Source organism: Diorhabda carinulata, chromosome 4 (genome assembly GCF_026250575.1).
Source record: "Diorhabda carinulata isolate Delta chromosome 4, icDioCari1.1, whole genome shotgun sequence".
Lineage (NCBI taxonomy): Eukaryota > Metazoa > Arthropoda > Insecta > Coleoptera > Chrysomelidae > Diorhabda > Diorhabda carinulata.
The window spans coordinates 30,932,596-31,220,953 of NC_079463.1; the positions used below are offsets into that span (position 1 = coordinate 30,932,596).

At 33.0% G+C, this 288,358-nt stretch overlaps 2 protein-coding genes across 2 annotated transcripts in view; both read left to right on the forward strand.

The window, feature by feature from the left end:
* The first annotated feature begins 20,916 nt into the window (after positions 1-20,916).
* On the forward strand, positions 20,917-196,950 carry LOC130893242 (uncharacterized). The gene is made up of 5 exons (XM_057799169.1): positions 20,917-21,233; positions 114,835-114,894; positions 186,473-186,547; positions 191,856-192,831; positions 193,356-196,950. The coding sequence occupies exons 1-5, from the start codon at positions 21,102-21,104 to the stop codon at positions 193,484-193,486; spliced, it is 1,374 nt and encodes a 457-aa protein (XP_057655152.1). The 5' UTR covers positions 20,917-21,101; the 3' UTR covers positions 193,487-196,950.
* An 86,788-nt stretch (positions 196,951-283,738) lies between these two features.
* Positions 283,739-288,358, forward strand: part of LOC130892307 (facilitated trehalose transporter Tret1-like) — a 6,659-nt gene continuing 2,039 nt past the window's right edge. Inside the window, exons 1-2 of the mRNA XM_057797666.1 lie at positions 283,739-283,860; positions 285,452-288,358. The exon at positions 285,452-288,358 is cut by the window's right edge and continues 2,039 nt beyond it. Coding sequence (XP_057653649.1) covers positions 283,806-283,860; positions 285,452-286,773 — 1,377 coding nt within the window. The 5' untranslated portion in view covers positions 283,739-283,805 and the 3' untranslated portion in view covers positions 286,774-288,358. The remainder of the gene's footprint in view (positions 283,861-285,451) is intronic.

Below are 288,358 nucleotides of genomic sequence, written 5' to 3' on the forward strand. Positions count from 1 at the left end.
GACTCAGAAATCGACAGAGGCATTTGAATCCAGATTTTGGGGTCCAACGAACACAATTCCCTCGGACCAAATTCATTTTTCCATTGAAAATCGTTTGAAACTTACCCTTAAATATTCGAGAAAAGGAATACTTATCCTACAGACGTAGGATTTTACTTCACGTAATGTCCACGTCCCTCCAAGACCTATTTCGGTAAGTTTCAAAAGTTTTTCATAGTGGAAAAATTTGTTTTCTGTTCGTTGAAATCATATAAAGATTCATTAATTATTTAAAAACTTTATCAAGATAATAGCACTGTTAAAATGACTGGCAGTGAAGGGAGTTATCCAAAAGATCCCGTTTTTACAATGAGTCACATAATTTTGTCAATCAAACCACGTGATTTGTATTGTCCACTGAAGTAATATTGTCCAACTTCCACATGTTTTCTGCTTCTTTAATCATACGATTACTGCTTTTTCCAGTTTTCAGCATCTAAAATGAAAACAACAGATTAACATCACTCCTTCTAAAAATTATCTTTTTTTAATACTTCTCCCTTTATCTTCGTTCATATAAATCAAGTTTAACTCATTTCTTCTATAGTCCATGGGTAATTTCTGCTCCAATCTACAATATCGCTTCTTTATAATGAAATAGACTTTCTGGAAAGCTGTACTTTCCTTCGAAGTCTTGTTTCCAAATAATTATCAATTTGAAATTTTTGTTTTTCTGTTGTACTGTTTGAAACCACATTTCTCTTCTTTGATAACCAATTTTCGGCTTTAAGCGGCCTTTTCAAATTTTCCATGATCACACTGGAATTCACAATAGACTGAACACTGCACCTTGCAAGTTGCAGCTAAACTAATTTGTTAAGAATATGTAATCTTCAATACAAATGGCTTTTGGTCTGTCCAAACATTTTTCTATTATTCTTTAAAGCTTTTGTTCATAAAAGACTAATAAAAACTTTTGTTAACTCATGTACATTTATGAAAATTTTGAGAAATATTCAGATTATTATGTAATAATAGTTAAAAAGTGGCCGCACCAAGTTTTGCATTTAGAAATTAGGTTTTATTATTCTCTGGAACTAGAGCCCAGAGTTTGAAGAAAAGCTCAGGAGGAGGTTAAATATTTAAAATGTAAAATGTAAATGTTTAAATCAAAAAATCCTGGATCATTTTAGTGCAAGCACAATCAACGTTCATTACTTTAGCTAGCTCCTTCTACAGGCGTTACTAACGAAGCATACTGATAATTTTGATATATTTTAGTACAGATAAAGAAATAACGATAAGAAAATAATGTTCAAACAATTTTTATGTGGTGTTATTTCAAATAATTCGCTTATAACTATATCAATACTTCAATTAACAGTCGTTTCGAATTTCAATCCGACAAATTCCATTTGGCAAACAGTAGAATTAACCATGCATATCTACTTATGTCTGAAAAATTAATTGCCATTAAAATTTCAACACGTGAACAGCAGCTACATTACTCCCTTGATATACATCCGATTGTGCAGAAATGAAGTAGCTCGAGAGTAACACAATGAAACGTTATTTACATCAAAAATTTTGATTATAAATAATATTCCACTGATAAGTTATTTTTAAGGCAAGTAGATAATACTAGAAATATTTTTTAAACAAATACTTTGCACATATTGTAAGAAAAATTGATTGCGATTAGCATAAACCACTAGTTGGTTGAATTGCGTATTGGCTTATTCTCACCCCACCTGGCATAATCTTACCCCATTTTACGGTACTAAACTTGACACATAAGAATTCTCCCTAACGTTGATGCTACAAAGGAACAGTCATTTGCAGGTCCTCCACAACATGGGGAAAAGGCTGTCGTCGCTAAAAGAACCAAGACACTACTGAGTCGACCCCAAAGAAATATAGTTTTCCGGGTAGCCTTCAACAACAACCTCGGGAGTGGCACTGCAGGTAATAATACCAATAGATCTAATGATTACCGAAAGAAGCTCCATACATGAGAACACCGAGAAAAAACAAAACATGAGAAGAAGCAAAGCCAGAGAAAGAACTCTGAGGAAGTTTTAAGAAAAATGGGTAAACGAGACAAACAGTAGACAAAATGCTTGATAGGTAACATTCGGGACCTCACGACTGACTACTAAATCAAGTTTTGTGAGGACATGGGATGTTCCGTGTTTAAGCAAACATATTTGGCAAAACCGACAAAGAAAATTGCTTTTATTTCCAATTAATAGACACACTATTTTCAATTGCAGCAAGTGGGAGTTGAAACGGAACGAATCATGCCCAACACTAATCGCGATAACCTTTTAGAGACAATTATTGAGAGCAAAAAATGGGACAGCCCAATACCATTGAAGATATACATACTATAGCAACTATAGCATCTACGCGGGCCACTTGACTAGTGCGTGCACCTGCGAAGGATGAAAGTTGTTTGGTTTTTGTGAAACATATTTTCTTTACATTTAAAACGATGTAAATTTTGATATATAAGATAGACAAGTGTTTAAAGTTGTTTTTTGGAGTTACAACAACAATGAAATGTAGATTTAGGATTCCAAATCAGAATCTTGAATATTCTGATTCTGATTCTTTGACCAAAATGACTGAGCATGAACCTTAAAAGTATTAATTTGTTATAAACAGCCACCCTAACTTTGTAAATATTAATAATGGCGCAAAGGAACCTCTTTATGAAAAAGAAATTATATATAATATAAATTTTTGTTTTTATATTCATCGTTTATCCTCAATTCAGAATAAATTCCTTCTCCCGGAAGATGATTCCAATAAATTCTTAATAAATCTATTCCGGATACTTCAAACTTAACCAGACTTTGCATTTGGGACCGTTTTCTGGGACTAGACAGGATGATGGACTAACCTAACCAGACATATCCAGAAGTATTGAAAATTTAGAAAATTTAGTAGAAGAAATTAAGAATACATTTACATTTTTCATTTTTTATGGAATCACTATCTTAGAATAAAAATATCAATGACTTTGTCACAGAAAAAGTGTACATTTTAGCTCCAACATTGTACATATCGACGTATAAATTCGGTGTTAACACGATTAAACAGCTTCAGACATTGCTCAAAATCATCAATTCGTTGCTGTTTCCTGTTTCCGGTCGATTGTGAGCTGGCGCGGCACTCACGTTAAACAAGATTTTGCATATTTATTCACGATATGACCAACATGTTCCTTTGATATCTCTAGGGTCTTTGCTATCTCAATCAGCTTCACTTTAAAGCTATCGAAAATGTTTTCGTGGAATTTCTTAATGTACCGTCCTTGGTACTAATTTCGCCTTGTACAAACTCGAAATAAAGCATTAATTGTTTATTTTTCCATACTTTTTTACAAAAAATTCAAACATTGAAAGTTACTTTGTACTCATATTACGGTCCTGTAGTATTTATGTTATAGTACGTTAATGCGGTCTAATGAAAAAGAGTGGAGGGCAAGTATTCCGAGCAACAACACCAACAGGAAGTGATCTGCATGTTCCGGACTGGGGAGTATATTCTAATGCTCATAATTACCCTTTAATATGCCAGTATCGCCCAGTTTAATTACGGATATGGTGGCACTCTCCTGCTGGGCGGACAGAGCCTCCGAAAAGAATGAATAATCTATTAAAGCACTCAGTGGCTGTCTCTGTAGTTGTAACGATCATGTTTTAGCACTCACCAATTAAACTTTATGTTTCCTTTTAGTAAAAAGAAAGACAAATTTAGTGTGCTCAATTTAAAGTACGGGAAATGAATTATAAATTAAAATACTAATTAAATAATTATTAGGTGTTAGAAAAAAGTTTCTTTATATGAATTGGACGTTAATCGCTCTAACTTAATCATTAAAAAAATAATGTGTTGATACGGAGAAACTTTTGAAAACAGAAAACTTTTAGAATATTATTTACGTAACTTTTTTACGGTTTCTTATGCTCTTAGTTGATACTCTAAATTATTATTTCTCTATATTTAAGTAATAACGAAAAGAAAACAGTTTTCTTCATATATCAACATTAAAATTAATCTACCTGTCAAATTTTTGTGAAATTTTTAACAGGTGAGATAAAAAATAGTGTAGAAACTGAATGTGTAATTAACGTAGCTAAACTTCCGTTCATTAGTTTTCACAGACAGTTACCAATATTGGCTTCATTTCGATTACGTTACGAGAATGATTCCAGAAATACCTGACCTGACCTAGAGATGGCGGTAGTTGCTTGAAAAATAACACACAGCCATCAATACTGAACGTTTTCGGTGAATTTGTAAACATTGAAAAAATTGGTCATCGTTAGCCCAACCATTACAAAAGCTTAACTAGATTATGCTCTGGATGAGACTGCTCCTTCGATATAAACAGTAAGATATTGGGTAGAAGTGTTTAAACGAGGCCATACAACGTGCGAAGACCAGAATCGTAGTGGTCGAGCAAATGAGGTGACGAAATGTCCTGAAATGTCGAAGAAAATCCACAAAGCGGTGCTGAATGGTCGTCGACTGTAAGTGCGCGAGCTATCAGACATAGCAGGCATTTCAAAAAGTGCGATACATCGCTTATTAACTTAAAATTTGGACATGAGAAAGCACTGCGCAAGATGGGTGCCACGTTTGATCACAATGGAACAAAAACAACGTCGTGAAGATGTTTCCATCGAGTGTTTGGTAACGTTTCACAGAAATTAAGTCAAATATTCGCGCCGTTCACTAATCATAGATGAAACGGGTCCATCACTTCACTTCTGGAACAAAAGACCAGTCAAAACGATGGACTGAAAAGGGAGAACCGGATCCTAAGAGAGCAAAAACCGATCCAACCTCAGGCATGTTCATGGCGTCGGATTATTTTTTTTATTTGATTTATTGCAGCGCCGGAGCGAATAAATCAAATAAAAACGGCCGTGTTGTGTTATCAAGACAATGACATTGCAAAATTAGTTAATTAAAGTTTGAATTGCTACTTCATACACTCTATTCGCCATATTTAGCCTCTTCGAATTATTTTCTCTATAAATTTTCTCGAGGTCTGCAAGTTCTCTGCCCAATACATCGGGATTCAAAATGTGAAATACATTGATCCACAGCCGAAATGGAAATACTAAAAAATCGACACAACAGATATACAAGATATGGGAAGGTGGATGAGACATAGACGAAAATTTTGGAGCACACGTATAAAAAGAATCGAAGTAAAGTAGAATCAAAGTAAACAGCCTAGAAGCATGAAAAGCACCGAGGAAGGCTTGCTAGCAATGAACAGCCTACTGATATGGTCATACTTGTTAGAAAGAAATATTCCGCATACATTAGAATAAAATAACAAATTTTGGAAAATAAAAAACTTCTATTTTTGTTAAAAAAATATCTGGATAATATCTACAACGATACAAATTTATTATTTAAATAATTTTCCGCGTATTTTATTATTCAGGATTGATGAAATTCATAGAATATCGAATTCGTTAAAAAAACTCACAGTATAATAAACTTATATTCATGGCGTATCATAAAAGTCAGCTTTCAGGCATTCCTCTAAATATATTTCTGTTAACGATCAGCAATCTTAAAATTTGTCACAATTCTTGTTGGTTTTAACGAGCGACTAGTCTTTTTATGATCTTTACAATAAACAAATTCAGAAGCCGATACGACCTACAGACAAACGTCGATTTATTTAACTAAAAATTTTATTTATTTTCTCAATGCCAACAACAATTCTCCTCTTTATTTTTTAATAATCGTTTTTGTAGATTCATTTAATTTCACCAAATTTGACAGTTTATAGCTTCCATAAGGAATTTACCAGTAACGTTGAGTGGAGTAAAAATTCAAGTTAAAAAAGTAGAGACAAATGGAAAATAACTCGATTTCTATCATGATTAAACACAAAGAAAAACTTACATGATGTAGCAAACATGATCAACTGAAAATATCTATAAAAGAAAGAACGAAACAAGTAAAATATTTTTTTGAACACCCATCAGATTTTGCAATCTGTTAGACCAATTAACATTGAGCAAAATAGTGTTATTCGACTGCAAACATGAAGATCAGCAATCCATTGATTACTGCTCCCTTAAAATCATAGATCTGGCATCATATTTACAATATTCTAATCTAGTTTGACATTTACTTCAATCAATTTCAACATTCACTTGAATCTATAAACTAAATCACGGTTTAGTCTATATTGTCCAGTAAATGATTCAAGTATAGTTCCAAGATCTCTTCAGTAGGAATTTTTAGGTTCCCACGTATCACATCGTTTGGTACCTACCAAGAAACGTTAACAAACTGTCTTAATAGTTTGGACTGAAATATGTCCAGTATATCGATATCCATGCATGGTATTCCATGCACCAAATTGGTTTGATGACTACTTTGTAGAGTAAGAATTTATCACTAAGACTTAGTCTTCCTATTAACCAATACATGACGTGGAGTTTTAAACCGAGTTGTTTTCTTTTCGTCTCTATGTGTTTCTTCCACTTAAGCCTTCGATGTAGATGTAAGCAAAGGTTTATTTATTGCAGGGCACGTTTCTTTTCACAGGGTGAAGGTTAAATAGATAGATTCATTGTCTTTTATGCGCCAATATTGTATTATGTTGATGTGGTTTTGCAGATGTATTGACTGATTCGGTCAGTATTGCAGTATCATCAGCGTATGTTGCAAGTGTTGTGTGTGCAGTAATAAGATCTGCTGTATGGATCAGGTAGAGAAGTAATAGATGGATAGCTTCTAATTAACCATATAGACATTCAAGCTTATAACATCGGCTTTTGCTGAAGAAGTAGTCCACGAGGATGGATCCAGCTGAAGCTCCGACGGTGGTGCATTGATGTTTAGGTGGTATTATTCTTTTAAAGTTATCGGAAGTTTTCAGTCCCTCTCTACCTGGGAAACTCTTCCGGATGTAACTAAAAGTTTGATAATAAAACCAGAATGAAGAAGGAATAGAAAAAAGTGATCATGGGACCATAAAATGGTGGAAACGTGAAGATAGGTTACTAAATACTCTGCTTAAAGGGAGAAATCTAAAAATGGAATCGTGAAAAAGTCAAAACACAAGAAATCTAGTTATAGATTAACAGAAAGAAAACTAAAAACTGCTTAGGAAATGAGGATCAGTCCCCGCTGTCTACTATTTTCTATTTTCAGTTCCTTTCTTTGTCTTCCTCGTTTGTTTCCTCTTCTTTTGTAGGAACCAACTATTTCTTTGTTATACTATCTATTATTGATTTAGTTTGAAGTTACTTCAGGTTCAATGAGAATGCGTCAGACGTAGAACATGGATTTTACAAACAATAAAAACAAAAAATATCTAAGACTTTGACCTTGATAAGAAATTCAGATTCGTCCATTGAAAATCAAACATAGTTGAATATCAAAATAGTACAGCTTCGTACTATAAATTTTTGTCACTGTTTTATTAGGGTTCAAATGAAATAATTCGACTTATTTCAAGAAAACATCTCGTTAATTATATTACTTAAATTATAAGTGATCTAAACCTAGAAAAACTCAGTTTATTTTCAAATCCTCTTATAATTTACAGTGGCATTTATATTCAAAAAAAGCTTTTCTTATTTGGCGCATACGAATCGTCAAGTTACTTGTGAAAAAGCAACCGCTCAACAATCTTCGGTCGAGTACACAAAAGGCATTAATAAAGCTGTTAAATACGGTACTGTTTGATGAAGCTAAGGAACGTGTCTAGAATGCCTATGATCGGAAAAGTTGTGTTATAGAAAAGAGCCGTCCTATGTGTGTGGTTTACTAAAGATCTATTTCTATGCAATACTGTGTTGATTTTCTTTGCAGTAATTTATTCTCAGAGTTTCTCAAGACAATTTCGTATCTGTTCCATGTTTTTTATTAAATATCTATATATCTAACTCTCTTCCAACTTTTACAACCTATCGTTGAAATAAATTTACTTATTTTGGAAATCAACAAAAGACATAATAATGCAAATATCCATTTTACATTGTGATCACATCGAAGTTTATGTTTGGCCATTTGCATATACAAAGAAATTTAACTTCTCTAGTTAAGCGTATTATAACTACACATTAATGAAAGTTGATCTTAAGATGATACCAAAAATGGAAACTATCCTCTTTGGCGTCAAACAAATCACTTATGTGGCCATGTTTTCACATTTTAGGAACCGTTTCACATTACAATATTTTGTAGATTAAAAATAACTTTCTGAAGAATCTGTACATTGATTGACAGTTAGCTATAGCAGATTATTTTAACGAGTGGATGCGTTGAGTGTTATCACTGTTCGTGAAACTCTTGCCTCAGCAACGAAAAGCAATGGAAGAAACGCTTTTCTTGACAAAACTACATAGATTGATCTCCTGTATTACAGATTACTTTGTGGAAGAATCTGTATCATGATTGACGGCTAGCTATAGCACACAGCAGATTATTTTAACGAGTGGATGCGTTGAGTGTTATCACTGTTCGTGAAACTCTTGCCTCAGCAACGAAAAGCAATGGAAGAAGCGCTTTTCTTGACAAAACTACATAGATTGATCTCCTGTATTACAGATTACTTTGTGGAAGAATCTGTATCATGATTGACGGCTAGCTATAGCACACAGCAGATTATTTTAACGAGTGGATGCGTTGAGTGTTATCACTGTTCGTGAAACTCTTGCCTCAGCAACGAAAAGCAATGGAAGAAGCGCTTTTCTTGACAAAACTACATGGATTGATCTCCTGTATTACAGATTACTTTGTGGAAGAATCTGTATCATGATTGACGGCTAGCTATAGCACACAGCAGATTATTTTAACGAGTGGATGCGTTGAGTGTTATCACTGTTCGTGAAACTCTTGCCTCAGCAACGAAAAGCAATGGAAGAAGCGCTTTTCTTGACAAAACTACATGGATTGATCTCCTGTATTACAGATTACTTTGTGGAAGAATCTGTATCATGATTGACGGCTAGCTATAGCACACAGCAGATTATTTTAACGAGTGGATGCGTTGAGTGTTATCACTGTTCGTGAAACTCTTGCCTCAGCAACGAAAAGCAATGGAAGAAGCGCTTTTCTTGACAAAACTACATAGATTGATCTCCTGTATTACAGATTACTTTGTGGAAGAATCTGTATCATGATTGACGGCTAGCTATAGCACACAGCAGATTATTTTAACGAGTGGATGCGTTGAGTGTTATCACTGTTCGTGAAACTCTTGCCTCAGCAACGAAAAGCAATGGAAGAAGCGCTTTTCTTGACAAAACTACATAGATTGATCTCCTGTATTACAGATTACTTTGTGGAAGAATCTGTATCATTATTGACGGCTAGCTATAGCACACAGCAGATTATTTTAACGAGTGGATGCGTTGAGTGTTATCACTGTTCGTGAAACTCTTGCCTCAGCAACGAAAAGCAATGGAAGAAGCGCTTTTCTTGACAAAACTACATGGATTGATCTCCTGTATTACAGATTACTTTGTGGAAGAATCTGTATCATGATTGACGGCTAGCTATAGCACACAGCAGATTATTTTAACGAGTGGATGCGTTGAGTGTTATCACTGTTCGTGAAACTCCTGCCTCAGCAACGAAAAGCAATGGAAGAAGCGCCTTTCTTGACAAAACTACATGGATTGATCTCCTGTATTACAGATTACTTTGTGGAAGAATCTGTATCATGATTGACGGCTAGCTATAGCATACAGTAGATTATTTTAACGAGTGGATACGTTGAATGTTTTTACTGTTCGTGGAAATCCTGAGTTAAATTCCTGTTTTACAGATTACTTTGTGGAAAAATCTGATAATTGTTGTTGAGGACTCTATACAGATCCAATAGATAAAAATGAAAGAACGGGTTTCAGTATTGAGACGTACAATATTTCATTTAAAAATATAAACGGTCCTGAAGGGCATTAAATAAAAATATAATCCAATTTTCGTTTGAAATTAGTATGCGTCTGTTCTAGAACAACATGAATTTCAAAAGTTGTGTCTCTTATTTGTATTTTGTTAGGTAAATATGGGATTCGACCCAACAGATGCAAGTTATAACATCATCATCATTTCTTACAGGATTTGTGGTGCATAGTTTTCGTTTAGGAATGAACGGCTGTACAATTTCCGTTCTAATATAGAAAACACCATGTGTACTACATGATGACGTTGAAATTCAAGGTATGTAAGGGACATCAATCGAGTCTTTTTTTTATAATAACCATCAACGTATTCGTAGAAGCTGGATATTTATAAAAATGTAAATATAAACAATCAATCAGTCGATTAATGATATTAGGCACCTTTCGCAAATGTTTGTTGATATTTTACACTATAAAAAAGATAAACTACCTTCAGTTTTTTTGACATTCAAGCAGCGGTTTATTAAAGCAAGATAAGAAAGAAAATGTGGGAAATTAATATTCAAGTGAAAATATATTTAAATAGTGCGTAATAAACAACAATTTTCTATTATAAATTTTAATGTGATGTTCACATCTTTTTTTATATTTGCCTCGGTCGAAACTTGAAGATCGCCAATGGGCAGTTCGAAGTATCCATAAGATGGAAATTATTATGTAAATTGTATATGTGACAAATTACATACAATTTAAATTAATAATATAATAAACGGAGAACTCGTTCTCAAAACGGAACTTAATTCTACAAACATCCAATTATATTATAACCACGGACAAGTTTATTCACCAATATTTTGATAGGAATGTATTCTTTAATAATGATGGACTGATATTATATTTAATTCTAATATATTCTATTCGGAATTTCATCATTTATTATCATAGATGTGGGAAGGGAGGAATATATAAATACATAAAATATGCTTTAACAACTTTTCGATGATGTTTCACTATCAATTGCATTCAAATTAAATCGTAGTATCTGCAGATGTAGGATGGAAATGCAATAATTAGTCCAAGCTACCGAGGTGAAAATGAGGTATTGCCTCCGATTTCTATAAACCTGCAACGATGAATATTTGGCTTGAAATGTTTATTACCGTAAATTAAAAAAGTAAAATTATGAAAATTATAATCTAGCCTAACCCAACCTAACCTTATCTAACCTAACCTTACCTAACCTAACCTAACCTTAATTAAAAGGCTTTTTTGAGGAATATTAAGCAATTTTTCAATTATTTTGAGTCTAATACCAAAAATGCAGTCATTCTTAATGTTTTCTATCAATTTTTGCTCAATATTTTATATAATATTGCTTGTTTTACCCTTATTTTCAAAATCTACCCTATACCGATATGTGCTTATTACTCTTAAGAGTGAAAACTACCCCTTATTTCAAAGAATCAATAAAATTATAAGTATAAGCATTTAATAAGTAGAAAAATGCGTTTAGTGGTTTGACTAAAAAAGTTGTTTAATGCTTTAATACAGTATGTATAATTTTTTAACCCTGCTTGTTGTATTTCCTCCCTTATAAAGCACCCTCGGTTAATATAAAATTATAAAAAATATTATTCAATTACTTTGTGATAACTCACTTAAATTAAATTAAATTAATTAACTGTTTCTCTTTGTGTACAACTCTAATGTTTATCCATTATAAATCTTCCCTTATATCGAAAAAAATTGTATTTTCAAACCCCATAAATCACACACACACACACACCAAATATGAAACGTTGATATTACCTCAAAAAAATGATTATTTTATATTTTTCGTGATTATAAAAAACAAGTTACACAACATCAAATTTGTTTTGAATAAAAATTTTTTATTTCGAAGGGGACTTTTGCCCAGAAAATGGAAATGAACATTTTTGTCTCTGATTCTCATAAATTTCTACATAAAGGTGTTTTTTGATACGAGGAATTTGAAAAAGGTGTCAGTTACTTGGAAAAAATATTATAGAAGGAAAGGTTGCGTTGGATTCCGCATAATTTGACAATCGCTTAAAAAAGCTGGTGTGCAAGAAAATGCTTAATAAATTCAATCGCAGTGCTTCAAAGGACTATAAGATCGTGACAGAAAACGAATCATGGATCTATGCATATGAAACCAAAGCTAAACAACAATTTACTATATGGATCTTTCAAAATAAGCAAAATCCAACCAAAATTTGCTCGCTCACGAAGCACTTCGAAGCAAATGGTCGCCAGTTTTTTCGAAATAACTGGACAAGTTACCACCGTTCCTTTAGAGCAACATAGAACGGTCAACTTTGAACAATACTCCAGCATTTGTTTGCCAGAAATCGGTTAAAACAACCGCAGAAGACGAATCATTCTCCACCACGACAATGCTATGTTTCACACATATCATTCAAAAATGTTTTTTAACAGTCAAAACATCGAATTGATGGATAATCCGCCGTACAGTTCTTGTTTGGCACCCAATAATTTCTTGTTATTCCCGCATATTAAGAATAAATAGCGAGGTCAACGTTTTCCTACACCTGAAGAAGCGTTTAAATTACATGTTTATATAAATGCCGCGGAGGAAGATCTTGAGCCATCAGGACGTTTCATGGCTGTAATTTTACCCTCTGTATAGACCAGAAGAAATACAGAGTGACCTGCGTAGCTCTAATACATGTCTTTTCCAATTTTGCAAACAAACTGAGAGTTTTTGCTATTCCATTTATTATTTATTGTATATTAACCAACATTATGTTGGTTAATACATTCTACTTGCTTTATATCAAAATATAATCAGAATTGGGAACAGTAAACATCCACAGTTGTACAAAAAATGTTGTTTGTATTTCGTCTATAAAATTTGTTGTTTCATGGCACATTCGAAGGAATTTTTGGCCTCGACCTGCGGTCTCGATGAAAAAGAAAACATTCATCTGCCAATAAAAAAAAACATTTTATGCACTTAATTCGAAAATAGTTATTTATGCAACAAGTGAGTAAAGTGAGTAAAGTAATACTTTTTTTCATACAAAAATTTTTCTACGTCCGGAAGCTTAAAAAATTTGACAAAACCTTTGATCAATTTTTAGTTTGTAATAGTAATATTAAAAGTACAACTGTGAGCGTTATTAATTTGAAGTGAAGAAGAAGTTTCATTACTATTGGTACTTGAATTGGCAACATTTAACTTTTCAAAGAAATAACATCATCTATAGTTTTATTAGTACTTATTGGAGTGTTGGTAGGATCGTGAATATTTACAATATTTACACTGCGGAATCCATTTTGTTTTTTATTGAGTCTTCTACGTTACCCTCCGCAACTATGTTGGATTTCCACCCACCGTGCTTCTTTAGTTGAATCATATCACCACCGGAATCCGCTAATAGAGACGCCGAAGATCGTCGAAACGTATGCCCAGTGTAGTTTTTTGAATTAGATAAATTCAAATATGCTGCGATAAACCCATTTGTGGGTCGTTGGCTTTTATATTTTTTATAAATGTTTACCAAGTTTAATCTATTGTCAGATATTTCACCAATAACATTAAATCGACGTTGAACATGAATTTTGGTAGCAGGTACTCTGATAATAAAAACATTTCCTTTATTATTAATATCGTTACACTTCATTTTATACAGTTCCACCCTCCTCAGAGTTCCTGCGATATAATATCCAAGCTTACATTAAAATTTTTTGCTGTCATACCTTATACATGAGATAATGTTCATCTGGAGCTTGCAACAGGAACTTGGGTGCCTCTCAGTTTTAAATAAGTCGACCAAAGTGCTGAAGACTTCCACATTTTGAATTTAGTTTCAAAGTAACTCTTTCTGTGAAGATGTTTATGCCTTTTTTAGTACTCCATTCCATAAAAGAATTCAACAACATCTTCTGGTGTGCAGTTTAAACTTTTACTCTCCATCATTTATTTATTTAAACACAAAACGGATTTTCTTGAACGAACATCAAGAAATAAAAGTGTGACAGTTTATCGAAGAAATGAATTGACATGAAAAAGAAAGCGTTCACAGTTAAAAAATGACTCGTTATGGTACTTTTTTTTTACGCTTTTTGACTGATTCAGAAATAACGTTCTTTATGAATGCAAATGAATGAAAAAAAAAAAACGTGAATACTATAACGGACGTAGAAAATAACTATTCTTTTATCGCAGTTGTCTCTCCCACAACGAAAGTATTAGTTGGCTTTATATGAAAGCTTCTCTGGAAGCTTGGTTAGTGAAATTCCATCATTCTCTTTCCTTTATCCATTCCTCTGGTTCTTTCTGTTAGTTAGGCGAATAATGAAAGTGTTTTTTTGTTAGAGCTATGTACAATACTACAAATTAAATGGAGATTTAACCAAGTTATATTTTAATGAAATCTATTTAGTAAAATATGAACCCTTCCTTATCATTTAACCTGTAATTTTGTACGTCCCATGTAGACTGAAGTTTCCGGATACATGTTAAAATAAAAGTGAGTGACGAATTTAATGCTATTCAAAAAGGGACGGTTTTGTTTTTGATAAAAACCAGAATATCTCGTCTGTCGAGTTTACTTATTACCGTATCTGTGAAACGAATACATAAGTAGATTATTTATCAGCAGACATTTTCGGTTTATTCCGGAGGTGTAGTTATTCCATTTCCCTCTGTTTGAATAATTATTATCTGCGTGACGTTTTATTCAAATCACTTTTGCAGATTGTACGCTGCATCAGAGATAGAGCTACTTTGTCATTTTGTTAAAATTATTCTCTATCTAGTCCACGTGAAGCATTTTTATGAAGTTTTTACGCAAATGCAAATCACAAAAAAAAGCACGTTATCCTTCAGCAATCAAATTCTAAAAAATATGTGACCTGTATTTAAAAAAAAATGTTGTAACATATCATTCGGTTTGTTACGTTTTTCTTCAGTACTTTTAGACTTTGTTACGCTGCAGCACAATTTCAGAGCACACAATACTGTCGTTATAGTTTGGATGATAGCTCTGATGTATTAGAAATTGAATCTTCGAAGACGGTAAGTGAGAAAAATCACTTAATTAGGGGTGTTCTCAGTAGACCAAACCTCAGTGTCCATTTTAAAACGTCCTCTATTTACAACATCTTTAAAATATGAGTAAATTTGGGGGGATTTGTGGACAAACAATTCTATATATTCGCTGTGCTGACGTTGTCTGCAGTTTTTCCCTTTTCCATGCAGCAGCGACGTCTCGGGTCGTCCGTGATAGTCAGTTCTTTTAGAACTTTCTTACACTCCAGCTTATAACTCAAAATTTAAGTCGTTTTAGCTTGGTTCTTCTGAGTGAGCAGATTGAGATTACTTTTTCTATGGCGCGTCCACGTTCCATTACAGCGAATACCTCGGCTTGGAAGATGGTAGCTTGTTCCCAAGTGTTGAAAAATCACTTATTTCGGGATGTTTTTAGCATGCCAAACTATTTAATCCACTCCATACGGAAAGTTCAATAAAATGCTTCTTTTGGAGTGTTCTCAGCAGGCCAAAACAACATCTAACAGTTTATCGGATATGGGTAGTTTTTGAGTCTTCCTATGAAAAGTACAAAATCTAAATATTTGCGGCGTATTTTACTAAAAAAAAGTTTCCATTTTGTAACAGCCATATAATTACGAAAATAAGTCTTTTGTTAACTTAAAAAATTTCATGGCCGACTTGTCATCTTACCCGTTGAAACACAAACAATACCTTCACATGTGATGTATAAGGACCCCTGTCACATTAACGCCCGCGGAGGTATGTACGCGTATAGATTAGCCCTTCTGCATAAAAGCCCTTAAAAACTCATAGGCGTGGTGAACAAATGACGTAACAATTTATAATATTGATGGTGTTTTCTCCCTTACACAAGCCCTTCCGTTTATTTGAGTTATTCGTAGAGATGTTAGGATAACGAGGATCTCATTATTTTTAAGGGTTTGGTATTGCAATAGTAAAAATTGCGGTAAAACGTATTTTCTCAATATTTTCAAAGCGCTTATTTTTGCTTTCATTTGAAAACATAACATTGACAGACATTTTTTATATTAAAAGAAAATATGTGTAAATATCAACGAACATTATCATTTGTACCATCAACGTTGTCGATAAATGTTTCTACTGTTTTTCGAACCAACTTGATATATGTCATCTTCAATAAAAACTCAAATTTCTAACTTTCATTTTCAATCCGCTTCCACATCTTTCACAGAAGAAAGATCGGCCCGAAGGCAACTGAAAGGCGTTTCACATATTTTACGAAACTACTTCTTATATCCCAAGCCAATGTTTTGACGTTTTTTTTTTGCCTATAAGTCAAGTCGGACATATCGCAATATCTTAACACCGAATCTATCCGTCTAAGACTGAATTCCAATAAATGTACGAGCAGTTTTTATATTAAAATCCCGAAAAAAATTGGGACAGTAACAGTAAGGGTATGAGGAACGGACTGGCGAAAAATATAACCTCACTTTTATTCAAAATTGTAATTTTTAGACTGTTTTAATACAATATAAAATGATTAATATTCATGGGTTCAGGCAAATGAAGGATTATTGACATATTGACAGCCAGCAAACGAGAAAATGAAAATTAAACTATAGTAACAAAATTACTTTAAAAGATTAAACTATAAGACAAGAAATTATATGGAGACGAAGCCCGAAAGCAAAAAATTAACATCAACGAAACATACTTTATACCAGGACATGCTTATATTTTGTCGCTGAGTGCGACAAGCTAAAACAAATTATTTCTTCGATGTTTATGATTGTAGTTTAGTCCCAACTAGCCCTATAAGATGCCAGAACGTGTTGTGATTTATGGTTATTCTGAAGCTCGCTCACGAATTGTTTTCTTTCTCGCAAATTCAGACTTGTAGGTTTTAAATTTGGTAAAACCTATAAAATCTCGATTTGGAGCTCGTGAATTAATCGCGAGTCTTCATAGTTTTGACAAAAGTAAGCGTACCATGATATGCATCCACCAGGAGCATTGGCGATAAAAAATATTCAGGGTGGTCTTGAAAAATCACAACAGCTGGAGATAAACGTCCTCGATTACTCACGGGTCTAGAGATAGCAACTCAAATCAATCTAAGGATCTGCGTGGTGGTCTGGTTGAGACACCTCTTTAAAGACGTCAAATAATATTAAGAGGTTGCAGTGGGTTAAAAAACGAATGGAAAGTTGAAGAAAGATTTATGGAGTGATGAGTCAAAGTACGAGGTTTTTGGGTTTAAGATCAGATCAGAAGAAGGCGGAGGATCGGTGATAGTTTGGGGACGATTCGAAGGAAGGAAGACTGCAGATTGGTAAAAATTGAAGTAGTACGATGTGGCCAGTGCCTGATAAGTAAAAAATTTTATCTTTCGGCATGTCAACGATCACAAGCATTCATCGAAGCTATGCAAAGAGTTTTTGAACGAATTGGAAAAGAATAATGTACTGAAAGTGATGATTTTGTTGTTATAGTAGCCCGATCTCAACCAGATTGAGTTGTTGTGGGACTATTTGTCGAAATTTAACAATTTAATATCACTACATTATTATCTATATATCTTATTTAGAATATAGGGTGGGCAAAAACTTTTGGACGGTAGTGTATATTTATATTTATTATGGAAGAAATATTTCTTTTATTTGAGATCATCTTGGTATATTTTTTCAATATATGAATACCTCATATTATATGTAAAGTATTTGAAGGCTCGTCCGACTTGTTACTGAAACTGAAAGCTGAGTTGCCGCATAAAATTTCAATATATTAAATAAAAAAAATTTGTAATAAATGCAAAATAACGTGATTGTGTTTCCAATCTATACTTATGGCACCTGACGGATTTTCATACCGATTTTTACGCATGCAAGCTGCTCATTTGAATTTTTAAATATGGTATTTTTGCCGAACGATCGATCCATGTCTGCAATGCAATAAAACCCTGGTGGTTTACTATAAAACTAAAATGAAAGTTTCTCAAAAACGTACGATGTTGGCTTGTATTGTCAGCGAAATTGTTAGGTTCAACCTATAATATAAATTTTATACTGAGAAAAAATTGTGGTACTAATTTACTATAATATGTTTCGAGATGACGAACAAGGGTTTGCAAGGAGGTATATGGATTAATCGATTATTCTAGTGAATTGAAATTTGCTTTTACTGATAATTGATGATTTAAACAAAATGCTAATGCTTCCAAAGTTCTTACTTACTTATTGTCCAATGAGACTGTCAAAGTGATGTAGTAACCACAACATTTCAACTTCTTGCTCTTTTGCCATTTCATCTACACTATTAGTCCAGGAGCTGTCAATCTAAAAAGTTTTTTTTATTATGAAAATTGTTCAAGACTATAGGAATTGAAAACGCGAGGTTTGCGTGGATTTGCATGGCCGGAAAAATGTTTAGAACAATTAATTATTAAGAAAATCGATAAATGTTTCTTTGTCATGGTATTAAATGGTTTGTCTAAAGTGTATTCGATAGAAAATTTCATTCTATTTCAGAAAAAATTTACGCAAACCAATTTTTTGGCCGGGAGACTCAGTATTTGTGCAGTAAACGAAAGTATTTTTCAATCTCAAATTTCTCATTAAATTGAAAAAAACTCCGATTGAGTGCTATAAATTGTTGCAAGTGGCCTATGGAGACAATTCTCTATCTCATGCGCGTGTTTTTGATTGGTGTAATCGCTTTAGAGAGGGCCGAGAAAGAACTGAAGATGACCAGCGCCCAGGTCGCCCTGTGACTATTTCATCTCCGGAAACAATGACCAAAATCAACCAAATTATGCGTGCAGATCGACGAATAAGCATCCGGATGATTGCCGAGGCTGTAAACGCCGAAAAAGAAACGGTTAGAAAAATTTTACATGATGAATTACATATGAAAAAAGTTGGTGCCAAAAAATCTTACTCCTGACCAAAAGCTCTTGTGCCAACGGGTCTGCTTAGATTTAGGTTAGAAAAAGATCTGCTTTGAAAGAGATCCGATTTGAGTCGATAGAAGCGTTAAAACAAAAAATGGCATAGCTCCTAAACCAAAGAAGACTTGCTTGCACTGCTGCGATCAATGGAAAAAAGTATATTGAAGGGGAACAGTCGAAAGTAAAATAATTTTTATAATAAAACCCTTTTTCGTAAACAGTCTCGTTATTTCATATCGAAAATGAGTTCGGAGTCAATGGATTTTAAGCTGGTTTGCTGGATATTTCCGGCAGTTTTGGAGCTAGCAAACCAAGAAAATCTTAAAGTATACATTAAAACGAATAAAATAAAAAAAATCATGTTACGTAATGAAGGAGAAATTGCCTCCTTCATAACACACTTTAAAAAAAAGCTTGCTTACCTCTCCCGACCAAAAAACTGGTGTGCGTAAATTATTTTGAAAGCGAACGAAATTTTTTATCGAATAAACCTTAGACAAACCATTACATACCATGAAAGAAAAACATTTATCCTCGCGATTTCAATTTCTAAAGTTTTGGTATGTAGGACTTTTTAGATTAACAGATCCTGGACTATATGTTTTTTTAAATTTTTGGTTCTTTCACAACTGAAATAGCTATTTTTGTATAATTTCTTAGCTGCTACTGAATGTAAAAACCCACAAACGTATTTCAGATGAAATTTGTTGGGAAGAAGTTCTTGGAATTGGAATTGTCTAACCTCTATTGGCAAATAGGTTAAAAAAATCTTATAATACGGATATTTAGTATTCAATATACAGGGCTTTTGTCCACTCCGAACCGTTTTCTATTCTCTATAGAGCTTTTGGTTATAAAAGACCAATAAAAGATTGAGAACTTGTATTAGCTTAGATAAATTTTGAGAAATATTCAGATTATTCTCTAATAATATTCAAAACGACAGTAGTATGTTTTATTGTAATATTTTTGCCAAATTTTTTTCTGTAGTGTTATTAAAGTATTATCTCGATTGTTGGAATTTTGAACAGTCGGTTGTAGTGTAAAATTTTGAATCCTGTTGTAAATTGGGCAGAGTACGATTTCCTTTGCGCCACGATTTGGTTTAATTAGGCCAAAATAAATCGAAAATGAAGAATGAAATTTTTCGATATCTCGCTTCGTTTTCGAGATATCGATACTTAAAGTTATAATCAAACGTTAGTTCAAAATTCGCTTTATTGAACAGATGGTGATCAACACTTCGTTTCAAATGAATATTTTATCACTTCTAATTCAATATGAATCTTGTAATTCGATAAACAGAAGATTTTTTATTTAATTTTTATATTATTTACCCTGATACTGATTTTTATAGCAAAATGAGCCATTTTTGATAACTTTCATCACTCTGTGATGCATATAACTTAACATATGATGAATACATGAATAATTTGATGTTTTTCATAAAGAATTTTAGGCTGTTCTTCATTATTTATAAAATATTATATAGTTTGAATATTTAATTAGTAATTTAATGTAAAAATGTCTTCTTTCGAGCAAAAAGTACGTTCTGAATGCTTTCAAAAGTTATTTATTTTGGTTAGGTCAGGTTAGGTTATGAATAACTTATTTGCAATTCTTCAAATATCGATATCTCGAAAACGACGCGAGATATCAAAAATGTTATTTTTCATTTTCGACTTATTTCGGGTCGATTTACAAAATGGGGCGCCACGGAAATCGTACTCGTGCCGTAAATTGTTGACATTTTCTTAAAAATATTTGGATTTAAATAGTTTTTTTCAGTTTTCTGAAAGTTTACTTTCTTGGACTTGCGCCCGTTTAAAAAAAACCGATTCAAATGAAATTGGGAGGTTGGGATAAATTTTTTGTAAATTAAATTTGAACCTTTTCTATGAAACTTTTTGTATACCTTCCCCAAAAAGCGCCGCTCGCCAATCAGAGACAATTACCTTCCGGATTTGCTCTAACCCCTTCGAAATCCCCGACGCTACGTATCCGTTTTTACCCGATTGCCCCCGATTGCATCAGCTATGGTATCTGTCGTCGACTTGAAATTACTCAGTTCGGTACAGATAGGCATGGGGAGTAGGTTTTCGCTTCCGCGCCAATTCTGATTGAAAACTTACGCGAACAAAATATTCATCTCGAACTTTTGTGTTTTTATTTTGGGTGATTTGTGTTTGGTGATTTTAATTTGTGTCGTAGGATAATTTTCCTGTGTGTTTGTTTCGAATTTTTGTTTGCAATGGCATTTTTTAGACAATCGGTGTTATGTTTCTTAACGCTTACTTCTTGTCTAAGATATTTCATTGGAGCTTCGCAGGATGTGGGAAGTCCGCTGAGGGTAGCTCAATGCCGAGCCACATGTCTTCAAAGGGTAAGTGGATTCATTAGAATATCTGCCGTGTTTTCGCAGAAACCTTCCATTAGAACATTATGCGGGTCAGTTTTTTGAGTTAACGCGCTAATATCTTACAGCGATTTTTGAGTTATTACAAACTCGATATATACTTTAATAGATCTGATTAGGAAATTTGTTTAAAAAATGGAGTCTTCTTTGATCCTAAAAATAAACAATTCGCCAAACAACCTTGTAAATATTTTATTTGCATCTATTCAATCTTAAATCTTTCGCTATCTTACGAAATAAGTTCTTTGGAAATCTTCAATGGTGTTGATGTGTATTTTGGTATCCAATTTACTTAATTTGTTCATCAATTGTACTCTTTGTAGTATATAGTAGCTATAAGAATTATTTCACTGAATATTATTATATAAATCTTCATGTTATGTCCAATTTTTGATTTTACACAGTTCAGATTTAACTTCATGCTGATTCAATTTGTCCAAACAATTAAAAATATTCATATCCCATCATTTATTTTTCTATTAATTTATCGACTTCCATTATAAAGTCTAACTTCAGGTGGTAAATAATCTTTATAATTTTTACGATTGTATTTGTTTGTGTTCGGCGTTACAGATCATTTCGGAAGTATTTAAATTATCTTCAATATTACAAAATAGGTCATGGTTTGAGAATTTGTTATCAGCAGCATTTCCAAAGCTGTTAGTAATATGATTGAAAAGTTGTAAGCAATTTCCTCTTCCTTATCTTTTTAAGAATGTTCTACTTAGTAATTATGAATTTTCTCAGTTATTTCCAAAATTGCTTTCTCAATAATAGTAGTTTCTCTCAATCAGAATTGTCTTTTATTTCTCTAAGATACAATAAAATTTATCTATACATTTGATCGATATCTTTTTCTATTTTTTCTAATACTTCTGGTAAGTGGAATATTAAATACGAGGTGTAGCTATTAAATAATCTCTATACGAGGTGTGGCTATTAAATAACGAGACTGCGAGTCTAGAGGACGCCCTAGACGGGTAGGGTACAAAACGAGTAGTGCTGAAAACCATGTGTGACGAAAAACAACGTATCAATCTCAAATTTCTCGTTAAATTGATAAAAACTCCGACTGAGTGTTATAAATTGTTGCGAGAGGCTTATGGGGACAATTCTCAATCTCGTGCGTGTGTTTTTGAGTGGTGTAAGCGCTTTAGTGAGGGCCGAGAGAGCACTGAAGACGACCAGCGCCCAGGTCGCCCTGTGATTGTTTCAACTCCGGAAACGGTGACCAAAATCGACCAAATTGTGTCGATGCAGTAAACGCCGATAAAGAAACTGTTAGAAAAATTTTATACACATGACAAAAGTCTGTGCCAAAAAATCATAGTATTATTCACTATGAATTCGTTCTAGTGTGTCAAATGGCCAACAAGGAGTACTACTTGGTCGTTTCAAAGCGTCTACGTGAAGCAATTTTCACCACGATGATGCGTCTTCATATTCCAGTCTAACACCAAACAAGAGCCTTCACTCGGCCACTGTATCCGTCAGATTTGATTCCCTGTTATTTTTTTCACTTTTCGAAACGCGAAAACCCACTCTGGGAACGCGCCTTTGGATCCATTGGATCAAGTTTTGACTTGCATAATGAATATTTTGTGAAATTGTCGTTTTTTCATCAATTCAATTTAATGGCAAAGTTAATCGAAGAATATCTCGTACTTATTTACAAAATCATAATATTTTACATGTTTCGCTTAATTTTTGAAACTTTTTTTATATTCAATAAGTTCGTGTGAATAGTTTCCGTTTAAAATTTTCAAAATATGAAAACGAATTGTTTCTGTCAACAAATGAAACGAGTTTCTAGCGAACTTAACTTTTAGAGTAAATAGAATGTGTGACTACTTCTCTTTCGAAACCTGGAGGCTATTTTCCATCGATATTGGAAGAATGTTAAGTTGAAGATAACGTAATATTTATACTTTTAAAATCCTATTTGAACCTCTAATGTATTTACTTTTAAACGGCTATTTTAAAATTTTTTACTGGTTAACTTTTCTGTTTGAACGTATAATTAGAATTTACTCTACAGCTGTTATTATTTTAGTAAATATGATCTAAAACATCAGAAAATAAATTATTATATTTAAGGTAATAATTGTGATGCTATTTATATAGGACAGACATCTCAATATTTAGAAAATAGATTAGTACGTCATTGATGAGAAAATATTTGTTGGAAATGGTTTATTTTCATAAAAATGGTACATATCAATTAATCATTAATATTGATTCGTATACTGCAACTTGAAGTTTGATAATTCCAAATAGATAAGAAAAATGGGACTCAAAACAGTTTATAATTTGATATTCATGTAGTAATTAGCCTAACTGATGGGGGTCTAGATTTTCCAAGAAAGACAAAACCAAGACTCATGCAAAACAGAGTCTTGTGATTTGAATATTGCTCTTAAATCTAGAGTCGAAACTTTTAAGCTGAAATATATAGTCCAGTGAACAACGAATCCATCAAGACGCATCGATTCGCTTGAAACTTTAACAGTAGATAGTAAATACCTTGAAAATCGAAGTCTACCATATACGTGGATATAATACGGGTTGAAATACATTGATTAAGGGCTGATAAACGTAAATAGTATCCTAAAACATCAAGCGATCTTTATTTTAATCGTAGAAATATTTTTTTAACTTTCTAAATGCTTGAACTTCTATTTTATTGATAAGATATTTTATTTTGATGAGAAGGAATAGTATTTTTACCGTTGATCACTGGACTAATAGAGGAGAAATTTCATTTAAACGCTTGTCAAAAATTGATAAATGAAAGCATCATCCTGGTCTAGATTCTTCGCCCAAAAGATGTAGGGAGCTTGGAAACTATAAAAAATAGTTAAATTGAAACCGTTGTATCCAGTTGCTAGTGCTATACTATTTTAATAATGCATTCGTAATGAATTTTCCTCATACTAAAACCAAAACCAATCGTTGGTTTTATATAATTAGTTAATAGTCGTTCTTGTCTTGTCCTAAGCACCTACAATGTATTGGTTTTTTTAGTTAACAAAGATCTTGTTTTTGGACTTGAGACTTGAGGTTTCTTTCACCAGATCCCTGGTGAAAGAAACTGTAAGCTTGAAACATCAACTTTGACACTATTTTCCCGGACTATAAAAAACTCTCCTATATCGGATAGTTTATGCTTTGATTTCTGGAGTCTTTTCATGATATTTATACCAACAAAACTCCGCGCAAGATTTGCATTACAAAGACTAAAACAGAATACAGCAAGACCAAGACTAAGACCAGATATTCAAGACTAAAACCAAGGCCAGACTAACCTGGTCTTCCTTGCATTCCATTGAGAAAAAGGTGTATCGTAAATTTCAAAATAAAAGTGATAACAAAATGTTCGAACCAAAAAAAACGTACTCATTATATAAGAAATAGATTTTAACAGCAGATCAAAGATTCTTCCGTGAGTCCCGAAGCATAGTTTAGTGAAACATATCTTAATATTGTTAAAATAAAATATTACTAAGACGACAAATCTTCTTCAACGTTAGTTTTTTAAAAACATTGCAGAAAATCTAAAGTTTTTTCAGCACGTGCTGCCCCTGCTACAAATTTTCATCATTTTGTTGGTAACAATCGTTTTGTTAATAACATCAGCAGACACTTAACAATAGAAGCATCCTTTTACTACTTTTTTGAGTGTATCCACTCCTAAGTAAGTGACGAACACTTTTTCTTGGTACGAACTCAAAATCAATCGAGTTTTTACAATTTTTTACCCGATGACGTTTAAAAAGGAAATTTGTGAAAAAAACGTACCAATACCAGCCCTAAAATTCACACCTTTCGAAATAATTTACTCCGAGTTCAATTTTTTCCGTCGAGAAGTTCGTGCCGAGAAATTTTCAGAAACAAAAACTTAATTGAAACATGCAGGTGGACATAATCGATGCGTAACGCGTTTTTTTTTCCAACCTTTCAATTCAGGATCGGATCTGACCACCAGCATCGTTCAATATGAAAAAAAAATTGTTTCTCCAAAAGCAAAAACAATTGTGTGGCTAAAAGAAAGATTTATGGTCTAAAAAGTTGAATTAGCCATTGTTCTAGTATTTCTAATAAATTAAACTGAAGAAACAAATCAAGAATCCCATTTCTATTGTAATTAGTGCTTTTGTATTCATGTTCAAACATCATTTTGTACATGCGGAGAAAAGAAGAATACTTCATATGGTAAGTACTACACTCATTACTGATTTTCCTAATTCTAATCTGTCATCATAAAACCAAAACTATTGTCAAACGTAAGAAGGAGAGAAGTTGAAGAGCTTCGTTTTAGAAATAATCTAAGAGGGATTTGACCACAGCATCAACTCGGTTGCTAAAAAGACTCATGACCATTGAGAAATGTGCTATGTTAGTATTAGATCATGATGAGATTTATTTATGAATGAATCTGAGAAGAAATTCAACAGCAATATCTTCCTAGTTGCTAAAAATACTCATTGTAATCAATAAATGTGCTATGCTGCTATTAGATCATGATGAGAATTGTTCATGAAACAATCTGAGGAGTAAATTAACAGCAACATCTTCCTAGTTGCTGAAAATACTCATAGTAATCAATGTATGTGCTATGCTGCTATTAGATCATAATGAAAATTGTTCATGAAAGAATCTGAGAAGTAATTTAATAGCAACATCTTCCTAGTTGCTGAAAATACTCATTGTAATCAATAAATGTGCTATGCTGCTATTAAATCATGATGAAAATTGTTCATGAAAGAATCTGAGAAGTAATTTAATAGCAACATCTTCCTAGTTGCTGAAAATACTCATTGTAATCAATAAATGTGCTATGCTGCTATTAGATCATGATGAGATTTGTTCATGAAACAATCTGAGGAGTAAATTAACAGCAACATCTTCCTAGTTGCTGAAAATACTCATAGTAATCAATGTATGTGCTATGCTGCTATTAGATCATGATGAGATTTGTTCATGAAACAATCTGAGGAGTAAATTAACAGCAACATCTTCTTAGTTGCTGAAAATACTCATAGTAATTAATGAATGTGCTATTCTGCTATTAGATCATGATGAGAATTGTTCATGAAAGAATCTGAGAAGTAAATTAACAACAACATCTTCCTCGTTGCTGAAAATACTCATTGTAATCAATAAATATGCTATGCTGCTATTAGATCATGATGACATTTGTTCATGAAACAATCTGAGAAGTAAATTAACAGCAACATCTTCCTAGTTGCTGAAAATACTCATTGTAATCAATAAATATGCTATGCTGCTATTAGATCATGATGAGATTTGTTCATGAAACAATCTGAGGAGTAAATTAACAGCAACATCTTCCTAGTTGCTGAAAATACTCATTGTAATAAATTAATTTGCTATGATTCTATTAGATCATGATGAGATTTATTTATGAAAGAATCTTGGAAGTAATTTAACAGCAACATCTTCCTAGTTGTTAAAAATACTCATTGTAATCAATGAATGTGCTATGCTGCTATTAGATCATGATGAGATTTGTTCATGAAAGAATCTGAGAAGTAATTTAACAGCAACATCTTCCTAGTTGCTGAAAATACTCATAACAATTAATGAATGTGCTATTCTGCTATTAGATCATGATGAGATTTGTTCATGAAAGAATCTGAGAAGTAATTTAACAGCAACATCTTCCTAGTTGCTGAAAATACTCATAACAATTAATGAATGTGCTATTCTGCTATTAGATCATGATGAGATTTGTCCATGAAAGAATCTTAGAAGTAAATTAACAGCAACATCTTCCTAGTTGCTGAAAATACTCATAACAATTAATGAATGTGCTATTCTGCTATTAGATCATGATGAGATTTGTCCATGAAAGAATCTTAGAAGTAAATTAACAGCAACATCTTCCTAGTTGCTGAAAATACTCATATCTAATAAAGAATGTGCTCTATCTTCATTATATTACGAACGTATTTGTTTTTCGAATAATCTGATCATTTATTTTGCTCAATAAACTCATATTCATGTTCATTCATGTATGTTCGTTAAATTATGAAGAGGTTTGTTTATCTAAGAATATTATCCAATTCGTTCAAATTACTAACAATAAACAAGTAACTATAAAAAAGTCAACAATTCGAAACAATACGAAGTAAAAACAAATAAATAGCACGACGTCGACGGCAAAAAATTGATCTATGACTGTATTTCTAATGAATTTTTTTCAAGTTTCTCGTATAGTTACTAATCAGTTGGTTTTTTTTTTCTGGCTGGCAATTAATTCAGAGCATTTTTTTTATAAATATACCAAATAAGTTTCTGTAAAAACTGATTTTAAATCTGGTAGTCCGCCTCTGATAAGACTTATTGTTTCGAATAAGATAATTTATTTTTTGGTATTATTAATCTAGGAATCCCAATGCACATTTCATCAGGGTAATATTAAATTGGATTCAGTTTTTGTGGTTGTTGTAGTTCCTTCGAAATTGACTTAATCGGTTGGGTCTGTCGTTAAGTTTGGCTTCGGGCTATCTATCGGACAAGTAATTTAAAAAGATCGTCCGTCAGGTAGAAAGAAGAAATAAAAACGGTTTAACGTTTAGCTACGTAATATGTTTTTTCTCGTAAACTAATTTTGGCCTAGAAGAAATTTAATTGATATGATATTTAGTGGTCAGAATCGTTTGTTACATTCGAATTCCAGACCTTACAAAAAAAATTCCCATTCAAAGTTGCATATTACACGAAAAAAAACAGGGATTGCCACGAAATTGATCATGTCAGAGAAGGTTTATTATGTTCCTTCAACTTTTGTTGGACTTGTCTTGAAAGATTTTAGGGATTGTAATCGTGGATCTAAGATTTGTCACTTCTGCAAAATCCAAATTATTTTAGGTACCAACGAACATGTTGTATCTTGTTATTGGTTAACATACTAATGCCTAAAGATTCCTCAATATCTTGGTACGTACCCCATCGATGTTCTTTGGAATCACACATTTCGTCTTGGTACAAACATCAGGCGCTTTTTTAATTATTATATCAGTTTTTACAGATTTTTGATGGGGCTACACAATATATTGAATAAAAATAACTTAAATTCTTCATTTTATCTCCCTTCGGTCGCACCTCTGTTGTTGGTTATATTTTTTTTTTTCATCAAAATCGACCTGCAATCAACGTGGAATTTGATGAAACCGTAATTTAATATAATTATGACCCATGCCACAATTTGTGCAATATTATGATGCAGTTTGCGTTTCCATTCTAACCTATTATTACAACAAAGTGTCTATATACAGATACAGGTACCTAATTTCGCTAATAGATGACTATGACCATATGTCTAATTATATTAACCGAATTTATTTACTCTGCGCATCATGCTTCGGTATTAACTTTAAACAAAAGCTTTTCGGTTTCTCATTAATAATTCATATATAACATGGATGATTATATGAACCAAAATACATTGTACATAGTTTACACTTAATAAATAATATGCAACCATGAATGGCACAGGAAGTACAGTAACAAAAAAATACAAAAAACAATCAGTAGTAGTAAAATCAAAAGAAGAATCGATGATGATGAACTGAATATGTAGTGCTGCTTCAAGTAAGAAATGGTGAAGCTTCCAAGAAAAACAACAACTAAGCTAATAATCCAATTAAATATAAAGCAGATCCCTCAGATCCCTAAACCATATTTCCGTTCTTCTGTATTGTTGAAACTATTCGCAAAATGCAGTTTAAACAGTTCAAACCTATTATCAAAAAGTTTAAATTCATCCTATATCATCAATTCATGTTTAGAGAAATCCATTCTACTATAGATCACGTCCATTAAGTTAAAAATGTCATAGAATGGTCAGTGGAAGAAAAAAAGACAATACTTCTTGACGTGGTACAGGCATTCGATAGAAGAAATACAATTTTTTAATATCTTAGAATCTTACGTCCCACACAGACACTTCAGATTTAAAAAAGAAGACGCCTATTCTGTGTTTAGGAAAAGTAATGCGGGAGTGCCACAGGGTAGTGTTTTGGGACCTCTCCTATACCTTTTGTACACGAATAACATGTCTAAATTAGTAAATGATATTTAAACTACTTTTGTAGAAGATACTGCTATACTAGCAATAGGAAATAGCTATGAAGAAGCGGCAGGAAAATAAACAAGTGGAGGATTAACGTAATGAATCCTTCCATGCAAACTTTACCAATGGAGCTCAACAACATTTACCTATAAACATGATTGATAAACGAATCATTCATTGGAAAGCTCATATTAGAAAGAAAAGCAAACAACTCTCAAACCACTTGGTCGTATGGTATAGAAATGTGAAGCTGTGCTGGTCAAAGTAGTCTATAAATCATTAAAAGATTTCAGAACAAAGTACTAAGATACATCGTGTGCACCTTGGAACATTTGAAACAGTACTACTTATCATACAAATTTTTTGGTAATCCATCTTCTTAATAGTGAAGACGACTTGAAGAGGATTGAACCTAAGTTGATGAAATGAGTTTGTTGAAAACAGTGTGTGAGTGTTTTGGTGAACGTTAATTAGTGTAAAAAATGATGTTGAGTAAGACAGTTAACTGTAAGAAATGGTTAATAGACGAAGAAGAAGAAATTTGACCTTGAATAGACTTTTTTTGTGGAAAACTACAAATATACCGTATGCTTACATTTTTCCTACCTAATATAATATGAATGTAAAATAATAACTATGAAAATGAAGAATCAGATGAAGATAACAGTGAAATCAAATCTGTATATATTTAAAAAGGAGGAGAAAACGAAAAAGGACTCATATTGACGAAAAAAAACGAAGAAACAACGAAATTTATTCGGATATATTATTAGAATAAAGGATTAAACTCACTAGTACATCAGAAATGAGTATCCAATTACCCATTTCCTCCATATTTTTCTATTATTTGCGAGTATCATCATTTGATTTATCATCTATTGTCTTTGTTTTCCTATATCTACTATTTCGTTGTATTATTTTGCCCTTTCTTCTCCCTATAGTTCTATTGCTTTCCGTATTCGTTTTGTTAGTTTATTATGTTTCATCAGTGTTAAGTGTCCAAACCAGTTCAAAATTGCTTTTTTTTATTTTCTCTTTCATCGTTTCTTGTTGTAACTGTCTTATAATTTCATTTTCCATATCGATTGCTTTTACTTTATTATCTATTTTATTATTAGTTGCCCATATGTCACTTTTAGTTAGTTTTTAGTTAGTTAGATTTACTTTCTTTGATATCTCCTACTGTTTTGTTAAATGCATAGGATTGACCAAATAGAATAAATAGTTCTAGCAAAAGAAAGACGAATTAAGAATTGCTTTAAGAAATAAGCAAACGCTGTACCATACGCGCGGATATATTTACGAGTGCCTCCGATAGGCTATAAATAAAAGACAAGTTCATATAAAACATAAATTTTATTACCAAAAGATTAGTACACTTGCTAACTTTTCGACATAATCACCGAAGAGATTTAGACATTTGTCATAATCTGTGGACAAGCTTTTCAATACCCTCTCTTCAAAGAACAGACCTTGAAACTTCCGTGGACAAAGCAGTAATGGTGGTGAATCTGCGGTTTTCTGTCAACCAAGTCAATCTGAAACGACATCACTCATGAAGTTTTCCCCATACACACGACTCATTCTCCGATAGCTGTAGCACAACGCCGACTGACACCTGAATCTCAACAGTGGCGGAGTGTGTAGTGCGAGAGCTTCGCAATCGCTTACAGTCTTTATACCAATAGAAAAAAAGCAACCAAAATGGATGAACTTTTAGTGAGAATCTCTTAACTTATATTGATAAGTGCTGACAATAACATTCGTCAGTTATATCCTACTCGGTATTAAAGTTGTATTTATAATGGCCCAATATAAAATGAAAGGACCGCCTCTAATTGATATTCAGGAAACAACACTATTAATTTAATTATACTAAATGGCTCAAAATTGATAGTTTCGAAATCAATAGCTTCATTATAATGGTCTCAGACCATTTTTACGCGTTTACATATTTTTTATTCGATAATTCGATACGATTTAGGTTATGATTGACTTTAATAGAAGCGTTTAAAAAGGTTAGTATTAGTTTGAGAAAAAAATTGATATCAGAAACATTCAAAGTTTGCATGACAGTTATAGATTACTTAATGATAGACATTCCATCGAAAATGATTCATTTTATAGCTGTTAATGATAGAAATATATATTTAGTTTGAAATATATAAATCATATAATATTGGGTGCGTAAAAAACAGATTTTTTAATTATTTATTTACTTTCGAAAACATAGAATTAAAGTATATTGTTTACAAATTATAACACAACCAATTTGCTTCGATTTTAGATATCCGAAAATGAAAAATATTAGAAGCAAGATTCGATAATGAGGCAATGATTGTCAGTTTTTAATAATATATTTGTTTGCTAGAAGTTATTGGAGAAACTCGGAAAACATCAAAGAAAAAGCGAATCAGTCTTTATGATAACAATTCTCATACCGCTGCTCAAAAGTTTTTCACTAGAAAGAAGGTCTAATTGAATAACTAAGCACCACACAACCCATTTTGCATTTTTTCTGTTATCGCATATCAAAAATAAACTGAGTATAAAAAGTTCTTCATTCAAACTCAAGGAAAAGTGTATTAATAATAATGGAAAATATTTTAAGAACCAGATTCGTTCATAAATACTCTGTCGTTTTAAATTTAAATATAAATTACAAGAAGATACGAGGTCTGGCTATTAAATAACGAGACTGCGCGCCTAGAGGGCGTCCGAGTAGTGCGTTGGGTATCTAGTTATCTTGTCTATGCACGTCCCTTCACTATTATAGTATTTGTGCAGTAGCGGTTTGAAACAAACGTGTTTTTTTCATGTGTGAGCAACGTATCAATCTCAAATTTCTCGTTAAATTGATAAAAACTCCGACTGAGTGTTATAAATTGTTGCAAGACGCCTATGAGGACAATTCTCTATCTCGTGAGCGTGTTTTTGAGTCGTGTAAGGGCTTTAGTGAAGGCCGAGAGAGCCAATCAAAATTCAAGGCAATGTTGATCGTTTTTTTAGAGATTAACGGTATCGTGATGACTGAAAGGGTTCCAGAGGGTCAGATTATCAACCAAACTTACTATTTATCTGTTCTGGCAACACTGCGAGAAAAAAGGGCCCGATTTTGCTCCAGGACAACGCACCTATCCATAACGCGATATCTGTAAAGCAGTATTTGGCCAGTAACCACACTCCAGTGCTCAAACACCCGCCGTACTCACCAGATTTGGCACCGTGCGCCTTTCTTTGTTTTCGAAGATAAAATCTGCTTTGCAAGGGATCCGATTTGAGTCGATGAAATCGGTAAAGCAAAAGCAGAGCTCTTAAACATCCTCACCAAAGAAGACTTCCAGCACTGCTTCGATCAATGGAAAAATACGTATGGAAAGGTGTGTGGCGAGGGGAGGTTGTCAAAAACTACCTTAAATACAAACATTTCACTATCACAGCTTTCTGGTGATCATTATAGATTTCAAAATTGTTTTGACAAAAAATAATCTCAGATGACGTTGCCTCCAATGATATTATTAAAAGAAATGAGTTTCAGTGAAATTAGACGTTTTCCAAACTACTTTTAGCTGTTTTTTGCCAAATTACTAAAAACAGTACATTCGTACTTGAGGACAGAGCGACAAAAAGGTTTATTTTATTTTAATGCGGTAGATAGGGAGAGACAAATCGTGTTTTAGTTTGCGGCCACAAAAAGATGTTTTCTGTCGACAAAAATCCTTTGTAGTGGACAAAAACGGCAAGTCACCGAGGCATCGCCTATGGACACGTATGCAAAGGACAAAAGGCGTGAAAGAAATATTTAACTAACGTGCTTAACGAGAAATATATGAGATATAGTCCGGGTTAAATAATTTTAATTACAAAGATATTACGTTTTCCGGGAATTTTTACAACTCAATGTATCACAAGAAGGATGATATTGAAGATGAACACAACTTATATACAGATTTAAACATTAGAAGTGAAAATTATTTCATTTTTTCCCGGAATTGTTCAAAATTTATATCATTATACGAAAATTTCAATGAAAACCATCTAAAAAATTAAAATCGGTTTTTATGTATATATTTTATCATGTACATTGCGACCCAAAGGATCTTTTGTGTCCCCTATGCTAAATCTACCGTCTTCAGGTGTCTATTAAGGCCCCAATAAGACTTTTCTAATTATACGTACGTTACTCACATCAGTAAAAATTGATTTTTCATCCCTGTAATAATGAAATTAAATTTAATGAAAAACAATTCGCGTGACCCCACAAGAAGCAAGCTGATCATATCTTGGAATCACTTAAAGCCAAATTTTGATCTCAGTAAGTCGATGAATAAATCCAAATCTAAACAAAAATGAAAAAGAACTTGAAGTCCTCAATTTACTAACCTTCGCTGGATATTTGATAATTAAAAGAAAATGGAACAACTTTTCTAGAAAACTCTATCCATAGAAAACAATCTTATGCTGTATAATTATAAAATCTAACGAAGTTCGTCGTAAAGTATTGAACCATTAGGCTAAACTAGTCACAGTAATCAAAGAAATATTTGAAAATATAAAAACTATGAGCTGTGGATGCACCTTCGTGCGTTTTTTAGCCATTACCTTCCATAAATATTTGTCTGGTCTATGAAACCGTCTTTGCTATTTTCGGATCAGGTTCATTCTTTCCAATTCACTCTTTTAAATGTTTATTATTTACCAGATTCAGGTTTCATCTACAGTTGTGAATCGTTTCACTTAAACCGCGTCAATAAGTCCCGCTAAATGTTTTTGGTTGAAAGAGCAGACGCAGCATCCAAGACGCTGAAAGCTCACGCATGCATCATATTGTAAATGCATTTTGATATGCCGATAGCCTCTTCGATACCTCTTAACTTAATCCCACGGTCGTCCAGTATTACTTCATCGGCTTGAAACAACCCTAGCAGATATCCTTGTTCAAACAATCTGGAACTACATCATAAAAAATTACCTCGACTTGTCCTATGAGACGTTACGTCTTTCTGTCTAGATCAATTCCATTCATATTTTCAAATGATGATGATACTGATGATGCCATCATAAAAGAGTGCATACTCTAGATTAAATGGATCTATTGTTGAATGGTTCTGTTCATCAACAAATCAAAGATAGGCCTCAGTGATGGAAAATTGTTCTTAGGCTGTTCAATCAAGAATCTAGACTGAATCTAGACCAACATCAAATCGAGTACATATTTTTCTCTGCCAAATTGTCCTGTAGGTCAAGTGTAGATTTGTTTCATATTTAAAGTAATAATTTCAAAACAAACTAAACCATATTAGAAGTTTTTTAGTGTGATCCTATTGACTGAACTATGAGACGAGTCGATCCGTCGAGTCATCGTCAATATATATTCAAATTTTAATCCCCTCGTCTTCTCCCCAACCATCCATTCATCGAGTTCTAACGGGTGCATTTCTGTGCACGGAATACAAAGATCAATCAAAAGCGCTTTTCTCACGAGTAACTCCATATTAAAAGCACGCACCACAACTGTCGACTCTGGAAAAATCGGAATGCTGCTGCTGCCTTCGTTAGACATATTTCAGATAATTTTTATCAGAGGCTTTGTTAGCAGCGCCACGATGGTTAAAAATTATAGGAAACATTGGAGGTGGACACCGGGTGGTACATCGTATACTGCAGCACGATATATTGTTATTTTTTATTCTAAAATAGATGAATTATTACTGGAGGTAAAGGTAAATATAACATTTTGAAAATGTGGTTAATGCATATAAGATAATAGTTTGGATTAGTTGAAATAAGTTGCTCTGAAAACAAAAAAACGACATTGGAAATTTATTTCTTCTATTCTTTCTTAAATAAGAAATAATTCTTAAAATAAAACTATTGATTTATTTATCCTAATTGAAATTGACAATAATTTACAATATCATTGTGACATCTATGGCAGCTCTACCATAGACATTATAACCTAGAGATAAGTAAAGCAAACCATGTTACCAACTAAAGAAATAATATTTCTTTACTTCTCCTCCGCCTAGTGAAGCAAATTTGCTATTCCTGTTTTGCTTCTAATACTTTTATACCAATGTACACAACATTTGTTCATAAAAAAACGTAAGATTTCAATTTTCTTTTCGTCTGCTGCCACATCTAAACGCGTACACTCGTTTCCAAAAAAAAGCAAATCTATTGATTCGCATTCATACTCTTTATTATGAATTTTTCCAGGAGAAACATCTCTACAAGGTGTTTTAAATTTTATTGCTTAGTTTCTGGTGTATTCTTCATTATCTTCATCTTCATATTCAATTATTTTCTCCAATGTAGCCGTTTCCTTTTGATGTGCAATTGAAACCGGTTCTGAATTTATTTCTTCTAAAATTTGATCTCCAAATTATAGGTTGCCATCTTCGTCTATATAAACTTCTCTTTCTTCTTCTTCTTCTGTCATTGTTATCCTAAATCTTCTCGTTTGATATCTCTTCACTTAACTATTCTTCACCTTTGTATTAGCAGGAGTTTTTAAATTTTCTTTATAGGGGTGAACTGATTGTAATGTATCTGGTAGTGCATACACTCAGTTTTTAAGCTTTGTTACTGAAATTATGCAATAAATATTTTATTTTGCGTCACTTCCAGGCTATATCTTGAATTCCATTCGAAGCTTCTTAATATTTTGTTATTTCTTCACTTAAGTAAACGAAAAATATCGTTTTATAAGATAACTGTTTGGATTAGTTAAAATAAACAAAGTTTATTCTTTCTTGAATTAGAAATAATTCTTTACCCGCATCCCGAATTTCGTAAGCCACAATATTTAATCTATCCATTTCGATACCTCTGTCTATCATATTTTGTTTAAGTCCTTCTTTCCAGGTCCTTGAGGGTCTTCCTGCTTTCTTCGGCAACCTGTTTTGTTCCATCTTCATCACATGTCTGTACCAGAGCAGTTGCTTCGTCTGTTTTCTCTCTGACGTCGCGTGTAATCGACCCGTTCTTCGTCGTATGTCTTCTAGATATCCTGAAGTAGTCCTTTCCACATTCTCTATATTTTTCTTCTTTTTATCTGTTAGTTACCAGCGCTCACCAGCATACGTTAAAATAGATTTCACTACGACTTTGTTTATTGTTATTTTTGTGTTTAGGTTATTTTTTTCTGACCATAGCAACGCGTTCACAATTTGTGTACCTTTTTTCCCTCTATTTCTTTAAACTTAGTCAAAAAAAAGTGCAACATCTTCCAGAAACATCTAGAACAATGGTAGTAATACATTGAGTCACCCAAAATTCTTCATAGTTTTTGACTGGCACCGTCAGATAGCGTAAGGCTGTGTACCTTGTCCTCCTCTAGAAAATGTTCGCCCCGAACATACTGGTCTGCTGTTAAGTATTACAAAAGATCCTCATGACAAACGCAATTGTCGAATATATTCCACAACAGCAAAGCATCACGGCATCCTTCAAAGAATCCTTTAAAACAACCTGCATCTCTATCTTATCCAACATCTTGCGAAAGGACCCAATTTGAAATAAAACGCACGAGATTTTTTTTAATCATTTGATAATAATATTTCTTGTATAATCACAATCATTATACTGCGGTGTAATTGGTCAATCAAGTTAAATTTTTGTTGTTTGAAGGGTTAGGAGTGTACCTTTTGGAGTTTTGATGCTTTAGAAGCAACTCTAATGCCTGCTTTAGTATATATTAGCTCAATTTGTAGATACCGACTTCGCTTCTGATGACATAACCTGCCGTTCCAATTCGAAGAATTACGAGGTTCTTCCAAAAGCTATTCGGGGAGAAACTTTTCAATTTCAAACAGAATTTATGGACACTGTCGAGATTTATTTGCATTTTTTTATTGAAATTGATTTATATTCTGATCTAATATGAAACTGGTTCATTAATTAAAGATTTTTACTTCGCCGTTTCAATTTTATATTGAGATTGATCGACGACTAGGTTTATCAAAACAACTAGAAATGAATCTCAAGAGTTTTAATCAAAACACGAATTTATTATTTAATATTATTAGAATAATATTAAAGTTAGAGTTGGGCTACGAATTTTTATAACTGTTATTTTCTGGAATACCTGATGAACAATTAATGTGGATTCAGATGCGAGCTGACCAAATATTCAACCTTCGTTTGATACTATAACGATTTTGGTCGACTTCAAGCAGGACTACCAACGTAAAGAATAGTTTTTGGTGATGAAGGAGCTTTGCTACATTCGCTAGTGCTAGGTTAGGTTTCTGATGAGTTATCTATAAATGAGGGACCGAAGCAAGCCGACCCGTATTTACCTAACTTAACCATGCTTTCAATATTTCCCGATAATTCGCCAAGAGGAACATTAAGTTCAAATACTGAGCTTTGCAGTGCACCACGCTGGACGCACTCATGTAACTCAATTGAACAACTTCCTTCCTATTTCTCTGGAATATTTTGAATTTATATTAAAAATGATTGTCGTTGATACCACACTACCCTCCACAATCCCAGCCTTGCAGAGGTTTCTATATCGGGGCCTTTTCTGTGTCTCTCTTAGGAATATAATTTATTTTGAATATTCTATCTGTTACTAACCTCAAAATAGATATAAGTAACGTGTATTTGAGTAAACTAGTATTTGCCACCTCTTACCGTATATGAAGAAGAAGTAATTCTGAACAGTTTCGCAAACCTGACAAGTCATTTATCACATAGAGAATAAAATTATAAATCATTAAACAGACTCTGGAAATACTAGAAGCAGGGACGTATCGAGAACAATTGTTAGCTTAATTTTTGGTTACTAATTTTAACTTTTATTAATTTTTAATCGATAATAGAAGATTTTTTTCACTTAGGGATTATCTACATCCACAATATATTAGTTATAATTATTATCAATACTTATCGAGGAATAAGAAAGGCACATAAATGTACAGAATTTCGAAAATTCTGAATTATAGATGAATGGAGACTCTTTATAGAATATTAAGATTTAATATTCGATATTAACACCAAACCACGAGCTATTTTTTTCGCTTATTATGCTGTACTAAGTTGTTCAATTAGTTAGTAAGTTCTAATACAGAAAATTCAATCTTGATGCATTTTTTGCAACAACTAATTCACTTATTGATTATAAATATTAGTAAGTATGTCAATTAATTTGAAAAATCACTTTTTTTCATCCTTAAATGTCAACTTAAATGCTGTAAATACCCACGGAATGTTATCCCGTGATTTCCCAATCTTTCTCTTTGATCAGACGTGATTATATCTCTTTGAAATCGTGACTATTTTTATCAGCAACAAACAAAAGTAAATCTTGAATAAAACCGAAAGAAGAAAAGATATATGTTGGTACTCACCGTCCATCTGTAGTGACATGTGTAGGGAATCAAAAAATTCTAAATACTTGTTAGACGATAAACAAGAAAACGAATCTCGATCCATTAAAGTGAAACAATGTAAAGTAAAAGAAGATCAAATCTGTTCTACAAGGATTGTAAGTAATTTTTAACGATTTCATGACATAGCTATACCAATATTTCGTTTCCACTCTCTCGATTTTTCTCCTTTTTCTTCTCGTCGCTGTACTGTACCCTCCAAAATATTTCGTGGCTTCTATTGCAGCTCCTCACTTTAGTTGATTCCTTCATATTTGAACCAGTGAAGCATCCGTGTCGATAGAGCATCTGGGCCTCTCCGTAGGGGCGCTAATCCAGGTATCCACCCGCAGTATAAGTCTTTTTTGATCATCTCTGCTGGTGGCATAGATCTTCTTACCTCCGCTACCACTCCAACAGCGATTATACATACTGCATCCTGGAATACTGTGTGGAATGTACTGGGAATGTGGGAATGTTGCTGTTTTCTATCCATGAAATACGTCGCCACAGATGTCAAATTTGTATAGATGTAACCACCGATGATAACAGATGTCTTCTTCTCCGTTTTGGATGCAGCATCTTCATCTCCAGCTTTTCTTGCTAAAATGAAGAAGAATTCCAGCTTCATACCTTCAGAGAAATCGTTAAAGTAAACAGAAATTTGTTTATTCGGTTTTCTTGCAAAATTTTTTGACCCATTTTTAATTTTACTATTGTAGTTGTCACTTTAATAGTTTATTATTTTGAAAAAGGAACTTCTTATGTCACTAACATCACTTTATAAATCTTTATACCTTTAGTAATCGATGGTATAAGTATATATTATACATATTAATTTAGTTTCCTATCTATCGAATACATTTGAGAGGTTGAAGTATATCAACGTTTACCAAATTACATTTAGTCATTAACTGAATGGCATTAAATCAACTATTCTTGTTAAGTCACTGTAAACAGTATAATCAGTTTATCCTATGAATGATATAATTTCGAATTTGTGTTGACTATAATAAAATCTACGATTCGCATTCCTCGCAAGCAACAGACAATGGAGTAGGCAAACAAAGATTTGAAAGGTCAAGTAGAGTCGATTTAATTTAGGTAGATTTATCGAAATTGCCCGAAGTCGTCTTCTAAACTAAATGTATTTAGTACATAAAAATACTGAAAACAGAGATTTTATCTATTCAATCCCGATTCTGATTAAAATATTCAAACATTTTGTATTGTTACGTTGATGTAATTGCCTCTTTAGACGTTATCGTGTCATAGAATTTTCTGTTTTAACTTTTTTGTAAAGAAACTTTTCGTTACAAAAAAAAGTCTTCATTAAACTTTGAATATGTTATAGTCCATTCATTTGGATCAGCGGCGTCAAGGAAACTGGAGTATTATTCTTTATCAAGTCTAGTACTGAGTAGATAAATTCATAATTCAACAAATATCCACTGCTCGAGAATGGATTTAAATTGAACTTGCACTTCGTCCAAAAAGTATCCATCACTATCATTTTAGATAATCGCAATGAGGGGACGTGCCCTATCATGCATAAACACAAAGTTATTGCCCATAAAAAGGTCAAGGAACAACATTTGGTTCTAGACATTCTGTGATGTACCTATGGGCAGTTAATGATCCTCGATTTAACAGTACCAATTCTGCGTGAGCCTTCAAACATTTTCCATTCTATAAAATGATAGAACCTCCTCTTCTATAAATAGTTTTTCTCTGATCTAAAGTACAGGAAAAAAATCTGGACTCATATGTGAAAAGTACATTACCCAAATCTTGAACTATCCAGATTAACCTATCTGCACGGTATTCCCTGCTCAGTTGAAGAGCAGTATCAACTATTCTGGCTCTAATTCCAACATTTCTACGATTTGTGAAGTTACTGCTACTTTCCAAGCTTCAACAAACTATAGTTGAAGCTGTCTTACATTCTTGTTTCAAAAAGCTATTGTCTGCAGGTGTAGTTGTTGACGGCCGATCCTGCACCGGTTTTTTATCATATTGTCTCTCGGTATCTCGCAAGTACTCGGGGTACAGTTGACTGATTAATTTCCAGTAAACTGCCAACGTACCTCTGAGTATGTCCGTCTTCAGTAAGAGTAATTATTTAAACAATTTACTTGCTCGTTAAATTTAAATTTTTGTTTACGCGCTCATCCATAGTCAATATTAATTTAAAAATTTCAATTAAAACTCTAACACTGTGTATTGTCGATCTGTGATGGACAAAAAATCCAATTAACATTTCATCAAATACTATTAGAGAAAATCAACCGAGTAAAAACCAAAATGTTAATATTAATCCTATTCTCACACTGAACGGAAAACAAATAGAAAGGGTGTAAAAATACAAGTATGGTTTCAGTCATAAACGCTCAAATGGATCCAGAAGATATCAAGATCAGATTGGAAATAGCTCGAAAAGCGTTTGTCAAATACTCTTCAATGCTTCCAACCATAAATTTAAACTTCCACGTCAGAATAGGATTCATGGAATGTTATGTGTAGTCAATACTGCTGTACGGAAAGGAAACTTGGACCTTGAAAGCTCAAATGATTAAAAAACTTGAGGCATTTGGAATGTGGCTCTAGACGCATCCTTAAGATACCCTGGACTGATAGAATCACCAACGACGATGTACTAAGACGCATTGGTTGCAAAAGAAAGCTGTTGACAATTATTAAGATAAAAAAAACATCTAACATCGGACACATCTTACGCAACGACAAATTCCTACATCCCTTAAGAGAATGGACAAATCTCAGCGTCGGAGAATTGTTCGGAGAATTGATCAGAAAAAGAAGAAGATGTTTCTATATAATAATCTAACTTTACTAACGCTGATTTTGTAAGAAATTTTGCCGGTTTTATAGATGATTCTCTACCTTCGCTATAATTATTAGTTGGTGCCATACTTTCTTTTTTTTTTTTCAATATTTCTGCTATCTCTTGTTTCGAGGTTTTCTAGGTCTTCTCTTATTGCTCTTTTTTTATTCCTTCTTCACGTGTTATTCCTTAAGTACTTCATCTCCATTTGTATTCTATTTTGTGTTCAGTTTATCCGCAAACGAAATATTTAACGTTTAAAAATTTTTATTTCACTGTTAATTATATTGTCGTTAAATCTAGGTTCTCTTTGGACAAGCTTATGTAGTATCACTTAGTAGAGAACGGTTTTTAGATCGTAGAACTGATATTCTAATCAGATATGAAAATACTATATTTGAAAACATGTTTTTTATAGTTGTGGATACTTTATACCACAATTTTTTCAATTCTTTGTATTTTGGTATAAAAATAGTTGAAACAGTGACGTTTCTCGCCAATCACTTTATTGTTTTTACATTGTTTTATTTGCTAAGTTGTTTGTGAGTGAATTCGCAATCTCCTGACTTAATTTGTATTTGAATTTAGAGGTACTCAATCACCTCAAATTCTCCATGTACTCTATGAGACTATTTGCAAAACAGTTTTTAATTCGACGTAATAATTATGGAGAAAAGAGTACAATCTGTGTATATGAGAAATGTTCGTCGAAATGTGTTAAATAAAGTTCAAATTATATTTTCTGGAACTACTTAAAACAGGAATAAGCTTTATTTACACCAGCACTACGACTTTCCTCCCATAAGAGGTCCTCCTCCTTTTTTTTACCCTCCAATTAAAACCTGTAGCTACTTCTAAGGCGATGCCGTGTTTACCTCTAGTTTAGATGCAGATTTATAGTTTTGTGGTTCTACCAGAACTAGGACTTTGTTTCTTAATTATATTTTAAATTTATGTTTAGAGTTAGTTTTGTAGCTTCACAAACTTTATTCACTTTCTGCTTCAAAATCATTGTAATAAGTTACAACAACTGATGAAATGATTTTCTTCGTAAACAACGAAAACTTGATAGACGCATACGGAATGCAAACTAGATTCGTTTGCATTTAAATATTATAAATAACTTCGGGTTTACTAAATTTAGTTTACGGATGCTGTAGAGAAAATTAAGATGCTGATATTTCAAAATTTCACACAATCAACATATGTTTTTATCTATATTGTAAGATTTTCCAGTTTATTCTATGTTTTATCTTCCTAATTATCAACTGGAAGGAGGATTTTTCTTATATTTGTTAATTTTGAATAAACCGTATTTTTTTATTTGATAATACGCATCGATCACGTGGTCCTTACTCATGTTGTTTCGTTCTTAATTGCTCTCTATGTCACTATCTGGTTCTCCGTGTCTGAAGGGATGTTAACAGTTTCTTCTTCAGGTTCGTACATCTAGTTTTTATAGATCTGTCTTTAAAATACCAATAAAACAAAAGAAGGGACATGTTCAGCGATGGACTGTCTTACGAGTTCCATTACTGCTGTAGTACTGCTGCATTTTTTCTCTTTTGATTCTCTGTAGACTGTTACGGTTGGCTTGCTGAAAGAACCTGTTTGCAGTTTGCTCTCTTCGGTATCAGGTCGTGGATATGGTGTGGTGATTTCATAGAATCTACGTTTTGACGCATTCTGAGATCCAAGCAAGATCAAAGGATAATTTGTGCGTTGATTGACTAGGAAGTGGGAAATATTTGGATAGAGTTATTATTCTGTTGAGCGTTGGATTACTTCGGGCAGTAATCAGCAGTAACCAACCTCAAAGAGACACTTCTCTACAGTACAGGAACGTGACAACTCTGGTTATTTTTGTGTATATCGCGCCAATATTCTTGAATGAGGTTATTGAAGTCAATCTTTAGATCATTGGGAAGCTGGAGTGAGATTTCAGGCTCTTCTTTAGCATGGCGGTCTGCAGTTTCGTTTCCAGTGATTCCAGTGAGCGATGGAAACCAGATGAGAGGGACTGTACATCAAGAGCAATGAGAGTTTGTTAGATGTCGTGAATATTTAGGACTATTGGTTGGTCGATGATGTTTTAATTGACTGTATGAATGAAAGAAAGTCAGTATATATGGCGATATGTTTATGGGGAAGACAGATAAATTTAAAAGCTTGGGTGGTAACCGAAAAGAATTTATGAGTTCATGGTTTGTAGTGACTGCGCAACCGACACCGGATTCACCTTTGGAGGCATTGGTACAGAGAATTAGGTCGATGATTTTTTATACAGAATGTCTAGGAATGCTTTATTGTAAACTGTAATGTAAATTTATTTGTAGAGCGCTAAATGAATGGACTGTAATCAATACATTAATAAAATCAGAGATTTCTATATTAAAGAAATACTTTGATACAGATTCTTTTGTGCAATATCTCTTTGAAATGCAAAATTGTGTTGGTGTGTTTATTTGTTCGCAAGGAGTTGCCTTCTATCTTCTCTTAAAAATTCGTTCTCTTCTACTAAATTAATTTCGAATTCATTGTAGATTCCCCCAGGCAATCTTCGAGGGCAATTGCAGAGACGCTTCGCGCCCTTTCCTTACTTTATTAAAAATATGGACATGAATAGTACATTTACTCGGTAACTAGATTTAATAACGGGATTCGTCATGCTGAAAAATTATTCAGAATGGGATACGTTAATGAACCACTTGTTTCTCGAAAGGATGGTGTTTAAAGTATTTTCAGCTCATTCTTTAAATTCTATTTAATTTCCTGAAAATGTTAAGTTATGAAACCTTTAACTCGATGTTTTCTTTTATATCATATATTAAAAATGTACATACAGATGGAATGAAGAGGATCGGAGTTTAAGAAGCGATAAACAAACTAAAAATAACGATAAAAGTAATATTTAAGACGATATTAGATAAAACAATTAACACTAGGTGATGAAAACAGTGAGTGTCAATGGAAATTCAATATAAATTATTGAATAAAACGTGTAGGTGATTTCAATATTCAGTTCTCATAAATGATAATAGTCAAATCCAAAAAGCAATTGGAAAAAGCTAAACGATTACACCGAGAGGTGTAGAAGTTTGTTTACGAAGGTTGCTACTCACGTTTTGAGATAGGCAAATGAATATTTATAATTGGATACGTCTTTATTGTTTTTCAAAATATTCTTCATTAAGATCAATACACTACACATCGTTTGAATCAATTGTTGAAGCTTTTTCTTCGTTCCGATTGAGGTACCTCCAAAACATGCGATTTGAACGCATCAACCGCTTCTTCAGGTGTAGAGAATCGATAATCGATACGAGTTGTTTTTTGAGCGATTATCAAATTATGCAGTATCCAAAAAAATCTTTTTGACACGGTGCGTGACATGTCGATTGTGCGAAAACGAAATGATTATCGGAAATACTAATAAAAAAGCAGATTATGCATCCCTAGGGCTTTATATGAGAGGATAGATTAGGCCTCGTCTCGCTTGTTTCTGAAAAATGATTTGTCGCTTCAAAATATGAACATACGTTCCATTCATAACAAGCATCTTCATATTTTCGGACAACGAGGTTTGTATGAAACATTTGCGGTTGGCACAAAGATTCGTAATTTAATTAAGAGAAGCATGAGCATCAAATTCAACATTTATCCGGATCAACGAGTCAAATAATAATTTCGTTAATTAAATAAGGAAAATCGTACGTTTACATTGTTGGCCTTTGTCGGTCTTTGTCATCAACGGTCCAACCGACAATTAACACTGAGTTTAACTGACAATTTCATGCAACCACAACTCTATGTTGTTGGCGTTATAACAAAAATTATGGGGACTGTCACTCTCTAAATATAATATTATCTAACGTTAATTGGGGAATTAATTGGAAAAAAATTGTCCACCAGATAATTGACACGACTGAATTTAATATAGTATAGTATAAATATATTTTTTTCTGAAGAAAATATGAAAGAAGTTGTTGTCGAGGTCATCGATTTAGTTCTCAAATGAAATCCTTCCAAAAAGTCTTCTAAAACACCATAGATATATTATAAGTATTCGAAATGCAGTAATTTTGAGTGAAATCAATTCAGAATGGCTTCCACTTCCTCTGTTGCTTTCTGGCAGCCAAAACGTTTCTTTTTTAAGCTCAGTGAATAAATAATTAAAAAAACAAATTATCTTGCTACACAAATAAAATAAAATCTAAATATAAAGTACTTACACGAAAAATATAATAAATATTATGTTTAAGAAACTTATAATGTGAAAGTACAATTTACTGAAATAGGTAAATCTTAGGAACGCTTTAAACACGTGGCAACGTTGTATGTAAATTTACGAAAAACACTCTTAGCTAAAATTTAGGTTTGTACAACACCGTTTTAAATAATTTAAGTAATTTGAATAAAAATAAGTCGTGATGCGTTTGTTATTGTCTATGAATAACAGGTATCAACAGATTGAGTTGAATCTGATTGATGAACGTCTTGTTGGCGTTTAACCGGAGTTTACGTCCAATAAATCAATTATTACTCTACAACTGGAAACGAGACAGATATACCCATATATGTGTCTGTATTGTATGTGTATGTGTGTATGTATAAACGCCGATAATCTTGCTCTACATATCGGCGTGTCCGCCAAGATGTTGCGAATGCCATTGCGTCCATATTGCAGACAAATTCAGTTCGTGGCATATTGATGCTATTACAGGATACTCCGCATACCTATGTAATATACATGTTATATGGTTAGGGTGAATCTGAGTGGATTAAAGTGGTAATCATCGTGCCGATGCGGTACTTAAATCATGACGACTAATAGGATACAACTGTCAAGATCTATTGAAACATTTATTTTTTGATATTTTGATACAGAGTATTAATTTGAAAACGTCATTCTTTATTTGTGGATCTGACAGTTAGACAAGCTTTACATCTACACAGAATATAATTTATACGTTTGCAAAAATCTTTATGCACGTGTTAACTAAGTTGGAATTTCTGGAACCGTTCGAGATATTCATACCGAACACACTGTTTACACAACCACTACACCAACACTCACGATTAAACTGTCTGACGCGCGTTTCGACAACCAAGTCATCGTCTTCAGAGACTAAAAGGAAACTAAAATCTAATAACTCGATCTGTTTTATAATAAATTTTCCCACCAATAAACCTTCTCCCGCGGGAAAAACTTCTTTCCGGGAATATTCATGTTCATTCTTTGACTACTAATCTAAAGAGTGTGCTGTAAGGAATTGGCCCTTTGTCCCTGCTCTCAAATGCATCCAACAATTTATTATCGGATAATATTGGGCAGACTAAGAGATCCGTTATTGTCCGGCTTAAAGAGCACATAGCTCATTTGAAATATGGACGGACCTAGGTGTAAGAGTAGCTTAAATAGGGACAAAGGGCCAATTCCTTACAACCCACTCTTTAGTTTAGTAGTCAAAGAATGAACATGAATATTCCCGCCAAAGAGCAAGAATTAATTTTCGCCGGAGAAAGTTTATTGATGAGAAAATTTATTATAAAACAGGTGAGTCAAGTTCTTAGATTTTAGTTTACCAGACAGTGTAATCGTGATTGTTGGTGTAGTGGTGGTGTAAATACTGTTTTCTTTATGTAGGTGTCAACAAGCTTTATACAAAGCTTCAACTTGCAGCTTCGATACATTTTATAACATTAGAGCTGAAACGACATTCTGAAAAACAGAATGGGGGGCTGTTTAAGGTGTCCAAGTTGTTTCGCTGGGAAAGAGAAACAATAGAAGATAACCAACATTAAATTGATGAAAGAAAATTAATGAAATATGAGTACCTCGATTGTGAAAAAGCAGTGTCGAGTAGAATTGGCGATTTTTAGAGTTTCACCGCGAGGACGAAGAAAGTGGAATCACAAGAAACAAAGGTCACAAAAAGCCTCGATAATATTTTGGAACTACGAGATTATCCTTTGGATTCACTACTCTGACCTGACTAAGGCGTCAAAAATTATCGAGAAAAAGAACGGGAAAATCAGCTGCTACAATCTCATTTTTAGTAATACAACTATGAGTAAATGATTTTCGGGAAAATACGATTTTTCATTTAGTACGAAACAGAAATTAAAACGTGCATTTCGCTTTCCAAGCCTACTCTACACGAATGTAGGTTCACATAAATTGAACACTATATAGGGCTGATTTAGTCCCGTGCGACTATTTTTGGTTCGCAAAGCTGAAGGTGAAGTTAAGGGATAAAAGATTTATCAGCGACAATAAAATTAAAACAGGCGGTATACAACATTTTGACTATAAAAATCCAGCATATTTTTAGTGGCGTAAAAGTTTGAGTCAGACGTTCTGAAAAGTGACAGTTTTTTGAGTTGGGCTAAGAATTCATGGAGTCCACTACGTAATTCTGATTTTTGTTTACTTTAATGGAAAATCGATAATTTATTTATAAGGATAAACGCCTCTTTGAACCTTTAGTTCACACGTGTGGTCTTTGTCGCACAGATTAACCTTTTCTTTTCTACGTCATCAATATAGACGCCGATTAATTGAGTCTGTAGAACATTGTAAACTTCTACAACCTCTTGGATGACTTTCAACTTTTAAAGAAGACGAAATTGTCAATGGCGGGGAAATCCAAGGGTTCCAAATTTTAAATAAAAAAATTGATATTCAATAGTGTGACGTTATTGCTGAATATTTATTTTCGTCACTTTCTTTTGTTTGTTTGTTTGTGAATCCGAAATTTCGTGAAATCATTTTGAGCTACTAAAATAGGTCAAATCATTTTCAAATTTGGAATATTTACTTTAAATTAATACATCTTTTGTCCCTCATATTCTAGAAGCTCAATTCGACCGCAATAATTAATTAATTGTAATTTCGTTGTGAGAAAATTGATATTTTTTACATTAATATATACTTTTGTATATAAATGCATACCTATTACCTGATATTTTAGTTTGGATAGGCGATTGATTCCATCAGTAATTTTCTCCGTAAAAAATTTTGTTCTGAAAAGATGAATTCCTTCATTTGTGATTAGAGAAGTTGTCTTCGAACCCCATTCAAAATTGTAATAATTTAACTAAATACCGCAGAAAATATTGATTTTACAGAAAAATGTTTCAAATAAAAAAGATTAACACAAAAATCAATATATTGGATGTTGAAGCAAATATTGGAAATTGTGGATATATTAAACTAAAAGTCCAAGCTTTCGGGAAGTGTTCTTCCCATCATCAGGTAAGTCCAATTTGATGATGAATTCCTAGGTGTTCTCAAAACGCAGGAAGTCGTGGCAAAATATTAAATATTAAAATATCAGTTCCGATGATTGACATCACGTGGTATAAAAATATGTGCATTATTTAATGATTCATACAACTTTAATTACATATTTTAAACATTTTGACGTAGAATTTGCCACGACTTACTACTACTATGAGAATACCTAGGAATTCATCCTTAAATTGAATGTAATTCAACTTTAATCTTATATATTTAACACACATGTTTGATATATACATACGTATACATGGTTTGAATGGTTTTCCTGAGCACTTCTCGAAAGTTTGAATTTTTAGTTTGAGTTCCAATATATTGGTTTTTGTTCTAACTAGTCAGCAAAGACTATCCGCCTTGGTACAAAAGGTTATATATATTTTTTCACGCAAACCCATTCTTTTTGGGTGTTATTAACCAAAATAATTCATTAGGAATCAAATTTGACGTCGAACTTGTCATCTATATCAAGATATTACTCGATTACTTCTCTCTTTCAGATAAATCGAAATCGAATCATTATTTATTAAACATTTTGAGGTTAAGTTATTCTTAATTTCTATACCTTATGATGATTTATGCAGAAAATCTAATTCTACGCGTAAAAAATGTTGTTCTGAAGAGATGAATCCCCCCCTTTTTGTTAAAATTTTGTCTTTGATTAGAGAACGAATCCCCTACAGGAGTTTTTTCGACAAAGCTTCATTTGTCTTACGACCCTTAAAATAAAATCTATACAAAAAAGATTATATATACACTTTTGCCATAAATCTATTCTTTTGGCTGTTATGATCCAAAATATCTCGACTAGAATCGATTTTGGCAACTAAATCACTCGACAATGGCACCAAATTGTGCCGAAATACATTTAGGAGTCGCTAGGGGCCAGATCTGTTGATTTCTTTTCTTTACGTGATACATCATCAACGTTACCATTCATCTAAGGCTAAATTATTAGTTATTTGGAACCCAATAACCACATCCTGTAGTTCCTTAGTAATTCGGTAGCCGATGAAATTAGAAAAGATGAAATTACTACTAGAAATGATCAACATTATGAAAATATTATCGTTACGTCCCACATTTTTTTTGTATGTCACTCAAATTGATAATTCACCTGTGGTTAATTTTTCAGGTAGTCCAACGATTTTGTTTCACATTTTCTCAGTATATAATCGAAAAACTAAGTGCCTCTAATTATTTCCCGGCGGTCGTCAAGTAACTTTAAGACAGTGGCGGATATCTGATAATAATTAAAAGGGATTTCTAATATATTCTATTTCGATGAGTAATTAATAATGGGACTAAGGGAACCCAAATATGCAAATGGAAGACCCACAATATTCGTATAAATATGAAAATAATTTAATTAACCTTTTCACTGCGACGCCCTCCAAAAGTCGGCCCAGAAAGGCTTTCTCTGCGAGGTCTAAAGTTAAGCACAAGATTTTCAAAGTTCAACTGCAGCTACTGACTAAAATTGACCCATAAAATTTCTTAAGTTACATTTTCTTTCATTAATTTTTCGAACTTTTATAATTAATTTGATTCATAATAGAAAAAATGATTGTTTAGTTGTTTAGGTGGGAGATGTAACCATACACGGCACAATCGGCTCCACCTCATGAAGCAGTGAAACACGAAAGTGTGGAAGAAGCATCAACTTATTGATTCACTTCAATTTATTTAGGAGGCGCCCTAGACGTTTGTCTATGAACGTCCCGAAACACGTTTCCTTCACCATTATAGTATTTGTGCAGTAGAGGTTTGAAACGAAACTGTTTTTTTCTCACGCCGAAAAACAGAAGCAGCTTATTAATCTCGTTAAATTTAAAAAAAAACTCCTAGTCAAACATTTTTGAGTGGTGTAAGCGTTTTAGTGAGGTCCGAGAGAGCACTGAAGATGACCAGCGCCCAGGTCACCCTGTGACTGTTTCAAACAGTGACCAAAATTAACCAAATTGTGCGTGCAGATCGTCGAATGAGCATCCGGATGATTGCCTAGGTTGTAAACGCCGATAAAGAAACGGTTCGAAAAATTTTAGGCGAGGAATTACACATGACAAAAGTCTGTGCGAAGTTGGTGCCAAAAAATCTGTCTACTGACCAAAAGCTCTTGCGTCAACGAGTCTGGTCAGATTAGAAAAAGATCTGCTTTGAAAAGGACTCGATTTGAGTCGATGGAAGTGGTAAAGCAAAAAACGTCAGAGCTCCAAAAGGCAATCACCAAATAAGACTTTCGATCAATGGAAAAAACGTATGGAAAGGTGTGTGGCGAGGGGAGGGGAGTATATTGAAGAGGAGCATTGGAATGTAGAATAATTTTTATAATAAAATCCTTTTTCGTAACCAGTCTCGTTATTTAATAGCCAGACCTTGTAAACTATACATAAATATGCATAAACAAATTGTCGTTAGTAAGTTTGTAAACCACAATATTTTCTGAAGTTTTAAGTTACAAAAATTTGTCTTCTATCTGGATACAAAAATTTATAAATAGAAAATGGAAACACTTCTTTCCACATCAATTGTTATAATAGAAGCTTTTTATTTCTATTTACAAAACATGTTACATAAATTGAGTTAAAGTAAATATTGCCCAGATTTTTTCATGTACGGTTTTAAACATAATGAGCAAAAAATCATCTTCAGGAACAGTCAAAGGAAGAAAAAATGTTGGTAGAGTCCTTGTACAAATCTGGCAATTGTCAGTGCAGAGTTTTTTCTTTGAAGCAGTTAAAGAGTTGAAATTTTGGCAAAATGTCATGGTTTCATCAATAAATATGTAAAAATGTTTATTTTTCATTGGATTTTTAGTATATAGGTGAATCTATTAATATTAGAGATAGGTAATTGTAGTATCACATATAACTTTTCAGTGTATGTAGAAGTGAGTGGTTTGAAATTGAATTTCCAAGATGTTCTTGCTTGTTGTTCTTAAGATAATGACCTCAATGTAGATAGGCAAACCGTAGTAGTTGAAGCGAAAATCAAAACAAAAAAAATTTCCTTAGTTCGGTACCGATCTTTTAGTTATTATTAGTGAATACAAGCCATAATGTAAACAATTGGAAATTGATGAAATACATATAATTATGAAAACGAAAATTTGAAATACAACAAACAAAGCCACAACCAGTAATATAATGTTAAATTACAAAAAATTTATCATTAATTCAATCTATTATCAAAATACAGAACATCTCTAAGATAAATACAAAAAATATAAAATAGAAAAAGACATTAAATGACAGATTTGTCTCGAAATAACATATATAAAGTATTTTTTATTATTTTAAATATAATGACAACAACTCAAGTTACGCTACTGATTGGTATAAAACGCTGGTACCTTGCCTTGTAATGATTAAGTACAAAAACTAAATTGTTAAATTACTAAGCATTATTTCTTTCCATCTCCATTGGATAATTTGATTATTAAGGTTTTGCTTAGTCGTCTCTTCTAATAATAATAAAGCGACCAATACGCATTTCGAAATGTTGATAACTGTTTTTTCGTTAATAAGCTAAGCAACAGGAGGCGTCTAATCGCGATTAATTTTAAAATATACACCACGTATGTGGCCCCATTTCGAATTTTCACACATATAATAAAAGCGCAACAAAATTACTACACCCCTGAGCAAAAAAATTGACTCAGGCGAAACTCCTGCAATCGCAAGTCACTGGCAAAAAAAATTAAGACGAAATTATATTTTTTTAGTGAAATGTTTCTTGCTCTCACACTCCAACAATATATTATGTTCGGTAACCACCCTTTGTTTACAAATGTGCTAATTAATGGTAAAGGACCCTTAACAGCAAACAAGAATTCTACCCCAAAATGGACTCAACAAGTGATAAAGTTGCTCAAGCAGTCACCCTATTGCGACAAGAGTAGTGCGCTGACCATGAGTCAATCTCTGTCAGTTTCCAGAGTCTACCATCGTTACAAAGAGAGGATTACCGATTCACTCACTGGTGTTCAAGTCCAACAAGAGCTCAGAGGAATACAAGGATTTGTTGTGAGCAGCTGGACAGTCAGAAGAAGATTTACAGCAGGTAACCTTAAGCAAAAAAGGCCAGCTACTGGCCTCAAATCATCCTCAGCCAACCGAGAAGATCATCTACGGATTGCCAGAGAACATGTTAATTAGATTATGGAACAATGGGGGTCCGTTCTTCTCAGGCAAAAGCAGAGTGTGCCTGCGTGGTAGCGATGGAAGAGGACGAGATTATAGAAGACCTGGAGAAAGATTCGCGAGGTGTTGCATAAAAGAAAACGTGGCTTTTGAATAAGGGTCCTGGATGTTTTGACTAGGCATCTCAATGGAAGCAAAAACCGAGTTGATTTTTATTGAAATTTGCGGTGGAGCTGGGGGTTAACGGCGAACTGATACATAGAGAAATCCTACACTAGCCACGAAAACGGACCTCAAAATGGCGCTGATTTCGATATTTGATGATAGGTTTGTATTCTCAGGTCATATATTCGGCATTAATTTCTCCATGAATCTGTCCTTAACCTGCTATAGGTTTAGTGGCTTCCTCGGGTGTGAAAATGTTCTATATTTTATGTTGATCAATGGATTAAGAATTATTTCATTGCTTTTAGTAGAATTGACATTTACCACAGCGTGAACGGTGTCTGTATCTCTGTTTCACCTGTGATTTTAAAAGTTTTCCTCGTGCGCCATTTAAGAACCAAGACAAAAACCGGAACTTCCCAAAACTCCAGAGGAAAAAGATAAATAATTTGACAACTCACAAAATGTATTAACAAAATTTCGTACACCTGAGTAAATAGATTAATTCACGTTTCATTTTCATCTTTATGTATATTATAAAATATTTTCGTCCCAGTTTGAATTCCACGTAATCTTTATAAGCTTGTTATCATGTTTCAAAAAAGCATTTTATGTTTAATGTTTTCATGCTAATTCGTTAGGGTTGTCTTTTTTTGGTTAATTAAAACCAGTACAATTTACCCAGTATTAAATTTTATTACATCTGAAACTGACACCAGTATCTTGAACGAGGTGTAAACAATCGAAAGATCTGTACAGATAGCAAATATATATGAAGTTGTTTATATTTAATGCATTCACGACAACTCCGTAAAAAATTGGGGATACCTATATTAATGTATTATTATTACCTCTTTTCCAATTAACGGGTATTTTTACAACACAGAATTATTGGGCGTGTTTCCAATAACCACAGGTCAACTTTTTTACTAAAAGTTATCATCATGTTTTTGACGATGCCAAAAATATATATGATATTAAAATAAAGGAAGCCGTAACACCCTTTGTTTATTCAATTTTTTGGAAAAAAAAACGGTTTTTAGAGAAGTACATAAATCATTAAACTAGAAAAAAGTTTTCGGATCAATACAATGTCAAGAAATCATTTTATTGATTGCTGCTTTGTTAATGTTACTGATAGGTGGCCCAAATAGATTAAAAAAGACTTTTGAATGTAATTTTTTCTCCTCTTTTAATGTAAGTGTGGTTGTGGGCTTGTTGACGTAGACTTGTGATTTTAAATAACCCCATAAAAAGATGCGGTTAAATGACACGATCTTGGGGGGCCAATTTCTTTCACCGAAACAACACAACCTGGAAATCTTATGCGTTAGTTAAACTGATGATGTCATGTGAAACAACATATTGGCCAGATCAACTTCATTCCAAAAAAATTGTTCTAAAGTCTAATGATGATACGAAAAACAAAGGATGAAAATTAGCTCCAAAAGTTCTGAGTATCTAGTATATTTTCTAATACATCTTTTTATTTATTTATTTATTTATTTATTAATTCTTATAAATAGGTAATAAAATCTCGATGAAATTATTCGTTTCAAGTCCACAAACATCAAAAGACACAAACTTTATAATTATAAAAACACCCTCACTTCACTTAACATCACCCCAAGCTCGAGCTTAAACCTAATTATTTTTGTACAATTTTCAAAAGGGATTCCATCTAAATAATACACAAAAAATCTTCGGTGATTTTTTTTTGAAAAGGTGAAAAGTTCGCTTGGCACCCAATTAAACTTCAGTCAAATTTCGCACTCAAACTTAAAAGAGGAATTTTTTATCATCAAGATAATTGAATATTTCAAGAAAGATGAAATGTTTCTTAATTTTTTTTTATACACAATCTATTGTTTATAGAAATATGGTATAAAATGCGTTCCTAAAGTCAAGTATAGTATCATTTCTTTCTTTTTAATACTGTTACAAACTATAGAATCAATTTACATTCTAGAATCCGAATTATCGAGATATCCGTAGTGTATAAACAGGCGCTTGTTTACCAACGAACACATCGGGATAGTACGTGTTTAGTAATAACTCTTGAGGTATAGTTTAGTGGATAGTGATTAGTTTAGTGTAGTGTACTAAGTAAGAAATATCTCGTGTATCTGAATCCACCCCGCCATTGAAAACTATTTAATTAAATGGGAAAACTTTGCAAGACTAAGCTGGAAATGGAAATGCTGCAAAAGCGAATGAATTATACTGGATAATTTGTTGCTAATTAGTTGACATAGATTTTTTGTACCTGATAATTATCTTCTGCTCATACCCACCTATGCGGCGTATTATATTTTGTGACGTGGTCTAGGATTCCTCTTCCTCTTCCTCTTCCTCTTCCTCTTCCTCTTCCTCTTCCTCTTCCTCTTCCTCTTCCTCTTCCTCTTCCTCTTCCTCTTCCTCTTCCTCTTCCTCTTCCTCTTCCTCTTCCTCTTCCTCTTCCTCTTCCTCTTCCTCTTCCTCTTCCTCTTCCTCTTCCTCTTCCTCTTCCTCTTCCTCTTCCTCTTCCTCTTCCTCTTCCTCTTCCTCTTCCTCTTCCTCTTCCTCTTCCTCTTCCTCTTCCTCTTCCTCTTCCTCTTCCTCTTCCTCTTCCTCTTCCTCTTCCTCTTCCTCTTCCTCTTCCTCTTCCTCTTCCTCTTCCTCTTCCTCTTCCTCTGGCTAGGGATGGATCCATGTTTCAGCTAGTACAAGTTTGTATATTTGAGTTGCAGCTTCAATTTCTCGACATTTTGATCAGATTTAATTTCAAGATTATTTTGAATTTGTTGTTAATAGATTTGGCTATAAAAATTGTCTACAAAACAAGCAATAGATTAAACTTGTAATTACTATCTTCTAGAACATCGTTTTACTCTATTTTGATAATGAATTAAATGAAATTACGTAATTCCAACGATTCTAACCTAAATTAGTTTAAAATTAATTAATTTTCTGCTTTATTTCAATTACGTACTTTATAAGGAAATTTCGAATAATTGGAATTGAATTAACCGTGAGTTTTATGTAACTTGTTGTATTTTCTTATTGATGTCGTTAACTTGAACGTAATTTTTCCTTAATTGGAGAAAGTTACGGAACGCAATTTACACACCAGCCCAAACTTCATTTTTTAAAAGTTGACATAATTCAGAAAACATCCAACAAAATGACAATAGACATAAATATCGAGTTTGTTGAATTTTTTTCTACATGCTAATCCTGAATAGCTTGGAATACATATTTTATTTCCACAAATATCACATTTAATACCCAAATCGGTTTTAAAACTCTTTCTTTACTTTACTATTTGACACACTCATAATTTAAATACGTGGTAAATGGTAAGAACGAAAATTGTAGCATAATTAGATCGTTTTGTTCGGCAGGCAGCACACCTCTAATTGCCTGGAAGATTGATTTTGCGTAGCTAAAGAATTATAATTAAAAACGAAAAAGATTTTGTGTACATTTTTTTTTTGTCTTGTCATTCGGTGATTATTACCTAGCCATAGCAATTATCTTAGGAACAACAAAGAAGATTTACAGTTAGTCTGTCGTGTTTCAATACGAAGCGAATAGCTTTTTTCTGTTAGGAATTAGAAAGCAAAAATGAAACGTTAATTGAACGTCTTTTGTTGGAAGCTTTAAACGTTATCATATTTTCAACAAAGATATTTTGTTTGATTGATATTAGCTCTCCACGTACTGTTTTTGTTAGGATTGCTACTTAATTTTGGAGATATACAAATAAAAACGTTCATAATTGGATAGAGCTTGATTATTTTTCAAAATACTGTCCATTAATATCAATCTTTTACATGCGTTGGAATCAATTGTTGGAAATTTCTTTCATATCTGATTGAGGTACCTCCAAAAACGTTGACCACCAATTCGATGTTTTGGCTTTTCAAAAACAATTTGAACTGATGTGTGAGAGCTCGCATTGTCGTGGTGAATAACTTCTACTGGATTTGTCTCGTCTGAAAGACCCATACAGTCGATTGTTGTTAAGTTTCTGGTTCGTATGCACCAATGGACAAGAGCTTTTTCTGAGCGATTATCAAATTATGCGGTATCCAACGCGGACAAATCTTTTCGTCATCCAAAGTTTAGATGCTGTATTATAACCTACACATACTTTAATTCTGACAACGCCCATATTTCTAAAAATGTTGTTTTGACTTACAAAATATGTCTACACAGGATTTTCTTGAAGATGCGTTCAAATAACATCGTTTGACCTCTTTTTTAGTAAGATAAAGGACTGTAGAGACGTTTTAAGAGAATATTCGATCATTGAAAGTTTAGGAACATCTCTTTCGGCTTTGAAACTTTAATTGGTAATGAGGAACCAAGATAAATTTACGGCATTAGTCAAGATAAAACCGTCAATTTATCTTTATTCTACGGCAGTTTATTTAGCACAATGCGACCCGTTTCGATCAAAGATAACATTTCTGGACAACTGAATAGGAGTAGAGCACCGGTGATGGACGATAGTCAGAGGTAATGACAGTTCTCGTTTCAACAACCGTAAATTACAATTTTCCAGGGACAGGTAGCGTTGTTAGCGGGCTGGTTTTGATTCTTCTGCTGTTTCTCTTTTCAAGGGTAAACGTAAACATTGTTGTTAGTCTTCTTTTCTGAATCGCCGACACTCGGGACGATACACACAAAACGCATTAGAGAAGCTGTTACGCGTTAGTTGGATACGGCGTTGCCGTCATCAAATAAATCAAAACAGTTTCGGATAAATGAGAACAACAAAGGTTTTAGATAAAAGACATTTTTTTGTTTTAGTTTTTAGTTTGTATTCGATTCGTCGCTTAAATCAACATTTTGAAATGCATTTATTATTTGGATGCACAATTTTGGTTTTCTCTGTAACAAATTCGACAAATAATCACCGTCTACTTGGTTCTATTCGTTTTTCCGGATATTCCAAATATGTGAAGTACTTTCTGACTTGTACTATCCAAATTGTACTACAACAACTCAATCGGGATTAGGTCAGGCGACTGTGACAGCTAAATTATTACTTTTGTGGCGATCATACCATGTTACCTTGTTTTTAAAAATAGTTGATACAAGTAGACAATTCTCTGAACAAATTTCCTCAATAAAACAATAATATGTACATACATGACCCAGGAATCCTCTCCGATATACCTAACTTTGGTAAAAACCAAAACTTTCTACCTACTATTCATTCCATCCTTACACGAACCCAGGCGAGGCGTTTAGAATCGTCTAGAAATTCATTTTGTCTCGAGAAAATCTCGTATCTCAGCGATGCTACGTGGTTTTCAGAGACTCACCTCGCGCGACGTAGTTTAATCTTTCGATGTATACAGTTTTGTCGATATATTATAGTGAGAGTTTAAGTTATCGAACTTTGTTTATTGTGCTGCCCCTTCACTACCATCGACACTAAAACTACCTTTCAAACTATCAGTACATATTTTCCTTCCGATTCTCTCAAATACTCCTAGCACAGCTTCGAGGAAAGCTTGGGTACGTTGTCATGTTGGATAGCCTTCTTTCTTCATAATTCCTTCAATTTTCACCAATCGTCCTTACCTTTTTAACACTTAAAAACCTCAAACTTCAACTCATTATTCCATAAAACTCTCTCCCACTATTCATGCGTCCAATTTTTATGTTCTTTTGGCCCCCTGCAACATCTAAATTTTATTTTGACACCTCAAAATAAAGTTTCTTTCCAAATAAAAACAGATTTTTTCAATATGCTTTTCAGAGTACTCAAGACTCCTTGATCTGAACTGATATTTTCGGACCTGTGAGTAGTCTCAATTTGCTGCCTTCACCATGCCGCCCAACGGCTTCCTCGCTGCTTGCGTTGACTTTTATAATCTAAAATGGAAATTACACTTTTTTAGAAACATTTCCTCCATATGTCAGAATAAAATCAAATTCATTTTGTTATTTTCACTAATTTCTGTAACAATAAACCAATTTTCAAATTCTGTTGAATTATTTTTTCAAATTAGGTCAATAAATTATTTCTTGGAAATCTGATTTCACAAAATTATAGATATTGAAATTTTCTTTAATTTGATGCCAATAATGTTTTTGTACGTACAAAAATGAAAGAGATTTCAGCAAATTTCCACTAAATGGAATTACATTTATCTGTATTGACTTGAAGATATTACTGAAGCGAAAACGGGTCTTTACAAAATCCAATAGTCGCTAGAGGTTAGATCTAGAGATTATAGTGGTTGATCTACAGAGATAAGAATTGAATAGTTTGTATGATTAGCGCAAAACATTAAGAATAAGTAAGCTCATTTTAGAGTTTTAGTTTATTTATTATATTATTGTGCACTTTGGCAAAAACAAGAAAATATGGCAACGGTGATAACAGGCAGCCTACGAAAGAGCTACTTTGCGCAAATGATTCGGAAAAAGAGATCGTTAAAGTTAACGATACGATAAGACATGAAAGAACACACCGAATGAAATATATTAGAAGAGAGAGGATCATTTGACGAACATTTCTGACGAGATTTTTTCGAAATAAAACGTGCGAGAAATCCGTTAAATTAATAGCGTTTTTTAAGAGCAGTGATGGAAGGTTTTAAAAGTATATATATATATGAACATTTTTATGCATGATTTGAATGTTTGGAATCATATAAATGTTTCATAAGTATCAGAGTTTGGAGAATTTTAATTTGACTACATTTTCAAAAGAATCTATTATATTTCATTCCATGTGTTGCATCCTTATATACTTTATCTACTCAATTTGCTTAGTGGGGATTATTTTTAATGATATACATAAGAGGATGGTCCAAGAAGTACCTGACTCAACAAAGAAAACACAAACATTTTCGGAAAAAAATATATTTCTTTTTCAACGTAATCTTCTTTTAACTTTATACACTTTTATAATTAGAATCGTCCACCTCCTCAAAACAGCCGACATCACCTCTTAATTGTTGGAAAATCTTTGACTTCCAAGGCCTGGGGACACAAAATAATCCAAGGGGGCTAAATCTAAGGAATAGGATGCATTAGATAGCAATTCACACCTTAATTTATTAATTTTGGTCATTGCAATAACGTATATGATGCCTGCAGAGTTCCGGGAAACGAGAAGGGAACTTCGGATCAACTAGGAACCCAAATAGAAGCCTGGAACTGAACTGGGTCACAATAGAACTTGAGGTAGCAATGTAACAGTATCATAAAGTGGGTTAACTATTACAAACCTCTTTGGAGTACGACCGTATCAAGATTTCAAGTTATACAGGATATGAAAAACGGGATGTATTTAATTATTGGTAATATTCTATTATTGGGATAATTGTAATTTGTTTTCAAGCCACCCCTGTTTTTTTCGTTTCCAAATCCATTCCCCATTCGCTTCGAAACAATGACATCACACACCGAAGGCAATGACTATTATTCTTTCTTTCTTACTCCGTCGTCCATTTACCTTGAATGCTATACATCTTTGGGAGAAACATGAACGCGGGTAAAATTCACAATACATAAATCTCCGTAGGTCGCACAAGCGAAATAAAACGTATTTTATTGGTACAAAATGTAGTTCGGGACATGGAAAGTTCGTCTTTAATATTTGTAGTGTTAAAAATAAATTATTGTTTGAAAAAAAACCAACAAGCTTTTAGCGATAATCAAACTAAAAAGTAAAAAACAAATATTTGTCTTAAGAATTAGGTCTTTTTTGTTTATTATTCCTTTCATGCCCCATTTTCGAAATGGCTCTCTACGTTAAGACGGACGGTTGTGCTTCTCGGTGGGTCTCTAATATAGGTGACTGATAGTTTAAGGCCCGATCTTCACTATAGTGAAAACATTCACAGTTTGTTCTCAGTCGATTGTCGTCTAGATTAAATATTATAAAATAAAAAATATATGCGAGCAAAAATTATATTTAAATTTTTTAGCTCTATACGCTTATATGTAATAAAATTCGTCAAGCTCCTCAAAATAGCCGTTAACTGTCTCCATTGTTGGAAAAACTTTGACTACTGAGTCATTCTTTCAATTTTGGTTATTGACTTGATAAAACAACACTTTTTTCTTAGCGAAATGCATCAAATTTTACTTGATTTCTTCGCTCAAACGTTGCAATAAGTTCGTATAATAATCATAGTTTTTCCTTTTTCAAGATAGTCACTAAAATTTATCTCCCGCGGATCCCAAAAAAAACCGACGCTATGATCTTGCCTGTGGATGGAACAATCTTTGGATCTGGTTCTTCCTTTCCTCTCCATTGTTTTGATTGTTGTTTTGTTTCCGGTATGAAGTGATGAACCCACGCTTTATCCATGATTATAAAACGCCTTTATTTCTGTGGAACATTGCCAAATACTTGATGGGAACATCTCCATTGTGAGCAAACGCCGCACCAATCTTGCGCAGAGCTTTCTCATGTCCAAATTTTCAGTTAATATATGATGTATCGCTCTTTTTGAAATGCCTACTATGTCTGTTACGACGGTCATCCAGTACTGCTTTGTAGATTCTCTTCAGCATTTCTGGAGTCATCACATCATTTGGTCGACCTCTGCGATTCTGGTCTTCGCAGGTCGTACGGCCTCGTTTAAACTCTGCTACTCAATATTTTACTGTTAATAACGAAGAAGCAGTAACACTCCTGGTAGAATCTAGTTCAGATTGTATATTGGTTGGGCTAAGGCCTTCCAAATAAAAGTATCACATAATGATAATTAATTTTTTCCATGTTTTTCCAAACATACAACGTGGTTTCTTCATATTTTGAAACAAATGCTGTATAGATTATGTTCTTTCAAATACAGTAGTACTTTTCAAGCAACTCCCGCCATCTCTAGGTCAGGCTAGGTAATTCTGGAACCATCCTCGTAGAACCAAAACGCACTGCTTTCCCATCGTCAAAACATTTTGAGCATCTCCCGTAATAGATTAAATTTTCTTTAGTATAATTTGTCCAGTCCCTTTAATTTCAAAGAATTAATATAATGTATTATTTTTTGATAATTTTTGAGTTGATTTTAAAACCTTATCCAACGAAGTATCGCACGACCCCCTTAGCTATTTATAAAATTTGAGGAGCTAGCTGACAAGGATAAAAGGGGTGACCATTTTTTTCTTCTTCCAACCTTTTCGTGTATAAAGAGTGGTACAAATATATTTTTAAAAGAAAATAATATATATTTGAACAGCACGAGTGTATTTTGTGAATTGTGGGCGTTATTCCTCATGGCACACCACAGATATATCGTAATCTCGCTCTCCAATGACACCATAAAGTTGTTGAGTTTCTGTAAGTGGCAATAAACTGTCATATTCAGTTAACTGTTATTTATTTATATGTTTTTGTTTTAACGATCTCTTCGATTCTTAGCCGCTCGTTATATGATATATCAGTTAACACAAATTACATGTATCAGTGTACCGATCATTGTTAATCGAAACTTTACGACTTTGGCACTTTTCTCCTCCGTATTACAAATTGCAGCAAGATTCATCTGGGTTCGAATGCCAGGATTTCTTTACTTACGAGCTGTCGAATTTATTTTTCCGAGGACGTGTTAAATTAGAACGAAAGATCGGCAGTAAACAGTTTTCTCGTCGCCAAAAAACAAAGAACGAATATAAATGTCGGTGGCAACTTGTTTTTTATAAAATGTGATCTTATGTTCAGGTATTTACGTGGTTTTTTGTATTTAGACCAGGAAATTAGGAATAAGTTCTTCATATTTTTCGTTAATGCAATATATATGAACGTATATAATAGTAAAAACCAAAAGAGGCACATCTCACTTCTCAAAATAGTTATCTTCATTTTGTCTAGTCGTGATGCAAGCTCATCGTCAAATAACTCAGTAAAAAGTCAACAATCAACAGTTGACACTTAAATTTCAATAGTCAGCTGTCGATTGTCAACTGTCAGCTGTCAAAAGGCTTAATGACATGCGAAGACGATTATCCTATAAAAAACACTGGTAAAACGTAATAAATTTCGTAAAATTTGATAAACCACTTTCGCAACAAGTTAATTCAAGAACTTTTTAAGAAACTTGATATCAACAAATCTTTCACCACACATGCATTCGCCAGATTCTATTCAATTAATGTACTCAAGTTTTTCCTCAACTTAAAAATTGAAACTTCGGATTAGACAAACTCAAAATTTATTACATAACATTTTATCGCAAGTTTGGACCTTTTTGTTACTTAAATACATGAAATGAGGCATACTAATCTTGCTAATAAGAAGTGGAATGTTGTTTAAGAATTTCCATTCTCTTGAGCAAGTACTGCAGATGCTCCATGACTATGTTTTCTTCAAATCCAATCTCTGGTCCATACATCAACGTCTTCACAATATAATTACGATTGTGCATTGTTGTGAATTCAGTTTTGCACTCGACCACGATTTCAAACAGGAACTCTGTCAATTCCGTTGAAGCATCTTGTCTAAAAAGTATGCCTCGACAAAATTAGATCAAGGAATTTCAAACAACACTAATTGACGCTCAAAAATCAATATATAATCAATTATAAGTTTGTCATTTACGATACTGCAGCGTTATGAAATAAGATCATTCGATTTTTCTCAAATTATTTGTTTTCACTTGATGCCTTTCTACATTTTCAACTATAAGACTTGTAGGAATTGAATCATTACGTGGACTGTTTCCCTTCTTTCATATTCTGTGTCTTTTGTTTTATCACCCGCCATGTTATTCTTCGTTTATCACATATTATCTTTTTCTTATATATCCAGTTCCAAGCAGATCTTTTCCCATTCTTATGACGAGATCAAATTATCCTTTCTCTTCTTCACTAACCTCTAAATGTTCCAATATCTTTTCCTCGTACATTTTTATCGTGATTCTATTATTCTCCACTTCATTACCTTTAATAACCCGAGATAAAAACGGGAGAAGATTAATTTTTAAGTTAAATATGTCGAATTCGGTCCGTGAGTGGCCTAAACCTTCTAATTTTACTATTTATCCGTTTTACCTGTTGAAAACTCTTGACCTAATATCATTTCCTGGACTATTGTTTCTGAATATATATTGTAATAGGTCGGAACTTTGTTACCGAGAGTGGGCAAAGCGGTTTCGGGTCTAAAAGTCTAACTAAAACCAAACAAACAAGAAAAAACTTCACGTTCCTATTTATAAAAACCTAAATAAAACGATGGGGTAATAATGTGTGAAAGTCAAATGGAATAAATTCAGTAAGCACGTCAAATTTAAATTATAAACTGACGTTCTTCAAGGTGAAAATATTATTTTTACCTTCCAATGGCAGGTAAAATCCCCAATCCCCCAATTATTTCAATGGTTTCAAAGTTAAGGTTTGCGATATATCATTTGAAAGGTCTAAAATACAATCAAAAACTAAAACATAATGCAAAATGTAATAATAAAATGTGAAACAGTGAATCTCAAGTAAAACTGTATTTAATATATCAGGCTTGATCGACCTAAACTTTTAAATATTCGCATTTCAGCCGCGGCATACACAACATTTTTTAGACGACGCATAAGATCCAAAACTTTTTCAATTACACCGAGGAAAGAAAATAAATAATAAAGAATTATAATCATCAGGTGGCGTGGATTTGAGTAACTCTTCATCGCTGAAGTTTTCTTTTTCTTTCATTGTTATTCTTTAATTTAGATAAAACAAATAATTTCAGAAAATTAAAAATTTAAGGTTATGCAAAACCATCGAAGTGAAACTGTCAACATTGAAGTGGCCAGAATCACATTTAAGTAAGCTGAAGTTGTCTGTCTGAACTGTCAACTGTCACTTTCACTACACGGAACACTCAAAACGCAACTTTCGGTATGAAAATGAATACAGAACGAACAGCTTTGAGATGGCGTCGTCTAAAAAAAATATTGAATGGTTATATATTACCAACGTCAGAATTGATGCGATCTATTTTTTAACATATAAAACCAATTCGAGTTATTAAATCATGTTTCAATTTGTAATCATAAGTAAGAAAGTGCTAAAGCCGTAAAGTTTCGATTAACAATAAGTATGTGGGCACGAGAGAAGTCTCTTGATTCATCCTCGTCGCCAATTAAGATACACCCAAGTCTCTCTCGCCGATAAACTTTGTTTATGGACGCCGTAAGCGAGATACATAACATAGTCGGACACTCTCTAGGGGATACTCCATCTGGAAGAGAATCATTTCAACCCTTCACGGTTTATTAACGTCCCCTTTTTAACTGTGTTATCTAGACAATAGAAAATACCTCTTAATAACTATTAAATTAAGTTCTAGTACTTTCCAAAAATATTGAAACGTTTTCTAACCTCATTGTATTCCTATAAAAAGAATGCGCTTAACTTTGATTAGGGTCCTTAGTCATTGTTATTAGTCCCTACTCCCGCTACTGACTCACGTAACAAGATGGGCGCCCAATTTAACCACATGTGCTTAAAACCCTCCGTTCACTGCTTAGTTATTGTTCTATTCTTTATTGCTGTCATAAACTAATTCATTGGATAAAACCTTTATATATATAATGTACCTCGCCGTTTTTATACCTTCTATTTTTCATTGTTAATAAACATGGCTAACGAGGACTCATAGAAATAAAGAAAAAGCATTTTGCATAAGTGGTTCGTTAACTATATTGTATGTACGTCACTCATTCGCGTATTAAAGTGTTACAATATCTTTGCATATTTATTACTCTTAAAATAATTGTTTATATCTCGTTGATTACTGTGTAACATAGCAAAAATGTTTACGGTGTTTCTTTAGACTATGAACCATCAGTAAAAAACGTTAAAACTATGGAATATTGGAAATAAGCTCTACTTACCCCCCCCTAATTCAAAATCTACCCTGTGCCGAATAAGCTCTACTTACCCCCTGTGCCGAAGGGTGCTTTTTATTTTTTACTGGTGCCCTTATAGTAAAAAAATTTAAAATCTTCGATTTTAGCAAGTATTTAAGAAAAATATAGCTTAAATGATTTAATCGTGAATCTATTGATATTCTCAAATAAGTTCAAGATGAATCGGACTCATGCAACCCCTCTTAATACCATCCTCTGAGGGTAGTAATATTGAAAACGTTTTTAAAGTCTAATTATAATTTCGATTTTCACGAAAATTTGATTTCAAGCTCTATTTACCCTCTTATTCGAAATCTTACCTGTCCCGAACCGGATTTTTTATACTTTGGAGGGTGTAAACTACCCCTTATTTAAAAAAAAACTTGAAACATTCGATTTTAGCATGTATTTAAGTAAACTACAGTTTAAATGATTTAGTCGTGAATCTATTGATATTCTCAAATAAGTTCAAGATGAATCGGACTCATGCAACCCCTCTTAATACCATCCTCTGAGGGTAGTAATATTGAAAGCGTTTTTTAAAGTCTTATTATAATTTCGATTTTCACGAAAATTTGATTTCAAGCTCTTTTTACCCTCTTATTCGAAATCTTCCCAGTCCCGAACCAGGCTTTTTCTACTTTGGAGGGTGTAAACTACCCTTTATGACAAAAAATTTTAAAATCTCAGATTTCATACATGATTCGGATAAAATGAAGTTTAAATGTATTATTAGTAAATCTGTTGACATTCTCAAACACGTTTATGATCAATTAGATTCATGCAACCCCTTTAAATCATCCCCTAATCATATGAAAACTTATGAGAAATAATCTCAACGATTTGCTTGTGATAAAAAATTAATCAAAAGTGTATTTATATTGAATTGAGAATATTTCGTTATTATTTTTAAGAAATGTTGCTTTTTAAATATTTCAACCCTTATGAAACCCACATTCAATCACCAAAAATTTCAAAATTACAGAAATAATAAAAACATACAAATATTTTTGAAATAAATGGAAGTTTTTATTTGTTTCTAAATAAATATAAAAAATCATTTTGTATCAAGTACTTAAACGACATATCAATAAAAACTTTTGCAACCCCCGGTCCCGAGAAGGTTACAGCTCAAAGGGGTGGCATAAGCCACATTTGGTACATGAATGCAAACTTTGAATTTATGTATCTTCTTCAATTTTTATGATAAATCGATTTAAAAAAGCTCAAAATTTTTGACAAGAAAAACTTTACAATTAATATTTTTCTTATAACACGAATAGTTTTTTTTTAAGATTACGGACCTGCAGTGTTCAATTAAATCAATTATTTTTTCTAAAATAAGCATTCAAAAATGGATCATATCAATAATACACAAATAAAGTTAATCGCAAGTGGATTACGATTAATTTCAATTAGGGTGGTAATTTGTTATAAATCAGTCAACTCTTATGCAAAAAACTTTTTATAGTGCTCATTTTAAAGGTTTTTCTATGTGCTTTGAAAAAGTTTTTTCTAAAAATTTCATCAATCCCAAGTTATTTGAGGTTAAAGGTTTTCAATTTCGGGGTTCCCCCAAAATAGCCGAGCCATAACTATAGTCCAAAATAATTAACTCTTAGTTGAAAAACTGCAACAATATAGAAACAGTATCGAAAATAGAATCGAATAAATTTATCCAATCATATCTCGACTATTAAGTATCTTTTATTTCAAATTCAATCAACACATAACCGCACTTTTTCAAACACTGTTACATCAGAATTCTCATTTTCCACATTTCACGTTCGAATGTAAAACTATAAAGGGAAAAACATTTCATATTTTAATCAACAAAATGCATCTAAATGGTAAATGGAAGTTATTACTTCGAAACATCGCCTCCAACCCTAACGTAGTGGATTGAAAAAATATTTTTCCAACAAACTCTACAAAAAATAATAAATGATCCACATAATTGCTGGATTTTATAAAAATATAGAGGCTATGATTACATTATGTAAAAATAGATGCAATATTGCATTTGAGTTGTATTTAAAATCACTTTTAACTAATGTATATTGGACAGACAAGGAGGTAGTTAACTATAGGTTTAAGGAGCATCTAACTCATTTATAATAGTTAGCAGAAAATATTAATTATAATCATACAGGTAATGTGAAAATATTTGTAACAAAAACGAGAATTTAAACACATTTAAATCCATATAATGGGAAATAGCACCGTTAAATAATTCAAAATTGAAAAATCCCATAACAAAGGTACTTGCAAAAAATCGTGCTTAATTATAACTTGAGTTAAGTTGGAAAAACTTAGAATTCATTTAATTTTTGTGAAGAAAAAATGAAGTGAGAATTTTTTTATCATATTTTATTCTTTCGCAATAGCATGCATATTATATCAATATACAAATTGATGTTTTCAACAATTATCAACCTACAAATGCATTTCACAAAATTTTCATCGTTTAATAATCATGAAATTATTCACTGATACGTAAATCTCTTTGTTTTAATACTCTTATATACCCTTGAACAAACTTGGAGTCGATTATAAATCTGTGAAACTGCCTCTCAGTTAGTGGAATTAAGGAAAATTACCTGTGGAACTGTGAATATATTTTCCAGAGAACGGGTGAATAAAGTGGAAATTGTTTTACAAAAGTCCTTCATTGTTTAATCAAATTTGAACATCTCTAAACAATTTAGTAAAAGTAGAAATTAAAAAAAAAGAAATAAATATCAATAGATTTATAGGTTATGTTTGATCCGTAGTAATCTAACAAAGGGGTAATAGTAAATTCGGCTAGGTAACAGGTACAAAGTCGTTAATTAGCAGATACATTTTTTGGCTGAATTTACTAGTAAACTAGCTTTTACCCGCGGCTTCGCTCGCATCGAATCCTTTAAATAAGTATCAGAAATCATTATAATAGAAAAGAACGAAGTCTGTAGCTATATTAGAACCTGAGATATAGATCTTTGAATGTAGAAAAATTGCCAAAAACCTACAAAAATCCATAACTCCGCATTGAATGTCCGCGCCTAGCTCCTCTCCAACTCAACCGATTTAAGTGTTCAAAAACTCAAAAGAAAGAAGGTGTTTCAGCGAGTGTTCTTAAGTCAAAACGAAGTCTGTAGCTATATTAGAACCTGAGATATAGATCTTTGAATGTAGAAAAATTGCCAAAAACCTACAAAAATACATAACTCCACATTGAATGTCCGCACCTAGCTCCTCTCCAACTCAACCGATTTAAGTTTTCAAAAACTCAAAAGAAAGAAGGTGTTTCAGCGAGTGTTCTTAAGTCAAAACGAAGTCTGTAGCTATATTAGAACCTGAGATATAGATCTTTGAATGTAGAAAAATTGCCAAAAACCTACAAAAATCCATAACTCCACATTGAATGTCCGCACCTAGCTCCTCTCCAACTCAACCGATTTAAGTGTTCAAAAACTCAAAAGAAAGAAGGTGTTTCAGCGAGTGTTCTTAAGTCAAAACGAAGTCTGTAGCTATATTAGAACCTGAGATATAGATCTTTGAATGTAGAAAAATTGCCAAAAACCTACAAAAATCCATAACTCCACATTGAATGTCCGCGCCTAGCTCCTCTCCAACTCAACCGATTTAAGTTTTCAAAAACTCAAAAGAAAGAAGGTGTTTCAGCGAGTGTTCTTAAGTCAAAACGAAGTCTGTAGCTATATTAGAACCTGAGATATAGATCTTTGAATGTAGAAAAATTGCCAAAAACCTACAAAAATCCATAAATCCACATTGAATGTCCGCACCTAGCTCCTCTCCAACTCAACCGATTTAAGTTTTCAAAAACTCAAAAGAAAGAAGGTGTGTCAGCGAGTATTCTTAAACCAAAACGAAGTCTCTATCTTGAATAGAACCTGAGATATTGAGGATAGAACGTGTGTATGTGAAAAACTCCCATAAGTAATGTACAGGGGGAAATCGCATTTGAGTATAACTTGAGAATGGTGAAAATTAGATGAAATCCGATGGTTGATGGCTGATCTGTGCATCAATACCTTTCATTGAAAAAAAAATTAAGCAAATCGGTTGGATAGAAGGCCTGAACGGACTCGAAATGGAAATCATCAATGTTTTTAATATATAAGATAAGATTTAAAATGACTTTTGCGCAACCTTAGATCAGTAATTAATTTGGGGGAATTTACATCCCTTGGGAAAAAAGATGAAACACAGTTCATACAAATTGAAAAATAAATTCCAAAAAGAACGAATGAGGACGTTTATATAAACTGCATACAGAGAACCCATACCTTCAAAATTTGGTCACAAATGAATCAATCATCTTAAATATTCAATCCTCTAAAAACATAAAAGTGAGCTTTTCAAAATAATGAGTCAAGGAATTATGAATTCGTCTGCAAATGGAGATTTGATGGAGCTGGGATTTGAAATACTCTGGACCAAAAACGCATTCGAAATTCCTACCTTTATTGACACGCTTTGAGAAAAATTGGTCGCATTTTTTGTAAAAATTCATAACTGTAGATAAAACTTATATCTATTACTAGATTCCTTAACAAAAAACAGTCATTATAGTGGATAGAAAAGGGGAGTCTGCTTCAAAAAAGCCCGGGAAAATCATTGATGCTAGATGATTAATCTGATGAAACTAGACTGAAGTAGAAGCCCGAAATTTTAGAGATGGGATTATATTCATCGACGATACAAATGATTATAGAAAAAAAAGTCTTTCTCCTTTTTTATGTTGAAAGTTTTCAAACTACCCTCGTTTTATAAAGACGAAGTTAACGAATTTGTGATCACGTTGCTTCAGGTAACAAATTAACTTTAGTGTCATTTATTACCGAGATTTGTTCACAATGTTAACGACTATCGAAATCGTCATACGAACCGTTTCATAAAAGTTTTACGAGCTTTTAAAAGTAATTTTACTACTTTGGCACTACTTGAAACGCGAAACTGAATTTAACATTAAAAATATTTGATTTTTATAGCGATTTTATGTGATCACAACCTACAACTCTCGACAAATTTGTTTTATACTGCAGATATAAATAAAAACGAATTTTTCAAAATAAAAAAATTATTTTTGTAGGTATAATATACTAATATTTTCGCTACTGGTAGTTTCCGCCATATATTTTTAATACTAACTGTCAGTTACGAGTTTTCAACTCAAATTCAAACTTCTGCAAGATCTAGATCTAAAAAATTAATTAACTTAATAGATACATTGTTCATTTGATGTAATATAAGCTGTCTACAAAACCACACCTTTCTACTTACTTTCTAAGACCAATACTCTGAAAAATTGAGAAAAACCATCATAAAACACGTGTTAAGCAAGTGATCATATGTCAGGATACAACATACTCGTACTGTGAGTATTGTGAGAAGTTATTTGGTTACTTTTGAGTGACCATTGTATTTTATGTTACAGTTTGGATTGTTAATATTCATGAAAAGGATGAATATTTTTCCTTGCCATATGTACAAGGATTTTCCGAACAACTATCGAAATATTTCAATAAATCCATTAAAATAAGTCGTAAAGGACATAAGCTGTAAATATTAAGTCATATTATGATAAAACCTGAAATAGATCGAAAGGAATTAAATAATACATTGATTCTCGAACAATGATTTTTCCAATACACAAACACCTCACGAATTAGTAATAATATTTTATTCTAAAATAAAAATTTCACCGTTATTTGAAACCATAACTGTTTTTAGCTGTATTTAAATGCGATTCAAAGCGCAACCAGTTGCAAATTTGCGATGGACTTTTGGCCTTGATACCATTTACAAAGGCGTTGACTTTTTTTCTTTAAATTTACATCGAGAACCGAGAAGCTGACTTGACTTACAATCGAACCGTTACATGTTTTTTGTTGGTCTACTGAAATGTTTCGATTTTGCCCATCCTCGGACAATTGAAATAACAATTAAGTGATGGTGTCACTAACAAAAACAAGGCAGCCTTTTATATACTCATCGAGATAGCGTTTTTGTATGTATTTTAGTTATAAGTGATACAGTTACTCGGAAAATAACTTAGATTATATGACAGTTATACGGGGACACTCCCAAAAGTACCTGGCCCAACAAAGAAAAAAATATATTCATTCGATCCCCATTTTATAATGAGAATCGTCAAGCTTCTCAAAATAGCCATTAACTGCCGACATTACCTACTCATTGTTAAAAAATCTTTGACCATCGAGCTATTTTTTCAAGTCTGGGAACAGGAAATAATCCGAGGGGGCTAAATTTGGCGAATAGGGTGCACGAGGTAGCAATTTAAACGTTAAAACATTAATTTTGGCCATTGCAATAACGAATAGGGGAGCTGGTGCATTGTCTTGATGAAACAACACTTTCTTCTTAGCCAAATGCGGCTGTTTTTGCTTGATTTCTTCTCTCAAAGGCCACAATAAGTTCGCATAATACTCGCCGTTGATAGTTTTTCATTTTTCTTCAGTAACTTTCAGTCGATGATCATCCAGTACCATTTGTAAAGTTTCTTCAACATTTCTAGAATCGTCACCTCATTGGGTCAACCACTGCAATACATGTCGTAATATTAAACTCTACTACACAATATTTTACCTTTGATATCGAAGGAGCAGCCTCTTCCAGTTCAGCTGCCAAACAAATACTAAACAACGTGACGTCTTCAAACTTGAAACATAGAATGTGGTATTTTTCAAGCAGCTACCACCATACTACCAGGTATTTCTTGGACCATCCCTTAGATTATATGACAGTTATAGATAAAATATTATAAAGTTAATTACTCTATATGAAATCTATAATTAGTGGTAAATAAATTCAATCTATTTAATGGAAATTAAATAAATAGGAAATATTGTGACCACAATTTATTTTCTGTTAATTAGCAGATTGATTATTTATTGATCATCTTTTGGAATTTAATTCATGTTGTTTATGACAAATTTCACGCAATAAATTGTATGAGTTATAATATTAAATGTCAATTAGATAATTCCAAATTGAAATATTCGTTTAAATTCAATTATTTATCGGTTTTTGCAAATAATATCAGTTAAAAGAATGTAGGTAATTCTAAAGGGCGGTGTCTCGTACAAAAAGGATTATACCCCATCGTATTTTATGGTTTCAACCCAACATTCAGCAAGCTCAATGAGACCTTGATGGGACCATTCTTTGGGCAAAAAATTGCGTTCTCAGTAAAATTTTACCATGAATCTTACGGTGCAAAGTCTGGACTAAATGCTGGATGTGGCAGGAGCTCAATATTACAAGTTTTTCAAACCTAATCCGCAGTTTTTTTCAAACTGTTCACGTTTTGACTATGATATATTGAATAAGAGGTTTCCATTTTCATAAAATGACTTCATATTTGATGAACACGGATCTAAAAATCTAAATATCTCCTAAAAATTTATTTAGATCGTACAGGTTGTCCTTGTAAAAGTTACGGATTGTTAACTTTCCGGAGTATCTTTTAGAGCGAAACGGTTTTTTTGTCGATTGGTGTGACCCTACATTAAATAATCCTGTTTCAATATGTAGGTTTGATAAATATTAAAACGGTTTCTGAGCATCAAATGATTATAAGTTGTTTAACAAATACGATGCCAAATTACAGCCGTTGCTATAATGTATACATCTGCGTTTTAATATGGGTTAACTAAGGGATATCATCAAAGGACTAACGCTTTAAGCGCCAGATGCGAATTACCCTTTGTGTCATGTATATATACACATATAAAACGAGTATATACACATTGCCATATTTGCCCTAAAGGATCGCAGATTTAAAATGCCTCATTTTGTTTACATATTTTTGAAAAAAATTTATATTAATTTTGGTTTGCAGCAAATTCCTCTCAATATTTTTTTTAATAGAGATTGACTGTGTTTTAATGACGTGCGTTTGTTTGCACGCGTTTCATCCTCTGTAAATGTTGCATTTTTATTGATAAATACCAGCTGAAAGTTATTAACTTGTTCATTTATATTATAGTTAGACAACGAAATAATTGAAAACAACAAATTTTGGCTTTTTTTTTATAGATTTTGATGTCAATTTCTCTTCAAGGCTAACATATATCCTACTCCGGCTCGAAGGACCAACATCTTTTATGTTGTCGTATGTCACTACTTGGCAATGTATTTTTTTTTGGTAGCTGAAGTTCTGGGCGTGTGCCTGTCGAGTAGTTCTTGCAAAAACTGCTTCAAGCGAGATTATTTTGGACAGGTCAGAATAGCATTTAGTAGTATCGGTAAAACAGCGACTTTCCTTCTATGTTCTAAACTGTCGCAAGTTTCTGGTCAACTCTGGATTACCTATAAGTCAAACTGCTCTCTTCTGTATCGAATCGAGCATTTTCAGGGCATGCTTGGAATCCGAGCTTCAAATATTCCAAAGATGAACGAATCTGAGGATTAGAATCTGTTGCTTTTTGGTCTTAAAGAAGGCTCCAGTTTTTGTGAAGCTACCTTGGCTAAATCAGCCACGTAACTATACCAGGACGAATTGCCTCCAACCTCAACACCTAACAAGCGAATTTGCGGTCATGGTGATATTTTCTATCCAAATCATGAGCCGCAGTACCAGCCTTCTTTGTAAAAATAGCATCCTAGGTATTTTCTGCATTAGGTCCAATCATATTGCTTCCACTCCATTCCAGAATTTTTTCAAGATCGGTATTGATGATGGTGTTCTACCAAATAAATTTCTAAACAACGTGGCGTCTTCTAACTTAAATCTTATGATACATAAATTGTGTACTTTCTAAAGTGGTATTTTCAAGTAACTACCATCATCTCTAGGTCGGGCTAGGTACTTCTGGTAGAGTCCTCGTGAAAGCAAAATAAAATTCTGTCACATCAGAATATTATTTTAAAAGAATTCAAATTAAAGTTTTCATCATTGCAGAGCTACATTTTTCCTTCCATCGAGGTGGAAACTCTTGCCGTAATCATATCACTTATATTTTCATAAAGACGCTAGTCTAAGACATGTATTTGTGAAGATATTTTTCCCAGTATGCCGAAAAATTGCTAAAAGTACATCATATAAAGCAATGGGGAGTCCCATATCAGTGAGGATTTTGTCAGGACAGATCATGCTTATCAGAGAATAGATCTGTATATAGAGTATGATGCATTCCGTAGGCAATAACTTCAACTGACTGAATCATCAATTTTGAATTTGAATATTTCTCTTTGAAACAATTTAGATCTTCAACGGACTAATTCAAATATGTCAGCTTTTAAGAATACTGAGCATTAACTTCAGTGTCCCCCTGTAGAACATTTAATTGCATCAATCTTGAACTTGGAGATTCAGATTTCTCTTCGTAACAATCTGTAAATCTCACTAATCAAATATGAAGTTTTTTAAGAACTTAAAACTGATAGTTTTCATAAGAGAAACTTGAGATTTGTTGTAGACATTGAAAACTGATAAATTTTGACATTTATTTATAAATTCTTATGTACCAGTGCGATTTGATGAAGCTTATTTTTGCGAGTTTACCTTAGTGTATGATTTATTTCCGAAAAACTATAAATATGAGTTTATTTATCAAACACCTTCTTTCAGTTTATGTGACGTGAAGTTTAGTTCGATATTTCCAATTCTCTTTTGTTTCTCTAAAAATTGAATAACAAATTTGTGACATTCTGCTGCGTCGTATTTTGTCTGGCAACAAGGCTATACGGTAAAATATTGGACTAGCCATCTGTCGGCCAGAAATGGTGCAGCCAACGGACCGTATAGTACGGGATGTACGACACGCTCGCTGACGTTTTATCCTGATGCTGATCTAGGGTTGAACGTGAACTAGAGACAAATTGCGTTATTGAAATTTTATCGCGTCTGCTTGTTGGCTACTGGGTTTAAAGATACCCTTTCGCTCAACGGCGCAACTGAATAGAAATAAAAGTCTTTCCTACAATACGAGTTCTTGCAATAAAAAATAAAGAATCCGTCTAATGAATCCGATATAGTCATTTTTTATGATAGTTTTAGTGTTTCGATAATTTGGAAAAAAAAGAATAAATACTAACATTCTATATACTGCAACAACACCAATTATCCATATAAGATTTTACGACGATCCCAGTATAGACTCAGACTTGGCCCAAGAATGTACAACTCTGGCCCTAGCTTTGAAGCCGTTATTGGTCCAGACTTGATGAGACTCTGGGATGATAACGCTTGGTTTGCAAGCCTGAACTATGCCTGGTTGCCTAGATAAATCCAAGACTGGTCTGCAGCCGTGGGCCAGGATGGTTCTTTTATACACAAGAAAATTTGATTCTTAAAAAAGGTCGGGTTACCCAGAGTTTAGTCCGGCTTGAGTGAATATGGGATGGCCGAGGTAAGGTTACATAGAATTCAGCCAGGCTCGGCTGACCATAGAATAGAAACTTCAACCAGGTTTGGGCCATTATTGGTTTGCCAATGCGTTTCTCATGCGTTGGCACAAACTAAGCCCCGTCGTTCAAGTCTGGGGGCTCCTACATGGGTAGAGGTTATGTTCCAACGGTCTTCTTCAGTTCCTTTCCAACGTTTCCTTCTTGGCATCATAAATTTCTTTCGTGAATTGATGAGCTCGGGGTATTAAGATTGACAAAATTTATGAAAACAGTTAAAACAACAAAATCTACAGCTAGGTATTGTCAAGATGATATTTGTGCAACAAGAGAGATCTGACGTTTAGAAACAGTATTGGCAAAAACAGTAATTCAGTAACAACTGAAAATGCGACGACCTTGTGTCGTATGGGGATTTGACGTATTGGTGAGGCTTGTATACTAACGAAATTAATTGAATTTAATGCTTCTCACATGTAGAAATGTATATCAGGAACAGAAATCGCGCGACGATGAGCTGCTGTGACTTTATAGTTTTCCCAATATCAATTGCAGATTATAAAAACTTAAAACGCCTTATTTCTATTTATTTAAAAAAAATTTTGAATTAAATTAATCTCACCAAGCCACGCCAATGCTTATCGCAGACTATCTCTGGCAGGAATATTCGACAGCTTCGGTTTTATAAAAATGCATTTATGTTTACGATTCTATGTTTTCATTGATAAACAGAGTCCACGTGGACTGACGGTTTGTTCAATTTTTATCGAATTTTATACGGGGAGTAAACAATATTTTTCATTTCTGCAATTGATATTGCCAAGTAGCAGGTATATGAACGATAAAAAATTTAAACAACGCTGAATAGAGTGAACCCGAGAGATACTTTGTATGGATAGACCTAATGATTATTATTTTATTCTCTATAGGGCAAACCTAATGTCATCCTAGTGTGGGCCTCATCAGTATTATCTTAATTGGCAAAATTAAACTCTTAATATATGAAAAAGTATCAATTATCGTATATAGTATTACGATTTACAACATAAAGTTCAATCTTTGATGGACTTTCACTACTAAAGATGCTTTCATGTAAAAATAGTTGTGTACTATTTGAATCAGTGCTAATACACCTTTACAAAACTGTTTATAAATATCAGGATGTGCTGAAGAGGTGCAATAAACGTGAAACCTGTTTGCAACGTAGATAAAGAAATATTTTCATATTTCAAATGAGAATAATGTTCTGAAGGGCTTTTCATCTGGTTATTCATTCCATCGATTTTTAATTTGATTTCTATTGGAACAGTTATTATAATTCAATATCCACGCAAGCGCTAAAACAAATAAAACTATATTAAATCTTTCCATAATGAAAACGAAAGATAAACTCAAAAGTAGGTCTCTGAAAATACTTTTTTTCTGAGGATTAAATACTGAAGTTGTGCTTCAGATTTCGTCGCACTAATCCTTTCTCGATTCTAATCAATACTCCAAACACTCTATATTAACAAATTCCAAATTTTCCTTGTGACAGTATTTTAATGATGAAATATGTTTTTATTGAATCGAAGCAACGTTTTCATTTAAAAAAAACTTTTCTCTAACATCCGAGTTTTTGTAGAAATTCCATTCGAAGACTTCAATAGGACCTGAGAGTCGTTTCTAAAACATCCTCTATCTACATTCTTTAATGAAATCAAAGTAAATTGGTGGTGGTACTACTATTTATATTGGTTGTTCTACAGCTAAAATATTGTAGTTTGACCACCACCAAGGACCCAACCAGTGCCGTACCATCAACATACCAAACTCAACTCTAAAAACTCAGTTTTGGGCTGCAACCATTCCGTATACTGGGATAAGTCCCAGCTATTACCTTTAACACACTTTTATTCGTTGTGCTCTTTTGAACACAAATCTTATTACTTCTAAATAAATTTCGCATTAACTGCTAATCCAGATTTAGGGCCAATTTGTAACCTTGAACAATTGTTCGATGTTATGTATGACTGTCCATTCAATAGGATGTTATTTAAACAGGAGATTGTTTTTTTCCTACGCCGTTGCGGTCCTCATTATAAATTGTAAAATCCGGTAACGATTTGCTCTGGGGACATGACCGAGGTATTTAACTGTTGTCATATTATGAAAAAATTTAACGAGGAACGGGAGGAATAACTTTTTATTCCATTAAGGCAACACAAATTAAACAAAATTCTAAAAGTCTGATATGTCTCTTTGACAAATGGTTGTTACCAAACTCTGCACACTGGTATCTTGCACTATATTAAATCAACTTGATCTTGATCCTCCTGCATATCCCTTGTTTTTCGCAGTAATCAACCACCTTGATCCTTAAGTTGGATACCCATTTAATTCACAGTCTTCCTCTGTTTCTACTGTTTTCCCAATGTCTTCAATTCATGATTAATTGGATGTTATGATTGAGGAATTTAAGTTTTGCTACTTCTTCTCTAAACTCTTCTCGCGTACTCATTTCTTTCCTTATCCATAACTAGCATTTGTCTCTCCGTTGATTTCCTTACTTTGAGATCCACATCGGACAAAACAATGGATGTATATTATGGTTTTGAGTTATTGAAAAGTATCTATCTATTATTTAGAACGTCTATATATCAAAATAACCTAAACATTTGAAACACCAACAAATAAAATGATTTTTATTACAAATATGGCTCCTTCTAATAATTGTGATGCTTTTTATATATAGGACAGATATCTCAATATTTAGAAAATAGATTTTATATTCATCGATATGATAATATTTTGTGTTTCATCTATTAAGTCAGATCCAAACGACAAAAATTTAATTTTTCTGTGGAAACGGTTCTACAATCAACATTTTAATAATTTTTAAACAGACAACGTTCATATAATAAATTTATGTCGTACATAATTCAAAAGAAAATTACACTATAATAAATAGGAACATCAAACAAATAAATTGCATTAAGAAAAATGTTCAACCACCCGGGGACGTATTAATGATGGAATTGATATGATTGATTCACCTCCAAGTCACTTTTATTTGTTATATTTCCCTTTCCCGCTGGAATCTGATAGGCAGGCGGTCCTCAACAAAGTTTTGTTCGCTATATCATGTGCGCAGCATGGTTTTTTCACAACCTGAAATATTATTATTGGTAAGTGAGAGAAATGGACATAAAACACCGAAGTTATGAAAGTTTTTAATAAAATAGACAACGTTATACTTATTTTTTCAATTTTTCGAAAATTGAGGACAAAATTGGGAGTTTAAATTGGGATTAAATGACAGTATTCCCATCCACAACACATTTCCACTAGTATTTCTGGAAATCACTCTGGATAGTAGATTTCTGTAGAATAAGCACATCAAGGGAATCTCTAAGAAAAGCTTAGGGTGTAGAAGGATACAAAACACGAGGACACAGATAAATATGTTCGAAAGTAATACTAGAAGTTGCTCTAGACTTATCTTCAATATACGAGTGACTAAACTAATTGAGAAGACGACGCACATCACTAAATCATAAATGATACCATGGCATGATTTACAGACGCTACCTCAACCAGAATAGTAACAAGAATAGCATGGATCTTGTACCAAATACTACGGAATCCAAAGGAACTTGAATCTTGTCCAAATTTTGTCTTTTTTTGTCACAATTTTACTTTTTCGGGTAGAACAGTTACTAATTACTGTAAAAAAACTGTGGAGACTATACATAGTTTATAGTCCTCATAGAAATGACATTAGAGAGATGCCCCGCCGCTTCACCCCGAATTCTTGAGCTGCTGGTTTAATTATTTCAGTCCTCTTCTACAGGCAAAAATTTTACCATCCTGGAACGTGGCAATTGTTGAGACTTTAAACGAAAATAATAAAAATAAGGCATAGATTCCACCAGCAAAGGCTGCATTGGAAATGCGTGAAGAATTATACACTTTGTTTTGCTGTTAAGAAGTAAACCATAAGCAGTTATGTGCTAAAAAAGAAAGGTATCACTAATACATCAAAAATTAGTGACAGTACAAAGCAAAACCCAAAATTATCGAGTTTTGTAACTGGTGAAAAGATGGACGCAATATCTTAATTGCTTGATAGATATACTACGAAAAGATGTACTAAGAGATGGCCTCTAGGATTTTTCTATAATATTCTCGATATTGTCTGCATTTTTTTTTCTCTTTCAAGCTATCAATCCAGTCAACAACAACTGTATCAACAAGACCTGATGTATGCTTTACTTGTCTTTAAAGTAAATTTAATGATATACGAGGTTTGTCAATAAAATAAGGTTCCCAACGAACTTTCACAATAAAAAAATGTTTATTTTTATTGAATAATACATGTTTGGAAAGCTGAGACTTTCAGCAATGCGTCGGTTGCGAAATGCGGCTCTTCCAAGTGTTTATTTAATTCAGGGAAGAGATGGGGGCCAAGTCTGGGCTGTAAAGGGGGTGTCCTGATGGATACAGATGCACTCCATCATTTTGTTTTGAATCGCGCGCCGAAATTTCCTCACAGTCTAACAGTAGCTGGTAGACAGGAATTCGAATAACAATCGCAACCATTCCTGTTCGAAAAGACACTCGTCATCACTTTGCCGGCAAACAGAATTTGCTTAAACTTCTCCGGTCTTGGTGAGCTTGGAAGTTTTCATTTACGGGATTGTTCTTTTTTCTCCGGTGTCAAGTATTGGCAACAGAGTCCAAAAATTCCTCGCCATCGGTGTCGCATATAAAAATTAGCGGATCGTTTCCATTCGTTGCCGTTTGTTGTCATCCGTCAACATTTTCTGGACCCATCTAGCGCAAACTTGGCATATCCTAAGCTGTCTCTTAAAATGTTGCGATTGCAGGACTTGCTAAGATCAAGGATCATCTCACTAAGGTCCCGAATTATCACCGTTTGATCTTTCAGTATTACTTCTTTCACTATCGCAATCAATTCGTCCGAAAACGATGTTCGGTCAGAGCGTTCCTTATGGACGTCTGTATGTCTATCTTTGACCTCTCTGCACCGTTGCACAAACATATACTTTTCTTCTTAAACATCACACAATTGGGAATGAATGATAATTGGAAAAAAGGAGCCAAGCTACATGCCAGTCTAGCCGAATCCCACCTAACAGCGTTCTAAGCGTTTTTATTTCATCGAAACACTTAATTAATGTAGTAACTAAAAAATTCCAGCATCCATTAATCCGCCCCTGTATCTCATTTCTCTGTTAGTTTGTTTTAGACCAGGTGTTTTAGCCGTGATGAGTATTATTTATTATCGAGACTTGACAGGTTATTTCGTTTGCGGGGTCACCTAATTAGATTTATGGTGCACTCTCTGTATTTCTCTGTTGGTTTTGGGTGTTGGGTGCGGTAAGTGGTAGTCTGTGTACGGTGCGTGTATATGACGGTCCGAGGAGGACCCGTCTGACGACCGATAGTGTCGAGATTACTTTATGCCACGGCTCGCTGATAGAATTAACTGTCTTTTAACTCAATCATCATTGCGATTAATGCGACTGTCTGTAAAATGTTTCTTCATAATTAATAAAATTAACATTTTTTTGTCTCCGAAAGTATTAAATGTTATTTAACTACTACTCAAAATGTAGTTAACATTATGATCAATTAAGTAATTTATACAAACGTTTTATTATTACCATCATATTGCATTTTAAATAGTTTCTTTAACAGTGATTATGGTTTCTATGTATGCAAGACTCAACTAGAGTTCGTAAATGTTGAAAGGTCATTTTTAATTTATTGTTAAATAAATCGAAGGCAAACGTCTTATGATTTTATGGTAAGAAAATAAAGCGATCTCCCGATCTAAAAAAAACTATATAATTTTCTGATTTACGCTAAAAGTTTTGATCAAATTTCGTACTACGGTGCATCTATAAACCAAGAACGGCGAGTTTTGTCAAAAAGTTTATTAGATCGTGTGACAAGAAAAGATTATTACTTACCTATTGTGATGATTGTTGAACCAGAAGGTCAAACATAGAAAGGTTAAGTGTAAACCACGATAATTCAAAAACGTGAAATTCGACTCGGTTAACAATTACATACCTTTAGAAACGCGACGCTAAAATTATAACTAAACCTCGTATTTTCGGTCACTAACTTGTTAATATTACTGAAAATTGTTATCAAATGTGTAACTAGAAAAAAATTATCAGCGATTTTGTAGATATCGTCTTATTAAGTTCCCCCACTTTGTTTTACATCTCCATTTTGTTTATCAATAGTCATAACTCAAAATTGCTTAATTATAACTTTCATTATAAATATTTTATATAGAAGTAGTAGACAATTTTATTTTTTATAATATTTATAACATTTTTTTATATATTGTAAAGCCTAAGTTTGAACTACGAGCATCCCCGTTATGTTAATGAATCTACGAGGGCTGCTACTAAAGTTTTAAGATAGACAAATATTTATAATTGGATATGGGTTTATTGTTTTTGAAAATATTTTTTCGAAACACTTCTGAGTGCTGCATGTATATGTGAAAAACTCAACTAGCACTCGTATATCAACACGTTCTAATTACGTATGTCAAACTTTTATAAAGCAACGTCAGATTTGACATATTCACGTCAATGATAATTGGAAGACGTAATTTGTGACGTTTTGTTTAGTTTATGCAATGTACTTTTGGAAATTGCATAGCAGTTTTTTTTTATTGTGTTTATATTTGAAATCCTCCACAAAAATGTTGATTGTACGCTACGCTACGTAAATGGTCATCTGAGAGAACGCATTCATAAATACCGCTGATTATTGAAACGACCATTTAAATTCGAAGAATGGGCCATTGAACATTGCGTATACCTGTAATGGAGCAAAAGAACACATGTTCCTTTTGTTAACTAAAATATGGTTGTCGTTGCTATATAATTCCCATTAAATGTTAATGATACGCCGGAATGGCTTGCAGTTCAATATAAACACGTCGTACAATTTCGAAAGTTACCAAAAAAAATCATACGATGATGCATTTTGTTCCAAATCATTGATTTTTTTTTAATAGAGATTGACTGTGTTTTAATGACGTGCGTTTGTTTGCACGCGTTTCATCCTCTGTAAATGTTGCATTTTTATTGATAAATACCAGCTGAAAGTTATTAACTTGTTCATTTATGTTATAGTTAGACAACGAAATAATTGAAAACAACAAATTGTGGCTTTTTTTTATAGATTTTGATGTCAATTTCTCTTCAAGGCTAACATATATCCTACTCCGGCTCGAAGGACCAACATCTTTTATGTTGTCGTATGTCACTACTTGGCAATGTATTTTTTTTTGGTAGCTGAAGTTCTGGGCGTGTGCCTGTCGAGTAGTTCTTGCAAAAACTGCTTCAAGCGAGATTATTTTGGACAGGTCAGAATAGCATTTAGTAGTATCGGTAAAACAGCGACTTTCCTTCTATGTTCTAAACTGTCGCAAGTTTCTGGTCAACTCTGGATTACCTATAGGTCAAACTGCTCTCTTCTGTATCGAATCGAGCATTTTCAGGGCATGCTTGGAATCCGAGCTTCAAATATTCCAAAGATGAACGAATCTGAGGATTAGAATCTGTTGCTTTTTGGTCTTAAAGAAGGCTCCAGTTTTTGTGAAGCTGCCATGGCTAAATCAGCCACGTAACTATACCAGGACCAATTGCCTCCAACCTCAACACCTAACAAGCGAATTTGCAGTCATGGTGATATTTTCTATCCAAATCATGAGCCGCAGTACCAGCCTTCTTTGTAAAAATAGCAGCCTAGGTATTTTCTGCATTAGGTCCAATCATATTGCTTCCACTCCATTCCAGAATTTTTTCAAGATCGGTATTGATGATGGTGTTCTACCAAATAAATTTCTAAACAACGTGGCGTCTTCTAACTTGAATCTTATGATACATGAATTGTGTACTTTCTAAAGTGGTATTTTCAAGTAATTACCATCATCTCTAGGTCGGGCTAGGTACTTCTGGTAGGGTCCTCGTGAAAGCAAAATAAAATTCTGTCACATCAGAATATTATTTTAGAAGAAATCAAATCATTTCGGTTTACAAAATTTCAAATTTTTTTCTTTGTTGGTTATTTTTGATGGGGTTAATTCAATGTATATCCAGCAGTAATTTTTCATCATTGCAGAGCTACATTTTTCCTTCCATCGAGGTGGAAACTCTTGCCGTAATCATATCACTCATATTTTCATGCCGAAAAATTGCTAAAAATACATCATATAAAGCAATGGGGAGTCCCATATCAGTGAGGATTTTGTCAGGACAGATCATGCTTTTCAGAGAATAGATCTGTATATAGAGTATGATGCATTCTGTAGGCAATAACTTCAACTGACTGAATTATCAATTTTGAATTTGAATATTTCTCTTTGAAACAATTTAGATCTCTAACTAGATCTTCAACGGACTAATTCAAATATGTCAGCTTTCAAGAATACTGAGCATTAACTCCAGTTTCCCCCGTAGAACATTTAATCGCATCAATCAAACACATGTTCCTTTTGTTAACTAAAATTTGGTTGTCGTTGCTATATAATTCCCATTAAATGGGAATGGCTTGCAGTTCAATATAAACACGTCGTACAATTTCGAAAGTTACCAAAAAAAATCATACGATGATACATTTTGTTCCAAATCATTGATCTAAACTGACGGATTATCCAACTTTCTCAACTAATTTCTCAGTAGTTTTAAAACACATTTCCAGACGTATCGAACGAAAATTCCAATCACTTCCAGTAAAATTCCGAGGGTTTATCATCAATAGCCAATGAAAAATTCGAAATTGTTGGATTTTTTTCTTTTAAACTTTTAAATTTCTCTTAGTTTGTATTAATTCTCCAATAAAACTTTTAAAACAACTTTACAAATACTTTTGTATGTTTAAACGAAGAATTTAAGTTCATGCGGAAAACTTGAAAGGATTACAAAAGGTAAATCTGCTCCGAAAAAGGCAAAGATAGTTTCGTCAGCCACGCCGCAAGTGATGGCGACGTTGAAAGATAAAACAATAACAAAAATAAATATTAAACATCATTACTTGATAAGAAAAACAAATACAAAAAAAGGAGACTATGTTGAAAAATAGGAATGATGATGGAAATGTCCTAAAGTATTAAATCGATTTTCTAACGACTTCTGTGTTTAATAAACTGGTCCAGATATAAAACGACAATCTTCACATTCTGATTTACCAAGATTCAACCCTAGATCGAGAGGCACAGTTCATATGTCTTCGCTTCTTCTTCAATTCAATATCCATAACTCAAAATAATTGGAACTTACCTGCTAACAAGTTTCGTAAAGAGGAAATATAGTCAGAAGGACTTTACAGAGTGTGCCCAAACTTGTCAAGATCTTTATTTTCATCACATGTATTCATTTCATGAAATATTTGCCATTATTTTTCGGAAATATGGCGTCTTTTGGGCTAGAACATGTTATAGACTTTCCACTGAAGCGGCTTGGTAACAAGATCTGTCTAAATCAAATAATTTTGAAGAAGTAAGACAGTAAACCAGTATTTGGGAGAAGAGAGTGACGATTCTAAAGGTGAGATAAAAAATGGAAAAGAGAATAAGATAAAAATATCAAGAAAACTGAAGAAACATTTTTATTTAAAAAAGAAGGAAAAAAATCAACAAAAACTATTTATACGTGAAAAGTTTTTGTTGAGGAGCTCGTAATGTTTTACCGCATTCTTCAGTAGAAAAATGCGTCTCTAATATTTCCCAAAAAGCAGCTAATTGTTATTAAATTAAGATATCTTTGAAAATATAGTCAGATATGCAAATCAGTATATGAATTGAACCGAAGTCTTTGCCAGCTAGTTTATGAACGTGTTCGTGGAGGGATTGTGGCAAAATTAAACACCAAAGTGTACTAAATCTAATATATAATCATCAGTAACATTAATATTTCTACCAAGCGTGAATTTAGAACGCCGCAATTCTTAACTAATCAATTCCCAGACGATAAATACATAAGTATTCGAAAGCTCGGGAATATCTTAGAGTTAATACACTTAATTTTTAATTTTTCCACAATCCCACTATCAAAACGCTAAAACCAGTATATACACAGAGGCTGATACATTTTGTTTGATTTGAAGACCGTGCGAACAAAAAAAATCATCCATTTTCTTATAAATTATTGTTTTAACTTTAATCATAAATTTGTACTCGCGCTTTTTAGGTATATTAGTCAAAATTCGGTGGTTCATCTATTGCGATCAACAAGGGTAAAAAAAGGATGTTAAAGTCGAAGCAAAGCCAATTTGGACTGTTTACCTTGATCATGAAAATGTTATGATTAAAGTATACGTACTAGAAAGTCATTAAAGACTACGGAGCAGTTTTTAAAGGTGTGATACAGTGTGTTTTAGTTTTACGGCTTCGGTTCCGTACAGTTCTGAAGTAGCTTGCAACTTTTGGTTCTTTTCCAGATCAGAAATGCTTCTCAAAGGATATTGGTTCAATGACAAAGATACAAATGAAACTAATTCGACGAATATAGTTTACAAAAGTACGGCAAGGAAGTAGAAACAATAAATTTAGTTTAGATTATTAGTTTTATTGATGATGATGATATGGTTGAATATTACGTAGTAAAAGTATTGGAAATACGTTACTCAGTTTTATCATGTATTACATCATCTAAAAGTTTTTTTATACGATTACTAGATATGCAGTACAATTAGACAATAAAGTTTTCTATAAATTTAACACTGTAATTTTTAGTGTAACCAGCATCGACAACCCTTTCGAACAAAGAAAGGCTCGATAAGCACGTATGGCGAAAAGAAATTACCGACTAACAGGAACTTCGATGATCGCTGGCCCGATGCCAGATTAATATCCCCCAACTGACGGCATACATGTTTGTGCTACGCGAAGAAAACATTTAGATATCAGCTCAGGGTAAACAATCTGTGCACCTCAAAAGATGCTTCTCAAACTTTCTTTATTTAGTCCGAAGGAATAACGTTGAAAATCATTTATACTTTGATGCAATGTATAAAGAATAATCTACGAGAAAAACCAGTCAAGATAAATGTATTTTAGACAACTGTACTCAATTAATAAAATGTACAACTTTCATTTTTGATAAAAAAAAAATTGTTTTAACAAAACAACAGTCAAAAAAGGCAACTAACTGAACACGTTTTGAAAAATTTACAATTGCTACAAGCACAGTAAGCAGAATTGCTGCAAAATTCAATGGATCGTGAAGCGTGTTGCATGCTCCAAAAACTGGAAATAGCAACGATGCAAAGTTGGATGTTTTGTTGTCATTAGAAGACAACCTTCACGCAATTACAGCATAAGTTGCTTCACAACAAAATTTTAGTCGTTTATATAATTTATTCACGTATTATCACGAGATAATCCTGGCAGACGTCTTAAATTTTACATCCATGAGGCATTGTGATGAAAATTCTCAAATTCCGCCATATAAAATTCAAATTTATTTCTATTTGAATGTTTCATTACCGATAGACTCTGCTTTGATTACATTATATCAATTTCTGTTTTTTTAGTACATGATGGAACTGCGAAAAGGTCATTTCAAGCCGACTTACAACATTTCATCAATCCCCCTCCCTGCAATCCTAAAGGCACATATTAAGTCCTAAAAGTCCTAATCGATGACTTGAATTTGTTATTGGACGGCTGTTTTACCTTATTTTCGTTTGATTATGTGTTGAAAACCCTGAAAAATAAGTGCTTATCTTTATATTTGGTCTACTATGATTAAGTATTACCAATAATTGCTGAAATATTATTTGTTTCTACAGTCCAAGCAACGTTTTTTTTAAAGGCACTGCTTTCTCCTAGCAGGTAATTTGTAATGAAAATTTTCTGAATCGACTCAATTTTCGCTATTGGGTCTGGAAAATACCCATTAGATTTAGACAAAACACCCATTTCATCCAAAAAATCAAAGCTTTGAAAGGAATCGCCAAAGGAAGATTTATTTCGGGTATATAATCCATGATATCCCTCGCCTGATGATTTAGGGAAAGGTTGAAGCCAGAAGATGGATAGATCGTGGATACCAAATTAGAAATTAGAGATTATTCCGAGTAGCGCAGATAGAGAACAATTCAACCAAATTTCCATGGAAATAGCCCACTCTTGATCCAAATAATAAGGAAAACTTGTATCCCAGTATTTGGTATCAAAAAGATGATGCACCACCACATTATCATTCCAATGTTTGAAGGTTTTTGGATGACCAACTCAAAGGAAGATGGATTTAAAGACGTGGATCGATGGAGTAGTCATCAAGATTTGAAACATGAGCAATGTACGATTGATATTGATTTAAGACTTTACACAAACTATTCAAAAACTGTTCGCTTGTTTATACAACGCGTTCCGATAATACCATGTATAAAATAATTCAATATACAACTTGTTTCTAACATATTCTGATTAAATATGAATTGTTATTTTTTTAAATATGTCTAAAACGTTCACAAGAACATATAAAAATTATAGTACCAAACACTTGTTCAAAGGAATAAAGCTTTTGAGGTTGAAGAGCTTTGTTTTGTTACTTTTTTACTCGAATGAAAAACCCTGTATGCGAGTCAAGATATCGGTCAAGTGGAGATTATTGTTTATAGTGGGGCTTGGGTTGGAAATACTCTCACTAAAAAGTTCGTAACGGTAAAGGTAAACGGTCTTTTCCATCTCATATGTGAAATAAGAAGATCATCTCTAATAATTCCGGTTACTGCGACACGGCTGGATTGCGGAGATTTTTTTTAAGCCATCTTTATAAAAAGAGTCATCCAGGATATCTATAGGAATTTTTTGAGGTTCGATATCGTTGTTTGCTTAAAGATTTAATGAAGAATTCCACTCGAAAATAGTTGTTTCTTTCATACAGCTAAATAGGAGAGAAGCTCGTCACAAAATCACGAGAATTTTTGTCTTGGGTGATTTTTTATTGATCGGCCACCACTATTGCCATAGACGAATTGATTTTTTTTCATTATCTCAAGTTTTGTGTAAAATTTGTTTTTGTGGGACAAATGTTAGCAAATGAAAATTGGAGGAAAATTGAGCCCCAAATTTCTGTCTCATATTTAGAGTTGGCCCAAATTAGACAAAGGATAATTACCAGAACCTGTCGCATAGAGAGGTCGATTAGAAAGGAAAGTCTTCTTTTTTGTGTCGAGTGGAATTATGAAGGTTTAATGTACTTCGAAATCATTCCTGATGATCGAGCTATATATGCCGAGATCAATAGTGGATAACTGATACGAATATGTCCAATTTTAGTTAACCTAAAGTATGTTTATGTCTTACAACAAGACAATGCTTAACCACATACTTCGAAAAGCACGTGGAATCCACTATTTAGTCCGGACTTTGCACTATGTTCAAAATTTAGTTCACAATTGTATGCATCTAAGGTAAAACCATGGTTATATCAAAAACTTGCTGCACGTTATTACTAAAAATTATGTGGATTAGTTGATTAGATCTGAAATGATGTCTAGATAAAACCAAATCGAAAATTATAAATAATTATAGCTCGTAAAGTATGAAAACTTTTGAATTTCCAAAATAAGAGTATATTTCACCAGATTTACCCAAATAATTTATTATATGATGAAAAATTTAACATTAACAATGATTAAGATGATAAAACGAAACATCTAATTTTTGGTAGATAATCCTCCGTACTATTACCATTCGCTAGTCAATATTAGCGAAGGCTGATACGAGTGTTTATACAGCGCGATCAAGTTAGAAGTGGCTGGCTATTCACACGGTAACCGGTCCCGATCACAATACACTGTCAATAACAGAAATTATTTGGGGAAGAAAATTCAACACTAATCGAATTTAATATCGATTTAAATCGATTATTAAATAGTGATGTGACAATTTTTGAAACCAATTAATTAGTAGTAAATACACACACGACGATGACGTCTCTGGGATTTCAATTCAAAGACTCGACGTAAAGGCAAATATTGAAATTGATGTGCGAAACAGAAAATCAGTTTCTTCATATTTTGATAGACGAAAGATTCCCGAAGACTGACTGCAATCAACTTTTATCACAAAAAAACCAGAAGCACTATGAACAGTACCGCCTAATAAGCTTGATAACTCACAAAACGAAGGCAAAATGTGAAACAAAATCTCTGAAACCCAGTTTGGTTTTCGTAACGCACTAGGTACAAAGGAAACCATATTTAGCCTACAGGTTATCATCCAGAGATGCTAAGATGTTAACAAAGACGTACACATACACTTATTCCAAAGAAATATTCAAAAAACCATTAGCAGAACTATCAGATGACAAGAAAATTAACGGAGAAGCAATCAACGACATTAGATATGCCGACGAAACAGTAATTATAGCAAATAACAATGAAGAACTACAAAATATGCCAAAAATAAACGCAGCCAGTGAAAAATATGGACTCTCCCTGAATATATCAAAAACAAAACATGATAATTAGCAAAATTCAACATCCATTTAACAACATGAAGAGACTAGTCAGGTGCTACAAATTTTCTGTTTTTTTTATGGTGTAGAGGCTTGGACCACAACCGAGGCTACTTCAAAAATACTGGAATCTTTCTAAATATGGATCTATTGGAATATTTTGAAAGCCTTGTTAATAGCCAAAGTTCGAAATGCATAAGTTATTAAAAGACGAAGAAGAATTAATTATTGGATTTAATTCAATTGATAAACAAGCAGGTATCGAGATGTGAATTTCTTGTTGTTCGATTTTGGTAGTTTCCCAAGGCGGATATTGAATTATATGTCTGCAAATTGTTCTCATATTAAATTTAATAATAAATTTTTGATGATGAGTCATCGGAGTCTGCTGAATCTCAAACTAAATTATATTCAATACGGTCAGTTACACCAGCACAAAGAAGTCCCTCCTGGGGTTTGTCAGTGCCAATCCCGCTACGAGAAATAAATACAAGGGATAATGATTCGAGGGAGAATATATCTCTTTGTAAATTTAATATTTTCGATTTCTTTTGGCTCCTCATTCCGATCGTAATTTATCCTATAATTTGATTTTCTGTATTCAATCGATAATTATTGATAAACTCTACACGTAGGTAATGATTGAAAGTTTCTACTTTCCATTTATCCAAAATTATATTTTACCCACAAAAAGTTTTGGTATACTAAATGAATTTGTGATCAGTAAATTCTGTTTCATGTCATTTTGAAAAAATAATGAAACTTTATATAGAAAAAACTTTGAAATGGAAATGTCCAAAGTTTTAAAGCCGAAACAAATCATTTTATCTGCGAGTAATTGAATTAAAAATGTGTCGAATTTTAAAATGGATTGGGGTAGACAATAGCCATCAAATCAATGAGAAGTGATGCTTCGGAGGCATCAATATTTCTGTTTAAAAAAATGGTTTTGAAACAATGCCAATGACAAACACAAAAAAAGGGAAGCTAACCGTAACGTCACTTAAATAAATGATAAATTATGAATAACGAACAACCGCATGTAGATCATACAATTTGTTTTCTTCTTTCTTAGACCCTTGTATGTGTTGATAATATTCATACTGAACACACTGTTTACACTACTCATTTTACCTTCGTTACACAGTAAAAGAATTTACTTTGCAAACATAATTTGTGTATTTTTCTCACTCAATGGAGAACTAAAATTATGATAATTCAAAAAATGTATCACCCCTGCTGAATGTTTGGATTTTATCTACTTAGTTGATTCGCGTATGCTACTGACTGCGCCAGTTATAACTTATGAACATAAGGATCGGTTGTTAAAGGGCAATTATTGGGAAAGGCGAGAAGTAACTTGGTGCTTACTTTGATGCTTGGGTGGTTGATTCGTTGATTACTTTTTTGTTCACTGTATATGTAATTTCGTTAAATACGCATAACGTCGTTGAAATTTGGAACGATAAAGTCTATTATCCAAACAGAAGCGAACTAAAGAAACACTTTTTCTTTTTCAAATACCTCCGCGTATCCTACTGACTGCGCCAGTTTTAACTTATGAACATAAGGATCGCTTTTTAAAGGGCAATTATTGGGAAAGGCGAGAAGTAGCTTGGCACTTACCTTGATGGTAGACTGCTGCTTCTTCACAGAGTCTTGTAGATTCGTTGATTACTGCTTTGTTCACACATAACGCATAACTTCGTTGAAACGACAAAGTCTATTATCCGAACGGAAGCGATTTAAAGAAAAACTTTTTCTTTTTCAAATACCCACGCGTATCCTACTGATTGCGCCATTTATAAATTATAGACAATGTTAAAAACGAATTCTGAGTGTAAGTCATTCAAAAAGTTGTTTTTATTCAATTTACGCAAGCTAGTATGTCAGAATAATCGGGTTCAATGTTTTTCCGTCAGTCCCACGTTTAATATTTTACCATTATTCTTTATATTTCTTGTTAATGCAAAGGAATTCCCTACTGTATGTGATATTCACAATCTTATTACGACATTCTATTGTTTCCAAAGCGAATCTAATAAAGATTAGTTCAATTTATGTATAACCGAAGTTCATCTCTTCGCTGTAATTGCTTTATTAGCTAGAGGGTATGTTTACATTTCTTACTTAACTATCATGTTATTTTACTGACTACTGAGTTGAATATCTGCGGGTTTTCTTGTTAACAATGTAAAATAATGTCTCAAGATGTCGGAAAAAAAAACAATCTCACGAGTTCTACGCTTCCATCTGGATATTTGTTAGCCCTTAAAAAAAGAAATATACTTTTCATTAAATATTAACAATATTTGATATTACTTTCCTAAAACACCTTGTAATATAAAACTAGAAGTAAAAAGTTATTACCTGTTATCAGAACAATGTGAAGCACCTGTATTATTTCTACCCAAATAACATTTGAACAATGAATTGTCTCTGAAGAAAACATCTGAGGCGTGATGCAATAGCACTTCCTTAGTAGAATTTGACTTTGAGAGTCACGATTTTAGTGCAGCTTCATAATTAAACATGTTGCTGTTATAATGACTGTTGGTGGTTCCCTGTATCGGTCTTTATTCGCGATGCTGAAGACAAAGATGGAGCCACCAGTGTTCATTACGAGAGGTGTTCGTTGCTAGAACCATTAAGGCAATGATTGCTCGAATGCGACATGTAGAGGTGGGCGATATTGTTGGAATTTTTTCTATACTAAGCTGTTAAATGGAAATTCAGATAACTAACACACAATTACAATTTACGATAATACAGATTATAAACATCAACGACACGGAATCAAATAGCTTCTTACAAGAATTTAAAACTGGAAAAATTTACGTTGAAGTGAAATCTCTTGTTATGATAATAAGTAAAAATTTATCGGTTTACGAGGGCGACTTGACAAGTAAATTTTAATAAAAAGAACCAATAGGCAGGAGCATTGTTGTGATGGCAACCAATTCATTCGATAAAATCAATCATTAAATTCGATATAAAAACTTGGAAACATTGCAGAACACATAAAATTTTTTAATACGAGTGGCCACTGATTGTTTCCGAGACCTTCGGACGTTCAGCTTCGTCTACATTCACAAAAGGGAACAACCACTCACAGATCATTCTAGGGGTCAGATCATTTTCAGGATAATATTTACGTAACTTTTCCGCATTTTTAAATTTTTTTTACATTAAAATGAAGTTCAATTAAGTCTTAAAATTCTTTACTGCCCTCAACTCCCAACAACAAAAACAGTCTGCGTTCACGTGAACACTTCCAAAAGGGAACAACCACTCACAGATCATTCTAGGGGTCAGACCATTTTCAGGATAATATTTACGTAACTTTTCCGCATTTTTAAATTTTTTTTACATTAAAATGAAGTTCAATTAAGTCTTAAAATTCTTTATTCCCCTCAACTCCCAACAACAAAAACAGTCTGCGTTCACGTGAACACTTCCAAAAGGGAACAACCACTCACAGATCATTCTAGGGGTCAGATCATTTTCAGGATAATATTTACGTAACTTTTCCGCATTTTTAAAATTTTTTCACATTAAAATGAAGTTCAATTAAGTCTTAAAATTCTTTACTGCCCTCAACTCCCAACAACAAAAACAGTCTGCGTTCACGTGAACACTTCCAAAAGGGAACAACCACTCACAGATCATTCTAGGGGTCAGACCATTTTCAGGATAATATTTACGTAACTTTTCCGCATTTTTAAAATTTTTTTACATTAAAATGAAGTTCAATTAAGTCTTAAAATTCTTTATTCCCCTCAACCCCCAACAACAAAAACAGTTTTTTTATATATCCTCTAATATTTGTCAGATTTATGTGAATTTTTGACAAAAGACATCAGAAACATGACAGAAACTAATAATATTACAATTTTACATAAATTTTTGGAGGGTAGAGATAAGGAAGAGAATAGTTGAAAAAGTATCCAGCTATATACGACAAATAATAGTTCAAAAATCTTCCAGAATGGCGCTAGTGTAGACGAAGGGTATGAATTGAAGTCCTCATATACTTGCGACGCTGGTGAGGAGGCCAAAGACACCCTGTAACTTTTCTTGTCAACTAACAAGGTTTCAATTGGTTATTTTTATTACTTTCAACCTAGATTATTAAGTTTTTATACGAGTCCATGTATTTATTTGTTAATAGTAACAGCAGATGGTTCTATACAAAACAAAAACTTTGAGTTTTTGTTTACCAAACATTAATTTGAACTTTTAATGTTAGCGAGCTTTTGATCAGCATGAGAAACCCACCTAGCGAATATCTTTTTCATATGTAACCTGTCATTTGAAGTATCGCAGATGCAATTGGTTGAAATTTTTACTTAATTAGCTATCTCACATAAGAAGCAAGTTTTTTCTATTATATACCGGTTTGAAAATACACATCTGAGGTGTTCTTGTCTATATTTCTTGCAGTATTAATCGTGAAATCAGTAAAAGAAATGGAAAAAACACGAAATGAAATCATTTAATGTGCACAATGAGGTAGTTAGTAGTTATCCCATCGTTATTAATGACATTTTGTTGGGAAAAGAGGATGGACACACTATGATTTCGTCGTGAAAACATATTTACCGTTAACTACAAGAACTAATTGGTGCATTTCGTTGGAACAAATCAATTCCTACATAGATTTAGAGCTAAGAACTAGAATATGATTCTTTACTTTAACAAACATCTAGGAGAATGTCAGAATGGCTTTGTTGTAGTAATAGGCGACAGAGAAAAGCCAAAATCATGATTAAAAGACGATAAAAGGACAGAATTTTCATATAAAAGTTAATTAACTAAAAAATGTCGACTGATTTTTAATTTTAATACGTTCTATGTTTGTTAAGTACAATTTTTATAGTAGTTTCAGTTTATGTGTACATTTGGGCACTTTTGAAAACGGAAAACCATTTAAAAATCATTCCATACGCCAGAGCAGTTTCATGAGAATATTTACGCAACTTTTCTTTGGTTTCAATAATTTTTTTTGTCACGTGAAACGTGTTTAAGTAAAAATGGAAATTTTTTTTCGTCATATCCATCCAACAACGAAGAAGAAATTTTGTAAAAACTCTGAATTATTCGAGACACGCTCAAAAACGTGATGTCCCATCTCTATGACGTATCTTGGTCTTTTCAAGTGTTGTCATTGCCGTGAATATCGTGTGGGAAGAACAGTTTTTAATTATTTGGATAAAAAGAAAAATCTCGCGGCTTTGTTTAATATAAAGAATAATAATTGTAGTTTGCGTATTAATGGTACAACTGTGGTGTTCTATTTAAATTAATAATATTTATGACTTGGTTTGACGTACACTGATATCCTAAAATAATATTTGAACAAATTTAAAGTTGAATTTCCAAAAAAACAAATGTCTAGAAAGCCAGGTTATTTATACTAACTTCAAAATAGTTATTAGGTAAATATATATGGGCAAATAAATTTTCAACTAATTATAGAATAAAGATGTAATTACCCATTAGAGTTTGATGGGAGTTGAATTATCTATCCGAGTGTCGAGTTAAATCTAATTAGAATGAATGGCAAGCCAGTGGTTTCGATTTTTCGAACCGCCATTTTGAGCGGCATGCAAATTGAGATTTCCTGTACTATAAAATAGGAAAAAGAGGCTATAAATATCGTTTAAATGAGAAAATAAATTATTCAATTACGTACTTCTTGGATATATCGGTGCATTCTTGATGTGAACAGTACAATACTAGATAATAGTAGTGAATAAATTGGTAGATCGGATAAATTCCATATATAAACATATTATACGATAAAACAATGGTTTAGAAACAGATCTGTTGGAAAATTCTCTAAATTTCAGGAATGAGATATTTTAAAAATTATATTAGAATGTTTAGTTGATACGTCGAAAGAAAAATAAACCATTAAGAAGAAGAAAAAATGGAAAACACATGATAAGTTATTCAAAAAACTTTCATTAAGTATATAAAAATCCACTAATCACACAATGATTGCAAATCCAAAGCGACGAAATTTCTCAAAAATGGAAAACATAATTGCGTTGATTGGATGAAATTTTTCACTATATTTTCCTTAGTTCACCTTGTTTACGAACCAGCTAAAAAAGCGCTAAACAACAAACATTTTTTCGTCAATTTCTCAACTATTTCATCACATACCAACGTTCCCCACTGCCATACGTCAAAAGATAGACATCCGCTTATCACATTATATGGCGTATAGATTTCTATGTTGATTATCTACACATCTGCATTCCTGCACAAACCTAGAACACACCATTTCGGCCGTTATGATTTTTGTCGTGGTTCGCCTACTGTCCATCGAGCGTCCACATTCCATTACAAGCAATACTCAAGCTTTGAAGACGGTAGCTTCATTTGGAACGTCCTCTGCAGAGGCCTACCAAACCATCATCATTTTAGATCCGTATACCAATTAGTGGCTCCTTAATTAAGTATTGCAGAGGTTTACTGTACTCTGTCAGTACTCTCGCAAGTTATCATTAGATATTCACCTTCGACCTGCGTATAAATTTTCGCATGGCCAGTCACTCTAACTTACGATTCGTTGATGATCGCCCTTTAAAGGATGCCGTTAAATACTACAAGCTATTGAATCAAAATGATTAACACCAACACAAATCAAACAAATAATGAACGCTGTTTACGGGAACTTGCAAAATATTAGAATAAAAATGATGCGCGCAAGAACACAAAAGAAATTGCAGCACAGACCTACATTTCCAGAACAAGTGTCTTCTACTGATCCGGAATCCAATACGAGAGCCCGAGACATCAAAAACTAAAGGTCATAACAGGCACGTGTTCAAAGGATGTGCGAGTACCAAGACCAAAAAAAGCAAAGGTCACGTAAAGCACCAAAAAAGTAATGATTTTGGGACTGCGAGGATATCCTTTCGATCGAATTCAAGGAATAGGATACAACCTTAAACTCAACAATGACTTATTAATGCAGTTGCGTTAAAAATGAATGAAAAGGCGTAGCAAAATGAGCCTTGCTTCATGACGAAACTCCACAGAGGCATCACTGAGATTGAACATCCACCATATAGCCGTGATCGGGCCCCGTTTGATTATTCTTTGTTCGCAAAGCTGAAAACCGAGTTAACGGGTGAAATATTTAACAGCGACGACGAAATTAAACACATGGTGTACGAATGTTTTGTATAAAAGACGTTCTGAATGATCAGTTCTTGCTTTTTTTTCATATGACCTTTTATTAGGCATATAACTCATGTGTCATTAGTAATTGTCATTTTTTTTTCAAAACGTGTATTTGATTTATTTATATGCACCAAACAAAATCATTCTGTCTCGGTCAGTTACTGTTGTACAAAGACATTCCCCAAAGGAGACGCGGGATAAAAAGAAAATACAAAGGAAATTGGAATGATGATTGAAGGGAGAACCGTAGTGTTCGTAGTTCCATTCTTTTTTTGTTATTAGATTCCAAGAATATTAACTTTTCTACCCCCGACTGCAATTTTATCATTATTTTGTACGTTTCACGGCCTTTTTGCCAAATGAACTTTATCAGCTGTATAGAGTTCTATTTATAAATGTAATAAAAACATGGCGTAATGGTTTCCTACAGGAAAAGTTGATATACCAAAGGCGAGCGGCTTATAAGAATTCTAATAATCTCCACAATGCCAGCGGCAACAACTCGAGTCGTAAACTTTGAAACCTTTTTGAATTCTTCTTAAAAAGTAATATTCCTATACTAAGAAAAGGAATTTCATAAGAACTTCCCAAATTCTTGTTTTGAAAATTATTGGAAAATTACAAAACCGAACTATTCACAACAAAGAATCAACGAAATTTTTTTTATTTTTTTGCCTATTGTAATTATTATCCCTTAACCTTTATCCACCCTAACTTTGTAAACAGCAGTAATAGTAAAAATGACAATTTTTGTGAAAAATTATCAAGATCTATAACTTTCTTTTTCACTCTTGTCCGAAAGATGATTGATAAAAATTCTTGACTCAGATATTTTAAAATAATTCAATCTAGTGACTTCTTCTTTGGACAAAATATACAAGCGAGTTAATTTGAAAGTATAATAACTGAAAATTTGGACATGAAAAAGCTGTATGCAAGATGAGTAATAACAGCGTCGTGAAGATGTTTTCATCGAATGTTTGGTAATGTTTCTTAACCATGGATGAAACTTGGGTCTACCACATCACATCTGAAATAAAAGAACAATCCAAACAATGGATTGAAAAGGGGGAACCGGCTCCAAAGAAAGCAAAGATCGTTCCATCTGCAGACAAGGTCATGGCGTCGGTTTTTTGAGATGCGCGTGGTATAATTTTCATTAAATATCTTGATAAAGAAAAAATTATCAACGGCGAGTATTATGGGAACTTATTACAATACATGAGCGAAGAAATCAAACAAAAACGACCGCATTTAGCTAAGAAGAAAGTGTTTTTTATCAAGACAATACACCAGCTTACACATCCGTGATTACAATGCCCAAAATTAACGAATTAAAGTATGAATTGCTACCTATTCGCCAGATTTAGTCCCCTTGGATTATTTTCTGTTCCCAGTACTGTGTATCAATTATTATTTCAACACGAATTATAATTTTTCTACTAGAGTTCATATGCATAAAATACATATAGTTTGAGTTGTTTTTTGAGATTTTTACGCAGAAAATTTGTCGGTCAAGATAAGGAAACATGATCCATTCTAAAATTAAAAGTAAAACCTCTTGAAATTGTCATTTTTAAGCTGTCGGACTCCAAAAACGCAGCAGGGAATTTGTCGGATACTAAGAACGCTTAGCAAATCTTAACCCTGTATATTTTTTTTCGAATTTCTTATCGTATTATCTACCGCGTGCATTGAAAATAAGCATATATTCATCACAAAATAACAGCTCGTGATTTCGACATGTTTCGAAATTTTTAGCTCGAAAAAGCAGCAGCAGCAGTATTTGCAAAGTTTCAAGAATGTTTTGATCATTAAGTAGGAAGGGTTCTGTATTGTGGACTATTGAGAATTATACTAAGAACTATCAAAAACCCACAATCATTCAACAAGCATTAATTTGGTTATACATTGTACAATTACAAACAATACGATTTACCTCAAAAATTAACGTTAATTACACAGTATAAAACTGAAGCACATTGGAAAAAAATCAGATTTTTCTAGATATTAATTATTCAAATAAAACATGCTAAAGCTCGACGGAGTCGTTCTATAAATGAAATGAGAGAACAAGGAGTGTATTTAGAGAGCAGTGGAAATTTGTTTCACAATTTATAATCAAGTTAGTGTGGGAGATTCAGTTGAACATGAATTATCTTTATAATTATTTGCTTTCCGAAATATGTTTCCGTTAATCCCATACCATAAATTTCATCACCGTTTCCTTTACACTTTTCCTATATGTCTATGTCGTGATTTTTGTTCACAGATATTTGATTCACAGTATCGGTGTTATAAAAAAATATTTTTAGATTACTATTATTAACTCTTATACTTCTTTTCGTTCTCTAACAATCTATAAATCGTCTTTTTCTATAATCTTTACATGCATAGTTGCATCTATGCTCTTCAATTGGTTTCAATGATTTATAGTCCATTCGATTAGAATTTTAACATAATATAAGCAATAAAAATAAAGGTAATGTTCATAAAACCCAATATTGGTTGAGGAAAGGGAGTTATAAAAAACCCGCTCAATGTAAAAGTAGTTGTGAGCTCTAAACGAATAAAATCTAATATCTATTATCTAGTTTACCCTATTGTCATTTTTCAGTATTTAATTACGACATTATCCACCATACTAAAATGACAAAATTAAGAAGCGCTAAAGCGTGTGGGTAAGAGAAAACATCCACATGGGACAAAGTGACCGTAAGCGAAATTTATGCATCCTTACGCGTCTTGTATAAAAATATTTCACAGCTGGTCGCAGAATTCATTAAAGAGACATTTTACACACCCAAACTATTCACAGTCTACATTATTCCTTTAGAAAATATTAAAGCTAATCCGACTTGAATGAAATGTAAAAATGTATTAAAAAATTCAACACTCAAGATTAAAATTTACCGTTATGGCTACGAAAAGATTTATCTCATTTTTGAAGATTATAAAATGATATAATCCTGTATAAGAGAGATGTTTGAAACATAGCATCCTTTTTAATTTAACAGTTTAATTCTTCTGATCAAAATCTTTCTCCTGCGAGTAAATTTTGATATCAGGAAAATAATTTACTGAATACGGTGGCTGGTCAACCAATATTAAGTGCAATTCCTAAATCTTACCCATAAAAATTACCTTAATTGAAGATGAATGATCCTACGACTATTCCAAAGAAAGGTCGCCATCACGCACATCCCTTTCGGAGCAGTTACGCCCTTTGCAATCCATTGTTTGTGTTGCTGTAGCTGTAGCTCGCATTCCACTTTCACTATTTACTACTGGTTAAGTGAAATAACATCTTCGTTTCTTTTAGTTTCTTGTCCATATGCTTACCATAACTGGACATTTTCAATCATATGTATCACATTTAAAATAGTTTTCCGAATTTTCCTTCTTAATTAGCACCGATACTAATTAGATACATTAGACTTAGATGGCTTAAGAACCAAATTATTTTGTTTTCAACGATATTGTAATATTTAAATAAAAATTTACTTCTGAATGATATATTTTATGCAAAGAAGATGACAATCAGCAAGATAAAATAAATGATTTCTAAAAAAACACATTTCGTTTAACTACACAAATTTTTTTATCAACGCTTATTTGCCGATAGATTGACAGACACAAAAAAAAACTTGATCTTTTATCAGACATGCAAAAGCTTCCAATGGTGTCAAATAATTCTTTGAAGAAGTCTCGCATTTTCTTTGAATCTGTATTTGAAAGAAAAGCCTTCGCTTATCTATCGTCTTATTATTTAAATTCCACTCAGGCATTTCACTCGTTATTGGTTTCTTTTAGATATATTCTTGGAATACTTCTCAAAACAGTCTAGGCGACAGTCGCTATTTGTGAGACTTTATACGATGTAAGGAATGTTAAGTTACTTTTGGGAATAATGTTCAGAAACTATTTAATGTGAATTGTTTGAGGATATTCAGATAATTGGTATAGGGTTTTACATCAACTAGTGGCATTGCTGATCATTCTAGTAACCGGGGATTCCCACTTTCTCGATTCTTTGCAACTTCATTCATTTGCTGTAGCGTTTACTTCTTAACCCTTCTTCCTATGGTACCAAATTTTCCTAGACTTTCCTTTCTTATTTTTCTTATCAGGCTTTTCATCTATATGTCTATTTTCTATTCCATTTTTTTCAAAATGTGTCTGCTACTATTATTATATCGTCTACGTTTTTAAGTTTCTGTAGCCAATTAGTGTTTCCGATTTGTTTTCTTTTATTGTCTTCATCATATTATCTATTTGAACCTTCCCTCTGAAGTTTCTTCCCTCTGTTCCATTCTACTTTCTATTGAGCTCTTTATTATGTCTATGTATATGTTATCTGTCGTATCTTTTTCCTTTTGCTTCTTTCAATCAATGCATTTCCTTATATCCCTGATTCTCGTATGATTTCAAGCCCAATGAAGATCTGTAGCTCATCTAGAGGGTGGTCCAACCAAAATGCACGATGTTAATTGTAAATAAAACAAAAAGTTTCCAGAGAATTATTATCTTAATATTTTTTATAATGATAGAAGGATCTATGACAATTATGTGTAAAACAAAATATCGGCCAAAAGCTCGCCACGGCTTCGGTGGCGTACTTCTATTCGATGGTCCATATTTTCAATGATTCTGTCGTTAATGTGCCGAATTATATCATCCTTTAGTACACGTACACTTTTTCCTTCAAATATCCCCAAAGAAAGAAGTCCAACGGTGTCAAATCACATGATCGTGGTGGCCAATTAACATCGCCACGACTTGAGATAACACGACCATTGAATTTGAGCCTTTGTTTCGTTGGCTGTGTGGCAAGTGTTGGAACCACATATCGTCCAGGTCCATATCCTCAGTTTCTGGCCACAAGAAGTTCGTTATCATCTCGCTATAGCGAACACCATACACGGTAACTGCTTGGCCGACCTAATTTTCGAAGAAGTACGGCCCGCCGCCGGAGCGAGCATGCACAGGTGTTTTCACATTTCCTACAGACCCGATTTGATGATTTTGGGCACAATTCTCCCGATTGTGGACACATTTGGTCGATTATGCTGACCAAAAAAATCACGAAATGCATTTTGATTTGAACGCCCATTTTCGTAAAAGGCTTCGACAATTTTAATACGCTGCTCAATAGTGTACTTCTCCATGGTTGAATTTGTCAAACACTGAAACAAAGAAATGTCAAATTAAGTTGGGCAACAAACTTGACGTTAAGGTGCGACTCACAATTATCATCGTGCACTGTTTACATGGACAACTTGAAAAAAATTTCAGAAATTGTCTTCAACGAGAATAGTAATTTTTTTCTTTAAAATTAACATTCTAAAAATTCTTTTAGAATGGCAACGTTGTAATATGGAAAAATCGGAAATCGTATAAAAAATTATACCTGATTCTTCGTAATTATAGAAGGTGAATTATAAAATATCAAATAACTTTTGATACAAGATTCAACATTTCATCCCTTTGCTATGAATTTGGAATTCCTTTCAAGTTTCACGCAAAGGGGTTTTTTTGATATGAAGATTCATAGAAAGATATCAGTTTTCAGAAAAACAAATTATAGCGGGAGAAAGATTCGATATTTTTTTAGAAAAAAACCGAAATAGTTACAAAAAATTCCTCACACGTAAAATGTCGATGGCTTTTAGGCATCAACCAATAGATAAAATCCATATCTTACCTAATATAAAATTCTCATTATATTTCTTAAATATTATATTACACAGGGTGAAACTTGAGCAATTGCCACTTGCCATTTCTCCAAGGGCATAACTGCTAGTTATAGATAGTTCATCCAAAACCATCCCCCAATAACATACCATAGTTTCTCCCTTATATATAAGCACCTCGAATACGAATACAAACAGTTTCTTTGGATTTTATATGGTGTTTGTATGTTTACACTAATGATGGAATGAAAAAACTGAGAAACATCTAACTAATCAATCTGTTGCATCGTCACAACAATGAAGATATCTTTCAAAGTTCATGTTATTTATAGTGATAGGAATGCATGTGAAATCTTGAAATTCTCTTCAGTTATACATCCGTCTATTTACATTAATTTGTTCACTGATATAATCTCGTAGTAGGTTTCTAAAACAGCTACACTAATAAAAATTCCAAAGATGGATATTAAAGTAATGGAGTTAAATTTAAACAAAATTCATTTTCAATCGTTATCAACATTATATGTGAATTTTCGACTGTAAACCAGACTTTGAAGAGAGCTATCAAATTTCAATCAAACATCAACAAACATTTAAACGACATTACTTTCTGCTTTTCCTAATAATTTATTAAGTTTTAAATATATTTTCACGAATAAATGATATCTCCTTTTTGTTTGTTCTAAGGATGTCTTAAGGATAACGAATTCTGTTTATAGAGTTAGATATTTGATTCAAGTTAACATTAAAAATGTGAGGCAACCCAAGAGGATAGAATGGGAAAGAATAAAAGATAGAATTTTTTATATAGAAAGCAACCACATGAGGGTTAATCAAGTAGTTCCTGCCGTATGGAGACACCATATTGGTCTTGAACTATGTTGTAGTCTTCGGGAGAGACGTGCCTTGCTTTTCACGAGTTTGCACTTCTCCAAAGAAAAAAGTCGCGATAAATTGTCGTTCTAGGTGACTGTAGACGAACCCTGTATTCATGAGCCACGTCTGCCCGTGGAGTAGATCTTGCAGATATTGTTTTAGGTGGGATTAAGTTGTACAATTCGGAAGAGCTTCTTCCGTGGTGGTATCGTCAAAACAGAGTCAGGTCAGCGGCCTTTCCTCTATGCTCGAAGCTGTCCAAGTTTCTGGTCAACTCTATCTAGTAAAGACCAAATCCTGAGCCTCAACAGATTGTTTCTACTCCATTCCTAAATGTTTTCAATATCGGTATTAATGATGGCTACGGATTTGGGTATTAGGCGAGTTTAATGGGATGAAAACCAATCTGCTATCGTCGATGAAGCTATAGATCAGTCTGGAAGTCTGAGGTATGACCATAGATAGCAACTTGAATGTATCGGTCTTTAAAAAATCTATTAAGCTAGTCGATAAGTGAGGATGATTGTCCAAAGCCTTTGATACATCCAGATTCTCCAAATTTTTCTATAGCTTCAATTCGTATGTTGGTGACATAGGCCTTGTTGATCTATGTTTACTAAAACTATGTTGATGATGTTAGCAGACTCAAGATTTGCTGGTTAACGACTTTGTTTATGGCCTTGCTTGGACCAGAGCAATCAGACCGTAGTTTGGTTTGGGCTAAACACGAGCAAGTTTCCAATCTGCAGAGCTATGGAGAACAAAGTATAGGTCATAACAGTCGTATATCTCACTGTATTCTGGCTTAGGATTAAATAGAATTAAAACTATAGAACTACAAATATATTTTATCAAAATGTCTTGGTTTAAATTTTCATATTCGCGACTCAGAACTTTTTAGGTTTGCTCATCAATGAATTGAGCGTTTTTATATCCTTTTTCCTCCTTTAAATAACGGAATTTGAAATTGATTTTCCTGTTTTCGATACATGTTGTTGTTTAATTCCATAATAAATTTTTAACGGTGTATGAAAGAGGTGATTCAAAGCGACGCGAGAGAGATCCCGTCTTCTCTTCTAAATCTTCTTTAAGCCAGCTTAGGAACAAGGATTTTGAATTCTAGGTGTAATCACGATTTCTAGCAACGTATCTCAACCCATTTAGATTGGTATCTGGATAATCCACCTTGCCGTCTAATATATAGAGTGGATCTTTTATATATCCAATTTCTATTTTTTTTTTATTTGTATGAGCAGAACATACTTTTATTTTATTTATTGTATCGGGTTTTGTTGAACTAAAAATAGTTTTTGATAGGTAGATAAACTATTAAATATACGTAATTTATATTAATTTGGACCTAACGTTTGTTTACATATCAAAATCATGCTAGTTTCCGCCAAATATAATTTTCTTAATTTATTCTATGATTTTGATAATTTTCTAACGGGACTGACGATGTAAAATATTTCATTTTGCAATCTCTACGTCTTCTGTAAAACCCTACCTTGCACCAACATTCATCTTTCTTAAAGAAAGCAGAAAAAATCATAGTTTATTTTCATCACAGTAGGGCTCTTCAACTGGAACAGATAAAGAAGTTTTCTATGAGTGTACCTTTTGGAATTTTGATTATTCTTTAGAATGGATGTGCTTTATTATGAAGTAGTTCAATTTGCACAGATCGACGCGTTTGAAGAAATAGCAGATTCTTCCAGAAACTATTCTTTTTATTCCAAGTATCTTAGCGCCCAAATAGCGGTTGCTTATATGAAGGTAGGTATTGATTTGAAAGATGATATTTGATGATTGATAAACGAGAAGGTGATTAAAACACATTTAGGCCACAATAAATCAATGTACGTGCGATTCGGCTCAATAAAAACACACGTACCATTAGAATTTAACAACATAATAATATAACAATCCTTGTATATGTATACCGTTCATCTTGGAGATTTCTTAATCACCACAGATGTACCCACTGAGTTTATATTTCTAAAAGTTGTTCATTGAGTCTCGATTTTTGTTCTCGCTGTTTTAGATTGGTTAAAAATATTGCATTGAATGTGAAGATGGTTACCAAATATAAATAGTTTTTCGAGAGCTCAATAGTGACTTCTTTGTAACGAAATTGTGGCTTGTGTGGAGGAGTCTTAAGGTTTCTTTAAAGCTTTATTTGAGACTCTGTATCGTACTGTAGTTTTACTCAACATCGGCTGATTAAAAGAACATATGAGACTTTAATTATGTAGGCTTTCTTTATAAAGAAATTTATTGCGTTTTTAAGCACTAATTATCGCGCCTTTTAAACGGTAGAAACCATTATTATTTAAGAGAAGGTGGAATGCTCGAAGAAAAAAGAATTATTCTTCGTATTTATCGACATGCCGATACTAAGTTGGTAACAAATTGGATGTAAGTATTAATACAAATCGAGATACAATCTTTTAGATAAAAAGAATTAGCGGCCGTGTTGAGCGGCGATCACGAAATGGGATATTCTAAATATTTATTATAAAACTTATCAATATAATACTTGGAAACAAAAATACACAAATAGACATATATAAATAAATACGGAATATACATACCATCTCTGGAAATGCTATTTTCATTTTATTATTCTACGTTATCTGGACTTCCTGGATACATTTTTGCGAACTTCTTCAGTTCCTATGAAATTTTTCAATTAACTTTTAAAATTCTACACACTTTGCCACGCATTTCCACTTCCAACAAACTTTTTATAGTCAATTCCAATATAAAATGTCGCCGTCGTTCTAACAGTTCTCGAATTTCTCCTCATTTTTCTATAAATTTTAACTTTCTAGCCAATTTTCGATCAATTCCCTCTTTCTAGATACTTTTTGTGGAATTCCGTCACTTCTTATATAATTTTTAATTATTCTTCGAGCTCTAGTCCAATTGATTTTTAGTATTATACACATTTGTCTAAGCATTTCCACTTCCTCATATCTTTTTTACATATATACGAGTAACTTTTCACTTCTAATATAAATAGACGCCTTCCACATTATGATTTCCTGGTGAATGTACATTTTTTTTATAAATTTTTAATTTTTTTAGACATTTTTTGATCAATTCACTTCCTAGATACACTTTGTGGACTCTCAACACTTCTGTTTTGAGTTTTAGACCACCAGCTTTTTAGTATTTCGGAATTTTAGACATTTTTCTGCGCAGTTTCAACTTCCTAGACCTAGAATATAATTTGTCGCATGTTATCTTAGTAATTTCCAACGAAATGGACATTTTTCTCTATGTGCTTTGGCTTTCTAGTGACTTTTCATTCCAGTTTCTTTTTCTGGATAACTTTTTATAGACTCTTTAGACTTAATAAGTAATTTTTATTCCATTTTCGAGCTCTTAATTGATTATTGATATTATAGATCAAATTTTCCACGCATTTCCACTTTCTAAACACTTTTCCACTCATTTCCGCGTCCCAAATTTCCTAGAAATTTATTTTATATATATATAGCACTAGTTTGATACACATTTTTCACATCTGATTTAAAGACTAGCCTTCCAGCTAGTTATTTTCTATCAACTGGACATTTTTCTTTAGATTGTCGCTTTCTGAAGTCTTTTTAATCAGATCGCAATCTTAGATAACCACTTTCTATATTATTTTCTACACAATTAGACTCCCCACACTTCCTAGACACTTTTCTAATTATAAGGCTCACTTTCCACTTCTAATATGATTTATCACTTTTTACCTATCAATTTCCAACCGACTGGACATTTTTTTATATGTATTTCAATAAATTTTCCCTTTCAGGATTTTGTTTTAAGACTTTCATCGGTTCCTAAGCAAGTTTTAATATATTTTTGAGTTCTAGTCTCGATATTATCACATATTTCCACTTTCTAAACATTTTTCCACGCATTTCCGCGTCCCAAATTTCCTAGAAATTTCTTTTTTAACGTTTATAGCTCTCGTTTGATATACATACTATAATCTGTCCCTTTTTACCTAGCGATTTCCAACCAAATAGACATTTTTCTATATGATTTTTTATTTTTAGAAGATATATAAAAAGTTGTTCCTTTTAGAATACTTTTATATAGATTCTCATCATAATTTTCAATGCAGTTTCTAGTTCTAGTCCATTATATTCACGATATTCTTAACCAGTGTTTCAGAATTTTTTTTTGTAGACTGAATGCTATGAAACACTACAGTATTTGCGATGGGCCATTCAGGTTGTTTTGCGAGATTCCAAAACGTCCAGGGCTCCCCGAGGATCCTGCCATCTGTCGTAGGGAAGTTTTTTTTAACGACGCCAAATTCCCCAGTTGATATTTTTGTCTCTTCAAGCCAAATGTCGCCTTATAATTGAATTTGGTACCGAAATTCAGCGTTGCATTTAAATGGAATACAATTTTTCACGAATTGCCATTTCCTTCACACCCCAGACACTTTTTTTATAGATAAATCAACGTTTGATAGATAATTTTCTCTTATAAGTTATATAATTGCCGTTCATCTGGTTATTTATTACTGACTTAAGATTTCGCTTTCCAGATACTTTTTTTTTGAACTTCCTTAATAATTTTTCACGCATTCTTTTTTTCTAGTCACTTTTCTACGCATTTTCACTTTCTAAACAATTTTTTTCAAGTTAACGGATACTTTCCAGCTCTTGTATGGGTTATCGCCTTCCATAAAATGATTGTCGACTTTCTGGTTACTTCTTAGATACATTTCCATCAATAGATTACAAATCACATAGCATACTTCGATTATATTAATCCAGTAGATCAAATACAATATTTTCTTGGTTTATCAATGGTTTTATTCAATAAATTTGTTGAAAGTGCTGTCAAATATCAATTTTTTTCGACACTAAAAAAAGGTCAAGTATTTATACACAGTATATACTTGAATATATGATATTTTTGTACAAAAACCGCATTCTATTGTTTTAAATACTTCGATCAGTCTGCAGTGATATCGGATTCGGAATGAATCTCTATCGGCTCCGAACAAAGGTAACTGGATGCTCGTTACTTGTCTCATGTTAAACAATTGTGACGTCCCAAATACGTTATATGCCAGTTGATTGGATTTATTTCTACTCATCAGGATTAAATACGTCATTCCTCGCCTTCTAGTTTAATTTGCATGTGCAGGAATGCCTTTTCGTGATCACATATTTTTGTTGTGTTTGTGTCCGCGTCTATCCGTTCGCCCGTGTTTGTATGTGTCGGTTTGTCTGACGAAGGTGAATACGTAAACTTTTAAAAACGCCTACGTGATCGAGCAGTCCGTAAATTGTGTAAAGATAATTGTAACTTTCCTTTAACTTTTGTTGTAAACAAAACACGAAATTCACGATAGGAATTATAGTCCAGAATTTATTCAAAAACATTGTCTTTTCGATCCATGTATATCTCTATAATTTAGACCCTTAGATTTCTTGAAAATAAATTTGGAGATTAAATCCTCTTTCATCACCTTATAATTTAACAGAAATGCATTGATGATATTAAATGTCATACAGATCAGAGCAGCACGGAGACAATCGTCGGCAAATTTCATTCGATTGTTCTTGTATGTTTCAGTGAAAGTAAAAAACAATGTCCAATATGGTTATTGGACTATTTTTGTAATATCTACATTAGCATTGAGGAATCTGGTCATCCCTAACTCGAATATATCTTCCCGTTGATGTAATGGTTGTAAAACTAAGCATCAACAGGAGTTCCATAGGGGCACTGTCGCCTCAACAAACACTTAAAGACGCTAGACCTAGCAGATAATACGGCAGGACGAAACCTCTATCCACACTCTCTCAAATTGTTTAAACTCCAGAGCTCTACACCTGGAAGCGCTTGAAATGGAACACTAAGATCTCTGCCAATTGAATCCATCCCACATTCTAGACTTTTTAAAAGGAGTGGGATTGATGGATCATCTGTAAACACTGGGTTCTCCAGTATCGCAGCAAGAAAGGGGGACATAATAGATCCTTTGGGTCGCAGTGTATACGAGACCCCAAATCATCATACAGAAGAAGGAAGACAGGAAACAGGAATAGACCGCTCATTAAATGGTATATAGATGGTTCGAAATTTCCTCCGAAGGTGGTGTTTGGAGTTTATCATTGTTTACGAAGATGCTTGGAAACGAACAGAGTACTGAATTTTCTCGACATCTCTTGTCAAAGAAAATTTAATAAAATACATAAAAATGAGAACACAGAAAAAGAACCAAAATGCTTTTTGTTAGCGCAGAATTGTCCTTTAAGAAAGATGCTTTCCCATATCTAGTTTCCTTACATGGCATTTTCATTATAAGAAGCACTTTGTGAGGTTAGATCTAGCAAAAACTTTCATAGAGAAAATAGTAAAGATAGAGAAGGCGAAGTAGTCCGGAACGGCTGGCAGAGAGAGAAAGAACATCGGTATACCACTATTTCTCTCTATTCTATCCTGATTAGATCGAAATTACGTCGAAGTTTCAAGTGAGAGGAATGGGAAAAAACGAGAATAACGAGTTTTTGAATTTATTGGCTAGTAGAGGGAGATAGGGAGTGGTAAACCGATACCGCAGTACAATTATACTTATTTGCTACTCTCTCTATATCTTTAATATTTTCTCTATGGTGTATTTGTATTTTCTCACAAGTGTAGAGTAGGAACAAGTTTCTGAAGCTAGCGCAGATACAGAAACTTCTGTAGATAGAAAGCGAGTGTAAAACTTCATTTTACTTACCATCTGTTAGGTGTGATATTTCGTGCTGAGGATGTTTTGTTACTAGAAAGATTTGATGCAAATTTATTTCGTATAAAGTCAAACAATTCCGAAACAAAGTAAATTTAAAAACTGATGAATGTTTTTAACGAAATCTACATGTTTTGATATCTGTAAATAACACCAAAGATAAAAATTCAAATGCAGATGAATTTTCAGATAAAACATGGTATTTCCTCGAAACTTTCAAAATAAATTTGCATACAGAACTTTTAAAATGTCTATGTATATGCATACTTTCATTTCCGTGGCGTCATATTCATGTTGGTATCATTAGAAAATTTCAATATTTAAATTCCACATGATGTAAAACTGTTTTAGTTACATTCTACTTCTACATGATTTACGAGGGTGAGATCAATACATTTAAGACTAGAACAAATATTATTAAAAACCTTTTCATTGTCTATGCACGTCCCAAAACACGTTTCCGTCACTATTATAGTATTTGTGCAGTAGCGATTTGAAACGAGCGTATTTTTTTCTCGATTGAGCGGTGTAAGCGCTTTAGTGATGGCCGAGAGAGCACTGGAGATGACCAGCACCCAGGTCGCCATGGGACTGTTTCATCTCCGGAAATAGTGACCAAAATCAACCAACTTGTGCGTGCAGATCGTCGAATGAGCATCCGCATGGCTGCAAGTGACATATGCGGACAATTCTCTATCTCGTGCGCGTGTTTTTGAGTGGTGTAAGCGCTTTAGTGAGAGCCAAGAGAGCACTGAAGATGACCAGCGCCCAGGTCGCCCTGGGACTGTTTCAACTCCGGGAACGGTGACCAAAATCAACCAAATTGTGCGTGCAGATCGTCTAATGAGCATCCTGATGATTGCCGAAGCTGTAAACGCCGTTAAAGAAACGGTTAGAGAAATTTAACACGTGAAAATAGACATGACAAAAGTCTGTACGAAGTTGGTGCCAAAAAATCTGACTCCTGACCAAAAGCTCTTGCGTCAACGGGTCTGCTCAGATTTCCTTAAAAGGTTAGAAAAAGATCTGCTTTCAAAAGGGACCCGATTTGAGTCTATGGAAGCGGTAAAGCAAAAAACGGCATAGCTACTACATGCCCTCACCAAAGAAGACTTCCAGCACTGGTTCGATCGATGAAAAAAATGTATGGTAAGATGTGTGGCGAGGGGAGAGGAGTATATTGAAGGGGGAGCATTCGAATGCAGAAAAATTTTTATTATAAAATCCTTTTTCGTAACGTATGTGGCATAGATAAGTGGCCTTTCTTCTCTTTATTGTTGTAAGTAACTCTCTTTCATTTCCCATACGTCTAAACACTTTATCGTTAGGTATATTTTGAGTCACAACACAACAAATATATAACTTATTCATAATTATTCTTGATTTTCTTACTTTATTACTATATTACTTTTCATAAGTCCTTATAGTTGTTTCACGTACGCGTCCACATTTTCCTTTGTAGACTTCTTCTTCAACGTATTATAGGCGCTAGGCCTGTAGCTTCCAACTTGTTATCCTTGAAATCCATCCATCTTTTTGGAGGTCTTTCTAAAGGTCGTCGTGTCCCTGGTTTACCGTCTCGTGAGAAACAAATCTTTAAATGATCTTAAACGTAATTTTCACATACCAACTGCCGCAGCTGGTTGAGCAATTATTTTTGGTACACTTCTTAGGAGTAACTTTGAGCTGGTTTGACACTGTAAAGCCAATCAAACAAATTTCTGATAATCAAATCATTACTGCCCTTAAGCACTTATAATTAGTTTCAGGAGAAATTACCAGCCTTTGCAATCTAACACAGATTATTTCGACCATCACAGTATCTTGGGATGTCACATTGGAAATCCAATATGACTTTTGGTGTACTATACGTCACTCATATCAGTTTCAATCATTTCATTTGGATTATTAATGTCATCAAATACAACTTCAGTCACTTGTTATTATTGAGTGAGACATTATTAATCAGTTTATTTTTTGTTCCATCGATGAATCCAAAGAGAAATTGAGAACAAATGCTTTTACCTGCGGCTTCGCTCGCATTGAACCTATTAAATAAGTATCAGAGATCATTACAGTAGAAATGAATCAATATGATTGAAAGCAAGGGTTACAATTTCTTATTTTGCTTAAAAATTACTTTGACTCATCTTAAGTTTCTACAGGTTCTTCTGCTTTACCAAGGAATGGAAGTGAAACTTTACCACTGGAACATCACATTCCAACAGTTTCATCTTTCTAGTGACATTTTTTATTCTTTGAGCCAACAACAATCGAAGGATGATTATGATATTAAATTGAAAGATCATATTGAAACCTAGTAGCGTTAAATAGCGACCAATCCTTCTGCAACTTGAATTCTTCTGGCCTGCGATTGTTCTGGCGTTTCTCTGAACCAACTCGTACTTGAAGAGGAGTTTCAGCTGCCCTCAAAACACTTTGTCGCTCTGCTTGCTGTTGTCTTCTTTACGTAAACCGAAGCTTCTTGATTTCGTGCTGCACGGAACTTTGCTTCCGAGGCATTTTTAAAGAAGAACAGAGTAAGAATTGAAACCAAAAAGTTAGATCTGAAATAAATAATAGCATGTAACGACAGAAATGACACCTAACGAACTGAAACTATAGTCAATTGGATTGGATATTGACGTGACCTTTGGTAATAATGTATTACAGTACTGACGGTTGGAACTCCATTTCTGGAATACTAGATGGCGTCGAGGAAGCTAGATTTTGAGATTTTTGACAAAAAATTGTTTCATATCTCGTTAAAAATATGTTATTTCTAATGTTTCATGATGATCGGTTAAGTAGTTTTCGCGTAAATATTAGTAAGAATTGTGTATCGAATTTTTCTGATCTTTGAAGACAACCCCTGTAGATTGCACGTCAATTTTTCTCTAGTATAATTCCAAATGTAAAACTTTTCAGACATATTTCGTGGTGGTAGATAGTAATTTTTTACATGCAAATGAAAACAAGTCGCTCGGGTTTTCATACATGGTCTTAAAATGTGATTCAAGTACACTGAAAAAAATCTACAAGAGAAATTTTTACTCTATAATATCCTGGTTTTTTATTAGGAAATATATGAAAAAATATTCATCGCCATTTTGTCCAGACAATAAAATGGAAGGCGAATAAAATTCTTCGTAATAAAAATTATAATAGCACTAGTCACTAATCTCAAATTGACATTTTTTTTCTGGTTCTCCTTCAGTTTTTCATTGTGTAGTTTAATAATAAACTGCTTTAGGCGTCTCTATTATGGAGTTGGCTGATTTTTAGATGCACAACTTTCCATCTACGGATCATATTGAAATGCAAATTTTAATGAAGTTTTTAATCTCTGGTAAAATCCTCGATATTAATACTGCTTTTCTTTTTTACAGTTCGCTAATGACGGCCCCAATGGGGAATCCATGTGCTTGCAGGGACCCGATTGTTTTATGGTAAGTATCGTCCTTACATCCAGCGCTTATTATCGTCAAAAAATCAACTTTTCGTTTTTAAAATTAATAAAAACAATCATCACTCAATCGTTTTCTATAATCTATAAAACAGATAGGATCAGTTTATAGTATGCTTTCTCAAAAAAATCGAATGGATTATATTGATTAAACATTTTCCAAAGCCGAAATAAGGAAAAATTTATTCAGTAACCTACCCAAAAATCCTCAATTTTACCTTTAAAATTTCAAAACTCAAATAGAATTATTTGTTTTAGACCGGAGTTCTTCACTTCCTAATAAAGATGGTTTCTTCACTTTCTGATAAATTAAAACTTCGAATAAATCGAGTTACTTGCCAAATAAGTCAATTAAAGAGTTTAGTAGAAACTTCACCTAAAATATTATACATCAAAAGTGTTTGTTTATCATACCTATATATGATTAGTTCATTTTTGGAAATGTTTGTCATACAAATAATCAAATATTTAATATGGATGCTGGATGATGAAATTTGTTTACCGTTTTCTTTTTCCTTTCCTATCAATTATTTTCAATTTTCTTATTCAATACAGAGACGATTGTTTTATAGACATCTTTCGTAGTGTTACCAACAGTAGACTATTTGTTGAGTACATAATAAAGTGACAAATACTTATTAGTTATTTCGGATTTAAACAAACTATGGTGAAGAAACGGTAAACATTTATTCAATTAAAAGTTTTGCGGCTAATAACTATTTGTAACTTTATTAGAACGTGTAAAAACCGGACCTTATACTGTTTACTTTTCTATTATTCATTATCTAACTAGGCTGCCGTTTTACTAGAAACTTTTATCTTTCTCTGGCTCTACCTAATCCTCAACAATGTTATTACCTATTTCCTTTTCGTCTTATTCATCATCACTTTTCAATTTTAATTTTTTCTATTCAATTCATTAACCCTTAACCAGAAAGGTGGGACTTTTAGTACACCGGGAAAGTGGCGTCTACTATTGTTGGGTGCTAGGAACATAACCCTAAAACTAACCAGTATCTAGTATTTTGTCGCTGACTGCATCAATCCATAAATATTTTAACAAGTGTCTATAAATTTATTGAAAATTAATAAACCCGCGGGATCTTCTTGCTTGCGAGTAACCTCAAAGCTGATAAATGAACGGAAAATCATTTTTGGCTCGATATTACTCGAAATATATCACGTTTAAGCCAGGTCTTCATTTTCATGACGTGATTTGAGAACAGTAAAATTCAAACCGCTAGAAAAGTTCGAGTTCAACCAAATCACATTATCTTATATTATTCGTATCTTTTCTTACCCAATGTATATTTTGTATGAGTTTGTGGTTTGACGTTATTTTAATAACATTCCTCATTTGCCTTTTTCAAAGTTTCCGAGATCCCGTTTCCACCATCAGTGTCCTCTTCCTCGTTTTCTGAACTTCCGAAGGTACCCTCACGATCGGATTGTATGTAATCATCTAGGATTTCGTCTATATCATTCGCATTATCTTTGGCTTCATCAAACCACTGCTCAGAGTTTCTTCAAAGCTTTAACCACCATAACACAACCTCCTTGATGGTTCAGTCATTATTTATAATTCAATAAATAGAAAGGTGGTGTGTGGCAGACCGTGAAGGTCAAATATTTTCGCGTAGTAGTTTGCAAGAATCCAATTTTGCGATTATATTTCATCTGTGTATATAAAAGTTATGGTTATGTATGATTGAAAATTTGACAATTAGTAGTTTTGAAACTGACTGGTTGATCTACTGGCTTTCATTAGTGCTATGTACTTGGTGTTTATAGCAGTACCACATTGACAATTTCTATGTTAGTTATCAACTTCCTGTTTCCTCCCCAATTCCACCAACATCAAATTCTTACAGCTCAAAGAATGGTTAATGGTTAATCTTTTTTGCGGGTTGGAAAATCTTCGAAAGACGATTTGGGGAGAGGTCCCAGGTGAGTTGGATTCGTTCGGTTATCCCGACGCCAAACAACTGAAAATCTTCCGTTTTATTAAAAATTATAGTTTGATTTTGACCCTAAATCAATGAAATTAATGAAAATAGTTCAAAAAACGATGGAACACAACAAATAAATGTTGTAATGTGTAAAATGGTGGAAATTTAAGAATTACCCAACTCCAATTTATAAATCCGATTAAAAATCGACCACCTATTCCATCGTGCAAATATCGGCCGAAGGCGATGCTTCTACGGCCTCTCGAATGTGTAAGTATACTTTGGGAAACAATCGTTTTTGATATTGATCTTTTCAGTAGCGTCTTAATCACTATAATTGTGTCTTGCGCCTTGTAATTTCATTTGCTCCGGGATAGATTCATTTAACACTATCTGTTACCGGCAACAACGTCAATACATATGTGTGCACTAGGCCAGAATACGATCATTCTGTGCTTTCCAACAAACGACTTTCTTATTCAGAGTTTAAAGGTAAACTTACCAACTGTTCCAGAAATTCCTCAATTATTTTCATATTATGTATGTTTGAAGTATTACTTTCGAGTAATAATTGAAGCTTAGTTTTCGTTTGTAATAATTTTTGGGATTTGCGATCTTATACTGGCCTACAGATCTCATTTGTACACTATCTCTCACATATTCTCTGCATCTCTTGTACATAATGCAGATGTATTGAAGGTAACTACTACAAGTTGTTCCCTACTTTGATGCAAGATAGGAATATAATTATTATAGAGGTGTGAGATACATATAAAATTACATCTAATAATTAATTATATTTCAAGCATTCTACAATGCAAATTCGAGATTGTAATGGTTGGTATGTAGATAACTGTCATTGGTTAATTCTTACCAAGCTATTAGAGTGTTTAAAAAGGTATAATTATATAACATCAATTTTTAAATGAATAGATCTGATAAAAGATAATATTTTTTATTTCATTTGAAAGAATTTCACGTAGAGACAAAGACTATAAGAGAATTATTTCATTCCGTTTGTATTGGTACATTCAAGAAGGAAAAATCTTATTTATAATTCCGATTTTCGATTATTTTTCCTAACATAGAATAATCATTTTTCAACAAGGACTTCTTTTAAGTCTATACAGTTTTTCCAGCGAAGCTCTTATCTCTATAATCCTTTCTTCTACGAATGAAACGTTGAAGTTAAACAGTTCCTTGCCTCGCCGAAAGACGCTCATTTTGTTATTTGAAAAATGGATTTATCCAAATAACCTAAACATGGAAAACCAGTGATTATACTAAGGACAATTACCATTCGAGCGGAAAATCTGCGTCTGGTGGAATTGAGAAGGTTTAATGTACTTCAAAAATCTTCCACCTCTACTTATTTAAATATTACGGCGTGTGAATCCAAAGAAAATGTTGAAAAAGCCTAACGATTTGTATTGTTTCTACAGACTCATGTTTTTTAAATCTTTAACATCAATCTGCACTAACTGAAACATTTAAGTAAACCTCTGCAATCCGCTTTCAACAATTACCAATAAGATTTGAAGTTTTTTTAAGCTTTACAATTCCCAAAGTCAAAACTGGTGGCCACTTCTGAATTATAAAATAATTAGCGTCGTTGGCTTCCCTACCTTAGCGGATACCTGTAATTTTCACCAATCTTCGGTGTTGCAGGTTTTCTGGGGTTTTCCTGAAACATAGTGAACTGGTTCACCATCCAAATCCAAACCTATACACCCCTACCTAAATAAACAAATCTATCACATTCTCCGCAGAGTCGTTTTTTCATCGAGCCTTTTTCTTCTTTTCTCTTTGTGTTGCAGGTCACATCATCCAACATCCTAAATCCACCACAACTCCTAGCCTGAAGAGGAATCCTTCCTATATCAAGTCCAAACCTAATATATCCCTCACGTAACATAAATAACATCCCCATACCAATCACAAACAACCTAACCCCGACTAGATGTTTTGTGAGGACTCCATAAGGACCTTCTTAGGTAATTTTGCAACTTAATAAGGTACAGGTCAGGATAACATGACTAGGACCTAATGAGGGTGTATCGCAGATCACTAATGAGGTTTATCTTACACGGTCCTTGTCAGGATTCTGATTAAAATTACCTCTAAAAGATCCCGATCTTGCTACTGAAGTTATCCTTTTATGTATGGACTATATGAAGTAGCACGGATCTCTAGGTAGTCTGGAAAGTAACAGTTGCAAACAAATTTTTTATTTGAATACTTTATTGATCATAGAAACTCATCAGGTGATCCTGAGAGATTTATTTCAAGGGTTTAGTCTGATGCGACTTAAGCATGAGCATCAGGATTGCTCTAATAAGGTAAACCTTGTTTTAACGTGATATTTCGATGTTTCAAGGAAATAAGGAAAAATTCTAGTAGGGACAAACCTGTCTTTTTCTCGAATTGACACTCTTCTTGCTTAAGCTATCTTCTTCTTCAAGTGCCTGCTTCATTCTAATGCTTCACGTACATGGAACCAATCTCGAAGGTTTTTCAACCATGAAAATCTTTTTCTATCCAAGCCGCGTCTGCTTTCCATGATCAGCTGTAACAAGGCATATTTTTGATTTCTAAAAATGTGGCCAAAGTAGCTTAAGCTATAAGACTCATAAATTGTCTCATTTTTTGTAAGCCACACATCATTGCCTTCTGAAATAATACTATATTGATTTTTTTACGAGTGACAAATGATTTTAATCGAATATATTACATCTAGAAGTGAGTTTATAATTAATGAAACAATTAATTCTTTAATTATAGATCGAACCCACCGTTCTTTCTAATCAAATTACCGTTATCTTCTTATTGAAGCTTTAATGTGCTTTAAAAACTGCCCGTAAACTACCAACAAAGTTTCTTTAAAATGACAGTAATTGCATACTTGAGATGAACTTTCTAATTAGATAGTAAAAAAATTATTCAATAAAATTTGCTCGTAATTATACAACTACCTAAAGTAACGGTAATATAGTTTTTATACTTTTTTCCGAATAATACGAAATTAAATGGTTATTCTTTTGAATGAAACTTTTTCTTGTAACCCTTAGAATAACGTGTTATCAACTTCAACACGCAACTCCCTTTATTACATACAGGATAACCGTTCGCGAGGTATTTCAAGAAACTTCAAAGTTGTAGATGCTTCGATTTGCTCGGTTCTCTTTTAGGCCAGTTTCACTACATAAACAATAAATTTTTATTTAAAAGATGTTAGGAATTACAGAAATGTTTTTTCATCATCCATATTATCAATATTTCTTTCTGGTTATGCGAAAAATCATCAACATTTCACATTAGCAGCAAACCCGATTGTTTATTGGATTTTAAAAACATTTTTGAAAAATAGTTTAGTTCAAAAATATTCATAAGATGATTTGGTTAGCTCAGAAAGCTATTATTACTTTTCTATAGCACTGAAGTACTCTTTTCATTTCGTGCTACTCTGTTTCTGATTTTTGTGTGCTAAAATTTTTTTGGACGTTAAGGCGCGTCCACACTGGAGCAACATTTTTCATCATAATACAACAAAAACTTGTTACAACATAAAATGTTTATATTTGTTGGAATATGTTGAAGAATAAAGAATAATATGAAACAAAGTGAAACATTTGTCAATATTGCTTCGATGTGGACGGATTGTTGTAAATTGAGTGACTAGACAGTAGACAGACTGCCGCCTGATGGCGTTTAAGTGGACTTCAGAGAATTGTTTAAATTTAATTGACAATTATGGACAACATCCATGTATTTGGAATCCTAAAAATGTTAAAGATAAATACAGAGAATCAAAAAATGATGCATGGAATGCAGTTTGTTCAGCTGGAGGGTGCTTATCTCAGGAAGAGGCGAAAAGAAAAATCCGTAACTTGGTGGCTGAGTTTTATAGAAAGGAAAGGAAAGTGCAGCCGTCCTCCATATTCTCCTCTTTTCTTCAAACTTGGACGGACCCAAGTCTTCCTCCATCATGTCACAAAACTACAACAGTGTGGACAGAATGTTGTAGTCAACTGAATTTGAGATTCGACAAGTGCAAACATTCATTAACATAGTTGGACTAGTATGGTCAGTTTGTTTTGTGTCAATGTTTGATGAATTTAAACATTTAGCAACATAAAATTGCTACAAGTTGCTCCAGTGTGGACGTACCTTTAGATATGCATATTTCGCAAAGAAACTTATCATCAACCTAGTTTGTGTTTGCTAAATTTTGAAGTTATTGAAGAAAATACACTTCCTATTCCTCAACAGCATCAATTCTATCAGTGTTGCCATACATCAAACTTAAGTAGCAACCCTCGTAGACCCGGATGTTTATATTTGATTCCAATTACTCTAAATATTTTCTATTCTGCGTCTACGATTACCCCAAAATCATTTTGAGTGTCTCAAATTCAAACTAAAAAGTTCGCTTATCTTTAAATTGTAAGTTTTTAGTGTCTAAAATGGGTCACAACTTACCGGATATTTATCCGAGTTGTGAATAGTTATAGATAATTCCTTCTCTCCTGGCCTAATGTCTTTACGATACGAAACTAACCCCCCAGAGAGAGATGCCACTCCAAGATAAAGGCGTCAGCGAACTGAAGATTTACTTAGTTTAATCTCTTAAATGATATCTTTAAGGATCAAACGATCCCTTCAAAGACGACTAGTGACTTTCCTCTGATTAATATTGTTTCTTTTGATCCTTTTGTAAGTATATAACGCGAGAAAATAAATAAAATCGGTTTGACTTTGAATTATTTCGGTTTTAATTCAAAGTATAAATCTAGAAACGTGTATTAACAATAGTTGTATAAAAATTCTTCTCGAAACGTGACAAGTACAACGACTTGTTGGTAATAAAGTTGCAAATAATGCATCATCAATCATATTCAACTGACAAATTTGTTCAACACGTACAATACAACGAAAGACGGCACTCAGTCAGAGCCATACTGACCCAACGTCGAAAAAGCCTCTCTAGAGGACTACCAAACTTATTTTTGAATAAAATTGATGATAAATGGTTCATGAGGGGGTTAAAAACTAGTAGCGCTGCCTTTGTAAAAGATTTTTGATTGAATAGAATAGATTAAAAATTATTAAGAGCAAATAGTCTATTAAAATTGGCTTGGAAACAAGAAGATTTTCGAAGAAAAATAATGAGTAAATGCCACATGTTTTTTCTTGTTTAGTACGCCAATATTGTGAAAAATGAAAGTGATAATTTTTGGTGGAATTGTTTATATCACTGTTTAAATTTGGCCAAATGAATTTCAATCTAAGGAAGAAATTGTTGATATTAAAAAACCAACAAAACTACATTAGAAACGATGGAAGTTTCCCATCACGTGACTAATATGTCAGCACCAATATTTGTATGAATCAAATGACAATTTTTGTCAACGCAGTAGGAAACTGACTTTGACATTTAATAAATTAACAATAAATACGTTGGACGATGTTCTGGTGATCCATAGATGTCGTGTGTACGTCTGGATGCAATTGTGTGGTTCCTTGCAACAGGTCATTATCCACAAGGTACAAACTCTGTCCTTGGTATATATTGTTTCGGCTGAAATATCCCTGAGAAGCAGCTGAAAACCAGGGTTTCAAAAATCGATCTGAGTTTCCGAGAAGGCAACATGTCTGACGTTTGGTATATGGAAGTTTAAATTTACGATGATTTCGGTATTAATTAAATTTGGAATTTTACAACAAAACTATTTGATTAGAGAACCATGCAGAAGCCCGTCGTGGATATCCCCTGCGCGATTTGCTTTATTGGCTTTCAGATTTTCTCGAAGATCTTTTGGCAGACGAAACATTGTGAAAGTTTATTGAAATTTTTGTTAGGAAGTCTTTGACAATGGGTATGTCGACTGTCATGTAACCACGAGTTGCTAGGAAGTTTCGGGTGCGGAAATTTTGTTCGGTACCAAGTGATAAAAATGACCCTTGCGGAACTCCAGTATTTATGAGGTTTGGTCCCGCCATGCTTTCATTATTTTTGATGTGAAATATTTTCTATTGGTTAAATGGGATGCAAAATGTTAATCAAATAATTTGGTATCTTCAAATTTATCAATTTATTAATGAAATCTTCGATCGGTAAAGAGTCAAAGGCTTTTCGGATGTCGATAGCGGCCATGATATAATTAAAAATTTGTATTTGAATCCATATTGATCGGGGGGTAAAATTTTTTGTTATTCTATAAAGTTTTGCAATCTTTTTATTTTATCTATTACCTTTACAATATTATTGAGAAGAGATATAGGTCTGTAACTATCCACGTAGCATGGCTGATTATTAGTTTCGATAATGGGAACGATGTTGGCAATTTTGAGCTTTAGAGCAAAATTTACGATATGTGCGAGTTGCACTAGAGCTTTTTTAATTATGATATTGACTGTGCCATCTATACCAGAGCAGTTTTGTTTTTTAAATTGGAATATTATGTTTATTTCAGTGCAGGTTGTAAGGTGCTTTGAATTCCGTGTATTTAATATGTTTAGGTGGTTACGTATTATATTTGCGATGTTATCGTGTTTATTTATATGTTGAAAAATCTTTAGATTGTACAGATTGACCTCATTTATCTTTGTGGGCAAGTGTGAGTTAAATCTAATATTATTTAGGTTTAAGGAATATGAAGTAGACCTCGTTTAAGTAATTCTCCTTGTTCTTCACCTATATGAATTTGTTCAACTGTGTCCGAAACGAGAAAGTATGTAAAAGAGGTAGAGAAGTTGACTGGCCATAAAAACTTTGTTCAAAAATTGGAGAGTCAGATTATTTTTGGGGTTGTAGCGTATACGAAAGGAATCAAATGTGCCGGAAATTCCAACATTTATTTTTCATTTAAATATCAAAGCTTTCAGAACATCAAAAAGGGTAAAAAAATATTTTTACGATGTTTAATTCTGGCCTAACCCAAAACTAAATAAAAAGATTTTATAGTTGAGCATATTTATGCAAAACACTCCATTATATTTATGAAATTATTGAAACAAAATACAAAACAAAGTATCTACAAAATTTCAAAACATCCTCTTACAATTTTTTTTTCTAAAATAAAACTAAAAATAGTCTGTTTTATCAAAATGTATACCAGTTCCTGGCACCAAAGCTTAAGACACATTATGAGGTTTAGCCATTGAATAACGAGACTGCGCGTCTAGAGGGCGCCCTAGACGGGGGCGGTATCTTTGTAAATCCGAAAACACGTTTCCGTCACTATTATAGTATTTGTGCAGTAGCGATTTGAAACGAGCGCGTTTTCAATCTCAAATTTCTCGTTGAATTGAAAAAAACTTGAGTGCTATAAATTGTTGGAAGAGGCCTATTGCGACAATTCTCTATCTCGTGCTCCTGTTTTTGAGTGGTGTAAGCGCTTTAGTGAGGGTCGAGAGACCACTGAAGATGACCAGCGCCCAGGTCGCCCTGTGACTGTTCCAACTCCAGAAATAGTGACCAAAATCAACCAAATTGTGCGTCCAGATCATCGTATGACCATCCGGATGATTGTCGATGCTGTAAACGCCGATAAAGAAACGGTTAGAAAAATTTTACACCTGACAAAAGTCGGTGCGAAGTTGGTGCCAAAAAGTCTGACTTCCGACCAAAAGTTTTGGCTCAGATTTCCTTGAAAGGATAGAAAAATTAGAAAAAGATCTGCTTTGAAAGGGTTCCGATTTGATTTATGGAAGCGGTAAAGCAAAAAACGGCAGAGCTCCTGAAGGCCCTCACCAAAAAAGACTTCCAGCATTACTTCGATAGAATATTTTTTATAATAAAACCCTTTTTCGTAACCAGTCTCGGTATTTAATAGCCACACCTCATATATACATGAGGATTGATTTCATTATCAATATTCTAGAAGTGAATCTAAATATTTACCGAATATGTAATAAGAAATTACCTATAGTCTATTTCAGACAGGTATAGAGTAATAAAATGGGGAATTTCGTTCAGTTCAGCTCCATTTCGGTGACGGCCATAGGTGTAGGTCTTGAAATAGTAATTTTGTAATATTAAAATTTCAAGTAATTGTGTAAGAGAATTAGGAAAAGTATGTTTTCTAGCCTGAAGTGTCAATATCGAAATATTGTGTAGGAATTACTTAGGTAGTAGATTATACAGTTACGTTTTGCGTTTAACAGGTACCGTTTAACCTTCTATTAGTGCCTAATTCCAACCCTATTTCAGATTAGGCTTTCCTTTTTACGAGTATCCTACCGGTACGTCTTTGGCGCACTATTTTCAGTCTTTGTGAATGGATAACAATAATTTAACCCCATATATTGAGCCCAAACCGGGTGGGACTACCTGCACTTGATAAAAAGAAAAAATTTCACAATGAAATCAATGTCAAACTATGAAAGTGGCTCAAATATTCGTTGGGTCACTCCGTGGTCCCCTTTGCATACCTAATGAGGTTTTATTACTCTATACCTTTCTAAAATAAACTATAGTAACAGTTTTCACTTATTTTATTACTGGCAAAAAAACAGGACAACTCCAAAAGCCAAAAATATCGAAACTGTCCCGTTCAAAACGGGACGTACGGCCAGCTAACAACAGACATATATTTTTCAAATTAGCATATTAAATAATTTGAAAATATTGTGGAATATACATTGTATGTTATCGAAAAAATCTTCTATTGTATCCTCAACTACCAATAATATATTAAAAAACTACATAATTTTTATTCAAAACTTTATTTTCTATCAATAATAACGATGATAAAGTTTATGAAATTTATAATGACAGCACACGTAACGTGCTTAGAGCTCTATCATATGTTCTTGTAGCAATATACGTGAGAATTTTTTGAGAAATCGTATCAAAAGTTAGCTAGAAATTGCAGCGATAACTCGTCCACATTTCATCGATGATTGATCGGAAGGGGAAGCAAAATGTTGTGTTCAAGACGATGTCGAATGAGATTCTGTCGTCATAATTTTATTTTTCATAAGAGATTGATAATACATAGTGACATTTTTCCAATAAAAACTGTTATAAATGACGCTCGAAATAGGCTGTAACTACTTTTATCAACTGAAGCTACATCGAAAATTGGGGTTTTTTTTTTGAAATTTTGTCAGTCGTAGATCATGTAAATTACATTTCATAAAGATAGAAAAAGATATCGAGATAGACCAAATATTACGATACAGATTATTCTATAATAATATTTGGGTTTTATTATTCTCTCGTACATAAAAATAGACTATAACTGGTATCTTTTCTTTTGTTCAAATTTCTTTCACTGATTTAACTTGAGTCTGTCTTTATTATCTTCTAACTTATCCTTAAGTTCATCATTTCCTTCGTGTCTTCCTTCTTGAGCTCTATTCCATCTTTGTTTTGGATAGTCCGGTATAAACTGGGATCTAAAATACAATACATATAGCATAAAGGTTTTTAACTTCATATTCACGCGTTTATTTTAAATCTTTGAACAAAAAATTTAAATACTCACTTTGTTTTGTTTTTTCGAAAACGTATACGTATTGTAGTTTCAATTTTTAGTCCTGGGAAGTTAGAAAACCGTTCAACTTGTCCCCAAGATGCAACCACGCAACGTGATCCCACATATTTTTTCCTTCCACCGTCTCCACGAATAATTTCCTCAATGAAACAACAATCCTTCGACGCCTAATTATCTTATACCTAACCCAGGTATTTCCAAGTCACGTTTATTTTGTAACCTTCTTATTGTCATAATTAACTTAATTCACTTCGATATATCTTTAGGAAAAACCAACGTATCTACATATCTCTACTTTCTGCATTGTTTCATGGCATTGTATTTCTTATTTATACGAACGCAAGATGTTTTGGATCGAAGCGAGCAGATTTCGAACGTTTATATCTACGCTGCTTCTAGAGATTCGACGGGCGCGAATTGGTATATTTGTATATAGTAGTAGTTTATCGAACATTAATGATTCACCATAATCGACTAGCCTTTTTAATCAGGTATAAGTTTTGCATAAAGAATTACGTTTTATTACTCTCTCGTGTATAAAAATAGACTATAGAACTGTTAGTTGAATAAAATGAATATAGGTAGAGAATCATTAATGCTGTACGTCAACAAAAAACAATTAATTGTTCTAGTAAATAATACGAACAACAAACAAATATTGATTGAGTTTTCAACGATACTTGTCGTAATCATCTGTAAATATACAACTCACCGCAATGCTTTGTGTAATTACCTAAGAAATGCATGGCGTATTGTGGTTTCATCGTGTCTAGTATAGATCGCGATAGTCTTTGCCGGAATTGGAGGAATCGACACGACCACAGTGTATTATAACCGTCAACGCTGATCAGATCTGCCCATCTAGAAGGCCAATTTAATGCAATTCCACTTTTTCTTCCTTATAGACCTTTCTTCTGTTAGATGCAGATGTTTCTCGACTAGAAATAACACTTTATCGTCTCGGAAGAGAAGACACGAACTCTATTTTCTCGATTCACGATTTTTCGTTTTATGAAATTTCGATTATTTTTTATGTATGTACAAATTAAGAGGATAATCGATAGATTGTTGGGTTTTAAAATTGAAATTAAATAGTGGATTTTTAATAGAACGAAAGTTATTTTTTTTATTTTGTTGAATGACTGATATATCTTTAACTATAAAAAGAATTAGAGTCTTTATTAGTTTGGAAAAATGTACAGACTTCTTACAAGCAGTATCTACAGTTGTTGGTGTCATTATTTTGATACAATCACAATATTCTACTCTTATTTACTATTTCTAATTAATTTTTTCAATTGGAGTATTGACAATAGTAAAAAAAGGCCATGTTCTAAAGGGAAACGCATTATAATAGTACACGCTGGAAGCAATAACGGTTTATTTTTCTTTATGACTTTGAAATTTCGTTTTCCACGGTATATAAAACGAATGGGGTACAAAAAGAGTTCACGTCTGGTACCCAGTTTAAACCAAACTCCTTTATATTTTACTCGTCTATTTACGTTTTATAAGATATACCTTCTTTTAAAAGTATTTGTAAAAATAATAAATTTATAATATGAGGTATTTACGCCTATGGTACATTAAACAAAATTGTCGGCAAGTATTTTTGTATAAATTTTTATAATCTGCAATTGATATTGGAAGAACTATAATACAAACAGCAGAAACTAACAGTAACAGTTTAGTTTTAACAGTTTAGATTTGTATGAAAATTTTTTTGTTTAAAATAATATTTATGGTCACTTGTTTTCGAGTTTTATGCTTAGTTTGATTTTTTTGCGTGGTTCGCGACCCTGCAAAACTATTAAAGTATCACAGTAGCACAATGCCTGATATTGGTATTGTTATAAGCAAACAAACGACAAAAAATGGGTCTGATTATTCGAATAGCTAGCTGGTTGAATTGTCGAGTTGCAGAATTCGCCACAACACCTAGGGGTCGTAATTCATCGAGTATGAATGAGTATTGTTTCAATGACAAATATCACAATTTGCTTTTGTTGATTTATCATCGTATCCATATATACATGCTTTTCAAACGTATATATCTGTATAATGCTTCTAGTTTTTAGGGGTCGTAATTCAATTTTATTACTACTTTCCAAACTCAGGTTCAGGTTTAAAATCGCTATAAAACGGAAAGACTACAATAATGTTCGTACATTCGTAATAACAAATTTTTGTTCGTGACTTTTCAGTAATAAACATACAATGCCGGTACAAAATCAAGCTCTTAATCATCGATAAGTTTGACATTTTTATTTTTTTCTTGTTTTAAAATAATAATAATAAGATATATACAGTGTTATGTTATAAAGAACATTTATAGGCCAAGAGCCCGTACGGAAACAAATATTTTTTTTTAATATGTTCAGGGGTGTCCCCTGAATGTAAATCCAAGTGGGCGTCATGGGAGGGGGGGGCTTTACTTCAGCCGCCATCTGAAAAAACATGTTTTATTAAATATCTCGCGAACCGCGTATCGCACCACAAAAATTGTACAGATCATTAACATAGATAATAATATTTGCCGTCTTTTTTATTTGAAACTTTTTTTTGTATAACGCATAGATTTTTAATTGTAGCGCTCCAAACTTTTTTCAATATGGTTTTTGCTAAATATTTAGTTACGCTACATCGTAAGAATTGTTATTATTAACTTCTTGTTGCTTGTTTTATGCTATTTTATATTGTATATTTAAATATATTGTAATATTAAAAATAATTTCTTTTTCAATAGAAAAGTATGAAGCTTGGTATTCAATTTGAATTTTCCATTTTTTTAAATTTAATGTGAATATCGCTAAATCGTTTGTTACAAATTTTTTAAAATACTGTGTACTGCACTTTATTTTCTCTTCAAAAAAAACGGACTCAAACATTTGTTATAATACAAAAAGTGTCGCATTATTTTACGGGGCGAGTTTTATTTTTTTCGATGTCGATAAGACACTCATCGTCTTGTGAATCTGACTCTTCTGCCTCCGGCATATCCGAAGGTTGGATCTTCTTCGAGTTCGTTACCGATGGCATCTAATATGTCTAGGAAGTTGTCGCATGTTTGGCCACTGCAACTTGAGCAAATAATGGAACATTTCAGATCAGCTTTTCGGCATCCGCAGGCAGCTCCGCAATTTTTGGTGCATTTGCACGATATTATTTGCAATAAACTCGACGGTGCGGAAGCCATAGCAGTTCAAATTGGTTCTTGTGCAGCTCGCTTCCAACCCCATATTATTATCTACAATTTTCGCAAGATATTTAATAAAACGTATTTTTCAAGATGACGGCTGAAGTGAAGCCCCCCACATGACTCCCACTTGGATTTACATTCAGGGGACACCGCTGAACATATTCAAAAAAAATACCTGTTCCTGCACGTTTTTTTCAGAACCTACTTTTTTGGTTGGGGGTCTTGGACTATTGTTTAGATACTACAACCTTTCAAAGCACATGATTCGCTTATTTTCTCTTTAATCGTTTATTGGTTTTACTATTTTTTATCCCAATTCGTCTTCTATATCCTTCTTCTAGATTTTACATATTATATTAACGTTTTTTTGTATGAGTAATTTTCTCAGTTCCTTTTCCTACATACATCAATTTCCTAACAAATTGTTTTTAAACCCCACATATTAAAAACTACCCTAATAACAATAGATATATATTAAAAAATAGTTTTAATAATGCCGTTCAAACAAAACTTCTCGTTTTGTTAGATTTTATCGATATAATTTCCATTTTATTATTCTCAAAAACTTTCCCAATCTTCAAATGAATAATGAAGATAGAGACCAAAAGTTTTTGGATTAATGTATCTACTTAAAATGTAAACGCGAATCGTAAATATTGAGATCTGTTATTTCAATATTTTCCCCCTTGTTCATTTTATTGCTTACAAATAAGTTCGGGAATAGTTTGAAAGTCCATTATTCATATTTCACATTTGTCTGATCACGTGATTTGCTTACTACCGCTTACGAAGTACTACAAAATACTAAATCAACCTCTAGTGAGGAATGCCAGATGAAATAACGGCATTCTTCTAAGGAAAATAGTAAAGTAAACTTCATCATTAGAAGAATCATTATCCTCGGTATTTTTTTCTGTATTTTTTGTTGGAAATATTCATCGTTTGTTTAGTATTAGGTGTCGAATTAACCTCGACTGAATGATAAAATTGAATAACTCAATTCACCAACTTGTATCTATAAAATTGACAGAAATATTAAACACAGACAATTTATAGCAACGATAACTTAAAGAGGTTAGAGTGTTGTTTTGAATTACTTAACTATAAGATGCCTTGTCAGAATCTATAGTATAGCAGATTCACTCACTCGCAAAGTGTATAAAACAAGGTTCCAAACAGTATATTATCCAGAATGAACTGATAACACTCATAAATTTTCGTTTTAAACACAAAAGTTACAAAAATTGTAAAAGTTGTGAAAGAATACCACAAAAATATTGTACCAAATATGTTATGTTATAGGATGATGGTCCCTGGCCTGACCAAGAAGTAATTGCTTGAAAAATATAGAAAGTATAGAATCTATACAATCAAATTTGAAGACTCTACGTTGTTTGGTATTTGTTTGGCAGCCATTAATAGTGAAGATTTTTGGTGAATTTGTAAACATGGAAAAGTCATCGTTATGTGGTACACTTTTATTTGAAAAGCATTAGCTCCACCAATATAAAAGTTGCACTAGATTCTACTCTAAGTAAAATATTTGGTAGCAGAGTTTAAACGAGGCCGTACGACCTGCGAAGACCAGCATCGTAGTGGTCTACCAAATGAGGTAGCAACTCCAACTCCAGAAATGTTGAAGAAATTAAACAATTAAAACAATGGATTGAAAAGGGAGAACCAGCTCCAAAGAAGGCAAAGACCATTCCATCTGCAAGCAAGGTCACGGCTTTTTGATATGTACATAGTATACATTGAAAAAGAAGAAACTATCAACTGTTATTGCAATGATCAAAACTAATTAATTAATGTTGAATTATAATAATGAACTGCTACCTCATGTCTCCAAATTCGCCAGATTTAGCCCTTTCGGATTATTTTCTGTTCCCAGATTTGTGAAAATGGCTCGATGGTCAGAGATTTTCCAGCAATGAAGTGATGATGTGGGCAGTTAATAGTTATTTTGATGAGATAAACGATACTAATTATAAAAATAGTATCGAACTTATTGGACGTCGCTGGGATGATGATGAGTGTATGGAGCTAAAAATTTTTGTGCTTTCTTTGTTGGACCAGGTACTTCTGGGATCATCATCATCCGTATAACCCAATTTAATATGAAAAAGTGATGATGCTACTACAAAGAATTGATGATTGTATGGTCCTACTCCGAAATAATGACATTTATTATAGCGTCAAATTAAAATCAAATTAATGGATGAAAATTCATCTTATAATTACCTGGTATGTAATAACTGTATTCCGTAAACAACCACTAAAATAGATTCGACTATCAAATTAGTATATATGTAAAGTTCTTACTTCGCATGTTTAAGTTGAGTAAAACTTCAATTAAACACGGAATACAGTTTGCAATGTAATCATATTTTCTCCTGTGGCAACTCTGTTCTACGCTCAGTTGACCACAAATCGCCTGCAGTGAGGTCTGTGGGAGACATTGTCGCCTCTTCAAATTGTTAAATGGAGAATTCCGTTCTGAAACGAAAGTTCGATTAGCGAAATCACTTCATTAAAATATAAATGTATATCGAATTAACGAAATTTTGATTACAAACAACTTATATGTGTTGAAGACAAAAAAAAATTATTTTGAGACTCGGTCTATCATAATTGAGCTGAAAAAACTGAACCCTAAGGACACAATTAAATAAAATCTAAAGTCGTTTTCTTTCATGTTTAATGAAGTTATCGATAAAAGTGAACGTTTAAGGAAAATTATGCAAACGAAATTAAAACTTTATCATTTCATATTACCCATAGATTTGTAGTTTTAGATACTTCCTGTTTAGGGGTAAAATGTAGAAAGGATAAAACTCTTTCAGTCAACGATCATCCAGTACCGCTTTGTAGATTTTCTTCAACATTTCTGGAGTCGTCACCGTCATTTGGTTAACCACTGCGATACTGGTCTTCGTACGGCCCCGTTCAAACTCTGCTACCGAATATTTTACTATTGAACAGTCTTACCCAGAGTAGAATCTAATTCATTGATTGGAGTAAGACCCTTCAAATTAAAGTATTATAATGACTAACTGCGTCGTGTTTGGAGATCTAAGCAAACTAGACGTGATCCCAGAAGTGCCAGTTTTGGGTGGGTACGAACATGGAGAAGAATCAAGAAAGAACTGCAACTCTTAAAATGATAAAATGAAATAAGGCCAAAAACAGAAAGAAATGGAGAGCTTTCGTCAGCATAATTGAACGAAAACCACACCTCATGAGCTTATCGGCCTTATAATTTTACCACAGCTGATGACCATGATGAAAATGAGTAACTGACATACAGATAGCGCTGCCTTTGTCAAATCCATATGAAGTTTATGAAGCACCAGATTTCTGAAGACTATGTGTAAAATTTCACGACATTTAGATTAGTCAGAAAATAGTGACAGCCATTTAAGTGAAGCTATTTTTTTTATTTTCAAAACAATGGGTTCAAAACAATTTAGTTTGTTGATTTATCATTGCTTCTTGATAAAAAAATACCGTACAAGCTCAGCAATGGCTTCAAAATTGTTAACTGGACTCTGCTCCATGGGAAAGAACCATTTTTTATTGGTTTGCTGAATTTAAAAGTGGTCGTACAAATGGTGAACGTTCTGGTTGTCCATTACTCAAGGAAATTGGTTATATCTAATTGTAAATTGGAATTTCGTTAGATAGCTGAGATCATAAAGATATATCAGAATGGATTGTGTTCACAATTATGCATGAACATTTTATCATGAGAAAGCTTTTTTCAAAGTGGGTGCCGCAATTACTCACAGTCAATCAGAAACAAACATGTTGATGAATCAGAGCAGTGTATGGCCATGTTTAAACGTAATAAATCAGACTTTTCGTGTCGATATGTGACAATGGATGAAACATGGATCCGTCACTTCAATCCGGAATCAAAACGATCATCATCTGTGTGGACAACAGCCGGTGAACCACGCCCGAAGCATCCAAAGGCACAACAGTCAGCTGGAAAGGTTTTAGCTTCAATATTTTTGTGATGCGGATGTAATATTGTTCATCAACTATCTCCAAAAGGGAGATACAATCAATAGCGATTACTACATGGAATTATTGGATCGTTTGAATGCAAAAATCAAAGCACCATATGTCGAAGAAAAAACCACTGTTACTCCAAGACAATGTACCGATTCACAAGTCGACGGCAACGATGTTAAATTGAACAAATTATACCTCGAATTGCTTTCTTATTCACCGTATAGTCCAGATCTGGCCCCCGGTGACTACTGATCTCAAAAAAATGTTCAAATGAAGATGAAGAAGCAATTGCTGAAACTGAAGCATATTTTGAGGCAAAAGACAAATCCTTCTATAAGTACGGCATCGAGAAGTTAGAGAAGCGTTGGAGTGTTCGAATTGCTTCTGAAGGATATCACATTGATGAATAAAATCAATTTCTGGCAAAAAATGTATTAGTAAGTCACATGACTTATGAGTTACATAACAAAAAACATCGGGTTTCTATACACTATTCTATAAAACTTGAAGAAGTACAAGTAAAATCAAGAAAGAATGTCTTTGGAGTCGATGAGGATGAAGCAGGTATGGTGAGGGTCATGGGCATTTCCAATATTATAATATAAGCAATTTAAAGCGTGGGATTAAACACGACATCTGGTATGAGATCGATTATTTTGTTGTATATTCTCATTTTTAATAGGATCTTTCGACGGTAGAATCAGAACTAACATCAATTAAAATCGGATCTATTAATGTTGTTGTAAAAATTTTAAATTATTTGTCGAATTTCCGGCACCAAATTTTCTCATTTCGTTACCTTTAAATTCGTAGATTCTATCAAAAGGAAAACAATACAACTATCGAAAATAATTGAAGAGCTAATTAGTGATGTTGAAGTGTTTGTTGAAATTTCTGTAATAGCTGTGGACGTACTGAAGAGATATCGGTTCATATCGTGAACAATGAGAGCTTTGTCTTGGATATAATAATCTCCGTTACCGAGTACGGTCCGACGAAGATAGAGACGCGAGGTCATGGAGATTTCTGTATATCTGGTTTAATGCTTTGCTTTTTCCTCTTCGTAATGTCTTTTTACAGAGTGTCTCGTGTCACTATAACTATTCGAACAATAAGTTCTTTAAATGAATAAGTTTCTGATCCTCAAAAAGTCGACGAAACAAAAAAAAATTAATTTTAGTTTTTATTAATTTTATTTATGCGTTATGTTCTTAAGTAGAATCTAGTGATAGTTGTGAAAGAATCAAAAAAATGTTACTAGCGATAGTTTCAATTTTTATTATTTAGACGCAATCTTATAAGTGAAGTTTAAACCACAAATAATGATGGTGTTTACCACCAAATTCTTTTTAAGCCTCACCGTCGGTCTGGGGGTAGTTCGAACTTGAGTTAAATATGGAAATTATAATTCCAACCTAGTTTTTTTTTAATTGTTCGCGTTTTTACGGTATTACCTTGAGTAAATGGTTTTGGTTTTGCCGAAATGATTAATATGCACTTCATATTTGATGAACTCGACAATATGTTGACCAAAAGAAGCACTAACTCATCGTCAGAGAACAGATTCTTTTGTTAATTTTCATTTATACGCCTTTATTAAACAATTAAAATAAATCTACCAAGTACTTTTTTTTTCTTTCGGTTATATTTTCTCAACGATGACAACTGACAAAAGAATTTGTGAAGCAACGCTGCTTATTCTTGGTTTGAATTATAGTTTGAACGTAAGTTCAATAACCAGTTTCACCATAAGCTGTGAAATTGCGCCATAGCTTACTTCCCGTTGATCCACGTCAAAATGACAGCCGTGGGATAAACAATCGATCGATGTTCTTACGTATATATTAGATATTTTTTATTCTATATCGTTTTATGGTGTTAAAGGAACTCCATATATACTTTTTAGATGTATTTCAGCGAAATTAATACAGCGGAAACTAAGTAGTTTTGCAGATTTTTAAGTCGATCTGCAAGTAAGCTTTCAAGCAATATACAAAATTTAAAACACGTGGGTGATTCCGTTCTAACTGTGATATTCAATGTCCTGTATTGTTTTTTTGTACTAGTCATTAATTAATAATCAAATAATAAAAATTTTGTGTTAATTGAATAATTCTTAAGATATTTAAACATTATTTTTATACAATATAACTTGCCACTTAAAGAAAACTTATACTACATCACTTGAATGTCAGTACCGTGTCATGTCCATTCCTAGAATTTATCGATAAATTATTAATTTTTTTTGTCGTAACAAATGATTTAAACTAATTACCTTATAAATTCTAATGTTTATGATCAAACTGAGGAAAATTGATGCACTTGTTGTTTAATATCTTAAGTTACCATGTCAGTACCGTGGATAAATGAGTCAGTACCGTGGAACTCAAAATCCGACATTTGTGTCTTGCTCGTGATACTTTGAAGTTGTAGTAAATTCCTCTTAGAGTTTTATTTTTACAGTAAAATAGATGAATAATATGCATAAAAAAGTTAGAAAAGTTAAATTTTAAAATCTTGAAATTTTGAATACAAAAAATCACAGTTAGAACGGAATCACCCACGTCTGTTTTGTGTTCAAACTATGAGAAATTTTTGTCCGTTAGTTTCCACTGTTGTGTTCAAGTGATAACCCAGTGGCAACTCAAAGTTATGAGTGTAAACTTTTAGTTTTGGTTGGAGTTGACCCCTTTTTCATTAGATGGAACGAACTGTGATCAGAATACTGTTCATTTTCTACGATATAATATAGCTGAAGTTACCAAACTCTAAAGAAATTTTAGTTAAATAGAAGAAAAAATTAAACTTACAATGTATAATTGAAACTCGTTTAGATCTCTGATATATATATACTTGTATGAAAAACTAAATCAGAAGTTTCCTAACTTTTTTCCTCGTAAACACTTATTACTAATTTGAGTTGTTATATTTTACACCATATTATCAACTCGTCAAAAAATCAGATCTAACTATGGAAATTCAAGTACACTCCTTTTGTAGAGCTTCCAGGGGACACTTGGGGATGCATTTATCTTACTTACCTACATTACAACTTTTTAAGAAGGACTAAAACTAAAAATAATGGGCTAACTAATAAATAACAAATCTACATACAGAAGCTTGCGACAAAAGCTTCTGTTATCTCACGACGTCCATTTTTAAATGGGCATTAGCTGATTCTAACAATTAATTGTAATCCTCAATCCCCTTCAATATAAATTTATGGATTTTCGTCCTTTTGAACCACTAATACCCTCAAAATTGAACTTGATCTTGTAATAAATATAAAATATAGAAATGCAACGACCACTCTGTATATTTTGTGACACCTATGGGAATTGGACGTGGCAATGCTGCATTTTGAAATATCACCATCCTCAAGTAGTAAGCTCCAACTGTAATATAGCTCAGATAACTGATTTCAAGCTTATAAGTTGTGGAAACTTTGGTCAAAATAGTTTATTGGTGTAATTACTTTGACATACACTACCGGTCAAAAGTTTTTGCCAACCCTATAGTTTGCGTACATATATAAATTTTTTAATCATCGATGTAGCCCCATTTTATTTTTAATATTTCGGTGGACAATTTTGGCAAAAAATCGTCATTTATTTGGTTTCGTTTTTCAAACATGTGAAGTGGAAATAGAACTCTGCTTTCCGACTTTCCTGTTTAATTTGTATTAATTCCACGCAAGTTATTAGTTTAATTTTGAGGTTTTGAAAGAGGTTTCTTCACTGTCACTCTTCTAAAAATGTCAGCTTCTTTCAAGTTCCCGTTTACTGTTGAATTCAATTTTTTATTATCTTGAGCGGTTGTGGTTTTTCGCGGCTACACTGAATGTTTTCTGTCGCCAAACTCCTTTTAGATGCATATTTTTTCACGTTGCAGTTTGAGGTATTTTCAATTCGGCATCAGTGGGGCGGTTACTTTTATCTAGTCTATGAAGTCTTGCAATTGATGCACTTGTTTCAACGACAGCTTCTTGGTTTTATCCATTTTAAAACTTTCAGGTCTGAATTTACGAGAAAGAAAACAATCCGTATACGAACTTCACATAAAGATGTCTTGGTTTAAAAAGTATATATCACAGCTTCTCGCTGGACTAATTGGGACTAAACTACAATCATAAACACCGTTTCGACCTTGGATTGATAATATGAAAGAGAAATTTGTTAAAATGAATGGTTAGGTTAGGAATAATATAGGAAATATCTCACCTGGGGGTTTTATACAGTTTTATGACTTTAAGTGTGATCATAAACGCATTTCTTCGCATATAATCAATCATAACTTTTTTACAAAGCATCAAACGCAGTTCATATATTTTTTTTGTCAATCTACCCAAAAAAAAAGCAAATATTTTGGGGGAAAAAAGTTAAAAAATGTTTGTTTATTCATTTTTTATCTCACTTAAAGATTTCATATGGTTTTCTGACTTTAAATTTCATTATAAACGCTCTAGAAAATCGAAAAATCATCCGATTTCTATGAATTTTTCAAAGTTATCATTGAATATTTTACGCTTGATTACAATAACTGATTTTAAGAATGTTTTTATTCATAATTTTAAAGATTAACTAATAAAAAAGGTACAAACGATTATATATAATTGTAAAAATATTATAAATCAACATTTTTGTATAATTTTTATTTTAATTTGTTCGTTTTTTTGTGAAGATTATGAAAAAAATATAACAACTCCATTTGATTATTTGGAAAAAAGTTATCAACAATTATACGTGATTGAGTGCATTTTCATGAACATTTAAAGCCCTGAAACCAATATAAGTTTTAATTTTTTTTCTATTCCCACAATTTTTTCGTAAATACGCCGTAAAAACGAAGATTTAAATAAAAATTATCGAAATCGGATGATTTTTCGATTTTCTAGAGCCAAAAAACGAGAGGACCGGAAAGCATAAAATTACCTTTCTCTAAAAACACTTGTTTCACAAAATATATATCATTACCTATGTATATTCAATTACTATTTATTTCTATGGAATATTAATGTGAAGAAGTACCACGCTGTAAATAACCCTAATCAATATTGTTCCCACAAAGGCTTTCTTCACTCGAAAAATATGAATTTATTGCAGATATTTGTAGTGGGTGGCAAACCTCATGCCCTTACTAGCTAGCTAGTTTATCTCATAGGCGTACTTAAATTAGGCTTCAACAACAATTTTATATTTTTGTTTATTCACAACTAAACTGTTTATAAAAAATAATAATACAGTTATAGGCATATGTCTTCGGTAAACTTGAGATCTTTTACTTGTTTATAAAAATTATTACTTCACACCTAAGATGATAAAAAAAATAATGCAGAGGGTGACATTGTCAAAGAAACTTATTTAAACAAATAATTAAGCTCAGTTAATCATTACAGAAGTCAATTAAGACATTAAATAGTAGTATTCTAGTGTACGCAATCTTCTTCAAGGTACACTATCCAAGCATAAACTCTTCCACTATCTTCCACTTATTTTTATCTTTATTGACTTTTATTTATAATATTTTGAATCAGTTTTTATACCACTGAATTCAGGTTTTACGTATCCAAAATTAGTGGAACGCGAATTTACTTGGTTGGATATTTTAAACAAAATGGTAGAAATGCCAAACCTTCCCTAGATTTGTACCACTTTAATTAGATCATTTGGCGCACTAAACATCAAAACCTTCTTCATTTGATCTTCAGTTCAAGTTGTAAGACAGATCAACAGCACTGGTCAAGCTAATGCGTCTGGCATTGGCCACGGAAAATCAATTTTCTATTTGATGTAGACTTTCAAGTCCCCATCAACCGCAATATTAATTATATGAATACCGTAGGGTCTTTTTCATATTTTCCAGCATCTCTGGTGACAGAACATCCACACGCGCGATCTCTTTCACACAATGTGACGTCACGTTGGAATCAAAATGTATAATATAATTTATGCTACATATAAAGTTTCATTTTGATTCCAAAAGCAATATTTGATGCAAAGACATGTTTATATTATGTATTATTTATATGATTATTGATATACCAGTTAAATTTCATGTTATTAAGGACGCGTACGGTTTACAAGATGCAACAGAAGTAATAGAAGCTGCAACAGAAGTAATAGAAGCTGCAACAGAAGTAATAGAAGCTGCATCAGAAGTAATAGAAGCTGCATCAGAAGTAATAGAAGCTGCAACAGAAGTAATAGAAGCTGCATCAGAAGTAATAGAAGCTGCAAAGGAAGTAATAGAAGCTGCAACAGAAGTAATAGAAGCTGCATCAGAAGTAATAGAAGCTGCAAAGGAAGTAATAGAAGCTGCAAAGGAAGTAATAGAAGCTGCAACAGAAGTAATAGAAGCTGCATCAGAAGTAATAGAAGCTGCAACAGAAGTAATAGAAACTGCAACAGAAGCCATTGGCACCCGAAATATAAAATAACAAAAACACGGCCCCATTAAACCCCATGGTTCTGCAACGAAGTCAAAGAAAATTGTATCAAAAAAAGGAAGGCTTATCTAAAACACATGACAACAAAAACTCCGGAAGACTACGATAACTATGAAAGGGTAAGAAACGACACCCAGGCCAAAAAAAACAGATTCGTTCTTTAGTTTTTTCTTATGTGATGTGTTTTTGCATTTTTTGTGCATCACTTTGTCACAATTTTGTAACGTTTCTATAATCTTCTGGTAAAAAATATCTACGGTTATGGTGTTAGTATCAAAATTCATTCCGTTCGTGAGATATCGGCATTAAGTAATGACCAAAGCACGATCACGGTCACTGTAATTTGTTGAACTCGATATCTTGGTTCGATTTAACCAGGTAGTAATGAAAAATAATTCAGTTCAGCTGAGCGCCGATGTTTAGTCGGTTGCTAGACAAACGGAACGAATATTCGTATTCTACGTTATACCGTAATGTATTAGGGATGTTATGTTAACAAATGGTCGTAATTTCCAAATGAAAGACTATTAAAAACATCACCCTTAATATGCTTTCGAAGCTAATATAAAATAAAGTTAAGAGGGATGTAAATAAAATGGTTGTATGCATATGTTTAATAACAACATAAGGGTCATTAAATGTATTTGATGTGAATAGACGTTGGTGTCTCTCCCTAAAATAAATTTTCCTGAAGTAGTATCATAAAAAAATAGGTTTGAGGTATATGGAATATGAAAATCATGTTGAGTTTCGTCTCAAAGGAAAAAATAACGTTGTAGTAAAATAGATGTTCATAGTAACAATCATGATATGGCGTCTACAATGATTATTTATAATCCAAATTACATAATACACTTTCAATTCTCAATTTCTAATCAATACACTTAGCTATATAGCCTGACCTATAGATGGCGGTAGTTGATTGAAAAATACCGCTGTATTAGAAACTACACAATCTATATACAGTTTCAAGTTTGAAGAGGCCACGCTGTTTAATATTTGTTTGGCAGGTATCAATAGTAAACGTTTTCAGTGAAGTTGTAAACATAGAATCCAGAAATGTTGAAGGAAATCCACAAAGCGGTGCTGGATGATCGTCGACATTACAGAAATTGCGGTACATCGCATATTAACTGAAAATTTTGACATGAGAAAGCTGTGCGCAAGATTGGTGCCGCGTTTGCACACCAGGGAACAAAAACAGCGTCGTAAGGATGTTTCCATCGAGAGTTTGGCAATGTTTAACAGAAATAAAGCTGAATGGACATGAAAGGGAGAACCGGCACCAAAAAGGCATCGGTTTTTTGGGATAATTTTTATTGAGTATCTTAATGCAACGTTTAAACGAAGAAATAAAGCAAAAACGGCCGCATTTGGCTGAGAAGAAAGTGTTGTTTCATCAAGACAATGCACCAGGTTATTGCAATGGCCAAAATTAATGAAATAAAGTTTGAATTAATACCTAATGCACCCTATTCGCCAAACTTAAAGAAATGGTTCGGTGGTCGAAGATTTTCCAACAACGAAAAGTGTATGGAGCCAAAAAAAATTAATATACTTTTGGAATCGTCTTGTTATATTAAAGTTGTTACAATCTGATAAAACCCAGCTTGTAGTTAAAGAAAGGTATGAATTTTCTAAATATTTAATTAAATAAACATTTGGAAAGAACCCAAGACTTAAACAAGTTGATCCCACAATACCTTGGAGGGGTAAAATAAAATAAAACTTAGAGAGTTAAAGACGAATGAAACTAGATAAGTTTCCCCTCTTAATATTTTATCTAATTTGACTGTATATCTCTTTTTTTTATTCCGCTGTGAAACTATTTAAATAAGAAGGAAAATAACGCTCGAAATCTGAAACCAAATAATTTAAAAGTCCGTATCTTAAGCATAGTTCAAAACGTGCCCAATATCTCAAGTGTTACCGGTCTTTGATATAAAATAAAACACATTAAATGCTCAAAATAGTGAACTGATTGAATAAATTTGTATCTATACACTTATCAAGTTCGTTATTCCATTTATATGAACACGAACCATAGAAATATAAAAAGAGCTTCCTAAAAGCATCAAAAGAAAATGCTGAAATCTTCTTTCGTGGAGATTAAATAACTTGATGAGTCTTGATGATAGAAAAAAGATAGTTTCTAAATGGGTTGAGATCAGAAATCGGTAGATCTAGAGCTGGTATGTCAAGATCAAACACATGATCCAATGATCCATCACCTGTCGTACTATTAGTTTGTGAATTATCAAATTTTGAGCGCAGCAACTTTTGTTAGCTTGTGTAAATGCAAAATTTATTTGATTTTCATATCTTTGTGGGTCAATTTCTCACAATCTATGGAGGGACACATCTAATACATATATACCCCAGTAAAACTTCTTATTTTTGTTGTCTTTTTTATTTTCTCTTTCCTTTGTTGTTGCCAAAGATAGATAGAGGCATTTAAGATGAACCATAAGTGTCAACTTATTTTCATGTTCTTATCCTGAAGTTTTATTATTGTTCTGTTTGGTTTTTCAGCTCTCGAGGATAAATATACGTGAGGTTCGTGATGTATGTCCTTTGTCAGACTCGCTTCATTTACTGCCATGTTATTGCTTATCTTAATTTTCATATTTTATCCCCATTTTCTTGCTTATAACATATTCTATCAGTCACTTTTATCATATTTTCTTCCGTTAATTCAAAAAAACAAGTTTAAAATTGTCCACAAATAGGGCATATTACCCGAATCAAATCAGGGTACATCAGTCCATGTTCAAGGTAATGTACCCCATTTGAATACGATACATAAAATTTACGTTGTTATACATATCTCTCAATAACTTTTTTTCGACAAAAGTCATCTGTCACGATCTTATAGACGTCTTTTGAAGCTCCGTCATCACCAATCGATAAGCGAGTTCCAAATTATGCGATATCCAACGCGAACAAATCTTTTTGACAGCCAAGTATGCCTCTATATAACGGCATGTCACATGACGATCTTGAAATATCCTGTAGCGAAGTGCGACCACGATTGAATTCAGAAAACCAGCGAAACATTGCAGATCTTGTTAGTACTTTATCACCAAAAGTCTTAGCGAGTTGATCAGCATGCTGCTATTGGTTTTATCCACGTCGAAAGTCATAGAAAATGAATGTTTCAAATATCTGTAGACAACTCAAATAGAATTCGTACGACAACACGTTCTGAGTACGGTCATAATTAAAAATGTCAAATGTCAATGTCAGATTTGACATATTCATATCAGTGTTGGCATATCTTGAAAGCTAAGCGACACCAATTCACATCATCTCAAACCACAAAGAAAATAATTTTACTAAATCATTCCCTTTTTTTACAAATCGTGTGGTTCGCACTTCTCTATCCATAAATAACTTCTGTTACTTAACAATGGAACAAGGGGAGTGAATAAGTTTCTCAAACTACTAACCACGATAAGAAAATTCATTATAAATAAGAGGGACTTCAATGCACGCGTTTGTACATGTTTCATACGATAATACACATAAAAAAACCATCGTAGCTGTCAACTAAAATTATTTTTTCTCAATAATTTTTTACTAACGCATCACCATATGTACATATTGACACAGACGCATCGAAATCTTGACATGGTACGGATATCGAACTACATACAACGCCGCTTCATCAAACGAACCTCATCACCTCATACTCAAAGATTCCCTTAGCTCAATTCAAAATTTTCATAAAATTCACACCCCAAATTCCTTGGCAATCAAAATCAAGCCAGAACTGCAATATATAAAAGAATGGAAGAACAAATGGTCGACGTCCGCATGCAAGTGAAAGATTTCGTGGAACCATGGTCAGTGCTATCCAAAAATGGTAGAGATGAAGTTTTTTCAACGCGTCTCCGTCGGGGCCATAAGCGACTAATTTGACGCCAAACCTGAACCTAAATGTGACAACTGCAATCCCATAATCGCAGATTATCAATATTTAATCTAGATCAAGATCATCAGATCTCGATCATAAACTTAATTTAACAAATATATGTACATAAAATACGCTAATAATCTGTATACGATTAATGAGAATTTTGTAATAAAAAAAAATGTTATTTTACGTTTTTATTAGGTGAATTATTAAGTAAACGATTGGTTACGTATATATTGTGCAAAATATTATCTTTGGCAACGTTGCACGTTAGCAATCCTTCTTTCTTGCGCGTCCTCACGGATGGTATATATCGCGAAGGCGTTATCACGCAAGGATAAGGGATATCCTGGTAATAAATTATCCTGACAGAATAGTGGAGTACTATTTACAAGGGGACTGATATTCGGTTTGGACTTCATTATGCCTTTGTGTCAACTCGAAGGAAAAAAATTACGCGATACCCTGAGTCATAAACTGGTGGAGATATTTGTTTCTTATTTAAGAAAGGGGAGATACTGATAACAATGAATGATGTAAGGGTAGATATGAACATATTGGTGTATCAGAAAAAACTTTTTTAATAAAAGTAGATGATTCTATTGTTATTTTTTTTATTACAAGTTTCTAGGGTTAATTTGCTTGCGAGTGTTAGATAATCTAACATCTATAATGTCTTGGTGAAGCATATTAGGTATATTGGCCAACTTTTTTTCAATCTTTTTGCGTTTCGTGGCGTTAACAACTCCTCTAGTAGTGGAATTGATGGGATTCCTATAGTTTTGTGGTATTTGATCATCCTCTTTTGGATAACTTCTTATACGGTAGGAACTCCCAGGTCCACGTGAATGGTGTGATTTGTTACATACCTTGGAGCATCTACTAGTTGAGTGAGGCTGACATATAGGCTTGATGACAGATTTTTAGATAAAGACTTTCATGTGAAACTTTGGATTTTGTCCCTATCAACAAATGTATTATTTGCTTTTATATCTAGTTGTTTTCTTTTGACCGTAATTGGTCAAGATTTGCCTGGATGTTTTTAGCTGTTGTTTATTGTTCTTGATCAGTACAGAGGATGACTGTGTCTTCAGCAAAAGTTCCTGTGTCTCTGGTATATCTGATGTATACAGTATGTAAAATAACGGGACAAGTACGCTACCCTGTGGCACCCCTGCTGCTACAGTAAAATTTTCGGACTTTTCCTCATTAACTTTTGTTTGGAAGGTTCTGTTGTTTAAGTAATATATCAGAAGTGGGTAGTAGTAGCAGCCCTTGATGCCATACTCTGTCAAAAGCCTGTCCGATATCAAGGAAAACAGCAGAGCAGGGTTTTATTTATTTTCTGTGTGAGTTCTTGCACTGTCGAGTGTTTTCGTCGGAATCCAAATTAATGGCAGGGGAGGTAAGTCTTTAGTTATTTTATGTAGGGGTGATTTTTCAAGGAGTTTGGACATTGTAGGCAGAAGGATTATTGGATGGTAAGATGACAGGTCGATTGGATCTTTGCCTGGTTTATTAATCAAAATGATTTGAGTAACTTTATATGTATCCGAGTCTTAGAATTTCATTTTAGGTTTATAATATGAGATAAAAATTGTTTTGAGTAATAATAATATATTTTTCTCTGTAAATTAACAAATTTTCTCTAGAGAGATACTGCAATGATCTTCTACATCCTGTCTAGAGATGGAGATTTACATTTTTAAATAAAACTAAATAGAAAAAAAATGATACGATGATTTTAATATTAATAGCGTTTCAGCTTTCATGGGAAAATTTTAATATTGAATACGTTCATTTTGAGGGAAAATGTACTACCGTGTTTCCGCAATACATTTCCGACGTTCAATTATTATGTCGCTTTTATTCCTAGCCTAGATATACACCGAGTGTATGTATGTAAGTGGCCATATTCCGTAATATGAAACAAATTTCACGAAATGAAAAGTCCAATGCGCGCTGTTTCAATAAAAACATCATTTGGTCATAACATCACAAACTCAATATAGAAAAAATAACTAGTACATCGATTACCAAGCTTGTTATTTTGATATTAAGTTAAACCTTGAACGTTGAGGTGAATATTATCTCTATAATATAATAAATTATGTCATAATAATTATATTATTTATTTCGTAACGTTACAGTTTCCAATAATAAGCCCAATTAAAACCGCAGGATGTAGGATGGATTAAATATCTTAAGTCTCCTTCAATTACACACATTATGTTTCTATAATTGCAGTCATGCAACACTGCTCGTTTAAAGAATACGAGGGAGGATCCGAAGATAATAGGAGATCAGATCAGGCGAGTCAAATATATTAAACGTAAATGGCTGATGTGCAGGTGCATTGTAACTACTAACTATTCCATTATTTTCCTCTGAGCACAAGATATCGAATTTTCCTCGATTCGGGCAGTTGATGCACACGTACATTTGGGTTTTCATAATGGCGACATATTCCTAAGACGTTTTTACAAGTAGGAAACAAAAGTTAACAGCTGCACGTTGTTCACTTAAGCATGGCATCAAAAACAGATGGCACAAACTTGAAAATTAGATCTAACGTCCAGCCGAATGCGGCAACGGCAATGCCATCCCGTTTATTATTGTTTACCCGTAGTATATTATCATTAATATTTCACCCTTGTATTTTAACCACCAAATTGGGAATTTCATACCTTTGAGGTCCTCTTGTTTTTTGGCACTAGGAAATCGAAAAATCGTCCGCTTTCGATGAATTTGTTTTGAAAATCTTCGATTTTACGGCGGATTTATGATAAAAATATGGAAATAACTCACCTGGAGATTCCATATAGTTTTATGACTTTAAATGTGATCATAAACACTCTAGAAAATCAAAAAATTATCCGATTTCGATAATTTTTTTTCAAAATCTTCATTTTTAATGCGGATTTATGAAAAAAAATATGAGAAAAACCTCACTTGGAGATTTCATATCGTTTCCTGACTTTGAATTTATCATAAACGCTCTAGAAAATCGATAAATTATCCGATTTCGATGATTTTTTTCCAAAATCTTCATTTTTAATGTGGAATTATGAAAAAAAATATGAGAAAAACCTCACTTGGAGATTTCATATCGTTTCCTGACTTTGAATTTATCATAAACGCTCTAGAAAATCGATAAATTATCCGATTTCGATGATTTTTTTCCAAAATCTTCATTTTTAATGTGGAATTATGAAAAAAAATATGAGAAAAACCTCACTTGGAGATTTCATATCGTTTCCTGACTTTAAATTTATCATAAACGCTCTAGAAAATCGAAAAATCATCCGATTTCGATGATTTTTTTCCAAAATCTTCATTTTTAATGTGGAATTATGAAAAAAAAATATGAGAAAAACCTCACTTGGAGATTTCATATCGTTTCCTGACTTTAAATTTATCATAAACGCTCTAGAAAATCGAAAAATCATCCGATTTCGATGATTTTTTTCCAAAATCTTCATTTTTAATGTGGAATTATGAAAAAAAATATGAGAAAAACCTCACTTGGAGATTTCATATCGTTTCCTGACTTTGAATTTATCATAAACGCTCTAGAAAATCGATAAATTATCCGATTTCGATGATTTTTTTCCAAAATCTTCATTTTTAATGTGGAATTATGAAAAAAAATATGAGAAAAACCTCACTTGGAGATTTCATATCGTTTCCTGACTTTAAATTTATCATAAACGCTCTAGAAAATCGATAAATTATCCGATTTCGATGATTTTTTTCCAAAATCTTCATTTTTAATGTGGAATTATGAAAAAAAATATGAGAAAAACCTCACTTGGAGATTTCATATCGTTTCCTGACTTTAAATTTATCATAAACGCTCTAGAAAATCGAAAAATCATCCGATTTCGATGATTTTTTTCCAAAATCTTCATTTTTAATGTGGAATTATGAAAAAAAATATGAGAAAAACCTCACTTGGAGATTTCATATCGTTTCCTGACTTTAAATTTATCATAAACTCTCTAGAAAATCGATAAATTATCCGATTTCGATGATTTTTTTTCAAAATCTTCATTTTTAATGTGGAATTATGAAAAAAAATATGAGAAAAACCTCACTTGGAGATTTCATATCGTTTCCTGACTTTAAATTTATCATAAACGCTCTAGAAAATCGAAAAATCATCCGATTTCGATGAATTTTCTAAAAATCTTCGTTTTTAAGGCGGATTTGTGAAAAAAATATGAGAAAAACCTCATCTGGAGATTTTATATGGTTTTATGACTCAAATGTGGTCATAAATGCACTTCTTGAGATATAATCGTTCATAACTTTTGTTCTAAGCATCAGACGAAGTTCATATGTTTTTTTTGGTTAATCTACAAAAAAAAACGAATATTTTGAAAAATAAAAACCACATAATAATTTTATTTATGAATTTTTCGCAAATTTTATCGTTAATAATGGTACATAAAATGATGTACATAGTAAAATTATACTTATCTTTTTGCTTTACACAAAAAAATGAATATTTACAAAAAAATTATGTAAAACTGATGATTCTTAAATGTTAAGTAACTTAAAATAATATTTATGACTTCAAAATTTGATATTTTATTCTAAAAATTCATAAAAAATGGTCAAACAAAGTTTATTCTTCAGTGGATTTAACATTTTCTTAGAGTCTTATCATCCTGCGATGGAGGATACGCCTGGATGGTACTGATTTTATTTCTTAGAAACCATATTTACCATTTTGAAGGAAAAGTTTGATTTGTGGAAATATTTTAGTAAATATTTTGTTTAATGCAGCTTAAAATATAAATACATCTCTTCTAATGATTTCTTGAATCATTTTCCATCGGATTCCAGTAATACGTTCAAATATTGTACCAAACTACGCTTTTATGATACAACATAGAGAAAATGTTTCTATTCATATTAAACATACATTTCAGCAGCATCTCGATACGTACCAGCGCTCGAAATTGGAATCGGCGGTTCTAAAAAGATACATCATACCACTGAGGAATTACTCACATTTCCGATTCAAATTGAAATTGAAATTTCCGATTCAAAGATGAAACAACGAGAATATGTTTATTCCCAAAAAAATTATGACGATTATCTTTTGGGATAAGCAAGTTACGTTTTTGATTTTCTTGTACGAAGAAACACGATTCTGTCCAGTTCACAATTTGAAAAACATATTAAAACAAGCACCGATGAAGATTGTATTCAAATGGTAGGTTTTTCTTCATGAAAGATCACGTGTAATGTATGTCAAGTCTCTAATTTTCATTCATTTACGAAAAAAAATTAATTAGTACATGCAGAAGTAGCAGAAGATAAAATTAAAAACATAGAAGAAAAAATAGACGTATTTATAAAGACAATGTAATCCTGAGAATGGAATTAAACATCAAGAAATACATAACGATGGTAGTAAATAAAAAAAAAGAACAGGGGAAAAATGAGTAACCACTTTTGAAAACCCAGTAACTAAGGAAAATAGCAGGGAAAACAGAATATCACAATGCCTGATAAGAAAAGCGACAGAAGTAAGATGATATAAGAAAAGAAGGAAAGGAAGATCCAGGAAAATTTGACTTCAAGTAGCACAGGAAGGAGGAAGGCAAAGAAAAATCATTCATCTGCTGTATTAAGTAGCAAATGATCGGAAACAGTTAAAAAAATTGGATAAATCCGGAAAGAAAACTTAAATCTCAAAAGATTGAGACTGGAATGGACATAAAGAGCTCTAGGGAAGAAAAATTTAGTGTTCTACTGAAAATATATCAAATTATTTCCGCGATAGATGTTTGAATACTACAATTAATAATAAAATTAAATATTAAACACTCCGGCAAATGTAAATATCTGTATAAGTTTAATTATAACGACGACGTTACTTTCAATCAACTAAACTGCTACTCGGTATTCGAGATCTCGTATATAACCAACTACTATTCGTTCTGTTCAAAGTTACGCTTCAATTTATTGCTTGTTTGTATCTAGAACTAGCTAGTACTTTAGTCATGAGTAAGTTTAGTTCGGATGCAGGACCATTACTGTTATAGTTGCTATATCGGTTTTCGTAGACCAGGAATCGATTTGATAAAAGATTATATTCAAAGAAAAATCATTTTTTTGGTAAAAAATTATTATAAAAACGAAGGATTTTGGATTTGGAGTCGAAATGCGGCATCAAAAACATCCGAACACGATAAGAAGACATTTGTATTACATTCTTTTTGTTTTAATTATTCTCTCTTCGTTTTTTGTTGATGCAGTACAATTTTATAATAAATAAATGGAATGGGATAAATAAGAAATACCTGTGTTGTTGAGACATTATTGGAATCAAACTTTAAAAGCAGTTGAGGCTGCAAAAGAAATATCTCAAGTTGAAGGTGAAGACTCAGTTAATGAGCGAACGGCCCAGCGTTAGTTTAATAGTTGTAGTAGTGAAGATTTGACACTCAGGTCGTTCACTTACATGGGATATTGAAATTATAAGTTAAATGAAAAATCAGTTGTTACATCAAGTACAATTACCAGAACTTGTCGCATTACAACCGAAAGTAAGTCTTGTTGTATGTAGGGTGGAATTATGAAGATTTAGTATACTTCGAAATCATCCCAGATGGTCAAAGTATCAGTATATATATTGATCAGATCATGCGAATGTATGAGAAATATCCATATTTAGTTAACCAGTAGCGAGTTGTTTTACAACAAGATACATACTTCGAAAGTTACGCGGAAGAAATAGTTTTGAACTCTATCATATACTGCGTATTGGCAACAAGCCCAAATAAAAGTTTTACCAACATCTTAAAGAGGATTAATAATGATATATTCTCGTTGAGCAGTACCCCGCAGATGTTCAGAGTTTCCATATTTATACCTCACGTTTTCACTAGCACTTAGTACGGATTACCTAGTGGATGTAAGGCTTGAGAATAATTGATACGTTCTATAAACGTTGGGGATAATCATACCAACATTTTTATCACGACAGTTTCGATAAATATGAATCATCTTCAGATAACGAGGTTAAACGCCCGTCAGACTATAAAATCATAGAAATCGAATTGAATTCTTTTGAATTGTAAGGAATAAAGTGAATTGTATTGCTAGTACTTTGAGACTTAGGACTTCTAAGTTTGGGGATATAATAAAGATCTCCAGATGGTGAAAATTACAGCAGTATCGTTATTTTGATGGTGTTTAAATATTTTGTAAACGTATTGTTTCAAATCTTAACACATCCGACTCCTGTATCAGACTTTAAACCATCTGAGAAGATTGAGATTGTTTTTATTTAGATTTGATTAGTTTTATTCTGTAAACGAAAGGATTGAGAAGTTAATGGGTTTGGAAAACGCTCTTGGTGGAAATATATTGTTTCAATAATAGTTTTTGAGTGAGATTTTCGTTTGGAACATAGCATGGTTGTATAAAAGTTGCTTATTCACTGTTCACTGGTCTATTCGATAGCTCGAATTCGAATTTGTATTGTTACTTTTATGTACCTATGTCGTGGTCGTGCTTTTGTAAGGGTGTCAGGCTAACAGAAACGTGTACACTGTCGCTAGGCAATGTACCAGTTCCTACATTACAAAGTTCAATAAAAATTTGATTTGATTTATCGACTGTAATTTCCATATGTTGAGAATAGTTGCAAAAACCATGATTATCTGACGGTTTTAATAGTCGCCAAAAACAAGATAGTAGAAAATAAAATATTTATAGTAAATGAACGAATAGACAGTAATTTAATAAAATTCCAAGCAGTAAATGCAATAAATTTAGTGATAGTAATAAAATTCGAAGGAGTGGTTGTGCTTAAAATTGTAATTAACAGTCCATTAGAAGGTACACTAGATGAGGAAATGATCAAATTTCGAAAAATCTGAAGCGACAATTATAATGGGAAACATGAATGTCCGAATAGGAAAACACAGAGAAATTATAAGTAAAAGGAACGATACAATAAGTGACAATACAAAATTGAAACAAAGATAGAAAGGAAAGTAAGAATTAGCGAGGAGAGGATTGCAAAGATAATAATATACTATATAAAATGTAAACAAAAACTTAAAGGAATAATCCAAAAAGTAAAAGCGATCAAAGAAGCGCAGAAAGATTAGTTACAGATATTATGAATTCAAAATAAAAAAGTATGAAGAGTTAACACAATATAGTCAGGTAGCAGGCTGTAAAATGAGAAATAGATAAGCGAAGAAAAGATATAAAGCAAATTTGAAACAAGGAAATAATATAAAGAAGAAAGAAAATGTATTTTCAATGGTTAACAAAACAGAAAACAAAAGAAATAAAGACAACCAAAAGAAGAATAAAGAGATTAAAAGATGGAAAAGGATAAGGACAATGAAATGTACATTTAAATTAGTATAATAATAGAATGAAGGAAGGGAAGAAGCAAATAGAAGTAATTAACAAACCGCAACAAATGAAATTGAAACGTAAAAAGCTTACGAAGAGGATGATACTAGACATGATAAAATAGATTTAAGAAAAAAACATAAAAAATTGTGGAATACTAAGAAAAATGTGATACCAATCATACAAAAAAAGAAGATGGAAGAAGGGAAAATAACGGACCATAATGGTCATATTAATAACAGTAAAATTAACAGACTTTGTTTCCTCATAATAACGAAATAAGCTAAACTTAAGGAACTAAATTTGAAGATTTGAGTAAAATAGTGGAAAAAACGAAATTTAAAACATAATCAGAAACTAAAACGTAAGAGAAATAGTTTAGAAACATAATGAGAATAGGTCAACGGAGTAATACTCGAATAACTTCTTGAAAAACTACTGACCTGCGAGCAGTCCATTCTCAGGTACTGCCAATACAATAGTAGATTCGGCCCTAGCAACACCGTTCATGTCAATACAGACATAACCCCAAACCTAGCCGTCCAAATGACCTTCAAGCCCTCTATGTGTTTCGTACCGTCGAATCAAATAACTCCGCTGCCAGAAAAACCCTTTTCATCCCCTGGGTCAACAATATACGGTCCCGCGGCTCAAAACCTAAAAGGAAACTTCCTTATCCGCCCCTTCGGTTGCCAGAAATAGCGTACCATAACATTCCTGAAATCTACTTCAACTTTCTTGATAATTCTCCCATATTCATCAATTCATTCGTCAATCGTCGGTGTTGTAGGTTTTCTGTGGGCATAGCAGCTGTACTCGCCCATTTAAATTTAAGATAAACGAAAAAAACAAAAAATTCTCAAAAAAATCGAGAACAGCCGTTTTTACTTGCAAGCTCTTCCAGTCAAGATCCTAAATCTTCGCTTTTCCTTCTCCAGAAAAGTCAACAAACGCAACCACTACAACTCCAGCTCTGCAGAGGAGGAATTCCTATATCAGGGCCCATTCCAAGCAACCCACCTTCTAATCAATTTTTCATTATCCTACCAAATTCTATCCAACGATTCTTCCTCTCTTTCTCTCTCTTGCAGAGTAAAGAGATTTGTGAACCAAGACAAAAGCGAAAAGGAAGATCAAGAACACATTGGATCGTCCATTTAGTATGACAAAATAATGGAAAATTAAAGTGAAAATACTGTTAGGGAAAGAATTTATTTACCTGACGTTCGTTTATTGTAACGGAAAGACAATTTTCTCTACTGTTTGTGGAGGTCACGTGGATGGAGTTGTTAACTTGCATTCGCCATGTTTTTAACCATTGCTGGAGCCAGTTGATATTTTCTTTAAAGAATTTGTCATACAGATTGAAGATTTCGGTGAGAAGGCTGTCATGTTGCACCAAGTGTGCTTTCTGATGTGGTTAAAAAATATAGAAGATTTAGTACAGGACCCAAACGGTACCTTGGGGCACACTTGCGTTGATCAGATGTATCGTTGAGTATTTATTTCGGTACTCAAATAATTTAGGGAAAGGAATTTTATGATTTTCTCAAATATCTAGAAGGGAAAAAAGAAAGAAATACCTACATGTAAAAAATAAGTTGAAGAAGTAAAAAAAAAATAAGAATTTGAATTGGTATTAGTACAAAGAACTTTAAAAACGAAATGAAATCGTCAGGTACAAAGTTGAGATAAAAAGAAGATAAAGCGAAAAAAAATAATTATAATTCCATAAAATCCCGACTGAATTTTGTACCCTACTAAATTTTCCAATGAATTGAATCCCGCACAATACCCAAAAACGAGACAAAGAAACATTTATTTTGGTTCAATTTGTCTCAAAATACCCACAATAACCTTGCGCACCTGGGTCTTTAAATATAACACTTCAACAATGGTTTGTTAGAAAATGATCACAGGAAAAAAATTCTATTGGATCTTTCTTATAACATGACACGGTTGAGAAAAGGAGGTTATTTGTCGAAAACAGGACTAGATATGAAAAATGACCAGGTGTTAGTTATATAAAAGATTTCGGATTTGCGAAATGCCTTTAAGGATTTACGGTGATTTCGTATCTTTAGGATTATTGTCAACGCGTCAAATTGCTGGTGATACTTAAAAGGGGCTGCTTACATAAAGCCACGTTGTTTGTAAACCACCCTTAATATTTTTTATACATTGAATTATATCGACGTGGTAAATTTAGGGAGTTTCAATGAACAAATCAATGCACGGTTCATATCAGTTGATTTAAATATCAAAATTTATATGATTTTGTTAATAAATCGTCTTGATTTTACGTTTTTTGATTGAAAATATGTTTTCAATCTGTATAATCCGGTCAATTTAGACATTCGAAGTTACATAAATTCCCATCAAGCTGAAAATCAGTAAAATTGTTTAAAATACAATTGAACATAGAATTTGAATTTATTCAAGGTCAAAGGGCAAAAACATTAGTTTTTTGCTATTTTTATCAAACCGGTGAGTTTTATCATAAAAATACCTTAGACGAAAATTGTAGATCATAAAATTATCTACAAAAAACGTATCAATACTTTATTTCCTACAAGCCACTATTTCTGAGATATAATGATTCAAAAAGTTGTAAAAGTTGTCTTATTTAATATTTTCAGCAGTATCATACAACATTGAATTGAACCGATACTTGTTGTGAGTATTTGTAAGAAATTTCTGTGGACTGGTTGGAACTGTCATAATTTCATCAAATAAATTATCAATTGACGAAGATGTTGCTAAAGTTCTGCAGCTTTGGTACTATCATTATAGCCATTAAATACGGCACTAAATCTGAAACATATAACTTTTACTATTTGAATCGTTATATCTCAGAAACGGCGGCTTGCAGAAAAAAAAGTATCGATACGTTTTTTGTAGATAATTTTATGGTCTACAATTTTTGTCTGAGGTATTTTCATAATAAAACTTACCGTTTTGCAGATAATCGCGAAAACTCATTTTTTTGACCTTTGACCTTGAATAAAATTTTTTCCATACACGGAAATAATGAGGAACGTTCAAATTTTATTTTCAATTGTATTTTAAATAATTTTACTGATTTTCAGCTTGATGGGAATTTATGTAGCTATTATATGAAACTTTATTTATTGAAAACAAAATACTAAATTATAGTTTATATTTCGAACTTATTACATTTTTTCAAATGTACGCATACTAAAGTAATAACTCAAATTCAATGGCGTCTTCTACAAGTTATTTATTATACAAGTTTTTTTTACTGTTAGATTTAAAAATTTTTTTCAAATAATCGTCAGTTTTTTGTATAACTGAGACATCAATCTGAACCGTCGTCGGTCTGACAGTAATTTCGATTCAAATCGAATATTTTGGCATTTCTAAAAATGTGCTACTGCATTATAATAAATAGTCAGCTTTTGAGAAATATTTTTGAAGGTTGATTATGTTGTTAGTTTTCGCCATATTTTTGCTATCAGCAGTCAAAATTTTACATATATCTAAAAATTTTATTCTCGTAAAAAGAAAGCTGCTTTTGTTTTTGAATAAATATGGAGGAAAAAAGCATTTCGATTGTCAATTCAACAATATTTTTTACGTAGAATAACAAATGAAATCAAGGAAAAGTTATTTAAATATTATTCTAGAAGTACATTATCCTACGAGTTGTTTTGTAATTACTTATCTGCTTTCAATATACGAAGGCTGCTAATTAAGTTTGGAAATATGACAACACTGATAGGAATATGTCAAATCTGACATTGCCATAATGAAGTTTGACATTTTTAATAGATAACGTGTCAAACTAGTGATATTTGAGTTGTTTACAGATACTTGAAACATTCATCTTGGTCAAAAAATGGAATCAAATCGTCAACATTTTCGAACGACGGTTTTCTATGACTTTTCACATGAATTAAACCAGTGGGAGTTGAAAGTACCTCAATCGGAATGGACAATTGGTTCAAACATGGAAAAAATGCTCCGACAATTGGTTCAAACTCATGAAAAAGTATATTGATCTTGATGGAGAATATTTTGAAAAACAATAAAACCCCCCTATCAACACGAATGATACGTCCAGTATCGTCATGCTTTGAAACTACTTCAGAAATATCTTTTCTATGTTATACAAAAAAGAATACATTTCTTTTATTTTAATTAAATTATTTTTTTATATCGCATAGATTTCCGAACTAGTTATAATTAGGTTTTTTCGATTACCAAAAAAACGTACCGCCTTGTATTTATGAATTTTTTCATATAACATCTTGGAAATGCCTTTCGTAATATTGATTCTAGCAGAAAAACATTGTCCATTACATAGCAATTTGTGAAATGAATCCTTTACATCTGACAGTAATTATAATAAATGCGAACGGACAACGTGTACATATTTAATCAAGTTACATGTCGATTAACGTCACAATATGTATTAGTATTCGTATTTATCCCCCAACAATTTCCAGTCTTCTATATTTTCCCTAATGAAAACTGTCAAATGGCAAATGGAACGCTCACCCTAGCTAATAAAACTTCAGATAACCCCTCGTAATGATGCAGTTTCCAACAAATTGGTTTTCCTATGTATAAAATAAAATCACAGTTACCAAAATTTTTATTTATATATTATAATTATCCAAATCAGGGTGCAGAAAAACTGCATCAACTGAAAACAAATCTGTAGACGTTTGTGTCTTGTCAGAACACGATCCACACTTGAGTACTACACAAATATCCAGGGAACTTGACATTTCGCAAAAATTCGTAATGTCAAATGACGATTTTGATAGACGTGAAGACCTAATTACGGAAAAATGTTGTATCCAATTTTTAAAATAATATTTTGCGATGAGACAACTTTTTGTATTAATGGAAACGTAAATCGGCATAATTGTAGATACTGGTCACGTAACAATCCTCGTTGGATGCGTGAATCCCACACCCAGTATCTCGAAAAACTGAATGTATTGGTTGAAATAATAGGCGACAAAATAATTGGACTCTTTTTCGTTGAGGGTAACTTAAATAGTCCGGTGTATTTAGATTTATTGGAAAGTAGTATTTTACCAGAGTTGGCTCGGATCTTTCTGTATTTTCAATTTCATTTAAAAAAAAGCTTCATTACTACAAACTTTTAGACAATATTTGCCCACAACAAGATGATGCCTCATGATGCTATGTGTGTTTTATAGAATGGCCCCCGCGATTATTCGACACGATTCCTTTAGACTATTTCCTGTGGGGTCGTTTATTAAAACAAAACCTGCCAATATTCCGTAATTAAAAGATAGGATTACCACAGAGATATTGCGAAGTTTTAAAAATCGCATGGCTTGCTGTATTGAAGTGAATAGACAACATTTTGAGCACACAAACATTTAAAGATTTGTCTTCATTTGTTGTAGGTTTTCTGCGCCATATTTTACTGCACCAGTTCCGTTAAACTTTTTACTAACTTACTGACAAGCGTTTCGAAGATAATTGAGGCGTCCATACATAAAATTCACTCTGAATATGGATTGGTACCGTCGGCTACAATAGACGAAATGTTACGTGGTTGTAGATTCAAAATGTACATGCCCCAGTCCTTGAAAATATATATATATATATATATATATATATATATATATATATATATATATAGTTATTTTCCTAGCACCCATCAATAGTAATCCCTCAGACACCCCCTTTCCGATTGAGGGTTAGGTTAGGTTTTCCTTTTCCGGTTGAGGGTCAAAACGTTAATTAAAAGTAAGGTTAGAATTTCTGAAAAAAAAATCATGTTGATTCGGTAGCTATAACATGCGAATTAAGAAAGCTTAGCAGTGGTATAACATCGGTTATTAACATGTAAATACCAACTGCTTATAAATTGATGTAATAACTTAATTTTAACCTTTTTTTTGTATATGATAAATCGGACATATCCGCGGCGTACGAAACGTTCGCGTGATTTTCCACAGTATTGGTAAAACTAGCAGTTCACAACATGAACATAATCATCGTGGTCAAAGTTTTAATTGTCTCTTTGGTTTGGTGTAATAAGCGGTTCTTGAAAGCTTGGAGTGTTATTTTATTTCCTGAAACCGAAATGGTCGATAATTTATATAGGTTTAAATACAAAAAGTGCGAAAAACGTTTAATAATTTTTAATGCTTTGATAATTTGTTTATGAATATCAAAAAAAAAGTTTTAGTCCGGTCAAATATGTAAATTTCTCGCAATTAAATCCCACAGGTTTTCATCCGATGTGTGTTAAATGCCAGTTTATAATAATTGAATCAGTCATTTGGGAAAAGTACCATTATCATTTTTTTTGGAAAATTGAGTAAGACTCAATAAATTGTTGTTGAAGACTAATATTTCAAATTTATGAAAATTGATTACTCTACCTAATAAACAAGTAGGTTAAGTTAAAGTAGAAAACTTTATTGGTGGACTCAATGAACAAACTTTTAATTTAAAAAACCTGGCACTGGTACCAGAGCTTCCAAAAATAAATGATTACCAGCAATACTTATCGATAATATCAAAAAAGTCGAAGCCTACATGCCTGCAGACATTTTTATTAAAAACTTGCCGATTATCGATATACGAGGGATGTTTTTTTTCAACCATCAATAGGCTATAAGTCAAGTATATAAAACAGACCTTGAAACTTCTGGAAATTCCATAGACAAAGCAGTTATGGTGAATCTGCGGTTTTCTCTTAACTATTCTGTCAATTAGTTGAACCAGGTCATCTGAAACGACAGATTTGCGTCCTTGGCCCCCTTTGTCATGCACAACATTACGGCCATCTTTAAACTTTCGACACCATCACTCATGAAGCTTTCCCCATACACACGACTCAATCTCTGATGGAATTCTACATCGCCTAAAGCCTGTAGAAAACTTGCCGGGAGCATCAATAATGGCGGACATGTTTATGTGGCCTACAGCGTATGTCTGCTTTCTCCTGCCCGCGTAGTGACTGCACGGAGCGATCGGAGGTTGAATAAAAAACGGCTTATTTTGAGAAACAATTCTAACAAAGTTTATAATTTTTTTAAATATCAATATAAAAGTAATAAAGTTTTATTTTTGGAGAATTAGCTTGTCCAATCCCTATAGAAATAGAAACAGATGAAAAGTTTTAAAAATATTGTTGAATTAAGGACTAGCTGGGTAATTTTTTTTTGATTTCCAGAACGGTTACATTTTTGGATACGAAGTGTTTCTCTAATGAATGATTCAATTATGAATTTTTGTGTGAAAAAACTAAAAGAATGCTCAAATAGCACAAGTTTTTCTATTTGTATACAGAGTGTAAAAATTTTAAAGATTTTTCAACAAAAAGGTACTTTTTGTTTAACTCGATCAAATTCACGGTTTTGGAAATATGTAGATTTTTAGATCGTTTTTCAAGCCAAGAAAATAGTTCGCCATAAAAAGACATTCTGAAGAAAATTATCATAAATTTTGTTTATGTCACTAATCATTAAAAAAACGGCATTAAAAAAACTAGTTTATTGGTGACTAGTTTATTAATAACTTTCTAAAAAGATATAGATAATGATTATTTATAACAGTATCTTATTTTCTTATCGTAAAAACCGTATAATTGATATTTTTTGTCAAGCGTCGAACTCCGAAGAGTGTCGTCATTTTCCTGGAAGATTTCCCAAAGCGCTATGATCAATTTTCACACTTCAGTAGCAAATTATTATCGACTATTATGCCATTTCAGGAAATGAAATAGCGGCTCATTAATTCACGTCAAATAGATTTATTTCTAATTAGTTGCACTCACAGGTTAAATTGCCGAAAGAAACTTGTTGATTTTCAAAGGAAATAGGTTATTTCATTCAATTGATATTAAACTAATCAGAATATCAGACAGTTTTTCATTACAATCTCCAACGAAAAGTTGTTATTGAAAATTTGATTAGATCTAGAATGGTCAGATCTCAATTTTTCTCGAAATTTTAAAATCTAGAGTGTTTTAACGCATTTGTTCCACTAATGTTTCCTCAGTTTTATTCTTTTGGCTATTACACTATTACATTAAACTTCTATTGAGTCTTCTCATTATCCCACGTTTGGTCCAGTAGCTCCGACTAACATAGTTATATACCGAATGTTCACTCTAATAACAATTTTTTGTATACTGCTGTTGTTTATCTATACTTTCAAATGATTCACTGAAAATTCAATATTGTTAAGCAGACCTGGACAAGTTGTCAGTTCGCATTTGGACCTCTTTTTGTGAAGATTTTAAACTGTTTATCTCGAAGGTGTACAGGAGATGAAGCAATAGACCCAGAACACTGTTTAGTACTACACCAGGTCTTCGAATCTAATCCGAAATATTCTTTCATTAATGTAGGATTTTAGCAGTTAGTTTTATAGTTAAGGAAGAAGTTCTTTATAATTTAGTTCGAGTCCGTGGAGCCAGACTTCTTTAAATGCCTGAGCTACGGCGAGGAACACAACTAAACATACCTTCTGGTGCTTTTTCTAATCGATCAGTAAGTGTATGTATTTGATCTGCTTGTAACTTTATCTATTCATGTAAAATTAAGATGTTTGTGAGTAAACCTTCATGTAGATGTGCTACTGGACCATTTTCTCGGCTAATAACAGTCCCGCGTCGTAACAAACAAAACAGTTCGTTACTCGCGTAAAGCCGTTTTAAACAATCATAGTTTGTGTTTATATTAATACGATAAATAACAATAAGATGTCACTATAGTAGCATTTCTCGCCTTTTTCACGTAATTTATCATCCAGATGAATGTAAATTATTGTCGAGATAGTCGAGATCTAAATCCGGCAACGTGTGAAATTCGCAATCACGAAGCGACATTTTATTCGTTTTGGAAGGCGGTTAACTGTGTATTTTCTCCCCTACCGAGTTAGCTAATATCTAATATCAAAATGCATTCGGTGTAGCAGGAGGGCCCATTTTTATTCACTTCTTAGCTTTCCCGCTGCGTATTTTATCTGGCCAGCTACTTGACGTGAAACAAGAAATAAAACACGCTTTTCACTGCATTTTACTGACTGTTTGTATCGCGGTTTATTAACCTTTTTACTGCTTATTCGAATCCAAGTAGTTGTCATGAATTTACGTGAATATATGTAAAAATACTGATTTTGATGTTGCTCATTGCTTTTCCAATATTATTACTGGTATTAACTATTCAGCTACTCGATTTTCATACAATTTCTAGTAATTTAGATAACTAATTATAAAGTTATTAACCATGCTTAGTGAGGACAAGTAAATAGATTCCTTGCGGCAGATCCTCTCAACCAAGGAAGATTTGAAATGATGTTTCCAGTCGCTGGATTTGAGGAGATAATAAACCACATTAACACAAAGGATATTGTTGATTTCTATTTCCTAAACTATAAACAATAAATGATTAATTTATAAGTAAAATACATACATATAGTCTTTTTAAAGTCAATGTGAACAGAGATATTTTTAATAATAGAATATACAGCAGACCACGCAGCAGTGAGTTCGGAGATTCTGGAGCCTCAAGACTTTTGACTATTAAACGTGTCTCTCGGACTGCGGTCGAAATTAGAATGGACGCGATCAAGTTTTGTGTAAGACTTGAGAAAAACCTAGCGGAGAATTCCAAAATGCTTCAAAAGACCTCGAAGGATGATTCTATCCCGACATTCTAGTGGAATATGTGGCACAAGGTGTTTCTGGATGGTCGAGAACAGATCGAGGATACTTTGAATTTCCAAACACACCATTACTGCTTAATTTAAAGTGGTAGTGCTACAAAGATTAAAACAGAAGGCTGGAGATCAATTATTCTGTTTCGCCTGTTCGAAACCGACCACCTGCATAGGAAAATATCAGCTTTAGACCCCAGTTAGCTCCACAAAGCTTTTTTTTTCTTCCCTCGGCTCAATATATCACTGAAAGGACATTATTTGTAGAACCTGCGATGATCTCGCTGAAGAATATCGTTCTCGCGCATTAGTTTCGAGGAATACCCTGTATAAATATTTATTTTATGTGTCTATCAATTTTTTGTGATGTAGAAAATCGGGATGCTTGTAGGTTTGTATCGTATACAAACCTTTTCGAATAAATTGAATCAAAATGAATGTCGCTTTGTGTGCCGAATTTTTCTTGTGTCACTATTTCGCAATCGGTTAAATTCGTTGTAAAATATATTGCGGGAGCATCCGTTTTTGCATGAATACACACAAAAGGAGATACAATTTATTCCCTATCACTTCTTTAAATCGAAGGTTTAAGAGAAAATCTATTGTTTTAGTCCTTTACCGCGATTTGCGATTTCAAAGTAGGAGATTCTGTTTAGTTAAATTGCCAAATCCATATTAACGCCTTGATTTTGTCCCTTCTCTTCTTTAGTTAGTCTAATAGGGTATTTTCAAACACTGTTTGATTTAGTATTTTGGAAATTGAAAAAAAATAATGAAATAAAAGCTAAAACTGCCGAACAACCGAAAGTAGAGGTGAACTTATATAACTTTCAATTTTTTTTCAACCTCCGATAGGCTATAAATAAAAGAAAAGTTCATATAAAACAATAATTTTATTACCAAAAGATTGGTACACTTTTCGACATAATCTCCGAAGAGATTGAGACATTTGTCATATCTGTGGACAAGCTTTCCATTGAACAAACCTTGAAATTCCATAGACAAAGCAGTTATGGTGAATCTGCAATTTTCTTTAACCATTCCGTCAACTCGTTGAAGCAGTTCATCTGAAACGACAGATTTGCGTCCTTGGCCCCCTTCATCACGCCATTTTCAAACTTTCGACACCATTCACGCACAACACCATCACTCATGAAGTTTTCCCCATACACACGACTCATTCTCCGATGGATTCTGCAAAACTATGGCCCTCAGACTGTAGAAAACGAATCACACTTCGCAATTCACACTTGACAGGAGCATCAATAATGGTGGACATGTTTACGTGGTTGTAACACAACGCCGACTGACGCCTGAATGTCAACAAAGGCGGAGTGTGTAGTACGAGAACTTTCTTTTACACGGAGCGATCGATTTTATTTGTGACATATCTGACAGGTACGCACGCGCGTTAATAAAGGAAGGCATTACTTTTGTTAAAATCGGTTTCATGGTTAGGTTAGATTCTAATACCTAACCAAATTCCTGATGTTTGCTGTATAATTAAATTTTTTTGACTGCAAGCTTTAACGACAAACGTGAAACTCCAAATGTTAATAGTTACTTCACAAACCGTGATAAACGTTTTAAAAATTGCTGGAACTAGAGCCAACTTCTTAATTAACCAGAGAACTATGCAACTAGATTAATATTCACAGGAAAACATGCGAACTGGAATGTTCTAGACTGCACTTTTCTCAAACGAGTCAACAATTTGTTTAAGTACTGCATATTTGATAATACTTGTTTATCTCACTTGCAACATAAGATCTTCTACAAATTTGGAGGTAGATCTTTCATGTCGTGGAGCGGAATATCTTGAAGAACTCACACGAAATTGATAGAGAAACATAAATATCGCTTCAAACTGGTCTGCTTGCAGCTTGGATTTAAACCCTATTGAGCATTACTTTGAGAATATTTACAGAAGGATGAGCTCCGCAGATTTGATACCAGCCAATCTTCAACAATTGTTAGATGTGTTAATGCGGGAATAAGTATGATACAGATTTAACTAGAGCTAATACAGGGTACTGAATTTATAATCTATTTAGTTTTAGCCATAGCTGCAAGTGTTTAGATTGAATCAAATGGAACCCAGTTGATGGTGATGGTGATGGTGATATTAGTGGTAATGGAAAGGGAACGCCTGAAGATAATATAAAGACAGTGAATAAAGTTAAACCGCTAAGAAGGACGAAAGATTGAAGTAACTATGATAGGTCGTTGATCTTGAAGTAAATACAGGGTGATCTGTGGAGTAGCCAGTGACTATCTGAAAATAATAGTTATTCTATCTAATTGTTATGATTAGAAATCAAAGTGATGAGACACTTTGTTGGTGGAATGAAGTATATTAAGTTACCTGCTTTTTCCCGAAATATTTACGTAGTCGATCATTTAAATTCTATTAATGAGTTTCCGTATCCAACCACTGAAAACATTCCAACACTTTTTCAATTATTTCAAATGAAATGAGAAAAAAAAAACAAAAAGGAAACTTGTGGCTATAAATTTAGTGTATATACCATAAACAATTAATTAAAGCTAGTGTTGAAATACCCGGTTGATGTATATGCCTGCGCAGTCTCATAAATTTATCTAAAAGTCCTAATAAACGTTATTTTTGTTTCAAAACAATTCATTTGGGAATACTTTTCGATTGGTTAAATGGAAGTAGTTTTACATTTTTTTAATTGCGTATCCGACGAAGGATATTGTGAATTTATGGAAAAATATCTCGATATTGAAAAAGCAAATATTGTGAAGACGGAGAATACCAAAAAATATCGTCCTTTTGGATTTTAACATGAGAATAATGGACTTTTTTAAATGTAATAGGTGAAGTGAAAGCATTTGATTGTATTATTCAATATAATTACGACTGAGGGCGATACAATGATTATAGAGGCCATAAGGACAAAATTTACGTCCACCTAGCATTTTCTTGGGGTGTGAAAACAGGAAAAAGTCGCTGGGAAAATACGCTGGTTGTGGAAGCAATTCGAAGCTTGTGACAGAGTAATGTCTTGATAAAACACCTTAAAATGGGGTCGTTTTTCCTTGATAGCTTCCTTCAAACGCTGCTGTTTATGCTTTTCCTCTTTTAAAAATAGTCGATGGGTATTATACCATGCGCATCTAAAAGTAATGATACCAGATTCAACCTTTTCAGTTGAATTTTGTGTGATAATAAAGTTATGTTTCATTTATTGTTTATTGCGAATGAACAGCTTCAAACACTGCTCAGAATCAACGATTTGTTGTTGTTTTTTGTCGATTGTGAGCTCTTTGATCATACTTTTCGTATGGTCGAATATTCATTCACGAAATACCCAACAAATTATTTTGATCATCTATCTTAATCAGCTTCAGTTTACGGTTTTCCTGGATTATTTTGTGTAAATTTTTTCAATATTTTCGGTGGTGACAGTCTTTTTGGGTCCTCGGTGCTTATTTAGTCTCGACAAACCACTTTTTTTTCAATCAAAAGCTGCAACCGACAAAAATTTCTGTAAGCTGTAAATTGCAAACAATAAACAATAACTTGGTGAAATTTCTGAAATAATTTTTTTCGAAATTTGGATTTTAGCTATAAAATAACACACAAACTTTTAACTTAACTAAATTTAAGGGGGATTTATTTATTTATTTATCGTCAGAAAAACTCATTTTCACGCAAAATACGAATGAAAAAGCTTCCGATTTAGAATCATAATAAAAAAAAGTTAGTTTAGCATTTTCGAAATCGTAGATGTCTCATGATGTTGTTGAGCGGACCAAGAAACTAATCAATTTTGCCAATATGTCGTGAGAAATATATTTTTCTATGAAATATATTTATAATACCGCCGATTGGATAAGATAAGAAAATTGATAAGAAAATTAAACGAAAAAGATTAGTGCTAAATAATATTGTAATTCAATTAATATTATTTGATAAACAGACTTGAAAGGACATATTGCATTTTCTAAAATATTGTTACCCCCGATTTCGAGTGCCACTGCTACCGAAAAGATTATAATTATCAATTTAAAAAGCCATTATTCAAACGACTCCAGAAGTCCTTTACCCCCATGAAGGAGAAAGTAAGTAAATCTTTAGTGCGGCTGGTGGTGGGTCTGCACCCTATGGCGCTATCGCGCGATTCATCTTCGCTTTGACTCCCAAACTGGAGTTATTTTCTGGAAAGCCATTGTTAGAAACAACCAAGGCAGAAAATGTGTTAAGCGCCGCTCCTAAACTCAGTTTTACTTGTACATCAAAGATGATAGAAGGGAATTATACAGGATCGTACTTTCTCATACATAAAGACAAAAATTGTTTTAGCAATGATCAAACTAATAAGTGAGAAATCATTTTTAGCATAAAATTACGGATGAAAAAATTGTTGTTAGTATTTTAAAAACTTGGTGTGCTTTCTATGACATTTCAAAACTAACTCTGAGCTTCGAAATGAATTAGATCAATGGAGAAATGGAGAATCTTTAAAATTGACTTTTATTTTGTTAACATTGTTTCTCACTAACTTTAAAAAATATGAGATTCATCGATCATATATATATATCGTGCTACACACAAGCAATCTAGACCAATAGCTTGGTAATAATTAACTTCTATGTTTTCCTTTCAATCTTCTAGTCCTTTACTCCTCCCTCTATTAGATCTCCACATACCATATCTTTTTGTGTCTTCTCTTTTTATCGTGTTCCTGCCATATTTATATCGGACCCGGCCATCCTAGTCTTCTACATCCTATTATTTTAATAATTTCTTGTTCATCGTAGAGATTTCTTATTTTCCGGTTTGTCCTTCTTCTCCATATGTCTCCCCCTACTTTTTTCCTCCCAATTTTTCCTCGTATAACTAATTTGTCCTCCTCCGTTTAATTCAGTATCCACGTTTCGCTATCCAGGTTCAGCTATTAATTAACGAAATTGATGATGATGTAGAAGATATAGAAGCATACGATAAATGCCCACAACAATGTGCTGTTTTGAACCTAGTGCTTCTCGCTATTGTAACCAAATCGGTATAGTCGTAGCCTTTATCAGAAATATAACATATTTATTTATAATAAAAGGTTTCCATCAAAATTCAGAGCTGCAGTGATAAAAAATCCGCTTTATTTGCCGGATATTACTCCATGTGATTTCTGTTTGTTCTATTATTCATTATTGACCAAATTTGGGAAGAAGTCACCTAGAAACGAATGTGATGGGATTTTTCGTTTGTATCCAGAGATACGAATCTGGATACAAACGAATCTACACCACAACGTGCTAATACATTTGTCGTTAAAAGTCTAACAGGTTTAGGTCAGTTCACACATACGTATAACATAGATCTGGTTGTGACTAACTTCTGGCTATTCCCTAAAATAGAATTGCCAATGAAAGGGAGTCGATATGAGTCAATTGAATTCATTAACCAACCAACGACGACGTCAGCGTCGACAGACTTGCTACTAAGTGGAAAAAGCACGTTGATACGAAAGATTGACTGCTTGAAATTTATCATTTTCCTTAATTAAATACAATAATCATTACTTGAACGTTTCTTGGGATATTGAGCGTCGTCGAAAATCAGATTTAGTTACCCCAAAAAACGTTCAAGTAATGGACGACAATCAATGATTATCACAAAGTACGCTTCGGATATTGAAGGGTAAGAAGTAAAAAAGTATTAGTTCAAACAACAAGGTTATTCTTCTTGTTTATCTGAAATAAAATTAAAAATTGAAGCATTTGAAGTCATAAAATTATTTAATCTAATAAAAAACTTAATTTTAGTGTTTTTAAATGATATTATTTTTGATCCAATGAGTTGCTTCGTCTCTGTGCGTCAAGAATGATTCAAAGACAGTTCTGTTTCTTCGCCGTCTGCGTAACTAAGTTTCTCAGGCTGAATTGGAAACAAAAGTGGCAAAGATTAAATTCTGTAACTACAAAATGCGGCCGTTGTTGAGAACTCGCGATATTTTCAACAATTGTTGTTGACGTTTTTCCACTTATATTTCTCTTATTAGTAAATTCAAGTATGCTCGAAAGACTCAGACGTACGGAAAGGATAATGCGTCATTCAAAATATACACTGTTGCCATGTTAAGTCATTTGCATTTTATCAATAATTGACATTAAACTCAAGAATTCACGGATGGTTCCAGAAGTACCTGGCACCACGAAGAAAACTCAAAAATTTATTTATTTGTCAACATAATCAGCGATATTCAATAAGTTCCATACACTTTTTATAATGAGAATCGTCAAGATCCTCAAAATAACCATTAACAGCCGACATCATTTCTTTGTTGTTGGAAAATATTATTTTTTTTAAGTTTGGGAACAAAAAATAATCCAAGAGGGCTAAATCTGGTGAATAGGGTGCATGAGGTAGCCATTGAAATTTTAATTCTTGATTTTGGACATTGGAATAACGGATGTGTGAGTTGGCGCATAATCTTGATGAAACAACACTTTCTTCTTAGCCAAATACGGCAGTTTTTTGCTTGATTTCTTCGCTTAAACGTTTTAATGAGTTCTCACTATACTCGTCGTTTATAATATTTTCTTCTTCAAGATATTTAATGAAAATTATACCACGCACATCCTAAAAAACCGACGCCATAACCTTGCCTACAAATTTGCCTTCTTTGGAGCTAGTTCTCCCTTTTCAGTCCATTGTTTTGATAATCCACTACCGCTTTGTGGATTTTCTTCAACATTTCTGGAGTCGTCTCCTCATTTGGTCGACCACTGAGTTGCTGGTCTGCGCAGTTTAAACTCTGCTACCCAATATTTTACTATTGATAACGAAGGAGCAATCTCACCGATAGTAGAATCTAGTTCAGCTTTTATATTAGAGTGGCTTATGCCAAACAAATACTAAATAACGTGGCGTCTTCAAACTTGAAACATATGCTGTATAGATTTTGGTATTTTTCAAGCAACTACCTCTAGATCAGGCCACGTAATTCTGAGATCATCCTTGTACTTGAAACAATTTTATTATGGTTACAAAATTCTAGTGATTCTTTCAACTTTTCAAAATTTAATGACGAAATATAAGACTCCAGACTCGATATTATAGAAATAAAGTAAATCTATATCGTAAACCAATAGGAATGGAAACTTTTTAAACTGAAGTAGAGATTTCCTCTTTCATGTCCCAACGAAATGAATAGTAATAACCTACTTACGACGCTAGCGTTGGTAAATAAACTCAGTCGTATAAATAAATCGATTTCTAATAATCATATATACTAGGTTTTCATTAGACATAAGAACCTATTACTGTCTTTTACGATTTATCTTTATTTCGTTTGCTTTGGATTAGAAATTATTCGTGACAATGTACGCTCAAGTTTATAAATATAATTCAACTACAATATAAATCTCTTCGCAGTCTCTTTATAAATTAGATTAGTTCAACTTTTTCATATACATCTAAATGTTTTTTTGTGTTAAAACCCTTAATTTGGCAACGATCTAATTTATCGATTTAGCCGAATTGGCATCCTACAGGATACAGATGGTAAAACGTAATTTTCTAAGTCAATATCAATTGAATTGATTCAGTATTTGTTCACAACAGATGTTTACATGTCAATACAGGTGAATCATAATTTAAAAAAGCTGAATTCAGATGATAAATAATAATAAATTGACTGAAAACTTATCCGACCGGAGGTCGATGACATTTCTTTGGATGAGGCTGATTTCACAGTTCCAATTTGCAAAATAAACAAACTTTCACTCCAAGTATGTGTTGGAAACTGTTGGAGGTTACTGTACAATGCCTAAAGAGACGATGCGGTAGATAATGGAACTAAAATAAAGGCGCTAAATTTAAACATCATGTATCTTGCACGTAACACTGCCAGTAAGATGTAATACTAAGATTAAAACCAAAGATCTTCCATATTCGGTTTAAAGAGAATCATGATTCGATGATGAAATTGTGAAGACACCTCAAAATCATCAGTTTCTTATTGGATTTACGAGGTGGCTGTCACCCTCTTGCTGTGACAACATTATGTAAGAAAATAATGATCTCTCCGAAACAAATATACTTCGGATTAAAATAACATCAGATATCGGTCGTTGGTGGGCCCAGAAAATATTATTCTACCCTATTTACACATTAAACTGAGGCGGTTAACAAAAATATTGATAGTATTTCAAACAATATTTCCAACTATTTCAGAAACAAAACTAAGAAACGTTTGTTAGTCCCCATATCCCTTAAGTTATAAAAGATCCTCAGTCCCTATCTAAAAAAAATTGCGTGAAAACGTAAAACCAGCCAAAATTTATCGTAGACTACTTTTCCAGTTCGAGGAAGCTATTCTTTTATGGTCAAAAGATGGAAGATTTAATGCAAGAAAAACCGTGAACGTGTTGCGAATCACCTTCAACCTCTCTATAATATGCAAACATTTGTACGAGGTCGCATTTTTCAATTGATACGTAATCCTTTTGAAAATGAAGCTTTCCATATAAAATATCACCTATGAAGAGTCATGGTGCATCATTATACTCCCAAATATAAGTTTGAAGGAACAAAGAAAGGCGTGAAAGCTAAAACTCGATTGTCTGTGGGGAAAACGTTGACTACTGGTAAAGGTTGGTAAGTACGTCCGACTTTGAACGCAAGTTACCACCGAGGTCTATTGGATCCAGTTGAGCTTCAGCATCTGATCGAAAGAAGACATTATCCGATACACGAGGTTCTTCATGACAATACCAGGTCACACCACAGCAACTGCGACGTAGCAAAACTGGTCGAAATAAATGAAAAACACTTGATCATCCACTTTACAGTCTAGACACTTATCGCCATGTGATTAGCATATCTTTGGACCTCTCAATAAAACACTGTTTACACAAAAGACTTGTGTTCATTCGATCTCAAGGTCTGCCTTTAGGAGTTTTTCCGTTTTTTACTTTACCGCTTCCATTGACTCAAATTGGATTCCTTTTGAAGCAAATATTTTTGTAGCCTTTCAAGAAAATTTGAGCAGATCTATTGGTCAGGATTCGCACAAACTTCTGTCATGTGTAATTCCTCGTCTAAAATTTTTCTAACCGTTTCTTTATCGGCGTTTACAACCTAGGCAATCATTCGGATGCTCATTCGACGATCTGCACGCACAATTTGGTTGATTTTGGTCACTATTTCCGGAGTTAAAACAGTCACAGGGCGGCCTAGGCGTTTGGTCATCTTCAGTACTCTCTCGACTCTCGCTAAAGCGCTTACACCACTCAAAAACACGCGCACGAAATAGAGAATTGTCCCCATAGGCTTCTTGTAACAATTTATAGCAATCATTCATTTTTTTTTACAATTTAACGGGTAATTTGAGATTGAGACGTTCGTTTTAAACCGCTACTGCACAAATAAAATAACGGAAACGTGTTTTGGGACCTGTTTAGGGCGACCTCTAGGCGCGCAGTCTCGTTATTTAATAGCCACACCTCGTATAGAGATTGTAGCTTTTGGAAAAGATTAAAAGTATGATATAGAACAAAACAAACTTAACGAAGTTACGCTCGTGATTGCTAAAATGCATTTTATATCTCTCAACATTTCTTTAATAGAAAGTCAGAGTAACCTATTCTCAACACACCGTGTAGAGTTTACAGTTTTTTATGAAGGAATATAGAATGTTTGTTATATGCATAAAACCAATTTATGCAGATGACTGAGTATCCTTTTCATCCCTCGTGCCCGTCGTCAAAATTTTTAAATTGCGTTCGTAAAAAATACGCCTCATAAAAATATGAACCATCTTTTTCTGAGCTGTTTCGTCGGAATTGAGTTTGGCATATTTATTAAACGCAAAACATATAAGGATATAGTAAAAATGCCAAAAAAAGTATTCCGCTTGTAAAAAGAAATGTCCCGTGAAAGAAATATGAACCAAATCCCTTTGCGCGTTAATACCAACGATATGACACTCCAAGACAAAGGTGGTAAAAAAGAAAACTTTTATTTTTAAAATCCGACATGACAAATAGTTTATGTCAAAGTCTCAGCTGGCGAGAATATAAGACGTTTTAAGTAATGGCGGAAATTTTATACCATGGCACGAATTTTGTTATGGTTTTCAAAATGAACCCGGATTTTATAAAGATTTGCGACATATGTTGTACTAGAGTTATTATTAAGAAAGATTGTTTGAAGTTATCTAAAATACGACATTTAGAACAAACCCTAATATAGTATAAAACAAGATGATTACATTTATTGGACAAATACTTTCAAATGAAGAAATCATCAAGGTAGATCCAAAAGGAAATGGAATACGGAAACAACCCGGATACATTAGGGCTGGTATTGAGACAAGCTAAGCAGGAAGCAAGGGATAGAACCAAATGGAGGAAAAATATTACCTCTATCTCTATGGTAGAAGAGGTTGAGGAAAAGTTTGTCCAGTGTTCTCTGTTTTCATTTAATACCAAGCAATATTATAATCAGCACAATCAATATCTATATTATTTTGGAAATACGACGTATCCACAATAAAATTGTCAATATTATATATAATAAAACTATAAATATATAATAAAACAACGTCTCTACCTTACGGCACAGACAATATTCATTTTCTCTCTCGTACAAGACTCTTTATCTATACTGCGCATGCTTCCCGCGCGCAAAAGATGCGCAGAACTAATTGAATAGCTCGGAGGAGAGAGAGAACGATACACTATTTGTTTCACTTAGTCGGAACACCTTCAATTGGTGAACAGATAAGTTTGTTGTGCATCCATCAATGGCTGTCATAAAATTGAAAGTATTCATTATATTTTAAGGAAATACTGAATCACGTCCATTTTTATAACAAGGGAGACACAGGTCAATGTCAATAACTTCTCTTCCACATCCTCAAACCTTTATTTCTAATTACTATGTGTAGCATATCATTAGAAAGATACTTTGAATAAAAAATAACATATTGATTCATTATATTCATTTATTAAATGTGAAATTTATAGCAATATAAAAATATTTATGGTAGTAAATGTCAACATTACCACAATACGAGTATATCATTCTCTATAATACCTCATAAGTCTGGATACATTCTCAAAATCCTGTATAATAGTTTTATATCTATTTATTATAACAGAGAAGTGGATTAGCCAAAAAAACATCTGCGTCATTGCAATTGTACCCAAAACTCATTTTTTCTCTACCATTTTCTTTTATAGATTTCCTTTTCCCTATTTTCTGGAGTATTTATTCCATCTCTAAGAAGCTTTTCCTCATTTTCATCTATCATTCTTCTCAATTTACCAATTTGTTTCCGTATTTCTCTGTTTTGTTTTTTTCTCACAAATCTTTCAATTTTTCTATTATAGTTTAGTTCAAACAGTTTACACTCTACTAATATCAAACAAATTGTTTTCAGTTTTCCTAATTTTTCGCATCAAATTGTTTTTGCTTTCATCATTTCTTTACCTGCTTTTGGAATTGCTTATTCTCTTTCTGTATTGATTTTTGCTGTAAACTCTCCCGTTTCGTACAATATTCCTTCTAATTTTCTTCCTTGTTACTCTTTTCTCCGATTTCTTCTTCATAACTTTTTGAATTATTGCAAATATTGAAACTATTTTTTTAAAATTTGTCCAAATTCTGCTGCAATTCGTCTATAAATTTTTTTCGTTTGCCTGTTTTGTAGTATACCTGATGTTTCCCAGATCTACAATGCTAATTATCTCCATTTTATTTTTAGTTTTTATCCTAATCTTGTTCTAAGTATTTATTTTTTATGTGCTGCGTCGTTAACTCAATTCTTTCAATTTCCTATTGCCAACGTAAGTCCCAATAGTTTTGGCACAAAATCTTTAACCATAGTTCAACCCTTCTTAGAAAGCAGTTTCCGTTAGCTAGTACTGTTTATAAAATAGCAATAATTTGAAGATTTTATCGTTAGTTAAATGTAGAAATATGCTATTTCGAGCTTATCAAGCAAATAGGATGCTATCAAAATTTATTTATTTTTGTTTTTTTATAATTAAGAAGTCAGATGATCCTAGTGTTTTACAAGTACCCTAAAAATGTTCCCTAGATAATGTTCCAGCATCATTAATTTTTTTTCGAAGGATAAAACTAACTGTAAATGCTTAACAATTTTTTGAAATACATCCGTTCTTCGCGGCATGTAGCTTTTGGACAGACCAAAATGCCAATTGGACCGGGAAGCTTATTCTTTTTGTCTAGACCAGGGGTCTCCAAACTTTGAAGCCTTCTTTACATCCCAAGGACCAAAACAATAGTCGGTGAAAAATCACAATTCCATAAATCTCATTAGTGTTTTTTTGGTTTTGTTTCATTAGTTGGATTAATTCCACATTTGTTATTTGTTAGTTAATAAATATGCTTAATTTTGATATTTTAGTTGAGTTTTCTACATCATCGAGTAATTATCACTCTGTGTTTTGATTCTATTCCATTCAACTTACCACAGTACATACATAATACACATAGTAACACATTAGTCTTAAGCTGTCGCAGGCCGGATTGATGGAACTGGCGGGCCGGATCTGGCCCGCGAGCCGTAGTTTGGAGACTTCTGGTCTAGACTATCCACCACTTTTTACTTTCCAAGTGCAGTACGTCCAAAAAAGAAGGGAACCCCTCGGCACGTCACTTTCGAAGTATTTAATGACCCCAAACCCTCTCCTTTTGGGTGAAATTCTTTTGAATCTTGAAAGACGTCCTCACTTCTATATCATATTATATTTATAAAGAAAACAAAATTGTTTCGACTTCAGTATCGATATCTTGAAAAGAAAACGATATATTCAAAAATTTTATACTTCACTTTCTCAAATTTCTCGTTAAATTGAAAAACACTCCGACTGAGTGCTATAAATTGTTGCAAGAGGCCTATGGGGACAATTCTCTATCTCGTGCGCGTGTTTTTGAGTGGTGTAAGCGCTTTAGTGAGGTCCTGAAGATGACCAGCGCCCAGGTCGCCCTGTGATTGTTTCAACTCCGGAAACAGTGACCAAAATCAACCAAATTGTGCGTGCAGATCGTCTAATGAGCATCCGAATGATTGTCGAAGCTGTAAATGTCGATAAAGAAACGGTTAGAAAAAATTTAGACATGACAAAAGTCTGTGCGAAGTTGGTGCCAAAAAATCTGACTCCCGACCAAAAGCTCTTGCATCAACGGGTCTGCTCAGATTTCCTTGAAAGGCTACAAAAATATCTGCTTTAAAAGGGACCCAATTTGAGTCAATGGAAGCGGTAAAGCAACAAACGGAAGAGCTCCTCACCAAAGAAGACTTCCAGCACTGCTTCGATCAATGGAAAAAACGTATGGAAAGGTGTGTGGCGAGGGAAAGGCAGTATAAAACCCGTTTTCGTAATCAATCTCGTTATTTAATAGCCAGACCTTGTAAATGCTTTCATTCTATACAACCAATATTTAAAAGAATTGTTTTTCTACAAAGTTATTTCGATATTATTTTACAACAATCAATTTTTAATCTTCTAAATTTTGTGTACGACGTACGTTATTTCCTGAATTCTACTTTTTTTTTTAAAAATCTTGAATTGATTTATAGATAAAACAACGGAAACCTCTAAAAATCTGGCTAGTTTTTTGTGACAATGCCTACACCCTAAGCTTTCAGTAAGCAGGATCACTGGCGATAAACCGCTTGAGAAACCCAACGGACCCTTCACAAATCTGTACCCAATATCCAGGCAACAAAAGGTAAAAGGGGATATTTTCTCCTTTGCCCCCTTCTTACGCATCTATAAACAGACTCACACTAGAAGTTTATATTGAATACACATACACACTTGAAATCCTCGGTAGATAAATCGAAATTACTTTGTTTAACTCGAGCGAACGAATAGACGGTATAAATCTTTCTCCTTTGAAATTACCCGCAGAACTCAAATTTCATTCGAAACGACTTAAATCCCTAATTACTAACTATTTCCCGGCAAATTAGAAATGCTTGTGTGTTCGGAAGTTGGCAAGCTGAAATTGTTAGTATTCCGACAGATTTAATGTTAGGATTCTAGATTCGAAATTATATCTTCAGTTTTCTCAAACCTTCGGGGGTTTTTGTTTAATCGCAGCGAAAACTCTATTTGTATCCATTTTGGAAATTGGTACTGGAGAAAATGATTTAATGCTTCTGAAGTAATAATTCCATAAAGGAAAATATTGAATAGTTTTACTTGGATATAAAAATTCAGTTATCTTCATAAACCTATAAGAATTTATAGAATAAATATAAACTCTAATTCTGATAATTTTCTTATTGTGCCTTGTCATTTCCCTCTGACTGATCCCGGTTTTAAACCACTCTAAATAATTCTTCGATGCGATGTATGCCTGTCCATTATCATCTAGATCTTAAGTAGACTAATTTGGGGCAAGTAGCTAAAGGTTAACTGCCTTAAGTCTTCTTTTTTACACCGTTACCAGACATGTTCAGCGCACTGGAGATTTCTCGCTGACTCGTCTTGACCTTGTCCGTGATCGCTTCCATCTACTCAAATCGGGTCCGTTTCAAAGCAGATCTTTTTCTAACCTGAGCAGATACCTAAATCTGAGCAGACACGTTGACGCAAGAGCTTTTGGTCAGGAGTCAGATTTTTTGGCACCAACTTCGCACAGACTTTTGTCATGTGTATTTTCTCGTCTAAAATTTTTCTAACCGTTTCTTTATCGGCGTTTGCAGTCTCGGCAATAATCCGAATGCTCATTCGATGATCTGCACGCACAATTTTGTTGATTTTAGTCACTGTTTCCGGAGTTAAAACAGTCACGGGTCCACCTGGGCGCTGGTCATCTTCAGTGCTCTCTCGGCCATCACTAAAGCGCTTATACCACTCAAAAACACGCGCACGAGATAGAGAATTGTCTCCATAGGCCTCTTGCAACAATTTATAACACTCAGTCGGAGTTTTTTTCAGTTTAACCAGAAAACACGTTTGTTTAAAACCACTACTGCACAAATACTAAAATAGTTTGGTACAATTTAAGATTTAAAATGAATACATTTTCGTATTCGTTTTTTTGCCAGTGACTTGCGATTGCGGGAGTGTCATCCTTATGATGATCGCGACCCTTTTAGAAGAAGAATATTTAGAACAAAAATTGTTTCCTTGGTACCAAGGGCATTTCTACAACCGAACTCTAAATCGTCTAAATAATTTTCGAATTTGTCTATTATTCTAGCTTGTATGACGTGGAAAAAAACTGTTTAGGGGGAAAAATGTCGGATGGAATGTTTTTAGGGGTATTTTTAGGGACTTTTATACCTTCAAATACCTATATGTAACGTTGTAACAAGTAATTTAGTACGATTAATGAACCACTCGTATTGTAGGCGAACCAATCACAACGACTATCGATTTTGAGCAAAAAAATTATTTCTACGCGTGTATTTATTCAATATTAAGATAACTCGTTGTGTCAAAAACCTCTTAACATCCAACGCAGCTGTTCCGGTGTGGAAGAAAAAACACCATCTCTATTCATTAAGTGAGTCTACAACAAAAGCTAACGGGCAGACACTTGATAAATTACCAGAATGAGAAGGCATTTTCAACTGCAATCATAACCAATAAGGAAAATAAACAAGTCATATTGTTTGTTTATAATTAAATTACTTTTATCTAATAATAATACCACCATTGTTTTCCGAGATTTAACGTGTAATTGAGATGGATAATACCCACATAACACGTCGGTATATCCTAAGTGTTATTTCTTCCACTTGATATTTTAATAAAATATACGAGGGTTGCCCAGTACCGGTCTAACCAATAAACAAGACATTTTTCAATCCATAGTCATTTTTTTTTTACAACTCAGTCTCTTTTTCAATTTATACACTTGCTCTAACGTAAGTAAAAAATAAACTACGAGGTGTGGCTATTAAGTAACGACACTAGCGTTGCTACAGAAAAAATTACGCGTGCGCAAATGGTAAGCGTCACTCAGATGTTTAGTCTGAAGCCTACTCTACCGAATGCGTTGTCTGTAGACAAACCAGTGTAGCCGTTGAATTCTGTTTTCTTATTTTGCCGTAAAAATAATCGTCGTGATAATAAATCAACGGTTTTTTATTAAATTTCACATGAAATTATTTAAGCAAGTTTATGGCAATGCATGTTTGTTGCGTCCACATATTTTTTTAAGAATTTAAGCGTTTTCACGATGGCCGAGAAGATGTTGGATACCTTCGGGTTGTTCTTTCTCGGTCAAATTTTATATGAAAATGTTGATGTGCAAAACTAGTGTCTAAAACCCTCACATTTTACCAACAAGAAGCTCGCAAATCCAACATCCTAGTGCTAGATTTTGCATCGTAGTACTTCTACCTTTAACTTAAGGTCAAATTTGCATTGAAAGGAACAAGATTTGAGTCTTTTGAAGCTACGAAAGGAGAAGCGGCGCGCGTCCTGAAGGAACTGGCATAAAAAGTGTTCCGATTAATGGAAGCTTCGCATGGAGGAATATAAGGGGTGTATATTGATGTTGGTAATAAATAAATATACACAATTTTATATCATACGACCACCACATTCAAAACCAACCAATTATTACACCGTTCTGAAAAGATTCAACAAGATCGAAACCGGATTATACCTTTGCTATTGCGAGATATCTTATTTGTGTTGATGGAAATTCCAAGTGTCATCTTTAGGGAAATCACGATAAAATATTAAAGACCAATAAAGCAATGATGATATGTATTTGATCATTGTCCGATTCAAGGTAGCCAGAAACATTTTTTTTTGGTTCTGATATATTTAAGACGTACGTGCATACAGGATATAATAATCTACTCAGTATCCTTCAAATATAAATAATTATAACCTCCAAAAATCTCTTTCTGCTTGTTTCCTTAGACATGAGAGTCGTGATTTCTCTTCCCTATGGTATAACGATACATAAAGGGGCTGGTGACTTGTTAGATTTGATCAAATCATCTCATAGGTGATCGGCCTCTATTTTTTTTTCCTTGTACTCCTCCTATATATATTTCAAACAAACTAAGTAACTTCTAAGTTTGTAAATTTATGCATAAATGATTGACATTTTCGTAGTTTCAGTATATCATCAAAATACAATTGCGTATATGTTAAAACCGATTTCCATAGGATACAATTGACCGTTGTATCGGCTTCTTAAAGATAATATATTCCATGTTTGTGATTAAGATTATTACATACTGTTCTGTATCGCCCGCGTAGATACTTGACAGGATAAGATACGCGCCTTGTGGTATTTCAAAGATTTATTAAGTACAGTAGCTGAGATGGCATCGCCCTACGGATACCCTAACTGGAAACAGAACCGGATTAGGATTTGTATTTATATCATTGTATTCAAACATTTCATACAAGAATACATTTCGATATATATATATATCAGGATTGGTCAGTGAATCGTGTCCCGTGTACATGTGATACGGCTCTCAACCTGGCAACTATTCACTCGATTTGACAACACTGAACTAGATTTTGTTTATGGAGAAACTTTAAGATTGAGGTTATTGGTCTAAGAAATGTGAAGGGTACTACGGAGCTCAATTAAATGTGACGGTTCTATTTATTCTTCTTTTGCTGGTAATCTGACTTTTTGTGCTTCCATCTTTCGATAAATTTCTGTCATATTTACCACGTCGTCTGCATATTGTAAATTTATAGGTTATCCTAGCATCCCTAGTGGGCTTGGACAATATCCCTTTTTCCACCATAAAGCCTTCTGATCTTAGTCTATTCAATTTTACTTTCTGTTATTTCGATTTTGTTAAATACCTTTCACACGTTGGGTCTATGGATTGAGTCGAATGCTGCTCTCAGATCTATGTACGTTGAGTGCTGTGTTTGCTCCTTGTGGATAGGAACTAGCAGATTCTCCTCCAATTCTTATGGTATTGTTTCTGCCCTCCACGCATCCTTCATCATCTCTAATATCCATGTTTTGCATTCTTCTTTCAGATATTTAACTATTTCTGGATCTATCTTATCTGGTACGTTCGTCTGTTGATTTTGATTTTCCGTATTGCCTCTTCGACTTTTTCATAGTTGATTTTTTTCATATTTGTATTTTCTTCTTCTTCATCGTCTGTCCGTATATTTGGTCTGCTTCTTTCTTGAATTTCTTCGAGTAAGTAATCAATATTTCTTTACATTTTGATCTCTATGTATTTAATTTCTTTAATCTCTTTCTTATGTTTTATTATCATATTCATTGTTTAGCTCTTCATCTTTTCTTCATCTCCTTATTTTTCATGTACTTTTCGCCGTGTTGATCTTTTTTGTGTATATTTTCTCCTTGCTTGTTTTTCTTCTTAACTACTTCTTGTATTTCGTTTTTCCTCCATCTAGTCCTCTTGTTTCGTTATCCTTCTATCCTATATGTTTTCTGCTGTCTCATATAATATATTTCTATCTTCTAAATTCTCAAATACTTGTAATTGTGTTTAAATTTTAGAGCAAGTGAAACTTTTTAGTAAAAACTGTTTTTGTACGTGAACAAGTAGATAATTTTTTAATGTCCCCGTATATATTTCACGTTTCTAATCAGATTTTAGGTCACGTTATAAAGCATTATTTACTTCCGTATCAAATCTATTCAACATACACGTCCACAAATACATTAAATCCTCACCAAGTGGAATAAGCTTCAATTTGAATATTACCATTATGTATCGGTTGGTTGAGAAATTCAAACTTGTTTCCATCAACGAAATCTCTTCAGTGTGAAAAGGGGGGAATTTAATCTTCTCGATATAGAATGTGAACGATCTTCCCGCCAAAATCCTATTAAACCAACAAAAACTTTGTAAATGGAAATTTCGAACTAGTAGTAAACCACTTTTTTATAATCAGATTGATTTCTCAAAATTACTTCATAGTAGTAGAGTTTTAAATCTCGTTAAATTCTTGATTACATCAAATTTTTATATTGGAAACAAACCAGTTTTTATTACTTCCACTATTTGTAAATAATATTAAAAACGATTTGTCCGTAACTTCAAGGTTAGTTTGACAATGAATTTCGGCAAAATTTTTGTTCAGCGAGCATCTTCTTGATGTTTGAGAACAGGAAACACACGCTGAGGGCCAGATCTTCAAAATATGGTGAATATGGAAGCGATTTGCATCCCAATTAAACAAATTTCTTCATCATTTACATTGGATTGTCTTTTCTCAAAATTTTATAATTCATAAACTATTATAAGACAAAATTAAACGCTAAATCGACGGACTATTCGCCATGGAAGGCAACTAGAAGACTTAATCCAATCAAATAATCCTCCTATTGAAAACGAAATTAACGTCTGAGTAACAACTGATAAAGAAAAAGCCAAAATATTTTCTAAACACCTAAGTAATGTATTTAAACCCTATATCTCAGAAATATTTGCTGAAGAAGAAGATAAAATTGCTCTAACCCCTGGATGTACCTTTCAACTCGATCTTCATTACCAAAAAGTTACAATAACTACTACAATAACTACAATAAGTAGTACATTTACTTTAATATTTAGGTTCGGCCTTCTGTCTCTAAAATTGATTCAATGTTCAGCAGATCTTCAGCCGCCCTTGCTCACCGAGCCTCCGCCGTGTTTTACAGCCGGAATTACACATCCTAATATCCCTTCTATTAGACCCAAAAACCTCCAGACAGACAGGTTTCTTCATTACCACCCTTCCAAACAGGCCAGCTTATTCTCATTGTAGAAGTACTCAAAGCACCGAGGAATCCCGATTATGCTGAAAGATACATTTTCTGTGGATCAGGCGCTGGCCAGAATGTACTAGATTTTCCCTTCCCTTCAATTTATACCAAGTCTCTAGTCACCATTAATTGTCACCCTTCCAGAAAGAAAAGCTTCCCTCAATCTTCTTTTTGATCAAGTACTCAAAGGCAGATTACCGGATTCATTGGTCTGAGCTGCTTTTTTTTCTGGTCCCGTGAGTCGTGGATCACGTTGGTTGCGGTTTGTCGAGGCTACCCTGAACGTTTTTTATCGCCAAAACTCCTGGTAGATGCATATGCCTATGAAGACATGCGATTATGCACGTGCCTCAACCTTGGTGATGGGCGTTTTCTATCGTTAAAGCTCCTGGCGGACGAATATTTGCGACCAAAGCAAACTGGGACTAAACTACAATCATAAACACGGAATAAATAATTCCCTGTCCTTATGAAGTAAACAAATAAAAGGACACTATTATTTTTAATGTAATTAATGGATTATGGGGTGATTTTTCAATAAAAAAGTTATCGGAAGGAACCAGAACAGTAGAACGTGGCGGATTTTGCAACAAAATGTGAATAGTGAGCTCGTAAGGTTAAATATTAATTACGTGGATTAAACTTATATGTTAAGACTATAAATTTTACTCAACTGAAATAATCTAGGTTTAAACAATTAGGTGATTGCTCTATATTTTGAACAATTGTGACAAACAGGAAGTACGTTCCGTTTATTGCTTTTATTCGATTGTATATTGCAATGTTATTCACCCTGAACATATGGTAACTGATATACAGTCTGGTAATGTAATTAGACATCAATTTCGAATTATGACGACGTTTGGTGGTTTGTAATAGGAAAAAAATGTTTTGGTTTGTACTAAAATGAATATTTTGAGAAAAAATATGGCGGGAAGAGGCGTTTATAACAATTAAAAGTACTCGTAGTTTCTCGATGTATTGTAGAAATTGATAATTGTTGAGAAAAATAAATATTTCATTCACACAATATTTCACATGAATCTTTTGTAAGATAATACTTTTTCTTTTCAGTTCTAGATTATTTCACGCATTCTAAACCCGAATATTTTCAAATTATACAACTTTGTAGCACACAGAATGAATTTTTTGTGAACCATAACTTCCATTATACTTAATTGTTCAAAAAACAAAATTCCAAATTGTTTTATAAACATCTAACAATTATTTTCAAAACCCATTGTCTACTTCTGTTTTTTAATGATACTTATTTAGGAAAGAAAAAAATTAGTTCCATGTTTGTTGTTTACTTTTTACTGAAACCACAATGAAAGTCTGGCTAATGGTCCGACAATATAACTTTGTGTTCGCCAAAATACAGATCCGGAACAACAGTATTGTATATTCGATTGAAGAATTTTTCATAATATAATATCATAGACATTACCGGTAAAAAGTTTTTTTCTTTTATATTTTCAAGCGCATGTTTATTATTTTTTAATTGTGAATTATTTCTTTGGTGTTTATGATTGTAGTTTAGTCCCAGTTAATCCTGTGAGACGCAAGAACGTGCTGTTATTTATACTTTTTGCAGCAAGACATCTTTTTTTTGAAGTTCGTATACTAGTTATTATATACTAGTATAAGTTAGATAAAACCAAGGAACTATCGGCTGAGGCTCATTCATAATGGCATGTCTTCATAGGCATATGCATCTACTAGAAGTTTTGGCGATAAAAAATGTTCAGGGCAGCCTCGAAAAACCGCAATCACTGAAGATAAACGTATTATACTGATAAGTAAACGTGACACACAACTCTTGGAACCAGAGAAAAAAGCAGCTCAGACCAATAAATGCAGTAATCTGCCTTTGAATACCTATAAAATAAAAAAAAGATTGAGAGCTTTCATTTTTGGAAGAGTCACAGTCAATGGTGATTAGAGACCTGGTATAAATTGAAGGTATTTTGAAGAAAGATTTTAGGAAAATCTAATACATTCTAGCAAGCGCCTGATCTACAGAAAAAGTATCTTCCAGCATAATCAGGATTCGTACGTATTGTATTGATAAGTAAACGTGATCCACAACTCTCCGGACCAGGGACAAAAACAGCTCAGTCCAATAAATTCAGTGTTCTGCTTTCGAGTACAGTAAACAGGAGGTTGAGAGAAGCTGGCCTAAATATAAATAAGAGGTTGCAGTGGGCTAAAGAGCATGAAAATTGGATGCATGAGATGTGGGACTAAGTTTTATGGAATGATGAGTCCAAGGTTTAGTTTTTGGGTGTAAGAGAACAGTGAGTGTGCACAGGTCAAAGAAAGAATGGATGTTTGATCCACGTATAACCCTGATTATAAAACACAGTGGAGTCTTGGTGATGGTTGAAGGGGTTTTGAAGAGAAGGCTATAACCAATATTGCAGGGAAATCTAGTTCATTCTGGCAAGCGCCTGATCCACAGAAAATTCATCTTCCAGCATGCAAAGGATATTTGAAATAATTGGAAAGGAGGAATGTACTGAAAGTAACGATTGAGTTGTTGTGGCACAAATTGGACAAGTCTTCCACTTCTTATCTTTGGAAAATCCTCAAAAACGAATAGAAACAAATAGACGACAATTTTTTGTCAAAATTGTTATCTGAGCGACGCGTATATATATTCAAAATTATAATTTTTTGTTCGGTTTCATGAAAATTCTCTACCTATAAAGTCACGTTACATTTTGGTAAGGTTTAATCAATGAGTAAAAACATTCCTGTGTTGGTACTTATTTTTTAGTCAAACCTCGTACACACCAACTGTTGTACATATTTAGTGTGTTCATAAACTGAAATAAAATTTATTAAAAAAATGTTAAATAAGTTTCTTCAAACAATTCAGGCCATCTGCATAAGTCGATTAGAATTGTTTACTCCAAAACATTTTCTTCTGATCAAAACGACCTGTATATACTTTGGTTTTTCTAATAATCTATTGAATTATAATAACAACAGTTAAACGGAATACTTTTATATTTGATATTTCCAAAATTACAGTCGTTTATTGTTAGAATGATAAAAATAATAATAAAAACTACTGTATGACATTAAAGTGAAATAAGTTGTTATAGAATTCTACTCATTACGAACCTGTATTAGCCTCGACTTGTACGCTTAACCTATGATTACTGATATTAAAAAAAATTTAAACACTACCTATGTATCTTACACGTGCTAGTGCTTCTTAAATTAAATTTCTGCGCTTCTTCTATTACATGAAAAATATATTACTACTTTTCCTTTGTTGTAAAATTGAAATAAAATAAATAATTTAAGATCTACTTGGAGTCAGAGACATTAATTAGACGACACACGCCGTAACTATCGATGTAACACATAAAGGACACCATAAAACAAATATTTATCTTTTAAACGACGGTTTTCAATTTTCAAGATGTCTTCTTACAAAATTTTGTTGCAATTTTTTGAAATCACCAATTTCTTACACGAAAAACATTTATGCGATGAAGATTCTGTGAAGAAATATCAATCCTCTGTTGACGCCAATGGATCAAATAACAAAAAAAGTGACCAAGAACAATTAAAATATCTTTAGCAACGAAAAGTCTGTAGGCTTGAGCTATAATTAAAAAATATGCAAGGATTTCTGCGGAAAAATAAATTTCAACTTTAATGCCTTGTATTTTATTCCATTCGAGCTAAATTCCATAAGATTAGATTCAGGTTTTGGAGATGTCGTAGCTTCATATTTCCGCTGTTAACCATAGAGCTGTAATTTGGCTTTGATAAAGGATAGTCTTTACTGGCTGTGTTGTATTCTATTCCATAATATCACATTAGAAACTATCGAGCTAAATTCCATCGGATTAGAATCAGGATTTGGAGATGTCGTAGCTTCATATCTAGGCTATTAACCATTTGAAACAATTGTAATTTGGCTTTGGTAAAGGATAGTTTTTACTTGGTTTGTAATCTGTTGTGCTCTATTATGGTCAAGTATTCTTGTACAACGGTGATTGCACTTGGTCTTCAGGAAGCTTGTGTAGCTGCGAAGTTCAATTTCCAACCGACACTTGATGTTTATATCGCAGATTCTTGAATGAAACATTACTAGGCAGTAAGCTGGATCATTGTGATTTCTCAAGAGAGTTCTTGTGAGTATTTAGGAGACTTCAGCATAGATGCTACTTCTGAAGCTACTGCTTCTAGTCTTGTTCAAATTCAAAGCCTTCCTATGATTTTTTTTAGTTATTGCCAAACGTATCTTGTATACTTTTTCTGTAACTATAAATACTCTGGACTGTAAACACTCTGGTTTCCCTTCAGGATTGGCGAACATACAGTGTGAAAAACTGTGTGTTCAAAATGCGAATACATTGTTTTAGTACTACAGCCAATAGTGATGCCAAAAACCTTGGAAGATACGTGGATTAATCAGCTTTATCAATTATTAGAATTACTTTTGTTTTATATACGAAAAAATCGCATCAATGGCATATAATTTGAAAAATAAATTGCTTGAAATAACCCAGAGAGTTTGAAATTACACTTGGAACGAGCCTAATCTAACCTAACTCAACCTTCAGGTTTAGGCAAATATTTACAGAATGACAGTCTATCGTTTTTTGTCCAGCTATAACTTATTGAAATAAGAAAAAATTTATTCAACTTTGTCAAGCTATAAACAATTTTCAAATATTTTAAGTCTTCAATGTTTTGTTTCAGTGCTGGGAAAACTGCGAATTGCTACAATCGAACTTCCAAGTTTGGGGGGCTATGTGCGAGGAAAAAGAAATATGTGTAAGTATTTTATTGATTTCAAAACGTCTCTGCGATAAAGTTTAATGCCTCCTTTTTTTTTGAAACAGTTTTGGAGAAGCTTGATAACTCCAGAACTTTCTTGATTTCTGTCGGGCAGTTAAGTGTCCCTTTGAGGTTAGTTTTCATATCAAATTGAGGGTGTGTAATAGAGTATTCACTAGAAACGTGGTTCAAATAGTGAGTTTTGTGTCTCCTACTTAAAAAATTTAGAGGCTGGTGTGAAATAGATAGGTGGATGTTATTTAATATCGCGCCAAGATTTTTGGATGAGGTTTTAGAGGTTAGTCTTCAGATCATTCTGAATTAGGATTTCAGGAAGATTCTTGGAAACTTCTTAGCCATGGTTATGTGCAGATTCGTTTCCAGTGATTCCAGTATGCGATGGAAGCTAGACCTTTATATTTTAAGAGCAATATCTAAATTCCAGAATATTTCTACGTGAATATATTTAATCAAAATACAACAAACCGTTCAAAATCAAGTTTATTTAGTTGTATGATTCGGTCGTTAAAAAAATAAAATATCTGTTTATATTTCGGAACGAGCTTGTTTATGTATACATCCGAATAAGTCGCTTAGTCACTCCGAATATTTAATTTGAATCGGAATGTTGTAAGTACCCACGTTGAAAATTCGTTACAGGTAAATTTAACAGAAATATAATACGTACATTGTATAAGCTTTGCGTATAATAGAGCATTCACACTCGATGTCTATAATGAGGAATTGTCGTATGATGAGATCTGTACATATTTGAATCATATTGATTTTATTCCATCGTTTTAATTATAGGCCAGTACGTGATTTGTAGTGGACGAAGTTAACTTGTCAATGGAATTGCTGGTACGTTCATAATAATTCATTTTCACGACTGTCTGTTGTTACAGTTAAGACTTGTGTGGTTCACTAAAACAATTTTACTTCCATTTGGTTTTTGGCCCAATCTTCTATAAACCAGAAGATGGGAAGGAAAGATAGACCTACTTTAAGAAAAGAAAACTGCTCTTCAATGTAATAAAATAAATATTTCAAAAAAGGAATATAAAACCAACAAAAAATATCGATGAAATATAAAGAAAACTTCAAATCTACACTATCGTTAATAGTTTTTGAAGCTCCCGCATCCAACACGCTCAGAATTTCTCTACCAAAAATTTCAATTTTCAAATAAAGACGTTTATTAACCTCAGAGTGCTCTAAAATAAATTATTGCACTTACATTCATAGCATTTCAAAAACCATCGGATTCTTCATTCAACATAAACAAATATTAAAATGAAAATCTTGTAATCAGGTTCAAATTTGATTTTGTACAAAAAAGAAGAGCAAATGGTCAATGTTGAGTAAATTATACATCCACAACTGGACCAATCACAATTAAATTAGTACTTGATTTCATTTGACAAATCGATTGAATCGATAACTGGAAAATCGATTACAAGATCGTTATATTTCATTTTAATAATGGAAAAGTCCATCATAAAAAATCAACAATTATACAAATATACAAAACATTTATTACACTACTGAGGATAAATTTGAGGTTAAGGACTTTTTCTATTTATCCTTATTGACTATTCGATTAGTATCGAAAGTAGCAAAGAAAAAGTAGTAAATGAAGTATAACAGCAAGTGAAGAGAATAAATAGAAAAAAGGGCATCAATAGAAAGCGTTGGTGGTTGAAAGAGACGTTTTGTACAAGGAAAAAATGAAAAAGCAACCAAATAGAGATGACTGTTGGTACTACAAACTTTGTGATGAAGATGAACAAAAAGATGCGGGGCTGTATACAGTTTGCTTCATCTATGTTCACAAAGAATGCACAGGTCTTGCCAGAAATGATAAAATTAAGTTTGTTCAGACTGTTCGTAATAATTTTAGGTTAGAGTTTGAAAAAATTCCCCTCTTCCCTTAAAGGAACCGAAAAATGTTTATTTTTGTTTTGAAAATCCTTTTTGAAATCTTTGTTGTTATTAGAGTTATATAATTTTGGTTTTATTTGCGTTTGAGTTGTTATAAAGATCGTTTTTTATCAATAAAAATAAAAAATGATTTGATTTCTATTAGAATTATCGATGAGCATAAAAACAATACACAAAAATCGATTTTTTCTGTGTTTTGGGGACCTTCTTTTATATTATATAAAATTTTGGAATATTCTTGATCGAAAATTCAGTATTTCTTCAACGAAACAATTGTCTATAGTTTAATTGTTCTTTGAATAGATTTCTCGTATCTGTAGGGAACAGTCCTAGAAGAGTAGATTTGTCTGCGGGAGACTTGTTCTCCTATATATGCATGCAATGGATCTTATTTGCTGAAGGCTATATAATCCTTGAATGATCTCTGTGTATGCCAGAAGCGTAACATTATAGGTTTATAAATGCGTTAATGGAACATTAAACTTTCAACTTCCAATTATTGATTGATATTTCGTCTTTTATAAACGTTAATCTAATAGGTCAGACGCTTTTACATGCTTTGGATTGTTATAAACATTGTTCAATACTCATAGTAGTTTCTTTGATAAATACTTTTTGCTAATCTGCACAACAAGTAAATATGCTAAACAATAAGAAATTGTATTATAGAAACGTGTGCTAATTAGCTCTGTAATGCTATTAAAACTTCAAAATCAACCCTTAGGGGATTATTTCATTACTCTAAGCGCTAAAACAAAAAGTTTTTAAAAATCTAAGAAGCAAACATACGAATAACCAAATAAAGCCACAAATGATTGTGCATTTTTTTCAATTGTAAAATATCGAGCCCTTAACTAATTCTGAAAGTGGAGTAGGTAGATAAAGGTCGTGCTTCTGCTGGAGCTACCTACCTCGTAGATCACAACAATTGACTTACCGTTTGAATATTGATTCAACCGTAACTATTTTTTTGACATTGACGTTTTATCAATGACATAATCAAAAGTTCTGATCCTTTTAAATTTGAATTTAACCCAAGAGGTTATGGGCCCAGATTTACGCCAACTGTTGGAGTTGAATACATGGACGTGCCTTAATCAAGTTTCTTTTTTGAACTGTTACTATTTGATCAGGAGCACGTTAGAATCATTTGATTTTAAGGCTTCTATTGAGAAGCAACTGGTCTCTGAACTGGGAAGCCTTAGAAAGGATCTTTATATACTTGAAGGTCTGTTGTACTGTGGAGGTGTAGCCTTGGAGTTAAAGTGCTTCAATGATACCGATTTTGCCAATTACTCTGAAACCCGACGCTCCAGATCTGGATTTGTTACTACTGTTGGTGGAGCTGCCGTTACATGGATGAGTCGCAAGCAACCAATCGTGGCATTGAGCACAACTGAAGCTTAATATGTGGCTGCAAGTGAAAGCGCGAAGGAAGTCGTGTGGCTGATTAGGTTGCTGAACTAAATAACAAGTCTGTCTCGGTTACCAACGTTACTTGTTGATAATCTTGAACCCATAGTTTCTTCACCGGACTAAGCACATAGAAGTGCGCTTCCACTTCATACGGAAAAAAGTCATTAATGAGCAAATCAAGCTGGAACACGTTTCAAGTCATCATCAACTTGCCGATATGTTCTCAACTAATAAGAAATCTATTGGATTCTTGTATTTGGGGCAAGGTGTTGGAGCTACCTACCTCGTACTTGGTCAAATACAACAACAATTGACTTTCAATTACATTGTCAAAAGCTGTAGTCCTTTGAATTTGAATTTAACCCAAAAGAACTTCGCGATCCTAGCGCGCTTACGATTTAGGCAAACGGATTCAAAGATGAATAAGAAGGGAAGATTCAACATTTTCAATCTTTTAAAGAAGTACCGGAAGTGAAATTGAGTAAATATATAACAGAAGTTTGAATATTCGATCAAATTGAGTCGCACCACTCGTACCCTAGGAAGGAAGGGTTTATCGGATATACGACTCAATAGGGACAGAAAAAACTGTTAATAGAGGTGGATAAGTTTTATTTTTTGGAAACTGATTATAGTGCAAAATGATACAACTTAAAGAGCTGAAACTTTGTTAACTTCAGCACGAGTACAGTTAAAACTAGAGATCAATGCATTGGAAATATTACTAGTGGTTATAAGTTTGATCTAAATAAGTCCAGATATTGTTTCTATGGAAATTGAAGATGAAAATTACACAAACAATAAGTATATGGGATAACATTATACATATACTCACAAGAATAATGTGGACGTATAAGAACCACAAATATAATAACTGGTCTTTAACTTTAACCTTATTGTATCCTTTTTCGTACTGCACTGGCGGAAGGCGTTCGAATGTGTGGAGTGTGAACGGAAATTCGATAGGGAAGTTTAAATATTGATAGTTAAGTTGTAAAATTGGATCTGTCTAAGTTAAGTTACTAATTCGCTTATTGAGAAATGTCTAAATGAAAATATGAAGCTTACATCTTTTGATCAATTAGATCTGAAGTATATTAATTGCTCAGATTTTGAACTAAGATTGTATATTCAGAGAAGATACGGATTTAACTTCATTGAAAAGTTTTCGTTGTATTTCGTTTCTAAACGAATTACAAATTTATTCGTACATGATTAATTATGTTTTACTTTGAGCGTTTCATGTTTTATTCTTTATAAACCTTTTGAAGAAAAGTAATGGTATAAAGTACCAAAAAATGAAAATGAAACACTGTCACGAAGTGAAACTGTCAACTGTCAACATTGAACTGACTAAAGTCACATTTAAGGAAGTTAAAGTTGTCTACTCCAGAGCGTTCCGAAAGTGTTTTGCAGTACGGAACTGTCAACTGTCACTTTCACTACATGTGACACTCAAAACGCAACTTTCGGTATGTAAATGAATACAGAACGAACAACCTTCAGATGGCGTCGTCTAAACATGTATTTTTATATGACTTAAACCGGATAGATGCAGAGATATAACCGAGGGGAAACTATTCCTTGATTTCAAAGGTTACGACAAAGCATATGAAAGCTATTTCGAAAGATATCTTCACGAAATGCTTCCTGTCATAGACAGTACTAAAATTTTTCTCGACCTCTTTTATAAACAGCCAGAGCTATATTAGGGGATGCAGTGGTTATTCGTCTTGATTTAATCATTATTTTATCAGAAATTCACTAAAAAAGTGCCCAATTATACCTAATTAACTAAGAATATATTCGTGAAAGTTAACTATCAAACTTCTTGTTTTTGGCCCAAATAAACACGGTTATACTTGTAAAATTAAGTTGTATTTATGTTGGTTAGAAAAGAATATACTTTTCTTTATTTTCCAAGCTCATAACATTTTTTTTGTTCCAGTTTCCGGGTTGTCAAGAAGCTTGTCGTTTCCACGCAATGGCGGCAGCTCGTTCGCATCAAACAGAACCCGTAATCCACACCAAAGGCGAAGGGGTTATTAGAGTAACGGGAGCTCTGGCGAGATGGCCGCGACCATCTTCAGTAGACGCCTCCACTCCTCTAGTTTACGTAGTAATGAGGAAAGCCCAAAACGGACCGTGGCGACAAATTATACAAACACTCGATCATACCACCCGAGTGCCTGTCAATTCGGATCGAGGAGACGCTATGCTTAGAGTTCTCGTCGTAGATCCCCAGGGATTAGTGACGATATACAGTCCCGATGAGGCTTACGTCCGCGAAAATAAGAAAAAGAAAAAAACTATTAATACAGAAATAAAAGCGACCACTAGCAGAACAACTCCAGAAACAGCTTGGATCCTTAGAGAAATATCCCTTATCCACCAGAAAGTTCTGGTTATCGGTGAAATCGCTTGGGAACCGAAAGCGAATCATGGTGTGTATTTGGTGACTTGGGAAGTGGACGGAGGAGGTTTGAAAGGAAATTTATTCACCGATTCGACCTGCGTGACCCTCTCTCTATGGCCCGACACGATTTATCATATCCAAGTGGAATTGGTGTCACGTATTCCCGGTGTAGAGAACATCAAATCTGAAATGATGGATTTGGATACAGGACGCGCGCAGAAAGTTTCAACAGACGAAACGGATCTTAATATCACCGACGAAGATGATACGAATTCGCCTTTGCTCTCGGTGTTGTTCAGTGCCGTGCGCGGTGAAAAAACAAAAAATAGGTACCATTATTTGGAAATTGTACTGGGAGGTTGTACGGGCGTCGTACTATTTTGTGTTGTGCTGGTGTTGATAGTCTACAGGAGTAAAAGGAGAAGAGGTATGGCGATGCACAACATCATCACAGGATCGACTTCCGTTAGAAGTAAAAAATTGGTTGAAGACTTTCCATTTTATAAAGGTGAGTTAATTATATACGTAAATTGTACAGATGTCTCTAAAATCAATCAAAGTAACAACTATCTTGAGCTACCAGACAGAGCTTCGTTTCGTGGGATTTCATATCCAAAACAAAAAATTTTCTTCAGAAAGCTTTTCCGCTTCTAAATTTTGATTTTTGTTTCATTAGTTGTTTCTCAGAATATTTGGGTGGCGATTTTCTTAACTACATTGTGTTCCTTTAGAAAGTTGCTTACATATTTCTTATCCATTTTGAATTTTCTGCTTAATTTTCGCAAACTGACTCCCAGTTTTGCGTGAGGCGCTTTAACCAAAACTTTTTTTTGGTATTTCTTGCTTTTCTTCGTGATCCTGACTTTTCCGATATTCTTATTCTTATAAAGTGTCTTTTACTTGCTTAACTGTCTTAAATTGTACTGATGTTTTGTCCCCACAGCCTTATTATAAAACTTTTATTCTATATTGAATATATTTATGAGACATTTGAAAACGATTAGTTTTCAATAAAAAATTTCCTTATTTCAGATCTACAGCCAATAGTAACAGTAATAGGCACTCCGGGGGTTCATCAAGGTGCCGAAATTCCCAAAGTTAGCTACGAATACCCACCGGTGACTTCTCCAACGAACCAAAGTGAAAAAACTGTGCAAGTGTGACATCTCTGTAAAAGATTTTAAAATTATCGATGCGCGAATGACTGGCTTATGTTCCTAAGACTGACTAAGGTGAGGTGAAAGGATTCGCGCGATGAACTGACTGATTAGCGAATACTTTTTTTTTTAAAACGCAATCTCAATGTATAAATTTGTGTGTATAAAAACTAGTCCAAATCAAAAAAAAGTTAAGATATTTTAAATGGAAATAAATCGATTTTGTATCCAGTTATTGTATTTAAAGCTTTAAAGTCTTGTAACTCTTGACGAAGATGATGGAAAAAAAACCTTAAAAGTACTGCCCAAGCAATATACTTATCCCAAAACAAAATTCATGGCTGAAGGCAGATCCGGAAGACTTCTTGTGGAAAGACTGTTCTCTGAGCTTTTAGCGCCCAAAATCTAGCGACTTCGAGTCCTTTTTTCCGATTGAGGTTTACGGTTGTTCTTTTACAATCGAATAAACTAAATACCATGAATTCGATTGATGAAATTTTAAAGACAAATTCTCAACTAAGTCAATCACCTGGTTGAGCAAAGCATATGGAGGTTTAATGAGCGCTTTTCATTCGACTCATTACTTCGAATGAATTTGAATGACAATCTTCATCATAAAGACATCAAGAGAATACGAGAAGACCCCTGCTGCTCTGATATAGCTTTTTCATAAAAAAATTTAGTCGTCGAAGGGATACAAAAAGTATATTCAGAATATCAGCCATCATGTTGGATGCAAGCGCTTAACTCTCCCCGGACTTATGTTTGAGTATAACTTGGGGAGAGCATGGTTAATGACAAATCTAGGGATGAATACCGTGTAGTCAGAAGAAAATCAGCCCGATAGAACGGCCTGACAGACTGCTATTAGTCTTTTATGAATATTTTTGTTACATGGATTTGATTGCAGTAACAAGAAATGAGGCTCTGAACAAAATAAAAACTGAACCATTATCATTATTTTGTCACGATGGAAAGAACTAAAAGAAATGTCAAAAAAAGTTTCCAATTTTTACAGGTTGAAGCTTTAAATGCAAGCTACTTGATGATTTTTTTTAATTCGATGTTGTAAATTATGCGGATATTTAAATTATGTTGACTGTGTTATTTTGTATTAATTATTTATTTAAACATTTTGCGGTATCGGTGAATTTACTAAAATTTATTCACTTTAATATACTTTCAAAAACACGTCAATCCGAGCATTTTATTGAGACTTATAGTACGGGAAGCAAAGTCAAAATTTAACCAGAAGTATTAGCTGAGAATTGGCACACACTTTTATGATTTGAAGCATTTTGAGAAAAAAAAATGTATACAGAAATTGGGATGACGAATAGTAAAAAAAACTGAGTTTGAAATGAGAAAATGCTTTTTTGTTATATTTCAAACACTTGAAGGAAAACTGTTCTTATAAAATGACAACTCAGTACTTCTAATGTAAAAAGTTGTGAGATCCATGAAATACCAAGTCGATTGATTTATTTAGGGACCTTCTGTCTTAAGTTATTACGAAATTAGCTAATCTAACAACATCTTATAGTGACCACATGTTGTTAGATTAGCTAATTTCGTAATAACTTGAGTAGGGACTGAATAAATCAACCGACTTGGTATTACATCACATTTTTGTTTTTGTTGGCATCTCATTTCTTTTTGTAGATAGACCTTTTTTCCTTTCCAATGCCCTAAACTTCTTAAATTTTCCGGTCGCTTCTTAGTCTATTGTATTCACAAATTGAGGATTCTTGCAGTTTAGTACCTTCCAAAGTCGACATTAATTAGATGTAACTCACGAAAATGCCACGTAAGCTTGACCGGATGTAAATACTGCGGAACCGATATCCATCAGCGCAACGGGACTTTAAAGTACTTAAAACGTATCAAAATATTTTAAAATTAACGTTCAAATCGACAGTAAATCGATGAGTAAGCCTTTCAGTCGTCAAACTAATATAGCAATCGAACTAATAAACGAAAATATCAAACTTATAGGTAAGATTTCGAGGCACATCCGAACAGTTGGTGTATCTACAAAACTGCAGAAGTTATAGGGAACTTCGCGGGGGCATTGCTGCCCTTTTTTGCGAATAATTAGCCCTGATGTGAGATTGCTTTCTTATTTTCCCGTTGCTGTTAGTTTAAAATCATCGCAAAGACAAACATCAAAGTATGTTGTGTTTCTGAAGCTCTCCGATTCATTTTCCAATCAAAGTTTTTTGGAAATTCCACCGTAGTACTGTTTTTTTTTATTAGATTTGAATAAGAAAGAGTATGGATCAGGAAAGGGTACCAAAATAATTGCATTCAACTTGTCTTCGGTTAATCTTTTGATATGAAAAAGAAAAACCTGGAATTTTAATAAAATAACAAAATTTTCACGCTTAGACCCTGAGGTTGGAATTGATACATTTAATTTTCATATTAAAAACGTATTAAAGATTATTTTCAACTATTATATTGATAATAATCAATCAAAATCTGTGTTTAGATTTACCGATACCACTAAAAACTATTTGAAATCCATTGTATTATATTTAATGTGTATATAATTTTTCAAAATAATTTTCTGGAATCTATTAGAAGTAACAGAAGTAAATTTATTGTGAATATTACAAAACATGTACTTGTCTTCATCAAAAAGTTCAGTCAATGTATAGATGTTGACAACTCTTACTTTAGCTTAATTTATTTAGGTTAGTATACCCGGTGTTTTGGTGATTCATGTCAAGTACAAATAATAAAAAGAAAACAACAATTTTGTGTAATGAAATCTTTGCCAATTAGTTCGTGAATGTTATTATTATGGGACTGTGGCAATCAAACACCAAAGCGTTCGTTATTTAACATAAACTAATTACTATGAGTTCGTCCTGCAGAGGAGTACTTCCTTTATCAGGAACAACTCCAAAAAACCTTCCTCCTATAACAAATTTACCTTATCTTACTTAAAAATTATCCAAAGAATTTTCTTTTTTAACTACGTGCCTCCTTTAAACTCACGAAATGAGTCTTGGTGAGTAGAGGCGGCTCCCAACGTCTACTACAAAATGTATGTGACTCTAGTAAATTTTATTTTGGCTATGTATCAAAACAAAATTTTGGCCAGTATAGGAGACGTTTTGATATTAGTTTTAACATAATTCCCGATGCATAACTCAGATTGAGGCTACTAAATTAGAGGTATCAGAATTCTCTGAAGAGATACAACAAGATTGAAACCATCAAAGATGTCGACATAGACAACAAATTATCAAAATTTTAAAGGAAAAAGATAAAATGATCCATTTTATTTGGAAAAAACTTGATATAATTCCAAAAACATCGGTATGTATTTAAATTTCATTTGTATATAGTTAATTGTATTATAATTATTATCTATTATATAAGTTATTTTTCTATTGACCATCGTCTTCATCAGATTTCGAAACTGAAAATGTAAATATTATTATTATAATGATCATCAGTGGACATATAATGTTTTATTTCTTCGTATTTTCGCCATACATCCACCACAAACCTTTCCTGATATCCTTTTTAAAATCCGAATCTAAAAAACCGACTTTTGATGATACAGATTCAGAAGCTGATACGAATAATTCTGAACTAGTTTGTATGTGAAAATCAGTTATCAAATTAGCAGTTTTTGTTTCCAAATGCGTTGAATTAAAAGCCGCGGTTCATAAGTACCGCCTCCATTCGATTTTATTTATTTCATCCATCAGATGCCCACGAAAGTCTGCTAAACGTACCATTCTGAATACTGAATACACTGTTCACACCACCACCACCCCAACACTTACAATTACACTGCCTGACGCGCGTTTCGATAACCAATTTATCATCTTCAGGAATTGAAGGTAAATTCGGTAAACTGAAGATGATAACTTGACTATCGAAACGCGCGTAAGACAATGTAAAAACAGTGTGTTCACGTTCACTAACAATTCCAGAAATATTTTGAGATGCCACAAAACTAAAGAAGTTAAAGCTGGTCATACTTCTAACTTCTGCCATTTTCTTTATAAATTTTCATAACTTTAATATAATCCTAAATCAACGTCTTATAATTTTCTATCAAGTACTTGAAGGAAATTATTTAAGCCGCTTCATTAATTTTCTATAAACAAAATTTCTTCCAGATAAATTAAACTAAACTTGCTATTCAAAGAATATGCTTGGAACAGCTGATTTAATTGCTCATTTCCTTTAAACTTTCAAAAAATTAGTAACGAAGTTAAAAAGTAAACAATAAACTGAAGAAGCTTTGTAAGACTTCCGAGACGTTACTTTGAATCATCAATAGTAACGTGAATCATGTATAGTGAGATTGTAAAAAATACAATCGGCTGCAAGTCAAAGGAGAATCAAAGCGGCTATAAAAACATTGAAATAATAATTGATGATTGTATGTTAAGTGCTTTGCAAACGTTAACCTGTGTGTTATCGTGAAATTTATATTATAAGAAGAATGTATTTAATTTACTGTCTCTACTCGAGACAACTCCACCAAAATTCACCCCATTAGATGGTCCCTTTCATGTCTTCGTTCTTTTACTTCTTGGTGCTGGTTGTGATTCAACTGACTGTCAATTTTGGATACGTGGCGGAATCTTCAGAATTTTATTAAAACTAAACAAAAATTTTCATTCCGATTTCCAAAATCTAAAGGCTTTAGTAGCGGATACTTCCTCATCTAAAACCCAGTAAACGACGATGCTTTGGATCAGATTTTGATTAACATACAGCGGAACATTTTCCTCAAAATGTCTTCATACTATATACTTTAAACAGACCAATTCAGGAACTTATTTATACTCTTTTACAACTAAAAGAAGAATGTATCCGCTGTCTAAACTCGAGAAGACTCTATCAAAATTCACCCCATTAGATGGTTCCTTTCATGTCTTCGTTCTTTTACTTCTTGTTGCTGGTTGTGATTCAAGTGACTGTCAATCTTGGATACGTGGCGTAATCTTCAGAATTTTATTAAAACTAACCGAAAATTTTCATTCCGATTTCCAAAATCAAAGGCTTTAGTAGCGGATACTTCCTCATCTAAAACCCAGTAAACGACGATGCTTTGGATCAGATTTTGATCAACATACAGCGGAAAATTTTCCTCAAAATGTCTTCATACTATATACTTTAAACAGACCAATTCAGGAACTTATTTATACTCTTTTACAACTAAAAGAAGAATGTATCCGCTGTCTAAACTCGAGAAGACTCTACCAAAATTCACCCCATTAGATGGTTCCTTTCGTGTCTTCGTTCTTTTACTTCTTGTTGCTGGTTGTGATTCAAGTGACTGTCAATCTTGGATACGTGGCGTAATCTTCAGAATTTTATTAAAACTAACCGAAAATTTTCATTCCGATTTCCAAAATCAAAGGCTTTAGTAGCGGATACTTCCTCATCTAAAACCCAGTAAACGACGATGCTTTGGATCAGATTTTGATCAACATACAGCGGAAAATTTTCCTCAAAATGTCTTCATACTATATACTTTAAACAGACCAATTCAGGAACTTATTTATACTCTTTTACAACTAAAAGAAGAATGTATCCGCTGTCTAAACTCGAGAAGACTCTACCAAAATTCACCCCATTAGATGGTTCCTTTCGTGTCTTCGTTCTTTTACTTCTTGTTGCTGGTTGTGATTCAAGTGACTGTCAATCTTGGATACGTGGCGTAATCTTCAGAATTTTATTAAAACTAAACAAAAATTTTCATTCCGATTTCCAAAATCTAAAGGCTTTAGTAGCGGATACTTCCTCATCTAAAACCCAGTAAACGACGATGCTTTGGATCAGATTTTGATTAACATACAGCGGAAAATTTTCCTCAAAATGTCTTCATACTATATACTTTAAACAGACCAATTCAGGAACTTATTTATACTCTTTTACAACTAAAAGAAGAATGTATCCGCTGTCTAAACTCGAGAAGACTCTATCAAAATTCACCCCATTAGATGGTTCCTTTCATGTCTTCGTTCTTTTACTTCTTGTTGCTGGTTGTGATTCAAGTGACTGTCAATCTTGGATACGTGGCGTAATCTTCAGAATTTTATTAAAACTAAACAACGATGCTTTGGATCAGATTTTGATTAACATCCAACGAAAAATTTTCCTATTCTTATATTAATATATCGCAAAGATCTCTGGAATATTAGGTTTATTGATTTCGTTCTAAATTAGATTTAAATCAACTTTACGAGCTGGCCTAACAAACTACTTGCATCAAGATTAGCAGTAATCGGAAAAGTAGAAGATTGCGTCTTCTCCAAGAAGTCTTCGTTATACTGAACGAGGACATTATTATCTAGACCAGCCTCTTTTTATTGTTGAAACAAAGATTTCCTCAATATTTCGCAGATCGCAGCTTTCTGGTACATAACAAAAAATATGCTGATAATGAATGAAGGAATAACATACGAAGAAAAAGCCGGAAATGATTCCAAATTACCCTAATTTTATGCTCTGTAGTGTTTTTTTTATCTCCTCGACGATACAAGTAACTCAAAATAGATATATAGACATCAACATACTTCGTTGTAACAGAATGAAAATACAAATTTAAATTTAGCAATTTGTAAAAATGACATTTCCGAAAACACTGTGGGTGGTCTCAAAAACGACGCTAAGCGCCAGCGTCGACAACGTGTCGCGATGTCGTTTATTAAAAGCAATATGCGGTTTTCACGTCGTAATCTTTTGTTTCCGTTCCACGAATATGTCAACTAAAAAGAATGACGTGATTTTAAGTGAATAATTACAAATAGTTTCCGCAAATATGTTGAAGTTTTAATGGTGTTTTCACTGTACTTCCAAGTCAAATAAACAGTTGAAAGCTAATTGAAGAAAGAAGAAATTACCGTAGATTAACTTAACGTCACTAACAGCGACAATAGGAACACATTTATACGTCACTTTCGTGTATAGAGCTTCCCTTGGCGAAGGGTTGTAAGTCAACTTACCAACTTTCTCAAAACATCCTGGCGATGAAAAGCGACGCAATTCATTTCATAGGGCCACAAACTTAGAAGGTTTCATAAAAACCCATCAAGTCATCGTTATAATAAAGTAAGAAAAGGAGAAGGAATCAAAAACATGACATAGATCCTAGATCTACATCAATGGAAGAGATTTGATGACACCAATTGGTTCCAAAAGATTCTATTGAGCGAAAATGAGCTGAGAAAAGTTCCTGGTATACTCACTGGACACTGTCTCGTAAACTAACATCTAGTAAGCATCTGAAAAACTCCCAACAAATCTTGTAGATACTGCAAGGAATCAAGATCACTTCTTTTGTGAATACGACACTATCCGTAGAGTACACAATCGATCGCGAGTGTTAGCCAGCTAGATTCACAGTCTTTACCCCCAGCCCATCTGATCTAATCCAAAACTTCACAGGATATTACAAATAAGTCATTCTTTAACTTTTTTCTCAACTAATACCATGGATATAGTTAAAATAATACAAATAATTTAGTTCCAAAATGTTTCTGATTTTTAAAAATATAAAAAAGGGAAATCTGGAAAACAAGTTATCAAAATCTGAATTGTTTCTACGTAGAAAAAACCTTTATAGTTACGTCTATATACGAGACACATCCAAATAAAAAAAAATGTAAAATACCCTAGGTATATACCAAAATAAAATATAACACGACCGCGGAAATTTACGTTACAAACCTCGCGAGGTTACAACCAACAAAAGTTTTTCAATTCAATATGTGCACGTTCCCATATTTTCACGTTAAAGCACTTGGAACTTTTTATGTTTCACTTTCCTTTCGTTGTTACTAAAACTCTCTGCTGGTTCATTTCGATTTAATGGATTTTCAGTTGATATTAACTAAGAGGAAATCGCCCAAATCTTCGGGGTATTCCAAAACATATTTTCAATAATGAAAAATGATCGAGCATCTTGGTAGTTGTATAAAAACTATCGATAGCAAAAGAACGGTGACACCGCAAGTGATAAATGACGAAAATCTGTCAGAAAACAAGTTGAAACATACAATTTAAGCAGATTTAGTTCATCTACAAAAGTAGATTAACGTCTGTTGTGTACAGACTTTTCAATATTGAGGTGATATTTTAGTAATTTTTTTCTTGCTAGTTCTCTGCCCAAGACTAAGAATCACTACTTGTCTTTTTTTTTATATATTAGGCTAAAAGAACTAAATATGAAATTATCTACATCATCAGTATATCAAAACACATACAACACATACAATTTTAGCACTCTATTAATCATCGATTATTTCATTCGCGAGCTACAAGTGCACTGATTTCATGTGCACGCGGATCAGGATAAGCTTCAAACGTCGCTCTAGACTGTTGCAGGGAGAGGGGTAGATAACTGACCAATCAGACCTACTATTCCGATGTGCAATGAACGAAGATTGGAGGGGGAAATAAATTTGGGATACCATTTGTATATCTGCACTTATTGACGAAACGCAGCCATCACAAATAATAGGAAATCTGGAACGTTTATTGATAGGTTTGATGATTTTGTTTACATATTCTTCTACCAAATAAAAATTTTACGTAGAAAATGTTATTTAAATATGTAAAAAATAAACCCAGAGTCTCTAGAAAATCCCCAAGTCCTTGCTTAGTTATTTTAGTTATTTTGTTTTAAGGTTTTTACTTTTTCAGCCATTTTATCATAGTCTTTGCGTCGAGTCAGACATTCGATTGACAAAAATTACTCATTATCTTACTTATTTTTATAGATTTAAGCAAAATTTATAGTCTAGAAGCTTCGGTTAGAACTCTCAAATATCTTGGGAACATAAACTTTTTATGTTGTGGATTAAGTTTTTGGAAAAGAGAAACTAACTTCTCACCAACTTTGTCGTCCAGAAGTAGTATTAAATTTAAAACTGCCAATGTATAATTACGACCTTAATCCTATTGAATTTCGTGGGCGCTATAATAGATGACCACCCCTTGAAATAATGGTATAAATCGCGTTCCAAAAAGGGAAATTACTTTTTTAAATCATTCTATCCAAGATAACAATAATACAAATAATAATAATAGAAAAAGTTATAAAATGATGTATAATTCACTTTTGTTGCTAAATTCTTTTTTTTAGATCTCTTCTGAATGAAAATTAGATTTTAAAACATGTAAAAAATTGAATTTTTGACCTATTACGGTCTTTATAATTTTGATTTAGCAACAAAAACATTTGAAAAGGTATATAAGAAATAAGAAATTCCAATAATGTATATAATTTGCTTAATTGCTAATAGAGATTCTATATTTCCATTTATGTTTTGAAATAATTTCGAAAATTAAAATTCAAAACTAGAAGCAGACATCCGGCATTTGAATATTACCGGAAAGTGTTAAAAAACCTCTAGAGAATTGAAGTTTCGAGATGTTGGAAGTTTTAGGATCTCAAAGTTCAAAGGGAACTCATAAATATGAACAGATTTGCCTTGAACGTCTTCCTATTAGTTCGACCCGCGACCTTACTAAACGATGACCTTTGACATCTAACGATCGGAGATATATACGAAGTTAGCAAGAACTGAACTGTTTCTATTCCTTAGGTCTTTAATGTCAACTAGGACTGTCGAAAACTAATTTTTGTAACATCTGTTGAGATAAAATACAAACCAGTGACGGTACACGTATTTTTCAAAGAATACTTTACAATAATTTTCACTGGGTATCCAAATAAATGTAGAAAACGTTTTCAAAAAATATCGTGGGTGTGAAACAGCTGAATTATAGTTACCTGGATGTAGTATTGACTCCTGGTCTGGAGTCTTCACCTCATTTGGTCCACCACTACGATGCTGGTCTCCACTAAATTATGGCAATTTACTTGAGCCAAACACAGTCGCATAAATCACGGATAGAATTATTATTGCTTCTGTACAACATTTGCAATTTCCTACACACTTTGATTGACATTCGCATGAATACTAGCTGCCAGCTATGCTCTAACATTACTCACCCCCATTCTTGCTAGTAACTGCACCCTGCTCAGAATCTGACACCACATTAGAGCCCAGTAGGAAACAGTGTAAGACATTCTCAGATGAAGACAGACCTCTCAGTGTGTTCAACTTGCTATCACTACATTTAAGGGCGTCTTACCGAACTGTAAAAGGTTAAGAGTAGCAAAGGTCTTATCTTTTCGTGATCTCTTGTTATCTTCAGGGCTTTGATGTTCTTCGTCTGTATTCTCTTGTCATAAGACACAAGAGACCAGTCGATTTAGACCAGAGATGACAGATCCTGATGCTACATATTTAGACTTATACGACTTCTTCTTGAGCCAAGTTTATCAATACACACTTAGAAATATTAATGAAATTACGCGTTTCATCAATTACAGGGTGCTCCCTCTGATCGGTAGGTAACCCGACAACCCATAACGTTGTGGGGCTAAGTTTTGGCCATCATCATATTATGACAACCTAAAATAAGATTTTTATCCAGTGGGGCTATGTCTGCAGCAACATATATGTCAATTTAATCGACTTTTAAATTGCCCCTTGGTGGGTAGGCATCCCTATGTATTACATCCCAGTCGTGGGTCCGGAGTTACCAGCAGGTTAACCCGAATTTAGTTATTGGGATTATTTTATTATAAATTTAAATGACATTGTTGCCCATATATTTGTCATCAAATCTAAAAATATTTAACCGTTTCTAAACACTTTTAAGGAATTTTTTATTATTACAAATAAATAGATATTAGGTAACTATTGAATAATGTATTTATAAATAAAACTAAAGTTTCGGCCATAAATATTCGCGTTTCAATCTACTAGATTATGTAAGATGGGATTGGAAAAAGATTCATTGCCTGTCCGAAAATTAAACAAGAAAAAAAACTATTTAATCAACCCGAATTAAGTTCTCAAGCAATAGCCTGTCAATAAATCAAAGCACGCAAGTCATTTAAATATTAATAGTCTAATTTCCATAAGCAACCATTATGAAACAATTCGAATTATACCGAAAATAATTATATCTTTTTGGATGTCTGAACGGACATTTTGAAAATAAGTAATGCATTTACAGGATGGTTACAAAATTTATTCAAAAAATAGTTGGAGTTTTCTATCATTTTGTGCTTTATAGTTTCGTTGTTTCATGGCATTTCAAACTTTAATTCTTAAGATTCTTATCCAACACTTATCCAATTTTTTTTCAAGATTGAGGTTTCGTGTTTCACAGGTTTGATATTTCATGAAATTCCAAACTTCTATTGATAAGATTCTTATCCAATTGAAATCAATTGAGATTCTGATAATAATTTCCATGAAATCTTTTCCCAAAATGATGGTGTATCAGATTTTTCGAAAATGATATTTCAGAAGAAAGTGTCAAAAAAGATCTGCGGATCCCTCACTTTCAAATTACTTTTTTAAAGACTTTGAAAACGTGTCTAAAACGAAAGTTGAGGATAGTTCTAAATTTCTGTTTTCAAGATTGAGTTTTCGTGTTTCACAGGTTTGATCTTTCGTGGAATTCCAAACTTCTATTGTTAAGATTCTTATCCAATTGAAATCCATTGAGATTCTGATAATAATTTCCATGAAATCTTTTCCCAAAATGATGGTGTATCAGATTTTTCGAAAATGATATTTCAGAAGAAAGTGTCAAAAAAGATCTGCGGATCCCTCACTTTCAAATTACTTTTTTAAAGACTTTGAAAACGTGTCTAAAACGAAAGTTGAGGATAGTTCTAAATTTCTGTTTTCAAGATTGAGTTTTCGTGTTTCACAGGTTTGATCTTTCGTGGAATTCCAAACTTCTATTGTTAAGATTCTTATCCAATTGAAATCCATTGAGATTCTGATAATAATTTCCATGAAATCTTTTCCCAAAATGATGGTGTATCGGATTTTTCGAAAATTGTATTCCAGAAGAAAGTATCAAAGTTTAAAATTACTTTTTTAAAGACTTTGAAAACGTGTCTAAAACGAAAGTTGAGGATAGTTCTAAATTTCTGTTTTCAAGATTGAGTTTTCGTGTTTCACAGGTTTGATCTTTCGTGGAATTCCAAACTTCTATTGTTAAGATTCTTATCCAATTGAAATCCATTGAGATTCTGATAATAATTTCCATGAAATCTTTTCCCAAAATGATGATGTATCAGATTTTTCGAAAATGATATTTCAGAAGAAAGTGTCAAAAAAGATCTGCGGATCCCTCACTTTCAAATTACTTTTTTAAAGACTTTGAAAACGTGTCTAAAACGAAAGTTGAGAATAGTTGTAAATTTCTTTTTTTTTAAGAATAAAGTTTGAAGTCAATCGAGTTTCTAATAATTTCCATTAAATTTTTCCTCAAAATGATGGTGTATCAGGTTTTTCGAAAATGATATTTCAAAATAAGGTATCAATAAAGATCTGGGGATCCCTTACTTTGAAATTACTTTTTTGAAGACTTTGAAAACGTGTCTAAAGCGAAAGTTGAGAATAGTTGTAAAGTTCTTTTTTTAAAGATTAAAGTTTGAAGTGGTGGGTCAGATTTTTTCAAAGTAATTGTTCACTGAAAATATAATTTAAATCCCAAATAATCATATACAAACCTGGAGTTAATTTAGTTAATTCCATCGAATAGAACTATCTTCTATATTTGAAAATATACTAATAGATTATTTATCCATGATGTCTTAGATAAGTGAAATTTGTATCTCGAATTACGATCAGGTTTGGAGATAATACCATATAGTTTCGTTTTAAGCTTATAGTTTCAAAATTCCTTCTTCACATTCTTTTATTCACTTTGCTTTTGGGTGAACCCGCAATCTCGAACAATGAAGCTTTCTCATGTTTGACTGTTTGACTTAGAAGTTTCACATCTAATCCAAGTTGAATTGAACTACTTAGCTAATTATTGAACAGAACTTGCTGCCTAGACAATTACCAAGAAGAACATGTAACTCACGATCATCTACTTCCTTTGAAACAGAAAATCTGAATGATTTAGAAGAATTTGTTCTTTTCCAAAAAGAAAATAAAACAATAATTTCATGAACAATGTTAGCAGTTTCGAAACGATGTGTATTTACTTGCCAGCTAATGTTTCTCGAGGGATGGATTTGAAACTGTAATAAAATTTCGAGGTATGTACAATGAAATTGTTATTTTTCAAAATTTCATATATTTGGAGGTGTAAATTCTAATCGGGTCATACAATATTTTGCGCTTAACTTATTTACTTTTATTATTCAAATGTGGGTACTTTTGGATCACACCCGATATTTAAAATGTGGTTTCGTGTTAAAACATCGTTTCCTCACTGTAAGTGGACAATATTTTATAAACACACAAGTCAGATTTTATCTTAATGACTGTAAGGTGGAGACAAGGATTGCTTATTCGAAAAAACGAGGGAGACGTCATTTGACGTTTGACAAGTGGCTTCGAGTGATGACTTCATTTCTGCTAAAGTACCATTTTCATAGTGGAGTCGATTAGGTTAACATTAGGGCAATAAACTTTCATAATTATACGAAAATATATATAGTGGATATCTAAAATTGAATATAATTGTTTTAATACGATTTAAGAAAAATCGTTTTGTAAAAATATGTATTCTGATCAAGAATAGAACAATACAAATATACAAATATACATCTACAATAGCAAAAAACAGGACATTGTATTTTTCTTAGTGAAATCTTAAATCTAATAGTATTAGCTTCAAAATGATATAAAATAATTTGATGTTTACAATGTGGTAATTAGGGGTAACTTATCTTTATAAAAGGTTATCTATCTAAACCACCACTATTCATCGAATCTAATAACTCCGCTGCTAAAGGCGCTCTTATTATCACGCCAATAGACGGCTTCGCGCCTTAAAGCCCAAGAGGAAACTCCCCCATCTCCTATTCCCTTCGGCTGCTACGAGCAGTATACGAAGACCTCCGTGAGAGTTATCTAAACTTCCTAGATATTTCTCCCATAGTCATCAGATGAAACCCTCTCACAACTCTTCGATCGTCGGTGTTGTAAGTTTTCTGCTGAACCCTACAAAATAAATTTAAAAACAACAAACAAACAAAAAATCACAAAGAAAAACTTACAAAACATATCCCAAAACCTGAAAGGAACCGTTTTTTTGTAATCCAGAGCTTTCTTCTTTCTTCAAATCGCATTTTGTCATTCGTGTTTTCTATTTTTAGCCTAAGCAGTGCTTAGTAGTGCAATCACAAACAAATTACAATAGCCACAGCCCTATAAAGGGTCAGTAGCCAATTCCAATCAACCTTCCTCACTATAAAAAATTTCCTTATACCACCCAAAATATCCCTAACGAATCTCTCTTTTTCTCTCAGTCACTACCATCAGTTAGCCATCAAACGTCGACCTGAATAACACCATAACAAGTGATAAAGCAGCCCGAGTCAGCGAGAAGTAGCCAGGGCACTGACCTAGAGACTGGTAGCCTTCATCGAAGAAGCGGTTTTGAAGTAAATGGTGCTTATCCGATTCATTGTCAGTACATCGCGAAGAAATCGATCTGGGACTTGGTGTTCAAGGCCAACAAAAACTCAGAGAAACACGACGAGTGGCTAAACAATCAGACGAAGAAATAAGACAGCTAACCTTGAGTAAAAAAGTCCAGCTATTGGACCGAGCATGGCCAGAGAACACGTTAATTGCACAGACGTCCTCTTCTTAGACACAAGCAAAGTGCTGCATGGAAGAAACGTGGCTTTTGGAGAAGGTTGCTGGATGGTTTTGGCGGGCATTCCAATGAGAGCAAAAACCGAGTTGATTTTTAATGAAACTGGCGGCGAAGCGAGGGTATTTTGATTTTTTGTAAAACACATACTTTAGTTGGCGGTTTAGATCAAACTTTCAATCAATCGATTGACTCAATTTGCTTTTTACTAATATTTACGATCAAAGCGACTGTTTTTTTTATTAGCTCAAATCAAAACAACAACAAAATTGAAATTGAAAATGATTAGGCTTCCTCATCCGCTAAATTTTTCGGATTTAGCCCCATGTGATTATTTTGTGGTGAGTATATGAACTTGCGAGGAAAATAAAATCAATTTTCAACCAAAAATTTTGTTTTTTTTTTCGAAAAGTCTTGGACCTTCGACCTTAACTCTTATATGACGCAAAAACGATTAAATTTCACAAAATTTTTCGTCATCAATTATGATAAATCTGGCTTATTATAATTTACCACTGGTGTCTAATTTTCTATAATAATTTGGGACCTGAAGCACAAAAAAATGTCTAATGGGGCGATCAACCACAGAATAAAGTGTATAGGTCCAAAAGTTACGGTCCTCACGGGTGCAGTAAAGCAAAAATGAATGACGTCATGACAGATTCCCGAGATCAGGGTTTCATCTCCGGGGATTATGTCACGCCAGATGGTAAGAGAAGGAGAGTGTTGCCTCCTCGTCAATCTAAAACTTATTCTCTTCAATGGAAAACTGCACTCAATTTAGGATAAATCATTCAAAAAACTTTTTTGTTTCCTAATGAAATATCATCTTGTTTAACCATTTAAACGTTTATTGATTTAACTATTTGTTCATATATTATATGATTTCTTTGTAATCATTCTCAATAGAATGCATTGTTGTCAGATTTTCTCTGAAAAAGGATAAAAATTTGTTTATAATGCTATTTCCTCTATGTACTACAAATGAATAGAAAAATGAACAATTCAAATAGAAAAAATTGTTGAAATGAATCATTATTAACATTTAAACGTATTCTCAAACTTTTAAGATCATTATAATTACTTTTAGTGCAGTTTACTCACACCTATGTAACTAGATATAACTCCTTACGTGAGCAAACTTGCAATTCGGTGTTTTGCAGCGGATTTGTAGTGGAACTGTCCCAACTTTAACCTGTCTGGATGTGCAATTCGCACAACCAACTTACTTAATGTTGCCAGATGTTGATGGCATATTACAAGTTAACGTAGAACTATAAACTTTTTGAACTATTGTCAAGGATACGTACAAAGGATATCGAAAAATTACAAGTTATTTCCAAATACAATCCAATAAAATTTCCGATTTTTCCGCCGAATAATGCAGAAGTTGATTGCACATTATTTTATACGAATCCTCGTAGTATGCGTTGATGATCCAATATTATGACAGTAAAAATAATAAAAACGATAAATATGACAGTGAATAATGAAAAACGAACACAAAAGTCGATATAACAAACATTAGAATTGGTAGATTGACTGTAACGAAAAAACTTTTTTGGAATTCTCCAGATGATTTTAATAATCTAAAAATCAAACCTGCCGAGTTAAATTTGTATAAGTATTCTTGTTCTATACTATGAATAGGTTATTTGTTTATCTTGCTTTTGCATTGTAACAAGTAGAGCTGGCCTTGGTCGTGGTATAAATGCCGTTTAACATTATGTAGTTTTCGATATCGTTTATTATACAGTTATCAATATCGACAAAAGCTATACAGTTTTCTGTGTTTATTGCGCTTCTGATTGGTACTACAGATCTGCCAAAAGTCATTGTCAATCAACATTTACGACTTCATTTCATTATATAAACTTTCCATTTAGTATTTGTTATGTTCCCGTATTTAATTCGTTTCGTTTCCATCTTAAAAAAATAATCAAATTGTGTATGAGACATCCTTAAAAAGTTTTCATATGCTTTTGGATCTTCTTGCAGAAGCTCAGTCAAGTCGAACGACTTGTTCTTCTTGAGATCAAAGGCCTAATCCATTTTTCCTTTGGTTTTTCCCGAGAAGCGCCTTAGCAAACAGTTTGGACATTTCAACAAGGACTGAGTTATTAAGTTAGGCCAAACGCCAAACATACCGACGACACCGACACGATATTTGACCTATTGCACAGTAACTGTACAGAAAGATAACCTGGTAACCTGGTAAACCGATTCACCAGTCAAATGGCCGACGATTAGGAATAATGCAACCGCTGCTGTTACCGTCCGCCACTCATATATTTCCACACTGAGAGGAACCGTTTCTATTTGAACTACAGCTTTATTTTCGTCTTCTTCTGGCTATTGACCAAGACAGCACAACCACAAGCAATCAACACAGCCTCAGCCCTGCAGAGGAGTAGCTTCTATGTCAGGGCCAACTCCAACAAACCTTCCCATAATAAATTTATCTTATTCCAACTAAAAATTATCCATAGAATCTCTCTCTCGTAGTATTAGATGACTAGATTACATTTTTTTGTTTGATTTTCCTCGAAGAAAATAAATAGCAAAAAGGTACTCTTGGTGAAACTTCATATTATGTACAAAATTGGAATATATTGATTTGAAAATTATGGAATAATAACCGATGCTGGTATAACAAAAAATAGCAATTCCATCTCTTCTAAATTGAGCTCCATTTGTAAATAGAGTCCCGTACAGCGTTGGTCGATGATTGTTAATACATCTGGAAAATTCCAACCCATGGATTTCATCTCCAGAATGTAGTCGCTGAACCATTTGAATATGATATGGGTACTGATGATTTTTTTGTAAGACTCTTCCAACTTTTGATTGAGTAACATTAAGCTTTCGACTCACTTGTAGGGTTCATAGGAACAGCGCTCCATCTACATAATGTCGTTCTGTACCACAAGGAACACTGCCATTTTCTCTTAAATAATTAAAAGTTCACCCAAATGACGGAAATATTGCCAGAACGGGTTTTGATTTGAACGAAGAGCTGATATAACCAAATTTCATTTGATTTGATTCATTTCAAGTTTAATTAAATTCACGAATATTCACTTCAATTTCAACTGAAGAAATTTTACTGATTTGCGTCATTGTTCATACCAATTTTATCATATATCTTATCATATATTCGTGTTCTGTAAATTTATTTGTTGTGATATTGACTCTACAAAAACTTGGTTTGTATGCAAAGATCTTCAGGAGTGAGTTTTGTCCATTTCCACCAAAAGAGCGGCGCACTCTGCGCTGGTCGCCCCTAAAAAATTCAATTTGAAAATTCATTACGAATATAAAATAAAGGGAACCATTACCGTCGAGCACCTGTAGATATGGCGGACGGCTAGATTGTTGGTTTCTGTTAATTGCCTTTGTGTTTATTTATTGCTTTGACAGCTCTGTATTTTTATGGGGGCACTAAATAATCATTCGTTTTGGAAATTGATATTTCACGACAACTGCATATATTATATAGGTAATCGTAAATGTCTCGAAATTTGTTTTATTGAATACTAAACAGTTGGTTTTTAGTTTTTATGTTGTTGTTGGTACACCAATAAACATTATCGCATGCCCACACTTTTTAATCTTCTAATAAATTTCGACGGTACATTGCAATTGAAAAAAATGAGAAGTATTGGGGTGAAGATGACCTGCTAGCTGCAGGAAATGATGCCACTGACAGACATTTTGGGATCCCATTTGTGATACAAATAAGACAGATATTAAAGCTAACGTTAACAAAATTAGAACATGCTTAGCTTCCAACGATATGATAAATAGAGAAATGTTATCTTGAGAAGAATCAAAGAAAAAGAAGCTACTTAGCCAGATAATAAGAAATAAACAAAAACAAATAAGCTATTATTGCAAAAAAGGTTTCAATAATTTAACAGTAATAATAACTTCAAAACCGTTGTTAATTCCTCTCACCATAATTAATGGTTGAAGGAACAAATAAGAGACAAGAACTTCGTTCTTCATTATGATCAAAAGCAATAAATATTAAGAACTGGAAGAGGGTTTTATAGCTTCAATCCTTAAGCATTAACAAAACACAGGAAGCTCTAGCTTACTCTTTGTCTTTTATTTCTTATGCGTCTTCTATTGGAAAATATGTTAAAAAAACAAGCTGATCCTAAATATATTATCCGAATATGAATGATAGAAGAAGAGAAAAGATTAGAAGAAGATTCGAAACACATAAAATAACTTTATTTGCTTTCCAAGTCACACAACACAGTTCTAAGATCTTTTTGGTCAATATTTAATTTGTAACATGCCATTCGGCTTGTGGAACAGTAGTCAGTTCGGATTTATTTATTCTAACATTCGAGTTTTTGAAGAAATAAATTTGTTATCGACCTCCCACTCCATTCGAGAAATTCAGTAAAACCTCGGATTGCATTCGAAATCGTCCTCTACCTATAAGACCAGGGTAGAAGCCATCGAAAATAATAAAAAGTGAAAAAAATTGTAGTAGACTAAGACTTATTAGAAAAGGCAAAGAATGTAGAAAGAATGAAGGAAAAAATAAATTAAGGGCGATCCGATCTCGGGGGAGGGATGAGTATTTAAGGGTAAAAAAATGGTAAAGTTGTAGGTAATCAAAAAATCTACAGCTAGTAAATTTAAAAATCATAATTGGGTTTTTTATTTCTGCTTAAAAAAAATTTGTGAAAGCTTATGTCTATGTCAATGTCCTGAAAACATTGTAATTTTTCTGATTCGAAATATTCATTTTTTTACCCTATTTTGGCTTAAGATCCAATCCAATAGAACCCTAATTTTTTATCGAAAAATCTCACGATTTTTTTAAAAAGTTGTTCAGTTTTTTGTTCGTTGAAATGTCTACTTTCTGATAGTATAAAAAAATATAGAATACCATGGATAATAACTTAAAAAATGCAAAAAAACTCGAATCTGAAAACATTTTTTTATCTTTCATTATGGACAATTCATTCAAATTTAAACTTTGATTACTCGAGAAATGTAGCACGGCTCAAAATGTACCAATTTATGCTCAAAATGACACGTTTCTAAAAAATGCTATAATGAAGAAAAAATGTACGATGGAGTTGATGATTCAGGTGAAAATCTAGATGAAGAACCAACGCAGACTACAAGTAATACTGGAGACGAAAACGGTGATGGTCTTGAAGATTTCGAAGATGAACTGGAAAAAAGACATTTCAACAAACAAAAGACGCATCAACTTTTTGGAAAAATCTTTTTGCTTCTTGCTTTTTGAATCTCAATCCAAAATAGGTTGAAAGAATAAATATTTTGAATCAGAAAAATTACAGTGTGTTTTTAAAGATATAAATAAAAATCCGAAATCATGGTTTGTTTAATTTTTCACATAAATTTTGAGGTTGTGTAAAAAAAGTGTAAGAACAAAATTTGTCTTTTGTTTACCTACAACTTAACCATTCAACTTTTTTCTGTAGAACTTGTAGTTTTGACGGAAATAGAAAAAAACCATTTTTAACACATAAATACTCACCCCCAACCACTTCTCCAACTCGGAACACCAGTAATTTATTTTTCTCTTCGTTTTTTTGAATCCTGTGTCTTTTCTAATAGGTGTCTTCCTACTATTTCTACTATTTTTTTTTTGGTTTAAAAAATTTTCGACTCTGGTTTTTATCTACACTTCGATTTAAAGTAAATCTCAGTGGTGATTTTATTCTTTATATTCGCTGTTAAATTTGTCGGGGTGCTCACAAAAATTCCGGTTATCTTTATGGGATTTCCTTTAGTTTCAAGCAAATTTTGTATGATAGTTTTCATATAAATTCGTATTTTCTATTTATTGGGGAAACATAATTTCTGTGTTTCTGTTTCCTCCCTCTTTTTTTCTCGCAGTTCTGCAGTTGTCAAGTTCAGAGTTTCAACTACAAATTCAACTCAATCCAACATCTGGGAATCCAGTTGAGGGCTGCAACCATCCCGAATTTCCATAGATAAATCCCAGCCTTATCTTCCATATATAAATAAATCTGATTTGTTTTTAATTTATAACTGCTTTTCATGTTGCCGAAACTTTTTTATTGTTCTTAGCAATAAATAATAACTTGGATAATCGTGTCCAGGGATGGTTTTAGACTATTTAATTTATTTTAGGTGTTTCCAGCTTTTCTTTTTTTTATTAATTTTCAACGTCGTTAGTTAAAAAGCTGTTGGTGATTATTTGATGATTTATGTTCAAAATAAGCGAATTTTGAGAATAGAAAGAGGTGCTTCATAGCCTATTGCGTTAGGAAACTAAGCATGGCAAATATTATAAGTGCTAAGTACCTAAAACTGCTTCGTCTTTTATTTTTTCAACGTCTCCTTATAGAGAAATATCGCTGCTATATAACAACTGCTTCGTTGGTATATATTTTTTTATTAGCGTATTTACTAATCCCCATCGTAAAAAATTGGTTCTACGTCTTTGATAACATATCTTCGCTGGCCGCGGAAAACTTTTTCAATATAATGTCGGATATAAGGCAATCCCATCTAGAAAACCTAATAAAGTATTTGACTTTCCATGGATATTACGAAATTATCCATTTAGCAAGAAAGTTTTATAGAAAACAAGCACGAGAAGCTTATTTTAATATCACCCGATGAGTTTTTCATCTGCAAACTTCGATAATAACTATTTTAATAGTTTGTAAGTGGTATTATTTGAAATTGATAAATTTCTTTAAAATAAGGAGAATAAAAAAATTTATCACATGGTAATATTCAGCTCCCTTCTAAATAATAAAATCATAACTAGAAATCGAATGAAAAAGAAAATTTGCACGAGAAATATTGATTTAATTCGAGTATGAGATCAAAAAAGACAATAAGGGAATTTTTTTAACAGATATACCTTAAGCTGCATTACGTTCCACAAGTATATTATAAACCCCCTAGTGTTAAGGAAAAAAGTGACAAGTTTAAATCCGTTTTGTGCAGTTTTTTATTTTTTAATATTATCAAAATTTTAAATCAAAATACCAGTAGTCACCGGGAGCCAGATCTGGACTATACGGTGAATAAGGAAGCAATTTAACATCGTTGCCATCGTCTTGTCAATCAGTGCATTGTCTTGTTGAAACAGTGGCTTTTTCTTCGACAAATGGTGCCGTTTTTCCTTGATTTTTGCATTCAAACGATAATCTAATAATGTAGCATTCGCTATTTATTGTCTCATCCTTTTAGAGATAGCCATAGCCTCCTCAGCCGACTGTTGTGGCTTTGGACTTGGTTCAACGGCTCTAGTCCACTCAGATGATGATCGTTTTGATTCCGGATTGAAGTGATGGATCCATGTTTCATCCATTGTCACACATCGACGCGAAAAATCTGATTTATTTCGTGTAAACATGGCCAAACACTGCTCTGAATCATCAACATGTTGTTTCTGATGAACTGTGAGTAATTGCGGCACCCAATTTAAAAAAAGCTTTTTCATGGCCAAATGTTCATGCATAATTGTGAACGAAATGCATTCTGATATCATCACGGTCTCAGCCATCTTACGAAATTCCAATTTACGATTAGATATAACTAATTTGTGGACTTTTTAGATGTTTTATGGAGTAATAAATTCAATTGGACAACCAGAACGTTCACCATCTGTACGACCACGTTTAAATCCAGCAAACCAATAAAAAATGATTCTTTCCCATGGAGCAGAGTCCAGTTAACAATTTTGAAGCCATTGCTGTGTTTTTACATTATTTTTTTTCATCAAGGAGCAATTATAAATTAACAAACGAAATTGTTTTGAATCGATTTCTTTGAAAATAACAAAAGTAACTTCACTTAAATGGCTGTCACTTTTTTCTGACTAATCGAAATGTCATGAAATTTTACACACAGTCTTTTCAAAGTTGGTACTTCATAAACGTCATGTGGATTTGACAATGGCAGCGCCATCTTTGTATCAGTCACACGACTTATTGAGTGATGGTATATTTGTTTGAATATAAGTAGATTTTAGAAAATTTGAATAATCAAACACAAGTTGTTTTGAAAAACGTTGGGGCCGTTTGTTTGGTACATAAATTCAAAAATATTCTAAAAATATAAATGCTCAGTAAGTTAACGAATTGGAAAAATAAAGAGCGTTACGTATGAATAATTTAATAGCAAAATACACTTTCATGTAAAAATAGTGAATGATGAATTATATCATAAGTGTGATTTTAGGGATAGATAGTGAGTGAAAATTTATGAAAATTATAATTTGCGATAGGAACTAGAAGAATGTGAGCTAAAAAAGCTGTTAAAAAGATATAATTGTTGGTAAGACTTGAACATGATATGATTCTAAATCTATTTTTAAAAAAATCAAGTTTCTCAAATTGCTGGATACGCGTTTGGCTATAAATTCAACTCTTTTTTAACGCTAAGGGGACAAATTTTATCTTGTCGTTTAATTAGATGGAAATTTTAAAATTTATTACTTTCCTCGAACAAAAACTTGAGAATAAAATTGAAACACGTATCGTATATTGTGACACGGTTAACTTTTCTTTCTGCGTTTTCGGTAAAAATTGGCGAGTCCAAGCAAAAAAGAGGAGAAGTTGTTTTGAAAGTGCACGATAAAATAAAATGTTTCCCTAACTGTGGGTTGTTGGTTGTTGGAAGCTCCTCCGGATGGAGTCCTAATTTGAAACTCAAATGTGGGATTAATGGTAAGGGAAGGACGTGACTTCGGAAAAAAGTTCTTGGGAAGTTTAGTTTCGTGACATTTTCTTCTTCCCCTTTCGTATTTTGTCAAGGTAGTTCGTTCGTTATTTGAATACATATTTTTATTCTCTCGTTTCCGACAAGGGACGCTTTATTTTCATGGAAAATTTCCTTACAACTCGAGCGGTTACTTGAAATTTCATTGTAGAAGAAAATTTACTCGTTCTTTGATGATACATAAATACCGATTTTAGTTAAACAAATTCCATAATCACGTTCGTTTGACTTAAAAACGGTTATGTACATCGATGGATATTGAATTGAATCTAAAAAATTTACGATATTTATATAAAGGGTGTCCCCTATAAGACACAGAACAGGGATGTATAAAGGAGCCCAAAAATTAAATAATTGGGGGCAATTTACCTCTATACCAAGTTATATCCCCAAGGAGTTATGGAACCTTGAAGTAGGACCCAAAATTTCTAAAAAATACCAAATTTGGTACTGATCGAATCATTCTGGGGGTTAATTACTTAATATTTCGAAGAAGTTTTCTATCTGTCAGTTGATTTGAAAGAAAGTTTAGATATGTTAGACCTCCTGCTGTTTTACAGGCAAATAACTATTTATCAAATGTTTCTTTCTTATTCTTATAAATAATATTTGTTTGTGTGAACCTCTTTCTCCTCCATATGAACCAGAAAGAAAATTTAATCAGGAATATGTTGGGTAATCGTGATTAGAGTTGTCCAAGGTCCATGTGAAGTAATCCTGATCGATCAGAATCTAACCTAACCTAACCTAACCTAACCTAACTTAATCTAACCATAGAATGTAATCCTGATAAGGATATTATGAGATACACTTGATCAGGACCTCTTTACTGATCTGCGTTACATCCTCATCGGGTCTTTGACAGGTTGCGGAATGACCTGATAAGATACTTATCGGGTCCCCACAAAAAATTCTAATCAGAAATATTGTCGAAAGACATGAACATTCATGTCATTTGTTGAAAATTGCATTTATTTGTAATACAATTCGTCTCGGGAATGAACTGGAGAAGAGACCCTACAACTTCTCAGCTTGGTATAGAGGTAAATTACCCCTAATCGTAATATTTTGGTCTCCCCTATACGCCTATACTCTATATTGGTACCTGTATAACAAAATCTTATTTGAATAAGTGCATTCACTCATTCTAAATGACTAATTAAACTGCTAGTGGGTTTTCAAAATGCGAAACAGTCAAATATATCAACACATCAAACTAATAAAACATTTGTTTATCAATGACTAGCATCTACTTCCAATTAAACAACGAGACAACTATTGAACGATCTCCCTATCAGTACTTTTATATTTATTAATTGATTCCGACTGGCAAGTTTAAACCTTTTGAGTTTATCAATTCATAGAATCAATAGAATAGCAATAGGAAGGTTAATTAATATTCAACAATTAATAATTTTCAACCTCCAACGTTGGCATTTTACTAAGATGAAGTCGTTTTGATGCAGCTGGTATTTGTAAGAATGTTGGTACGTTGACTGGTTAATAAATATTGTTGACTTTTTATTTGTTTAATACCCACAATATAAATTAACCATTCGTATTAATCTGTAGAAAAAAAAGTTGTGTTGTTAAAATGCTTTTGAAAGTTGATTAACTTGTAAATGCAGCAACCAGAGACAGGATAAAGGAAAGGATACAAAAAGGCTATCAAGCCTATGGAAGAAACAAAAACCTATTAAAAACCATAACCAAACAAAACAAAAATCTACAAAACTCTAATGAGACCAGTAATCACGAAACAACAGTAATCGATAAAAGGGAAGAAGAAGATAATTAGAGCTATAACAGATCCAAACCTAACACAGGAGAGAGAAAGTAGAGCAAAGAAAAACGAAGAAATAGAGAAAGAGCTGGGGAAGGGAAAAACCAACTGAAATGATCAAAAGAATAACGCAATGGACATTGTGACCGAGGAGAAGAGATCCAAAGGATTGATGGTGATGATGATGAACTTTTAACTCAATATCAAAAAAAATGAAATAATATGCGTTATATCTGGAGTACTCTGTGAGCCAAATTAGGAATAAATAACCTAAAGCATATTCCAAACGCAAAAAAACTCTATTAGGTATGCACCGAGTTCAATAATATTAAGATATATACACTAGCGAGCAAAAAATTGCTTCAGATCTTCAGAAATTGCGAATAATTTTAGCGTTAATATTGATAAGGATTGATAAGCGTTAAAGCAAATTTTTTCCGAGATTTGACAATTGTCATTAGCTGTCATTCGATGTATTAGAGTACGACTTTTATGTAAAAACTAACGATTGCAAAGTGTGGTGATTTAATAGGCCCATAATGCCTTTAGATCCGATTGTTGTGGCAAGAATTGTTGCGTTGCTACAAGATGGTCGGGAGCAACGTGAAACTGCAAAAATTGTTGGTGCTAGTCTTTGTAGTGTGCAAAGTGTGTACCAGCGCTTTCTGGAGACTTGCCTGATCACTAGAAGACCAGGGTTTGGGCGGAAAAGAGTTACCACTCAACGAGATGACCGTTTTTTGGTGTCAACAAGTTTGCGGAATAGGACAGATACTGCGGTTTCACTGCGAAATCAGCTGGAAGAATTGAGAAATGTTAGAAGAAGACTTCATGCTGCTGGACATGTAGAAGAATGGCTACAGGTCCCCCGTTGCAGCGCCAGCATCAGAGTGCAAGATTGACATTTGTCAGAGATCTTTTTCGTTGGAATGATGATGAGTCGCATTTGTACCTCACTGGATCAAATGGACGTCGACGAATGTGGAGAAGACCTGGGAAAATATAGGCTGAAGTTTGCATTGACGAGCTTCTTCCAATTGGCGGTGGTCCAGTTATGGTTTGGGCGGGAATCACTGCATAAGCTCGTACAAAGTTGGTCTTCATAGAAAATGGGTGCTAGCCAGAATTGTCAAGGAGTATCTGGATGAGGTAGAAATTATGCGGATTGACTAGCCAGTCAGCAGCCTAGGCTTGGATCCCATAGAACATATCTGGAACGACTGATCCGCAGACACACACCCACACCAAGAACTGCCAAGATTGCTGTTACAGGAATGTGATAACATCGACCAGAATGTGATCCGCAACTTAATTCAAAGTATGTCGCGTCGACTTCAAGCAGTCATCAATGCAAGAGGAGGGAATACACGTTATTAATGTCAAGCTCTTTTATTTTGTTCGTTCCATATCTTCCCTAACAACGCCCAAAACGTCAATTTGTTGTTTCTTCAGAATAAATCATTAAATCCAAGAAAAAATGCATTTTTCTTTACTATAGAGTATCACATTCAGCTTACAAAAGCACATGCAATGATGTACAGTTTGCTTATACTATTTGAGAAGGTAAAATTTCAAAGAACATGAAAAATTTAAAGTGACATGAATTTTTGGCTCGCCAGTGTAAAAAGGAAACGAGATAGATCATAAACTACTAAACAAAGGACCACAATTAACCATCTAAGGACTGACGCCCTTAGGCACCGACTAATACCAGAATTAATCTATTTATTTCTGGATAGTAATAACCCAAATCTGTTATTATAAATAATAAAATATTCACAAATCATCAGGATTAGGAGACAATGGAAACGAATACAGTGACTTGGAAACTATAGAAAATCGAACGAATTTATTGACCAGACCGAACTTTTAAGAAGAGTTCTAAAATAAACTCAAACTGGTGATGGGAAATGACTGAGTTTTGTGGGAGAGAAAACACTCATTCACATATTTGCTGTAAGTGATGAAAATGCAATGTTTGAGACAGTGAACGATAATAGTTTACACAAGTAAAGAAACTTTTAGAATCATTAAATATAAAAGACTGTTTATTTGGGATTACTAAGATTTTTTTTCTACTTTTCATAGTATTTAAAACTCCTCTCTATTTGTAAAATTGCGTATTTTGAGTAGCTTCCTCCTTTTAACACAGCCCTGATCAGAGTAAATATAATTCGAAAAATTGAATTGAAATCTGTCGAATAAATAATCCTACAAAACCAGAAATGATTTTTTTTAAATGAAAAGTAAGCACAAGAGGATAAACCCTATTACACTCGAGTATTTCGAGTGGTGCCTGCCGTGTGAAGATGCATGTGGAGATTGGGGGCTTTTCTTTTTTTGTAACGTTTACAGAAATCCAGTTAGCGGTATACTTTGATGATATCTTAGTATAAAACTGTCATTTATGAATAGTTATGTCGATAAATCAACAATAATTTGATTCTTCACCTATAACATAGTCAAAATTTGAAGTGGTAATGTTGGCAATCTACAATATGAGCGCCGAATCAAAACTTAAAACCGGTATTTTAAATGGATCTTCTTCACCAGACCTCGTATTTAGTAGACACCTCAAGATTAGTACCTAAGATAATGACGTCTAACTAAACTAAATGATGATCGGGTTCCATACGATTTATTCGGTTCAAGATCTAAGCAAGGTCTTTAATTTGATACCATAATGATAATGTTTTTATAGGTATCACAACGGTATTTTTTTATTTAGCAAGAATCGTTTAGTTCGAACGAAACCAATAAAAATTATTTATTATAATCATAAAATAATAAATATTCGAACAGTCTCTAAAAAACGTGAGAATGCATCTGAATATAATTGAAGAAATGAATTAGTATAAGCCAGTTCAATACAATAAAATGAAAATTATAATCATAGGAATGCACAAAAAGAAAACATTCTTTAATCTTATTAATATATACATCGTTGAAAAGCTTACACTGTTGTCTATTTTCCAACATTTTCATTTGATGCACTTCTAAAGACAGTGCTCCAGCTTCTGTATATCTAAGTCGCAAAGTCCCCGCTAATCCTTTGAGGAAGCTTGTGACCTCTACTTGGACTTCTTCGTCGCTCTTGAAGCGTTTTGTAATTAGGTGCTCCAACAGTTTGAGGAACAGTTATAGTCCGGGGATGGAACATAGCAGTCAACCGAAATTTCTTTGAAAGCGCCCTCCGTCAGTCGTTCTCTCCGACGATTCTGGATTGCTCACCGAAGTTTGGTCAATTTTTTATAATATGAGAAGGATGAGGAGTCCTCTCTTCCGATCTCAAAGCAATTTATTTGGTAGCAATGAACCAGAGTGACTCCACTGACTTGTGATTGTTGTTTTGATCAGGGGGTTTAATTGAACACAAGAAAACATCATAAAACTTACATTCCAGATGTGACTCATACACGATTATTGAAAATTCTTTATGAATTATTTATTAGCAGGATCGTAGATATCAGATTCTCAGTGATTTTAAAAACCCCAATTAGGAAAGATCGCTGTTTAACAATAGCATTTATTTGGGGTACGTTTTGCTCGGTGGGACTGTTAATTAATTATTGAGAATATTGCGATTGTCGCTATAATCGTTTCGATGATCGAAAGGTGTCAAGGATATTTCGTTGTGGTAAAATCACGCCCATCATATCTCCTTCATTTTCTGATGAGGATGATGAAATTCTTCTCGAGGAAGTAGCGAATCATCACTATGGCTAAGGAACAAATGGTAAAGGATAATGTGTGGACTGAGATTGCCAAAAAAGTTGAAAAATCAAGTTGTTGTTCAGGACATTTTGATCGTAACTGATCAATGGATCGGTTTTTTGAACTTGGTGATCTTGCCAGCCCACCCTTTCGTCAGTGCTGAAGTATTTAGCACCAAATCCTTCATTTAGCTCTTGCCAAACTAATCGATTTGTCTTTGAGTAGATTCAGTCTACAATCTACTTCATGGTAAGAAGATCCATTTTTTGCAATAGAGGCATCCCCCAGCGTGTTGTGCAAGCAACAGGAAACTATTACAATTTTGTCGATTGTTTGGGGAAGTACATTTATTGGGGTATAAAATATACGAAGGAGTCGCTAATAAATCTTTCTGATCGTATATTCTCGCGAATTGGGTAGTTTGGTTGAGAGTGGAAGCAATTCTGCTTTAATGAATACCTTTCGAAAATTTCTGCATCACCTTCTTTCCCATGGGATCCTACGTCGAAATAAAAGAGCTTAAAGCACCGACAAAAACCAGAAACACTATTGAAAACCCTTTGTAGTTGTGGAACAGAGATGAAGTATTTTTTGGGCAGACAATACGTTTGCCATCAATGGCTTTTGGGTAGTTGGGAGAATCCCATTTCGACTCAAATTCTTTTGCCTTTTTCTACCAATCCTCTTGAGTTAATGGTGGTAGCATGTGTGGTACTAGAGCCTTCTTAAGTGTTCTAATTTCGCTAACACTCATTCGAAATTGAAGCTGCAGTGAATGTAAAGATTCAGTGTGAAGTTTCCAAATATCTGGAAATAAAAAAGGCAGTTCATTATCACTCAATAATTTACTATCATTTCATTTGTAGATGTACAATGCTAAAAGACAGGCTCAGCAGTTACTTCAACAAAAAAATAGGTTCTAGATGAAAAATTATCATTTCTAAGAACAACTGAAGAACATCGTGGGTTTTTTTAAACTAAATCAATTCTAAAAATAACATAGATGAAATTTTTCTTTTATTTTTTCATTTTTATATTTCAAAAATCAGACTATAAAAGAAATGAAACAGTTATCTACTTGGATAATGACGATTTAACAAATTTCTAAGCCAATCGAAGTGGATTTAAATGATAGTCACGTCATTAGTTTAACAAAAAAATGGGTCTCTCTAGTCTTATGTCATTTGTGGAATGTCCGACATTAGAATTCACTTAAAATTTTGACTTAATAGCATTTTAATTTGATCTGTTGTCGTCTTCACAGACCTAATAGACCGACAACGACTACAGAGGCTTCCTGTTTTACGAATTAAACAGTGGCGTACGTTTATTTGGATTATTTTTAATATCCGGTATCTTCGTTATTCAATCTTTTAAAATAACAAACCTAATGTACAAGTTGTTTAATTGATAATGGAAAATATTTAAACTTTTGAATCTCGAGGTCCAAATAATTTGAATCACTACGGCTCCTAAAGTGTTTTTTTCCAGTTAAAAAATATTTGTGTTGATTATTTTTTTTTGTCTAGGTTTTTACCTCAGATTTTACTGTAAGGGTGAATACTACCCCAACTAGGGAATGGTAATTTGTATATACTAATCGTATAAATAGCACAAATTATTCTAAGAAGTTTTTTCGAAAAATCAATACTTTTTGACTTATTCGTGATTGAAATTTTGAATTTTTGTTACAAAAAAAAATATCTTTTCAATCGATTTTTCACAAATAACTCAAAAATAATAAGTTAAAACCATTTATTTTTTAAAGAACTTCAAAAAACCAATCAAATAAGACTTTTAAATACATAAAATGAGGGAGTTATGATGAAAATAAGATAGAATCTTTTAATTTCATGGAAAAAACGTCATTTCTACCCTTGATATTGCCACCCTAATTGAAATAAACTTGCAAATTACTTAAAGTGAATACAAATAAATGTTGAAGATACGTTAAAACTGCTGGGAAACTAAGAGTTAGTTTTTTTTTGATAAAAATTTTGTTTTTTATTATTTTTTCCCTCAAAATTCACAGTAGCGTGGGACTGGTACCGCTTTGGAGACTTTTGAATGTTCTCCTTTTAAAAATAAAGGGTTCAATGTACTCCGAACCTTTTTAGCCCAATAGATTATGAATTTTCCTACAAAATGGTTTTGAATCGACCACCTAATATGTGTGTATACATATGGTGGAAAAAATCGCTATAGCACTAGCAACATCTGCTTTAGTATGTACATGGATATAATATGGGTTGAAATACATTGATTTAGGGTTGAAAAACATAAATAGTATCCTAAAACATCATGCGATTAGTCCCAAAATTTTTTTTTAAATTTCTAAATGCTTTAACTTTTATTTTCTTAAATGAGGGTAGTTTTTACCCCTTACAATTAGTTGCACATATTGGCATAAGGTAGATTTTCAACTGAAGGGAAAATAGAACTTAATAATTAAAATTTCACGTAAATCCATGCGCCTTGATGGAATTCTGAGGTGATACCATATTTTTACCGTTGTTCACTGGACTATAGGTAATAAATTATGTTACATGTACATTTCTGGCTATACAATCGTCCCTTTCGTATGTTATTACTTCATCGGATAACTGCGTATATGAAATCTATTTACTGTCCGTAATTTGAAAGATAAAAAATATCATTCATTGCATCAAAAAAGAAAGTCTTAATATACGAAGTACAACCTATCGTATTCCATACTTTCAACCCAACGTTCAGCAAGCTCTTTGAAACCTTGGTAAAACCATTCTTCGAGCTTACATGCAAAAAATTGTCAAATGATATTGGACGACCGATCGTCAGATTGAGACCAAAGGTATGGAAGAAGCCATCGACATAACAAGATAACGTGAAGTACCAAGTTTGCTTACTTTGGATCCAACGCTTATTCGAATAAATATTTCCCAAGGTTTATTGATGAGACTTAAGAAGATTTTTTCTTTCGACAGTCAAGACAGTGAATTGCAAACTTATCAGACAATCCTCGTACGTGATAGTGTCCCTTATTTGTTTGAAAGCATCAAAATCCGATATCGAAAAGCATTTGGCGCAGTGCCGGCACATCTATTTACACAACGAACAATTTTCAAAGTGGTCCTTAATAGGGAAATGCACGCATCCGCGCCGCCGCCGCGTTGTTCAAAATATACAGAACCTAATTAAGCAGTAAACACAATCGTTCACGCGGAAGGAATATATTTAAATGAAACATGAGAATTCCTCTCACCATTTCATAAAAATTGAATCGTCAGTTTTTTTTACTATTTTATTTAATCAACATTCGGATTCATACACGATACATCAACTAGACAAATTAATTGATTTGTTTGTTGTTTTCCAAAACAAAATTCGGTAACCATTTTCAAAAATAAGGACTTTTGTAACACAGTTAGAAACCAGAAATTTGGACAGCCTAGAATATAGAAGAAAGGTCGTTGATCTGACTACCAAAGCAACTGCTCTTCCAAGCTGTCCAAAAGAATTCTTAAACAGCTTAATTCGTTCAACCCTATATCTGTCATACAGGGGATCTAATTTATAAATAATGTAATAGGGTCTAGTTTATCTCTTCCCCAACGTTGCTTTCATGAGGGAAATCTTTTGGTGGAGTTCATATTCGTAGAAACATACCATTTGTTTGGATAGAGAGACCCTTACTGCAGTTCTGGTTCTTCTAGAAATTGAGGTTGTTATTATGAATAGTACTACTTGTCAAGAAGAAGGTTAAAAGTATAGTTTAAACTAGTAGATATTTTTCTAAAGGGTTAGCCATAAATTATTGTACTTGCAGTAATGAATGGCTTCACTGAAGAACAACCAAAATAATTATTCTTATCATATTCCCAATTGAATTAGTATCGATTTATTCAGATAATTGGATGATAAAACATCGAAGCAACCACACTATTAATAATAAAAATTTAATAAAGCGAAAACAGCACAAAAGAAGCGAAGACAGCGTTACCCAAGTAGACGAGTCCGTGAAGAACGATTCAAGATTATCCAAAGGCAAGTATTCACTTGTCTTTCCCGTAAAGGAGATGTCAAACAAACAGATTTTGGTAGAGTGAAAACCTTTGGTTGACGATTTGGACAGCAATAACTTCAAAAAGTCTGATATCGAAGTTGGACTTAGAACTGTGTCCCATTCAAGTAAGACTTAGAGGAAGAATTGAAAGAAAATGATTCAATTTTGAGAAAAACTTTCGGGATACTATGGATACATCTGTAATAACATTTTCTTCTCTGGCGAAGCTTATTTGTATTGGGAATATCAACAACTGACAACCTTACTCAGAATATGAGTAAATGCTACGAGATTTGTTTGAAGTTACCAAATAATAATTTATTTTCAGGTTTACAACAAAATAACATGTTATACATCAAGATGGTCAACCTGTCATACACCCAACGTTAGTTCGTTCGTAATTGAAGGGATATTCTTAAAATAATTAAGCTTTTACAGAGGATTTAAATCCTATGGCCTTCTCACAGTGTGGACCTATTTCCAGCTGATTTTTTTTACTGTGTTTTTCCTAAAATCGAGTCTATGTGTAAAAACTAAAAACCATACTGCAATTGAATGAACTTATCAAGAAATGGGTAGAGTTTTCAAAAACCTAAGGGTCAGTTTTCAGGAGAGATAGTGGTCTCTTGGACAATAATGTTTTCTAAAAATAAGTCTCCATTATTTTAAATAAACATTTGCTTGAACACAAATATGAAAAAATTCATGTACTATAGGGTGTTTTCAAAATCATGCAACAAAGTAAACGAGATGATTTATTTTATGTTGTGTCTTTTCTTTTTTGAAAATGGTGGGTATTTAATTTTTTCTCTCTAAAATTTAAGTGAATATAGAAACTCAAAATTTTGTAAATTCCCTTCAATAGCAGAAGTATGAAGTTCAAACTTCCCGCTACATTATAAGCTGGTGACATCAACAGCTCTGGTAAACATGATTCTGACCTCAAATTTATCATAACTTATAAAACATTTTTCTCTGTATATACAATCCTAAAGGACGCTTGACATGATGTAATACAACGTGCAACGCAATGCAAGTGGCAATATTTTTGATCAAAAGCATGCGCAGATGAAACACATCAGCTGACTTTCGTAAAACTTAACTTCCCTATTTTCATTTTTAAACTATGTACCAAATATTGGAAAATATTTGAGGTTAGGAATTTATTTACTTTTACTGTTTACAGAGACTTGCTTGCAATTTCTTGCACGTTTTATTGCATTATGTTAAGCGGTTTTCGAGAATGTTTTTTACAGTTGAATAATTAGAACCCGAAATAACAAGGCATATTTTTCCATTCGGGAACGGATTTAAAGTAAAACTGGACAGCAAACTATCTGTTTTAGAAATAAATCCAGGTATACGTACATTTATATAGCTGAAGGCTAAGAAACCAATTATATAAAGCAGATAGAAGTTTACTATTTCAAGCGTGCCTTCAGGAGAATGCACGTTTTTCTTCCTATTCGTGTAGATGTAGAAATTTTGATTAAAATAAATATTATTATTAGAGTTAATACAATAAAATTGTATATAAAGATAAATGAAGAAAATCAAACTTGAATTTGTGAAAAAAATTGAACATTACAATCAATTTATTATCAAATATAACATCATCATCGTTTTCCATATCCCCAGTTTGCATACTAATGAAACCTGGCAACGTAAATAAAAAGTGCATACTGGAAAGTTTTCTGAAAATATTTCAACCTGACGATGTCAACACTTATATTGAGAAGTTGAGTTATACGAGGGCTGCCACTGAAGTTAATATTTATAATTCCCATTCCCTTCTGGGGTACATGTGTTGCGACTCAATTTGAGCGAATCTTCAAACTACAAAAGAGAGCTGTTAGATATTTACTCGCATTAAACAACAGGAACTTCTTTAAAAGATTAAAAATTCTGATTCTTCCTTCCTTATTCAACTTTAAATCCGTTTGCCTAATTCGTAAGCACGCCAATTCCAGACAGATCGTTACACGTTCAGAATTACTTAAGGGCTCAATATTTGAGTTGATATGGCATAAATTGAAGTCTAATGTACGTGTTCACAATAATACACCTATTTTAAAAAGTAGTGTGATCTAGTTAATAAAGACGGAAGTTAAAAATGTAACCGCTCAAAACTGGAGAAACTGTATTCAACACGTTAAAATATTTGGGATCTCATATCGATGTAAAAACTCATATATAAATAGTTTAGAAATGGTACAACCATATAAATCAAATATACCCACCCAATTTCTCTTCAAACTATAGGAAAAATTCCATAATAGTGCGGCTCTGCATAATGCCCTTCCAATAGTTTTCAACTTACGATCGCTCCATGGGCAGAAAAAAGCGGGTTTGCGCTGTAGACGACTACGAAGCTCTGGCACTACACACTCCGCCATTGTTGACATTCAGGCGTCAGTCGGCGTTGTGCTTAAGCCACGTAAACATTTCCGCCATTATTGATGCTCCATCCAAGTGTAAATTGCGAAGTGTGATTCGTTTTCTACAGACTGATTGCCAGACTGTAGAAAATCCATCAGAGAATGAGTCGTGTGTATGGTGAAAACTTCATGAGTGATTATGGTGTTGTGTTTGAATGATGTCGAAAGTTGTGCATGATGAAGGAGGACAAATCTGTCGTTTCAGATGACCTGGTTGACGGAATGGTTAAAGTAAACCGCAGATTCACCATTACTGCTTTGCCTACGAAATTTCCAGAAGTTTCAAGGTCTGTTCTTTGAAGCAGGTATTGAAAAGCTTGTCCACAGATATAATAAATGTTTCAATCTCTTCGGTGATTATGTCCAAACATTACTCTTAAGTGTACCAATCTTCTGCTAATAAAATTATTGTTTTATACGAATTTGTCTTTTATTTATAGCCTATCGGAGGTTGAAAAAAAAAACGGCCCTCGTATATCCCTTTCGCATAGAACGAACAAAGAGATTTATTGCTTAATTACACCATGTGTATTTTGTCAGTGGACGAAATTTCAGTTCGATTGCATTAGTTATCGTGTCTGTTTTGCTATTAACTCTGATATGTTCTCATCAAATGGTCACTTTTACAAAATATTCGCATCCGAACCTAACCACTAACTGTCAAGTAAATTTCGCCTCTTGGTTCGCTAACTACGTTTGCATAAAATATTTCGCGTTGAAATCTAATTGAACATTTGTTTGTTAGTCAATATTAGTTCATTACAAAATTCAATTTGAATCACTAGAGATACTACAATTGATTTAATTTGGATGGTTGTATACGTGATCGCAAATAATTTAAACTCCGTGGAGCTTTTGGAGCTTTCTTCTTCTAAAGCAAACCATCAATGGATGTTTTCGCTATTGCTTGTATTGACGACGGTATGACTTGTAGGAATCTCAGTCTTTTTTGTAAAGTTATCTACAAGAATTGTCTTCGTTTTCGCAAACGCAGACTTGTGAGTTTTAAAATAGAGGGGTATTCATAGTCTAGGCAAAAGCAAAAGATGTTCAGGGTGGCCTACAACCGCTGAAGATTTATGGTATTGATCGGCAACTTACACACCTAGAGATAGCAGCTCAGATCAATGAATCTACGGATCTGCCTTCCACTCGGATGCTAGGTCCATCTGTGAGACACGGGGGAGGCTTGGTGGTGACGGTTTGAAGATGTTTTGGAAGAAGGGCGATTATGAAGGGATTTTGAAGAAAGGCTTGAGCTGTTTACATGTTTAGAATATCTTCAAAAAGGAATGTAACCAAATTTTGCACCGAAATAATAAAAACACAAAAAGAGTAACATTGATGATTCACAAATTCAAATTTGGATATCAAAATCCATCATATTGTTTGACTGGAAAGTATGAAAAATTTCCTATAATACCAACATTTTCATCACTGTTTTTTAATGAATGATTGCGAAAAATAGAAAATTTACATTTCATATTATTTTCCATTTGTTTTCTCATTTTTGAAGCACGTGAAATTATTTAAAATATATTATCGTGATAGTTCCATAGTATCATAAATTAAATCATTCCAAATTAAAGTTTCTTCTTTCTAGTATATGAATTTAAATCCACAGGCAAAATGAAATGTCGCATATGGTATTCAGAAAATCTTGCCACATCCTTCTGCCACCGGTTTCTTTCTCCAAATAAATTATTTAAGGATCACACGTGCTGACGTTATATATCTTAAATGAGTTATGTCACAGTTTCCTTTTTCGTTCTTCTTCTCGTCAGTAAGGGCGTAGTATAAATAATTGGGCGAGGGAGGAAAAATATGATAATTTCTTTATTCTAGATTTTAAGAATTAGTTTTATCACATCACATCATCGATATATTGATTACTAAATGAAAAGGAGGTTATGTAATATAACTCACATTTTGTTTCATATATCTGAACAGTATTTTCTTAAGGTGGAAATCAGTCTTCTATGTGTAAAAACTGTCTGGTATCTTGGTATTTTTAAAAACTTTGTTTCCTTGATATCTAACTTTTTCACAAATAATGAGGATTAAAATCATTTAGTCTTTAACTTGGGACCTTCTTTGATGAGGTGTTCAATTCTTTTCTTCTCGGGCGTATTAAAAATAAGCAAATAAACTCTGCCCCACTAAAGGTTTACGTATATCTGCAAAGAATACCCGATCTCCCTCTTACCTAAAGAAATTTTCAGAGTTTTCTTCGAAAATTACGTAAATCTGTACAGAATTGATCAAAAAATAAGACTTTTTCGTAGAGCCCAATCTCTTTTCAACTGACAACTTTAATACTTTATGAAAGTATCCAGAAATTAAGAGTTATATAAATCCTCTACAGTTTTTACTTTATGCCCGTAGTTTTACAACAATTTTGCATTACAATTAAAGACATCAAAATCAATCCTCATCTGGGACCGATAGGCTTATAATAAAAGTATTTTCGAGTCTGCCGCAATGCACATTAAATCCCCTTACCACTTTTATCAACGTTTCCTTTCAAAATAATATTTTTGCTATGAAAAGTGACGTATTTCTCATAGGTAACTTAATTTCAAAACTACATGTTGCTCACACTGCGAGAAATATCATTTCTTTGCCCACACCACATACATTTATATGGAGATTCGACAAAAATCGACGAAAACTTAGTTGGCTATTATCAACTTTACAACTGTGACAATTCTTTACGTAGTTTTCTTTCGTGGTATAAATTTCACGAGTGCATAATGGACTTACAACTCGTGTAACGTACTGTACTTTTTCTACACCCATTCATGCATGCTATTTAAGAAAACGTGTCCTATTTTTAGAGAAATTGCATAATGTGCTGCCTACATTTAAGGACATCACTCGAAATCCTAAATATATCTCGCTAGCTAAAAGTTTTAATGTTTTTTAATTGTCTAAATTTGTGTAAATTGGATTGTAATTTCAAAGTTTCCTTCTCAAAACGCACGTGTATGTTGTGACAAGGTTACTAGAATAATGGAAGGTTTGTGACAATAACAAGATGCGCATTAGACAAGTGACGTCACCGGTTCTTGACAGCTGTTAATTCGTTAGTTAGAAATATATTCGGTTGTATGTTAGTAATGCTAGTGAGGTTCTGTTTATAAACAAAAGAAAAATGTAAACATAATTTACAAAAACATACGCATGTCAAAAACCTTCTATTATTCTAGTAACCTTGTTTTGTGAGATCTCATAGCGTGCATGTTATTGTCAAATGTCATTTACAAGGAATGTTGACAGTTGTGATTTTTGACGTTTACAGACATGGGCGTAGAATAAAATTATTTCAATAGGACATAATTACACCAATTTATAATAAATAATATGGATACTGACAGTATTAACGATTTTGATAACACTAGTAGTAATCCCGAGTTCATTCTGGTTTTTTTTATTTGCAGACAGCAGTAGCTTAAGGCGTAGCAGGGGTATGTCGTAGAGAGGAGTTGTGGAAATTAAGAATCGATAATTTAGAGGATTTAAATTCACTTGTGAAATTAGATAACACGAAAACAAAAAAGCCAAGAATGTTCAGGGTAACGTAAAAATCCCTAAAAAATATGCTGCTCTTCAACAATATTATTTATTTGCCAGAAAAACGTTTCTTTTTTTAAATTTAGAAAATCCCCATCTATACACAGGTCACTGCTTCAGATGTTCTTAGGCAACAATTTAGTAAATGCCGTCTATTAAAAATAAAATTAACGTTGCTAATAAAATCGTCAACTCCATTGAAAAACCACTCGAACCCTTTACAGAAATGGAGACAGAAAATATAATGTATATGAACGATCAACCCTCAACATCTAAAATTAACATAACGGGAAATTTAATAAAAAGAAATGACGTTTTGGGTTTAACTAAACAAAATTGTAAAAATTTCACAATCAACTACAATTTTAAATAATATTATTCAACAGTTGAGAGGATACTTTAGTTTATTATGATTTTACTAATAAAAATAAACATTAAGTTCCACTAGTTTCATTTTTTCATTTTGTGCAGTTGTAGAAAAACTATAGTGTGCAACATGTGAGAAAAGTACTTTTCTGACACGTGAAAAAGTTGAATTTTTTCCACTTGTTGCACAATACACTATTACTCCAGTCTAAATAATCATCCCTCATCTGCAACAACCTCATGTGATTTTTTTAATGTTTATTTACTGGAAAAAGATTCATATCTAATACTTATATTTAATTTTGAACATTCTAAAACGTTCAAACAGTTCAAATTTTTTATATAAAAATAACTTTAATGAATATCCGGGATATCCGGTTATTTTTCGACCCGAAAAAATATTCACGTGATCGATATTTCATGATGAAGCATTTAATAAAACTACAAATACAGTAGCTCTGGTAATTACAAAGGACATAGAGGACAGTCTTTCTCTATATATATCCTGTTTTCTATCTGTCTCAGTAAATTTTATGCATACTGTGAAGAATATTTCTAGTGATTTCCACTGAACTGGATATAAAATTCATTAATTTTATCAACAGGAGGTTTATGAATGCGTGCACATTCCGCAGGTTTTCAAATTATTGCACAACATGTATAAATAATTCTTCACGGATAAATTCCGATCAAACCGGAATACCCACAAAATGGGTATTTTTCACACGAGCGCTTTATGATTCGTGTCACGAGGGGCTTCTTCAGCAACCTATAAAAAAACAGTCTATTGTCGTTTATTAATGCAGATATTTCATCATACACTTTTCAACATAAAGCACTTTTCTTTTCTCTTGTATCTCGTCCCAAATCTCTCTTCAATTTCGTAATTGGTAAATTGTAAACGACTGCTGGAAATGTGGTACTAGGAAGATGCTGATGTGATAGAACTGCTCGCAGGTCTGCCTGCTTATGTGGTATATAAGACCAACATCACACCAAACTGTCTTTGGCTTGAAAAAAGAAATTTTATATGTTTTGAAAATAGTTCTGTACTAGGTCTTAACTGACTCCTTGCTTCTAGATAATATCCATAAGATCCATCATCGATATTACCTGGATACTTTGAGATCAATTTGCACGTAAATACATACCGGTTTAACGCCATCTGACGGATTTTATTCACATATACCGTATGCTGGTGCGATTTTTTTGAAAGCAATATATTTAACATAAGCGATGTATTCCCGAAGATTCTTTATAGGGAGGCATTTATTGGGGAATTCAGACGAAGACACCCTCTATAACAATAATAGATAATCTGCATATGTGGCCGATCTAGACACCCTTCTGATTCGGTAGCTATGGAAACGATAATGTTTGACTCCGGCTCATTGGTAATTGTTAACATAAATTAACATAAATCGATACTGCAATTAAATGGGTGACATCCGAAAGGGTACGACTGACTCATCATTTTGTAATTAGTTTTTTCACTAAATCTACTTCTGCGGTTGGCATGTTATCACGAAGGGTGGTAGACAATAATATACAAAATTTTTTTAAGTTAGCTGTTTATTCCTATTCTAAAGGGTTCGAGGAGAAAATTGATGTCGTCACAAAATTAATTACATTGGTAACCGGACATGGAATAATATATGATGTACTAATAAAAGAAGAAAATGGGAAATCTTCCGACAAAGAAGCTATTGAATGTCAAATTTTATGCTGGAAAAGATGGATGAAGTTCAAGTTCGATTTATGTAAGACCATGCATCGATTGACAAGCTTCCTTGAAAACTATTTTTAAGAATCAATTCCTGATGAAAGTATTTTACATCAATCGACTGTTTACAGCAGCTAATTCGATGAATATTTTCTAAATTCATTATTTTATACTTATTGTTGGATCCATGAACTAATTTCAAATCTACATTGTTAAAAACAATTCCCAATATCTTCATATTAATATTTTGATTGAAAAACTGAGTCAACAAATATAATTATTGTGTTTCTGCTAAGTTTAAAGCAACAAACCACCAAATAAACTCGGCTTAGTACCAATTTCGTGGAAAATAATAGATCACTATCACGAATACCGATATTGAAAACATTTTGGTATGAAGCAGAAGCAATCTGATGGATTTTAACGCAGTTGAGGCCCAGACTGCTGTTCTGGGTCACAGCGGATGTTGAGGTTGAGAGTACGTCCTGACAATGTGGTCTGAATAGCTGAGGCAGCTTCGCAGAAACTTTTTACAAGGACCACAATCGTCGATATTAAGAATCTTGCTCGCACATCTGAAGCTCGGCTCGGCATAAAGCTCGGCTCGGCATACCGTGATGATGCTCAACTCAATTATTTACAAGATCTACTTAACAGGTAGACATGGTATTCCCTAACCCTACAACCTACAGATATTCAAAACTGATAATTATTTTTAAAAGAAAATCGGAGAGTATTACGCTTTTGGCCACCATGAATTGATTTCTATTGATGCAGCTTTTCACTTGTAGAAACAAACTCGACATTTTGAAATACCTGCTAAGTATCATAAAAATTCTAATTACTATCAAAATTTCGCGGTGTTTTCACTCTTCATAACATTGGAAACTCTCAAGTATAAGACAAAAACTTTTCATGAAAACTCGTATCCTCCATATCTTTTAAAACGGATTTTGTATAATACATCTGACAATGACATAAACATTGAATTATCATTTGAAACATTTCTATTCCATATATATAATATAAAATACATTTAGCGCATTTAATATCGAATTTAAATAATAATTTTCAATTCAATTGAGTGTTTTCAATATAATAAATTTTTTTTGTATGTGGATTATTTTATTTAATGGTGGATATCTCTTTTTATTTCAAAAATATGCAAATTAATCATTTGTTCATTCAACTAACACTATTCTGTTTGCGACAAAACATGTAGATATTGTTCAATATTTTCAAAGTATTGATTTATAGCCAAATCATCCGAATGTTTTGAAAATTTAGAAATATTAGAAAAATTCAAAGAATCTGTATTCAAGTTATTTAAACTGGAGCGGACACCACAAAATCTAGTGAGTGATAAAAGCAAAAATACATAAGAAAATAAGAGAAAACTTGGCTATAACAAGTAGCACAGGAAAGAGAAAGGCCCAAAGAGCTCTAGAGGAGAAAAATAAGAAGATATTGAAAATTCCATGAAATATTATACAGGTCTCAGTTAAAATTATGCATTTATAACCACTGGGTACTGTAGAATCATTTATACCGCCAAATATAACACTTGAAAGTACATAAACAATAATTGAAATATATGTATATATACAGGTTAACATCTAGACTTTCTTTACACACTCTCGACTCTCTGAAGAGTGTATCTTGTTTATCGAAACGTGGTTTAGACGGTATAAACTTTGTATTAGTCTAATCCTTGTATAAATTGAAAAAATTTGTCTCTATACTGTGCTAATAATAGAAGAAAGTGGAATGAACGTCAAGATATTTGTTTCAGTGTTTTTTGTATAGAAAAGAAGCATCAGAAATATGACGATAAATCTTGGGATTATTTTCTTAACTGACCAAAAAATGTTATGTGAATACCTACGCTCCTGAAACACAATATGTGCGTCCAAAACCTAGATGTAAGGGTTTATAACGTCTTTCTATATCTCGAAACATAAATTTTCTATATCGCGAAGAAAAACTCTTGATTGATATTTATGTTCTTTCTATCCAGAAGGAAACGAAAGGGAAAACAAGAGACGTTTTACCAATGGCGGGGATAACGAGATTTAATAAACGTCAGAGGTTTGTCAACGTAGTGAAAAAAAAACAGAAAAAGATAAATTCAAAACGAAATGAATTTACTAATCAATAAAATTCAAATTTACGTAGATGATAGTAGCGAAAAGTTTAATGATATATTTTATCTTGGACGTACCTTCGTATCAACCCCAAGATCTGTCCATGCGATACGGACAAGGCGGATACGGACCGTAGTGTCTAAATAAAAGCAAAATCAAGTTGCAGACTTAGCAGACTATATTTCTTCGTCTACGAATGCATCCCATAAGCTAGGCGGAAGTGCTCAGAGGGATACGAACGGTCAATTTTATTTAGAAATGACAATAAAAACTTAAAGCAGGGGATGAACTGGATTCCAGGTTCCCTAAATATAATATACCGCATATTACATTATTGGGTAGGAAGTTGTATCGTTATGGAAGGATAAAAAATATTTTGTTTTATTTGTATTAGCAAAATTTAGTTTTTTCGAATGAACTCCATGTAAATCTGACCTTTTTCTTAACCTTCTTGTTCTAATTCCCTTTATTCATTCAAAAGTATATACAGAGCATTCTACTAGTTTTAGATGGTGATTCAATATTTACTTAAGACGTTTTCTTGACCCAGATCTACCATTGATGATGAAAGTAATAAACTTAAATAATTGGAGGTTCTATAAAAGTAAGTGAATAATCATTATTCGCATATTAATTCAAGAATTTATTTCGTTTTATTTATACAAAACGCTTAAGTTGATTGATTATCGAAGTTACGGCCAGGTAGCAGGAAAAAGTAGGAAAAAAAATCGATTACAGTCAAGGAGCGGAACTGAACCGCAGCCCACCCCTGTAAATGCCATACCCATCATTTTTACGTACTAAAGGAAGTAGAAAAAAATTTTATTATCTTTTTACGACTACTTTATAGTGGACCACCTACACATCCGAACATTGTCTGGTTAATTACTCAACGAATGCGAATAAAAAATATTTTTAATTGGTTTTATGCGACAAATATATTGAGGTATGCAAGAATTTTGACAGGAAAAATTAGTACCACTCTGTAATATTGCTCTGTGAGGTATGAATCCATCAAATCATCATTTTCAATATTACAAACGAAATTAGTAGATGACTAACTAAGCTAATCATTGAATCCTACGATCTTCTATCATATATATCATATAATGAAATTCTTTTTTTTTTCTTCCTTATTTTTGTTGAAATCGGCGTCTAAACATCCCAGCAAATTAGTTAATAATACTGTCTAGTTATCGTTTCTATTTTTTCTAAATAATATATTAGAGTAACAACTTATGTTCTGACGTAGTCGCGTGGGCAAATTGGCTAAAGCAGTTTCACAAGAAATTGGAACCCTCTTTAAGACCCATCTGACCCAGATTCGTCCATCTTTGGGGTACTGCCCGTATATTTGGATCTCGATTCTCAAGCATATCCTGGTAACGCTCGATTTAATTCTGAAAAGCGCAATTCGACTTATTGAAGATCAAGAGTTGACCAAAAACCTTAGTACATAGAAGAAAGATCGCTGACCTGACTCTTTTTACCGATACTACCACAGCAGATGCTCTTTTGAGCTGTCCAGCATCTAGACCATGGCCCAGAATTTCAATTTGTAGAGACTTCATTATGAGAAGTGCAAACTTATGGAATCAGCTACCAAGACACGTCTCCATACGGCAGACATCACACGAACTGCGAATTGTACTTGCGTTCTACATAAAAAAATCAAAACGTTACAACTTTGGAGTCTCAAACCATTGTAGCTATAACCATTCTAGTTGATTCGCTTCCTAGAGGATACGTTTCATCTACTGCGACGGGTTTGTGCCGCAAAAATGCTTTCTGGTTCTATTTCTTCCTTGTTCCCTGTTTCTCGAATAGATTTTTTGATCTGGTATACATTATATCCAATACTTTTTGTCCGTAATTTCTTTTTGTTTGTTTCGCATCTGCTTTCTCTTGATACCTACTTTTTCTACCGATTAATTCGCAGAGTCTTACCAGAGTCTTACCAGAGTGTTATTAACGTTTTCCAAGTCACTTCAACGTGTCTGCCCTTGTTTGTACACTGGATTTCGTCATCTTTTATACACAGCATCCTCTATTCTCCTACATTCACACAGCTCCAGCCGTGCAGAGGAAAATTTTTCCTATATCAGGACGTAACCTATAAAATTCTTTACCCTATATGTATAATGTCCTTATCCCGTTCTCAATAAATCCAATAAACCTCTCTCTCATTATTTATTCTTATCTTCTGGTTGGTATTTTTTTTATTATAGACTAAAAACTATCTTCTGCGTTTTGCTTTATGGTAAATTGATCTTCCTGCTATTATATATCTTAGTTTTAATGAAATTTTCACATATTTTGAGTCCTTTTCTCATTTCCGCAAATGTATAAACGTATACTCTTATCAATATAGTTATTTAAATTACTATAAAATGAATTCTAACTTTATTTACGAATTTTTGACAACGCTCCTGATGTGCTATCATAATTTTGGATCTTGTTTTATGAATGTTACGTTACTTCCTCTAAGGAAACATAGATAATAGTAAGAGACCGTGCTCTTTTGAAATATATGTAGAAAAATTTTAAAATTCATACAGGTATTCCGAGTTGAGCTCAAGTTGTTCTTAGTGAGCGGGAGGTGAATTTAAAGAGAATATTAAGGAGATGACTCCCATTGTGGGCATACTAATTTTGATTTCGAGTTGCTTATCTCGATAATTTATGTCCTTGGAGACTAAACACGAATTTTTTCATCTTTATAGCGATTAGGTAATATTATTATTACAAACATAGGTGAACATGACAATAATTTCGGATTTTTTCAATCAAAAATTTAAAACAAAACAATTGAATGTTATAGTGACACAAAATATCATGAAGCTTCTTATTATTATCGATAACTTCCTCTTGTATATCTATATGTTTCTAAATGTTCTTGATTTTAGATCTGTTCTGTTTCAAAATTAGTTTTTTTAATATTTTTCAAAAGATATATAAAATTTAGCGTTTAGACTTTTCTTTAAGTCTTTAAGTCTTTAACCCTTGGAAGACCAAGCCTATTTTTAGTTTCATGTTGTACCGAGGTTGGATGAAAAGTCCCATCAATTATTTAGGCCCATTTCGCACCAAGTCGGTTTAGTCCATTTGCGTCTAGTCAAGTCAGACGCTTTTGAATTGGAAAGGAACTGGTAAGTAAGTAGGTTTTTATTACGGTATACGGTATTTTTCGTGAAAAAGCAGTTTTGCCATGGTACAAAAGCATCTGGTCACTTGAAATACACCGGTCTTCTTAAATGTTTGAGATGAACCCAACAGAAATCTCGACTTTTCTTCATCTTCCTTCATCTGTATAATCGAAGTAAAATTATGGCTTGCTTCCATCTAGTCACAAATTCTTCACAACACTGTCTCAGACTCAACAAGCGACATATTCAGTAGGAAAGCAAATTTCGACATGACTTGACTAGATCTGAATGGACTGGATTGGCTTGGTGCGAAATGGGCCTTGGACTGAATATGTCGCTTGTTGTCAGTGTTGTGAAGAATTTGTAACAAGATGGATGCCCTTCTGCAACTTGTCACTGATGGTGGATTTGATTCAGAGCATCTCAACTTATTTTGTAGCAAATGAATAACTCTAAACTCCAAATTTTGGAGATGTCCCAGTTGTTTTATCGATGGGAGTAAACTGCGGAGGAATTACAAATCGGGATCGTTGTCATCTTTTGAATTGCTTTTAGATATATAAAATATTGCCTACCAATGTCATTTTCGATATCAGCTTCTTGTTTTTGTCTTTTCCTCCGAAGTAACGACTCATCAGAACGTTTAGAACTAGCCAAACGAATGTCTTGATACTTCTCCTCTCTCTGAAACTCTTGTTGAGAGTTTTGCAAGTTATTTTCCGCTTCCTTTGCCTAAAATTTTCTCTTTTTGTGAGTGATTGAGCCACCAACAGTAGAGCAACTTGTTGTTTGGCTGTCGTCGCTCTCGTGGCGATTCTTGGAGCGACTCTTGGGTTTCTTCCTGAAGCTCGTAACGAGACTCAGTGTTACTCCTTTGATTAATATTCAAAAATTTAACTGCAGTTTCTGGTACTTTTCCTGACGTTGCTTTATGTTGAAATGTTGAATCTAGAAACCACAGTAACTTAAAATATGGCCATGCTATTTTCGGGGCACTTTTTGCACCAGTCCCAGAAGGGTCACTTTTTAGTTTGCTCTTTTCGCGCATATAATTGCTTCGTAAATTTTGCCATAACTGAAATAACAAACAGGAATAGGATATTTTTTTAACTGATAATTAATTTAAAGAATCAAAATCTAACATTCTTTTAAAAGGGAATGAAGTACACGACGTCTGTTAGATATAAGCTATAGGTTCCGGATGGAAATCAGTACTATACAGTAAAAGAACTGGCTGAAGTGGTTTGGGCTGTTTTATAACCATTGTATATGCCTATGCCTACAGCAGAGAAATGGATTGCTCAATCGTTTCATACGATTTGCCAAATTCCAACAAAAATTGGTCTACATTCTATGCAGAGCGCCCAACAGAAATCAGGGTTGAGGGTTGAAAACGCCTTAATTTGAATTGAAGATCATACATTTTCATTGAAACGTTTGACTACCTGCATAATGTTAGTTTCTTGAGGATTACAATGAAAGTTACAGCTCCAGAATAGCAGATTATTTTTGTCTTTAAACGCCTGCCAAAGCTTTACATCTTTTTCCCTCTGCACAGCAATTCAAGTTGGGTACATATCAATGGGACATTGTGTATATTAAATGTTGAACGATGTAATATTTATTTCTGAACAACGTGTAGCTTATCACAAGTTTATAAACGTAACACGATCAAATATAGGGATGTACGAGATTATCCTATGAAGTGGAAAACGGTTAAAAAATTCATTTTATGAATTATTCAAGTTATGATGTGAAACTGCAACTCGAGATACCGCTTACAATATTTGAAATATAAACAGTAAAATGCCAAAAGTAAATATGAAACTCCGTTTTGTATTTTTGTTGCAACTTACAACTATCTTAAACGGAAACCTAAAGTTACAATGGAACAAGCACGAATATCTTTAAATAGAACTGAACAGAAATATTAATAATGCTATACAGATCGAAATAAATGTTGATACATCATTCTAAATTACGTAACAATACATTGTAAATTTAGAAATATTAATTATGGTGTGTTCAAGCAACCATCAAAAAATATAATTCCTCCAAAGACAGTTTGGAATTCGGTAGTGACGAAAAGAAAACTTTACAAACATGTATGATTACTCTGATTACTCCAAATCGACAGAAATAGCATTAAAACATCAAAAATAGCAATGGCTTATCAGCATGGTGCTTGAAACATGGAGAAAAAGCACTAGAATATATTTACAACCTTATCAAATCAATTTCAGTAGAATGTAAAAAATATGATAAAAGTCCTCAACACTATGGGAACTTAAGGTCAAATAGACGTTGTAAGAAACCTAAAGGGTTAATTTGAAATCGCGTGAGGGTAGAAAATGGATTCAGCAAACTACTGCTTCCTTAAAACATCTAACCAAGAATACAAACAGATAGAAAACCGTTGATAATACAAATGAAATCGGAATAACTGGAATTATGAAGGTACACTAAAGTACACAAAGCGTTTGACCGAGTTGACTAAGATTGTGAAAAAAATTAACATTCGTGAGGTATACATAGAACTTATCACAGTCCTAAACAATGCACCAACTTTACACTGACGTAGCGTTTAAGAACGCGCTGAAATGTCAGTTTTAATCGTATTCTATTGGGCAATATAGCTAATTGTCATAATCAGCTGATGCCTATTTAAAAATGACCGCCGTGTGGTAAACAAATGCTTTTGTCGTAAGTTTATGTGTACTTTAGAAGTTATTATTTCCAGTTCCATTGTGAAATAACTTTTTATAATCTTGGTACTTAAGAAGTACGAAATTTCCTCCCAGAAACGTGATTTTGTTCGTTTTTTTTTTCTATTATACAGTAATGTGCTTAGTGTTAGGTAAGCGGTGAATATAGTCTGAAAACAAATATATTGGACTCATTTTGCAACCTTAAAAATTTGTTTGACAACTTGAATGTAACAGTATAAATGATTGTTCAAAAAATTCTAAAAACTTTGAGCTCAAAATAAATACAACTATTCGAAATTTTGAAAATGCTTGAAAGCTTACTGACTGACTAACTAAACTGCAAAAATACTTAGTTTTAGCTGAAGTAATTTCACAGAAACAGATCTAACACATCCTCTTAACACTATAGAAAGAAATGCAAGACAAATGAATAGGAAATAGTCCTTTTTCAAAAATAATTTAGCTAGAACTAGGTATAACACTTTGGGTTAAGTTGGACGTTAATATTCAAAACTTGATATTCCTTGTCTTTATTCACTAGAGTATGAAATTACTTTGTTTTTCTCTGTCTACTGATCCAGTTTTACTTTTTTTTGTTCTCGGCGTGGCTTGCGACTGACACGATCGCTGGCAACGTCGCCAATCACCTAGTTCACCACGTTGATGCTTCAAGTCGTGTTCAGTTCAAAATAAGGAATAGACCAGTGTTTGTTCATCCTATTCTGTCTGTGTCTTGAAGGAAAAAAGCTTCTTTGTATTATACTTTGTGATTATGAGTGAAAGTTTTGTAACGATTTTAGAATATCTACATCATTTTTTCGTGTACATTAGATATAGTAGGACAACAGACGCATTTGAGGGAACCCGTATCACCAACGGAAAAGCTGGTACTTACTTTGTTGTTAAACGAATCACCTTCACAGCAACCATGGCCCGAGAGGCCAACCACCGTATAGTTAAAAAACAGTCTCCGTGTCTGTGGCTGTTTTTTTCCACCCGCGTGGCTCATTTTTTGGCACGTCGTTAGCTACTGTAATGTAAAAGGTTCCATTTGATTCAACGTAAAGACTTGTAGCTAACGACGAAGTATAACGGGGGCCCAAGGTTATTAACACGTGGTGTTGATACGTTTTCATGACATATAAGTGTAAAAAAAAACCTCAAAACGGGCAGATATCTTATGATTCTAATTCCCTATTCAGGAATATGATTATTAGTTTTCGGGATTGTGTTTGCAAGTACTTCAACGTCTTTGTTAATAATTTCAAGTACGTTCCTGTTGAGCCCGTTCAGTGTATTCAAGTACTTTCCAAAATGATTTATTATTTTAATGGGAAAAACAACAAACCTTGTCGAATTAAAACACGCTATTATTTTAGTGCGGAAAAAAACAAAATAACATTCGGTCGGCACTAGCATGTAATATCAACAGAACGTGTGAAAGCACAACGAAACGACAGCTGTTTCGGAATAATATTCCGAACACATCACCAGATAACGGTCTGGATACTGCTGCTCAATGTTCATATAGACTCGCGCTACTATATTATATCACCTTCTGGATATTTTTGAGCTAAACGACATTATTAAATTGTGTTTCTTTGTATCAATTTAGATTTTAGTTTTATACCGATGTTATTTTTTTATAGTTTTAAGGTTGCATTGTGAATTCATAATCATAGAGGGAGGTGCAGAATGTTTGGAATAGTTTAGATATTTTTCAAAGCGACATCTATATTATTTCACCAAAAACTTAACATAACTTGACATATGTACTAATCGAGGTTGACATTTCGCCCGAGAACGAAATGTCTAAACCAAAAACTTAACATAACTTGACATATGTACTAATCGAGTTGACATTTCGCCCGAGAACGAAATGTCTAAACCAAAAACTTAACATAACTTGACATATGTACTAATCGAGTTGACATTTCGCCCGAGAACGAAATGTCTAAACCAAAAACTTAACATAACTTGACATATGTACTAATCGAGTTGACATTTCGCCCGAGAACGAAATGTCTAAACCAAAAACTTAACATAACTTGACATATGTACTAATCGAGTTGACATTTCGCCCGAGAACGAAATGTCTAAACCAAAAACTTAACATAACTTGACATATGTACTAATCGAGTTGACATTTCGCCCGAGAACGAAATGTCTAAACCAAAAACTTAACATAACTTGACATATGTACTAATCGAGTTGACATTTCGCCCGAGAACGAAATGTCTAAACCAAAAACTTAACATAACTTGACATATGTACTAATCGAGTTGACATTTCGCCCGAGAACGAAATGTCTAAACCAAAAACTTAACATAACTTGACATATGTACTAATCGAGGTTGAAATTTCGCCCGAGAACGAAATGTCTAAACCAAAAACTTAACATAACTTGACATATGTACTAATCGAGGTTGAAATTTCGCCCGAGAACGAAATGTCTAAACCAAAAACTTTTCCGGTAAGAATATAACTAACTAAGAAAAATTCGACTAGAATGTATATACGTAAAGCTATAAAAAATAATATGAGTAATCCTTTCAAATCGAGTTTTGCTGAGAGGTACTGGTTCAACAAAATCAGCAAATTTTGACCATAAAACAACCATCTGGAACTAACTTTTCAAGCAAGATCCATCGGCTCTGCCAAATAAAGAATTGACGAATTTTACGACAATTTAAACAAAATCCAAAGTGAAAAATGGAATTTTTGTAATCCGGAGTAAAATAAGTCAGCTCAAAGGGGGTGCTTAATGGTTATTGTAATTTGTATGAGCCCATGACAGGACCTCTAGTAGATTCTATAGATAAAGCGCATGAAGTTGGATCCCAACGAACCTCAACGGTCATCAAAGCCACACGAAGAATATAGAACTAATAGATCTAGCCATAGAAAAACATGTATTCTATCATTATCACCCAACCACTAGATTAAATTTGAAAACTCATTATAGTGAAGGAGTTTTTATGAAATAAACAGAAAAAAAAGTATTGCATTTCCATGTTTGACATCATTTTGAAGTTGGTGGCGTAAACTATTCGATCGTAATATATTCACTGAAGCTGACATAGCTGCTGCTGACAATTTCGAAGAATCAGATCCTCTAACAACTCCCGCTACCCTCTACATCCATTTACTTCATTGAAAATACTCTACTAGTGAAATAGAAAATTGCTTCTTGGTCAATCCATTTGATATTCCACCAATGCCTACTGGAAAAAAAAAGAATTAGCACTAGAGAGTGCATAAGTCAGAAAGATTGGTAATAATTTGAAGTACCTAGAAATTGCACTGTTAAAAAATTCTATCGAAGAGATAGGGTAAGGTAAGAATTCCAAAAGAGAAATAGGACAGAAAGAAAATCGTAAGGCTCGAATCCTTTTGGAAAAAACACATATCGGATGATGAGGACGGTACTAGTAAGAGTACAATCCTTTCTGATGGAGATGCTGGGTACTTTTTATGCAATGGAAAATACACTGATGATAAAAAAGGTTAAGGATAGATGCAATGTTTGATGTTTACTGCAAAAATTAATGAATAGCAACTCTACGTTCAGTAATTTTCCATGATTATGAATTCACAGTTAAAAACATGGAATATCTTAACGAAATTTTTAATTTATTAACCCGTTTCTTCTTTTAAATATTTCCTAAAAACTAACTTGAACTCCAAATATATTGCACTTCCTGTAGCTTATTCCTTACTTGAGATATCCACACACAAATCCTTCTTCTCTGTTATCTAAACTTGTTTTCAATCGTTACGAAGATATTTTTGAGCTAACTGATTGTAAACGGGAAAAAACTCCCCTTTAGATCTATTTATTTTCCAGACATCATGAACCTTAATATAATTTACCCTTATAAAAAATTTGCCCCATTAAATTTGATAAAGTTGATTTTTCGTGTTCTTATTTCTGATTAGGGCTACAGATGGTGCCTCCCTTACAATACCCTAGGGCACCCCATAGAGATAGAGGACCCTTCCTATGTAATTTCAAATTAGCTTTATATCATACTAAATTATTAGATATAAATAATGTTTGTTGATGCCGCCATAATAAACAACGATCCAAATTGGTTATTAGTAAATATTTTATGTACATAATAGTTTTTTACCAAGGAAATAGTGGCTATTAACTTTGAACTGTATAAAACTGAATCAGAAAAAAAATTTGATAGGCTTAAAATTTTGAAAAAATTATTGCGCGACCTTCTCAACGATAACCGTATTATCCAGATTTAGCATTCAATGATTTCTATCTGTTTCTAGACCATATAAAAAGTGCTCTGTTTTATAGACCACTTTTTCTGGATCTGGTGGAGCCCTTGTAGCTACATTACAAAAGATTAAATCTATCTATGGAAATTTGCGTTATGGCTGAGTCTCAACGACAAATTAACATTTTTCAAAAAATTAATTGCTTCATAAGAAAAAGTGAATCCATCTAAGTTTACTAGACCTCCGTCGAATCTCTCTTGGACCCCTGGTGGTCCATCCGGACCACTTTGGGAATCACGGTCCTCTAAATAAATAGACGCGCGTTTCGATAACCAAGTTATCGTCTTCAGATACTGAAGGTAAATTCAGCAATTAGTAATTGTACCAACTACAAGATATTAACGATTAGTTTTAGAGAAACACTCGTACTTCAAAGTTACCGAAAAGGCAGCTTCTGTTCTGGAAAGTTTTGGAGGTGCATCAGGATTTACGCGTCATTGAAGAGCGTTACCAAAGTGTCTAGTAAACGTATGTAATATTTATCTATCGGTGGTCTCTGGTTATTTTCCTAATTCTATACATCTGAGTATTGAAATATCTTGAACTTGAAATATTGAACTCCATAAAGATCTAAGTGTTGTAAGACAATTGTTCAAAGGTGTTTGACCTATTGATTATGGATGAAAATAAATATTACCAACTTTAGCAGTCATTGAAATGTAAAACGTCACCTGTTTTGTTTTAACGAATTTTATGGATATAGCGACAACTACGATATTTCTCCATTCCCCCGAATAGTAAATTTCCAGTCAACCGGAATATAGACAAAGCATTTTTTGCAAGGAATAATATTTCTCGAGAATACGGCTGTGCAATAAATTGCGAAACAAAGAAGGTATGCAATCGGTATGCTTTTGCCCTAATGTAATATATCTCGCTATCTTCCCTAGTTCACTTTTCCATCCCCTACATTAGAAGGCCAATCCAGAGTTGGACTAGGATTAGAATTTGAGAATAGTACTAATTCTAGTATTTGAGACAACTAATGACTTTGTTAACCGATTAGGAAATGATTTAAATGTTTATATTCATTATGATGCTGTTTACATAGGACTAACATCTCAGTATTTGGAAAATAGGTTGAAAGTTCACCTGTAAACTATTAAATAGCATAAAAATAATACATTCAACTATAAAAAACAAAACCTTAGTTTTATCTATTCAAAACTTGAATTTAATCATAAAAAGTTGGTAAGTCTCTAAATGATAAAAGCAGAGAGATCCATATCGTTCTTTGGGAGATAACCATATTCTTTATATGGATATGGTCTTGGTAAAAGCATTTAACATTGTTAATTATCAATATTCAATCAAAATCTAGAACAATTTGGGTTTTAGAGCGGTAGGTTTTAGATTACAACTCACGAAAGTTGTAAGCTATATTAGTTAGCCCTAATGTAAAGTTCCTGAACTAAATGATAAAAGCAGAGAGATTCATATCGTTTTTTGGAAGATGCAGGTGTTCATTGTATGGATATGGGCTTGTTAAAAGCGTTCAACATTGTTAATTATCAATATTCAATAAAAATCTAGAACAATTTGGGTTTTAGAGTGGTAGGTTTTAGATTACAACTTTCGAAAGCTGTAAGCTAAATTAATTAACCCTAAGGTAGAGTTCCTGAACTAAATAATAAAAGCAGAGAGATCCATATCGTTCTTTGGGAGATAACCGTATTCTTTGTATGGATATGGGCTTGCTAAAAGCATTTAACATTGTTAATTATCAATATTCAATCAAAATCTAGAACAATTTCGGTTTTAGAGTGGTAGGTTTTAGATTACAACTCACGAAAGTTGTAAGCTATATTAGTTAACCATAATCTGGAGCTCCTGAACGAAATCTTCTTGGAAAACAAACTCGCAAACACTCATAAAAGATGGTGGAACGTGACGTTGAATTTACATAATCTGAATATGAACTTTAAACACTTTCGTTGGGCTACTAGCCATCGCAACTTTTTATTTTTTCCCGTTTCCCTATGTAATCTAATCTAACTATACCAAAAAACTAATAGTGGCTAATACTAACAATTCACCCCGAGCTAAAGCCGAAACAGATTAAACGTGGTCAAGTTAAGCTGCTAGTCCAGTGCTGATCCTGATGCAATTTTATTTTTATGTGTTACATTTTCGGGAACAGCTTCGAAATGAACGTCAGGATCTTTTTTAATTTCATGGGCTATTGTCCGGTAAAGAGAAAAAGGTAATTTATACCCTACGGAGATTTCTATCGTACAAAAACGGCATTTCCGGAATATCTGACGTAATATATACCTAGAGGGAAACTCCATATGGCGGAGTTTAGTGAAATTTTATTTTGTTTGTTGGAGATAAGAAAGTTCACTTGCGATTCAAAAATATACAATATTCGTTTATGAAGGAGATTTCAGTATAAGCTCTTAAAAAACGACAAAATTTGTTGCATATTACAAAAAAGTCTCAGGATTTCATTTAATAACAATAAAATTTGTTATGAATCGTTGTTTTCTCTAAAAACAAATGAAAATAACCAATAGGGAATAGATTATTCGAAATTTTTTGAAAATGATACATATCGGTTTATATTGATGTCTTTTTGTTCTATTCTCCGAATAATATGATGTTTGTCCTATATAACAATTACCAAAGTAACTTTTTTGTGTAGAAATGTCGGGAAAATTTAGAAAGAAATATTCTTTAATTTAGAAAAACTTTTATTTTAAATATTAATATTCATATCTTTTAAACAAATGATCGAAATATCGTATTTCGGAAATTAATTTCAAGATTTTGCATAAATACAAATGAAAAACAAGAAACAAATGTGCAGAGTCAACATTTTACGTAAGTAAGCTAGAAATTTGAATTGTTCATTGTAAATTCAAAGTCAAAAATCGGTATAAGTGCGGCATTGGTCATAATTCTGGCAACGCTGTCGAAAAAGATTAAAACGAAGTATATTCGTGCTTCAGAAGGTTGTATCTGTCACATGACAACACGTGCTCGTCGAACGTGGATTACGAATTTCAAAAACAATTTCCGAACTCAACAGTGTGGAATACGTGCCACAAATTCTTAAAAAAGGGCTCTGTTGTCGCGTTCGGGACAACCGGTATCTGTAACAACCAACGAAAATAGGAAACAGTGGCGCTGATGTTGTTTTTCGAATCCCCTTTGGTTTTTTCTAATAATAAATTTATTTTGACACTGCATTTTATCTCTTAACGCAAACTCCCGACTTATATCGACCTCTCTGTATCACGAAAGGAATATTTTTAAGCTTTAACATAATTTGAAGCTTAAAACAACTATGTAATCATGATAATAGACATTCTAATATATTCGCAAACATGAAACAGACGTCACCAAAAGACTAGCTAATAAGATAGTAGAAACGCCGTTCTGCATTCGCAACTAACTGCAACATGTGTAGATAGTTTGAAGTATAATTTGAGGACAAAGTAGGAATATTCAACTAAACTACTTACCAACTAATTAATAATATATACGATCAAGAATTGAGGAAACATTTAAACGTGATTATAGTTATACTGCCTACTGTGCGTTTTTTTTGTTTGGGTCATTTGGTCACTCTGCACCTATTCCTAAAACATATTTTGTACAATCTACATCTCTTTGTTTTGCTTTCAGAATACGTAGACCTGTCAAAAAGTTTTATTTTTATTTAAGGTACCTTTTGGATGGTTTGCACAAATTCCTCAGGCTTCTTAACTGATATGGTTTTGGATTGTCTTAGGTCTGGAGTTTTCCTCCAGTAATACTTTATTGATGTGACATCGTATGAGGTTTCTAGTCTTGTTAGCTGATACTTTTAAAGATAGTTTACATTCCCAAGCTAGTACGGACATGCTCGCACTCAATAGCCTTCAATGCCTTCAAGGCTGCTTGGCTATGTATATTAAGAAATTTTTAAAACATTAAAACATCCCTTAAAAGTGAATACTGAGTGAAAAATTTAGAAATTATTCATTAGATACTATGAAAACGTGAAGGAGAAGAAAATAACAAAATAGTTGAAGGGATTGGAGTGAAAATTGGAAAGAATGAAGCGAATAGATTTATAGAAATGATTCTTGATACAAAGGTCGCCTACGGGCTCACAATTTTAAAGAAAATCGTCGTGATTTATCGCTAAAAAAGTAGTGGTTGAAAAATGATTGAAACTTCGTTCACAAATCCTCTAAATTCTGAAACAAGTAAGAACATTTAGTGAATCCCTCATCCTTTTTGGTTGAAAATTATCAATTACCCAGAATTAATTCACGAGTCACAGAAAATTCAGCTTGTCGACAGTTTAAGTACTTCGAGAAAACTGTTTAAAGTTAGGTTAATACCTTAAAAGACTCAAGTTTAAGACATCCGACTAGAGAGGAAAGTAGAGAAACTGGGTATTTAGAATATACCTCTCTAGAGACATAGTATCTACTTAATTTTCATTATAATTTATACGTTGTCGACACAGTTATGAATATGTACATACGTACCTATATGTTTGAGCCTCAAAGTGAATGTATAACGAGATTTAGTATGCCTCGCATTAAGTTCCTAGTAGCTAGTTAATGAATTCTTCACGAAATATGAGGACTTTTGTCTTATATTATCCTGAATACTCTACTGGAAAATTCGATAGACATTCTGAACTAACGTATACTTGACATTATACGTTCGAAATAAAGGAATTTAAACGTAAAATGAACAACTGAATACAAATCGAATCTATTCTTTTCAAATCCTTGATCTAACTTTTTATTTATACTATCGTCGATGTCATTTGACATCATACGTACAGAATCGGAAATTATTTTGCAAAATAAAGCAATTTCAACGTTTTATGAAATACTGAATACAAATCGAATTTATTCTTTTCAATTCCTTGATCTAACTTGTTATTTATGCTGTCGTCGATGTCACATTATCAATTGTTACCCTTAGACAATCAAAACTATCCAATTATACGCCTGGCTGCTAGTTATCTTTCCAGATATTTAGTTTTATTTGTGTTTTTTATGAAACTATATATCTTAGCTACATTTCCAAATTTCCATACACTTTTAAGGCTCAGTTTTCTCAAATTTCTGCGAAACCCCTTAATTACACAGTTCACAATACAATTTAGATTTCAAAATGTAGTCATAAGATTCATAAAAATTGAAAACAGCTGTAATTGGTAACTGTAGTTACCAATTTTGTTGATGGCAATTATTATATTTTGTTTTTTTTAATGTATATTTGATCTCATGTAAATGGTGCGTTATTTATCGTCTTATTTTATGATTTTATGAATTTTTTTATGTTAAAAATGTATTGTGTTTATTATTTATTATTATTATCATTATGCTGTTATAACTATTTTAATAATAGCATCGCAACAAGAACTGAAAGTAGCTGATCAAAACCTATTGGATCGTCACCAATATCTCACCTGCATAACTTTGAATCAGATAATTTTTCTTTTAATTCGTTAAATTTCATAACCTCAATTTATTACATAACTGACATCACTCAATTTTAGTATGAAACTTGTGAAACAAGAAACGATCATAAGAAAAAAATATCCAGATGCGTTTAATTGTAATAAACAACAAGACATAATTAGTTTACTGTTTTGACCATCCCTTTTGAGCTAAATAGGTCATTAAAGTAACACCATTCCCACCCCAAAACGCCCCTTTGGTTAATGCTACCGACAATTGGTACGATCTTCATTTCCGCCGATTGCTGGAGATGCGGTCATAGTTATTAAGTCGGTCAAGCAGAACTAGCACTGTGTTGGATAATATTAAACCTTTCTCTTTGTACCGACTGTTCCATTTTGAAAAAATTTTTGTTAATGCAAAATTAATAACAGATATATGTAGTGTTTGGTTCTACTCATAATTTTCTATCTAGAGTTTATAATGAGGTTGATAAACGAACTTGTTTTTTGCGCTGGAAGTTATCTGAAAAGATAAAATAAGCATTGAATGTAAAAATAATGTAGTTTATTATAAAAATTATTCTACATTCGAATGTTCCCCTTCAATATACTCCCCTCCCCTCGCCACACACCTTTCCATACGTTTTTTCCATTGATCGAAGCAGTGCTGGAAGTCTTCTTTGGTGGGGGCCTTCAAGAGCTCTTCCGTTTTTTGCTTTACCGCTTCCATTGACTCAAATTGGGTTCCTTTTAAAGCAGATCTTTTTCTAACCTTTAAAGGAAATCTGAGTAGACACGTTTACGCAAGAGCTTTTGGTCAGGAGTCAGATTTTTTGGCACCAACTTCGCACAGACTTTTGTCATGTGTACCGTTTCTTTATCGGCGTTTACAGCCTCGGCAACCATCCAGATGCTCATTCGACGATGTGCACGCACAATTTGGTTGATTTTGATCACTGTTTCCGGAGTTGAAACAATCACAGGGCGACCTGGGCGCTGGTCATCTTCAGTGCTCTCTCGACTTTCACTAAAGCGCTTACACCACTCAAAAGCACGCGCACAAGATAAAGAATTGTCCCCATAAGCTTCTTGTAACAGATTATACCACTCAATCGGAATTTTTTTCAATTTTAGGCGCGCAGTCTCGTTATTCAATAGCCAGATCTCGTATATGAAATATAGTCCGTTATTTGCTCAGATATTAGGAAGAAATTGAAATAGATTTGATATCACAGAAAAAAAAATTAGTACACGTGATGTTTTTTCACTAGCATATCATAAACATCCGTTCTGTTTACAGGGAGGATGTTTCTAATGATTTACAGCTCAGAGAGATTACAGCAAGTCAAGACGAAATCGATTTCAACTGATATGGAAATCGAATAGAAAAACTGTGACCTATATTTCGTGTTTGCAATCCCATTTTGGAAGTTGTAAATTATCCCTTGACATATTTAGTTTCATTTTATGCGAAAAACAGCTTGTGAAATAATATATAGAGTTGAATAAAATATCAGCAACCTATTTTGTTTTTTTCATAAATTTCTGCATGTAGTACCGAAAGAATCGCTTTTATTTACAAGAGAGACAGATTTTTTGCGGTTAAAAAAAAATTCAAATAATCATAGAGTTGATGTAGACCTTGGAATTACTATTAAACATAAATACCCAACGTTTTTAAGAGTGATGATAAAGTTACTCAAGATTAAATATAAAAAATTTGAGATTTTTGATATTTTTTTGTGAATTTTTTAAAAAAGATTTGAACAACAAACATTAGACCACAAAATTACCTATAAAAATTGTCCTTTTTGAGTAGGATACGCCATTTCTGAGATATCACAATTCAAAATAAAAGTGTGCAACAACAGTTTTGCTATGTCATCAGAGCGAGCTCAAGCTCCTTTCAATATGGATTCTTTAATTGCTCTAATATAAGAGGATTGCTACTTAAGTTTTAAGATATGGCAATACTGATGTGATTATGTCAAATTTGACGTTTGACATTTCAAATATTGTGTCATACAAATTCTATTTGAGTTGTTCACATTAACTTGAAACATTCATCTTGGTCAAAACATGGAATCAGGATTAATTACGTGGAAATCGTCTAGCATCGGTTGTGTGCCAGTAAACATCGATGCTGTACTGACATTGTCGTCATGTGACATACCAGAAGATTGAGGCCTACTTGGGTTTTTCAAGACGAGCTAAATCTACCAAAAGTTGTTCGCGCACAAAGCCTTTTGAAGCAAATAGCCTGCTTTTTCAGAATAAATGGATATGTGGCCACCGTTCCATTAGAGCAACGTGGAACGGTCAATTCTGAATGATACACCAGCATTTGTTTGCCAAAAGTGTTCGAAAACCTTAATCACAGAAGACAAATTCTCCACTACGACACATCAGTTCAAACAAAAACGTTTTTGAATAATCAAAACATCGAATTGATGGATCATCCTTCATACAGTACTTGTTTGATACCCAATGATTTTTTCTTATTCCCGCAGATCAAAAGTATATTGCGAAGTCAACGTTTTTAGATACCTGAAGAAGCGGTTGATGCGTTCAAATCACATGTTTTGGAGGTACCTAGATCACTTAGAGTACATAGAAGACTTTAATTACTTTTTCAGTACATATATGAACATAGTTATTATGTTTAAATCAAAGTCCTCACAGTTTTATTGGGAATTTAGGAGCCCTACTATTTTCAGTGATATAATTAGTCCATACACGTGCCTTTCTAGAATATTCAGCTACTTCGCTTTTGACAGCTGATATTTTTCCGTTGGTTTTTGTTGGCATTACAATTTATGAGTTTCCACGAAAACAAATTCCATCTTTTCAGGTTTATTTGTTATCTGGAGTTTCTCATACATTAATACAGATATATTTTAATCCAAAACTTTCAGACAACCTCTTATAAGATTTATTGAAAACGTTATAACTTTTTTTTTATTTCCTGATAAAGCTGTTATAAACTACCAAAAAGTCTGGCACTTCAAAATTTCTCATATATGTGAAACTTTCAGAAAAGTTATACAGCTATCGAAATATAGTTATTTCCATATAGGTATAAGAGAAACTTCCAGCGTCGAAGTGGTTTCTTTTTTACTCCTTCTCGTGATGTTTCATTGAAATAAAATTATAAAAAATTCCTGTATACCACTGTAAAATAATCTTATTTCATGTAGCTTCAATATTTTGCAAATTTATTAAAAAAAAGTATACTGGCAGAATACACTGAACAAAAAATGGATAAGAGTTGTTATTCCCGACGAACTGCACAAGCTTGAAGCGAGTTTAACACTTATATGATTCATTTATGTGGATGCGAGGTCATTAGGGTAAACCAAGCAATGAGGAAGCAGACAAATGTACCAAAAAAGAAGCAAAGACTTCATTCTTTGGACCAGACCCCTACTGTAGGTTCATGAGATGTCACATCAATAACGAACTGAGCAGATGGCTAAAGAATCAAATGGAGTCCTACTCCAAGCATAAGACAATCCAACAGATTCATAATCTAATCTAAAAAGTGGACTGATAGGCTCAGAAGTTTCTTGGGAAGGACTCTTGGGGAGGAAGGAAAGGACACGGATTAAATAGCACTTTAAGATTTGGAAAAGGAAGAAAAACTACAGATAACTAGAGGAGAGGCAAATATTCTTGTGAGCCTAATCACGGAGCATGAAGAACTAGGTTATGGTAGATATAGCACAGAAAGCTAGCGAAGCACGGAGGAATCTTCAATCCAAGATAACCTAAATGGAATCGATTGAGGACGTCCAAGGTAGCTACAGAGAGATTATCTCAACAGTTAAGACCGATAAGGCTTCCTATTGTTAATAGCAATTCTAAGGACTAGATATTTTCGTTGATTTAGTCATACACATAGACATGTTATGGATGTCTACTTGTAGAAAACTTTCCTCAATGAATTCTTTTGTGTCATGCGAAAATGTTTGAACTAGCAGACTGCCGCACGTCTTAGTACAGTAATGAAACCAAAAACAAAATGTCTTAAAGGAAAGTTTAAAAAACATTTCTTTGTTATATGTATATCAAAATACATTGATTGGAAAATTATTTCTTGAAAATAACATCGCTCAAATGTAAAGAGGGCCGGTTTAAGCTAGGGGTTCGAGGGGGCTATAGCTCCGAATGTCAGGTCCAAGAGAACCCCATCTTTTGGAAAACATTCTGTATGTATTTTGGCCCCGGGCCTTATAAATCTTAATCCTGTCCTGTATCTAAATCGTTGTACTCCTATTGTTGTTAGTTAGGGTAAACTTAAACATAACTTCAAGGAAAAAGTCCATAGGTGTCAAATCGGAATTGCGTGTAGGCCAACTTATATCAACTCTACTAGAGATCAATTTGCCAGGATAAATTTCATTCTAGCACCATGTTACATCTGTACATACCGCTCTGAATTCACTGTGGGCTCCTTTCATCTTAAAAAAAGTAAGCGCCTATAAAGCAAATCGCTAACATCGCAACATTGGATTGGTTACACTCCAGTGGCGGTAATTTTGTTAATTGACATGTCTATTAAGATGAAAACAAGATGCTGGTAAACGCTGGAAAGCCCTCAATCATCTCGTTAACGAAACCTCTGACCAGAAACCTAAGGTGTCAATTCTTCCAACTAAAATTTGTAAGGACATAACCCCAAATACTAAATAATGATGTTTAAATTAATAACACGCTTCCGAATAGACAAGTCAGGCTCGTCACGAGCAGACCGAATAACAGTCTACGTTTTCGACCGTTCTAGAAGACTTTGGACGCCTGGTTTTTGGTGTATCCAGTGTTGAACCCGTCTCTTCAAATCTCAATACCAATACAAATGTAAATATTCTTTTGAGACACCTTGTATCAATTTTTTTGAGTAGTGAGGAAGAACAACGGTTTGTATTCAATAGAAATCAATTTTACAAAAATTGGAAATAACAAAAAACTCAAACGACACATTGTTTGAATTATTTCTTTGATAAATATGGAATGTCAATGTTCAAAAAGACCGTACAATGTCTGCTAGTAATATTCCAGAGTAATAATTCAAAAATATCAAAAATTCTATTCTCAGAATCACAAATCTGAGAAACAAGTCCGTATTCAAACAACCCCCCGAAGGTCTAAGTTGCATCGGCGACCATTTTGTTCCTGTCTTTGCATAAGAATAGCTCCATTCAAATATTCCATCGCTAAACATTTAAAGTTTGAACCTCGTTCACGCCGAACAACGCATATTTGAATATTGAACAAGGCAACACCCCTGTGGGAAATAAGAATAGAACTTTTCCAGAATCGTCGTCACACATCAAACAAAAAGCTAATCTCCTTCCAAGGATTTATCTTCCTTCAGACCCTTTGACAATACGTTTCTTCCTTCCGGATATAAGGCCACGCGCTTATACATCTGAAAATGTCTCTGTATCGGGAAAAGTTATTGCGTCAGAGAAAATGTTCGCGCTTTCGAAAAAAGGAATTAATTGAATCATTTTATCGATATTCCTCCCTTTTGGGACGAGAAAATGGTTAACTGTCAATATTATATCACTTAATAGTTTTTTATTATGAGATATGTGTTAATAATTTTGTAGACTGGAGTTGATGGATAGATCATCTTCAAAAAAAAATTTAAATACAATTTGCAGATACCACTGAGATAAAACTGACAGGATAGAAATTAATTTTCATTCAAATGTCACTAACATCAGTGACGGCGCGTGGTAAGAAAATTTTATTTTTTAAAAAATCAAATTTCTATTAATTTCATTGGCATCCGTGCTTTTTCGTCGATAACATCTTCATCTATTCTACGAACATCTTGAGAATATGGTAGATGCCACAGCAATTCCAAGCCCAATTCATTCATATTGTTTTAATGAAACACCAGTTACTTTTTTTTAAATAGACGATTTCGTCCTTAATACACTCCAATAAATCTACTTACTAGTCGCTGTATATAGTTTTTCTTATTTAAAGACAGTCGTATCCCTAAATACTAGTTCCTTAACCTTACCATCCAACTTTTACGTCTCTTTACGCTTTGGTACAATACGTGCAGTCCAATCGGCTGGCTGTCAAATGATTTTTCATGCCATGTTTCATCCATTGTCACATATTGACGCAAAATACTGCTCAGGATCATCAAATTTTTCGTGTTACTGGTCGATTTTGAGCGGTAAAAAGCAATCGAATACCCAAATATTCATTCATGATATGTCCTTTGGTATCTTTGGGGTTTTAACTATCCGCTTCAATTTACGGTTATACATAATTATTTTGTGGACTTTTTCGATGTTTGGTATGGTATGGTACGCCCTCTGTGGTCATTTCGCTTTTTTGAGGTTAAACATTGTAAACGATTGATTTGTCTGGTACAAAATCCAATTTGCTTCACTTAAAATGCTATAACTTCGAAACTACTAGTGGGACAGCTGTCAAATTTATATACGTGTCTTTCAAAGGGTAGAGCTAACTGAAAATCGTATAGATTGAATACTAGTAGCACCATCTATGTATTATCTTTCGAACTTTTCAGATTACCTAATAGTATAGGAAGAATTTCATAGTAAAAGAGAATTTTTACTATTAGTCGGAATGAATAGTCATAATTTACATAAAAAAATGGTCAGTAAAGTTTATTACAATCATAGAATAATCGTGTTTGGAGCTGGTCTAACTCATTTTAAAATCTACGTACCTTACTGATAATGTAGTTAACTATAAAACTTAATCAAGTATTTCGTATGCAACGACAAGTAATTTATTAATAAACAAAATATTAAATGAATCTCGAATTCTATTTAAACTAGTTTGAGTAACATTTCTAAATTAGGTCGAAGACTTAACTATTTTCTTGTTGAGTATTAGTACTCCCAAAGGCGGCTAGGACGTATTTCGTAAGAGCTCAACTTCCTCTAAAGTGTACCTACTGAATAAAATATCTCAATTTTGAATACTGAAATGAGCTGATGACCCGATTTGATAGGAAGCTATTCAGACGTTGATGAGAATATAGATACTTTCAGTCGATAAAAGCTTGCTTCAGGAGATGAATTAATACACAATTTTTTCTATTATCTGAATACGATCAACTTGTATCAACAGCACGTTTTCTAATAGTTATTTGGATATAGAATATTTTGTTAATTATGAAAACGTAACATATTGACGTTCAACTCACTTAATTTTTTATTATTTTCCTTATTTTATACATTTTATCAAATTATAATACATTTTTAAAAAATTAGAACAAACCAATTTTTTTATATAAAACATTTTTGATAAATCAAGTCACTAAACCTAAATCGAAATGAAAGATTAGTTTGAATATAGGGAAATATCATGAGCAGAAAGTAAATTTGTAATCAGAAGCATCAGATTTTGTTAATTATTTTGCTTTGATCTTAGAAATAGAAGCATCTGAATCAGATATAGTTGATTCCATTGATAGCAAACATATCCCGACGACGTGCATTCAATGAATTCGAAAATTATGAAATGATTTTGATTTATTTGAGTCGATGAGAAAAATTGAAATTAGTATGCATACAAACCTAATAATTTTCGTTAATGATGTCCATTGAGCCACTTAGTCTGGAAAAATTATGTGTCAAGGAATACTCACAGGGAAATTTGAGTTTTTCATTTCAAAAAGTGATTGGAGTACATGTTTTGCAGTATAGAGTTATTTGTTTTGCTTTGGTTTCATAAATAGGAGCATCAGAATCAGATCAGATCACTCATACCAAATTGAGAAATGAAAAATAATGTTTACTCCCCGTATAAAATTCAAATAACAAACCGTCAGTCCACGTGGACTCATCATATCTATGTAGAGTGTAACGGGGACTATCTAGGAAAACTGTAATATATATTAGCTGTATAATAAAATTTGCAGGGCATGTTTTGCAGTATAGAGTTATTTATTTTGCTTTAGTTTCATAAATAGGAGCATCAGAATCAAATTTAAATTCGGCGAACATCTAACAAACCTTCAGTCCACAGTTTACTAATTAAAACATCAAATTGTAAACATAAATTCATTTCTATTGGCAGTAGCCGTCGGAAGGCGTGAGTACCCAATTTCTTCGAAATATTTCAGCTGCGATAAGCAGAGGGATCGTTTGGTGAGATTCATTTAATTCATAAATTTCGTAACAAACCGAGATATTTTTACGAAAAAAGTATCCCAAAGCTTCGAAAAGTGTGAAGAGTGTGATGGGGACTATCTAGAAAAACTGTAAAATATTTCAGCACAATATAACTTAATAATAAAATGTTTTAAAGCAAAATTTCGGTTTTTATTTTATTCTCGTATGTTAAAAGTTATTTTTACTTTCAAATGCCTGAATTAATTATTTTACAATACATCTGACAACATTGCTTTATAACGTCTTCACGTTGACATTAGATATACTATACTAGATTAATAATAATTTGAATGAAACCTCAACTGTTTATACCAAGTGATATGATCAATATCAGGTCTTACGACGACGGCAAAAAGGCATTAAAGTACTGGGACTAGTATTTTGAAAATTTGCTTGCATGGGTTTTCCGAAATGGTTGTTTCAGCTGAAATAATTCCTGAAACTACCGGTTATACCGAAAGTGGACCGAAACTTCGTTATTTTAAACGGAATGCTATGGTTTTTATTCAATTTTTGGAATCTACGCAAAATTTCAATATTATGTGATATAACGCCTAGTATGTCCACCATTTTCACATTTTCGAAATTCGAAATTTTTGAAAATATGCAACCCTCCACTAAAAAAATTATATTTCTAAGTTTAAGTGAGTCAGGTCTAATGTTTTTGGGATTTGGACAAATAACACTTACAGCTTTCAATATCTGTGAAAACTTTGATAAAAATTTATATAGGGTGTTTAGAAAATGGTGCCGAATTTCGATATCTAAAAACTTCGAAAATTTAGATTTTTCAAATGGCAACCCCCGTTTTTCTCTTTACCATTGGATTCTACGAAATTTTTAAGGTTTATTAGAAAATGGTGAACACCCTATATAAATTTTTGTCTAGGTTTACAAAGATTTTGAAAGCTGTAAGTGTTATTTGTCCAAATCCCAAAAATATTAGACCTGACTCACTTAAACTTAGAAATATAATTTTTTTAGTGGAGGGCTGCATGTTTTCAAACATTTTGAAAATGTGAAATAATTTAAAAATGGTGGACTTTAGGCATTGTAAAAAGTTATATTAAAATTTTGCGTAGATTTCAAAAAGTCAATAAAAACTATAACATTCCGTTTAAAATAACGAAGTTCCGGTCCAAGTTTAAAAAAAACTGAAATTATTTTAGCCGAAACGAGCAGATCAGAAAACCCATATACATATCGATTCAGCTCGTCGTGGAGGACCCTGTACATCGAATATTATTGTTCAAATCACAACTGAAGTGCAAAATTTTTCACGGATATACATGGACATAAAAATAAAATGGAATTTCGTTAGCCCCGGTGAATGGAAACTTTGAAACTTTTCCCCGACGTTTCAAATCGGAATGGAACGTAATGGAATGTATAGAACCGAGTGAATAGTAACCGGCGTGACGTGAAACTCTCATTAGGTGCAGATCCGTTTCCTTTTTATTTGTTTCGTGAGGGTCGCAATGGAAGTACTAATGAATGTTTGTTTTCGCCCGCTCGTGGACAAACAACAAGTGTAAGAAAAGAATCTTGTTGTATTATTTGCGAAAGTTTAATTGAAATTGCTTTCTATCTTCTTCGAGCGTCTTTTCCATTTGGAATTGTTTCCCGAACTTGCCGACACGAAATTTGTACTGGACTGGACTGTTATAAAATTTTTAAATGATATATTAGCGGTTTTAATTTCATTATTTGCACTTTCATTTACACAAATACTGAATATGCTGATTATACGTTTCGTTTTAATTGACCTCAGTTGAGTTGCATCAGGAACAATCTTAGGGTTCTCAGTAAGTAAAATACTTTTTCTAGCACATCCTTCTTCATATATTTTGGCGGTTACAGAATTCCCAGAAGGACAAAGTCGTCGTCGATGATGATTTCCAAACCCTATGCAGGACTCATTGAGTATTGAGGAGTTTTGATTTTGCTGCTTCTAGAATATTTGGTTTTCTTGATTCTTGATCTATATTCTGTACTGTATAAAAAGTTGCTCAAATATTTTTTATCGATTTTGAATTTTCTGCCAAATTTTCGCCAACTGACTCCCAGTTTTCCATGGGCTGCTTTAACCAAAACTTCTCTCTTCTTTTTTGGAATTTCTTACTTTTTTCACTGATACCGTTCATCAGTTTGAAAGTTTTAAAGATAACAAAATCATTTGATGACTCCCTTTGAGGCGTATGGGAAAAAGAAACGTTTGAAGAAGTATAAAATTACATTCGATGACTTTAATACGGTTTTGATTCAGACTTGTGTAAATTCAACTTTTATAAACTCATATGGGGCACTTCCTTGAGGAACAGCTGGATTTATGGGATGGAAAGATGGAAAATTCGATAAGGCAATGTTAGAATTTAAGAGAACACTACATCAACACTCGCAATTACACTATCTGACGCGCGTTCCGATAACCAAGCTATCGTCTTCAGAGATCGAAGACTCAATTTACCTTCTTTGTTGTTTTAGCACCATATACTTTATTTTCTCTTGGTTTATTCTTAATCCACAATTTCTTCAAGGCTCTTCTAGTTTGGAGAATGCTCTTTTCAATCCCTTAGAAACCCTAAATTTATCTTTGTGAGTTATCTAATGTCATCTTGACTAACTTCACAATTTTTTCGCTCAAAACTCTTATCCATGATGGTCTAAATGGTAAATATCCGATCCGTTGGTCCTCTTCCATTCTTGAAACCTTCTCTTGGTATTTTCCGACTATGCTTTCTTGATACTCTTTGAGTGTGTTTATCAGAACTTTATTCAAAAACTTTGTAAACGCGTTTCGATAACTAAGTTATCGTCTGCAGAAACTGAAAGTAAATCCAGTCGTTCAGTTTCTGAAGACGATAGCATCACGAAGTGATATACCTCTATGATTTTCACATCTAGTTTCATCTCCCTTCTTGGATATTGGACATATTTTCTATATAATAGTCTTCATCGCTTGGTTCCTCCACGGGTTCCTCATATTCTATTTCATCTCCTATATCTTCTTCTTGTTCTGTTTCTTCTTCTTTTCCATATATAACTTCTTCAAAGTATGTTAAAATGCCTCAAATCTGAAAATTCTCTACTTATATTAATTTTCTTTCAATATTTCTTAAATTCTTAAAGATTTAGGCTGTTTTTTCTTCTAAAACATTTTTTATTTACTGAATTACAAATTTAATTTTAAATATTTTTCCAATAGTAGTACCGTCTCCGTCACTGATCTAACAGCAAGGAACTACATGAATAGGAATAGTCTTATTAGAAGGAATTCAAGCTGCCCAAACAAAATATTAATATGAGTAGAAAATTATTATTTACAAAGCAGCAGGACCTCTCTTGAATAGTTAACAGAGAAGGCGAAGTTTTAAACGTACATAATAAACGATTCATGAATTTAGATGAATGTTTTTTGATGGTGTTAAAAATAATTTTTTATATATGTAATCAAGCGACTATTGAGTGTCTATGGATATCCTATAATTTTATACACGGTGTATTCTACTCCTTTTTCTTTATATAGACAACTAGATTTTGGGTTCTACTTATCAGCAACCCTGTATACGAATGAGGATATAGGTCAAGCGAGATGATTGTTGTATATATTGGGGTTAAGTTCCCTATCGAAGAAGATGGCAAAGCACAATGAAACTGCCTCATTCCTCCTCATTCCCACAGACCAAAATAATGTAGGTACTTCGTAAAAACTTTTCCAATACAGTTTCGTCTAGAAGCCTCTATCAAACGACTCGTAATAGTTATTTATACAAAATGATTCACCCTAGAAATTGTTTTTCCCATATCTCAAGAATATACTTCTATTGGAGTTCGGTAAAATGAGCCGTTTAGTTGATACTCATCATTTTATTAATGTATATCAATGTATTGCAAAAATCCAAGTTATAAAACATTTGACCAAACCCAACAAAAAAAACTGACTTCTATCTAATAAATGTTCGATATGAGCTCCACATATTTATACAATACCGTAATATATCAAATAGAATTGCGGTGCAACATTATTCTGTACATCAAATCTCGCCTTGTTTGTCCAGAAGATGATCAATACGACTCCTTCTTACCTCCACTCTTAAGTCTATTAAAACTGTTTCTTTGCATTTGAAGGAACAATCCCATATTATGTTAAATAGAATTGCAGTGCCACATCATTCTGTTTACCAAATGTCGCCTTGTTTGCCCAGAAGATGTGTTCAATATAGAATTGCAGTGCAACATCATTCTGTTTAACAAATATCGCCTTGTTTGCCCAGAAGGTTACCACTTGATTTTTGAGATAAAAAATCCACAGGACTATTGTATTTTGGAATAGATTAAAGATACCAAAGTACTGGAATGTGTGGAAGTCAAGAGATACCTAGCAATATGATAACTAGAGAAGAATAATTCCATTGTGTGAGTCCCAGGTTACAAATTGAGACCAAAAGTAGAAAATTCATTAAATGATACACAATGAGGATTCCGCAAATACTTCAGTGTACAGGATCATGTATTTACTATCAAGGAACTCATAGGCAAAGCCCTCCACCAAGAAGAGAACGCACAAAATGCAAATATGAGTTCATATAAACGAAATATCAACCAAATAATTAGTAAAACAGTAAGTAAATGATTAAGACACGGTGGTGGTTTGAGTCTATGGCTGGAAAGTGTGGGTTATACGTAAGAACCTACTAGCAGCGAAAATATTTGAGGGAGTATATGCCGAAAATGAAGTTCTTAAAGCTGAAAACTTCCAAGATCTACGAAAGAACAATACGCTAAGCAGTTCAATACAAGAATAAATGTAATGTAAATAACCAAATTATCATCTTCAGAGACGATAACTTGGTTATCGAAACGCGCGTCAGACAGTGTAATTGTGAGTGTTGGTGTAGTTTTGGCGTAAGCAGTGTATTCAGTGTGAATATCTCGAACGGTTCCAGAAATTCCAACTTACTTGTGGGATACCTATTCGAACAAAATTATAGTGCGGTTGATGATTTTCGACTCGAATATGCTGATTCACGAATCGTCTTATTGAGAAAAAAATATCGAAGGAGTGTATCTGTAATTGGAAAGTTCAAATACTTCAAACACAACTATTTGAATATTTACGCGCGATTTACTTGTAAAACAATCGAATAATCACGGGTGGTCTGTAAGTGTGTCAATAAACAATTGAATGTCGATGATTTTTTACGATAAACAAATTAAAGTTGCTTCGCAAATTGCGTGGAAATCATCATCAAACAAAATGTAGTCACATTATTATAAAATAATTATTAAAAACAATATTTTTAATATGGGATGATGATATAATAACGATTACTCAATTCTAATTAGGGTTGGTGCATAATAATTACGTCAAAATCTTCTAATGTTGAAATATATCACATCAATGTCATTTTCTAGATGGAAAAATGAATTTTCCATTAACAAATACTATATTACTCAAGAGTGTATAATGAAGGTTTAAATTTCACTACTTATTATTCATCGAGTGAATAATAACTCATTCTATGCGAGTAGAATACTATACTTTCTCCACGATTACGAATATTTTTGTTGTTTCTTACATTTCATTCTAATAAATATTTTATACAATATTTTATTGTCCATTTAAACATTAATTATGATAATTGTATAATATCTCCATAATAATCACCACAAAAATCTATGTATTTTTACAAGAGGGTGGTCTTTATTTATAATTCTTAATAATCCCTTTTGCCAGTTCAAAATTCATATGCCACATCTATTATATACTTTTCTGATAAAAAATTTAATAAAGTAAGCTTCTCTTATTTCTAGTGGTGTTGAAGAAAAGTCACTTTCATTTTCCGTATCCATTTTTTTGTTGACTTTTTAACATAATTTAGTATGAAATCTGAGAAATCTAAACACACAATAATGATCAGACGCTCCGTACTTTAAAACTGGATGTCCCGTGTTCAAATCTACATCAAATGTGTACACAACTAAATTTGAAATATTAAATAATGTTTTACATGCTAGAATTATTCAAACAAAACGGTTTTTTGCATCAAAACAATATAATTATATCTAAATCAAAGAAGCATCTGACAGCAGTGATTAATGATTCATTTAATGTTTGATTTTGATATTAATGGGTTATTGTTGTACGCTGCAGAGGTTTCCCAATAACAGCACATGCTGCACACGTGGAAAAATAAATACTCTGAGTAGTTCTGATCTCTCATTATTATAATAATTCAATATTCAAAAATTAATTATTTCGTAAACAGAACTCCAAATTGCAATACTATTATTTTGTTTCATTTCAAAATGGCACTTTTCCCAATTGCCTTAAGACGGCTATCAAGCATCGAATTATCGCCCACTTGCACTCCTTCCCACGTTATCTGAGATCATCAGAAGATTGGTCAAAAAGAGGCTTTTATCATTTCAATTATAAAATACTCACTACCCATCAGTTTGGGTTTTTAATTAACAAATCGCACTACTACAGTTTCATGGGAACATCTCTCGCATGGTTTAAGACATATCTTACGTTTGTAAGAGTTGATACAACGATGTCTTCTTTCAAGCCAATAGAATGTGGAGTGCTCGGTACTAGGTCCTATCTTCTGTTTATAAACGACATCCCCTTGTAACCTAATCACCCTTAAATCATGGTGCGATTCTAATCTTCTCTGTTTCAACGTTTCTAAAACTGCTGCCTTTTTTATTAAATAACACCTCTATTGATGTCGTTAAATCTGTAAAATTCTTAGGGCTTGTTGTGGACAATTCCTTGAAATGGGAATTAAGTTCCTCCTCTTTTGCGCTGAGATCAGTTTCAAAAGACTTGAACTCATCCACCTCCTTAACAGTTTATTATGTCCTTATTGAGTCTCATCTCCGATATCTCCTTCGCTATTTACTCGGACTAAAGGGACTGCAGGGATTTCTTTGAATCCGTTTGCCTAATTCGTACGCACGCTTCTCCAATTTCAGACAGATCGTTGCACGGCTATTTACTTAAGATCGCGGAGCAAGACCTTTACCTGCCTACTCCAAGAATTAGTTAAGGGCTCAATACTTTACAATGCAAAAAATGCACAATCACTTGCCAATTGGAATCAAATCGATATCATCTTTTCCGGCATTTGAGTAAACGACTTCTATTCTAATAATAATATTTGACAATAAAGCATTTCTCTCTCTCTCTCATTTAAAATTACTTTGTTGAAGCAATCATTTTCTTTTTTAAAAAGAATGACGAAGAAAACACCTCTACAAATACACACACAGACGGTGGCAGAGAAATCATCCCATCTCATTGAATATTTCTTAATTTTTTTTCTTAGTTTTCAAACTTTTCAAAAACCTCTTAATTTCGGAAGTAAAATTCTCATTATCAAAAAGTGTCCGAGTTTGAAGTTAAATCATAACTTTATGGAGATACAAAATAAGATAAGTCAGACCCTTAGGCTTGAAAAGCTTTCCGAAAAATTCATGAAGAATTCCCTATATTTTAATTGGTACGGAGATTACAGCCTAAGGCACTTTTTCTAAATTTACATTTTATGCTTTCACATTATAATAAAATTATTTTCTTCTTGTTTTAAAAAAATAGCGACTGCAATTATAAAAATAATAAAAGTACTCCATGTAAAAGTAACGTATGTAAGAAAAGTTTGACAAAACAATGAGATAATGTTAACAATTCATTTATTCAGAACTTTTTTCTTAAAATATAGTTGATAAGAAACGCAAATTTAAGTATACTTAAAACGCCATTTTTTTATTGTGCTTAAAGATGTGATTTTCAATTTCGCGAATTTTCTGGAAAATTCTACATGGAAGTTGTTACTCATTTTCGGCTTACCAGCCCTTATCATACATTTTTCTAGTCAATATCGTCCACAACTCCTCAGGACGAGCCTAGGGAACATTTGACTAGATGCGGCAAAACTATTATTTCGTCACAGGGATGATGTGTATTAATAAATTCTCCCTGGGGTTATTTTGTTGATATCTTACTAACTTTCAAATCGACAATATTGTCTGGTCTATTCAAATATACTTTAGAAATAATCAGATATTTCCGTATTTCGTATTTCTAGGTAGAAATTTTCAATTTACTGATGACAAAAAGTTAGATGTACTTTTAGAGATTGAGGAAAATCCGCATAAGACAACTCGAGAATTTACCGCCAACAATGATATAAAGAAAACTACCACTCTCACAAAGTTCAAAGTTCAGTTGGTTCAGGAGTTAAATGAAGATGATCCTGACAGAAAGCAAGAATTCTGTGAACTGATGATGGACAGATTGAACGCTGATTTGCAGTTCATAAACACTTCTGATGAAGCGAAGTTTCATTTAAATTGAACGGTTAACAAACAGAATATACCTTCAATTTTTGACATACCTACAATCAGCGCCAGTAACTCTAGCCGGAATTTGATTTTCTACATGATTTATATGTGCCACACCACGTACTTTATTTTTATATATAATTGTTTCTTTTTTCACACATTTTTCATTCGTTAACACTTACCATGCTTACTAATCAAACAATGGTGCTTTTTGCAACAATTCCGTTGGACTATGGCTGTTTTTGTAGAACTACTTGATCATTTGGCGGCTATAAATTCGTACTATGGTTCTTTTCGTAGAATCTGACTTTCCCGGTCAAACAGGTGGCCCCTGATCCATAAGTGTTAATATTAAACCACGAAGTTCGAATTTTAGGTCTATTATCGTTTTTGTAATAAACGCTTCAATTATTGTGCGGTCCTGTTTTGGTTTACTATTTTTCTTCAATAAATATACTTGAGTAGCTTATAGTAATTTTTCAAATTTACGGAGAAATTTCGAAAATAATTTGTTATATTCCTCATTAAGCTGTTTAAAATGTAAGAATGAATAATTAAAAGTGAAATAACAGGGAAAATAACCCCAATATTTTTTGTATTATATTCATAAAGCATTGAATATTTCTCCATATTTTAATCAGGTCAATTTTGTTATTGCATGCGAGACTATAAATAAAACGTGTAGTATAATCAGCTTGGGTGTAGTAATATTAGTTTATTTATATGTGGGCAGACAATGCAGGAAAGTAATCATCAGTTCCTTTCCGTTCTAAATAACAATCTATGTTCTGTCATATTCCCTCTTATAGAAAACATTTATTATACAATCAAATAATAAATTTATGTTAACAAAACAACGGAATGTATGTGTGTACATGTGTATTGAACATGGTTATACATTCAAATCAAGAAAGGTACTAAATATTCCGAACAATCGTTAGGAAAGTACCTTAAGAATTCGAGAAATAGAGATGTATACGAATTAACATGTTCCTTTATAACCGTTTTTTACTATTATTAGGTATTCTCATCAATTATATTTGGTCATATCGTTTCAACTTGCTATTCAACTCCTTCTGTTTGATTTATAATCCTGATCTTTCTATTCCTGCAGATATATGTATTTCTACAAGACACAAACTCCCATTTACATGAGAGTTATGTTAATTTATCAAAGTAATTCTCTTGTGGCATTTGGAAGAAGAAAAATTGTTGAGAGACGCCAAATGTGTCGTGAGTTTAGATGAATAATTTCTCGAAATAAAATAATTTTTATATTAAGCGATAGGATGGAACTTATAACGAGGATTCTAGGGAATAACTTATGTAAATAGTGGTAGCGGATAGAGTTACAAAAATTTTAAATACATGCATATTTAGAATAACGTAATCATGATTAAAGCTCAAATGTGATATGTGATTTATATAAACTGGTTTTAGTTTCGCTGTATACTATATATGATATGTAACTACAAAAATGTCACTAAATTATTATTTCTAGTTGTACTATTAGATGCACTGGATTCTTTTGTGCTTTTTCAAATCTGTTTTGAGTCGTATATTTTCATTTAGGATCCATGTAAGGTCTGGAGTTGCTGAAATCGAAATTTTTTTGAGAAATCTTAGTGAGAGAGTTTATTGATTGTTTGGAATGGCCTTGACACGGAAATCTGCCTTTCAGAATCTACAGCTTTCGCCCTTCTCGATCCATGTAAGGTCTGGAGTTGTTGAAATCGGAAATTTTTTGAGAAATCTTAGTGAGAGCGTTTATTGATTGTTTGGAATGGCCCTGATACGGAAATCTACCTTTCAGAACCTACAGCTTCCGTCCTTCTCGATCCATGTAAGGTCTGGAGTTGTTGAAATCGGAAATTTTTTGAGAAATCTTAGTGAGAGAGTTTATTGATTGTTTGGAATGGCCCTGATACGGAAATCTGCCTTTCAGAATCTACAGCTTTCGCCCTTCTCGATCCATGTAAGGTCTGGAGTTGTTGAAATCGGAAATTTTTTGAGAAATCTTAGTGAGAGAGTTTATTGATTGTTTGGAATGGCCCTGATACGGAAATCTGCCTTTCAGAATCTACAGCTTTCGCCCTTCTCGATCCATGTAAGGTCTGGAGTTGTTGAAATCGGAAATTTTTTGAGAAATCTTAGTGAGAGAGTTTATTGATTGTTTGGAATGGCCCTGATACGGAAATCTGCCTTTCAGAATCTACAGCTTTCGCCCTTCTCGATCCATGTAAGGTCTGGAGTTGCTAAGATCGAAAATTTTTTGAGAAATCTTAGTGAGAGAGTTTATTGATTGTTTGGAATGGCCTTGACACGGAAATCTGCCTTTCAGAATCTACAGCTTTCGCCCTTCTCGATCCATGTAAGGTCTGGAGTTGTTGAAATCGGAAATTTTTCGAGAAATCTTAGTGAGAGAGTTTATTGATTGTTTGGAATGGCCCTGATACGGAAATCTACCTTTCAGAACCTACAGCTTCCGTCCTTCTCGATCCATGTAAGGTCTGGAGTTGTTGAAATCGGAAATTTTTTGAGAAATCTTAGTGAGAGAGTTTATTGATTGTTTGGAATGGCCCTGATACGGAAATCTGCCTTTCAGAATCTACAGCTTTCGCCCTTCTCGATCCATGTAAGGTCTGGAGTTGCTAAAATCGAAAATTTTTTGAGAAATCTTAGTGAGAGAGTTTATTGATTGTTTGGAATGGCCTTGACACGGAAATCTGCCTTTCAGAATCTACAGCTTTCGCCCTTCTCGATCCATGTAAGGTCTGGAGTTGTTGAAATCGGAAATTTTTTGAGAAATCTTAGTGAGAGAGTTTATTGATTGTTTGGAATGGCCCTGATACGGAAATCTGCCTTTCAGAATCTACAGCTTCCGCCCTTCTCGATCCATGTAAGGTCTGGAGTTGTTGAAATGGGAAATTTTTTGAGAAATCTTAGTGAGAGAGTTTATTGATTGTTTGGAATGGCCCTGATACGGAAATCTGCCTTTCAGAATCTACAGCTTTCGCCCTTCTCGATCCATGTAAGGTCTGGAGTTGTTGAAATCGGAAATTTTTTGAGAAATCTTAGTGAGAGAGTTTATTGATTGTTTGGAATGGCCCTGATACGGAAATCTACCTTTCAGAACCTACAGCTTCCGTCCTTCTCGATCCATGTAAGGTCTGGAGTTGTTGAAATCGGAAATTTTTTGAGAAATCTTAGTGAGAGAGTTTATTGATTGTTTGGAATGGCCCTGATACGGAAATCTTCCAAGCTTCCTCTGAAGCTTGGATCATTTTTTTGGGGCTGTATTAGCAGGTTTTTCTCGCCGGTGGACAAATATAGAAATCAAATGAAACGAGAATGGATAGCAGAAACGAAGCGAGAAAAAAGTGGGTACACCTACTGTAGGACTAGTCCGTATCTTCAGCCATTTGACTGATGAAACTGGTTTACCAGATTACAAAAGATTTGGGATTTGGATTTCACCTGAAGGTGAATCGTCTAAACAGGCTAGTAAATTTTCGGGAAGATGATAGTAGACTGTTGTTAGTATCCCAAGAGATGTTTAAAGCAGTTAGATTTTGAAGAAATGTTCCACCTATAGAGCTAGGAGTGCAGTTTGCCAGATTTGATAGCGTCGGTCGTTTAGATTAATATTTATATCTATATTAACATAAACGAGTTATTATAGTGAAATTTTATTGACATAATGCTTTTATTACTTCCTTAAAAGCAGCTAGAAATTGTTTGTAAAAGAATCCTCTAATTGAAGTACCAGGATTCTTTATTTTTTTCTCAACTTTTTTCGGAATTTATTTCACAATAAACGGTAACATATTTAAATAGTTAAAACGTAGTAATCCGTTGTTCGCATTTTAAACATTCTATTAGCAAATCCAATTCACTCGTGCGGATTTTTAGAGGCTTCGTTTGACATTAGGTCACATCCGACGTCTATGTCTTTACAGTTATTTACTAGTTGTAAAGGTTTTTAGGTAAATCCGTTTAAATGAGAAATGAATTTAATTTAATTCAATTAGAACGTAATTTACATTTGATTTTAAATAATTTAACTCATAAAAAATATGCCCTTAAATTATTGCGGAATGCGGGACAAGATAATATCGATTTGATTTCAATTGACAAGTGATTGTGCATTTTTTTCGCATTGTAAAATATTGAGCCTAACTAATTCTGAACGTAGAGTGATATCAGTTAATATCGAGAGTGAGATCTCCTATTTAAATGTAAAAGGAAACTCCGATTGGTAATTTTTCAAATTTCTGTTCTTTGGAATAGACTTTCTATAAGAATTTTGTCGATTCTATTCGTATAGAATACGTACTTTACAAGCCACGAAGATAACGAAATTGGTAAAATGAGCAACGTTAAAACAATGAAAGCCAAGTTGTTGTAGTGAACAAATAAAATGAAAGTCAAATCGAGAATCAAGATCTTAAGTCCTGATTAAGTCTAAAAGCAGGTTCCAAGTCAAAATACTAAAAAAGATGGAAAAAGGAAAGACATATTACTTAACAGATTTTTTTGTTAAAAAATCACTATGGTAAGGAAACAATGGTGAAAACTAGTATGTGGTAGTGATTAGCGGGAGTTTCTACCAATCCCATCTACATCTTCTCGTTCTACATAATTATCAAGATAAGAATCAGAAGATGGAAATAAAAAAGTTGTCATCGCTTCAAGGAGGAGCTGAACAGAAGAAATAAAAATAGCAGCGGGAACCGAAGCAAGAGATGAAGCAAAAGATACAGAATAAGAAAAAATGGAAACAGTCCACAACTTCAACAATCCTCAAACCTAGAAAAATAGAAAGGGGATAATAATTATGTTGATACAATTAAATCAAAAATATTATCGAGTTTAGTTATCAAACTTGTTCGTTCGATTTTTTTTCTCGACGCATTACCTGTCAAATACCAAGCAAATTGGTCAGATTAATTTCACCATCGAGCGTTCTGTTAGTTACTTGATGCCTATTTGAAAATTTTAACAATTAATCATTGATTTAGTCGTAAAATCAAGTGGTTCATTTACGTCAAACGTCCGACGTGTTATTAATCACATAAATACCCGAAAGGCAGCAGGTTCGTTCCTAATAGAAAAAGCCCACATCGAAAAATCAACTACCTACAACTTCAGAATAATAAATTTTTATTAGTACGGTCTAAGAAATTCATAAAGATTCGAATATAATGACTCAAAAAATACTAATTATTATTTCTGTTTACCCTTATATTTCTGCTTTTTGTGCCCTTATCAAAAATCAATTGATTTTTTTTATTATGGTTCAACTGTAGTTATTACGAATAACTAATTTTTTATGATAGGACAAAATAAAACGGGGGAAATCGAAATTTTATTATGAAAATAGTTAAAAAAGACACAAAAGGTCATGTAGAAGAAATTTAGAACAAAATATTTCGTTGCTTCCCCAGCACTTAGATCAATCCAATTAAAAAGTACGCTCAGTTTATATAAAAAAAATTATTACAACAAAAATATCGGTAATATTATTCCACGTATCGGTCTAAAATTTAAAACCAATATTTTTTCTTCATCTACCTGCTGATTCTAGTATAAATTCTCCGCCACATACTATAGACACAAGTGAATACATTAATAGAATATTTGACACCTTCAGTGTGATATTAATCGTAGTTACTTGTTTTCATGTGGTCACACTTCCAGGAACATTCATCAAAGTACAAATTAATTCCTGTTTTTGTATGAAAAAAAAAACGTTGTAACTCCAGCGGCGTACGCTTATTAAAACGTTGAATTGCATAAACTACTGATTCACAAGTTATGAAAAAAATTTTAGAAATCATTACCACTACATCAACGCTCACTATTTGTACAACAATCGTTTCGATAAACAAGTTACCATCTTCGGAGATTCAAATAAAAAGCGAAAGAAAATATACATATTCATATTTGGACTAAATTTTTTAAGGGGATTTTTCATAATTTTCCACTCGTTCTTCGGTTAATTCGTTATTGCTCTACATACATTCGTGAACAAAAAATCGACTCAGCAAGTCCTGAAATCGCAAATCACTGGCAAAAAAATTGAACTCGAAATTGTATTGTTTTCAGTAGATTCTTGAAGCTAATCGCATTAGCTAATAGTACTAATTAAAAAATATGCTGTTTCCAGAATTTTCCATCGTTACCAAGAGACTGGTAACTTTCATCAAAGACGCCGTTCCGGAAGATTAAATGCACTAAATGCACAATCGAAAGAGATGATTGTTCAAGTCCAACAAGAGCTCAAAGAAGCGTGAGGGGTCGTTGGATAGTCAGAAGAAGACTTTAAGTAGCTAATCTTGAATTAAAAAGACCCCAAATTAACCCCAGCACACCGATCTACGATTTTTCAGGGAAAGAGTGTGCTTGCATGGTAGCGATAGAACAGAACGAGTCCACAGAAGACTTGGAGGAGTATTCGTATGGTGCTGCAAAAAAACGTAGCTTTTGAGGAAGGTTCGTGGAAGGTTCCAGCGGGAATTTCAGTGGAATAAAAAACCGTCCGTATACAGTAGGTTCCGTACGGTAGTATATACAGAATTTCGAAATGGATTAGCCAGCGCTTAGGCCGGACTTAAATCCTATCGAGAATTCATGAGATGAATTATTTTGACGAATTTTCTTTACTGTTAATTATAACCTTCTTTAATTGTTTTATATTCTTCTTGGTTTGATGTTTTTTGATACAATTTTCTTCTTTTTCTTTGGTTCATTCAATATTACTCTAAACAGAGTATTCAGTGTAAAATCAAACAGAGTTTCAGAATCTCTCAATATTGAAAAAGTGGTTTTCGAAATTATTACTGCATAAGACTGAAGCTGCTGCTTTTTTTGGTGCTGAAAACAAATAACTAAAATAACCAATTGACAAAGTTGCAGAAGACGTTCAAAAAAAATGTTTAGATCTGTTCACAACGGGATTCGTTACAAATAAAAGATAAAATAAGTTATGCTAGCGTGAAAAGTGGTGATATCTACTAAATACTAAGTTCACAAAATAATGTAGTCTCTACGTCTGTGTCAAATTATCACCTAAATCCTCTTCTTCTTTTCCGGTACCACTTCTTGTTCTTCAGCTACAATATTTCTCAAAGCTGGATGGTCTATTGTATTTAAAAATTGAATTCTCTGCTTTAATACTTCCAAATTTATTAGATTATCCAAATTTGTGCCACGTAAGCTTAACTGCAGAACAGATATCCATCAGTGTATTAATATATTTAAAAATTAACCAATGAACGACCCCATCGTGAGTAGATAATATCAATGAACCAATGAGTAAGTCTTTCAGTCGTCAAATGAAAATTAGACTAGACAACTGGACAGAAATTCCAAAAGAGTTTTTCCTTGAGTCCCTTCGAGTTTTGATTGTAGTCAATCAGTGAATGGGTGACAACAATAACAAAATTTGATTTTTTTTAAATTTACAATTATAATTACTGTAATAACTTTTTTCTTTCTTTAGTAAGAAAAATAATTATTTACCATTCTAGACTAAGCAAAAATGAAATGAATTTTTCTACACCAATCATAAAAATTTCTTCGCATTCCACGAAATTTCTGATTATTGATTAGCAGTATCAGAAAGATTTTATTTAAGTCGAAGCTGATTCTGAAGATTATACGTGACAATACCTATTTTTGTGAGATGAGTTACGCCGCTGGATATGCATGTATCAATTTGATAAATTTCGTTGTAATTTGGTCGAAGCAATATATTTTTCTGCTATCCACAAATGATTTAACATCAAATAAGTATAAATATATAAACCTGATTTTCTATGGGCTCATAAATTATTTAGAGAAAACATCAGTGATTAATTCCACTCATTCATACAATCAATTCTAAATTTATAGTACGGTCAATTTAGACATTCGAAGCTACATAAATTCCCATCAAGCTGGAAATCGGTAAAATTATTTAAAATACAATTGAACATAGAATTTGAATGTTCTCCATCATTTTCGTGTACGGAAAAAATTTTATTCAAGGTCAAAGGGCAAAAACATGAGTTTTTCGCTATTTTCATCAAACCGGTGAGTTTTATCATAAAAATACCTCAGACAAAAATTGTAGATCATAAAATTATCTACAAAAAACATATTTATAATTTTTTTCCTACGATCCACCGTTTCTGAGATATAACGATTCAAAAAGTTGTAAAAGTTGTATTTAATGGTTTCATCAATATTATTTTCAGCAGTTCTTACAACATTGGAATGGACCGAAACTTGTTGAGAGTTTTTATAAGAAATTTCTGTTGTCTCTTTGGAACTGTCATAATTTCATTAAATAAATTATCAATTGAGGAAGATGTTGCTAAAGTTCGAGGATGTTAAATCTGAAACATAATTTTTACAGCTTTTTGAATCGTTATATCTCAGAAACGGTGGCTCCTAGGAAAAAAAGTATTGATACGTTTTTTGTAGATAATTCTATGGTCTACATTTTTTGTTTCAAGTATTTTTATGATAAAAATTACCGTTTTGCTGATAATCGCGAAAAACCTTTTTTTTTGACCTATGAACTTGAATAAAAATTTTTCCATACACGGAAATGATAGGGAACATTAAAATTTTATTTTCAATTGTATTTTGAACAATTTTACTGATTTTCAGCTTGATGGGAATTTATTTAGCTTCACTCTTATTTTTCTGTCTAATTTAACCCGACTATTACGGGTTATTTTTTCATTCAATTGTTAGAGAAATTATCATCATAATTCACGAATTATGAGGCTATGGATACGAGATTGTGTGACATGGTCTACTTTTGCAATCACTAAATTGGTTAAATTTTTTCATAGGATTCAGAATATAGGAAATAATGTTTCGTTCATATCAAAATTTTCACACTGTACGACCTATTACAAACCAAAGAATTTCAATATTAAAAAATAGTTGTTCCATTATCAATTGCGAGCATCAATCAATAATTCATAACTACGGATGGCACTCATAACAAATTGAGAAATAAAAAATAATGTTTTAGTCCACGTATAACAAACCGTCAGTCCACGTGGACTCATTATCTCCACTGTTTACCAATGAAAACATCGTAAACATAAATCCATTTCTATTGGTCGAAGCTGTCGGAAGGACTATGTACACAATTTCTTCGAAATATTCTTGCATACTAAAAATTACTTCAAAAAAAATTTGGGAAAAAATCCAAAACCTTTCATGGAGTTTTATGAGAAAGTTGATACCTGTTCAGAATTAGATTTATGGTATAATCTGTGTAAAAAAGAAGGATTAAGCAGGAGACGAATTAAAGGATATTGAAGTGACTGCAGTTTTGGACGAGGCTCATATTTTTTGCCCTGCTACAAGGCAAACACTCCCACACCATTGTTGAACAATCCTCCAAAGGGTAATGACCTGGCCGAGAAGTATAATGGGTTCTATCGGAAATTTTTTAAGGAAAATCATGACTAGATTGAAACGAGAGCTTTGGATAACTCCCCTAGTTTTAATAGGTGCTACTGTTAATACTAGGCTTGAGCAGTGGCGTGAAGAAACATGTTGCTGTTGCTGAAACCGTGCTTACGAGTTCTAATTTGTTGTTTGGGTTAATAACTAAAGACCTCAGTCCACAGCAATCACACTCTATGGAATATTGTGAATGATGGTTGCCTACCCAATACGTTTGAGTCTGGTTTATGGTTGGGCTAATTGTATAATATTGAAAATTCAACTGTAGCTTGGAAATACGAGGGTTGCTAGTTGAGTTTTGAACGGCAACCAAAAGCGTGCTGTGATTAAACTGATATTGAAAGATGTGATATACCAAATCCAAAGAAAGTTGTTCACGCTCGAAACACTTCGGAGCGAATAGTCGCCTGTTTTTTAGAAATAATTTGACATGTCGAAATCGTTCCATTAGAGCAACTTAGAACGGTCAATTATGAATTGTAGGTGAAAGTTTGTTCAAAAAAAAAACAGTAAAACATCAAATCGATGGGTCATCCCTTGTTTGGCACCCAATTATTTCGTATTTCCGCGAATAAAAAATAAATTGAAGAAGCGGTTAAATCACATTTGGAAGTGCCTCGATCGTTATGTATAATTGGTTCAAATTTACCCAAAAGTGTATTGATCTCAATGGAGAATATTTTGAAAAGGAATAAAGCCATAACTTTTTTGTTCGTACGGTATAAAGTTCCAATAGACGTGGTCGTATCACATAAATTATACACAGCATTCGAAAAATGTATACGAAGTAGGAAAATCATAATTTTCACGATGACAAAGCTTTGAAATGATTATATTACTTCGAAGGAAACTATCTTCCTTTTGTTTATTACAATGGAGACTAAGAGATCAATATTTCAGCCAATCGAGAGTTGTATGGAAATTACTAGTTCAGAAAATAAAGAAAAATATCGAAGGATTAGGAATGTAGCGAAAAGAAAGAATCAAATTTGTATATCAAACAACAGAAGTGGGATAAAACTCCCTTAATACGCAGAAGTGAAGCAAGTAGATTAACCTCGTACATTTTTACTGTAATAAATTATTTGTTAATACGAGGTTTGTAGGAAAATATAATTACTATTATTTAGTACATAAAGGATAAGAAATTTGATGCTTAAAACAACCAAATACTTCAAAAACTATATAACTATATTTTTTTAACAATCCTATCCAGTATCAAAAAAGACAGCAAGATCTCCTGATCTTATTCCTATCGAAAAAGGCGAAATGTTTTGATATTTTAGTATAGCGTGCTTTGGATATTCACATCCTCTATTTTTCGTATAGATAAAAAATTCCTTATTCTACATTAATATTATCAGTATGTTACTAGAAACCAAATTCAAAAACTACTCGAAAATATTTGGACGCGTGCCAATTTTTCTTTCACACCTTCAACAGACTCAAATCTTGTTCTTTTTAATGCAGATTTGACGTTAGAAAAAAGGTAGGAATCACACGGTGTAAGATCTGGCAAATAAAATGTATGGTCTAGCATTGGAATCTTGTATTTGGCACTAACAGTGCGGAATGATACACATACTTTTCGCATGTTGAAATTTTCATGTAAAATTTGCCGCACAATTCCTATAGATTCAGCAATCGTACAAATATTTAGCTGACGGTCAAATCGGACAAAATTTTTGATATTTTCATATGTTTTATATTAATAAATTATAAATTTCCGTTACTGTTTTCCAAGTTTCATGTGAAATTTCACAATAATCCGCTGCTATAATTTAACGGCAAAACAAAAAACATCTATACAAACGAAGACAACGGCTATACTGATTTGTCTACAGTCGCTAAACATCTAACCTATGGTGCATGCGTAATGTTTCTGTAGATGCGCTAGTTAAAGTATCTAAAATTGCGGATTCATTTGGAAACAAAGTGAATGTAAAAATTCTGCGCTTCTATTATGGTAGATACGACCAATCAAACTCCATGTCAGTGTTGGAATTAAAATGGTTCAAATAGACTACTTAAAGGATGGAGACGTGATAATCTGATATCTTGACGTATCTGCTTGTAACCTATTCATTAAAGGGGCATCTGAATAATTAATTTTGTCACATTAACTGACCGTATAATTCAACATCCTTTCAAAAATACCGAACGCCATGTATTTTTTCCATCCACCGGCCGACTGAGCATTAAAAATTGGTCAAATCTGAGTTTGTTACCATCGGTTGGTGAATATACTTGTTTATTTTTTAGTTTGTTTTCAACTACAGAGGCGGCAGGATTTTTTATGTACCACTTTAATCTTATTAATATATTCACAAGTACCATATTCATTTATTAGTAGTCATATTACTTGCTATATTGAGCCTTTTTCATTATTCTTCTATTCTTTCTGTTCAAAGAAATTGGAGGCATAATTGTACGGGAACGAAGTGAAAAAATCGTTTGTATTCATTGGATGTCAATCAGCAATCCGATTTTCATAATGTATCCATTCCAATTGAACCGTCTATTGACAGTGGCGCCATCTATTTAAAATTGGCGTACCCATAATTCTTCTTCGAAACATAAATCCACCAATCAGAATCCATCAAGGGATCATGCGTAACAACTTTGCTAAAAATCATCACATTATAAAATGCATAGTTTCTAAATAAAGAAAATGAATTGAAATGTCATTAATACGATAAAAAAAATAGAACTACATTAATGAACTATGAGATATCAAAAAAACAAATTCACTTATGAAGATTCAAAAATTCTTGGAACGGAATCTAATACACGAAATTTTAGAAATGGTCCACATTCATAAGAACGAAAAAGTTATGAATAATTTAAGTAAAATTTGTAGCTCTAAGTTGTAAATTCTAATACTACATATTCTGATGAAGACTGCAAGTAGTCGAAACGTCAAAATTTTCATCTTTCTTTCAAAAATTATTGGAAAAAAAGTAATTTTATAACAGAAGAGACCTAAAATTAAGACCCATTCAAATATTTTTCTAAAAAATCAGGTCTGACAACGTTGTTTAGACGTGACATCTATTTGACTTACTTATTCTTTTTCTGTCAGTCTTATGACAATTGACTTTTTATAGGTTATTGATTCTCGATTATTTCTATGGTTCTTTCTATATAGATATATCTCGGTGATCGTGATATTTTTGTTTTGTAGAACGTAGATGTTAATATCGATGGTTGTCAAACGCTGTTTAAAAAAATAGATACGTTCGAGAAGCATTCATTATTGAAAATCTTACAATTCGAACTTAAAGTGCAGAGAAGGCGAAGAACCATTTGAAAAACGAATTTTCTGTATTGGAACAATAAAATCAGGTAATAATCAATGGGAAATTACGTGTAATTCTCGAAATCATTTAGAAATAATTGGATTGAAAATAACTGTAATTAGGTGCGCCAATTTTTGGACAGGTGGCGCCACTGCTATTCCAATGAATTTCATATATTGTCATGAGAGGTCACTTCCTATACGTATTTTTCCTTATGTGGAAATGTCTTTCTTAAATATTTATTATCGTTACAATCTGTTCGGATGGTTCATTCATCGTATTTACGTGTCTTTTTATGTTTATAATGAAATGTTTGATAGGGAATTTCGTATTGTATGTTATATACAAAGTAGTTGATAATATCCAACAAACTGATTGTCCATTTTCTGAACTAGTTCAACTTCCAAAAAACTTATTAATCGACATATAGGTTACTTAAAATTGTTGAGGCTTGTCTACTATATCATTTATTCATACTGGATCAGGTGCGTTTTATCAAACAATGACTGTAATTTATCCATTATATCCAAAACTATAGTGAGTGTAAGCACTCGAAATTTATAGCGGTAGCGGACGACTAGGTTTGTAAATGTTGCAGGAATATCCGTTATTTCTATGCTTGGTGTTCATTTTACATAATATATGAATAGATAAAACATTTCCAGGGTTTAATTTTAATTAACCTCGTATCGCATTAATATATTATCGATTCATTTAATTATCTGTAACTGTCTTATGCATATGCATACTTTTTCCACAGAAAAATCTTGATCTTGATGAGATCTATCGAAATTATTTATCTATGGTTCGATATCTGTTAGCCTTCCTGAAATAATAACAATTTCCGTTATCTCCGGAAGTAAATTTTCCGCAAAAAATGGTTTCTCGTAATATCAATAGTCTACGTATAGAATTTCATGATTTTATTTTATCTCACTTTGATTAATTACAATTCACGATGCCGAGGAAAAGACTTAGGTCGTCGCAATCAATCGAGGATCTCGATGCGACCATTCAGAATTTTTTTCCGGGATAGTTGGTTTCCTTCGAATCAGTAGACACAACAACTATCCTATGGGGTTTTTAAATTTACTGGAATTGCCACCTCAAAATGAGCCATGTGCTCTTTAAACCGAACAATAACGGATCTCTTTGTCTGCCCAATATACTTTAACAGTTAATTTCATATCACTCTTTTCCAAATTTGGTATTTTATCCTTAGGAGCGCCCAATAATTGTTTTGATGAATTGGTAGATTTATAAACCAAATTTTTCGATTTTTGAAAAAGGATGCGTCACATTTTTTCATCAGTTTTACATTTCGGGTTGATGACAAATCTATTTGTGTTATTTCGAAAAATTGCTTAACTTTAGTAGGGGATTGGGAATGTTTGCCAGAATAATAAATTGAGGTGTGTTTCGTAAATTTTATTTATAAAACTGAATCCTTATAGAGGCTTTAAGGAAGGTTTTTGTCTCATATTTACAAGAGGAATACGTTTCCTAATCTCTTCAGCAACCCTATTTATAGCATGGCTAGTCACGTTAATTATATTAATTATATTATATTATATTATATTAAATTATATCTTCAGGACAGACGTAGAAAGAAAAAATATTAGAAAAGTCTCTTGTACAAATCTGCCACTCATACTGAACACATTTAGGGTTAAGTTTACCTTCAGTCTCTGGAGACTGTTTGGTTCTTCCTTTTTAAATATTTCGTAATTTTTCACACTTTTGAACTAAAAGCAAACGAACCACATTCAAAAGCCTTGTTCACTAAATGTATAAAAGAATTGTCAATACTTTTAAGTACTTGTTTACTTTAAATATTAGGATCCCTATCAGCACCACATGATTCTTTGCTTTTTAGTTATCATTTAATGAAACCAATCTGTAGGTACCATATATCTTCATGATCCATCATGTAGTTTCTTCGGTAATTTCTCATTTTTCTCATTATTATTTTGTATTACTCGATTGATTATATTGCAGCATTAGTTTTCTGTTTCTGCCCAATCAAAACTAAGTTTGCATATATTATCCAACAATAACTGTTTCGTTTAGTTTTTTTTTTCTGAAAAACACGTTTATTGGTTTCAACGAGTAGATTAATTTAAAATATCTGGTGATAAAAAACAATTAAAATGAATTGTGCAACTAAATGAGAAATGTCAATTGATTTACTAAAAGCGCGTGTTGTTCATTTAAATCATTATTTTTCTAAACATGAATAGAAAATCCCATAGAAATTATAACTATTTATATTTTTCTGTTGTAACGGGTAAGTCCTTTTTATTTAAAGTTTTGTTTGGTATAATCAATTTCTGGTTAACTTTCTCTTACTTGTCGCTGCAATTCCCATCAGTTCAGATCTTTCTTATCCCAAGTATCCGTGATAATCTTAATCTTCCTTTCTCCTGTAGAATCTATTCCTTTATTTTTTTGGCAATCTTTTCTTCACCATCGTCTGCACGTGTTCGTACCAAATCAACTGCTTTTCCTCAGTATTTCTTTGTCTGCTTCTTTCAGTTCAATACATACAGATCTAACCTTGAAGATCTATTGGTTTTTTATGGCGTCCATTTCTATTCTAATTCTATTTTCTTCTATACAAAAGTACTGTGTCTATTCTACGTTTCTCTGCAGTCACGATTTTTGTATTCTTCTTTTAATTTGCGTCTACTGATTGTAAATCATCTCTGTCGTTCGCAATATAATTCTATGATCATCTCGGTACTGAATGGTGGCATCGTCGATTTGGATCCCGATTCCTTTGCATTTCTTCCAAATTGTTCGAGTTTTGGAAACATATTTTTCATTATCTCATGCCTTTGTTGACTGCATAATTTTATATATAAGTTTTAGATGGCCATTTATCTGTATGATTACCTTTTATGTTTTCAAGGGCTCCAGATCCTTTTTGTTTTTTGCCAATTTCTTAATTTGATCTATTAATTTCTCTTTTGATCATCCTAATGATTTTCCATAAACTTTTCGGCCTCAATAATTTTTGACGTTAATCTTCGGACTCTGGAATCTTCGGTAAACTGTCTTTGGTGTTTTTTAGAGGTTCGAAATTTTGAATTGACTTACTGACTAACTGATTTATTTAACAATCTATTAAATAGCCTTTTTGTTACGAAATTTCGTTACACATTAACACCGCTTTGCATATTATTATAAGTTCTTACGGAAATAATTGTTCTAACTTATCTTGAATTTCCTTTTTATGGCGTACATAATCGTCCTTCGAAGACACTAATCCGAATAACCACGTGATTGCTCAAATAGGCTTATCGAAAGAGAAAGACCATCAGTATATCACTCTATATGTCACTCTCTACTCTATTCTGATTGAATCGTCGAATTTTCGAGTGGTAGAAGCGGCGGAGGAATCAGAAGCGAGTAGAGAAGAGATAGAGAGTGGTGCAATGATGCTTTTTCTCTCTTTTCCAACAGTACATACCGCTCTATCTTTCTTTAATAATAACTATGACATGGAAGCATTGAATAAGATACAAGTCAATCAATTCGTCGCCTTCAAGCAACTGGGATTGTATTCTTTTTACCTTGCAAGATTTTACTAAAAGATATTGGATCGAAAAATTCAATTTGAGACGAATTGAAGACAGATTGTGTTTTGTACGCCACAACTTCTTGGTTCTGGATGTCTCGGTATTTATGAGCCACGTCTATCTGTGGTAATATAGTAAATTTTGCTTTCCACGAACATCCAATAATGTATATTGATAATAAAAAGTGTTCTTAAGAAACATTTTGATTGGAATAGGAACAACTTTCAAAAAATCTGTTCCTTGTTGTATCTTTAACAAGTTAAGGTGAATTGTACCTGTAGATAACATTTTTTTCAGCAAGCTGTCTGTTCATATCATCAGGAAGCTGGGTGGTATGGATTTCTCCAATAATACCAAAATTTTTATCGAATGATACATCGATAAATCCACTTGGCGCATCAATAACTGTTCTACAAGTTTCAGCGTTGCTTTCTTTAAGTCCGATTGGAATCATTGTTGGAACGATATGCCTTGGAAAATTACCAGATATAATTGGAAGAAAAGCCACGTTAATAATTGTAGCAGCAATTGTAACAATTGTAGATGTAGCATTATATTTTGCTAGATACCTCTATCAGTTTATCATATTTCTTTTAATGAAAGCAGTTATTCAAGCTCTTTGTTTGGTTACGTTGCCCTCATATGTGGCCGAAATAGCCGATGATCACAATAGAGGCAGTTTGGGGAGCTTATTATCAGTAATGTTAATTTTAGGACAACTCTACGCTTACGGTTTGGGTATCGTTACTTCGGTTAAATCGTTTTTTCTGTTTTGTAGTTTACCTTCGTTTGTGGTATTTGTTGTTAGTCCGTTTATACCGGAATCGCCGATTTATCTATCGATAAAAAAAGATGAATTTGCCGCAGCGAAAGTGTTGAAGAAATTAGGTAGGACAATTAAATTACGTAATATTGATGAAAATCAGCATATGCTTCGTACATACAATCCATCCACGACATTAACTTGGAAAAGTCTCATTTTTGATAGACCCACTAGAAAAGGATTCATATTGAACCTGGGAATTATAAGTTTTTTTGATCTTTCTGGAATCCTAGTCGTTATAGGCTTTATGCCTACTATTTTTAAAGATGTTGGTGGTAGTTTAGGACCAGAAGTGTTAGCTTTCATAGTAATGGCAATTAAATTACTTGTCACCATTTTGGCTATCAATGTAATAGAAAAATTAGGTCGTCGTCCGATGATACTCACAGGATTTTTCATTTGTGGTTGTTCTATGTTCGTCTTAGGTATTTTTTTTTATTTTAAACATAATGGATACGTATTAACGCAAGTAGTAAAATTAATACCATTAATAACCGTGTTGTGTTTCGTTGTTGCATCTGCGATGGGTATCAGCCCAGTATTATTAGTATTAAGAGCGGAATTATTACCCAACGAATTGAGATCTTTGGGTTCTAGTTTGTCTCAATTTTTCGGTACTATCATTGCTGGAATTCTAATGTTTTGTTATCCTTTAATGTCAAGTTATTGGGGTATGTACTACTGCATGTTTATTTTCAGTTTCATTTGCTTCTGTGCTTTTGGTTTCTTATATCTATTATTACCTGAAACTAAAGGTAAAAGTTTCAGTGAAATTAGAAAAATATTGGATGGATAGTTATTATTGCAACAAATGAATTTTTCATCTAATTAGTGAGTTCAATCCATTTTTGAAATCTCCGTAAAATTTTAGTATACTTTTGTCTGAAAACTTTTTTCAAAAAATGCATACTTTTTAAATTAATAATTTTTATGTAAAAAAATTTGACCCTTACAGACCTTTATAAATTATTTTTTTACGAGGATACCCTTAAAGATATGAAAATGGTTTTTGTTCGGTTGCTTTAAGCAAGGTAAGACGTATTTGGATCTATGTTAAGAAAGTTTTTATTTTATACAAGGTGTGTATAAAAAGTGCTCAAAGTTTATCTTCATAAAAATCAAACTTCTTAATTTTTTCAAATAGAACCACCCATTTTTTTCTATTTTAATGCATTCAGGAGTAAAAAATAAAGCAAATTCATGTATACTTTTCTATACCTAAACCTTACCGTTATCCAGATATTAAATGTTTTCTATAAATTATATAAATTGAGTGAGAAGATTATATAAATTTGCTTTCAATAATTGGTGAATGTGACAAGAACTTTATTTGCTGCAAGATACGACGACCAAACTCCCATACTGTTAGAAGAATCCTCAACAATTTGAAACGATACGGTTCATCTCAAGTTAATCGAATTAAACCAGTTATTGACCCGCATCTGCATCTCTAAAAATTTACAGTTAAACTTTGAACACTTTTTATACACACCCTGTATAAAATCAAAAATTTTTCAGCATATATTCAAATACGTCTGACCTTGCTTAAAGCAAACGAACAGAAACCATTTTCATATCTTTAAGGGTATCCTCGTAAAAAAATAATTTATAAGGATCTACAACCAGGTCAAATTTTTTACAAAAAAATTGATAACTCAAAAAGCATGCATTTTTCGAAAAAAGTTTTTAGACAAAACTATATTAAAATTTTACGTAGAGTTCAAAAATGTATCAATATATAGGGTGTTTTATTCAAAATAACAAAGTTACAGTCGATTTTTGGCAGAACCGGAAATCGGCAATCTTTGAAAATGTTTTAGTTGAATCGTATCCAAAAATTTTCATAATTTTACTATAAGTATTTTGCCATATACAGACAGTTTTAACCCGTCGTCGGACACCCTGTATAGTGTGGTTTATTTAGACTGGAAACAGATATACAGTAGCCGAACAATATTCTTTCCATCGATTTATTCCAAACTTTCTAAACTTTCTGGTTCCCATTGTAGCATTGAACGAAATATTTTATAATTTACTCTTTCTGATACATTTTATTCACAGTTTTTTGAGCTCTTCACTACTCACAGTTCATACATTAACTGTTTGTATTTTTGTCAACTTTTATTCACATTATCCACCTTTTATTTTCATCATCGTTTCTACCACATACTTCATCAGAATGGAATTAAATGATAATAAAATTAAAGGCAAGACTGTGAGAAAAAAATATTGGAAACTATGAGAAGTTTGACACTGGTACGCAAAAAAGCGATTTAGGCGACACTCCTACAAGCCATTGACAAAAAACTGAATACGAAATTGGATTTTTCTCAGTAAAATCTTAAAGTTAATAGCATTAGCTTGAAACTGATCGGTAACCA

Excerpts from the sequence above, each read along its gene's own strand:
- LOC130893242 (XM_057799169.1), top strand. The coding sequence starts at position 21,102 with ATGGCATTTTTTAGACAATCGGTGTTATGTTTCTTAACGCTTACTTCT. Across the intron at positions 21,234-114,834 it reads GAGCCACATGTCTTCAAAGG|TTCGCTAATGACGGCCCCAA; the intron begins GTAAGTGGATTC and ends TCTTTTTTACAG. Across the intron at positions 114,895-186,472 it reads AGGGACCCGATTGTTTTATG|TGCTGGGAAAACTGCGAATT; the intron begins GTAAGTATCGTC and ends GTTTTGTTTCAG.